Here is a 288,358-nt window from a genome sequence, read left to right as displayed (position 1 = left end):
TGACAATGTGAAAAAAAAGTTTTCAAAATCCATTGTGTGCAGGTTACTGTTTGGTGTGTACACTGTACAGTGCACTTATATATAACATTATAAACATCACACACAAACATCCTTCACAGATGCACAGAAACACACAGGTGTTTAATTATTAATCAATAATCAATTAGTTTAGTGACGGAAAATTATTCAACAATTCTGATAATTAATGAAGACTTTTACTAAGCAACAAGACTATGAGTCTACAGCCATGCTAGCAGCTCTGTGAGGAGCTAAATGTCAGCATGCTAACTTGCTCACAATATATCCTCATATGTATGATATCTTACGAAAAGTTATTCCTCATTTATCATGCCTTTTACTACAAAGTCCAACACGTCAATTTCCGCTTGTTACATGCAGTCTGTTGAAAATAAACTTCTTCCTTCACAGGAAACAACTTGATTAGGTTTCGGGAACAAAACTACTTAGTTAGGTTTAGGTAAAGATCGTGGTTTAGGATGAAATAACTACGGAAGTGGTGTTATTTAAAGGCGTTATTGATAATATTATTATTGAAAAAATAATACAACTACAGAGCTTTTAGAAAGGTGACGAATAAAAGTATTGCTTTTCCTGAAAAAAAATATTATGATTAATTAATCATTTAAATTTTTTAAATGCAATTTATTATTATTATTTTTTAAATTTTGGCGGGTCCAAAATTAATGTTTTGTTTATCTCTGTGGAAGATACCTGACGTTTGATTCCCGCTTCTAACAAGGCTTGTGAGCCAATGGTAAAACAACATTGGTATCACGTGGTATCTCTGTGTCGTCAGTTAGTGTGGAAAAGAAACAACTAAATGTCTGAGCTTGACGGTAGGTGCCTGGCAACGACTTGTTGTGAAGTGAATGCAATGGAACGGGGGAGGGCGAATGTGACATCTAGTGGCTGAATGTTATCAATAGCACCTTTAAGTTACGTGACAAATAAATCAAAGTTGAATTCTGGTTTCACACCGGATATGGACAGCGACTTTTTGGGCTTAAGTCTAGTGTTTTTTTACCCATCCAGCCACACCGACCTCCTCCCTGCGTGTGTCGCTCCTTATACTTCCTGGTTCACAATTACGTGGATTAAACACAAAATGAATTTGTGAGATATATACGAATTACAGTGCATTACTTTTGTATATGTGTATAGGTGTATGAGCCTGCACAGTGACAATGCCAACAGGCTGATGTTTAGCAGATAAGATGTTTACCATGTCCATCATATTAGTTCAGTGTTGGCATGCTAACATTTGCTAATCACACTAAACAGACTACAGCTGAGGTCATTCATTTTGCAGGTTATTGGTCATAATGCAAAGTATTGAAACAAACTGATGTTTGACCTGCATTGCATTCCATCCCGTAGTTGCTGAAATAGTTCAGGCTGGACCAAAAGGGTTGAACAACATGGCTATCACTAGCCACGTCGCTAACTGTGTCAGAAAATAACAAACATTTGTTATTTCCACCTTCTCAAACGTCAAGGTTTGCTTCTTTTCTCTTTTTTCTATATTACAAATTGAACATCTTTGGGTTTTGGACTGTTACTCAGACGAATCAAGCAATTTGAAGACATCGCCTAGAGCTCTAAGAAAATGTGATATTTTTTTTTTTTTACATTTTATAGACTAAACAATTCATCAATCAATCTAAAAGAATAATGGACAGTTAAGTGAGTATCCATCCATCCATCCATCTGCAACCGCTTATCCCGTTAGGGGTCGCGGGGGGGCTGGAGCCGATCCCAGCCGACATTGGGCGAAGGCAGGGTACACCCTGGACAGGTCGCCAGTCCATCGCAGGGCTGACATAGAGACAGACAACCATTCACGCTCACACTCACACCTACGGGCAATTTAGAGTCCACAATTAACCTGCATGTCTTTGGACTGTGGGAGGAAACCGGAGTACCCGGAGAAAACCCACGCCAACACGGGGAGAACATGCAAACTCCACACAGAAGGGTCCCAAGCCGGATTCGAACCTGCAACCCTCTAGCTGTGAGGCGCCAGTGCTAACCACTGCACCACCGTGCAGCCCCAGTTAAGTGAGTAATGAAAGAAAAAAAATCATTACATCCATGTTGTCTCTCACACTTAATTTCTCACTATCGTTCACACACACATGTACACACAGATCTCTGATGAAAACGCTGATTGTCAACTGTGATGACACCATAACCGCCCACAGGAGACTGTTACTACATCGTCCTTCTCCTCATTTATATGTGTAGCCTATACGACAGGCAGCACAGTGGCTCGTTGGTGTGCACTGTCACAGCAAGAAATGCCTGGGTTTCAAACCTCAGTGAGGTCTGCTCGGGCCTTCCCGCATGGGGGTCACGTGTCCTCCACGTGTCTGTGGGGGTTTTCTTTCCACCCTAAGGAGATGAATGTTAAGGCCTTCGCCCTTGACCCAAGACGCCGGCCTCAGAACTGGAGTTGCTCCCCTGGCGCTGCACACTGCTCCTACCTAGTGAGGAAGGGTCAAATGCAGGGAACTAATGTCCCCACAGGGGCTTATAGTAGTATCATTTAAAACCTATAACTTAACTGACAGAGAGTGCCTGCAGAGCAATGCAAAGAAAAAAAAAAGAAAACAGACAATACCAAAATAACTGCAAATCAAAAGAGAGATAACCTGCAAAAGATGCATTCTAATATAGTAAAGTTTTCATTTTTTTTCACAAGGGAGATTTGAAAAAAAAAAAAAAAAAAGGCCAGGGCTCTAAGGTTTGTGTAATTGTGTCCATCTAAGAATTCAAGCGTTTTAAAGTTCAGGCTAAAGAGGCATACAGAGACAAGATGGACGCCTTAACGGTAATGGTAGCTGACAGTGTGATTAGCCACTGACAGCACCATTAGCTAGAGAAGTCGCCCACTTTAAGGGCCGCCCTTACTTTCTTTTTCTTTTTGGTGGCACATCTGAATCTCCGCGCTACCTGAAATCACACATTTGTCTATCTTTACACTTAAAAAGAGTTACAGGTTAAAGTGGCGCTGGTTTGTTAAAAAGGCAGCAACACTGAAAGGTGCTTTTGCTCCCCAAGCACGACAATCTTAATATTTTTGCCGTTACTGAAACAGGAAAAAACCACATGCAAACGATGAACAACTCAAGTACTGTAGGGCTGCGGTGCAACCAACACACTCAGAACAGCCAAACACTACAGCTATGGATCAATATTGCTTTCTCTTGACAGGGAGTGATTGATCACAGACCGACATGAGATTCCAAGATGAAAACAGCAGGTGTCTTCTCTGGAGGAGGATGTCGAGTAACAGAGCGGTGCACCCGCTGATGAAACCGACAGGCCGGCAAAGACATAGAAACCAGAGCCTTCACTCGCCCACGCACCTTACGTGACTAGAGAGCCTCAATTGAAGAGCCGGAGACTGTGGATGCAGCAGCTCTTGCCGCTGCTGCTGCTGCCTTAGAAGTCTGTTACACCAGCCTCCCGCTGCTTTGAAATGATTTTCAATTGAGGTTTTTTTAGGTTTTGTGTCAGTTGCAGAGCGACATGTCCTGACCAGTGTTAAAGAGAAGCTCTTTTTCAGTGACTACGTGGCTACGAAATGTTTGTTTTGATGTGGTTGTCTAAATGTTCGCGTGCCAAGGACTTTTGTGCTTTTAAACTGGAACATGACGTAAATAGTGAACAAGGACGCTTTGACATTTCTGATTAAACTAATCTCAATTTATTATTTAATAGGAGATCTTTTTTTTCACACCGCTGGCTGATGGATTGCTCTAAGTCAAAATAATATACCTCCTCTGCCCTTTTAAATCATGCATCTTCCACATCAGTCACAGAAAAGCTGCCTTTAAAAGTCCCTTTAGTGTTTTACCAATAGACTGATTTAACATAGTACCCCGTTATCGCCGCAACCACCACTGATAAGACACGCTTTTATCACAAAGCAGATGTTTAAAAAGGGACAACGCATGTAAAATTCCATATGCTGCACATTCATCTCCCCCATTGTCCCACTGTCTGTGTCACCCTGATTATATATCTATAGAAATTACAATGCAAGGAGCGTCCTGAGCATGAGGCATCCATTCGGGACTGATTACATGGATATCACATCCCATCAAGGACATCAGAGGGGTCCTGGCAGGCTTAAGTAATTCAGCCGCATGTTCAGACATGTTTAGGCAGGCTTTTGATACTTCAAAAAGGTTGAAATGTTTGTGATAGCATCTCTCGCCATCTATTCATGTGGTGGCCTGGGCCTGTGAATGCAACGCGTTGCAGGCTTTCTAAAGGGCAGCGGTGACCATGAAGAGAGGCAAGTTTGTATCATGACATTTCATGACAATTTCATGACAAAAGGGATGACTTTAGTCAACATATCCCCATACAACGGTTTGTATAATATCTTATGAAAAGTAATTCCTCATTTTTCATGCGTTTTCCTACGAATGTCCAGCAACACGTGAATTTCTGCTCTAGTCTTTTCAAAATAAACTTCCGTTTTCAAAGGAAACAACTTGGTTAGGTTTAGGAAAAGATCATAGTTTGGGTTAAAATAACTAGAGGAGTGGCGTTACTTAAGTACGTAAGTTACGTGACAAATAAATCAACATTTGGATTAAAATGACTATGGGAGTGGCGTTCTTAAGTACGGACGTTACGTGACAAATAAATCAACATTGATGTCTGGCTTCAGACAGGATACGAATACCAAAGTTTTTGTTTTTTGACCCACACATGCCTTGAATTTAATTTCTGAGAATAGGCATGGTCAATGCTCCAAAGGAATACAGTACAGGTCATTTAGGTAGCCATCACGTGCGCAGGAACGCAACACATCAAAAGCAAATTAATTTGAGGGTTTAAACACAGCAATATCTACGTGCAACCCTCCATCACATGCTGCCTACTGCACAGAATTGTGTTTATTTTTATGATTGTTTTATGTGAATAATTTTACAGGCTCAGGAAAAGGAAAATATTAAATTTTCTGGTGAGAAAAAAAAGTTTTCTTTTTTTCTCTTTCGTATTCTGTTAATCATTTCATGACCTAAGATTTATCTTATGATCCATTACAGGGTCATTGCTTAATAGCACAACATTTTCATCTCAATTAAAAAGACAAAAAATGCCTCAATGCTTCAGGACATGCATACAAGCTTAAATCATCAATACATCCATATTATAGTAGCTAAAAATGCCCTGTAAATAGTGACTAGTATCTATGGCTAATCCTCTCTAATGATTAAATATGTGTCCGCTGTATCATAATTCTTCCACGTCCTCTCATTTGGAGTTTTTTTTACGTCCATTATCTCAACTTAGCTTGATCAGAGGTCAACATAAACAACCCCTGGAGAGTCCGCAGGATCTCATACATTACTGGAGCATGGAAGCAGGTTGAAGCAGTTTAGTGGGAGATGAGTTCCCACATTGAGATGGTCTCCTCCCCCTCAGACAGGCGGGGTCAAGGCTGGGAGGTAATCCAATAAAGCTGATTCACTGCGTCGCTGTAATATGGGGTCACGGTGTTCTCAGACGCTGGGAGAGGAAGGGGAACTGGTAATTGTCCTTGAGAAACACCACTGGTAGAGTAATGAGCATCAAGCCGGTCATGAGTTACAACATTATTACGGGCCGGCAATTAACACTCAAAACTTTGCTGACTCGAATCTTTTGAGACATTTAAGTCTTTGGTTTGTTGATGATTTGACTTTCCCAACGAGGAAAAGGAGAACAATGCTAAGATGCATGGCAGCGCCTTCCCTAATGTTGTGGGACTGGCCTTGAGGGTGCCAATCGCTCTGTTATGGAAATTACATTGGCTACTTGTCAATGGTGATGTCCTGGGAGGTAGAGGCCACCTAATTGGTTTAAAAAGTATAGTGCCATCGGCGAGAGCATATCAATGCTTGATATCCAGACCTAACCGGAAGATTTAAAGAGCAAGGAGGAGAAAACTGGGAGTTGGCGTGATGCAGGAGGAGAGCATATGTAGACATGAAAGCATGTCTGTGCTCATAGCTGCATATTCAACTAACTTAAATAGGAGAAAATGCATTGTAGCGAAGATAATAAAAACTTTCAAACTTATAGAAAACCACAGCCTATCAGTAAGCACATTTCCTTCCTGGCTCTGAACAATTGTGGATAATGATTACTCGTAAGTCCATGGTTCTTAAAAGACACAAACACTTTATTTTTCAAACTAAAAAAGGTCATGTCTCTCTCTTGGTTTTGCTCATTTCCCTCCTCGTTTTGCTTTTAAATCTTCATAATTGTTTTCTGTTCTGTCTCGCTGCCTCTCCTCCCAGAAGATACAGTAACATCTAAACTAAAGAGAAATTGATTCTACTGCCCTTTCTCCGGATAATTTACATGTCGGACTTGGCTAATCTTCGGTAAATTGTGGTCCAAACTTGTAAAAGGTCACGGGTGCCGGTACCTTGCGAGGAACGCCGCGCGAGAGACGCTGTCTGTCCGCGCTCATCAGTGCTCGGGGTGGGCACACGGGAGGTGACAGACAGCTTGGGGGTTGATCAATGTGCCGACAGCTATTAGGTAAGTGGGGCTGAAAGGGCAAGTGTGTTTAAGTGAGCCGCCAGGGAAAGCATGCTTTCCATCACGGAAATTGAACATCAGCATTGAGATTAGCTAGTGATGGTGTGTTTACAGCCACAGTGCACAGGGTCAAATCAAATATTAGACACTGACCAACATGACAGGCTTAAACTAACTATTTTGACTTATATCGTTACTCATTCGGATCACGGGGTAGCCTACTGAGAGCAGGTCTACCTGCTGATTTGAGTTTTGACAGTCTGGTCAGTTGCTATCAGCACAATTGGGCCAATAAAAGATAAGACAGCTAACACTAGCTAGACCCCCTCCTTTGATAATGCTTGATGGAAACAACTCTGTCCTGCACAGGAGCTCCTGATGACTCAGCAGGTTTTAAATAACATGAACGAAGAGTTACGTCTAATGGGAGTCAGTGCTACTATTAGCAAGCCAAGCTGACTAGGTCTTAGTGGAAGTAGGCTGCAACCTCCGGATCTGAAAAGTGAAGCCAATGCGGAGGTGCCTTAAACTTGCATTCTTTCTAATAGCCAGCAGGGGGCGACTCCTCTGGTTGCAAAAAGAAGTCTGATTGTATAGAAGTCTATGAGAAAATGAGCCTACTTCTCATTTGATTTATTACCTCAGTAATCATTGTAAACATGAGTTTATGGTCTCAATCGCTAGTTTCAAGTCTTCTTCAATACAGCATGATGTTCATTTAGTAAATTATGGTCCCATTTAGGGTCAAATAGACCATAAAGCAGGGTAGGCTTTAGGGCGTGGCTACCTTGTGATTGACAGGTCGCTACCCGACGTTGTTGCCTGAAATGTCTTATTCAGCGTTCGGTTGTACTTAGTTCCACCCTCTCGTGTCACTTCTTGTTGCAAAAAAACAAGATGGCGACAGACAAAATGCCAAACTCAAGGCTTCAAAACAGCAGTCCACAAGCCAATGGTTGACGTCACGGTTACTACGTCCACGTCTTATATACAGCCAGAGTGGAAGCTAGTTAGCCTTGCTTGCTAGCTTACATGTACTAAGTGGAATACAAACTTAACAGCATGATGGGGCCTCCCAAATATCGTAAAGGGACAGACAGACGCTAATGGTACTTCACTAACGCTATGTGGGCTTTTTGAAAAATGACAAAGCTTGTATCAATGTTTGTAGGCAGGGCTATGACTTTCTTCAGTCAGTAGCGTGCCAAGGAAGTTGATGGCGCGTCTCCTAGCGACATAGGCTCGCTCTCAAATGTCAACTGCTGCCATGGGAAACGCTCATCCAGAGGCCTGAGGCTTGAACACTGTTTCCACATATGTCCAAAAAGGGTTTTGTCCTCATTTGAACAATGTAAAAATGTGCACAATGTAGTATCATTACAGTTTACAGTGCATTTCCTTTGCACAAAAAAGAGAATAGAAGGAGAACACACATTTTAGTTCGGCTTTAAAAGGGGGTTTTGTGTCTTTCATAGTGTGGTTTGTTTTCCCAGCAGTTTCATCATTTCCTTGGCCAAAAGCGGTACCAAGGCCTTTCTTTTAAGCGCTGTATAATTTTCTGAGACCAGCTCATTTCTCAGCACCACGGGCCCATATTTGGCAACTGAAAGCCCAAAGCACTATTTCCAAATTTTAAAAAGGTCACAAAGATGTAGAGGAAAGGGCAGTCATGCCTCCCTCTCATCACCCTGTCACTGATGTGTGTCCACCAGGAACGGTAAAGGACAGGAGGGCCTGTGGCGGCGTTTGATGGCGACGACCCCCATAAGGGATCGTGTGCGTTAACTAATGCATTCGATAGGAAATCCAAGACAAATGGCAAATTAATCAGCCAACCAAAGGGTGCCCTTTTTTACTTGAACACATGAGAATTTTTAAATAGGTGAGAATAATTGTTTAGTGACTCAGGACAATTGATTCCCATTATGGATGGCGTGAGCGAGACCAAGAGTCAGGTCACATGGGAGTTGAAAAGGCTTATGCATAGCTAAATGAAAACAGATGAGATACACGCAGGAATTGTAATTGGGAAGTGTGGGGGGAGAACAGAAAAGAAACAGTTCAAGGTCTGAAGAGTATGAAATAAACTAAGATTTATTCCAAGGTCTATGTTTTCCAGAGATATTTTTTTTGCTTTGTAATCGTACTTACAGCGGCAAAACAGAAAAAAATGAACTGGGCACATACTCAACCTGCAACAAGCTTTCATTTAACAACAGTTAAGCACAAACAGCCACCTACTTTCTAAATGTGAAAAAACAGGTTTTGTGTATGAAATTATATAAATGTAAATATATGGGTTTTGTATTGTTGTTATGCCTGTAGCATCATCAATATGCCAACCTGATCTCATGGGAAGGTATATATTTATATAGCACGACATTACAAGGACATTTTGCCTGCCATTTATACGCAAATAAACTATGGTAACAGCCACAGTTAGGCTTAGGCACCAAAACCACTTAGGTTTAGGAAACATGGTTGGGCTTAAAATAAAGTAAAAAATACGTACAGAAACAACACAACGGAAGTACGGAAAACACGCCACAAACGTCACTAACATATCTTCAAATTAACTCAATAACACTTTGGGACACAGACAACAGTCTCCTGGTTGAAAGTCCTGTGTTTGTTGGACCCGTCCACCATAAGCAGTGTTTCTCAATGTTTATTCTATGTCACTAGCTCTGAGCGTTGCATATTTACGCGGATGCGTTTACGTTGCAGTCAATACAGGTGACATGGCGTACAATTGACACGCCAAAAACAAGAACGGAGTTCTTATTGCACATGAAATTACTTGCAATTACCGTGTCATTCATACACCATTTAGTGTGAACAGACTGAATATGCATATGACAAAAATTAAATTAAATTTGTTCAGGATAAATATACCGGCATGCTATCTTCATAATTTTGATCAAAATAATCATTTGAGCTCGACACCAGCATTATGAAAACGTTTTTCATGTTTCCTTCTTTCTGTTATTTTCACCATCAAAATATCAAACTTCTAAATATTAAAGTATAAAGTCATGTTACTTAGCTACTATGCTAGCTAAGCTACTTAGGGCAACAGTTCATCCACAACTATAGTAATGTTTGCTGGCAAGATAATGTCACCTAGATATAATAGCAGATATTCTTTCGCATAACTGCAATCTGTCTGTCTGTGACGTCATTCCAAAGACCTTTGTTCAAGATAGTGCTAAAGAATTTCAAAATGAAAAGGTCTGCATAACATCTAAAACACAGAAGAAGTATAGCTTTGTCCTCTTTGATTTGAAACTATATTTGAAACCTTCCAGTACCAGAAAGTTCCAACTCCAAAATGTTTTCACATTTCTGGCTAGAGATGGATGCATCATCAACCCTGTTCAATAATCATTTCAATGATTATTAAAAGAGATAAATAGAAATGAACTATTGAAATGATCATCACATAATTCCCTGAAATGTCCTGACACGCCATGCGTTCATTTCCAACCTCATACCTCCTCATGACCCTGGCTCTATTTATGGTAAATATGATCTGATGTGATCTGACTGAATCACAGCAGTGGCAATCTAGCAGTTAGTAGTGTTGGTTATTTCCAAAACACAAGGGAGCGGGGCTGCCAGCCTTCACTTCAATCTGATAATTGGCCTGCCCCAAAGATCTGCAATTACAGCACATCATAATTAATGGCCTGCTTTCCGGAAATGATTCAACTTTTGTCCTTTCACAGTTTTTTTTCTTGGTCTACAATTAAAGCTGCCACCTGAGGAAATGTGAACGCGCAATTACAACAGACATAAAGCATTGGTCATCATGGGTCAGTGTAATTTCAATAGTCATCACAGGTGAAGGGTAATATCATAAAGGCTGTCCTGTGGAGTTAGGCTAGCTGTCATAACGCCGGGCCTCTTTGCCATCATGTACGACACTGATGTTACAGAACGGCGCTATGAGGGCGCCAAATCCACATGATAGTCAACAGGACAGATTTCTGAGGTTTTTGTTTGAACTGTTGCTGTGTATATTGTAGTAAAAAAACAGAGGACGTCATAACACAAATAAAACCATAGGACATCATGGTTCTATCAATCATTGCATTTGTTTTGATGTTGAACTGCAGTGATTGCTCTTTTTCTAACTCTATTTGGCAAAGTTTACCCAAAGTGATGTCTGAGCATTGCTGGTTGTCTGAACAACCCAGTCAAAACATCTGCAAGTACTCAGCTTGCAATATATAAAAAAAGAGAAATCACGCAAATATTCTTATTACAAAGCTGAAAAGGGCAAATATTTGCCATTTCCATTTGATAAATGACAACAACGGTTATTTTTCTTTTGTTTAATCAACCAATTAATCAACTAATGGTTTCAACCCTATCACCAGACAAGAACACCAATCTTACAGTATTCTGCAAAACCCAGCATTAGCTTCAGTGACAACATTTTGTTACATCTACTGCAGGGACTGGCAACTGGTATGGTTAAAGTTAAGGTTAGGCAAACACAACACTTAGTTAAGGTTGATTGCAGGTCTGCGACTGGACGCCAACTCTGGTCTCTGGCATGAAAGTCGTGCTACAGGCTACATAAAAGGATACACTACTTCCTACACTGGCTGAACATTGGTATTGTACATGCATAGCGAGGTATTGAATCATTCAATATGGCAGCCCGGTCGCACGTAAGGCGTATGACACAATAATGCGCAAGGCAAAAGCATGCAATAAGAACACCATTCTTGCTTTTGGTGTGACATTTGCCAAGTAGTCAGTTTTGACTGCAGTATAAATGCATCCGCTTAAATATGCTACGCTCAGGACTAGTGAGAGAAAGAGTGCTTATGGTGAGACGGTGGATGGGTCCAACAAACAAAGGACCAGTGTTCGAGATCGGTGTTTTGTTTTGTAAATTACGTTTGTGACGTGTTTTTTAGTAACAATTGTAACATGTTTTCTGTACTTATGTTACGTTGTTTCCGTACATATTGTACTTTATTTAAGCACTTATTTTAAGCCCAACCATGACGTTTTTACAAAACCTAACTAAATGGTTTTGTTGCCTAAATCCAAGTGAGTGCTTTTGTTGGCTAAATCAGAGTGCTAAATGCTACTAACTGTGTACGCTACCGTTTTGTTGCATGGTGTACAAATGACACGTGAAAAGTGGCATACAAATGACACATGACAAGGCTAAAATGTGTCCTCATGACACGCGGAATGTCCTTGTAATGCTGGCTATTCATTAGCCTTTCTGTGAAATCAAGTTGAATAGAAACATAAACACCTAGGGATATTGGGCTGAATCCTTAAGTTTAGACTAATCACACTTTATTCATTCATTGCCTCAACTGAGCTTCATTTACTATTCTATGAAGCATTTACACATTCAGAGATTAAATTTACCTCTGATTCACTTAAAACTTGACAGTATTGTAAAAACTGAGCAGTTATTTAAAGCAAATACAAGGCAGAAACACTAATTAAAATGGTACGTTGATTAAAAATTCGATGACAATTTCATTTACAGCATGAAAGAATCTAAGAGGATTGGGAGTTGAGAAAATGAACTAATTTAGGCACAGCTCATGTCTCATCTGACAACTGGTGGAACACACTAGTAAACTAGCATGAATCATGCTGAAGCTGTTTATGAAATGCAAGGAAGATGGAGCACATACACAAAGTGGAAAATTGGCCTTGGACATTAGGTAACCAACCATTTTCTGCTCTATAGTGGTATTATGACTACAGTAAACCTCTTTAACAATTTTCCTCACAAACATCAACGATACAAGCGGCTATGCTGCAAACTATTACACAGAACATAAAAAGTAAAGACACAACATTCTGAACAGGCACACTTATTGATTTCTACTTAAAGCATCAATCAATCACGCATTAGCATTAGTCAAGGACGCAATCACACCGTCTCTCATTCCCCCGCGAGACAATAGGCTGCAGCTGCTTAAGTTAAGTGGCCAAATCACACAGAGGTGAACACAAATGTGCGGCGTCACCTTTAGCGTCACTGCCGGTAACACTGGGCATTAATGCTTCGTCATGCTGAGAAGTCAAGTAATTCGACATAAGTGATGAAGACGAGGATGAGCAATGATCTTCAAAATGAGGTGAGTTTGATAAGTGTATGTGTGTGTTCATTTGGTTGAGCGATGGGTGTTCAGCACATAATTTATTCAATGACTCACTTGTTCTGCTTAGATTCAGCACAATTACACGAGCCTCCATTCTCAGCATCAACACGGTGGATATTCTGTGCCTCATTTCGTGGAAAGCCTGTGAATACTGTATAAACCTAGTTTCCTGAAGGAGGGTAACTGAAAAGCACAATTAATCCCATTGTGGGTTGAGAGCTCTTTCCACAACAGGTGCGACATCTACCTGAACCACAGCTTTTTGACAATGAGCTCTGTCATCAGCCGCTTTGCCATTCTAGCTCAGGACTAAGGCCCTCCACACATGATCAGCAGTATGAGCCATGCTCACAGCAACCAGGGGAGCAGAGAAGATAGTTTGTGTGGGATAAACTTTCTTCATATACGTCCATCACGGATTGCTTTCTGGTTACGTGGCAGACAACTGTGTCATCTCAGTGGTTGTGCATTAACCAAAGCTGAAATTGATCAAATTTTTGGCTCAGCGTTGAGACTTAAAATCTGAGAGGCACACACAATACCCAAGGTAGCACTGCTAAGTTCTGCATCTTTGCGTTCCATAGAAAAACAATGTTTTATACCATTACAAAGCGTTTTTAGCACTGATCTTGTAGATAAAGCAAGTCTAATCGATTAGTTGGCAGAAAAAAATCAAGTTATTTCAGTTTTTTTAAAGGTTCTAAATGCAAGATTGCATTTCTATTGCCTCCGCAGGGCTCTCAACATGGCAACGGCTTGCAGCTAACTGTGCTAACAGCGCTAACAGTGCAAACGACGGCAACAGCGATGACAGAGCTAATAGTGTTAACCTGGGGGCCGGGGAGGGTAGATGCTACGCTTCCGCAAGGACGATGTTGGCCGGGACGGCGTTATCAGCTGTAACCGCCGTATAAGAGCAGTGTAGAGCGGGGGCCGCGACATGGGACATGCTCACATGCACGAACATGCACTAAAAGGCATGCACGGCCAGACCAGCTATGTCAACAAACAATGGAGAAGCTCGGATTACGACACACACAGAGGGTGAGTGACTTCATTCTCTGCTCAGGTAGACATTACTCCTCTATGTCTTTACATAGCAAATAGTTGTTTCCTGCAACATTAATGCTCTGGATATCGTACAGAGAACCTTTAACCATGGAAAAATGGCAAATATTCAGTGGTTTCAGCTTCTCAAATGTGAAGATTAGCTGATTTTCTGTGTTTTATCTCATTGTAAATTGAACATGTTTGAGTCAGTCAAAACAAGACATATAAAAATATAATTTTCATTTAGTGTGTTATATGGTTTTTGTGCATGTGAAAGGTCTGCAAAGATACAAAGCCCAAAGTCCACACCAAAGGGAGTTACTCTCCCCCACAGGAACACTGCTCCCGAACTGCCTGAAATGCCTCGCTTGAAGCCCCGCCTTTTCTTCCGTAACATGGTGATGTCATCAAGTAACACATTTGCATAATACCTGCCAAGGGGCTAGTTTGGCACGCCCTCAAACAAAGCTAGTTAGAGCGGAGCTGGAGCGGCGTCCGAAGAGTTTGGTTTGACCAATCACAACAGTGCAGGCCAGCTGACCAATCAGAGCAGACTGGGCTTTTGTTTCAGACAGAGGGTGAAAAGAGGTGCTGCACCACAGCCGGTATAAGAAAAATAAAGCGTAAATTAAAGCATGTAAACATGTTTGAGTAAAAAACCCAAAATACAAGTAAGAACCTGAAAATGAGCACAATAGTTCCTATTTAAATAAAAGGGTGAGAGCACAGTCACCACTAGTTGGCAGTACAAGTGAGATTATTTGCCTGGGTGCAGATGCTCTTTAAAGCAAAGAGGTTTGAGCTGCCAGGTGTTGTTTGTGCTCATTCCACAAAACACACAGGCAGATCTTGGACACTGTTTAAAAGCATATTGGTGTGGGAGATTTACTCTGCGGCTCCAGTAATTGGGCCTCACCTCATGCCTCCATGAGATTTCACCATCTGGATGTGATGGCCAGGAGTGTGGAACATGCTGTCCCGTCAGCAAACGCAGGTGTGACCCCCATTTCTGCCAAACTCCCATTGATGGTATTTCATGTCCCCTAGTGGGTAGTTTGCTCTTTTCCCCAATTCAAGCAACTTAATACAACTCTACTACAACTCTGGTTGGCCTAGAATCAAGTTGAGGGAATGTATAAATAACATTAAGGTTGGGCCTTCCCAGGTGATATTCACAGCCCAATAGGTGTTGGTATAGACTTCACACTGGAGCTATGATGTGCTCCTGTGCCACAGTGAATAAGTGTTATTTTCCTGAACTGACTGAAAGGGCACAAGCTACTTTGTTCTCCTAAGCACTGAGAAATCCCAACATCCCTTTATTTAAAGATTTAAGGCTTAATTAAAGGACTATATACACACTGAATCAAATGAATGTTCCCGTCGTTTAACTGCATTATTTTTGAAATATTTTTAAAAAGCCATATCTAGCGTACAATCTGTGTAAACAATAGATTTCTCCTACTTGCTTAATCAGCTTGGACTGTTTCTGAGCACTATACAAGCTTCATCCAGACTCTCCGGCTTGTCTCTTCCATGTTGGCCTCAGTCCATCCGGCCCAGATCAGCCATTCCATCGGATTATCATTGACAGGAAGTCTGGACCTGCTGAGAGAGGCACTTTCCCTCCTGATTCTCGATCTGACATTGGGACGGACAACAAACAACTCTTTTCCATGGGGAGCGCAGTGCTCCATAATCCATACTGACCTTCCCTGACTGCAATTCAGCTTTATTTTTAGTCAGGCTGAAGAGGAGAAACCTAACCGTGTGTTGTTGATGCGGAGAACATTGCAACAATTTTCCCAGCAGCACTCACACCTCACCATCGCTTTTATTTTGATGTATGGCAGGAAACTACTGATTTTGTTCTTTGAAGCATAACGTAAGCTCTCTCTATGACTCAAAATGACTCCACAACCCCCCAATCACACCACATGGATGTCTTTATACACATACTGGGGGTTAACCAAATAACAATGTGTATCAAAAAGTAAACAGTAAACTGTTTACATCGCTTCAAAGGTAAATCATATCAGGTTGTATGCCAATTATCAAAATGCCTAATTTTCTATTCCTGTTGGTAAATCAAGACTGTTTTTTTCTGGGGTTCTGTTTTTGCAACACATTCTCACTCCCAACTCGTCAAATACCGCCGTTTGGTCAACGCCCCTCAGCATCAGAGACCGACGCACAGGTACCCCTCTTGCGTTACGTTTGGACGGACAATAGTGTATAATCACCTGAAACTAAGAATCATTGTTAGCTTAAATGAGCCCTTCATATCTACATAGTGAGCGGTTCCTCTTGTTGGAATCCGCCATGTTTCTACAGTAGACCAGAACGGAAAAACCAAACACTGTCTCTAGCGAGAGCCTATCATGTTTTACGTTACCTGAAGGCCACCGTAGTTCTCCGACATGCTTGTGAAACTAAGGTAACGTGACCCACAGAGTGCAAAACCGTGGTACCGCCAGCCGCCGTCTGACTTCCATTGCTCTTAAAGTAGTTTTACGTTGGTAAGGATGGCCTCTGAGTGAGGCAAACGGCGTTACCCAGGTTTTGCACTCTGTGGTTGGAAAGGAAGGAGTTAGCGGAGGGGAACTCAGTTGGTTGCAATCTGCAACCTCACCGCTAGATGCCACCAAGTCCAGGACAGGGTTGGCAATAATATATGTTTTTCTTATTGTCATTAAATCCCTTCAAAAGACAAAAAACAACAATGACTTGAGCCTACAAACAAGTGTTACCACAGACATCCAACTGGTGTCTAAAAATTATAAAAGTACATCAATGAGCCACACTGTTTAAAGCAGGATTTAGTGACATCTAGTGGTGAGGTTGCAGATTGCAAACCTCCCTTTTCAAGCGTGTCGGAGAACTATGATGGTCTTCAGGCAACGTAAAAACATGAAAGGCCCGCTCTAGAGCCAGTGTTTGGTTTGTCCATTCTGGGCTACTGTAGAAACATGGCGGAGCAACATGGCGGACTCCCTGAAGAGGACCCACTCCCTATGTAGATATGAAGGGCTCATTCTAAGCTAACAAAAACACAATGATTCTTAGTTTCAGGTGATTATACACTAATGAAAACATAGTTATGAATATTATATTCCATTTCTGCTAATAGATCCCTCGAAATCCAACACACTGGACCTTTAACTGGGCGACTACCTTAAATACTCACTAGTGAACCAAATCTGCATTAATCTGTGGTTGAAAATAGTCCCCGAAAAAAAGCACTTTTTACTAGATAGATACAAAAAAACAGGTAGTGTCTGTTTTTGGTTACTACAGTGAATTACATACAAAAAGGACAAGTCAAGGTTGTTGAGCACATAGATGCAAAAGATCTGTAAATTGAATATGGCCATGAAGCAGTGCTACTAAATGATTTGCAACACTGCCCACAATGGTGTCATTCAACCAGAAACATTCGAGAAAGACATACACGGTATGTAGCATACATTATCATAATGCCTAACCCTGAGTTCAGCAATGTATTAACATCACATAGCACATGTCATAATATGACTATTCTCTCATTCACTTAGTTAACATATTCACCCCTCTAAGTACGGACACATCTGTCTTGGCCACACACATTTTTCCCCCTGAATGAACATCATTCAAATAAGCCGACACTCAGCTCAATCTCCTCAATTGTGGACACATAAATCTTCAAGCTGATTATAATCTGTTGAAACAAAGTCCATTACAGCAAATCCCCCTGTCCCAAAGAATGAAAAAAAAAACACATCTGTTTGTCTTTGATAATATTACTGCTAAATCTCCTCACTTCACTTTAGATGACAACATGTTTAAAAAGGGACTCTGCTAATGGATATGCCGTGTTTTGATTTTTTAAAAATTGTATTCTTTAATTATTACCAAGCCTCCTCCGCCATTTGCATACTTTGGTTGAGCATCAGGAATTGTCTGGAGACCAGAGCGCCTGGAGCAAATTAAATGAAACTTCGCGCCAAAGATAATTCGGTGATTAATATTTTGGAATGTTAATATCAGAATAAGTAGGTAAGGAGAAAAAAGGCGGCTTCACCTAAACAGGAGAATAATTCTGCTGCAGCAGTGTGTATTAGTGTGTACGGCGTCAGTATGTGTGTTGCGTGTGCGTGTCTGTGTGGGGTTCGTGGCTGTGTGCTTTCAAGCAGCTGCAGTGCTTTAAAGTCTCACAGAGTAGAAAGTACAGAACCAAGAAATGGAGAACAGGGGGAGTAAATGTTAAAATTACCATATTGATGGATGTTACAAAATAGGGGCTTCATCTTTTTCATCTGAATTTCAATGATGCATAATCATAATGGTCATTTGCTTTGCCTATTTGCATAGTTCCCGGAATTATTCAATTTTTAGGTCATTTTACCAACAAAGAGAAATGAAGACAGAATCTCTGTTTTTTATGTGGGTCATGATTACCTGTCACAAACTACCACTTGCTGCAGTGCACATGAAGCAGTGAACACACTAGAGCATTTTTTAAAATGGTAACTATTAAAAGAAAGTGCACCACACGTTTATTGACTTTTGCAGGTTATGAACGTGGGCAAACACACTGTTCAAATTTCTGCAAAGTCCGATTCCATTTATGAGTCTAACCTCCAAAAACTACAACTGTCCACCTTGATAGGCACTTTTTTTATTGCCGAATGCAGACTCTTTAACAATGGCTTAAATAATGGCTTCAAATTCTAATGCAAGCTTATTATTTATATCAATAATTATTGTAGTTAAATGAGGAGCACACAATTGGCCATGTTTGCGGTTGGAAGCTAGTGAGGGTTCTAAGTCCTTGCCTGACATCATCACTGACATGAACACACCAATACTTCCAGCTATCGCACATTCCCAACCAATTAGCAGCAGTTGGGCTGACCATATTCAAAAGATAAACACCAAAACTAGTCAGATTTGTTTGCAACTTCAGTGAAACAAGGCAAAATACATTTACACACGCTCGCAGCTTGATCCCTACTAAAGTAGGACCAAAGCTTTTGCCCTTTAGGAACGAATGGAATTAGTATATTGAGCACAATGTAGCATGTTATTAGCTCACCTTCCTCAAGTCCAACAAGAGCCCAACAAGCACTGGATTTATGGATCCAACATACAATTTTGAGGGTTAAGAAAATAGATGAAACATCAGTTGATGATTTTTTTCTTTTATATATATATATGTATATATATATATTTATTTTTTTTATTTTTATTTAAAACAAGCTTTTTTATAAGTTTCCCTTCAATTTGGTTATTAATACTTGTGACAAAGATAAACCCTGTGTGGGACCTTTTATAGAAGACTTTGGCCGGGCTCCAAGAGCTAAATGCTAATGTCAACATAGTCACAATGAAGATGCTAACAATTTTCAAAATGCTAGCGGTTAATTTTTACCATGCTCATCATCTTAATTTAGTGTTTTAACTTATCATCATTCTAACATTTGCTCATTAGTCTATTCATTCAATTTAAACCGGGTATTTCTGCACAGTTGCATTAAAAAGATTAGGCTACACTAATATTATTAGTATGATAGTATTTGTGGAATTATATTCTAGTAGTGGCTGCGTAGGATTGTTTAGAACTTGTGCGATCCAAATATTTCCAATAACTCCAGCGTCGTAAAGTTTAAAAGTCAAAATGTATTAAAAAAAAAAATAGATGTGGTCATTTCCAAAATTCTATGTTTTCATCTAACGAAATATTCTGCTTCAATCCACATTTGTTGCCGTTTAGCCTTTCAAAAGAAACATTTTCACCACGGTCAAAAAATTGGCACGCACTGATGAGTCACATTCATAAATGAAAGTTCATCGAATACAAAAAAACAAAACATTGCCTCATTTAAACCGATGAATCACTTTATTCAAATTGAGGACTTTGTTCGAGGAGTTTTATTTTTTTCAGGGTTATGTCATAAAATGTGACAACAGACATTCGAAGTTTCTATTGAGGTTTTTGAATGAAGCTTTGAATGTCTAAAAAAAAAAAAAAAAAGGCATTCAGTAGCCTACAGGCCTAATTAAAATACAACGCAGCTTTTTTTTCCTTTTGTTGGAGCGAGCGGTGAGCGATTTGAGTGGAGCAGGGTGAAATCTGAGTTGAGTGCGGAGCAATATTGAGCGGATCTGCCCGGAGCGGAGGGAGCGAACAGCTCCATGAGCGAGGAGCGGAAATTCTCACCGCTCCACTCGGCTCACATGGCCCGATTCAGATACTACACAGTCTAACAGTATTTATCATGTGAAATTGTATGTGTTCACCTGTGAATGCTTTTCAGTATTGTCTGAATATTTCATCAACAAGATTCTGTGACACTGCTTTGTTTTAATTGAAATGTTGCTGAGACACTGTTTAACCTGTCTGCCTTTGATGTTTTTCTACAAAACAGTGCCATAGATACACTCATCTTTGTGTTTGCATAAACTGTCCATGGATAGGCTGCTGCAGGTTCCTCGCTAAGGTCTCCATAGCAACACCTTGTCATCTGTGTTTAAGTCAGTCTGTGTAGCAGTGGTGTTACAGGGAAATACAGCCTCAGTACCCATCACAAAGTGACAGCGCAATTTACTTTACTCCCTAATCCTGTTTCTCCCTCAAAGAAGCATCGACACCTGCATTACTTAAAGGGAACGGAGAAATCAGTGACTTTAAAAGCTTTTAGTGCCAAAACTGATATTTTGGTTTATGACTATACAGTAAATTAAATTCTATATAATCATATGGACTGTTTACAGTGTCTTCTTTATCAGACATTATCCTAAATCACAATGTATTTGCAGTTGGTCTATGGCAGCCCAGAAGCCCCCTTTTTGAAATCCATAACAACTCCAGTCATGTAAATAGATGAGATTGTTGTCATGGTCTTATATCAAGGCACAGACAGCTCATCCAAACACCGCAAAGTGAATCTACATAATCTATCAATACGCTGCAAAGCTTTGGGCCTTCAAGAAGACTCGGGAGATCGATACTTAGCTGCAGGTATTGACAGGACTTTAAATGGTGGCTTAACACAATGTGCACTCTGGAAACGTTTTTCACAGTTCCCCCCATTATCCTGTTGCACATTTGTTTCAAAGACAAAGCCTATTCATTCAGGGAGACTGAGGTTCTCTGCACAGGGCTGTGGGCATAAATGGAGTGAGTTTTTAAAGGGAAAGTTAATCTATGTTCTTCACGTCGTGTTGTGATATAAACGGCTTCACTGAGGCACTGAGCAGGCTGTAATCATACATGCATCATCCAGAGTTTGCTAAATCGCCATAATGGACCATGACATGTCCGTCTCAAGGATCAAAATTAGGGAGCAGAGACAGTTGATGCAATTGAGATGTAGCTTGTTGGACACAATAACAACAATGTAGCTACCAGCTATCAGAACGCTACTGTGAATGTATACTGCGAGGAAGAGCTTGATTAAAAAATATTGAGGATCATTTAAAGGATATTCCAGTTTATCGCTATTTGCATATTATTTTGTAGGTTTGGCCATTGATTCTATCACCTACAACAACATTGGGCAAGTTAATTGCACAGATCTAGGAACAACATCATTAAAAAGAAACAGACAGCAAACACATTCTGTCAGATGATCTCACTAGTTAAACCCTATACACAACTACACCTGCTGTGCCTCAATGCTATACTTTATACTAATTTCATACTTTCCCCTCTAGCAACAAGAGATTTTCACAGCTTATCGGATGGATTGTCATGAAATGTGGTACAGATATCCATGGTCCCCAGAGGACCAATCCTACCTACTTTGGTGATCTCCTGACTTTCCCTCTATAGTGCCACCATGAAGTTGACATTTGTGGTTTTGAGGGAAATATCTCAACAACTATTAAATGGACTGCCACGGAATTTAGCACACACATTCATTTCCCCCTTTGGATGAATCGTGATGACTTAATTTTCCGTGTAGTGTCATCATCAGATCAAAATTGTCCAATACGTTGACTTGGGGCCAAATAACAGTAATGACATTCCCACCAGTCTCTGCTGTACTTTGTACTTAGTGCTAATTAGAAAATGTTAGCACGCTAACACGCTTAATTAAGATGGTGAAAGCAGTAGACATTATTGCTGCTTAGCATCAGCATTTAGCATTGTCATTGTGAGCATGTTAGAAGGCTGATTTAGCATTTAACCAAGAGCACCTCTGTGACTAAGTACAGCCTCACTCCAGTTTGAGTACAATGTGACTTTTGCAGTGTTCGATACATATCATCATCCTTAAGATACGCCTTTATTTTGAAATTTATAACTGATAAGAAAACATCCCCACTTAAATGTGAGAAATGTGGCACTTTATAGTGAACAACAGGAAGTCTGTTTCTATCATTTTCATTTAAAATAATAGATTGTTTTCATTTACTTGAGGAGCCCAATAATAAAATTGTCAAATCATATTTTAGTTGCTCTTTGTGACTTGATATAAATGTAACTGATTACTGACTATCAAATGGGCATATGATATAGTCTTTAATCCATCGCATCGCACCCTGAATTGAATCAAATCAAAATTGTATCGTGGTAGACTTTGTGATATCAGCAAAAAAATGGTATTGTGTTGTACTTGTGATGTAAACCCTATAGGAATTGTGAGGACTTACTGCCTACATTACAGTTGGAAACTGATAGAAATGGTCAAAATGATCAAAATAAGTCCCAAGTTGTAATAAACCAGACTGTTTCTTCAATTTCAATGTCACCTTAAAACAACACTTCTCAAACACACGTACAACATCTCCCCTCAGCGCTATTTTGGAAGGTCGTTGTCATCTCATTATGGGCTTAGTGCCATAATAATCACACAGCACAAGCTGCTTTTTTTCCCTCCACTGTTCAAGTTTGAAAATGGGATCTGTCAGCCCATCGTTCTGCATTGTTAAGAGTAAAAAAACATGTGGACAGCTGGCCTAAGGTGGCTGATGTTATAACAAAACAAAGAGGTTTCTAACTTATTCTATAGCAACAACTCACTAAAATGTTGTGAAAGAAACTAATTTATCATGAATTCAATTAAGAATTCTGCCCATGCCAGACCCCTAAAACAAAGCGCCATATTGGCAGCGGAAAAACCCCACATTGCCCAGTCTTCTCTAGTCTTCTGATTTCCCTTCTGTGTGAGAGAGAGCAGACAACATCTGAGGATTTGGAGAGATTACTCAGTCATCAAGGCTGCACAGTCAACGGTTTAATGGTGAACCCTAATTGACAGGCTGAGCAGTGATGAACTTCATGTGTTAGTAGACGACGCTAAAGTAGATTTTACTCAGCTCACATTTCGGTAGCTTATTAGCATTGCAAAAAAACACAATATATTATACTTCTGAAACAGGGCCCTTTTTCCTGACAACTTTCATTAACGATATGAAAAGAGCAACTCACCTTCAGCTGCCTTTTCTCTTCAGTTGAAAAGCGATTTATAGCTTTACTATAAATGTACTGAAGCGGTGCCATAAAAAAAGGCCCGACAGCTGTTTTCTTATTTAACGTTGCCATTACATTATTTGTTGCGACTTCAACAATCTAAGAAGTTTCTATTTTAATAATCGAAGCCACTCTCTCCTCTTCCTCCGTCAACTGTCAAATGAATTGCTGGAGAACAACACAAGACTGTGCTGGCTGTATTAATTTAATGAGAAACACGTTGGCAACTTGAAATGCTATACTTACCTGTTGTTGCTTGCATTTGTTTTTTTTTCACTCTCAACAGTAAAGAAACTGGTGAATGTCTAGAAAGGAGCAACAAGCATGTGACTAAGTAGCTTTCGCCAATGGACACTCAAGAGGTGAGGGTCCTTATGGGACAACACAAATCTCCCACACTCATACCGATTATCACCACTTAATTATTATTTATCTACTGCCAAGTGATGTGAATTAACATAATAGACTGCACCAATTGCTCCAAAACAGTGGAGTGCTATTTGTTTAGCCCAAAAGGTCTAATTATCTGCAGACTCTCCACCCAGCCCCCCATCCCGCAGCCCCAAACCTTAAACAATTAAACTAAAGCTTTCGACACAGCTTTTTTTTTTGTTTTTATTTCTGCTATCTGTTATGTTGTGTGTCCCAGCATGATGCAGGCCCAGTGGAGCATGATGGGCAAATAAGAAGAGAAAAAAACATCTTGGACCAACATGAAAGGAGGAACGTCTCGATCTGGAAACGCCGTCTCACACGGTGAGAGCCTCGAGGTATTCCGCTCTGCACTTGAAAAGACTGAAAACTGACGACTTCTCCCCTTTTGCTGCCTATGATGTGCATCTTGCGAGCTTCTAAGTGCAGGCAGTTTAGGGGAAGTCAACGAGAGGCCCAATGGATCGCTGTTGAACTAGCAACAGCAAAGGCTGTTGCTGAAGTGCTGGGGGAATATCGGCTAAGTGGGCTGTGAAGGGTTGGAACACTTGGAAGTGGTATCTGGCAGGTTGACGCGGCTATTTACATATCTGGATGGTTATAAATGTGTGGAAGAGTATTACAGTCAGTTATAATAAACTGCATATTATAAAATATTATGAGAGTCTTGTCTCCGTTTATGAGTGAGAGTTAAATTTCTAGTCACAAACAGCTGGTGAATACTGTACACCTCTTCTTAACATACATTTATTGAAATAGCTAAAATATCCTGGAGAATATAAATGCTTCAAGGACTAAATGTCCAAGTTCCACATTGACAGAAAATAACTGCAACCAAGCAATATTTTCCTTCTTGAGTCAGAAAAGGTGACAAGGTAATCTTCAAATTGCTTGTTTTGTCCGACAAACAGTACAAAACCCAGAGATATTCAATTTACACTAAGATGAAACAATGGAAATAAGCAAATCATCACATTTGAGAGCTCACCGCTCTCATAAACCTTGTTTGTGGCAGTTTTTTTCTCCAGCGCAACACCTCTAATGAACAGACGGTACGCTACCCGCTCAGCACCCAACAGCAAACAAACAAGATTGCAACCAGCTAGTGAACAAAGTGGAGCATTCATCCACTGAAGAGCCAGAAGTAGTTGGGGGAGACCAAAACAGAGCTAAAATGAGAGGGAATGATGGACTTGCATTCATCGGCCGGCCAAAAACAAAAACTCCAAATGAATGCTGATATCGTTCCTTGCTGCTGAACATCAACATCATCAACATATATATCAACATTTATACTATTTCAGTGTTGTGGTTAGAACTTGTTGTACAGCCTTCAAGTGGCCAAAAAAAAAATCTAATATTGCAGCATGAATCTTACTTTTGTTCTAAATTTAACAATGCAACCTTTGATCCATCTGTAAATTAAATACACTTTATGCATCACTATCACCTGATTTATGGCACAAAACGAGGATTGAAGAGTCTTAAATCCTCCTTTACTGCTCACTAAAGTGTAAACTGCCCTGTGTTTATCATGTATAGTAAGGAACAGCGAATGAGTGTACTATAGGGACTAATTTCTGACACATCCATAGTCATAACCAATGCCCAACCGCTGTTTCACGGTCATAGAAATAAGAAATGGAAATGCATGAATGTATCAACAACACACTATATCAAGCAGGTTGACTGAAAGGTTTTCTGAATTTCACAAGGTTAAAAAAACAGATTGATTTTGGGAGCTTCAATGTCACCTAGACTATTTCAGCATTTGACATTTGAAGGAAAAAGCCACCACTTTGCACTCAAAATCATTTAGTGGTGAAAACAAGCTGCCTTTGCTGCATGCAGAGTATGAGTTTTGTGATCGACAGTGCCCCTCTTGCTTCAAACTGCCCGCAGCCATTGCTGTGATTATGGGCCTACACAGGGGTAACCGTGGGGCCCTTAACTCCCCTTGTGCTATAGTCATGAAAAAGCCTGGCCTTATTCTGCCATATCCATCTCCCACTTACTGGAAACCTCTTAATTGATGGATGAGGACGTTATGGGAAATGGCAGGAGTCGTTATGCCCGGTGATTTTCCTTCAAATGTATCTGCCACTTGGCTGGTGAAGGAAAGGATGAACAACAACTTTCTTGGACCCCGAACAGGCGGAAAGACACGTGGGCCGGCGGTGCCACGTCGGCAGGGGGTAAAAAGCGAAGGGTGGATGATTGATAGAGACTTAAAATGGAAGGGGCACACCCACCTTCTCTCTCATCACGCCTTTAGCCACAGTGTCTGTTATTTCCAGTGGCTGGAATCAGGATGGGTCTAATGAAAAAGGACTGTGCTCTTTTCCTCATCTTCATAGGCTTCCTCTATCTCTATGTGTCTCTGTCCGTCCTTGTTACTCGCACCCAACCGCTCTCTCTGCAGACGATTTCTCTATTGACAAAGTGTACTAATGAAATGTCACCTCCGACAGCTGGCCGAGACGATTGATGTGCCAGAACTTTTTTCACTTTATTTGAATTTTCCTCCCCTGCACTTTCTCTTTCTCACATTTTCTCCATTGATTTTTTTTGCCTATCCATTTCACAACACTGGAAATTACATTTTTTCCCATACCCATTTGTAACTAGGGATGGGTACCCAAACCTTGTATTAAACAAAACCCGATAAATTATTAAAGACCTTAGTATTAAGCTCTGCTCTCGGTATTGGAGAAATTAAAGGGTAAAAACGGGCATTTTTAAAAAAAATCATATTATTCTGGAGGTAAGATAACATTGAAAAAATACTGCAACCAGCTCATGTACGCGCACATTGCGAGGTCGCGCCAAGACACCAGTTAACAGTAACTGCCAGCCAGTGGCGATATGAATGGAGTACAGAATTTCAACAACATTTGCAATATAAATAAACATGCTGTCACTTTCTGAATCTAATTTATATAAACAATTAACACTTATAAGAAAACTGTGTCCTACCGTTCTAACTTCTTTCGTCTTCCTGTAGTTATAGTTCATGCATGTGCTGTCCATTAGAACGGAGAGATCCGCTGGAACAGAGAAATAAAAGTAGTCAAATATTTATTACTATATCACTTTAAGTCAGTTCAGAGGCCACAACATACTGTATGCAGGGGCATGAGTTCCCATTGCCAAGTGCTTTGTTAGCTGCAAGAGGACATAATACTAAACCGATGGAAAGCAAGCAGCAGTGGTAACAAGCACAACACCAGAGTTACTATCCACCGTGACATTTAAGATTTAATTAGCAAAATCCTCAACAAAAATTGGGTTCAAAACAGACAGCTTGCGGATACCAGACAGGGTAGTTATTTAAAGTTTTATTTATTTTTATTTTTTTTCCCAGTTTAAAATTAGCATAGCAAAAATATGTTTTATTAAAAGGTGCAACTTAATCTATTAAATTACAGTATACTTTATCTCTTAACTCTCTACTGCACATTGTTGCATGAGACAACTGTATGTCTTATTGACCCTCACATCCTCCCATTTGTAAGAATTAACATTTTTACATGTTGTAATGTCTGGTGACAATTTCCTTATGAATCAAATGAGGACCTTCAGTGGGTATAATGTTGCATTTTGGGATGGAACACCCTTTCAGTGCACAGAGCGAGAGATAAAGATAAATTCAACTATTTAATGCCCTTAAATCAATTTAAGTTGTTGGAAAAAAATACAAGCATGGGCATGAATATTTAAAGAAGCATCGACGATGGTTAAAAGACATTTATTTTCTACATGTATACATTCCTAAACAGTGGTTTTCCATTTGTCACCTCTTACTGTAGGATACCTGTTTTTATTCTCATTGTTGCTGTTATTGTTGCTGCCACTGTTTCAGTTAGTTTGAGTCTAGTTCTTTTGTGTTATATGTTTGTTTTCATGCTGCTCGCTTGAATTGCACTATAAAAACAATTCAAAAGGATACTTGTTAAGTCAATACCTTGCTCAATGATGGGGATTTATCATGATGTAAAATGAGGTTTTACTGTGTATTAATACTTACTGCCAATAGTGGACGCAGGTACATTTTATGGTCTAAAGAGGAAAAAGGAACCTTATTGAGTGGTTCAGGTCATTTCCCACTAATAATGAAGAGAGTGAGCTTGAGGGCAGTGACAGTGAGGGAGAATGGAGCCCAACATCAGGCCTGAGAGGCGGTTATGTAAGTTTCACCAGTCTAGAGCCAACACACTGAGACCACTTATTCTCTGTCCATATAGAATAAAATTATATATATATAATATTTTCTAAAGGTACAGTGTGTAGGATTTGGCAGTATCTAGTGGTGTGGTTGCAGATTGCAACCAACTGAATACCCCCGCTCCCTCCTTCCTTTCAAGACTGCGGTTACGTGAGCATCCATCTCCGAGTGCAAGACTGTGGTAACGCCGTTCGCCTAAGAACGGCTCGCGTTACCGCAGTTTCACAAGTGTGTCAGAGAACTTTTTCTGTGGACAGCATTCCTTCATTTGTTAACACAAGGCTTTTATTATGAAATATGTGCAGGACAGTGCTGTGGAACATGCAGTGACTTGCAGAGCTCCATGAATGAATAAAGTACGGGGTTTAAATCAACACTTCCTGCTTTCATTTAAAAATAAAAGCCCTCAAGCGTTTTTTTCTGTGGACAGAATTTCTTGATTTGTTAACACAAGGCTTTTGTTCTGAAATATTAGCAGGACAGTGTTGTAGAACATTAAGTGACTTGCAGAGCTCCATGAATGTAATAGTACGGGGTTTTAATTGTCGATTATTATTATTATTTACAAATCACCACACTTTTCTTAGCCTTTCTCTGTCTAAAATAAATATAATTGACATTTATAATGAAATGAAATGGCCATTATGAAAGGCAAACTGTGTAGAAAGAAAGGGCTGGCAGCAGCAGAAAGGCAGCAGACATGAATATTATATTACATTTCTGCTAATAGATTTCCCAAAATGCCACACACTGTACCTTTAAACGAAGAATGATCCAAATTGGCCATTTATGATAAGCAATTTGCATGGCATACTTTGTATTTCTCACGCAAAGACAGGGTGCAGAAAATGTGATGCTCATCTCTGCTTCACAAGCAACATAATTAACGCTGTGTAGAGCATTGAATTTCATTGGAAAACGCAGTTGGATTGATGCACTGCTGTCATTGAAGCATCATAGGTGATCTGGTAATCATTGTTGCTCTGCAGGGGTGGTTATACCAGGTGAAACGATGTGAAACCCCTGAGGGTGCTTGCCAACCCAGCTGCCTACCACCTACTCGTGTCTAAAAATTAAATGCAAACTTTCTTTCAGCACCAGGCCTCTAGATTGCCTAAACTCGTGAAATAGGCACAAATAGGGGGTGGAAATCCATAATTCAAGATGCCTCCCTCTACAACCGGCCCACCAGTCCCCAGAAATCTAGATTTCTGGGGACGCTCGGAGCACACAGCGAGGGAAACAGCATGACTGAGTGACACTTGGGAATTGCTTTGCATTGCATGCTGAGCCTCATCTCAAGGTAAGGATGGAAGTTCAATCCGAACGAAGACGGCAGTGAATGTGCGCCGAATTGGATTTGGTAATTACAGCATTCCTATTAACATGGCAAAAAATTAACTCAGCAGATACAATAGAGGTCAAGTTTTTGTCACTGAACGTTTTTGAACGATGGTTAGCTCATATTCATCTCGAGATTTGAAATAGCTTGTGCAGCCCATTGAGTCTCAATTTGAATTGCAAATGGGAGTCGGTTTTAAGAGATATAAAAAATGTGTGGGAATTTAAAGAGAATGGAGGTAAATTGGATCACTCTCAGTTAATAATATTCTATTGTGGTGCAGCATTCAGAGTGAATCATTTACGGGGTTACAGCCTACGTTTTCAATTAGCAACACCCAGAAATAGCAAATTACAAATCACTGCTCATATTAACATAAAAACACACTGACCTTCTCTATAGAACGTACTTTAACCTACAACTTATATTTAAGCTGGCATCCTTGTGTTATGTGTCCTATCCTGCTAAAATAATCAAATAAAACACACAGACAGCATCCACCCCATTGCTCACCGCCAAACGGCTATAAATGGTGAATCAACGCTGAATCACGCTGGACAGAAAGCTGCTGCTGCCCTGCTCTGTGGGCGTCAAAACTTTCCAGCGTGTTGCACCTCTCACCTCACCCCAATCATATGTCCAAGCAGGTGTTCCGCTTCTCTGACAGCTGATGAAGAACACCTGCTTAAATTCAGCGGTGATTTACCCTTAAACCCTTGACGGGAAGCGTCGGGGGACGCACCAACGCCTCGGGTGGTCCTGCAGCCACCCAGAACAATAAGTGCATTTGTTGACACCAGGGCCCGATGCTTTCCATCTGCCCGGGGGTTAAACATCTGCAACTGTATTCTGTCACTTTTATTTAACCTCGAGGGGAAGAAAATACTTGCCAAATAATGTTAAATCTGTGACTTATCCCTTTAATTTGCCCTATATTTACCAAACCATAGAAATAGCTAAAACTGAATTATGTCCAAATCTATTTTTTACAGTAAGGATTTCTTCGATTCTCAAGGCTCCCCTCTCCTTGCTGCTGTGATTCTGAAAATGATCAAGGACATGAATGAATAAATGTAAAAATAAAGGAATGAATGAATCTGTAGCTAAAAATGATATAGCCTTGGGTTTACTAGATTTCAAGTTGCCGTTTGACCTCTCTGCACATTTAATCCAACGTTTCATAATTATTCCTATTTTTTTTTCTAGACAGGCAGGTTATCGTGCACCTTGTGTCAGAGGTTTAACCCAGATTTACATGGATAGGTGACATCATTAAGTGGGGGTGTGAAGCGCCGGGAGCCAGCAGTCATCTTGATGTCACATGAAAATGATGTTGTCAGACTGGATTGAGATATTTACAGAGCACCTTACTGCAAGGCAGCTCAACGTAGTCGACTGTCTGTGACCTTTCAGACATGAACACATTTACAAAATGGATATGATTATGTAAAAGTGAACAAACGCATTACATTTGAATAGAGATGTGTAATCTGGCACAATTCTGTAAACCCAGTAATACATAAAAGGACGTGCTCTGTCTTTTTCTATTTTAGCTCATTAGTTTGTGTGAACACAGTATGTGGTCTATACCCGTCGAGCCGAGTCACTTGACACTAAATCCACTCTTTTTTTCAATTACGTCACAATAACCACATTTGAGGTTAGGGAATTATTGTCGTCCTCATACAATGGTTCATATGATATCTCACAAAAAAGTTATTAATCATTTTTCGTGCTTTCTCCCACAAATGTCCAGCAACACATGTTCATTTCCACTCGTTACATGCATACAGTCTTTTCAAAATAAACTTCCATCTTCACGGTAAACAATTTGGTTAAATTTAGGCAACAAAACTACATGGTTAGGTTTAGGAAAAACTGTTTGGGTTAAAATAACTATGGCATTGGCATAACTTAAGTATGGAAGTAACATTAGAAATAAAAACTTGTTTTTTGACCACTCATCTACCCCGGCCTCCTCCTTACGTTTTTTTTTTTTTATCACTCTTTATACTTCTTGGTTCACGATTACATTACAGAACATTCATTTACGTAGGTGTAGCTACGAACGTTGTATGAGAACAGCCTGTTGTAGTCATAGTTTAAAGAAAATACTGTTGACTGTTAGTAGGAAATGGGAAACAAGCATCAGTCGCTCGTATTAAAGTCCGACGTTTTGTAACAAGGCCACACTACTTCCTCCTAGGGCTGGGCGATACGGCCAAAATCTTCTCTCACAATATAGGTCATTTCATATCTCGATAATATTCAGTATATATGTATATATATGGTAATTCAATAAATAAAGTATATATGAACATTGTAAAGCCTATTTTTGTATACTCCTGTGTGAATTAAATACTCGACAAATGAAAAGTATTAAGAGTATTTTCTCATTTTAAGAACTTCAGAGCAAAATTAACATAATAATTTTAAGTGAAATTATAGGGAAAAAGAAACGCGATAGAAAAATATATAGGATAGACATTTTTATATCATTTTGACAATATGACTTCCTCCTTTGCTCCCGATGAACAGGAGTAATAATGCCTACTGTTGCTAAGGGTCACCTGAGCTTGAACATGTTTCTGGAAGAGTCTCAACAGCAACATTTAACATTGAAGCATGTTTTAGTGCTAATAGCTGTAAAAACACAAATGACGTTGATGGCCAAAAAGTCCTCCAAACTAAATGACAAAATACATTATCGGTCATTCCCGTCCACAGCAGCCTACAGTATATATTTTCTAATCTGATGCTCCTATTGGCAGGATCACATTTCTCAGCACTATATTTCAAGAACTGATTCAACTGACCGTTACAAAAATGATTCATGACCCTTTCCTGCTGAATCATTAAACAATGCATACATGTAATATGTTATATATGTAAAAATGTATGTCTTCAAATTCAGAAATGTTAGCTCTATGAAACTGCTTGAGAATTCAAAAGCAGCAGGTCTTGATTATCACTGAATCAACAAAGTGCACATAATCCACAGTCAACCAAAAGTCAGCTAGAACTCTCCCTGTTTCAGTCACACAGTCGGTACATTCAGAAGCAGGGGACATGCAAATCAACCTGCGTCACCATTCAGAAAAACAAGGGAGGAAACGTTTGTATGCTTTCATCTTTGACTGTTTCATTTGTTTACAAAAGCGCTCCCTCCCCCCTTCATTTACGCTATTTGCATTTACTGCGAGGTACTACATGATAATAATGACATTTTTATTGCTAAGTCTCTTTGGCTCCCTCATAGCGGAGATCATAGGCACATCCTTGGGCTAAAGACGGATTACTCTGTGGTGAGACACCGGCACAGAGAGACATCACATTAAAACACAGACACCTCCTAGGATGTTATTTGCTTGATTTGTTTCTTAGATGGAAACATACAAAGGACTGGAGCAATAAAAAAGTGGAATACAATAAAAGAATCCTCCTTGCTGGGATTTGATTTCCGGGGGGGAAAGAGGTGTGTGAGAGGCGCCCCTGAGTGACTTTTTGACAGCTGTTTGTTTTTGAAGAAGCGCTGGGTTAATTTATTTATTTCTCTGACAGACTGTGGATATGCAAAGCGCTCTCTTTGCTCTCTTTGCGCTCTGTACGGAAAAAAAAATTCCTTGAGCCCTCTTTGTTATTCATTGTTTGAACAACACCAAGACGTGGTGTGCAATGTTAACAAACACTTCCCCTCTTAAATGCATATAGGCTCCTAAAGAAGAAATCTGCTGCAGGTAATATTAAATACAGAAACGTTTACCCCCCCCTTCAAATACAATATAATGAAAGATAATAAGCTAATGTGACCAATGCTTACCGCACCTACTTTCATAATGCTGATTAAAAATTAACTGCTTCAGTTGACTCAGGCTTCAAAGCCAATTTGCCGTGGTAATTGAAGGAGATGAAACTGTGAGCACAATGGACTTGAGGCAGCATGTTGATTAGAATTGATGACTGCATTCAGTGTCTTTACATTTCTTGTGCAGTGAAACGGCTGTAGAGCGACACCGGTTATGTCGAAGACGGTGAAAAAGTGAACGTTTATGTCCCTTAAAGTCCGGTTTTAATCCTATTTTATTAGCATTTATATTCTCCATGTAACATATTAGACAATGGCCTTGTGTTGTCATGGTAATTTTCGACAGAAGCTCGGAGGAGGATCTTCTAATTTAGCAAAGCTTCAATTGAAATTGACCTACACCACCTTCTTACTGTTATCTAATAGCTAATGGTGGTTTTCAAAGTTAACTTAACTATGATATTAAGCAGTGCCGCAACACCTGCTGGTCTGTTAACTTCCCAATATTAAACTTCTTTCCAAGTTGCACCCTATCTGCCACAGCGTGCAACCTTCAGTTCTGAAAAGTGAAGCCAATGCGCAGGTGCCTTAAACTTGCATTCTTTCTAATAGCCAGCAGGGGGCAACTCCTCTGGTTGCAAAAATAAGTCTGATTGTATAAAGTCATGAGAAAATGAGCCTACTTCTGACTTGATTTATTACCTCAGTAAACATTGTAAACATGAGTTTATGGTCTCAATCGCTAGTTTCAAGTCTTCTTCAATACAGCATGATGTTCATTTAGTAAATTATAGTCCCATTTAGAGTATAATAGACCATAAATAAGGGTACGATTTAAGGCGTGGCTACCTTGTGATTAACAGGTTGCTACAATGGCATTGGGTGTTGTCCGTGTTTTCGTCTTACAACCCTTTCACAGTGTGTTTTCAGTTCATGAAAGTTAATTATAACCGTTTTGGGCGCCTGAAAATGTCTTAATCAGCAATCGGTTGTACTTAGCTCCACCCTCTAGTGTCACTGCTGGTTGCAAAAAACCAAGATGGCGATGGCCAAAATGCCAAACTCAAGGCTTCAAACGGCAGTCCAAAATCCAATGGGAGACGTCATGATGACCACGTCCACTTCTTATATACAGTCTATGGTTTGCTTTTGACGTATCACAAATACGTTTGTGATACGTATGTCCCATGCAAAACTAAAAGTCAATGTTCACTTACTTATCTATATATATTTATTGCATTTAGAATTGTCAATTTAAGCCAAACCATGATGTTTTTTACTAAAACCTAACAAAGTAGTTTTGACACATTTTTTGTTTTCATTTTACAACATTAACTATGTGTTTAAAACAGTGACCGTAATCTGAGAGAAAATATGTTTCCCTGGAAGCATAATTGAGAATGCAGTTTCGATGAATAGGAAGGTAATTTTGTAGGAGACGGGGTTGAATTTAGTTCATAATCATACTATTTTTTACTGTCTTAATTAATCTTATTGTAATCTAACAAGCTAAGATAGCTAATGGTGGTTTTAAAAGGTAACTTAAATTGCAACTCCTGCCGGTCTGTAACCTTCCCAATATTAAACTTCTTTCCAAGTTACACCCTCAGTCTGTTAACTATCTGAATACAAGCACAATACTTGAAAGTGGAGTCAGTGCTTGTTGCTCTGCAAACATGTTGCACAGGCTGATAGGAAGCTTTGTGGCAAAAACTTGACTGTATGAATTGTATTTACTGTGATTCTCTGCCAAAGGCTTTATCAATAAGTCCATGACTTTTATTAATATCAGTGCTCCACCGAGGAATTGATCAGAGCTTCTATCACTCCTATGATCTCATTTCAAGCTGTAATGTGAAACTAAAGGGTCAATAAAGACGTCTTATTTAATTCCCACATTTGGCCGGTTCAGTGGTTCGAGGAACTGGAAACGTGCATCTCTACGATAAGCATCTTCAGTTTCATTTAAGAGCGGGTGATAGCTGCTACCGAGAGGGCTGTGCTGCAGCGATATGTTTGCTTAGTTTCAAATGACAAGTCCCTTTGGATTGCACTAGTTCTCGTCTTGTGTTATATTGCTTTTTCCTCCATGTTCTTGGCATATCAAGTGTCTTTTTCGGTTTCATGTAGCATTGACATATTTTGAATTTCTAGAACATTTTTTTAAACATAGTAAACACTATAAAAGTTTACTTTCTATTGCTGAATGTGTTCCACCTGACATATACATGCCAGTAGATAGTGACTAAAGGACTATTGTTTGGCATGAAGATGTATAGCCATTATCAAACGGTCTTGTCATAACAATATATCTTAGAAGATTACACTACATCAAGCTTTTAGGTCCAACATCATTCATCAAAGCAGCTGAAGTCTCTTTTTGTTTGTTTGCTTTCACATCCTGGTGCCGCCACAGATGGCTATAAACTTTAATTTCCTGCCTAAGTACATTTTATACAGCTTTTCCGTGTCACCGTGTACTTTTGTCTTTTTCTACAAAGACAAAGATTAAAGAAAAGGAGAAAAATGCACAAAGGAACATTGCAGATAAAGGCGATATGCTCCATATTAACTGTAGGGAGAAGCGTCGGTATCGCCACACTCCTTTTGCCTGTTCTTTTGTTATCAACACAACACAGTATCATATCGAAAAACAGACCTCGGAGAGAATTCTCCAGGAGCACCGTCATGTGCGATAACGCCGTGGTGAGGTGCCCTTTACTTGCAGATAGGGCTTATAATGAGGTAAAAAGGGGGAAAAACATTGGATTAATAATACATGGGTCATTTGTAAATCAATGGAGGGGCATCAGGCCAGTGAATAGGCTTGAGGATTTATTCTGATTACAGAATGGCAATAAAGGGCCATTTACAACCTGAATGGGACAGCTAGTAATTAAGAAGCCCGCCTTAAAACAAAGGGAGAAGGAGTTCTGTGGGAGCACGCCGTTAACTCCGAGGAGAGCCACTGCATGTTAATGGCCACGCTGTATTTCACCTGCAGTTGGTGGACAAGACCAAGAAAGCCAGTCCTCCAGGAAAATGTGCAGTAGCCATCCATCTTATTATAATATTTGGACCGCACTGCAGTATAATACCATTGGCCTGCAATGGATTTGCTGCATTGTGAGGTGGAATACATTGGGAATTAAATGAATGGAGTCAAAGGGGACAGCGAAGTCGCGTGTGACAAACCAACACGGTTAAAAATTTACACCGACACGCTTTAAAATAACCCGAGCTTGTTGTCAAAAAGTGCAGCCACTTTCATACCAATCGTGACTCTTTCCTCGGGTTATTCTAATTAACTTCCACTTTATTGTACCAGATTGCAAATGCACCAACATATCGACTACATTAGTGTCAATCTGATTTTATCCCCTTGACAGCATGATGGATTAAGTGCTGGTGGCTGCAGTCAGCCACCTCTTTAATTGGTTTGTCTAAATGTTTTATGAAATCAAGATAAAATTCAATCAATCCCCCAAAACTGCTGATTCATCCTAAAACGGTGACGGACATTTTGATGGATATCAGTAGCCAAGGGGGCTGCAAAGGTGATATGTGCCCGAGTCGCAACAGCTCAAGGTTAAACGGCGCTAGCAGTGTGTTCTTTATGACAGGAGGTGGGGTGGGGGGGGTGGGGGGGGGGGGGGTGGGGGGGGGGGGGGGGGGGGGGGGAAACGCCAACGCCCACACAGGGAGGAGAAGCCTGTGGGTTTTACTGCAGGACATACTGCTGCTGCGGCTACAAATGCACAGCACAATGAGCTTTATAGGCGGGATGTGATGGCTGAGACATACAGAAGATGGAATGTACAGTAGGATCAATCTCATACCCTGCGCTGAATTGACTGTGCTCACCGCATGGAGCATTTCACAATCGGTTCATTCATTTCACAATCAGACTTGCAACGGAAATCAATGGTCATTACTTTTTACAAGCGACGAATTGTTTTCTTTATTTTTCCACTTGGTTTGGCAACTGTTTATGCAATGTTGTCCTCACAATTGGTCATGTTGTAAATCATCTTATGTGGCAAACTTCAGACAATCATCTATAAAGTAATAAATACGTGTAGGGCTGCAACTGAAGAATATTTTCATCATCGATTAATCTGCCCATTACTTTCTCCATTAATCATTTGGTCTACAAAATGTCACAAATGCCCAACACAATTTCTCTAAGCACAAATTGGCTTCTCCAAAATGCTTATTTTGTCCGACCGTCACTCCAAAACCCAAAGATATTCAGCAGTAGGTCCTTTGTCCCCGAAGCTCAAAAATGGTAAATAAGTCTGTTGCATTTAAGAGGGGGAGGACAGTAACTATTTCCCTAAGAAACTGTAAGCACTGTAATTTGTATAAATGCCATGAAATCAATGCATCAATTTAATCCACGTAATCGTGAACCAGGAAGTACAAAGAGCCCAGGAGGCCACTGTTTGTGTCCCATGTGAAACCAGAAGTCAACGTTGATTTATTTGTCACGTAACTTCTGTACTTACGACACTTAAAGAGTTATTTTAACCCAAACCACAATCTTTTCCTAAACCTAACCAAATTGTTTTGTTGCCTAAACCCAACCAAGTTGTTTCCTGTGAAGACGGAAGTTTTTTTTTAAAAGACTGTATGCATATAATGAGTGTAAACTGACACATGTTGCTAGACATTCGTAGGAGAACGCACGAAAAATTTGGAATAACTTTCCGGAAGATATATAAATCCTTGCATGAGGATACATTGACTTTATACAAACTAAATGAGACACGTTCCTGCATATATCTGGGCATTTGAATAGTCAAGGCTTTCAACTGTATTGGTATCTGAATCAAATATATGCATATATTATTTATATCTAGTAAAAATGATTGATTTCCCCAAGTGTGGTCGTTCTGCCTTGTTAATTTTTCCACCAGGACCGTAGTGGTGGACCGCCCAATCAACATTGCCATCCCTAAAAATAACCTAAAGGATTAATCTCCAACATTGTTGCCGATAATATCTGTCTGTATCTGTATAATAATCTGTCAATCGACTAATCAATTAATCGACTAATCATTTCAGCTCTAATGAAGTTTTACCAGTGTGCCTCCTTCACTGGAGAGATTCCACTCTGCATTGAAGATATACCCTGAGAAATGCTCTGTTTTATCTTGATGCGATTTTTAGTGTGAAAGTCTAATTATGCTTTAATGGGTTTTGTAATTGCGGATAAATTGCTTATTTTGAACGAGGATTGATGTTTTCATACAAATGAGATTGATTTCTAATTAAAAGCTAATTGAGCATAAATCAGGAAATCGTCTAGTATTGGAAACAACCAAAAATAACCATTGAGTTTTTTCTTATATCTGCACATTTTGCAGGTTGGGCTGTAATAGGAGTTCGCTGGCTGCCTGCAGCAGCTGTGATTCACCATATCCCTTGCATAGATATTTTTCTACAGTGTGACATATGCTATCTGGGATGTCAGCTGAAATGAGAGGACGGCTGAAATGCAAAGCCATTTCCCGCTTGTCCCATTGTTGAGCTCAGCCATGTTGCTTGCCTATTGTATGGCTGCCTCCAAGTTATCTGTCAGGCCCGGCAAGCACCCTATTATTTTCTGCCACTTTGACAGTGCAACACTTCTGTCGTGCCATGTGATCAATCTGATTCTTTTGACATCTAGCGAACAGTATCTAGTGATCTGTAATGGCGGTAATGTTTCCTGTCAGAAAATGGTCCCGGGAAATAGGGTGTGGGAGAGGGAGAGAACGCTAAAGTGCGAATAAGAGACTGAGCGAAAGGAAGAGGAGATAACAGAGAAAGGCAGACAACCTTTATGGGAAATATCACAGTCCAGTCTTTACCCAAAGTCAGAACCGCAGCAGCTTTATTGTTGTTGCTTCCCCTTGCCTTCCTCTTATATCTGCAGTCTCATCCCATTTTTTTCCTACGCCTGTGAGTAAGACAGAAAGCCAATCACAGAACCTCGGTGTGTATGTGCACACCAGAGCCAAGCAGCATTATTTGAGAGGCTGTTAGTCCAAAATGGCTTAGTCCTATTGATTCTTTGAAAACTTGGAGGTAGGAGACAGAAGAAGCAAACAGAAAGGCATTACCATTCCGCTGCCGCTACTTACGTGTTGCCTTTCAAGGAGACACCGCGGCGGCCGGCTATTACTCTATACACGGCATCCCTGTCACTCACAAAGCTGTAAAGTGCCTCCTTAGCCTGTTGCTATTTTCGATGTCAAAGAGAAAGGTCGGCTTTGAATAAGGCCTCAGTCGTTTCCAGTTTATAGAAATCCAATGTCGAGTTAGACTGCTAGGACAAACGTTCAAAAAGTGCCACAAAGAATTTTCCCTACTTGTCAATTTGCCAGAATTTGAAAGAGGAAAAATCCAGAGTTGTGTTATGTCCATTTCTACATGATATTTATTGATTTGTACTCCCCTAAACTGTTTGCATACTAACATACCATTATCGTGCGTATTGGTAAATTTTGTATTCTCACAACTGGTTGCATGTGTTTGCTGTGTAGTGTTACATAATTGGTTTCGTGCCTGTCAAACAGTTCTTTCTGTGGTGCATTCAGCTACCTACGTATGTAGGGAGGAAGCTTTCTGTAATTAGTTTTGCTTGCATTGGAAAATTCTGCATTCACCCCATTCAACACTTGTCACAAAGGCAACAATTGGAGGAGAAATGAATCCACAGCAAGCAGGCAAGCAAATGTGGGGGAAAAAAAGCTGTAACAATAATAGCAAACTACCTCAGAAAGCACACAAACTTCCTTGTGTGCTTGCAAGCCACTTACTGTATCTCACTAGCTGCTATAATGATGGTTTGTGTTGCATTATAGTAAAAGTCTGCGACACTGCATGACAATAAACCACCTGGTAACAATTTTAATGCATTTTATAATGTCTACTGCCACATCCTCTAGAGTAATAATCTGAAATATCATGAATATAGAGCAAACAAACTTAATCTAAGTTTACATCATTGAAGCTGCACTAATCAATATTCTTATATTAAAGTGCCAAATGCGAGATTGAGAGCATTTCTATTGCCTCCACACGGCTCTAAACATGGCGACGGCTGAGCTGGTGGCTCGTAGCTAATGGTGCTAACAGCGCAAACAATGAAAACAACTACAACACTGCTGTCAGAGCTAACAGTGTTAATCTGAGGGGGAACCGGAGGGTGGGTGCAATGCTTATGCAACGGCGCCATTAGCTAACAGCTAACGTTAACGGAGGTTCTATTGAGTTATATTATGATGCGTTCAAGCTCTGTTCAGTAAAAAATGCTTTTGGGCAAAGGTAAATTATAACGTTATTATGATGTGTTCAAATGCAATCTTGTAAAATTTTGTTTTTGGCGAAAAACTTTTATAAATGCAGTTGTGTGAAGGAGTTGTTTTCACAGCAATATAAAATAGATATTAAAGAAGGAATTATGACCTTCAACACTAGCTCTAAGCATCTTATAATAGATAATTAAAACTACTAATGCCAATCATTTATTCAATCATTTATTTCCTAAAAATTGGAATTGTGTGTTTTTATGCCAATCACCACTTTATATGACATTAACAAGGTCAAACAATAACATTTAGAATTTTGGAGAGTTTAAATTATTTTTCGGGACAGTGGTGAAAAAAGTTAGACTGGAGCCTTGAAACCCAGAATGTAATATGGCACTTAAATGCACTAAATGGGTTTAGTTTTGATAGATCATATTATTGTATGCAATTTAAGAAATACAAATTTTCGAAAAAGAAAAACAACTATTTGTTCCATATTATTTCTCTTTTATGTATTTACCATTGCTCCTTAATAAAGCAAAAATATTTTTTATCCGATTACTCAATTAATCTATGGAATAATTGGAAGAATACTCAATTACTAAAATAATCGATGGCTGCAGCGCTAGCTTTTGCCCTCTTGTAGTGTTATCGTGAGACCAGACTTATAACATGAAATTGGCATTAAACTTGCTTTAGCACTCTGGACATGATGTGTGGTACTCTACTTAGAAGGAATAGCAAATGCATGAGTTTATAATTGTGTTTACTTCAGTGCAAAAAAAAGATACAGCCACCTCACCCATCGAGCTCTTAAGAATTCAATCTGAAGAACGTCCGCAATCTAAAAAATGAAGAGATGAACATTGCAGCAAGAGAGCAGCAGTATTTTGGACTGCATTCAATTGTGTTGACAAATAACAAAGCTGCAAGTAATCAGAACAGACCAGGAAATTGCTTGTTTTTTTTGTATGAACCGGTAAAAATCAGCCATTTCCCTGTTGGTGTGTGCTTATATCCATGGTCACACACATTTGGGCAATGTATTGAAAGCATCTTTAGCAAAAGTAACCAACATTGTACATTATAACGTTAAAGAAAAATCCAGAAATGTTAAATGTTTTCCAAAGTTTGTTTCATGTCAGACTCTCTCCCCCTCTCTCTCTTTCTCCTTTTCACAATGACAGACCTTAAACATTATATTCAAATTGGATCTGGGAGATGCGAGCGTAGTCTGCATCTGCTCTGAGAGACATATACACTGAGGCGGCTGATCGTTTCGAGGAGGCACTGAAAATTGTGCTGTCATGGTAGAAAATGCTGAGAGATTAATATGGGTGCATTTCGCTGCCATCATCTCGCTTTCATTATCAAGTAACAAGCGCTGGAGAAAGAAAAAAAAAGAAAAAGAAAAGACGCTGCTCCACCGCTCAACCTGAGATGTGAGTGTGACATTATGTTGACAATTCAGTGTGTGGGTACTGTTCAGACAGACACAGGCATATCAATGCGAGCCATTACTGTCTATAGTAGATTGGCTTAGCTTTGTGCTGAGGTGTAATTGCGCAGCTGTCTGGCATTAGTCCTCCCAAACAAATTGGCTAGGGGAAGACTGCCTTCGAAATCTACCAGCTAGGATACTGTGTGATGCACACAAAATCTCCCTTTGGTTTGCTCCTAGCTCTTCTAACTATGATTATCAGTGCCATTACTCGCTGATATTTACCATTACATATTGTTATTGTATTTTATGTAGAATATGTTATGCGTGTTATGCTCAAAAAAGGTCAGAATATATGTCGACGACTGCATGTCATTCTTGTTGACTGGACAAGAGTGCCATTACTCGCTGATATTTACCATTACATATTATTATTGTATTGTACGTAGAATATTTTATTGCTTGTTATGCTCAAAAAGGTCAGAATATGTCGACGACTGCATGTCATTCCTGTTGACTGGACAAGAGTGACAAGGTGAAGATGAATGGGCGACACTCCAGGAAGTCTATCAATATGCACGATGTTGGCTTTACATCCTAATATGAGTTTAGGACTTATATGTGCTAGGCTCTACTGGGATGTGAGGGGTGACGGTGTTAATCTATTCCCGATCATGCCTCTGTCATGGGATATCCTTGGGATTTCACGCTCCGTGGTTTGATACATGAAATGTCATTTCAGACATCCCTTACAAAGCCCAGGGTTACATGATGCAGGAGGGAGGGAGGGGGGTGTGCTCACCCTGCTGGGGTGGCTGGTTGGTACCTTTAGGACTTGATTAGCATTGCAATGTCACTATTTGAATGCTTTGTTATTTTGTTTTGTTTTATACAAGTATGTAATAATAAAGTATAAATCCCCAAAAAAGCCCATGAAATAAGGCATAATCCCACAACATTATTCATCATTTATATTCAACATTGATTATTATTAGTTATTCTCAGACGGTTATTGCTGTTTGTTGTGTCTAGAGGTACACGTGTGTACAATGGTGCGGCAGCGGCGCTGTCCCAGGTACTGAAACGGGAGAGATGGAGACAGACAGACAGAAATACATGTCAACCTGCAGCTGCGCAGCACCGCGAAGCTTCGAATACCTTCTAGCCCTAGCGCCTATGAATATCAATGAAATTTGGTATGGATATTCATGGGCCCTAGAGGATTAATCACAAGTTTGGCGACTTTTCGTCCAGTGCTAAAATTTCCACTTAAGTTACGATGATCTTTAAAGGTGCAGTGTGTAGATTTACCGGCATCTAGGGGTGAGTCTGCAGATTGCAACCAACTGAAACGTCTCCCGTGTGCCAAGCGTATAGGAGAACTACGCTGGCCGACGCAAAAACGTAAATGGCCCTCACTGGAGCCAATGTTTGGTTTGTCCGCTATGGGCTACTGTAGAAACATGGCGACCGGCTCCATAAAGAGGACCCGCTCCGTATGTAGATATAAACGGCTCATTCTAAGGTAACGAAAACACAACGATTCCTATTTTCAGGTGATTTCAGGTGATTTCAGGTGATTATACACTAATGAAACTACCTAGAGTAGCACATTCATAATCTTGATCAGGTTTTAACCTGAGGTTTGTCCAAACTTTGTACCAAAGATATCTAAAACTAGGGATGCACCGATGCCTCCAGGGCGGGGCTCAGCCCAAGTAAAGGGCGCCAGGGGTCTTCAGTGATGTCTGCAACCCACCCGACCCATCTTGAAACACGGACCAAGGAGTCTGACACACGCACGAGTCAGAGGGTGCAAGCAAAACCCTGTAGCGCAATGAAAGTGAGGGTACCAGTATCGATACCCGATACTGGTATCGGGTATCGGTGCATCCTTATCTAAAACTAATGTCAATCTTTCCATGGTATCTTTCAAGCTCCTATAGTGCCACTATTAGGCCAAATATTGTTTTTAGCCACTACTGGTAAGACTCTGTGAATGGCATCAGTATCTTGTTTTTCCTATGTCCAATACTTACAAATCGAGAGGTATAATGAACACGGCAGCATAAAAGGTACCAAAGTATTCATGGTACTTTGAGTCCTTATGTTTTCTTCCTGTGCAGTATTATCAAAACTCAAGGTAAAAATAAAGGAAAGATTTTGTGGGTGAATTTGTCTGCAGAAAACTGTTAACTGCAAAAAAGATCCAATGGGTTTCTATGACAACTTCAAGTCAGCAGTCTTTTAACAAATCAAAACATGATTAATCTCTCCCATAAAGTCTGTGGAACGGAGCCTCCTTTTTTTTTATGAATGGACCTTCAAGCTCCTCAAGAGATGATTAATCAATGTCTGCTGAAGACGGGGGGAAAAAAGTGTTCATTTTCTAAGGGAAATGCGCGACTTTTGTCAGCTTTGATTCTAATGAGTTCCCCGGTAGAATTGCAGATTATAATAAAGTTTTTGTTATTTATTTTCTTCTGCCTTTGTATTCTCCGTCATTACTTGACACACGTACTGTCAAATACAACATAAATTGTACTTAGTAATCCAGTGTATGACCTCACATCTCAAAAGTAAATACAGAGGGAAACTTTGAAGCTGCCTGATTAAAATGTGGCATTTGATTAATTAAAAACAAAAAAATAAAAACAGATATAGTATAGTAGTATATTAACATCACTTTAACTAAGAATGCATTGTGTGCAATTATTTCCATTTGATCTAGGATGCAACTGCACTGTCTATAACATAAAAACATGTATACTATTTCATCAAAAAAATATCCTCCATCTCTGGAGTTCTCAGTCAAACTCTTACCCACTGGACTGGGCAGTTTCAGACCGTTTAGTGGAGCAGCATGAAATGTAAATTCGGGGAATTTTACTTTCAAAGTAGCTTCGAGCATTAAGGAATAGCAAACTGCTCCTATGAAAGTTTTATTCCAACCTGCTGACGGTAATCCCTTTCTCATCACTCCTTTGAACACTTTTGGTGCAGTTAAAAGAGGAACAATCGATAATGAACTGAATCTGGCCACATTAGAGCCCCCATCTGGGATATGAATGTTCTCTTCCCCCCATAAATCCATAACATCACGGGTGAAACGCAGTGACAGAGCTAATGAGAGAATATGCTCTCAGTGCACAGAGCTTCTTTTTTTTTTTTACAAACTGAAAACAATACAGCACTCTCAACCGTTTAGGGATCCATTGGTATCCATCCACCGAGCCCACCATTATTCCTCCATCAATGTCATTCAGAGGTGTCATCTCCATGTGGAACTGTCTCAGGATGATGACTGAAATCTAACCGTTTTTTAATGTCACCTCATCTTGCCTCATCTCATGTAAATTAACTTTATAAAATAGCATTATAACACAAAAAGCGTATTCTCATTTGCACCGTTCCTCCATGGCTTTCGCCATTGTTGAATTTGGTCACGTGTGCCCTGTTCCCTCACCTTTTTTCCGACAGGGTTATATTCCACCTCAGTTAATTGAGTAATTAAATATTTTTATATCCCTGCTTGCGCGGGTGGGGACAGCCACATAAATACTGTAATAACAGGGCACACTTTCTGCTTTGAAGGTCAAGCATGTCGCATAGACTTCTGTCTGCCCCTTAAATATTTCATTACTTCAAAATGAAAAATAGTACATCCAATTCAAACATACCTGCAAGTCATTCAGAGGGGCTTTCAGATCCGCTGTTTACAATATAAGCAGGGTTGAGTTTTGATTCTTTTTTTTTATCATGTTTAGATTATTGTGTTTATTTGTTCTCTTCTATAATCCTGGAAATAGAGAAGTGATTCATCATCAGTAATGTCTCAAATGGAAGGGACCACATTAATGTTACTCTGGTAAAAGTTTACAAGTTGTGTACGGAATCAGCCAGCTTTGATTAGTAAAACATTCTGCATGCATTATGGGTATAAAACTGATCAACCCAACATTCTAATTGGGTTGATCAGTGTAATACCCGAGTAATAGACCCGCCTGTCCACCAGAGGATAGCGCATCAGTGTCACATTTTGCCTCGCCGAGGTGTGAATATTATATAAGGTGCAGTACCAGCAGGGGGCGACAAAACCACTCACTTAGGTTTAAGCAACAAAACCACTTAGGTTTAGAAAAAAACATCATGGTTGGCCTTAAAATAAGTGCGTAAACTAAGTACAATAAGCACAGAAACAACGTCACATCAGTACGGAAAACACGTCACAAATATCACCAGCGTAACTTACAAAACACCGGTCTCCTGACTGAGCTAGCTCTGAGTGTTAGCATATTCACGCGGATGCATTTACATTGCAGTTATTAGAGACTACATGAGGTACAATCGACATGCCTAAAGCAATAACAGCACTAATACATGCTTTTGCCTGGCACAAAATTGTGTCATTCAATATATTTTGGAATAAGAAATTAATGGTCTATGAAATGTCAAAACAAAACGCCATCATAATTTCCCCATTGCCCAAATGTCTTGTTTTGCCTACCAACAGTCCAAAACCTTTTGGCAAGTTTGCTTAATTGAACATTATTCATACATTATTCAATATAATATAATGCATTAGATGTGATGGACTAAAACCAAACAAGTACACGAGTCTTGTTGTAAAGAAAACCAAACTGTTGAACAAATAAAGGTATTGGACCAATTTAAATTTTGGACTTGATGATGTCCGCTACATGAAAAGTTAAGGGGGTCACCCAAGTTCACAAACTCAAACCTACTGTGTCAAACATCTTTTTACAATTTGGTTTAATTTACCGAGGTTCAGTGATATGGAACGCTCTGCCATCTAATATTTTAAAGTTGGCACCAGAACAATTTAAGAACGCTCTCAAAGGTTGTTTTTATTCCGCCAACGTTTTCTTATGGATTATCTCTGTAAATTGCTTACTAATGATGAGTTTTTATTGATGATATAATGTGAATCTTAACTCCATTTAACTTTGTCTTTGGAATGTAAATGGATGTTAGTGTGTGTAATCTTCTCTTCTTCATTTTTTCTCTCTTCTCTCGCTCTCTCTCTTTATCATCCTTTTTAATAATTTATTCTCTTTTTAAAATCGATTAAGGTATGCATTGGAGTGCCCTGATCGAGCCCCACCGAGGGTGTTTTGCATCTCTCCATCACATTTGTTGTTGTTTGTGTAATCTCTACGACCGTGAATGTCTGCATCAAATTACATGATAATCCATCAAACAGCTAAAGAGAAATGTCACTCTGAACCACAAATTTAAAACTTCCTGGTGGCACTAGAGGAAAAAGCCCGGGGATCACCAAAGACATGAGGATTCATCCTTTGAAGAACATGAATGTCTGTAAAAATGACATGGAAATCAGTCCAGTAGTTGTTGAGATATTTCAGTCTGGACCAAAACGGTGGACCGACTGACCAACAGACCCACGGGCCGATATTGTCATCCACAGAGCAGTGCAGCTGTCACAGCAAAACGTCTAAAAGCAAAAACTCTTGGTGACATTTGAGAGTCATCATGAAAGACAAACACACATGTGGCCCCCTCTCCCTTCCTGCTGCAGTATGAGCCCCTTGATTCAACAAGCAATAAACAAACGAATTAAGAGACAATTAAATACTAAGTCCAATGTCAGACACCGATCCCTCCCTCGGCCTCACCGCGCAGCAGCTCACAGGCAAGCTAAGGTTAACCCGGGCTAACATTAACATTGATCAGTCTGCAGCCTCCCTCCTCGCAGGGTGCCGAGCCCCTGCTGTCCAATCTCCACCGCCGCTCTCACCTCGGTGCCATTCGATCATCCACAGAGCAAAGGCCCCAATGTTAAACATTAATTATTCCGCAGTCCGGGACTCATTTGACTAATCAGCAGTTACGGGACTCGGGGGCACAGCCGCCTGAGTGGCAAATGCCAATATCTACTCTGTTGGCGGGGGCAAAGGGAGGGGGGGGTGACTATAGATCAACAAGCCAATATGGAAGAACTGATCCATCATTTTGTCAGCCATTGTCCAGAGTCCAGAGGGTGACCCATGTGTTTTGCCAATGAGAAATCAGCAGCGGGGGTGGTGGTGGTGGGGCGGGTCAACAAGCTACGCCTCCCTGGCGAATGCGTGACCATGCTAACAACCGCCACTTACAGCTTTTAATTACATCAGAGGAGAAGGCAGAGGTGAAAAGAGATGCATGCTGCTCAGTATTACACCACTATACAAAAACACTGTTGTGTTAGTAATGGTGCTCCACCAGTAGTGTGAGTTTTAATAATTTGCTTGTAAAGGCAAAAAATAAAGCAAAGGCCACATGTTGCCATCATCATATCATAACACTCTTAAAAACCCGGCTATCAAAACAGTCCAGACTCGTGTGAATGACTGTTATTAAAGACATCGGACCAAAGGGTCTCTGAACTCATCTTCAAACAGATTGTGTACATGTTGAACCCTGTTGAATCAAAGTGGCAAAGAAAAGCACAAAGTGGCCATATTTCAATGGTGCATAAATTATAACCCTCTCCCCTAAAAATGCACTCAATTCCATTCCAGCTTCCCACGCCATACAAGCATAGCCTTTACAGAGAGCTTTTAACCGATTGCATTATTTAAAAAGCCACCCCAACGCACAAAAGCAATTTGGTAGAATAGCAGCCGTAAAATATAGCTTTCAGTATTCAGTCGTGGGCACAAATGGTTTGTCTTTCATCACCGCTTTTTTCCTGTGACTGCCTCTGTCCTCTTGTCAGACATGGCACCCGCCGCCCCCACCCCTTTTGCAAAGAGCATCGTAAGTGTTACCGCCGCACTCCAATACAATTGATCTCACATCAGGTACACTTGAACCCTCCAACCCCGCCCAATTTACGGAGCAGTTGTTAGGGCGCTATTTGAATTCTCTCATTTGATTTTATGCAATGCCTTTATAGTGGAGCAGTAGATGCACAAAAGACACCACAGATGTCCAAACTCGCAAAAGGTCAATGACGAGCATATGTTGTGTTTTGAAAGACGTATTGCCATTTTTGGGGATAATTCAAAGACGTCTGAAAACAAAAAACTCAATGGAGAAAAAAGAAATTGCAGTGGGCTCTAACTCATCTGGTTGAAGGATGGGGGGAAACTGTGCAACTAATTAAAATGCTGAAATGGTGTAACCTTCAGAGTTTCTATGTTTAAGCCTGGCTTCTTGCTCCAGCAGAAAGTGGCAAATTAAATCAGGTCTGAGCAGTGACACGCCGTGAGAGACAAGTTCAATATGTATGATTTATCTACTTAGACAAATGAAATCACTGTCAGCTTATTCTTGCGAAAAGGTTTCAATGTCTCCTCCTTGGGAGCAAATGCAATTTGTATCAAATTTGATTTTGTCAAAACTTTTTTTTTTTCTCCTTCCCCAGTGGCCCATGGGAACGGCTTTAAAAGGGTGAACAGAAAGTGAGCATCCACTCTCATTATCATGGTACAGTAAAAGAACAACGTCTTACTCTGTATTGTTATCCTTATCTAGTCTGGAGAAGACAAATGGTAAGACAAGTAAACATGTACTTTATGAAAATTGAATTTCTAAAATGATCACAAAAGTGTGCTTAATGAATATAATTATTTCCAATAAAAAGTCATATCTACCTGGCTCATCAAAAGCTATGCAGGAAGTTTCATTTTTGCTGTGCAACAACAGATAATTAGATCTCTTTCACCGTGTCGGGGAATATTAATAAATCAAAGATCTCATAATCTTTTGAGACAGTCGAGCCAGGAAAAACAGCAGTGACAAAGTGACAAAGCTCTTAGCGGGCATAAGAATTATGACCATTGTCTGTCGGGTGCAAAAAGTAATTTTATGTTGTTAAAGAGCCACAGAGGGGCGGTCAGGGCGGACGGACGAGTCAACAAAAAGTTGGACTTTTTCCTATACATTCAACACTGGTTTGCTTCACCCACAATTAGTAATTTGTAACGGCAGTGGCAGGCACTGACAAGACGTGTTGCATGGTATACCGATACTAGAAAGGTATCGCGTTACCCTGCCGTTAAAAACGGTACGATACCCTGTTTTATTACTATCGATACTATAAGAATGACAGTGTTTTAATACGAGCCATGAGTTACGTCGATGTGCGACTGCAGGGCCGCGTGTGTGTGTGTTCAGCGCTCTGCTTTAGAGGACGCCATTAGGACTGGGATCCCGCGGGAGCAGGCACTTACAACTTTGCTGCTTTCTACAGTTACTGTAGTGTCTTCCTGATTTTAGCAGCTTTTCGCTCATCAACTTCTCACAGAACTTTATCTGAATTTATCTCTGACTTAAATGTTAACTTAACTTAACTAATGCGCCAGCAGGGGCGCTGTTTTACATTAAAAAAAGCTTCATTAAACGCTGTTTAATAAGCGACATCAAAATCAGAAATGCCTTATTGATCCCCGGGGGAAATTACAGTTGTTCCATGTTAGATAAAAATATATTTAAACATAGAGAAGTTGTAAGAAAGAAATGAAATAAGAATACAGATGAAATGTAAATGAGCACATTTAAGCATTTTTAATTAATAAAAATATAATTTAAAGTTCTATGTTTTATCATATTTTCTGTATTGTTTCAGTATCGGTATTAAGATATTTAGGCACGGTGTAGTATCAAAGTCAGAATTTTGGTATCATGACAACACTACTGACAAATGATGTTGCCCTGCCAACAAGGGTGTCAGATCAGAAAACAATAGTGAGCGCTATTACAAATTACATGTTTTTATTGTTTAATTTGAGGACTTTGTTGTCAATCCTCATAAGAAATACAAATTAAAAATTTTGAAAATGACGGCAGTGTGGATCTCATCTTGAATAAGAAACTGAGCATGAATCAAAATTGATCCAAGGGTCAAAAATTAAAGTTTGAACCTCACCTTTAAAGCTAAAACAGATGCCATATCTAAAGGAGTGAAGATCTGCAATTCCATTACAGCTGAGTCAACTCAATCTGCTGATAAAGATAATGTGATGTGATTGAGAGCACGACAACAGCTACAAAATGGACCCTAAGGTGAGATTGTTTTGCCAACGAATGAGAAACTGATTAGAATGATGAGCGTCGTCGACGGCTGCTGATGCAGCATTCAAATATTTACCCATTACTGCAGAAAATCATCCCGCGTCCTCTTTACGGTTAATGGAGCTGCATCAATCTGATAACCACAAATGAGAACGCTGTGGTAAACTTTGCATTATCATTTCTCGTCACAGGCAACAGAAGTAAGTGTTTAAAAAAGCGCTGACAGTGGATGTGTTTTAAGCAGCCGAGCCTTTCTAGTTTTCAAATGATGCAACCGTCAAATACACTGGTTCCAACCAGCCTCTTTCAAGTAGGACATTTGAAAGCTTCTTGGATGTAGTCGACACTGTGATGGGTGATACGGCACCGACTGAAGCCAACGCTCTTTGAAACGTGTAATCTCAGGATGGTTTGTTGATATCTGTGCTGCCGTCACCTATGGATACAGAGCGCTCAAAATTATTTACTGACCTTTTTCTTCACATTATATAACCGTTTATCCAGCCACATTGAAGACGCCTAAAAAGAAGAGCTAATAGATGTAATGGCCAAATCTAAGTGCATTTCCCATTCATCCTCAGCTCGCCCAGCCTATTTAGCTCTCCCGGTGTCATCATTTCCTGAATAGCATCCTCAGCGGCCAACACCAGTCTGAATGATAACAATGATAAATGTGCTTACTTTCATTCTGCAATCACCATCACCTCCAAATCCATAGTCATTTTCTCCAAAAAGGATATCCACATTAGCTAAGTGAGTGATTTATGAACTTGTCCACACAGCTTTAAATACAGAAACCACTGAGGGGGAGTCGGACAATTCCCATTATATCTCTGAGTGGAACTCTTAAGTTATGTGTCCACGCACTTTTCATAGCATGATATGCTTGATGATAGGAATTAGGTAAAGTAGTAAAGATCTATCTATCTAAATATAATAACAGATTTTGGCTAGAATATTTTGTAGGTGACGTTATACAAGTAGTATTTTTACTATTATTGTTGTCATAATTATTACTACTGTTTTCAATGTTGTATTATTATTAATATTATTAATATCATTATATTAATATAATAATAATAATTTATTATTATAGTTATTATCATTTTATTATGTATTTATTTAATGTAAATTTGTACTTATTGTTATTATTTAGCTATTTATTTATTTAATATAATAAATATATTATGTATATATTTATAGTATATTTTATATTATTATAATAATATATGTATTTATTTTTTGAAGAGTGTTCTTGTGTCTTTTGACATTATGTTTGTTTATATGTTTATATGGAAAAGAAACACGGCAATACTATGTTTTGCTATCTTGGAAAATGATGCATCAAACTTTTGAAACAACAACAAAAATATAATAACATGATATATTTTGTAATATACAACCAGTGAGTTGTCAATTAAATAAGTCAAATGCATTTGAAGATTAACTAAACAATGATAAGTGGCATACGTATTTAACCGCAGTTTGACTGTATTTCTTAGTCTTCTATAAAATATTTTGGCTAAGGGATGAGAAATCAGCAATAACCTCGTAGTTTTCATTTACTTGATATACACAAAATCTAAGAGAAAGAAATATATTTTAAAGATAAATAAGAGGGAATGAGGAGTTGGCTAACATTTTAGTCTACTATATACGTAGTGGTGACTGCTGTAACAACAAAAGGTTTATTCTCATCTAAACAAATTTACCTCCTGTCAGGAAGTTAAACTTTTACCAAGGTCAAAATAAAATGTTCCGCAGCAACCGTTTTGATGTAAACAAAGGCAATTCTTATGGTTAGCACAAGACCTTGCGCATCAAACTGGCTTTTTCACATGAAGGAGAAGTACAAGTCAGGAAGCAATTATTGATGAAGCAAAAAGAGAAATATTGAGGATAACAAGTGTGAACAGAGAACACACTACTACCGGCTGGGAAAGCTGTCAGCACCAGCAAAATACCAGACAAAGAAATGTCATATATACAAATGAAACACAAATACAACAGAGTAACATCTGAGGCTCAGCAGTGAGGCTGAAAACCCGGGGACGGCCCTGTGGAAGACGGTGCCAGGAAAATGCTGCATCTACATCCGCCACCTGTTCATACAGGGAGTCACAGACGTCCCAGCATCCCAGCTTAAGTTTAGTCACAAAAGGTAAATTCCAAAGCAGCTGAGAGGAGCAACCAGTATGGTTGAAAAGGGAAGATACTGTAAAGTAGCCTAAAGTATACATTCATCTCATGACTAAGACAGGGACTTATAAATAACATTTATAAATAGCTTTAGTAGCTGAAGTGGGAAGTTATACACCACCTTTCCTTTCTCATACTGTAGCTGCCTCCAATGTTTCACATCCAAGCCAGGTTTCTATGCGGAACAATATATAGCCAAATGAAAATGACAAAATCAATGGCCATGGTCATTCTGGTGACAAATTAACTGTAATACTGTTGAAATAGCTCATTTGGGTGCGCCCTCAAGGCTTAGGGGTTAAGATGGCAAACATGGATGAACCACAGTGTACTCTGTTTGAATCCTGCTGGGGATTTTGGTTGCATTTCTCTTTACATTGTTTCCTGTCATCTCTATCTAAAGACATGATATGGCAAAAAATAAATAATTTGAATAACCTAAATTCGATCGAAGGGCAAAAATGTGTGATCTTTAGAACTAGACTGATGAATGAGCCAGACTGATATATTGGCCGACAGTAGCTTATTGTGATATACTGTAGAGAGGTAAATTCCCTCCATGTCTGGTGAACCACCATGGAACCTTATTTTGGAAACAAAATATTTACGGTCAGTCAACGATGAGACAAAGATTTTTTTGATCACATTTGAATTGCGCCATGAATCACAAATATGATGTTTGAAAGATCATTTTTCAAGCCAAGAAAGTCGTAGTTTGTCATAAACTGTTTAAGTATAAGGCTGTGAAAATACGTAAGTGACGTCTCTCTCTGAAGCTACGATGCCTGTGTGTTTCATACTTGGATGTAATCACACCAGCAACGGGTCTCGCTCGTTCTTTTGCTTCCCGGCTGATAAAAAGACCAGGACTCGCAGGTTAAAAACACATCAGGTAAGATAATGTGTGTGCATGGAACATAGCTAAGTTAGCTAGCTGGCTAGTGTTGGTGACATATATTGAGCGAGACGAGAGATGTAGTTCACTGAGCTCTTTCACACAAAACTAAACGACAAACTGTAACTTTTTTTACTTGCAAAATTATCTTTCAAAAATGATATGTGCGATTCATGCCGCAATTCAAACAGGATCAAAAAATGATTTGTGTCTCGCCGTTGACTACCATACATATTTTTCCCGAAATGAGTTACAACAGTGGTCCACTGGAAGTAGAGGGACTTTGCCTCTCTATATCAGTATATAATTTATAATGGCATAAAGTATATGTCATAAGTAACAAGAATTTGTAAAACAGGAATTGCCAAAGATATGTTTTGTACGTTATAATGCAATTCTTCCAGAAAACTTATTTAGGGGATCCTTATCAAAAATGCCTTTGTATGTTTATGTAAAAAAAAAAAAAGGAGAGAATATCAGCTGACATATTCTTATCAGATTTTTATAACTCTCAAATGTTAATATTGACGCAGGCCTCAAAAAAATCCATTTACGGTTGGGCTGTAGTAATCTTTTAACATTTCAAGTTGTACAACCCATCATTTACTTCCATACTAAAGCAACAGCAACAGAAACCAAATGGCATCACCTCAGAGTTTGCAGAAAAATAATCCACCTCTGTTTGTCAAGATTCCTTCTTCGCCGTTTGTTTTTTGGTGTTACTCCTAATGCTTTAATTTGCATTAATGGCTTGCAAAAATCAATTAAATGCTTTAATTGCGCATTGTATAAGACGCTGTTTTAATGATCCAGCACATACAGAGCTGTGGAGATGAATAACGCTTTTGTTATTTGTTTAACGATGCCTATTTTAATGCACATTCAAAGAGCCCCAATGCTTCCCCCATATCCTGATACAGCAAGAATTGATGACGCCGCCTGCAAACAATGCTGAGCTAAAAGGAAACACAGAAGTTCAGTTTGTTTACTGAGAATCCTGATTTGCCTCCAGTTCTGCAACTATTTTTCTTTTCACACTGTCGCCCATCCATACTTGAGAGAGCAATGATTGTAATTTTTAGCTGTGTCAGAACGATAACACGGGGATTCTGGGTTTACACAAGTTTCTTCAGTATGTCCAGTTTGTTGCTTTCTATTCTATTATGAGAAGGCCTGGATAAGAGGTATGGAGTAGAAGGATATAGACTGCCAATCTAGCTATCAGAGGCAGTAAGGTCCAGATCTTATCTATAAGTACCAGTTGGCTAAAGGGGGGACTCTGCACTACAGATAAGGAACAGTGTGACCTTAATCCCACAAATGGAGCTTCCTGTGGCCTCAGGAAGTCAGAGGAAACGGTGCCCATACACACTACTCCCTCCCTACAGTATCATTCTGCTGTAGCTTAATTTTTCATGAGGCATTCAGCCAGTAAATCCTGATAAAAAAGTAATGTAAACAAAACGCTTGGAGAAAGCTCCAGGTCTAATCACAATTAGGGATATAATTGCTTACTGGACAATTTTCAAGAGACCAGTAATGATTTCCAATGTGTCTTAAAGCATTGCTTTAAAAAACAACAGAAGCTGAGCTGGGCATCAGTGTTTAATAAAATGCCCTCAAGATATCACTTCTTTTCATTGCCAACAGCAAATTAATTTCCATGGAATATATTTACAGTGCAGGTAATACACTTTATTTTCAGTGACATTAATACTTTGCCACATTACACTATTCTAGCTATGACGTTTGGTCTAGACATCAACAATATGGTGTTTAGAGGAAGGGCAATTATATCCAGCATGTGTCCCTCGTCTGAATTTAGAAGTTCCGCCAATGGCATAAGATCACGGTCGTTTCTTTTTGCTCATAGAGTACACTCAGAAAAAGCCGGTAAATCAGAATTGTACTTAATTCAAAAAGCTTGTCACTGGGGCAGAATCCTGTACAGCACATTATGGTTTTCTGTCTTGTTAAAGGCAGGGTTGACGATGTTATCCAGTAAACACTATTTGTTATATTGGTTGAAATGGTCTTTCACCCCCGACAGCGATCCATTACTTATGAGCTCTGAAAAAGGACCGGAAAAGAGACGTCATCTGTAGCTGCTGTAATCCTGTAAAAACGTCTACCAATCACTGCCTCGAGGTCCGCTTGTAAAGAACCAATCAGATGCCTCCCTGCCTCCCTGCTCGTACTCTATACCCTTGGTGTGCACCAGCCTGAACTCAAAGCGCGTCGCCACCACAAGTTTACTGGAGAATGGAAGAGAAAACTCAGCCAAAAGTAGCACTGCCGCGGTTACTTGTCATGAGGTAGCGTTGTTGAGTTGAGGTCCTCTCTCCGCTCTGTGTCTGTGAAGTAGTTACGATGTGGCGGTGCTCGTGCATGTGTGTGGGGGGGCGTTGCCTTGGAAGGAGTCCCGAGGGGAGGGGGTGGGTTTAGACGGGGCTCCTGAGACGATGCTACTTTCAAATTATGTTAGCTTTCCAACATCGTCGACCCTATCTTTAACTTGCCCTGTTGGACTAAGGGGGGTGTAAACAGTGCTGACACACCAACCATTAGTAGCATCAGAACAAGTGCTCTGGCAAGGATCCCTCAACAGCTTCCCAGCAAACACCAAGGCCTATTGAAAGAGGCTGGGTCACGCGTCATATCTTTGGGGTACAACACATGCGCAGTCAAATTTGGTCAGCACTTGCCAAAATTGAGCCAGCCGCAACTCACGACTGCAGCTCCAGTTACACTGCGCATGTGTCATACCCCATACCCAAAGACCCGTATCCGCCCATGTCCCAGCCTCCTTCAATAGGCCTTGGCGAACTAGGCCAGTTGTGTTAGATAGGGGACATTATCAGGGATTGAATCCGAATCACTGCTAATCAAAGACCTTTTTTCTATGTACTACCTGGGTTCCTCAACCAGTGCCTTCTTTTCTCATGTGACTGTTGGAGCAAGATGCCATTGTTTGTCAATGCCCTCCAAAACTGTCACATATAATCCCTAACCTTTATGGTTAAGGTTTGATTAAGGTTAAGGCTACTAAACAACTTTGTTAAGGGTTCGAAGCCTCGAGTTTGGTATTTTGGCCGGTTGGTTTTTCGGCTGTCGCAATCTTGTTTTTTGCAACCAGAAGTGACAAAAGAGGGTGGAGCTAAGTACAACCGAATGCTGACATTTTTAAGGGACCAAAATGTTACAGTTAACTTTCCTGAACTGGAATCACATTGTGAAAGGGTTAGTTGTGAGAAGTTGTAAGACGAAAACATAGACAACATCCTGACCGGACAACGACGTGGTAGTTAACTGTCAATCACAAGGTAGCCACGCCCTAAAGCATACCCTGCTTTATGGTCTATTTGACTCTAAATTGAACCATAATTTATTAAATGAAAATTGTTGTATTGAAGAAGACTTGAAACTAGCGATTGAGACCATAAACTCATGTTTACATTTTTTGATGAGGTAATAAATCAAGTGAGAAGTAGGCTCATTTTCTCAGAGACTTCTATACAATCAGACTTCTTTTTGCAACCAGAGAAGTTGCCCCCTGATGGCTATTAGAAATAAATGCAATTTAAGGCACTTCTGCATTGGCTTCACTTTTCAGACCTGGAGTTTGCCCACTGGTTTCGCTAAAGGAACCCAATATTGAATACTGGTAGGAGATGGGAGGTGAACAGTATTCAACTACGTCAAAGTCCTCTTACCTAAGAGGTTGCTATGACAATACCACATTACCTTTACTTCTGACACTTACTAAGGTCATGGACACAAAAGGTCCTTGTCAAGAAAATGTATAAATTGTGAAAAAAGAAATAATATGAATTATAAATTGTGTGTCTGAACAAAGACAGAAGCTGACATTTCTTCTTTGTGAGGAGAGTCTCCAACTGTACTTTTAGTTCAGCCTGAATAGATACAAATTTGTACCTTTACAGTGGATAAAATAGTATGTGTCAGGGGCCTATTATGTGCCTGTTATTGTACATCTGTGGGGGGGGGGGGGGGAAACTGCACTTTGAATTCTGTCTGTGTAAGTTTAAAAAGTTTAAAACTCTGAGTGCAACCCTGAAAAAGCCTTCAAATGTTATAAGAGAAATAGAAAGCTCCTCCGGGGTTGGAGCTTAATGTGTGCAGTGGCTTATTTGTAGATAATTAAAAATACTTGACAACAATTAAGAAAAATTAAATCTGTAATGGGCAGGTAATGGATAATATGCCTGCTGTGGCACCCTGAAAACTTGACTCAATACTCAGTCCATAATTACGATTATGTTAGATTAATAATTGCAGTGAGCTTCCAGTACACGCGAGGCTGAATGCAATGCCAAGACGTTAAGGTGATACTTCATTATCTATTCATTACTCGTCATTAAGCATTATAGTATCTCACTTAATACACTGTTTGCGCCTGTTAGGCAGTATTATGAGCAAATATTGCACCGGTCCAACATTTTTCTTGGGTTTTGCTCTTTAGATTCAGCAAACTGCGAAACACTTGGGGGGACTTACAAACAAATGTGACATTTTCACCCTGAGGGACTGCTTACATTAAATATTAGCACTGACAGGTGTAGATTCCTCATGCCAACAAATCATCTTGTGAGCCGCTCTCCTACATCTTTGGGAGCCAAGACGTTTACCTTAGTCATGTGTAAGTCACTAGACCAGGTCCAATGGATTTTGAATCAAGACCACATCCAGAAGACATCGAGATCAGTCAAAACTGAGACCAAAGAGACCACAGAAATTTGAATATCAGTCAAGCTTCAACTGGCAAAAAAACAGTGGCCTTTCCTTATGCAAAAATAAAGCTTTTGGATGAACAATGACACATGGATATTTGTAGTAATACTATACTATGTCATTTAACTAATAAATCAGCATGTTTGGGCACCATGGTATATTGCATAATATAAGATGTGCAGTGCCTCATACTGTAGCATAAAATGACCGTAATACCTTAGCAGGGCTTTGGGTTGTTGATTAGTACCAACAAATACTTCATCTACTCCATCATAGTGTCAAAGTAGTATTATCATGTTCACTAAATGTTTCGATTGGCTCTCTTCTCAAATTAGCTAGCTTCTTTGTTCCATTGTTAAACTGTCAGTTTTATATCACCGCCCATCTTTAACCTACATAAAGCTGTGCCAGAGGCATGTCAATATTGTTGCCAATTCCTCGGTTGCCAACAGAGGTTGATGAAAGTTATAAATTACTCAATGCACTCTGTAAATTGTTTATATTGCTGGGAAGAAAATAAACAGAGGTGGAGCAGGTAGGAAAAAAATAGATCTGTGAAGCTCCCGCAGGAGAAGGTTGAGTCAATATCCCATAGTAGCTGATACAAAAGTCAAAAATAGGCAAGTGATTACAGCAACACGTATATAGCGTTTCACTCCAAAATGCCCAATGGCCATATTTGCAACATTAAATTCAGTAGGCAATACATGATCTGTCCTCAAATCATAAAATAACACAAGCAAATTCCTTATGACGACTTGGGAGTTCACTTTCAGCAATCAATACAAGAGTTTCATTGTGTTTAGATGGTGGATGTTTCATTTCAGAGCCGATAAATTAAAAGTATGGAACGTAAGCATGGAAGATGGATGGGGGAGATCTTGACAGCTTCTATAGGTTTCCTGGCAGAATAACCACATCTGCCTCAAGGCAAACTACAAACATGTAATCTTCACAGCCCACTGGACAAAGAGTCAACTGTTTGAGTATGTGGAATGCATTCAAGGAACCTTTTTTTTCCAATGAATTTGTTACTACAGTAAATTTAGATTGTGTTAATACTAGTGTTTTAAAGCACAAGTTGTTTTAGCAGCATGTTTTAAAGCCAATTTTGGGGGAATGTATTAGTGCGTATTAGTCTGCATTCATTGCATTACAACAACAGGTATATTTCAACAGCAGAAAAATACATTTCTTGCTCTTTCATATGAAGAATGCAACTGAAATTAAAGCACACAGACACACAGACAGACAGACAGACAGACAGAGAGAAAGAGACAGCGAGATTATGAGTGTTTGAAAGTATTTTAAAAAGACACCACTGATGTATGTAAATCGATGCCTCTTCTCTCCTTTGTGTGTCAGACAGGCTGTGGCCGTCTCTAGAAAGAAAGAGGCGGCATCATTATGAACGCCTACACTGCCCCCTGTCGGTGATGCACAGACATGCACAATGAGGCACAGATAAAAGTCTTAAACTGGTTAAGCGCTTGCAGAAAATGGCTGGCTGGATAGACGAGTATTATGCCATGTAAAGAAAATAAAATAAAGATATTCAGACCACGTGTTATTCAGGCCTTTAACATGTCTGTGCACATAGTGTCTCACCTTTAAATCAAATATCGCACGACAGGCTACTCACTTAAAAAGCGTCAATTTTTGTGTGCTTGCCATTTATAGATTCAAATAAACATTCACATTGTTGAAAATACAGGACTCTTTCAAAGACATTGTGTAATGCTGGCGAATCTGAAACTCCAGGCAAAGAGAGGTTGGGGGATTTTCATTTTATGTGGTCTATTGTTGCTTACTGCCTGAGCAGAGTGGATAAATCAAACCAATGGCCTGGGAACACTCCCGGTCAGCCGCAATGGGAGAGTGAGGAGGGGATGGTAGGAGTGAAAGCCCACACATTGGAAAATGAACTGCTGTCTTTCAAACCAAAATCCCACATGATGGGAAAGCAGCGAAGTGGCACTACACTGTGACAGCGTCTTGTTAGTGACTTTAGCTTAAGAACTACTACTGCATTTGGCTCCTTCTGAGAGGGAAGAGAGAGCTGGGAATGTGAATAAAAAAGAGAAATTGTGCGCGGGAGCAGAAAGAGAAGTGGAGGGGAGAAAGGGAGAGAAAGAGGGGGAGAGAGGAGAGAGATATGGCCATGGATCACCGGCCCTCTCTAGTTCAAGGAAAGTTCATTGGAAGTCTTGCTCGGATTCATGTCATCTGTTTAGCTGTTCATTGGTCCCTGGGGTACATCTCTCTGCCTTTACAGTCTGTTCAACTTGACAAAAGGGCAGGAGGCTTATCAAATCTCCAGCAGCCAGGAACAGGTTCTCAGCCAAGTTACATATTTCAAATGAAATTCACAATATCAATTATGGATCTCTCCCAGTATGGACAAAGCGGGTTTCAGTTTCTCACTGGCAAATATAGGCATATGGTGGTTTGGAGCTTCTGAAGGAAAAACAACCAGTAATTTGGCAGACAGTAATAGTAGTCTAATTACAAACAGTGCCTCTGTCAGTGAGTAAGTGGGCATGCAGAATGCTATGAACAATTGCTCCTTCTGTCTTTGTCCAGATGACTGAAAAGCAAAAAAGGAGAGTCATATGTAATTGCCGCAACAAATGCCAAAGTGGCAAATGGCTGTTGTCAAATGGAGACGGTTTTATACGTGTAAACAGGGGAATTAAGTAGAGGACAGCTCATAGACTCGACTGTCTTGTGGAGGCTGTATATGCATCAATTAATAAGTTTCATAGTCATTGAAAAATCATTACAAACTGAGAAAACACACAAATGCACGCAATTCATTGCTGTTACGCGTGAAGGTCAAAACCAAACGCTACGTAGAAAAGGCTTTAAATTCTGTCAATTACAAGTCTGAAAGCTGCTAACCAGGTGAATAAGGCTCTGTATCATAAAAGAGCACAACAAAAGCTAAACATATATGTGGGAGTTTTCAATGAAACATGAAGCAAAAGAGTTTCAAAGAGGTAGATTAGTGTCTGAGCCGCGGACTGTATATAAGAAGTGGACGTAGTCACCCATTGGTCTGTGGACTGCCGTTTTTAAGCCTCGAGTTCAACATTTTGGCCTTCGCCATCTTGATTTTTAAGCTAAGTGGTTGAGAAGTACAACCAAATGCTGAATAAGACATTTTTAGGGAACCAAAATGTTACAAATAACTTTCATGAACAGAAAACACACTGTGAAAGGGTTAAAGTTGTAAGACGGACAACTCCCAGACCGGACAACACCATGGCAGCGACCTGTCAATCACAAGGTGGCCACGCCCTAAAGCATACCCTGCTTTATGGTTACATTCAGAGTAAAATAGACTCTATTTGACTCTAAATGGGACCATAATTTACTAAATGAACATCATGTTGTATTGAAGAAGACTTGAAACTAGCGATTGAGACCATAAACTCATGTTTACAATGTTTACTGAGGTAATAAATCAAGTGAGAAGTAGAATCATTTTTGTGTTGCTATGACAATACCACAATACCTACACCTTTACTTCTGACACTTACTAATGTCATGGATGTAAGTTTAAGGCACTTCCAAATTGGCTTCATTTTTCAGAACCAGAGGTTGCCCACTGAATATCACCAAAAAACTGAAACGTTTTTTAATGCATTTACGTATAATCAATATTTCCATACTAAAATTAGATCACATAACTACATGTAATGAAAAATGGATCGTAATGATGAATCTACAGAGAAGTTGTAGGTCTCCTCAGCTCTACCGAGTGTTTTAACATCTTTCTGCTAGTTGTTTTGGTTTTACAGCCTGCAACTTCATGGTTTTGGTTCAGCAGTCTCACCACTGTCATTATCAGTTGCAGAAGGCTCTAAAACTCTAAAAGCCCACTGTCCGCTACCTGTCCAGCAGCAAACAACAGACAAAGTTAGGATCTAGTTGGTGAACACAGTGGAGCATTTAGCAGCTAAAAAGCCAGATGTTAACCTCAGACGTTGGTGGAGGCGGAGAACAAAAACAGAGCTAAAAGGAGAATACATTTTTAACTTTTATCCATCAGGTGGACACAAACATGACTCCAAATGAAGCCTTTGTATCTAATGAATGTCTAAATAGGCATTTGTATGCTAACAAGTTCCCCATATCAACTTAAAAGGTGATAAAAGGTCAGTGTTGTATTAACAGCTTGTTTGTGCTGCCCACAAGTGGCCAAAATATGAGCGTTTGCAGCTTTAAAGAAGCATTAATAAGTATTATTTACTTGCAGTAAATAACCCCTAGCTATATGAAATACATCATTTTCTATGAATTGATTATCTAGCCAGCCGATTGCTATTTAAGTTTTGTTGCTTGTTGTGTTTTTTTAAATGCTTTTTACTTTTCTAAAGCCCTTCAAATTGCCTCTGTGTTTGAACGATACTATAAGAATTAATTTTCCTTGCCTTGCCTTCTTTGCCGCACTGCTGACAAACTCTCACACTCATTCCTCTCACCTCTCACCTTCTCAGTTCCGACCATCTTCTTCTTTATCCAATACGCTCTACTTGCAGCTCCTTCTTTAACAGCACGCCATGCATTCAGCGAAAAAAATAGCTCAAACTCAAGGTCAGACTGACTTAAAAAGACCAGCTTAAGACCATAAATGCAAGAAACTGACAGTCATGTGTGATATGTAATAGTACACTGCCTTCTCTGTTGCCTCACCTTTATCCGTGACGCCTCAGTACTTTACAAGGCTTGCCCTACTTTGTCTTCTGAGGGGCATAAGTTTCACCTTGGTAAAGAAAGAGAAGGAAGGGTGGAGAAGCTGAAGCTATAGATTGTTTTCTAGTCTCTATAGCATATACTGAATGTGCAGTAAGAAATCAATTAATGCATATTTAACGCCGCAGCAGTGTGATATTATAACCATGACTTATATGTAAGTTAAGATAAAGAAAAAGAGGGTTTATTGTCTCCCATCTCCTTAGTTTGTAAACACCTCAGAAATCACTCCACCTGTGATACAGTGTCAATAATATATTATTGTGAGCATCAAAAAAAGTGCAAAACTCCATCATCTGTGTATAAGAACATAAGCCTTTTTAAATTAATGCTCAGGTTGAGAGCTGAGTTAGAAATCCAAGTTTTCTCAGACTCCAATTGTCATGTTTTTATCTTCAAAATGAAACTAAAATCTCCCGTCTTCTGTCAATCACAACACAGTCAAGCACAAAGACAGACCCACTTTGTCCAACTATACAATTAGCAGGAATAAGTATAGATTTCACACAATTAGTATTAACTGGTTATAATTTTCCAATGGGAATAGTCGGACTATTTCTCTTTCAAAGACCAGTAAACCAGAGCTAATATAACATGATACAAGCTGGAAAAAAAATGGAGTGATGTAAACCAGTAAAAGCAGGCAGGAAATAAGCCAACACTCCAATCACACCGGAATAATCCTTTATGGGAATTTCTGGAGCGCACAGAGTGCAGAGCAGATTTCCGCCTCCTTCATCACTCAAAGAACTGGAGGTTTTTCCTTCCTGAGGGATGCTTCAACTTCCCACTACACACAGTTCAACACATGTACGACATAACAAGGAAGAATGGAGCTGCTCTGAAGGCAAACGGTGGCCCTTTTACTTGCTAGGTAAATAATATTCAACCAGTATATTGCCTCGTGTTTCCATTACTTTTTTCCCCACCTGCTGTATCTCAATATCTCATTATGATATTCTCATGTATACAACCTGGGGCCTTGTAAAACTACAAAGACAAACGGAGCTGATATGTTATTCGCGTATTGAAAAACTCAGTGTGACGGTTGGAGATAGATTACATTTCATTTCTATCATGTCTATAGTAGCGCTGGTAAGCCTCGAGTGTCTGTAGACATTCAATAGCATAATGTTCAGCATGCAAAATACAAACAGCCCTCAAATATACCTCCTGCTTGAGTCAAATGAAAAATGAAAGCTGTTAAAATTAGCCTTATGTTATTCCGCTTAAACCATGCTTCAATGTGATTAAAACAACAGCAACTGCAGAAAAGGCTGGGATAATAAACCACGGGGTTGTGTGCATGTATCATAATGCCTCATTTAGGCACTAATTCAAATTGAAAAACAATATAGGCTCAGAACGGTGACATGATTTGCTCATGCTTGTTTTCAGCGATGGCTTTGCTCAGAGCTGAGAACGTCTTAATTCGAGGAGCTGGGGCACTTTACATATTTCAAACAAAAACAACATTATATTGTTTACAAAACCGAAAGACGAAGGCGAGCACACTGAAATGCTTTCTTTTCCCCAGACAACAATTTATCAAATGCCTTTCCGCTGGAAATTATGTATTTCTGAGGGAAGCAGGAGAAAATAAGTTTAATAAGAGTTTAATTTGTCCATCAGTTCTCTTGTCATATTTAGAAAGAAATCATTTCTTCAAAGCCGAGTTCACTTGTAGTTTATGTTGGGGTACTTCTATTCAACATGCAATTTGTCATTTCCTTTAGTTTTGGAACTACTTGTATGATAACTTTCCAACTGAGAAATTACTGAAAGGTTAAAAGGTGCTAAATTCAATATCCAGACCATTAATATAGCAGCAAACAACTATTTGTTACGTAAAGATTTAGAGGAGTAATGTCTACCTGAGCAGAGAATGAAATCACTCGCACATCTCCGTGCTTTGTTGATATCCACGGGCCGGTCGCGCATGCTTTTAGTGCATGTTCGTGCATGTGAGCGCGCCCTACTGGCCAGCTCACGGCCACCGCTCTGCACTGCGGTCATACAGCAGTTACAGCTGATAAGGCAACCTGACCCACGGCGTCCTGGAGGAAGCGTAGCGCCAACCCTCCGGTTCCCCCCTGGTAAACACCGTTATCTCTGTCAGCACTTTCGCCATTATTTGCACTGTTAGTGCCGTTAGCACCATTAGCTGCGAGTTGTGGCTCGCCGTCGTCACATTGAGAGAGGTTGAGAGGCAATAGAAAACGCTCCCAATCCCATATTTAGCACCTTTACGAATCATTTTAAGCTGTAGTTTTGATTATATAATCATACAACCACAATATTAACATGATAAATGACACTTAATATCTTAGCAAAAAATTGTGGGTGTTCATCAAAAATAATCATTAATAATCATAATCATTTCTACAATTAACCACATTTCTTATTTGAGCATGAACATTTATTTTTGGCCTTGGAAGTATAGTAGTTCCACAAAAGAGTCTTAACACAAGGTCTACTATAGCCATTTCTGGAGAGTTTTTCTAGTCAACCACCACGGTAGTCACGACAACCTTTTATCACATACCCAAAGTTCCATACTTCACACGGTCACATGATAATGAGTAGAGTCGACTGTGAGAGCTTTGTAAGCTCTGGGAAAAAGCTAATAGTGGACCTTGAGTTGAAGTTATTTTGTAACATTTCGTAACACTGAATGGCCAATAAGCATAAGATATGTGCAGTTTGTACTGGGGCAGTTTTTCCACAAGTTGACAGTGTTGCCATGTTGCCAGATTTCTCCAAATGCCAAAGCAGTGTTTATGGGGGTGTAGTAATAATGATGCTCGGCATTTAACGAATTTGGAGGGTGGTGACTTTTTTTTTCGAGCCGTTCCAAAACCAAAAACACAACAGCAAGTGTTAGAAACTGATTAAACCGTGTGTTTTTCTGCCCTAATGTAAGCTGCAATCATTAGCATGTCCGGCTAACAAGCTTACTTCCTACAGTAGTAACAGAGCGTTACTTCCAGGGCCAAGGAGCACATCATTAACTGGCTACATTAGATTGGAGGGTTGCAGGTTATGCAAAATAATACTAATAATAATAAAGCACCGTTCACACCCTGCACATCCACTGTGTAATATTGTGGAAGCTGGTAATGCTATCAGAGTTTGAGGTAAAGTTAGAAGCTATGTCCTGCTCTTTATTGGATTTAGGCAAGTTTACACTCAAGGAACCACAATCAACCCTACACATCGATTTGTCTACATCCTAAAAACTCTCTCTTGTAACTTTAAGTGGAAATGTTCTTACGTACTTGTTATGTTAGAACAAAACAGTCTGATCCTACACGTTTTCCTATAATACTAAGACTAACACGCTACACTGAAATACAAGAACAAAATTGGATAATTGGATCATCACCTGGTGAGGATGCTGACCTTTTGGACATGAAGCTTTAGCCTCAGTCTTTTAGCACAATATCACGAATGGAGCTATCAAATTCATATTCAAGGCCCCTTTTACAAAATTCTCATTTTTAAATGAGTGAGCTGGAAACATTAAGTTAGCCAGAGAAATCATTTTAACAAACTAATGGAGCTAACGCTTAATTAGCTAGCTGCAGAGGATGAAATCTGCCTGTGACAAGTATCTCATATGTATACACAAAATAAGACAACTACATATTTCTTTGCATTGCAGCAGTTTTAGCTATAGTTAACTCAAAATACAAGTTTGTTCAAAATCAATATGAGTTTAAGTGTACAATATATTTAGAATATTTTCACAGCTTTACCTTGTCGCCAGACAGCCCTCTCTGATGTGATGGGGAACTGAAGCAGTTATCTATGCTCTCTTCAAAGCAACCAGACCCCATTGACAAATTTACCTCGGAGAAGAGGGGAGTTGCTGGTCTACCTCTTCCTCGATCGGTTAGTTAGTTTGTTTTAGTTTCAGTTTCAGTGTTATTGTGTGACTTTGGGGAATCCGAACTCACTAAAAAAAAACAAAGACACACAATAACACAAACTAACTAACCGATCGAAGCAGCGGTAGATCAGCAACTCCAATGTTCTGCAAGGCAAAATTACTGTTTTTGTCAATGGAGTCTGGTGGCTTTGAAGCGAGCATAGATAACTGCTTCAGGTCGCCGTTGGAAAGGTCTGTCTGGTGGCAAGGTAAAGCAGTGAAAATATTCTAAATATAGCGTACACTTAAACTGATTTGACCATATACTGTAGGTAATACACTATAGACAAGTACCTCATACAACACAACTTCAAAACATCCAAACTATCCCTTTAACTGTTTATGAAAACATGGGGTTCTTAATCAGTTATGAAAGCATTAGCCACTGTCAGTACAGCACATTTTCACCCACTAGGCAGCCCCTCCTAGCAAACTTCCCAGCTTGCTTACTATTCTGTTAGGGTTGCCTCCATGCTTCTCTTTATTGCACAATTCATGGCAGCCCATAAAGGCCATTACAGAGCAGTTTAAAGTGACAAAGCATGTGATGTGAACAAGAAGCAGGGAGGCCATTATCACCGTCTAGGGCCAAGCTGTGGTGCCAAGTCCAGCTGGTACCCGCAGCCCCCCGGCTGTGCCCCCATGGCGACTGAGCGTCCGCGGAGTAACACATGGGTCTCACAACTGTCCTGGAATACCTCTGAACGTCATCAGGATTTAATGAGGTGACAGTGCATTGTATCAAAAGCTAGTGGGGGGTCTGCTGCTGCCTGCCACTCTCCCCTCATTAAAGCCCTTTTAATGGGCTCTGAGGAGGGCAAACCTCCTCTAACTGGCTTAACGCTTGTTCTGGTTGTCAAAGAAAATCATTTTTGTTTAAGGACGAACTTGCCATTCAGCAGTGAAATATTGATTAGAGTAAACTTCAAGGGAGTTGCTGGCTGTAACTGGTATAATGGCAGTGTCTATGGAGCTGATGGCTTTCAGAGACTTAAAGAAATAAGACTAGACTTTAAATTTAGGTGAAAAGTAACACTGGAAGTGGTTGGAAAAAACGTACTGATAATAACCTATTGGCACTCCTTCAGCACAGTTGTGTCTAAGTGAAGCATGCACTGCAGTCAAGTTTAAACAAAAACCCAAAAGGTTAAAGTGAATTCTGAGTGTGACATTTACAGGCAGCGCTTTGCTGGCGAACTGATGGCATTTCCTCATCACAGCATGGTCCGTAAACAGATCAGATCAATCAAAGTATATAATGTGTTTAAAGAACATCCCCCCACCAACAGCAGCTCTTCATGTTTGCGTTCATTATGTGCTCGGCACTTTCCGAGTTCACGCCTCAAAAGCAAGCCTCGAGCCAGTCAAGATGAATATATTCTCCATTCAATGTGACAGCTTATGGAAATCAAACAGGCGCAGGCATTAGAGGCCTGGATGTAGATGTAGAGCGTTTTGTTTTTTGTTTTTTTTTGTCCAAGAACAACTAATTACATCATTAACCACATTAAAACGACTTTGCATTTCAGAAAAGGGCAAACGACTTCTATAGCATAAAATGCAATCTGTTTGCTAGTTTGCGTGTCATTGCAACGCGGTAATAGGAGACGGTAGCTCTGTGAAAATGAAAGACGGGGGCCAAATGACGCGTTAATTAGTATGACAGTAATTGTGTATTTACTCAGTTAATGAGTGCAGATGCTTAAAAGTAGATAATGGCCAATATGTCCTTAAGGTACTGTGATTAACATAAAATGAGCTCTCTTTTCCAGTCAGGCATGGTCACACTCCTTATCAAGGTTTATGAGTCTCAATGGTGATCTAATACATTGTATTCATTGGTATGATAATAAATGACGATATATGCTGAGTGATGCTAAGGAATGGAAACCTGTAGCCGACAGCATTTAGTCATATACTGTGCAGATGTGAGAAGATACATTTCAAAGTGCTACATATCAATCTAAATGTAATGGCTATAGATAAGTTCAGATAACACTAGGGCTGGGCGATATGGTCAAAATCTTCTATAACGATATAGGTCATTTCATATCTCGATAATGATATATATCACGAAATACCATGTTTTCTGGTAGTTCAATAAATAAATAGTCTATATGAAATGGTAAAGCCTATTTTTGTAAACTTCTGTGTGAATTAGATGCTAAACAAATGAAAAGTATTTTCTCATTTAATTAAGAACTTTAGTGCAAAGTGAACATTTCAAGTGAAATTGTATAGGGAAAAAATTAATTAATATTTTGAGCTATACACCGACAATGTTTATATGCATGCACACAAATACAGAGTAATCAGATTAAGACAATAGCTTGATTTAGCTGATTTTTATCAGATTTTCTGAGAAATTGGAGTTAGTATGTGCTCGTTATTATCAATTTAGACAACGTGATTGTGATCGATTTGTGATTTCATCACGATACGATTCCATTGAAAGATGATACATTATCATTTTGAATTAACGCCCAGCCCAAACATTACTTTTCGTGTTAGTATTAGGTACCCTGTGGAGGTTTTGACCACAAGTTGCACTAAGGAGCAATGTTTTCATGAGTGGGCCCCTTTTTTAGTGCACGAGGGGCATGCAGGCAAAACGATAACCAGTCCTGATTGACAGTCGGTGGAGGGTAACATGCAAAGAATTGTAGAAATGTTCCAACAAAGGCAAGGAGGAAGACGACTGCAAGCTGCTAAACATGGATGTAAACACTGCACAATCTAAAATATTCATAAACATCGACTTTGCAGGTGTTTATGCATTCAGCACATTTGGTAGACCTTGAGGACGCACGATGCATTTTGTTGAGAAAGACTGAATGTAAACATAGCATGTGTTTGTTTATAAGAAAACTCCACAGGGGAGTCTTTAAGTTTTACATATTTGTTGTTACATATACATTTTATGCTATTTATTATACTGTGAAAGCATCTCACATTACATACTGTACATTCCATTTTTGACAATACATAATTCAACGTACATGAGGGGAAACAAGTCAAATAAGACTGTAGTTGTATTTCCTACATTTCTAAATGAAATGCCATAGTGTTACAGATGGATGGATGAGCTCATAATGGAGGCTCTTCTATCAGTTGACCTCTGCACAGTTCCTACAGGTAATGCTGAGAATGCAAAGATTGGGATTTATGCTGCCATTACAATTTCTGTCACTCTAGAATAAGAAAAGATCAAGAGGACGACCTCCATACTGGTGATTCTGGTGACAGTGAAGGACACTTCAATCACTACTAATCTTAAAAAAAAACCTGCAATACATGAATCATTTTCCCCACTGTCTGCCAAACTCTGTAGTGGGAACTGACATTCAAACAGCCTTGTCAGAAAGTCTGGAAACAAAGTTTAGGGATGCCTTTAAACAAATGCACATTTATCATGCGTTTGTGCTCAGTGAAATTGAGAGACAAACTTGAAATCCCTGAATGGTTTTCGCATAGAGGCACTTTCTGTGATGTGAAGGGGGAAGCTATAACTCTTCAAAACAGCAGTTATCCCCGGCAATCTATAAACATACATCATCCGGTAACAACACATTCATCACGGAGTGGCAAGAAAAGAGCTGAGGAAGGGGAAGGTTTGCGTAATACCTCTGATTAAATCTCGGGCAGAGCGGCACAAAAGTTACACTCTCAAGCAAAAATCATTTGTTCTTGGCAAATTAGTGTGGGCAGGTGCTATTATTCTTGCATGAACTCTTTGGCTTTGGGAAAGAAATTCATCTTTTCAGAAATAGGGGGGAGAGCAAATCACTGTGAAGTTATTCAATCACTACCTAGTGATTCAAGTAAAATTACCTTTTTGCTTTGTATGCGACTACCGGGCTTCAGTTTCGATGGCATTTAGAACAATGATAGCAACTGTCAAAAAGAAGGCGCCCCGGTTCACAGCACCCAGGGACGGAAGAAATAAGAAATTTACTGGACTCACTGTAACCGCACAATTTCACTTTAAAGCTTCATTTACCCCTTCGATGAATAACCTATTGCTCCCCTCGCAAGGGCAAAATGCCACCGCATAAGACTGTTCCTCTAAACTTGTCAAATTTCCACCAACAACACCTCAACGTGTTTAACTGACCCGCTCTCGCAAAAGCGCTACTGAATGCTGCCGCAATGTGAATAAATAAGCAAACATACGCTCATCTTGTGCCCCCTCACACAGCGTACAGTTCTGAACTCAATTTCACACTCCACTGCCTTCTCAGACAATTTAGACAGGCTGATGCCAACAGCAGAAAGTGAAGAGACAATGCATTTATTTATCGACTTTTTGGCAGAAGGGGGGATTTGTCAGACTGTGTGTGTGTGTGCGTGTGTGTGTCAGAGGAGTGAGCGTATGCCCGTGTGTACGTGTGCATGTGCCCATGCACCTATATATGACAGAGACACATTGGAGGGAAGCAAGAGAAATGTGATTCAACCCCGAAGAGACACAGAAAGAGCGCGCCAGAGAGAGGAAGAGCGAGACAACAGGCATATCCAGGGGAATTGTTTTCTTAGTCACTCATCCGGTGTTTGTCCCAGCGCTCCCACAACGTGTCGGAGGAGGACATGAAACGCTCCACGTCCACAGAGAGACACAAGCTCCACCGTGAGAATGCTGACAAATAAAAATGACTCCGATGGAGTTTAAATACAAGTAGGCCAGTTGTCACACGACTCAACGCAAATATTGTACAAAACTGCATGTTCCTTATGTTTCCAGCTGTATATACAGTACACTATTGTCATAGTATTAGTCCAGCTGTCTAAACACGGCATACTCTTCTTTACTTATATTGAAAATGTATGGGTGGATAAATAAATTCATGAATCTTTTCTAACATTATGGAATTTTGCTCTGTATTAAAAGGCCCCACCCCACCAATTTCACACATAAATTTGTCATAAGGAGTACCTGCAAACCAGCTCAGGGAGCTCCAGTTGCATTATGGGAAATGTAGGATCCAGTGTTTGTTGAATTTGACCAGTAGGCTGTATATAAGAAGTGGACATAGTCACCGTGACGTCACCCAGTGGTTTGTGGACTACTGGTTCGGCATTTTGGCTGTCGTCATCTTGGCTTTTTGCAACCAGAAGTGACACGAGAGGGTGCAGCTAAGTATAACCGAACGCTCAATAAGGCTACCAAAATTAACTTCCATGAACTGAAAACACACTGTGAAAGGGTTAAAGTTCTAAGACGAAAACACGGACAACTCCAAGACCCGACAACGCTGTGATAGCGATCTGTCAATCACAAGGTAGCCACGCCCTAAAGCATATCCTGCTTTATGGTCTATTTGACTCTAAATGGGACCATAATTTACTAAATGAACATCATGCTGTAATGAAGAAGACTTGAAACTAGCAATTGCGACCATGAACCCATGTTTACTGAGGTAATAAATCAAGTGAGAAGTAGGCTCATTTTCTCATAGACTTCTATACAATCAGACTTCTTTTTGCAACCAGAGGAGTCGCCCCCTGCTGGCTATTAGAAATAATGCAAGTGTATGGCACTTCCACACTGGCTTCACTTTTCAGAACAGGAGGTTGCCACCTGCCTTGCCCCTTACCAGGACCTAAAAATCAGGTTGACATTGAAGCAGCAAAGGCCACCATATCCTTACTTTTTTCTTAAATCTGTTGCATGCCCTCCAACTTAAAGTAAGTGCATTGCTAAATTGCCTGGGTACCCCTTTAAACAATGAAAACTAATTCCACGGTGTAGCACCATAGAATAACATTTGTATTAAAACAGAAAAGGATAGCTCATAAGAAAAGTAAAAAATGCTTTTTGTTCTGTTTAAAAGTCATAAGACTATTACAACTCGACTGCATTTTGCCTCACCCTGTCAGTCTCTTTATGTGCAGGGTCTAAAAAAAGCAGCGCAGGCTGCTCTTAAAACACATATTTAAGTCTTTATATCAGTTGCTTGCACTTTGCAAAGTGACGTCAAGGACAAAACCTTTAAGCTGGCAGGGGGAAAATAGAGTGCCTTGCCAAAGACGAATTTCCTCCTGGAAATTATTCAAAGCACAGCCGTGTATAAAATATCCAAGTGCTCCCCGAGTAGAATTGGGGGTTCAGGTTCACTGAGCAGTTCCTTATCACAAAGACTTTGGGTAATTGACTCAGACATATCAAATAAACTTTCTACAAAATTCACAAGTAAGCAGGTATGACATTCTAATGGGCTTCTTCATTAAGTCTTTCGGCAGGGGGTAATGTTTGAAATTAACGTGACATTTTCAACTCCAAAGAGTTTCAGTCTTCAGTTATTTCTTCGCGCCTAATACTCGCTGTGCGTGTAATTTATGCACAGTTGTGATCTAATACAAAGCTGTGTTTTCTAAGCTGCTGGAATCCGACATCTGACACTGAACAACACGCACACGTGCGCGCATATCAGCGCTGGGAAAAGAGCAACAGAGTGCCGGTGGGGTATAAACAGGTATCTGATTCGAGCAGAGGTTTCTCACTGCAAGAGGAGTCACTGGGTCAAATAGTTTTCCAGGCAGGGGCTGCTACTGTCTAAGACCACTGTGTGAGCAATTGTGCATGGATATTCAAAGTATATCCGATTATCTTCTACCAAATCTGCAGCAACTGCAATGAAGACACTTTCTTAAAACTGTCACAGAGGCATTCACAATCAAATGAACATATGTTTCAATAGGTGAAGCTCTAAAAGACCTGTATTAAGGGAACTACAAGTTCTAAAAGAGCACTATTCACAAATCTGACAGTAAAAAACTGTCAGAAAATATAAGAGGTTTGACCAGCACCACTGTGTCTCTCTGTGCTCTTTACGCTTAAAGAGTTACTTTTACTGTCTGTCAAAGTGTGATACATGAAATTACAAAAATGAAAGCGATGGATACAGAACGCACTGTAGTATGGTAACTAGGGAAACTGGTTTTAGAAAAATGCCAGCAAAAGACTGTGCAAAAGAAAATGAACGCCGTCTCCTTTCCCTGCAATATGAAGGGGTTAGTCTTCCCCAGTTGAGTTTTATCCAACACTCTGCGCTATTATCATCATTTCCCACTAAGCAGAAGCTCTCCAGATACTCCCCAGAGAGCGGCATTGAGCTGTACTAGCGCCTTTGCCATGTTACCATGGAAACATTCCCATGGCATAGCCCATTACAGAAACAGACACTTGCACATCACTTCGGAGAAGCTTTCGGGGGAAGATTTCAACCCTGGTGTAAAAATACTGCAATTGCTCAAACTTTAAACCTGAATCTTGCATTACCTGTGCAGGGATATGTGGGATACAGTGTTGGAGATTTTGTTTTTAGGTTTTCTGTGCCACATTTAAGGCTGTCCAGGTAGTTTTGATTAGAAGAAATATGTGGGGTGTGGGCCAAACCCTCTAAAAGAACATTCACCAATGCATCCCTGATTGTTAAAAACAAATAACACACAACTTGTCATCTTAATGCAGAATAAATGCATCATATAACAAACTAAACTACTGTAATTACCGCTAAACTGCTGACTCATTTCATCAAGAGCAAATTGAAGATAACAAACAACTCCCTCGCAGCAACTCGCCTCAGCATCGGTGTCCTCCATCACCTAAATGGTCCTTGATGAGGTTAAGCACAACAGTAGCCCCTGCCCAACTGTTTCACATATTCTGCTATGGGGAGCCATTATTCTGGGAGGCCTGCTTGGTTTTGATTAAGTCACATTTTATTATGCCGTCTTTGCACCCGTGTAATGAGTCTGGCGTAAGGATGATAAAGCTTTGATAAAACATCCGACATAGCTGTTGTGACTTCTAAAGCTATCTAAAATAAATAAAAAAAGGCTTTGGTGAACGCTGAGTCTAACTCCGAGTGGCAGGATGTTGTTTGTTTACCTCGGGGGAATGGAGAAAACAGAGATAGGGTGGGCATGGTTTTTGGCCCCTACTGCAAATACCAACCCTACTCCGATCAGACGTGTGCTACATCACGGCTCGCCTGTCTTTAGCCACGGTCATCACTCACATCCACAACACTGATTGCTCTATTATGACATATCATTACCTCTGTGACTAATGAATCACCTAGGAATAGGTTGAGGTGAGGTTATCAATATTGAGCAGCGCTATCATAGGCGGACCTTTTGCCGTGAATACAGGACGACGCATGATGGATCTTTTGGTTTTAGGATGTGGAATTTTTGAAGTGACTCATCACTTCCGTATGACCTTTAATTGCGCAAAGTGATAGTCAATTCATCCACGCAGGGAAAGATGGAATAAAAGCTCAATTGTGAAGTCTTAAGGGGGCTGCATTGCCTGCTGCTGATTAGTTTGGGTTGGACCAGATTAAAGTGAATGGCGAGGGAGTGTTGATTAATGCTGGAGTCACTTCAAACTCACCTCGATTAATTCCACGGAAATCACTGTTCGTGTGTCCAACTATTTGAGCCTCTGACAAACAAATAGTTCATTTCCTAAGCTCATAAGTACGTGCACTTGCACAAATTCATTTGACATTTTTTGCTCAACATTGCAGCAAATGATGGCGCTCTCTGTAATTAATGCATATGCCAACACTGTTTTATACCGAGTTATTTGCAAAGGGCATCGACAAATGAATGACAACGCGCGGCCACGCTTTGTGCAAACTTACCGCTTCAGGCAGGCTGTGCAGGTCCCGAGGAGTTGGAGCCGGGCCAGAAGCTTCGGGCACTTGGACACGGAGATGAACAGCCACCTCTTCTCCTCCCAGCATGCAGACTCCATTTACCAGCAGGCCCAGTAACACCTGTTCCTGCTGAGGGAAGTAGCAGGAATGACATTTTAACATCTGTCCCCAAATCCCTCATTGGATTTCTGCTCACTTTAACATTACAGATATGATGGCCTCGCTTTTCAAAGGCAAAACTAGAGAAGATCATTAATTAAGCGCCGTTATACAACTACAGTACAAAAGCTCTAGTCACAATGAAGGGCTCACTGATTACACACAAACTACAACGCATTTTACCACTCAATGTTGAAACTGGACGATATGTAAGTGTTGTGAAACCTCAATGATATAGATATTTTGTTTAATTTGTATTCTGTTTCTTTTTACAAGGAACTATGCCATACTTTGTTTAATAAGATATCTTTTTTTAAATATGGATGATGTGACAAATGTGACTAGTATTCACAAATGAAACAGCTACATTATGTAGTTACTTTGTATGGAGATAGTCTGGGAGATGAGGGGGAAAAAGCCCTTTTTGAGGATAAACTTTTAGCATTTCTTTTCTTTCTTCTTCAACTTAGCAAAACAAAACCAATTCTTCAGATTGTTTTCACATCAGAATCATAATCAGTTTTTTTTGCCAAATAAATACATACAAAGAATTTGACTCCGGTTTGATTAGGGCTGACCCGAATGCTTCGAAGCTTTGACCGTTGCCATGGTAATCAACCTTCAAATCAATATTATAATGCTTTGTTTTTATATAAATAGAAGTATTTAATAATAATGTTTTAATCCCCAAATAGCCCATGAAATAAAGAATAAGGCCACAACATTATTTATTATTCATATTCAACATGAATTATTAGTAGTTATTCTCAGACAAATATCGCTGTTTGTTATGCGTAGAGGTGCGTGTGTAATTTCAGCTAGGAATAAGAACAACAAAGCTGGATAGATAAAAGTGAAGAATAGGCAGTACTGTTATGTACACAAGTAGTAAAAAAAAAATAGGTGTATATATAATTATTATATAAATATATATGACCAACAATAAAATGAGAATAAATATGTTGTAAACAATACAAATAGTGCAAATAAATAAATACGGACATCAAAATGCCCTTCAAGTTGCAAAAGTACTGTTTCTGCATAAGCCCTCACAATCAGAGCAAAGGATAAGCAATCGGTTTTGGGGAAGCGAAAAAGGCAGACGTTGGCTGCTTAATTGGCTGTCAAGAAATGCAACTGAAATAGCACTGCATTCAGATGACATGATGAAGAAGAGGAGAGTATGGATGTTGTGGTGTCGGGGTAAGCTTTTGTGTGACTCAGTTTATTGGTTCTATGACTCACTCGCCTATTGTATAATAATTTGGGCGACACATTTCACATGTCTTGACTTATTATCTTCCATAACTTTTGAACTTATAGAGGAATCTGAAGGTTGTTGAGCTCTACAAAGAATTATAAAAGTTATCAGCTATCAATCAAAAAGTGATAAATGACATATGCCCCATTTGTTATTGTGGACCATAAAACGAAAGTGCAACAGAGTGGTGTCACATAAACAGAAACCAAAAGAGACATACAAAACCTGTGTTCAAAATTGTTGGTGTCCGACTTAAAATGAAAGAAGAAAGTTAAGATTCTCTCTTGTATCTACAGTAGGGCTTCACCCCGGAGAGCTACATGCTGCAATGTAGTTAAAACACACGACAAGGCCATTAAACTAAGGCAAGGAACGTAAAACCCTCATGGAAAGACAGACAGAAACTCATCGAGCAATATACTCCTCTCTTGACATTCCTTTTGACAATTACTTATGTAACACAATTGCTTGCCAGCTGGTGGTGGGAAGCAATTTGACAGTTTTATCACAACTTTGACAAAAGTAATTTACTTGGCTCAGTCCTTTTGTGCTTCTGTGGGAAATAAATCATCAAAATAAAAATAAATAAATGGCACCCCACCAGGATTTGACAGCTCAATGTCTTTCAAACCCTAGCACAAATGGTGTAGTCTGAACCTAGCATCGTAAAAGTGCGAGTTACCAGGGCTGTGTGCTGTGATCCATCATCTGTCTGGGGGACACTTTGGTGGTCCATTGCTGTTCATAGGACAGCTGGGACTATACTCAGACAGCTGTTTAAAGCTTAGCTTCACAGAAAGTGATTAGTTTAAAGAAACCGGATATAGAATGGCTTTAGAATTTATTTTCCACACTTCTAAGTCTTTAAAAATGTTTATTTAAGGCCAAATTAAGTTAGGATCTGTGTGTGTTCCACTACAGTATACTGAGGATTTTTCATAATGTAGGGTTCATTGTTCTTACAGTACAGTATTTGGACAAATTCAGTGAGATTTGACTTATAAAAGGGCTAAAAGCTGTTTCACACCAAGCACAGATTGTTAAAATACAGATTTTGTGGGTTCTTATGAACGCTTGCAAACCCCGGAGAAATATATGGGAGAAAAAATATTCGAATGAACCTCGATTTTAGCGGATTTTCACCTGTGGAAATATATGTTTGACCAATGAAATCCTTTGTTCCAATCGATCGCCTTCATTCTGCATAATATTTAGCCATGTGCTTCTGTTTGTTGAACGGAGAGTGTGTATTTTCGGAGCAATAGGCCTTGGAACAATGGCCGTTTGTTTTCAGGGTAAAGGACTGTCGGATAAATGGGGCTTTTTTTCGGTCCAGTGGGACATTTTTCAGACCGTTGTGTTTTCGGAATAACAATGGGCCGTCCCCTTCTCAACACCCAATAGTGTACGACAAACACTACGACCTCAATAACCAAATAAAGGACAATAGATGGCTTGAGATCGCCCAGCAACTGGGATACAATGAAGATGGTAATGTAGCACTTGCTCATGTTATATGTTGGTCACGGAATGGGAATAACCACAACAGCTAGCGTTGGCATGAAATATGTGGTCTTATAAGTTTATGTATTGTGTAGTTAGCGTTAGCCCCTTAAACATTCTCTGTCTAGATAGATTTGTTGCGTGGAGTGGACACAGACACTATTTTGGAGGAAACACATTTGGCCTCATTGACAAATGCGGCAACGCGGATAATTCGCACCGGAACCGGTGTGCACAGTTGTTGTGCGGAAAATTCACATGCGGATTTTCCGTATTCCCACACCCCATTTTCGCATCACACTGGTGAGAAATGGCTTTAAGCCCCCAAAGATGTGATAAAGTTGAAAAGTTGAAATGTTTGTGTAGTTCTACGTTTATATATTTTTGCATAGCCACATTTTTTGCTAGCCAAATTTAAATCACTCATGGCAGAATCAAACACAGTATTAGTATGCATGTGAAATTAAATAAATAGCAGGAAAAAACTGGGAGGCTAGAATGACTAATATTAATAATATCATTCCCAATTACTATACATCCACATGGTAAAATATATGTTTCATGTTCTTTAAGACCTTTAAGATGTATTTCTACTAGGTGTGATGACAGAATATTTAAAAATAATATATATAAAATTCTATTTGAAAGATCTTTTTTAGAGATATTATACCCAAATGAGCTTCAGCGTGTTTTGCGTTATTGATGTAGAAAGAAATCTGATGCTCACATAATTGTCTTGGGTGCCATCGCCCTCAATTCCCAAAGGAGTGCTAAATCTTTGCATACTATTATAGATTAGGGCTGCAGTCTGCATACTCATTTCAGCGGGAATCAGTCATGTTTACTGATTGAAGATTAACCATGAACATTTAAAAGCCACACAATATTACAGCTTTACACTGAGCCTGCTCTATTAGTTGTAAAATAGATTCACTCGAGGCTATCAACCACAATATGTTAGGGAGAAAGCACCGATACCCCTAGGACCGAGCTTGTTGATCGTGTTGCTATCGCGGTGGGAGCTGGCTTTGATGCAATATTGTGATATTTCATTTGATTATGCTGATTTGATTGTGCGAGGTCATCCATCCTGCCTGATGTCTCTGATACCCTTCAAAAGCATTTTGCTTTATTGGCTTGTTGGTCTACCCGACAGAATTTCAATGGTTGTTTGATGGTATTAATGCACTATTTAAATGCAGACCCCGAAGTTGAGGAAGGAGGGGGACCCATGCGGATAGAGCATGCACGGAATCTGAAAGTCAGATGTCAGAAAAGTCAGCGGAGGGGAGGATTTTTCTCAAAATGCAGATAATACACAGGAGTGGAATATAAAATGTTCAAATCTCTTTCAGGGATTTTGGAGTGTGACTAAAAAAAGGGAGCCCTTCTCTTTCAAATAGCACCAATCTTACAATCGCCCACTTCACATTTTTCAAAAAGGGTTGTGCCAAGCTTATGCCTCTTTGAGAAAAGAGCCAAGCATTTATGCACACAAATGAAGTATACAGTGAACAGATGTGCAGCACACCTGAGATGAAACTACCGCAATTGTCACTCTTTTCCATTCAATGACAGGATTCAACGTGGAACAGAAGGATCCATTTTTTCTAAGACCACAATGCCTACAAAGAGCCAGAAATGAACACAGAGTCATGTACAAGTTATCTTGCCACTTTTTACGAAGGCAATAATGATTATTGCCAATGCAACAGCACTATTACGTAACTGGAGATTTAATCGAAACAAACTAAATCTAACGTTAAACATCTCGCCTTCTACTTTGTTAAGGAAAATGCTGTCTGAAACTTGAACAAAATGAAATGTGTCTGATGAGTCATTGCTTGGGGAAATCAATTCATTTAGTCATACAGAGGTGCTAAGTTATTTATTGCTTGTCAGCTTGAGCTGCTAGTTCATAATTCGTTGCTGCAGAAAGAACAGAGACGCTACAGAGGAAATTTGAAGAGAATTACTTTATTGATGCAAACAGGATATGTTCTTTAAAAACACATCGACATTTTTCAATACCTTTTGTGTCCCAATGGTGTTTCTCTGCGGTTCCACAGTAACATCTACAATTGTGTATTGGACTGACAGTTTATCTTTTTCACAAACATGCTTGTGCTTCCAGCTACTTTTGCATTTGCCTTCGGCTACTAGAGTTGTTCCTATACCAGTATCGGAAATGCGTCTGATACGGCCCAAAATTCGGGATAGGAGATCAGCGAGTATGCACTGATTTGATACCATAATTTATTAACCTAGGAAAAAAAAAAAAATTCTCTGACCAGAAATCTATTCTTCTTTGCCCAACCAAAACAGTAGCCTTCACTGTGCTGTCGCCCTGGATTTATCATGGCTGGCAACTACTGTTTTAGAGCAGCAAAGAAGAACTGATTACAGGTAGTTTGTCACGTGACGATAGCAAACGACTACAGTGTGGTGCTAGTGGAGTGTAACGGTAACGATAGTCAGAGCGAGGAAAATGTCAGCCATTTGGCTATATTTCACAGTGGAAAATCCAACATGTAAAACCGTATGTATTTGTTCATGTTTTACAAAGAGTTTAACCTGAGCCAGGCCATACAACAAAGATAGTAATCGTATCACATCCATACATGGTCAGTAGTAAACAACTGTTAATTAATAATAATACCTTTTCTTTTAAATCACGCTGGTATCGGATCGGTACTCGTATCAGCCGATACCGCAAGTTCAGGTTTCGGAATCGGAACATCTCTAGTGGCTGAGAACAAAACACACTGAAAGCACAAACATAAAGAGAAATGCACCCCAAATCTGAAAAATACCGCAAACACTAAAACACATGCAAGAGTGAAAGCACAAAAAAATAACCAAAATGTGCTCTATATAAATACAATAAATTGAAACATTGTAAATATCAAAATAGCAGAAATGTGCACCAAAACAAACATTAGTGAGGGAAGAGATAGGCCCATTTTTGCCTTAGCAACAACAAAGGACTGTGAGGCTTTCCTACCTGGGCTTCAAGGCCGTCACTGCACACAAGGAAATGAAATTGTTGGATTAATAAAAAAAATTTAAAAAACAGCTTTGTCACGGAATGTCACCACTATTTTGGCGCGGTGTGGTTGTCATGTTGTAGTTCAACAGTCGTCATTTTTAAAACGTCTCGCGCTCGGTTTGTCGGATCACGTAAAGCTGAGTCTGGCAAGCCGAGTATAACATTCATTTGCCATCGCTAGAGCCATGTTGTTTTGTTTTCCCGAAACGTTTATTCTTCTGCTTTTTGTATTTGTGTTGGTTTTTGTATCAAGTCTGGATTGCATTCACTCCTGTGCATGTTTTGTCCATAGGGGCAGTACAACAATGACTGTTTTAACTACCCAAATGTCAAACACTCTTAAAAGTGTTAACAAAGAGAACTTACTTCCAGTGCAATAAAATGCACAATCACTTCTGTCTTTTAAAAGTCATTCCACTGTACATTTTAGCGAGTCCGTCTAGAAAACTTTTGTGAGATTGTCACACTGAAAAGGTAAACATAACATTGAGAAGATAAACCACTCTAAGAATATTGTTTGAAGACAATCGTGTAATGAGCATCGCCAGCCAGAGTCTTGGTCACGACACTGAAGAAAATGACAGGTGAGGCTTTTAAATAGATGAACCAGTGAGCACAGAAACTTTTTAAACAACCTTGTTTTTGACTTTCATAGCCGCACCATTCACGGAAGCATCCTCACCTCAATATTTTAACATGGATCACGAGGGGTTTTATCAAATCAAAAAGTACTCCCTCAACAAAACAGTATCATCTCTCCTCCATCAATCCATTTTTTCCAGCCTACTCATTTTGATGTCTACTTAAAAAGCCATTTATCTGCTCATACCAAATCATAATTGTCATTCTAATAGCAGTAAAGTGACACAGATAAATACTCACCAATCATAGACACTTTGTGCACTTTAGAATCATTGTATCCTTTTTTTTTTTTTTTTACTAAAGCAGACATTTTCCTGTTTAAATCACCATTGAGTACAAAGATACCTGCACATACAAGCATAGAGAAAGACTCATTTAACCCTCCCCGCCCTCATTCCTCTGATGAAATAACCCTTTTAAATGCAAATGCCCAGGAGGCAACTGGCTTCTTATCACACGTTTCATTGTCTCCTTTGGGGTAGTGGGGTAGAGAGCTGTTTTGCTCTGCATCTGCATGTAATTGCACACATAGCGCAGCATTGCAGCTTATACAAGAACAAAGCAGCTTCAGAATAAATCACGGCAAAAACGCTACAATATTAGGCTGACAGGATGCTATTAATTCAGCCGCTACATACAGAGTACAGAAAGCAAACATTTTAAAGTTCCTCTGGTGGATAAAAGTGGCAGGTTCTTTAACTTGATGTATAGGTGAGGACAGCTGGTCTAATTATCTTGGATTTATTTCACTTTTGGGTTTCTATGCATTCCGTCTGTAATGCCATGGGAACTATTTTGTGTCGTCTTTGTCTAACCTGTTGTTATAAACCACCCTTAACAGTTAGAAGATGCACATGTGAAAGAGATGGATGCATGGTATTATGCATAAATCATGCCTCGCGAGTCAAACAGGTGTTCAGGGAAGAAATACTGCAGGTGTTTCTACTGTGAATGACACTGCTGCCACCTACTTTAGCTGGCAAAACTCGGCCTACATACAAAATAATATATCTTTCTGGTGTTCTCACATCCTCGAACATTGGCCAATTTTTACCCTGACTGTATAACTAAAACAGAGGTTTTCAAAGTGGGAGGCTGGCCTCCCCATGGGGGCTCCAAACTGTTTCAGAGGCTCAGCGAATGGAAGTGAAAAAATATTACATTGGCTATTACATAAGTTATCAAAAGAAGATCACATAGAATAGCCTAAATGGGTGCGATTTGGTTAAAGAGATAGCTCAGAGAGACAGTAGTTTTGGGGAATGTTTCCACTTTCCCAGACTCAGAAACTAAAAAAAACTTAAAACAGTTATCTTGGCTCAATTGTTGAGTGTCTATGGGATCAAATAACATAATCACAACCCCATAGACATCCAGGAATTGAGCAAAGTGATGGTGCGCCTTTTTCCACAGTCTCAGACTTTAAAAACCCTGAACTAAATAACAAATAAAAAAACTTGACTTAATTTCTGTCTTTGACTGTAATGTGAGCAGATAAATCATCTCTCCTATTCACATTGGACACACTACCATGAATGTACCGCGGCAGGTTAACACTGCCATCTAGTGACCAGAGAGAGAATTACATTTGTAAATAGCATTATGTTCATGAAGCCATTCATTCAGTAGGTGTAGGACAGGCCTTGATGTGTTTAATTTTGCATTAAGTAGTCCGTAACATCATTCCAATATGGAGTAATAACACAACATGTGAATCAGGGGTTATGCTGTAAAATGTTGTCATTTGTATCATTCAACCGACAACAAATAAAACATGCTACATGGTTTTTGTTACGCAAGGCTTTTTCCCATCACTTGCTTTCATCAGGGCCTTGATGGCCCTCGCCCTCATTTCCAACTCCAGAAGCTCCAGTTGCTGAATTGACGGCGGACATGCTGCGGGTGCACGACTTGAAACAGGACCGTCTTGAACAGGTACACTAACATCTGCGGGCTGCAGAGGTGCACTCTGTTCTTTAGCTTCCTCTTTGCTTGACGAAGACGACAATGCTAAAATCTCGCTGACACTTTTGTCTATGTCGCTTTGGATGTCTTTCTTTGCTTCCGTCGGTTGAGAGACCGCGGGAGGTTCGGGATTTGCTGGGTCAGGGTTTACAACTGGGTCAGTGCCTTCCCGGCTGCTGTCCGCTATTTTCACCGCCACAGCTTTGACAGTTTGTTCCTCTTTGGGTCCCTCTATGTCACTATCGTAAGTGTCTGCGTTTATGCTTAGGACGTCACTCTCTTCGCCGGAACCAACACCCTCTGTAAAGAAAATGACACCAAGATTTTAAATGTAAAATGGTCCTTTTTATAGATTTTTTTTCTGTCTTTTATATCTTTTGAGTGCCTGGGGTATGTTTATTCAGCGCATTACATACTAATTACCTTGCTTAGGGTCTTCAGTTTTTGTAGTTTCTTTGAGGCAAGATGTAGAGTCCACAATATTGTCTTGCCTTGTTGGAAAAAAAATGAAATAAAATGCATACAAGTATGAGAAAAGCATGAGAACACGCACTGCTTTCATTCTGAAATTGTGCCCTGAATAAGTTGTCTAACTGTTCACTCACTGGCTTTCCAAGGTCTCTTCGGTGTTTTCGTTGGTATTTCCAGATGTCAATTCTTCCCCTAGAAACAAACAACAACTTTAACTGAATGAAAAGGTGTTGTGTGCAATACCACATTGTTTTGTTCAAGAGAGTATGTAGCAATGAAAAATTTGCCAAACTGGCCTTAAGTCTTACCTGCTAAGATTTGTACTAGATTTGTGTCTGAGATCGGCTCCAGTTGCTCCCAGCACATCTTGTTGATTTCCTCTAAACTACAGTCCTGTGAATGACAATGTGTTTAATAGTATCTTTGACGATGGGTTGCTCTAATAGCCTCCCAAGCAAACAGCAGAAGCCTATGGCATTACTTCTACATCTGTATTAGATATTGGTTATCACTTCTTAATTAAGAAATCAATACGCTTTCTAGAGTTGACAAAAAACATAGACATGTTTTTAAACTTACTTTGCCATTTACTATACAGCTCCATAGCTAATTTATAGCTATAGATAAAAAATATTACCAGCAACTACACTCACAGTATGTAAAATAACAGCAATGATTTTTAAAGTGATCTGGAAAACTAAAATGTGGATGAGGTGACTTTCAAATGGTTACAATGAAATGAATTACAACAATTATATGCAACATAACATTACAATATATGTCTACAAAAAGATGGAACAAACCTTTTCATGCAATGGTCACTATTGCTCAAGGTGGTGTGGCTTTTTCAGCCAAAGCTGGTGCTGTTGGAACGTAGCCAACAGTACAAAATATGGCCATATATGTTGGAAGACAACACTCGCCAAAGTGCAAAATGTGGTCCTTAAAACCACAAAGTAATGTCAGTGAAAATACCACGCGACGGCAAAAGACATTTGTTTAAGTTTGTGGTGGACAGACACCTTGAAGACAACTTTTAAGTTCGTCCAAAGCTGCATTGAAACTGTTGAGAAATGAGGCTAATTTCTCAGGCTGGTTATGATAAGCCTCTGTCCTTTGGTGAACAAATGCTGGATGGAATTGACATTCAGCCTGTCTTAATCCAGGCTTACAAAGATCATGAGTATACAATTATATAACATGGTGTTTACATGATCACACAATCACCTTGAGTTCATCTGGCAGCATTTTCCGTAGCTTCTTCTCCCCCAGCACGTGCAGACACTGCTCCAGCATCTCCCGCTTGTCAGTGACATAAGCAGTGATGGGCTGGAACGGCAGGCTGAGGTCGAGTCCCCCCTCCTCAATGTCACTGCCAATCCTGTCCAGCTCTGCGTCAGCGAGTTCATCCTTGGCATCCTGCTTTAGGAAACAAACATGAGAGACACACTGTCTGTAAGAGGAACTAAAATGAAGGAATTATAACAAGAAGTCTAAATTCAGTGTTAAAAGGTTTTAACGACTCACTTTTTTCTGTGTGCTACTTTTACATGGATGACAGGAAATCAAACAGTATGTAGACCATTTTTACATCTTCGTGTTAGTTATATTGCGAAAGAGGTTCCCTGTGTTATTCAAACAGTCTTTAAGTAGTCCTAAAAACGCTCATATCATTATGCAGTACATCAGTTTAGAGAAGACTTTATGGTCATGTGGCGGCTGTAGTTTGTGATGCTGTTTAACTGTATCGGGTTAAACTGAGGTGTTTCCACCCCATATCAAGGTTTATACCAATTTTTACCTTTTTGAATTTCACAACTTAACCAAAATGTAGACCTACATGTTCTGTAATTTCAATTGAATGTCACGTGAAATGGTCAATCCCGAGGCAAATACCCAATTTTTTAGTTTAAGTTTAAGTTCACTGTAGGCTTAGATAGATAGATAGATAGATAGATAGATAGATAGATAGATAGATAGTAACTTTATTGATCCCGAGGGAAATTCAAGTTTCCAGCATCACAGTTTCATAGTGCAAAACATGTTAGTAAGAAGGCAGTAAAAAAGTTAGTAGTGCAAAGTACTAAAACATATATACCAGATATAAAAATACAAGGAGATGAGGAAAACTGTTAAAACTGAATATAGTGCAGGGTAACATGATGGTGATACAGGACTATTAAAAAAGTGAAAATAGTGCAGAAGAGACTGTTCAAAATGAGTATAGTGCAGGGTAACTCCAGTAGCTTAGTCTATGAAAGTGCACTGTGTGCATTATTATCTGTCCAGCAGACTGTCCTCCTTTTCTTAATTTTATTTAAATTTTTAATGTTGAAGTTGTTTTTCTTTAGTGTACTTAATGAGTTTGTCTATAAGCTCATCATCTTAAAAAAAGGTTTATAAACTATTGTAATTACGAACTGTAAATTGCATATATGAAAACAAAATTGAAAAAAGGAAATACAATTAAAAAACCTGATTGTTATAATGTAGAATATGAAGAAAAACTACAACAACGCCGTATTATGACGTCAGTGGTCCAAATTAGCGAATTAACACAATTAACAGACTTTCAATGCTATTATTTAGTGATTTAATCAATCAAACGTAGCACCACAGCTCGCCTCAAGTTAAACATAAGACTCTAAAGTGTTCAGGTAAAACTGAATTCCGTATCCTATGGGTCTACGGACACACATAACTAACTACAGCAGAGCAGACACTGTACATGTCCAAACAACACGTGACGTTACATTAGCATCATTAGCATTAGCTTGAGTTTCTTACCTCCAGGTTGGATTCAGCACTCCTGCGTTTGTTGTTGTCGTGTCGTTCTTCAGACTGAGAGTGTTTCCGCTTCTTTTCAGCGCTAGTTGATTTCTTTTTGAGCATGTTTGCGGAGGTAAATAAACCGGCTCCTCGACAGAGAAGCTGTTTCACTCAGATGCTCACTTGCGACAAAATTGAATGTCGCGGGGAAAACGCGTCATGAGCAAAGCGACGGCTGCTTCTTCTTCTTCTATTGGTGTTTAGTTTGTTACTGCCCCCTACAGGTCTGGGGCGTTTTCTGCTTGTCTGTCTTTTCTAAATGTACCAAGAAAAGAGCAGTCTTTATATTTCATTATATAAAATATAATAATATAACATAATAATATAATACAAAAATATATCTTATACTGTATATGTTCTTAATGTATATGTTCTTAATATGCCCTTGTACAAAGTATTTCCTTTTATAATTGTAATGTAAATGTAATATAACTTCTTATTATTTTAATGGAGCTTCCCAGCAAAAAGCATTTCACAAGATTGTACATGTATAACCGGCGTGACAATAAACATCTTGAATCTTGAAAATATAAAAATATATAAATTAATTCTCACTGTACAATATCAAGTTCCACTTGTGCAATTTTGTTAATAGTCTGTTTATTGTCAATACTGTATATACTGCTCCTATTTTTATGCTTCCTACTTAAATGGTTCATATTTTGTTCACTTTGTTTAGCTCTTTTTTTACTGTGTTAGCTGATGCATCTTGTTTTTTGCACTATCCTCTTTGCTATTTGCTGTACACTGCAAAGTTCCCCACTGCGGGACTAATAAAGGAATATCTTATCTTATCTTAACTTATCTTATTTCGCAGCAACTTATGTCTTATGTAAATTAATGGAATTAATAAGCATTGTTTCCTTTTTTTTTAACCCACAAGGTTTAGCAGTGTTGCATCTTACTTTTAATTCACAAATTCAGATTTGGTTTAAAACGTGGCTAAAGATTGCTTTTAAAATGTACTGCATTTACTACCAGACTTACTAAGCTTTGCAGTGCTAGACTATATGTCCATAATTGGTGACTGTAGCTTTGAGTTCCCACATTCTACCTAACAAAAGTCTTCTTCTGGCCACAATAACAAAGACTGTCAGTCTGATCCTACATCCTATCATATTCTGTTAATCTTATAGCTGCACAACCGTCTGTATTTTTGACTGAACCTTGATGTGCCGCTCCTGTGACCTCTCAAGCTGTTGATGGAAGTGCAAATCCATTCTCCCATCAACATTTTACACTTCAAAGCTCGCTCGGATTACTCGTGACAGTCAATCGCAAGTCCTCTTCCTGCATTTCACACGGTCCTGCCATCTCTCAGTTTCCATCTGCCTCACCATTTCATCTAATACTGTGCATCGGATTCATTACTGCAAAAAAACCTTCAAACCCCACCGCCGCATGCTCATTTACATCGTTCAAGTTTTTCACATTTTAAATCAGACAGCGCCGTCCTCATTGGTGATGCATGTTTGTCTCAAAAGAATCTGGGATCACATAATAATGACGCATAGGTAACAAATGTTTGCAGAACTTGGGCTACACTAAAAAATTATGCAAGAAAGAGACATGTGGAAATGGACTGTCTATATGGCTACAGTGCATTATGCATGGCCCATAGAAAATCAATAAAACTGAGATTAACATAAACAGTGAAATCATTATTTTACATAAAATATGACAGAGATGTTATTATGTACATTTTTATTAAAAGATATGTTCACAATCACATTCTCTGACATGATCTCAAAACTTTCATGAAATTAATATTCATACAATATATTCCATGGCTTCGTACGGAGCAACACAATCCTTATATGCCCTAAAAAATCTATTAACTTTACTTAAAGGACGAGCGCCGTCTGGAGCAGAATTACATTACATTTCACCAATAAACAACAACTCTCGTCAGCATGCCCTCCTTATTACCACCAAGGTAGCCATGCATTTCCTTTAGCTGGACCGAGACACAGGTTTCAAGGTGGTGACGACACAAGCAGGCTGTAAATCACTCTAATTGGCTTCCCCGCCTCTGCCTAAAAACGAGGCAGGAGCCAATGCAATGGCTGCCCGGGCGCCATGGCGACAGCTGTCTCCACATAATGCAGGTTGTTATCCTGATGCCATCCGCCAAATTATGCAGTGGATATGGTAGGAGGTGCGCATCGATCACAATCACGTCAAAATGTGTTTTCTTTGCAACATCTGCTCCCATGTTGTCTGGGTATCACCTCGTTAAAAGGGCAATGATGGAGCTGGCACCGTCGAAGGGGACATTGCATTTGAGAGCCATGAAAAGGATCGGGAAAAAACAACCGCACTCTGTTTATGTGTGTGTGTAAATAAGAAGACACAAACCAATTTGAAAAAGTATGTTTTGTGATAAGAGACAATTGTATTTACAATAGCACATTGTTGTGTTCTTAAATTAGAGGCTGCTCATAAAGACAGCGTTTTATGATTCTCACTTTGTCTCAGAAAGAGTGTCTGTTGAATACACATCAAGGCTCTGTTGTCTAATGAGGAAATGCGGCTAATCAAGATGTACCGCAGTGATTTTGTTTAGCTGCATAATGCAAGTAAAGTGATGAATCACCGAAAGAAGCAAAACATTTGAATTACTGAAAGTGAGATTAAAAAGCCAGAGGAGCCCACTCCAAAGGAAATAAAGAAGAAAAGAACAATAACAGAAGTGGATAAGAACCTAAATGAAAACAAACTTAACATACAGGAAAAGAGTAAAAAAACAAACAATACAAAATTAATTCAGTTTAATCTGGAGCAGGAAAAACAATGATGTTGATGTGTGGTGTCTGTGTGTGCAGTTTCTACATCGTTTTCAGGCTTTATCATGATGTTACAGTTGAAAAGGAGCATACTATTCTTTGCCAACATTCTTCTGTTTGGGATTTGCACTTCATATCTAAATATTTAGCATTGTGTGCATCATCATTACAGATTGCTTAAGGCATGAGACATAATCAAGCCAATTGTCAGAGAAAATCTGTGTTAATTTAACTTGGATGACACAAATCAACCCTATTCTGGTGCTCATTTAATCATCATATTTACTCATTTCAGCACTTATGAACACCTTTCTTGAAGCTATACTAGCTCTATGTGTGAACTCTCCAATCAACACCTGTCCTTGACAAAGCGACACTTATTGACAGTAGGATTGTTTAGTGTAGAATGACAACTCCTCTGCCAACTGAGATAGGCAGAGTAGAGCTGTGCATTTTTACCGCGATTCACTCTGACACTTCACCTCAGACTGAGTGTTGGGTTTTTTTTGTCAATTATTCCACTTAAATATCAAAAACACCATTTACTTTTCCACTGTGAGGTCAGAACAGTTTGTCAAGTAAGTGCAGGTGACTATAGTTCTATTCAAGATTTGAAGATACGCAAAGTATAAAAGTGAAATTAAAGTGCAACATTGCGGGGGCTCTATTAGCATAAAGGGAAGATGATATTCATAACTACGTTTTAATTATATGATCACCTGAAACTAAGAATCATGTTTTCATTAGCTTAGAATGAGCCCCTCATAGACATCTATACAATTGGACTTCTTTTGCATCCAGAGGAGTCGCCCCCTGCTGGCTATTAAAAAGAATACAAGTCTAAGGCACTTTTCAGACCCAGAGGTTGCCCACTGGTCTTCCAGAAATGTCCTCCTTTGACCAAAGAGTCACAGCAGCTCCTCAGCAAAAGTGAAAAGCAGCAAAAAGTTATCTGCAAGCAGGGTTTTTTAATTCAGCCCATTTTAATGGCTGTCCAGTGTCCCTAACTATGCTTTCAGTAAGTATCCTCAGCTGTCATCCCCGATAACAGTTTGCTTTATAAGCTTCAATTATCCTCACACGGCTTTGTGCAGCAGGCTGACAGTTGTCACCAATTAAATTTACTGTATTAGTTGTCGGTACTTGTAAAATTATAATCAGCGGATAACATTTTGTCTTAATAACTACTCTTCTCCACATTTTAGAAGCGCTTCTTTTAATATGAAGCAATGTTTCTACCACTAACATGCCTTGTTTAAATAACCTTGTTCTAGTTCAGGGCTCCAACATTGTAACGTTTGAGGCAGGTTAGGGAATATTGATAGTTCTGGTTGACGTTGCCAATTCTTCCTCACATTCATTCATGTTCACATTATTACACTATTCTCACTATATATACCAATGACAACGAGGTAAAACAACTTCACAAATGCAGCAGTAATACCTCTGTTTGCTCGCTTTTAAAAGGATGACTAAGAAGTATGTGTTGCATTCAAAAGATGAAATGGTTTTAAATAACCCTGCCATGTCATCATAAATGATTATAGAAATAGACAGCCCATGTTGCACATACTGGCTAAATATTCACATTCAACAGTTTTAAATCTTCTCCTTAAAAAAACAACTGATAGCATCACATAAAAACCACTGAATAAATGGCACTGAAGGAGTAATCTCTCTCTCTTTCTGGCTCCGGATCGCAAAGAAACAGCTCTCCCGCTTCCCTCATTCAGCATGTTGTTAACGTAAATATCAATTGTTCTCACTTAAGCAGCGGCTTTTCTCCACGGTGCTGCTAGGGCAGCTTGTTAGAGGACTGCAAAAACAAGGCCAGTGTGTACACAGTTGTTGCCTTGAGTAATGAGAGCCAGAGATGTGTATTAAAAATCTATTAATTGCACTGCAGCTCGTCAAGAACAGCGGCCATTGTTGAGTGAAGGTTTTTTTTTTAATCAGGTGGGATTCAAATGTAAAACAGGAACAGAGAATCACTCTTACACCGTTGCCTCGTGGCTTATACTTTACTAGTCAGTGTATATTATAGCCAAGGACTCTTTAAAATATTCATGAGCCCACCGAGGTTTGAATTAGACATGTTAAAGTGCGCCAAGTGTACAGCCTTGTTGGAATAAGACAAACAAGCGGGAGCTTCGAGGGATCATCATGATTAAAATTTTGTCAGACATTACTGCCTAAGGCATATTTAGGAGAAGTTTACAAGATATAGTTGCAGTTAATCAATGAAGAGTATATAACTAGAAGTAGATCAAGCCACTTTGACTCTGCCCTTCTTGGAGTACCCATCTACAACGAATAAATGAATAAAGAAATTATGTTTTGCGGTCTTGAAGAAAGTCGAAAAGAACATTATAAACTAAGTTAATAATTTATAAAAAAAACTAAAATAATCTTGAAACAGATGACAAAACAACGAAATGTAAACGTTCACCTTTGCGTAGCACCTCTAGGACATCTAATCCACATAGACTTAAAGGAACAGTGTGAAGCATTTAAGGGGGATCTATAAATGGAATATAATATTAATATAAGTATAAGTTAAGTAAGTAAGTATGTTTTCTTTAGTGTATAATCTGAAAATATCAATCGTTGTGTTTTCGTTACCTTAGAATGAGCGTTTATATCTACATACGGAGCGGGTCCTCTTCACAGAGCCGGCCGCCATGTTTCTACAGTAGCCCAGAACAGACAAATCAAACACTGGCTCTAGATAGGCCCATTCACGTTTTCGCGTTAGCCACCGTTTTTCGTCTCCACACTTGACACACGGGAGAAGTTTCAGCTGGTTGCAATCTGCAACCGCACCGCTAGATGCTGCCAGATCCTGCACACTGCACCTTTAAAGGTCGAGGACTGTGGGACACTGGCAAAGGAAGTAAGAACGTGGACGTTGAGTGAACATTGTTTTGTCAACTGCTGTTTGTAAAGTTATAATTACATTTGATTTGGTTTTCATGAAATCAAACCTTGTTTTTGATACAGTTTATGGTCGCGATTTTGTCGGCAATAGCCATGAACTGCATTTACATTCTGTAATGTACTTCATTATGTATTCTTTTGAATTGTTTGTGGCGGAGTCCACCATTCCTGCTTTTGACTGAAAATGTCTGCCTATACATGACGCACTCACAGGAAATGATGCAGTATGTAATGCAGTGTTACTAATTCCATATTAGTTTGCAGTTGCTAAAAACTATGTGAGTTTGTTTGGCTGCACTGTAAACACCTGCTGCTCTTCTGTTGTGTTCCTGACAAAGTAGCCAAATAGAGTGTTTGTTGTGGTATCAAACGGCACTTGTTATATCAACCGAGACTGAAATAATTGTAATTGCAATTTTAAGGCCGAGAATGAACCGTCAAGCTCAACTTTTAAGTTAACGTGGATGAGAGGTGCCCTGCAGGATCATGGAAAGTTTCCACATCTAAATGTCCTTGGCAACCGAGCAAACTCAATCTGTTGATGAGGAATGTGTGATATGGTTTAAAGCTCCGGAACAAGCGAGTCGGTGGACCTTCAGTTGAGATTCTTTCTTCAATTACTGTTTCCAAGGGCAAGAATGAACTGTCAAGCTCAATACTGAATCGTATTTTGGTCGGAGTGTTCTTTCATATTTTCTCCTCGTTTACTTCACTGGAAATACCAGTCTCATTAAAATACATGTTTTTTTTTTAGTGTTTTTAATTTCCAGTGTATTAGTGACAAGACACATAAACAGCCTATACTCTTGTAGAAGGTATTGTCACAAAAATATTTTTTCTTAACTTTTAGAAAAACAGAGTAAACAATAAGTGACAGATAAGTAGCATGACTTTGCATGTACATGGCTTTCCATAATATTCTTGCTTTACTCTCTAAAGATGTGGTTTATGGATTACTTTAACTGAGATTGGCTTTTATTATTTCTCATAAGAGTTGGAGCAAAATTTACGCTTCATTCTTCCGTCCCAAGCTAAAATCATCTGGAGAACATCCGTCTTAAATCTACAGTGTACCCAAGGAAAATAAAAAAAGAGGCTTTTTTTCACAGCTGCTGTGCATTTCACATAAACCAGTCAAGTGATGTCAGTCATACTCATATTCCAGCTGTCACTGCAGTAGTTTTCTACTGGGATAAGCCTCTCACTACTCATGCTATAAGCCTTGAAATTGTTTACTAAATAATAAGATAAGAAAAAAGTGCATTCCTTCATAGGACAGGCAGCGAGATAACGCAGCGGAAGAGGGATGAGAACGACACTGACGTGTCTCATCTGCACACAGTCATGTGGGAGCAGCTTTAGGAATAAGCAACATGCAAAGGAGTGTGTGGGAAAAAAGGTAACGGCAATATCGGGAAGTCACCCCGTCTGCACTCCTGCCGGGAAAGAGCAATGAACTTTGAAGCTTCTTTGGAGCGCAACCAGCAGCTCACTTGCAAGGATCCCAGGAGCTGTGCTCCGTGTGCGTTCGAGTTAGAGAGAGTGAACAAGCAGGGAGAGATAGCCTGTCGGGTCTAGCAGGGTGAGATGAGGACCAGGCACAGGATGGGATTTGGTCTTCCTCCTTCGCCTTTGATTCGGTAATTGAGGGCTAAGATTGGGAGGGAAACTGACAGGCTCTCGGCCCTCAAGGGCCAACCCTTAGCCTCCCAGAATCCTCGGGCAATGGTTCATTCCCAGGACACTCAGCCAAGGTTGGGCCCATACATTTCACATTTAATAGAGAACAGAAATGGAGAGATATGAGATCATTGTCTGAGGCTATACTTACCACCTGGCTGTCTTCTTCAGCCCAAATCAGAGCAACTTTCTGGGAACAAAAGTAAGGTTACCTGAAGTAAAGGACAAAACTGGTTTCAGAGTAGAGACACCGGCGAATTTAAACATTTTCAAATCCTAGTGTTTCACCAAAAATGTACAACATGTTTACTGTAAAATGTATCCAATCAACATGAAGACAAGTGTTTGTTAAATTGTCAGGTTAACTCATACGTGGACGAACACACAGGCAACTGCAACAGAATGAGTCTACAACGTCTGCATGCTAACAGTCACAATGAGAATGCTAATATACAGTAGGCTGATGTTTACCATGTCCACCATCTCTGTTTAGTGTGTCAGCATGCTAAACATTTGCTAATTAGCACTAAACACAAAGTGCAGCTGAGGCTGATGGGATGTCATTCGTTTTGTAGGGTTTATTCCACTGACGTTAAGAAAACAACATTGCTACAAGATATTCATCCTTCGACAGCAGAGCTATACTGCGGTGCAGTCAGCTTTCATTTCATTAAATATTTCATACAAGATGGAGAAAAAGTATCAATAAACTGTGTGATTCATTTTTTCTGTATAACTTGGCATGGTCACTGTCCTTTAAAACAGAATACTGTAGCAAGCAGTTAAAATTATAATGTTTCTCTTATTATCTTCAACAAATAAGCTCCAAAAATCTGTCAAAAACTACAAAATAAAATGCTCTGTAAATCCCTGCTGTAATGGTTAATGATAAAAAAGATAAAACAAATCAAACATCAGGATTCACCATATAAAACATATACTACATCCCGATGTGCACCCTACAAATTCAGTGGCAGGAATGCTGGCAAAAACATAGAAAAGTTTGCTGCATCCCAAGGTATAGCTTTTGAAGGGACAAGCCTTCACAGCAACCTTTAAGTATGATTGACAGCAGCCAAGCCTGACATATTAGTGCCATTTCCAACTGTCAGAAGGATATTTACAGTCCCATAAGCCCTGGATTTACCCATGACTAATTTTTGGAGCAATTTCTCCCCTCGCTCTATCTCTTAAAGGCTTTCTAAGAGGAAATCTGAATCAGGTCAGATAAAAAAAAAATATATAGAAATCTACCTCAGAGTACACATTTGTATTTCTCTAGAGGAAGATATGTATTAAAGCTTTAAGAGGATAGGTTCGTCTGCATTAAACACAGATTCCTACACTCCAGTATTACCATAGATGGCACTGTTTCATCGCAGAAGAAGAGAGAGACTGGCTCTTTGCTGCCCAGAAACAATGATGCAGCGCAGACATTCAGTTCAACATGAGTATGATGTCATGCTGTGACAAGCACTGAACCAAAATTTCTGGTGGTCCATATAAGAGGTGTCATTTAAATGAATTTAAAACAAAAAAAACTATTACTATATTGAAACTGATCATATATATGATATGATTTAAGTTTATGAATCTTTACATGTCAGAAGCATATATAGGTGGTGGAAGAGAATCATATTTTTTCTCCCATGAGGATCTGTGGAGGGAAGGAGTGGGAGTGACAAATCAGAGGAGTCTGGACAAGAATGTCTTTTGTGAGCCTCGAGTGTATATTAAAGCCCCTCTGTGCTGAATATTAACTTCATCATTCTCAATTTATTTTGATTGCACAAAACGGCAGTAGAACAATTTGAGGCATGGTGTAATTGATCTACTTTATGTGTTGACTGTGGCTGAGTATGATTTGGTGTGAACTGTGCAGGGCTGACTCATGGCTAGCTCATGGCATAAAGAGAGAACCTCGCAGGCGACTGTTTTGCTAGTCGTAAAAATCGAGCCTGATATATTTTTGTAGTTTTAACTGAAATACTTTGTAGCTAAAGTATTGTGTATTTGTGGCATTGTTCAGTTTGCATCATGGATGTCTTTAGCTTCAGTTGTATTTTGTGTTTAGTGTTAATTAGAAACTGTTGCTAAACTAAGCTGAACATTACACCTGCTACACATCAGCCTCTTACCATTGTCATTGTGAGCACGTTAGCGTGCAGACATCAGCATTTAGCTCAAAGCACCAACCAAGTACAGCCTCAGAAAGCCGTCTCTCTGCTGTCTGTAGTGTGGTAGTACAGTAGTAGTGATCTTTTTGCAACCTGTCATTAAATATTAACATTAACATCAACTTAATTGGTAACAAAAATAATCATATTTCAAATTCAATACTATAAATAAATAAATATGAGGGTAACACTTTACAAAAAGGTACACAACAATGTCAGTAGCTACTGGGGAACCAATGAGAGTCTAACTGCTAGTGAACCATTAGTTACTACTACTAATAATAATAACAATAATAATAACCAACGTACTGTATAGATCTAACGTGATGAAGTCAACAGTGTTGGGACTAAAGCGACCTATGTACTTTTGTACTGGAATGATCAACTTCACAATATTCATGGATGTGAATTTTAATATATATGTTGTCTGAATATGATGAATAAAAAATTGTTTAATAATCATTAGCTACTCAAATGTGAGCGAGAGTTACTCATTAACTAATGGTTCACTAGCAGTTAGTTCCTCATTCATTCCCCAGTAACTACTCACAGTTTTGTGGACCTTATGGGAAAGTGTTACCAATATGAGTAATAATTTCGTCTCACTGTGCTTTCGTTTGAAAAATTGGTTGGTTGATATTTACAAAACTTACACATTTACACAAATTGAATACAAATGAATATGATATGCATGACTGTCGTATATTCAGAGAGAAAAATTAAAACAAGCAGCAATTAAATATGGCTTGTTTATTTGTCTCTTTTATTTTGAAAAATATACTTTTTTTTTTTTATATACATGTAGAGAAAAACACAACAGCCACCCACAGATAGAATTTGAAAAGTATATATTGGTGAATTCATAGTTATGACAGTGGCTGTTGGAACAATCCGAGTAGCACCTAAAATCAATGATTTCTATTAGGGACGGTCCAGAAATCAATGCACAAATATATGTATGGAGGTGCGTCTTATTTTGTTGCTCCAAAAGGAAATAACTATATAATGCTTGAATGCAAAAGGAGTGGATGGGGCTCAGAGTTGTCCCCATCCTTAAAAAATTGTCTGTTAAGGTGCCATTGAGCAAGGCATTTGGGTCACCTGATAACAGGAGGAGGCTCTCTTTGATCTGGGCAGTTTAAGTCTGGAAATGTGTGTGAAGGTAAAGCAGGGCATTGGTGCTGAAGGAGTTTGAGCAAAACTTAACAACACATAAAGTCACACACGTTATAAGGGGAATATCAAATAGGCAGGACCCGGGTCTGTCATGCGCTGTCAATCAGCCGCCCTTCGGCTCGGTGGTTGGAGGAACAAAAAAAAAAAAAAGCCTCCAGTGAGCGGGCTGATGACTGATTATGCCTGACAATAACGTTTCAAAAGCATCACGCCTCCTAAATATGACAAAGCAAAGCGGCGGGTGTGGGCTGCTGCAATCCCCAAACTACTTTCAACTCCAACTGCAAAACTACAAAATGCAATACATCACTGATGCTTTAACTATTGATGTTCTCCTGTCACTGGTCCGCTGTGTACCCTCATCATCCATCACAAGTTCCTACCTGTCTCTTCTCTTCCTCCTTACACCTGTACTCTTTACAAATGAGCTCCCAGGATGCAGCCTGTCTATTCCCACCAATATTAGCAGTTTCACACTATTCTTCACAGTGGAGCTGAAGTGTTAGCTCAGATAAAACAGCTCTACGTACGTATCTGAGCCCAAACACTCAGATCGATATCTGGGGCGGATATGAATGCAGATCAGGATTTTTTGCTTTGCTGTGGAAATGAAAGGCTTCACAAATGAAGGCAAACAAAGAGCATTTTGGCTCTAGCTGGACCTGAAATAGCCCATCTTGATTTTTTTTTTCCAATCAGAATTGCAGATTAGAAATTTGCATATCTATCCGAGAGAAAAACACATAACAAATATGCATATTAACACTTACATAAACTCACATTTGAAGAGTCAAAGTTCAGGTTATTAATAAATACTTCATTGGATGTGACCTCATGTGTTTCTGCGCCTACACGGAGCCAATCATAGTTTCAATCTGCCGTAGTGACCAATTTTCCAGGCACCTCTAAGGCGTAAAATGCAGATGTCTAAGGTGTGAAAATGTTTCCTTGCAGGGATACTCCCTGCGGTGTTTACACACTTTTCTGTTTTTCACACAGAAATGGTGCCAATTCACAAAATCGACTTTATATCCAGATCAGTAGAAGGTGAAGTTCTGGGTGGGAATAACTCTGCAAAGATTTGACTCATCCTCTCTCAAATTCTCACATCTAGTGTAGTATTCTCGAAGAAAACATGTACTAGCTGGGCTATTCCTGATCCTTGCATAGTTTTCAGTGCTTTAGAGGATATGTTGTGTCCATGCTGATACAAATACTCACATGCTAAAATGTTTATTGTAGCGTTATTGGTCAATGTGATTATTCCTCCTGCCCATAATGCCCATGAGGAGATCCCTTCCTGAAGCGACTGTAATGTAAGAGATGGGAGACAGAATTCACATATGAATCAGAATTGTTGCTGAAGCAAATTTGAGACTTCCGCAGTTGAGTTAGACAAATTAAGTGGGTATCTTCAGTACAAAATCATTATTTGTGATTGTCATAAAACACCTGCACGTGAAAAAAAGGTATTTCATATTTGCATGACCTGCAGAGCATTCTCTTCCTTCAGACGGTCACACACTTTCAGCTTGAAATAAGGAGAAAAGACACATTTTACCCCCTTGTCATATTACATAGTATCATAAACATGTGAAAGAATTTGAGTAAGTAATGAGTGTTTAAGTAGGTTGGGGCAACGGGGTGTCTAAAGTCTTTGTTTCCTATTTGTCCCTTTCTTTTCTTTTTTCCCCTTAGTTACCTCTGCCAACGAGACTATGTTTTCAGTTTGTTTTTTTGGTCTGTTTGTGTGTTTTTCAGCAACATTACGGAAAAACTACAGCACCGATTTTCCTGAAATTTGGTGGAAGGGTGTGGCAGGATTACCTTGCATGTCAGCAGGATTCTTGCGTTGTCACAAGATCGCGCAAGAATCGCGGGGCCACATATCACACAAAAATCTATCCTGTCAGGCTTCAAGTAATGCGTTTGTGTCCGGCAAGCAAGAGCACGGACCAATCGGCGTCCTGTGAGGCAGCTACGGGCGTGGCTTAGGTGTGTGTGTGACGACGCGGACAGGCGACTGTTCGTTCTAAACAACAATGGCGACTCCTGAAAAAGTTAGCGTAGATGCTGCAACAGCATCAGTTATATCAGAACTGGAGAGTATTTCTTCAGTGAAAGAAGAGCAGAGAACGACACCGAAGGATTTTCTTGATGGAAAAGATGTTTTTGCTCTTTTTCCCACTGGCTTTGGCAAGAGTTTGATTGACAAATGGTTCATCCGATCACCTGCAAAGTATGTCTTTAAAGTGCCTGCCTTTTTCTCCAAACAGTTTCCAATGACGGCTTCTCAGATGGTTCTGTGTAACAAACCATCTGGTGCGTCAGGTCAGTAGCATGGGCCAACCCATCACATTTTGTAGCGAGTCCGAATCACAGGGCGGATAAACATTGAGAGATAGGGCCTTGTTGGAGGTCTGCGCTCTCCGAGTGCCCTTCCAGTGCCCTTCGAGTGCATTTTGTTGTTATTACTGTTCCAATGTTTCTTAACATACTGATTGAATACCAAGTGATACCTACAGTATATAACACATCCTTTGGTTTTATAATTGTTAAACTAAGCAACAACACAGATATGAAAAGAAAGTGTGTTTCCTTGGACAGAGTTTTAGGCCACAATGTAGTGTCATATTCTTTTCTAAATGAGCACAACCCATCATCAACTCCTGTACCGTATGCAGCTAAGCAGATGGGCGTGGCATCACCCCATTGACACGGCGGATCACGGCTTTGACGGAGCAACCTAACCTATGTCCCCGTGTCCTACACCGCTTGGCACGACCTGCTCATTAGCAAGTCCAAGGGTCCAAACCTGCCATCTGTCCCGAGGCTAAGGTTCATAGGGGCCCCCACTGTGCCTCCCAGTCGAGGTGCCAAGGAGCAGAAGGTGACATTCCAACTTTCCGTCTCTCTCGCTCGACTCCAACTCCGCTCAACTCCGGGTTTGGGTTTATTCGTAGAAAACTTGGATCCGAGTGAGGAACTGCACTGACTACAAACAGAGGTGGAGAGAGTTTGGTTTGTTTACAATGTGAAGAAGGAGCAGGGGAGAGTGCGTCTCCATGAGAGTCTCAAATCGGCAGCATCTGGCTTTGAGCGTCTCACTGTGTGTTTCTGTGAACATGCACTCCCTACGCACATTTACATGTACCCACTGGCAGCGTCTACAGAGGGGCGGGATGACGATGGGCAGGAAGATGTTCAAAATATCTCCCTCTTTCCCTAAAACACTTTTCCAGGGGGCATTGATACTTGATAGAGATGTGCAAGGCCTGCCAGCATGACAACGCTCACTCCTCTCCTCTAAACGTCACACAGAAAGACAGAGGGGGAGGTAAGAAAGAGGAGGATCAAGAGTGGTGGGAGGCAAGAGTGAGAGATGGGGGACGCTGCTGCAACTCTCCTGTCAGAGCCCGGAGCCTGACTAGCGCTGACGCTCATCTCATGTGTCACCCAGACTGAAATTAAGATGGGCTCTGACAGTCATAAATCAGGGGCAACTGTTGCGGCTATAAATGAATTTCGCCATTTAAGCACTTTTAATCTCCCGTGTCTACAGGTACGTCTTCTCCTCAGCTGGTCTTAAACTGAAAATAGATTTTTATAAAGAATGTAAGTAATGTCTTTAAAGGAAGGGCCGTTAAAGAACAGTCCAATTTCTTTTCCTCACTCCATTAGATGTGATGGAGATATCCATTTGTTTTCAATCACCGTAATGAAGGATTTGAATGCTACTGTCTGTAGGGGAGGGAAAAACAATCTGTCCTTACTGGAAGTGTTTCTCTGCTTTCTTGGCATGTGAAGTAAGTACAGCATGTCCTGCTAAATCACCAGCAATATAAACTACATTTAAGAGATTCACATAAACCTTAATGCATCGGTTATGTCGCAGAATTGCTGTATAGATTTCCCAGAAGAATAAAAGTTTACGTTTTCCTTAGCTGGACAGGTAAAAAAATACAACTTTCACATAATCTTTCCTACACACACTATATATATATAGCCTAAAGTGCAGTACAAAGGTGACATACAGTATGATACTGCAATCTTATTCCTGACCTGAACCACAAGGGGCCAGTAACAGAACATCTGATCAATATGTGCACAGTATTTCAACCCTTCTCACGGGTGGACCAAAGACACATTAATTCCAAAGTGATTATCTGAAATATACAAAAGCACACGGGGCACACTCATGGGCTGTTCGGCTGATGGGTAAGACATATAATTTACTGTCCAATTCTCTTCATAATGTCATAACAAAAGATGATGGTGTCTACCGTTGCTATTTATGACATGCTGTAGTGGAACGTAAAGGAAACCTTCCTCCCAGGTATCCCAGCCAGGCCTGCAGTGATGTGATGGGGGATACTGCAGCTATAGAAGAGGAGGAAATAAAACATGGCATTAATGTTGTGTTGCAAATGACTCCACCTTTGATGCCTCTCCAGTGAGCATTCAACACAGCCACCTCTTTGTCTCTCTCTCTCTCTCTGTCTCCTGTTTTCTCTCTGGTGACAAACTCTAGCCTAAGTCTTATATGTGAAGTTTCTATAGCAACCCTGTTGCCGGCATGATCTCATCAGTTAATTTCCCCATAGGCTGTCTGACACAAAGAGAAAAACAAAAAAAAGACTTTGGGCATCAGGTTGACTTTGCGGGGGTGAAGTCTGTTTGTTGAAGTCCACTTCTACTCAGTGTTTAATCTGCTAAATGACCGTCGCTGCTGAATCGCAACCAGTGGGAGCCAATCAGAGCTCGAGATAACTGCTTTCGATCAATTCAATGATGAGAGAGACTTTCTTGCTGTCACCAGGTGGCAAAATACTTTTAAAAAACTTTTTAATATCCCAGCAGAAAAAGCAACGTCAGCGATCACCGCGAGATTGGAAAACACGAGTTAGGATTTTGTTAGGTGCAACGACGCCACGTCCGCCCACATCTTCCCAGGAAGTGCACGGAGAGGACGCTGTAAACAGTCAACAGGAGTTTGAGTGCAGAGGACAGGGCACAACCTGCCTTGTTAATGTCTCCATGACAGCGGGGGATGCCTAATGTGGGTGGAACACACACTGCCTCGGCATTGATGGGCATTCAAGGGGGTCGCTCGCGCGGCGGGAAATCCGGCAGCTTTTAGGCTCTGGCTGTGGCTCTAGAGGTCTTTGGAAATGTCAATCATGTGCCCTTGGACCCACATGCTGGGACCTGAGCTTTACAACTTAACTCGGCCCTGCAATTCTCTTGCAATAAAAAAAACCCTCAATAGGCCACTTCTTCTAGTGGGCAAATGGAATTAGCTTGATGTTAATTATAATCATTTTAAGGATCTTGAAAACCTGCCACCTTGATGAAGTAACCTACCAGTTAAGTTGTAGTTTTTGAGTAACTTTCAACATAATGCTGATTCTTAAAAATACAGTTTTTAAAGGGGCAGCGTGTAGGATTTAGCGGCATCTAGCAGTGAGGTTGCAGATTGCAACCAACTGAAATTTCTCCCGTGTGCCAAGCGTGTAGGAGAACTACGATGGCCGACGTGAAAACATGAATGTCCCTATCTAGAGCCGGTGTTTGGCCCATTCTGGGCTACTGTCTACTGTCTACCCGCTCCGTATGTAGGTATAAAGGGCTCATTCTAAGGTAAGGAAAACACGACGATTCTTATTTTCAGGTGCTTATACACTAAAGAAAACATACTTATTAATATTATATTACATTTCTGCCAATAGATCCCCCTAAATGTTACACACTGTTGCTTTAAAGGAATAGACAGACATCTTGCCTTCTTGCAGAGAATAAGAAGATTAAATAAGAAGGTTGATACAGCTCTCACGCATGTTGGTTAATTATGAAGCTACAGCAACGAGTTATCTTAGCTAGGCATGACGAGTGGGAACAGCTAGCCTGGCTCTGTCAGAAGGTAACAAAATATGCCTGCCATTACCTCAGAAGCTCATTAATTAACAAGCAACATGTATACAGAAATCAACGTTTGACTTCCTGGAGTCTCTGCTGGTTCCATGGCAACCTCACGCCGACGACAAGACCAGAGAGCCAGGCTCCTGCTGCGGGTCTTTATGTTAACCTAACTGTCTGCTGGCTGTAGCTTCACGTTTACCACACGGATGTGAGATTGGTATCGATCTTCTCATCTCACTCTGGGTAAAAAAAAAATAAGAACATTTCCCAAAATGTTGAACTATTCCTTTAAAATAATGCAAAAAGTGTCTGCATTAATCAAAGTCCACGCCCAAGGGAGATACTCTTCCCCACAGAAACACTGCTCCTGAACTGAAACGCCTCACTTGAAGTCCCGCCTTTTCTTCTGTAACGTGGTGATGTCACCAAGTAACACATTTTGTCCCTCAAACAACGCTAGTTAGAGCAGAGTCCGAAGAGTTTGGTTCAGTTGACCAATCACAACAGAGTGGGCTCAAGCACAGCGTGAAAAGAGGTGCTGCAGCACAGCTGGTATGAGAAAAGTTTTTTTTAACCTTAACGCATGTAAACATGTTCTAGAAGAAACCCAAAATACAAGTATGCAACTGAAAATAAGCACAATAGGTCCTCTTTAAAGATCGCCTCCACACATGTTTAAAGACATAAAAATAATGCTTGGAATAATGAGGAATTTCCTCTGCTTATAAACCCTACACATGTGGCTAAACCCATGTAGAAATGTATCTCTATGTTCTCTATAATTAGTACCAAATCAGTAGGAGTAGTTCTTTCCCAAAAAACCTCCAAGGAAATGATTAAATTATAAAGAAACCCCCCTTCTCTGACCACACACATTTTAAGAGTAAGAAGTAAGTGCTTTTAAAGCTTACATCTGTCATAAACTAAACTTAAAAACACTGTAAAACTTGAGAAAAGTGGCTGCCAGGTTGAAATGGTCCAATAATCCAAACCCAAATGCAGCCCAATATTTGTTGTGTTATTGATTTTCCCCTGCTGTTTATTTTTTATGAGCTTTCCAATTTCCCTGCAAGTTGACAAGAAGAAACATGAATTTGGCTGTGTGTATAATCACTGCAGTATCTATTTGTTTCCCCATATAGCCTAAAGTAATACGATTTATTACAGCTCAATCATTTTATCTGCGTCTGTAAACATTTTAAAACATCAGTCTGCCACTCGTCATACCAGATGCAGCCTAATAAGTCCAGGTAGACGAGCCAGACACTCGCATAGACATTGATTCGCTCGGTCTAATAAACAGCGAGGCTAAATGTTTGTGCAAAAGTTATCACTGCTTGGTATGCTGAAAGCTGGAAAATACAAGCATCCAATATGAGAAGTGAATTTTTAATATAACCAGGGAAATGTTGTGGAAGTAATAAAAATGTTGACCAAGGAATGGGCTGTGGACAAGCCAGTAACAGCTCCCGCAACAAAACTTTGAGCTGATACTCACAAACATATTTAATTTTTCATAGGTTTGATCCATCAATAGAGAGGGCTGTTTGATTTCGTTCCTTTAAGTTGAACCCATTCAGCTCAAAGCTTCAAAAACCAAGCATTTATTTCTTTTTAACACTCACTTTTCTACAAACAAAGGCTCATCCCCACATCACCAATGGCATGTAATCTTGCCATCCAAAAGCTTTTTTCCGAAGATATTTTAGCCACTTCATGAATTGTTATTGCTCTTTTGTCCTTAGAGTCAGAAAAGAAACAAAGAAACTGCCTCAGTGGCAAAAACAAAAAATGTTCGTATTCGACAATGAATGGATTTCAATTTAAAGAGTCATAAGCCTTTCAGTTTGTCTGAGGGGGAGATTAAATGAAACTTCCATTGCTACTTTGACACTGCTCAATATTTTGCTTTGAGTTTGATTCAGAAGTCGATATATTTCTGCTCTGTTAGCCCACCTGTTTACTAATGTAAGAACAGTCCTTATAATGTATGAGCTGCTGTCAAAGAACGCCAATTAGGAAAAGCTGAAGTTCAGAAGGAGGCTAAGTTTGCCATTCATCTTCATGATTGTTCTCAGTCTGGGTGCACGGAGCGAAGTCCCTTGAAAGTCTGCTATATTTCTAGGTATCTGCCTTCAGAGAGTGCTGGGGGGAAAAAAAAGGCCTAATATAATCATATCGAGCCATGACAGTACTTCAAACCGAGCAGAACAGACGAGACTAAAACGGCATCAATAATATTCCAGCGCGACGAGGACAGGAAAGCTTCTTAGACTTTTTACATAAATATCCAAACAATTTCATCAGGAGTCTCGTTCGGATGGCTCGGTCATGCCAGGTAAAAGCTTTGACATTGCCACCGGCGCATCATAATATAAACTGAGCCCGATGTGCTTCTGCCTGTGTGGCCGTGACACCGTCGTCTCTGTCTTTTCGATTGTGGATGGACCTGCCACTCAGCGCGCCCCGCCACCTGTCAATCACACGTTTCAGCGACACATTAATGACCCTCATTATGTGGCATGGCCATATGGCATAGTGCTCTTTGTGTGTGTGTGTGCGTGTTTGAGCACGTATGCCCGCGCCACAGCGTCTGCTCCGCCGTCCTGAAAGCAGATTGCGCTGGAGACGAGGCCAAGCTCTTGGTCACCTCCCTTAGAATCTCATTGCCGTGGTTACGCTGACAGAGGAAATATGGCTGCGGAGCTGGGGGGCAACCGTAATGGACTCTTTGCATCTGCTTCAGAACGTCATCCCAGATGTCCCCTTCTGTCCGGCAAGAGCGCGAGAATGAGCAACGGGCAGAGCGGGATAATCGCCGCGCGAGGCCACCGAGGGGTGACTGGAACCTCCTGAATGGTACTGAGGGCGCAAGTCATATTGAACTTTTCACCGTTTAAATATTAAATTGTCCATCTTTGTGACAATCATTTCTGTCTGAAAAGGGGTTTAGGCGGGTTCTTCAATCAGAAGGCGAGTCGAGTACAATGGCACATGATTTAACCTCCACCATCACCGTCGCCTAGAAGATTAAAACTGATATTGATTTGAAGATTGGTCAACAACACGGAGCCCCCTGTATCTTACGGGAATACATGCGATTACGAGCTTTAACTGCTTTGCGATGGCGACTCGTCTTCTTCCTGTAAAAAGTTTCAGTTTCTTTCAACTCAGACAAAAGTTTTCCTGGAAAATAATTCACACGTTTTCCTTTTGTAAAGAGAACTGCCAGACATCCCGACAATGACCAATATCAAAAGGTAGTTTCCAGCAGGGAGTTAGCTGAGAAGATCAATGCGTCTGTGCAGCGTCTCCGCTGGTTGCCTGGTAACCTGCAGCGATAACAAGACTCTGGGAAGTAACTGAGCCCGGCAGTCTTTATGCTAAGCTAGGCTAATTGCCTCCAGCTCCGTACTTAACAGAGCGTTGACACAGCCCACATAGCAAAAGCAGCACGTTAGCGCAGCACAGCAGGCGTTCAGGCACAGCACGGCGTGTAGGTCACCCGCGGTTTGGCAGCACTCAACACACAATCCCTGTAGTTAGGAAAATGCTGTAAAAATATGCTCGGGATCGCGTTTATGCGTGTATTGCGAGAGTAAAATCCAAGCCTTTAGGCAGCTTGGGTTGACAGGTGGATTGATTGAAAAAGAAGAGTATCTGAACATGCCTCCCATGTAGACGCACCGTAAATCATGAAACAAACTCTCTCGGCGAAAAAGTGTGCTTCTCAAAATGTAAAACTATTCCTTTAGTTCCATAAGAAGTCATGTAGCAACTGTTGTCATTCGTTGTCTTAATTATTTACTTTAGTGCAGTGGCACGTCAAGGACCCTAAACTGACGAACCCCCATTTGAGAAGATCTTGTCCCAGGGTTCCCCATCTGATAGGATTTCTTTCTTTTAAATGTTTTGTTACAGAAAGTGTATGAAACTCATTACCAAAAATAGTCATACATTCGGTCATTGTGTTACTTGTGGATGAAATTATAGTGAAAATAAATGATCCCCCTTTTTGCTGGGGACCCCATGGAACCCCGGACCCCACTTTCAAAACCACTGCTTTAGTGGACACATTTTCAACTCAGCCATTTATACTTTCCATAATGTCTAAATATGTATGATTTACCTTAAATGTTGAACCACATTTCTCTTCTCTTTACTGTGAACTTTTGCACATCCCCTGATCAATATTTTTGCACATACAAAACGGTAGAGCTCTCTCATTCTAAAAGTTATATTCTACATATTTCTTACAGTATTTTTTACAGTATCTTTTTAAATATTTGTATTATAATTTTTCTATTCTATTTTTTATTATCTTGACTTTTGCAGGACTTTGCCTATATTTCTATTTCATCTTAATATGTGAATTGCATGCACCAAACACCAAAGCAAATTCCTTGTAAGTGAATAACCTACATGGCAATAAACCTTATTCTGATTGTGACCACGAACGAAATCAGTCTTTTTTTATTTTTTCTTCTTCTGAGAGAAACCTAGTGGTTCCTGTTTGTGATACTAGCTCTAGGCTGTTGGAAATGTACAGGAAATTTCCTGGAAAATTATTTCCCTGTAATGTTTTTTTTGCTTTTAGGTGGATTTTTCTTCTACAATCATAATAAACAAAATAGAAACATCTCGGTCTAGTGAAGCAGGATCCGGGCCCATTGCTGTCTGACGTAATGGCTCCACTGGTCAGACTGACTTCTTGCTCTCAAGAGGCTTTTGCTTTGCCAGTCCTATCTTTCATCTATATGAATCATATAATGAGCCTCATTTGTCTCCTCTTATCCATCTAATGCTGCTTTCACATTGTGGACGGTATGAGGGAAGCAAATATACATACATTTCTACTCATTTTTCACTGAAATATTAAAAAGCAAAATCTTGTTTTTCTTTTTTGTGAAAAAAAAACTCCAAATCAAATCCAATTCTCTGATTAGGTTTCCTAGTCATTCACCAGACTCATATTTAATTATCTGCAAAACACACCCTGATAAGACATTTTGAAATTAAAATAAATATTCAAAATTAACATTTGCACTATTTATTCAGTGGCGTCGGACATGGATTGGTTCAACCGTCAAACGAGAAGTTCAGGTTGCCGTTGACTCGCGCCTCACATGATGCCACCGGTTTATTTTTAGACCACAGTGTCAACGGTACATATTCCTCTTCAGTGACCCCTATCCTCTGAGACGACTGCAAGCAGAAGAGCGTCGCCTCCTCCTCCTCTCTGCTGTCAATGTATTCCAGTGATGTGGGACGCCAAGTGGGCTGGAGCGCGGTAATCAAAGCGGCTGGAAACGCAAACAAACCAGCTGCGAGGCTGAGACCAAACACATGCAGGTGATGCGGAGCTCTCTACCCTAGGAGCCGAGAGCCATTGTGCTCGCTTTCAGCCGATCCATTTGATAAGTAAAGTGGTTTGATTAACTGTCTAACAGCGAGGTTAAGATAAGAACACGCTCGGGTTGTAACACTCGGTGAATGACTCCAAAAATGTGGTTTCGGTTGATAACGGATGACCCGACTCTGAGAGGCAATCAATTACTGGTGATAATTGAAAAGCAATTTGTTGCTAATTACATTTTTACCTCATTTCTTCTATTTTTGTGCCCCTACATTAGCAGAGGAAAGTATTTTTGTTGCAAATAACCAACTCGCTGCCCCTCAACACATTGAAATAGTTCCTGAGGTGTGAGATTTTTCTTTTATCTACAAGGTTTTATTTCATTCAACAAAGCATATAAGATGATACCATCACAATCAGGTTGGAGAGTGAGTATATACTGATTTTTCTTTTCTTTTACCTACAGGCATATACGGAAATGTAACTTCGATAAATAAATCAGTCGCTCAAGCACAAGGTGTCAACAACGAAAAAACATTCAGCTCGTCACTCCGACTGATGCTGGGATTTGGGCCACGAAAAGCTACAGTCTCTTGTTTCCTTACGGGCTTCAGATGCAGTAAGACAACTCGAGGGAAGATGTGCTGAATCCAAAAGTCCACACTCGCCCAGATTTGCTGACTTGCGGGCTTTGCAGACGGGGTTAGGGCAGGCCTTTGCCAAAATGCATTTAGTCTGCGAGGGCTCTCATGCGAATATTTGGTGTTGGCTCTGTGTGGACTTTCCACAGAGTCTGCTAGCCTGTAGACTGTACTGGTGAGATTCCTTCACAGTTCGCCGCTCTGCTGATATGATCATAAAAGACATCAGGTAACGGAGGCTTGTTCTTGTCTTTGGGATAAGGTCTGGAACGAGGTCTTCAATTCCCGTTGACAATAGCTGGGGGCTAATAACGTCCGTCTAGTGTTGGTCTGTCGAGTTCACAATCAAAATGTGTGGAAAGTTGCTATTAATTCTTTCATCAATGTTGCCTTTGACAGCTTTGTTTAACTAGTCTATTAAATGTGTAGACTTTAAAGGGGACCTATTATGCTCTTGTGCTTTTTTCCCCTTTCCTTTAGTGTGGTATATAGTTTATTGTGCATGTAAAAGGTCTGCAAAGTTACAAAGCCCAAAGTCTACGCCAGAGGGAGTTACTCTCCCCCACAGAATCACTGCTCCTGAACTGCCTGAAACGCCTCGCTTGAAGTTTTTGAAGCCTTTTCTTGTATAACGTGGTGATGTCACCAAGTAACACATTTGCATAACAGCTAGTTTTGCACGCCCTTAACGAAAGATAGTTAGAGCGGAGTCCAAAGAGTTTAGTTTGGCTGACCAATCAGAGCAGACTGGGCTTTTCGGGGGGGCTGTGAAAACACAATTTCATACAGAGGGTGAAAAGAGGTGCTGCCGGTACGAGAAAAGTAAAGTGTTTTCTGAACAATAAAGTGAACATGTTCTAGTAGAAACCCAAAATACAAGTATGCACTTGAAAATAAGCATAATATGTCCTCTTTAACAATATCTTGGAATGCGAGCACCACAAAGAGATAATCCTTTAACTCTTCTATAAACTCTTAACCTTCATCAAGGCAGCGTTTGTCCCGTTCAGTCTTTCCGAGCAGCCTCGCCTCCCTGCAAACTATTCACGGCGAGCACTTCAGTCAATGTCAGACTCCCTAAAATCTTAGTCTGTGCATCCAGAGTCTGGACTTTTGAATTCAGCAATAGAACAACCGCGGCACAGGAAGCCCACAGAGCGTAGAGCAGCAAGCCGAAATGTGCTCTTTGACTAAAGCTGTTAAGCCCCTGCTGATCGATTGGCCTGGCCTTTTACTGGCACTGTACACACACACACATGCACGCACACACAGTAGGACATTGTTCTCTCTCGCCCATACATGCATGAACAGACCCAGATGCAAGCACACACACATGTCAAAATGTTAATACATCCGTACCTGCTTTGCTCATGGACCCAACCCAATGACGCTTGTTGCTATGGATACCATTCAACACTGTCACCACCTTATTTAATCACATATTCAAGTAAAGTCGTCTCAGTAGGATCTGTTGAAGAACGCTGTGTAGCGGTAACAAGGGCAAGGCAGTTACCATGACACTAATGTACGTAGCCAAATGTCACAATTTATTCCTATGCTCTGTAAAGTCGCTACATAGGGTAGATATAAATGGTCGTCACGGAGCTGGCTGCCATGTTTCTACAGTAGCCCAGAACGTACAAACCAAACACTGGCTCTAGATAGGGCCATTCGCATTTCCACGGTTTCGCGTCGGCCACCGTAGTTCTGCTACATGCGTGGAACACAGGAGAAGTTTCAGTTGGTTGCAATCTGCAACCACACCGCTAGATGTCGCCATTACACACTGCACCTTTAAACAAAAAAGCCAGAAAAACTATGTATCCATTCGAGGTGACAACTAAAGTAGCATTGAGGTTTTGACACAACAAAATAATGTAATATTTTCTTTATAACAAGCTACACTCAAATGTCTTGCTGGTTTCTGCCTTTCATAAGAGAATAAGGCTTATTTGAGGGAGTTTTGTCCAGCTGCTGCAGCATTTTGAAGGTCAGTCATTTTGTGTGTCCTTAAATTTTTTTTTCTTTCCCTGATGCAGCAAAGTATAGTGATGGTAAACATATGTATCTCTTTCTTTTTTAGCCGACTGCGCTTATCTGTGAGGGTGCAGGGTGCTGATACTGTTAGTTTCCAAGCTGTGGCACCCCATTCAGATACGGCTTTAAAACAGGGGCCCTCTGTCTCGCTCACTTTGTATTCCGACGACGGTAAGGTCAAACCTCATTTGATTTAAAGAGAGGGGAAAATATATATAGGAGAAAAAAAAAATCCCCCCCTGGTGTTCTATGAGGAGACTCGCGACCAAAGGGAGACCAAGGTGGCTCTTCAAGTGCGGCCCTGAATCGCTCCATCAAAATAAAGGCCTGGGTGAATCATCCCGAGCTCAATGACGCTTTGCTGATCAGTATGCACCTGCAGGCAGATGTGTGCGGTGCATTAATAGGTTCTTTCCTGGCTTTCTTTTTAACCCTGCACTGCATTACAATTCAACTGAGAATTTAACTTTCTCCCCTTGTATGGGGCTGCGTTTTTGAATTTCGGCTTGACTAGTGTCACCTCACCAACTATAATTCTATTCAAATATACACTGATCACAACCCCAAGCAGACGATTTGTCTGTCAGCTTATTTACCCTAGAAGTTTAGTAGAAGATGCTTCCTCAGTCAGCTGCAGTTTGATAGCAGTGTACAGATACAAGCATCTGCTCATGCTCCCAGAACAAGCCTGGGCGTAGCTGCTGGGTCATACAACCCTGTCAAAGTGAATAATGAGGTGGTCTCCGAGGCTGAGTCTGTGCCAGACCAGGTAGGTGACGTGCTGGGGGCAAAGCATGCTGGGAGCCGCGTGGTTCTGCCGACAGGCTCAGCGGCGCTTTGTCATCTGCCGAGTTGGCTTATGTGTGCACTCTGAAGGGTTTGGGCTGTCATCGAATCGGGGGAAGCCGAAACCCTTCATGATGTCAGATAAACACTGGGAGTGGAGTAGCATGCCCGGCTACGAAAACAGATTGGAAAGCGCTGGGAGGCGTTCAGGAGAGAGAGAGAGAGAGAGAAGAGAAACAGCCGGGCATGAGAGTGTCTGGGCCATGAACTCTCCTTCAGTTTTCTTTCCCCCTCTCTTTTACTCCCCGTCCCCTCCTCCAGCAGCAAACCTTGTTGGCGAACCGAGCCTCTTCGCCAACCCATTAGACAGTGAGGTTTTGAAGTGGCAAGAGAGCGGTGCGAGCCATCTCGTTATTTTGCCTCTATTGTCAAAGAGATCACTGGTGCCCGGTCAAGCGAGTGCATCACTTTCCAGACAAGATTACATACAAAGTCACCACCACTACTGAGACTTCAAGACTTCACCCCTTAGTGGACAAGACAAAACGATAAAACAAACCCAACTGGATGATAGAGGAGGATTCTGGGAGGAAAAAAGAGGGATACGGCTGTCAGAGGACTCTTCAAAGCACATGTTTGCAAATCCACCAACCTGACTGATTGGAACTATATAAGTGTTTTTTTATTATTATTTCTATATACATTTAATGAAATTATTTTGTATGTTCAGGCTTGGAAGTCAGTACACAAAGGTCCAACATGCATTTCTAATGTTACAGGGACTACAATCAGATTTGTTTGGAGTCGCCCAACAGCCAAACCCTCCAACCTTTCTGGACGACAAGCTACACAAACTCTGTCCAGCAGATAAATGAATTATGTGAGCTTTGTTGCTTAGCCCTGGTTCACTTGTGGCGTTGTGATGGGTTTCTCAATCTGGCTATGAGTGCCTTCACATTTAAGGGGCGATGTTTGCAGCATATGACCAATCACAGACATAAACAAGTCTACTGTCAGCAGAGCGGCATATTTTACAAAGGAAGAGCAAACTATAATATTAGACAAATGGGAAAAAGTTAAACATATAATCTCGACTATAAGTAACACAGTTGCAGCTGGCAAATGCAGGAGGGACAGCTGGCATAAAGAAAACAAATTGGACAGTTTATTCAGTCCTAAATTATAAAACTGCAACCACGCTTATCAACTGAGACTAAGCTGAGAATGTCATGTAACATCCTTTTATAAATGACAGAAAAAAGCCTTCACCAACAGCATACATAACATACATTGAAAATATGCGAAGGCCACAAGTTTGCCTTGTAAAAGTGAAATGGCCTTAAACATTCTTACGTATGTACTGTATGGCACATTTAATGTTGGACAACTGCTAGTTTTTTGTTATGAACACTTGAGTGAAAGGAAATGGAGTGAACAGCTGCAGTAGGGAACCACATTACTGAATCATATTTACTGGGCAGTAGTTGTTTCAAACATGTTTTTGATAAAAGGAAAACAACTATTAACTAAGTTTAATTAATTATCAATTTACCATTTATAAATGTTAGTTATTATAAAGTGTTATCCAAGAAAAGTAAAGTACTTGGCTTGATTCAACTGCTGATCAGGTTTGTCCTCAAGGTGTCTGTGGATGATTCATTTTCCATTCCTGTAATTGTGGAGGGGTAATAATCAAATCCCCCTCCCTCAAAAAAAGACAATTGCAATTTGCATAAGCTAAGCAAGTCCAAAAGGAGAGATGATGTAATGACTTGAGAAGGGAATAATTCACCACTGATTGCAAAGGTGACTTAAAGAAAACTAAATTATTAATATGGCCATAATCAGTCAGAGCACCAGACAGTACATGCCTGACGGTGGCGTGACAGCGGACCCCTCCTTCAAAAGACAAGCAGCGCTTTGGAGGCGGCGGCCGGACAGGAAAAATAATCGCTGGAGGGTGCTGAGAAATGTCTCTGACTTCGCAGCGGTCTTGCAGCATTCAACGCTGCAGGAGATCCTAAATGAACACCAATCAAAAGGGAGTAGAGGCCCACATGGCGAGCTCGAAGCCCTCATCATTCCTCAGCGTGAAGCCCCGGAGAGGTGGGTGGCTGCTGAGGAAAAGATGTCTGGTGTAACTTTAAATAACCCGGGACTAAACGTGCGACAATAGTCGGTCACCATGGCTATTTCTGACGCATGTCTTGCCTTGTTAAAGATCAGACATTTCAATTAAACTGAACCCTGTCACAGAATGTGTCATCGCCACCCCCCTAATACCTCAACACCGGAGTCAGGCAGCCACATATAGTCAGAGACTGTGCTGAACTTGTCCAAAATAGTCCAAAGCAGCGTTGGAGGGGAAGCATGGGGATTAAACAAATAACCCCAACTTAATAAAAACAGAAATATCAGTAACAAACACTATAATGGCTGACATAAAAGAGAGGCTGTGAAAACATATTTTTTGGAAGCCGTTATGTCTTAAACTGGGAGAAAAAGGACAGGAAGCAGAAAGAGGAGATGGTATTTTCATCCTCTAAATCAAAACCAGGAGGCCACGATGGAGAGTTTCACACGACATGTACGCATAAAAATGTCAACAAAGGCAATTAAATGGAGGAGGAGAAGCCTTTTTTTAAAACAAAAAGGCAAACATGATATTTTACAGCACACCAAACACTGGGGTCGGCTCCGTGTGAAATGCAGGGTACCAAAAGTCCAAAGTCAAGACAGCATTTATCTTTCCCTTTTCTTTTGTCTGCAAGAAGCTGCTGACATCCATTCCAAAGGAAATATATACATTCTATACTGCCTGCACTCAGACTTGACTTGTTCATTCATATTGAAATAAGGAAATGCTATATATGCTCTGCAGGTGTTTCTGAAATGTTTTCACTTTTCTCTACCTCTACCGCTTTCCGTTCTTCTCAAATACTTGTCTTGTTTATGGTGAATAGAAAATGAATGATGGTAGAGTGATAGAGTGTTTCACCTAGACTGACTGCAGGGAGGAAAACATGACATCTTTATCTGTCTGCAAATGTAAAGTTTGGAGAAACAACTTAGAAAATAGATGAGTATACCACTGCAACGAAAAGTTATTCCTCATTTTTCATGCGATTTCTTACGAATGTCCGGCAACACGTGATGCAAGTTTCAATTTCCGCTCCAGTCTTTTCAAAATAAACTTGCGTTTTCATAAGAAACAACTTGGTTAAGGTTAAGGCAAGAAAGCTACTTAGTTAGGTTTAGGAAAAGATCGACTTGGTTAGGTTTAGGCAACAAAAATTACTTAGTTGGGTTAGGGTTAGATCATGATTTGGGTGAAAAATAACTACGGAAATGGCGTAACTTAAGTACAGAATTCTCGTGACAAAATAAAAAATGTTGACTTCTAGTTTAACACGAGATATGGGCGGGCGAAAGTCCAGTGTTTTTTGACCCATCCATCCATCCCGACCTCCTCCCTACGCGACGTTTTTCTCTTTATACTTCCTGGTTTGCAATTACGTGGATTACATACAAATTTATTTCATTGGATATATACAAATTACAGTGCATTACTTTTCATAAGTATAGCTACAAACAGTGTATGAGACCAGCCTGATCACTGTGGTGTTAAACTCAATGGGCCTGTGCATCCTTACTGAAATACCTCAGATTTGTATATCTGCATATGCATTTCCTTTGTCTTTGGGTGTACTATCTGCCAAATGTATGTTACAAAAAAAAGTGTATTTCCTGTGTCTTTGGGTGTGCTATCTGCCAAATGTATGTAACAAAAAAAAAGTGTATTTATAAAACATTTAATGCTTTTCTCTTCCTATAAAATGTGATCACATCTAAGGGTGTTCCAGCCAACCCCCCACAGGCCTGCAGCTGTCTCTTTTAAGCTTCAAAAAGCAGCAGACAACATGTACTTCTAACTGAAATAATCTAAATTTCATCCAAGCATCCCGTTTCATGTCGAAAAGCATCAAATCACATAACAAAATCACAACGTTAACCAACACCATCATTTACTAAGTACATTGTTTGAATAGGCCTACCTCCCTTCTGCAGTATAAAGTCTAGACTCACTTTTATGGAAATGAAGAAGTAAATAAATAATTTGATACATAAATAAGAAAACATCAAACAAAGAAATACTTAAAAGTACGTTCAAAGTTAAAAAATAAATAAATAAAGCAACTCCATAATTAGGTTTCAAAATAGTTCTCCGATCCCAACAAAGGCTTTAAAGGGGCGATTTTTCAAACACTCAGATTTGGGGCACTTGTGGTGCAGTAGCAATCCCCAAATGTCAACTTCTTTCTTTTAAGTAAGGAACAGCTTTAGACAGCACATTGTTAAAGCTACAGGCCACGTGAATATCATATGTGTTTTATGTTTTAATTCAGTAAAAATAGTATTGTAGCCTGCAAAGATTTTGCATCTTGGATTGAGTCTCCTACTTTAGAAGTGTGAGTCAAACCTGTTTTTCAGTTTCTCGACATTAGTGAGCTGTAACCTGTTAAACAACAACATCAGCAAGGTTAATATTAAAACCCACATGTTTTCTGATCACCTTGACAGCAAGAGGCCTGTTGAAAGATTATCAGCCCACTGCTGACACTGTGGAGACCTTTCAAATATTTGCTGTTTTCTTGTATCTTTTTTTAAATGAATGCAAATGCAATCAGTTCAAGGCCTGCCATTAAGTTTACAGCTCGTTTTTGTTGTTGCAGTATTTAAATGATGAAAGTTGATTTAGCACAAGTTCAAAGTAGTTTCAAACTATGCCACCCCAAACTACACCCTGTACGCTTTAAAATACAGTTCATTAAGCAAGTGTGGAGGGATTTATACAGTGCAGTTACCAATGATGGGATTTTTTCATCTCTGTGCCGGTCTATTTTACAATGCGGTAGAAAACAGAGCAAGTCAATAAATTATTGAATGAGTGGATTGACAATCACATAGAGTAACTGGCTCTGTCCTGTTCATCATGACTGACAGATGAATACTTCGTGATGAAAAGTGGCATTGTGAAATTAAAAAAGGTTATTAATAAAAATTTGGTTTTGAATTAAAACACTGTTAGAATGAAATAATGTTTTTAATATGAGTTAAAAATAATGAGCTGGCTTCTAAAAATACTGATTTCTTTCACAATTTGTATGGCTAAATTATATATTTTGGCTGTATTAATTCATACAATGTCTTATTTCATAATGTCTAATTTATTTGTTTAGTATTGAACATTTTGGGTCCCCGTATTCCAACTGTAAAACAAAGCATTTTAACATTTTTCAAGATCAAAAATGATGAAAAATGAAAAAAAATTCTAATAACTTAAGATCATGGTTTACAATAAACTCAAAGAGTACGACAGAGAAAAGAGGTGACTGCACAATCACTAAAAATGAAAATAAGAAAAATGTAAGACAAGAAAGATCACTCCAGGCAGACAGAAATTACAAGTTGCTCCGAAGCGTCTCAAGAGTTTAACTGCGGTGAGATAAACAGAGACATTGTACTGATAACTACCTATTCTAGGCAGCCGATATAATAACAGGTAGCCCGAAGCAAGAACAGAGAGCTCAGAGTACAGAGGGTGATTACAGTCTGAAAGGGTGGCAGGAGCTTTCTGCAAAGCCCGCCTGTCGAGCAGATCATTGATCACAGATCATCTCCTCTAACTCCTGTAATCTTCCCATTCCGCCTGACAATGCCTTTCGCTGTATTCTTGTAGCTTGACACTGAGATTGGCAAAATGTCGAGTCATGGGAAAGAGTATTGTATGCACAGTATGAGCTATAAAATCACATCGTCGGTGTAATATGTGGTTGTTGTGAAATAAACTAAATCGAAGCCAACAAAAAAAACTGATTACAGACGAGGATGCACAGCCAGAGAAACAATGACAAACTTCACTCTGCTGCAGCATTCAATTCTTTGAAATGGAAAATACCTTTTTATGTGTGTTCCTGGGTGCATTTCCCCACCCTCTATCATTTCACACCAAATAATAATGTTTACTACTGCACAGAAAGAGGGCATTTTCTGTTAAAAATGGTCACCATGTTGGAGAAGGACAACTAAATAAACATTTAATGAAAAGCCTGTAATAGCAGACCTGGCTCTGCATGTTTAAATACATATATACTAAAGAAACATTCAGAGAATCAATGGCTCTAACGAATTAAGAGCCTGCACACCTCCTGCTCTGTAATATAACCTCTGCTCGTAAACCTCCGCCGTATTACACAGGGACGAAAAGTGCGAGGGAATAATGGCAGAATGTGACAAGTAATCTTACCTTAAGACACGCGTTTTATCGCCGCTGTGAAGTTCCCACCTGACTGATTGCCTCTGGCAGCGTGCCCCAGAGCTCGGCGTTTCTAATGAGCAAAGAAAGACAGGAGGTGTGATACATGCAGAAAGCCCAAACATTAACTCAAGATACTCAAGAAACATGAGGATGTGGATTTGAGGGAAGAACTATAGTGATCATATTAGAGTCATTAAAGCTCACAGGAATAATCAAAGGATTTGCTAATTCTTAAAGATAGCTAATGACCCACTTATAACCTCAGCTCTTTACTAAAAGAATTATATTGCATATACAGTAGAGGTGGTGGAAAAAAATCGATACAACATAGTATCGCGATATTTTGCATGGCAATATCGATACACGGACGCCAAGTACTGATCTTTTATTATATAAACTATTAACCTCTTAACAAACAGACGGCCGCTATTCTGTCTTTCAGAGGTTGTAGTGTTTAAGATACTGGTATCATAGAAAACTAAAAAACAAAAGGAATCAATTGGTATCGTGTCATGTTAGCTTGTCGAGAAGAACGCTAAATAACGCTCCAAAGTCACGCTAAATTTTGGCGAGGAAAAACTGTCATGGCCATTTTCAAAGGGGTCCCTTGACCTCTGACCTCAGGATATGTGAATGAAAACTCTGAGATGAACAGAGTGAAAACTGTATCTTATTAGATAAAACAGATGTTTACAAATTGCATAATTTGCAAGTTGAAAAAAGTAACAAATTGCAATACTCGTGAAATTGACACAAACATGTTGAAATTGTCAATAAATGACTTAATTCTCCTTATAATATTGTATCGCGGGGCCTCTGGTGATTCCCATCCCTAATATACAGTATAATTATATTGTATATATAGCTTATTGCATAAGTAATCAAGTGTATTTATATCACACAATTCTGTCTTTACATTCGGATTGGGGCTTTGTACATCTTGCACATCATGACACCCTGGGTAAGACATTAACTTACTTACCGAAATAGACTATTCAAACTATGTCTGCAAGTCATCATGGATCTTTTTTTCCAGATGTGTCTGCAGGCCGTGAAGACAAACACAGAAACTTGCAGAGTATTGCAGCCATCCTCATCTTCATCTGACTGCCACTCACAAACAAAAACAAACGGCTGAGGGAGAAAACAGAAAATCCATATACATGTATCTCTATAATTTAGACTGAAAAGTAGAGCACACACTTAAATAGATCAGACGAGCTTAGACCGTCTAATCCAGATGGGAAAAAAACAGGAAATTGGTATTGGAAATGTTTTTTTTTTTTTAGAATTACATAAACATGTCTTCATGAATTATTGGAGGGCAGGCTGTTCCAAAACAAGAGCTACATATTTTTGTGATATAGAAATAAAATTGAGAAAACAATTGGTTTAACCTTAAGGCATGCTAGCTTTGAGTTTGCTGGGGAGAAAGAGGGAAAATAAATAAAAAGAACCACACTAAAAGTGTCTGTGCGGTAGTTTGACAAGAAAATGAATTCATTCGCAGGCATCTGGCAGACAAAATGTCTCTCCCACTCCAGTAAATGTGAAATAAAATGCCTTACCCACTCTGGTGCAATCGCTATTCTGACACCCCATGGTCTCAGTTAAAGGATGGACGTGCGAGGGACTCGGCAAATGTGAGCCTGCAACTTAACACTACACTCAAATTGAAAGACATGAAGGAGTGAAAGGGACGTGACAATAAAACAGCAGCAAGAAAGTTGAATTAAAGAGACTTTCAAACTGTGATCCGATGAATCAAATACAGCAATGTGTAAACAGTACAGTCAGAGTCACATTACAATTTGTGCAAATGTTTGATCATTCGTCTTGGCATGAAGCAATATTCGGTACAACGGGCATGATAGTAATGCGAGGACTTAACACAGCATACAAATTATGTCGAGCTCTCAAAGTCAACCGGAGCGCCTGCGAGGGGGGTGAAGTGAAGTATTTACATCCTGAAGTAAGTGCCAAGTAATGTAAGCAGCATAAGAAAAGAGCTTTCAGGTTTTTTAATCATCGTTAGGACACTTACAATCTCTCAGTGTTGTACAGTGCAGAATGGAGTGTTGAAAAGCATCTCGCTATGAATAATTCTTCACATTTACATGTAGATTTTGAGTTCCTGAGTCAAGATTGCACATGAAACATTCCTGAGTAGAGACCATTTTACACTTTTAGATTTTTGTTTGTCCAAAATTTGCAATACAATATGTACATATTACAGCTTTGTTGTGTAATTTAACTCAAAAATGAATGACAAAAAGGACAGTTTAAAAACATGTTTTGTTTTGTTGGTACATTTGCAAACGTTACTGTAAACTATATATATATATATATATATATATCTAAATGGTAAACTTGATAAGAGTAGCAGCAGTAACTTAAAGTTCCCATGAAACCGCATATTTACGTGTTTCCTGTAAAAGCATTCCTGAAAGCTAGGGAGGGACTTGTAGCGGATATTGATTGGCGTTTACAGTAGCCAATAGCGCTCAATGTGCGTTACGCATCCCTCGCCAACTTTTAGATTGACAGCTCAACATGGAGTCTTCTCGACGCCACAATCGCCTACGCCAGTGGATTTTACAGACGAAGTGGAGGAAGAAGACGACCACGGAGAAGTCGTTTTTGGAGTGAGGCCGTACTTATATGAGCCGAGATCCAAAGAGACACAGGCTCATTTTGATATGAACTGATGGATACCAATATATTATTATCCATTCATGATTGGACGCAAAATTAGGATACACCCTCGAATGCAGGCATCAACATTTTTTAATCGTTTTCCAGGAAATGACTAACTCCAAAATACCAGAATATCTACAAAATAACATTCTTGTAATTGTTATGTGACGACCAGGGCGATATATATGTGATAAAAAAACACTTTAAAATCTATTTTGATTTTATGGGAACTTTAAGAGGGCGGCTTAGCAATCAATCACAAACAGTTATAATAAAATAGTCTATATACTTGCATAATATAACATAGTTTACACATCTTAACATTGTAAATAAGGCACGCTGCTATCTAGGACACATTGATGGTCAACGGGTTTCCAAACCTGGGTGTTTAAAAGGCACGTTGTGACAAAGTGTATTCATTGTAACTGCAGAGCTCTGTGCAGGAAGCGAGTGCTATATTCTGTGATATTGACCCGGGTCTCTGGTGGTCATAGATTATCACACCGGGGCCAACACCTGCATGCCCTATGACAAAAAGCTCTCAGTTTATCTAGATTCTGCGAAGAAGAAGTGATAAATTAAATAGATTTCACTACAAAATGCATAAAAAATCTCATAAAATATAAATCTGTTGTTGCGCATACATTCATTAGATATTCTCAGAGAAATGTCCAGTTACATTCACAAAGGCTCTGAATAGAAGCTGTCTGTAAGCTGTGGCTGGTGCACTCATGGGATGTGTTGTCTTCCTTGCAGACCCAACATGTTTGACAGCTGGTTGACTCTGACTGATTCTGCATTGTCCCACGGCTGCAACCTCGATGTCTTTCATTAAACACCAGCTACAGCTGATTCATTCAAAGCCTGCACATCTGACAGAGTTGTTATTATTCATTCCTTATCAATGCCCGTCATTAAAGTGCCTGTCAGCGAATCACAATGTGAGGTAGGAAATAACTGTGGTTTAATGTGTTTTTGGGACCGACTATTCTTACAATAGTCATCGATATGTCTGTAAATATCAACATAAGTGATTTTCTGCAGTAGTGAGCCCAATATCTGACCTGATCACACCCACCTTAACACATCAGGGCACACTCTCTTTTATAGTTTTACAGAGCAACATATCACCATTATAACCAACAGCAAATGTAAACAAATCTCAAATATAACGAAATTTGTAGTTCAGTCCTGAGGTATCCTAATTCAGTGCAATGTACGATGCTTTCAGAAGATCATTTGGTCTTTACACTCTCCTACATTATGCTTAGGTCAGCGATGTAATCCAAACAAAATCCAACTGACGTTGTCATTGGCGTCAGTTGTTGAACCTTCGTGAAATACAGTATAGGTCCTTTTCACAGCATAGCAGGGTGAACATAGGTATAATTAATAACATTAATTATGGCCCTGTTCCAGTTAGGTGGGCTAGCACCATGGTGTTGTGCGTGCTGGCTCACTGGAACAGCTATGACACTAAATACAACGGGACCATAATTCATTTTATCAATTACACCTGTGTTTACCCTGCAATGAAATGCCAAAATGGCTTCAACCACATGGTTGTACACGAAGATCTCTTTGTTATTAACTCATTTCTGTCTGTAATTTAGTCCTTAATGTTTACTGAAAAAATATGCCAGTGCAGTAAGAATGTTTCAGCCTTTTTCAAGACAGTTTGAGTTGTCCTGATTCTAGTTGAAATATTCGTACTTGTTTCAAAGGTACAGTGTGTAACATCTGGCGGCATCTGTCTGTGAGGTTGAGGATTGCAACGAATTGAAACCTCTCCCGTGTGCCAAGCGTGTAGGAGAACTATGTTGGCCGAAAGTGAAAACGCGAATGGCCCTCTCTAGAGCCAGTTGTTGTAAGGGTAGCGTAGGTAATTTGGAGAATAGCAGAGCCAGTTAGGGTGTATGTGAGGAATTGAGTGATGAAGCAAGAGAGAGAGAGAGCGATGGCAAATGTGTGTGAGCGAACAAGTGAGCAGTTTGTGCAGAAATAAACGATGCAGTTCCTCAAGACCGACAGAGGTTTCCCAGCGGCTGAGAGGAGTGACTGCGGGGGTTAAATCCGGAGCGAGTAACGTTATCGACTCCGACCCAAGCAGGAAAAGTTGTCACAATGTTTGGTTTGTCCGCTCTGAGCTACTGTTGACACATGACGGCCGGCTCCGTGAAGAGGACCCGCTCTCTATGTAGATATAAACGGCTCATTCTAACTTATTTTCAGGTGATTATACACTAAAGAAACATACTTATTAATATTATATTTCATTTCTGCCAATAGATCCCCTAAATGTTACACACTGGTCATGTTTTTTTAGGATTTGATTACAGACAGAGACAACTTGATAAGCTTTTTTTTGCCGTGTACCCTCACTGTCACTGAAGATTTAAGATTAGTTATGTTAGAGATGGTTGAGCTTGGGTAGAAATGGCTATGGAGGACAACAAAAAAATAATGACATGTCATTATTGACACAAACCAGGCATTGGTGTGCTAGGAGACCCGAACAAGTCTGTTCAAAAAGTTTGAGCCGATCATTCTGCCGGTGCAAATCCCACCCATTCCAACTTGGTTACGGTTTACTGCTCTCTCACTGTAAGTGCAGTGTGTCGTAAAGTGCGTTACACCTGCTCCGCTTCTTGGGAGGTCTTCAAAGACTCCAATGGCAGCTCGTCTGAAGTGTCCACTGCGTTGTCGTGGGCCTGAGAGTCCTCCTCCGCGTGCTGGTGCCTCGCAAAGTTCACAAAGACCTGGAATAGCAATGAGGAGAAGAAGGTCCTTAAAGGCAAATGCAGGATAAAAATCTTATAATACACAGAGTACTGAAGGGCCTGTGGACATTTCTCTACCCATCTCATTTTTGCTCTCCTCCCCTCTGCCTCTAAAACAAACAGAAATAGCGGCACAGACAACGGGGCGCATGCGAATGAGTTGCCAGACAAGGGCTATGAAGCATCAAGTAAGCGTCTAGCCCCACACAGTGAATGTCAGTTTGACATCTTTGACCAGCTGAGAAAGAGAATAAAACAATCATTCTTCTCTCTGTGACGCCAATTTAATGTCAGAAGAAATCAATCCGACGGCGTTCATAAAAAAGCTGTGTGTATTTCATTGTGCTGTAAACATCGCTGTACTCCAGGCTTTTTATTCTCTTAGCATTAGCTGTCTGTTGTGATAAAGCTACACAAAGATTGTTTTTACACCACATGAAAAAGCAACAAGGAGGATCATATAAAATGATAAGAGCATTGCTTTTTCATTCAAAGGCTGCGTGACCATAAAAGGTTATGTGAATTACTAGATTGTATTTAAAATATCAATGGAAGAAAAATAAATAAGAAAATCATGCAGACCAATTCCATCAGAAACTACTCAGACTCCCCGTGAATTAAATCCTTTTTCATAGCTACATCGCCAATAAATGAAATGGGATAGAGAGTAAATACATGTGCAAGAGTATAAACAATACTGTCCTTTCAGGCTTCTGTTTTTGAGAAGCTCAGATAATGAAGTCAGGGTAATAATGATCTTCTGTTTTTTAATTAGCCAATTTGTATAATATGTAGCTTTATAATTTAATGTTAATGATAAAGAGAAGAAGTCCAACATTCGTAAATTCCGTTTTCTGAATAAATGAAGAGGGTTGCCAATTACGCTGATGTATTTACGGAGTCGTTATCGTGTAATATCTTGTTGGACAGGATGCATTTCCATTGTTCTTGCAATAGGCTATATTCATTTATAGATTATTCATTAATATTTAAAAATAGTTGGACATTTTGAGAAATTTATGTCCCTCTAAAACTAACAATAAAATGTATATGTGTGTACTGAATAAACAAACTTTTAGAGGCGCTGGTATGCAGACTTTTGAACTTTGGACAGAACTGGGCTAGCTGTTTCCCCCCGCTTCCAGTCTTTATGCTAAGCTAGTCTAATTCTGTGTAGTCATCAGATTATATTCCCATTTTAGTCAAACTTATTTCAAGTAAAATCTTATTTTATTATTATCTGATGAAAAACACAGGTTGAATGATTAAGAATACAGTTTTGCAGTTAGTTCGAATCCTGACGCCGCTCATTAATGATGTGCGGTTCAGTCGCACCCACTGGTCCATTGTGAGAGCCGATCCGCCAGCCCAACATGTACAATAAAAATATGTGTTACTCAACCACCTGAACCCGACCTGCAAACTGACAACTTTATGCATTATAGTAGCACAATTGTCAGGAATGAGGTGTGAGACAAGAAGGACAGAGACGGACTGAGCGCCGCCGCCAGAGCGCGTTGTGTGTGTGTGTTTGAGAGAGTGAGAGTGAGAGTGAAGGGAAGAGGTGACAAAAATAAAGAGATTTTGTAGAAGTTTATATGTATTTAAACTACATTTTAGTCTTGTCTTTTTTCGTCAATGATATTGCACGTTTGATATCGTCACCGTTAGTATTTAATGACGTCGGTGCCATCGTCTCGTCTTAGTCACGGATAAAAAGGTGGTTGACGAACATTTTCGTCATAGTTTATGTTAACGAAATTAACACTAACTTTCTGCAAGAAAGTTTCCCAAAATGTATTATTCCTTTAATATGGGACCATATGATTGTAAAGTACATGTTGAGTGCACTATTTTAAGTAGTGATCGTCACATAAAGTTCTACTCACAGCCTTAATATTATGGTTCTACTCCCTTAAGAAAACCTATAGTGTTATTACAGCTGATAATTCCTAAATTACTCTTTTCTTTTTTCTTTATCTAGGATAGGCTTACGGAGAACAAACACTCGTTTCCTGGAAAACACTGCTCCTAAGTCACTCTTGGAAGCAACCCAGTACAGACAAAGCCTTACTGTATTTGTTGGCCTCAGAGGAGCTGAACAGCTGAAACAGTTGGGAGTTAAATGCCTTGCTCAAGGGCAGCTTGGCGGTAGTAATGAGCGGTGGCAAATTCTGCTCTTTCAATATCCTGACCCAGTTTTTTTTACTAAGGAGTCAGATTGTTTAAACTAGGGATTTCACGGAATCAAATTGTTACGCTTCCAGTAAGAATTTGTAATTCTCCAAGAGCGGATTAGGATCCTTTGTTCTCTCCAAGGTAAAACAGGCTTTTGCCACTTCATATACTGTATCTCCAAAGCAAAATGTTTTATTCAGACAAATAAAAACACTGTTCTTCCAGCTATCATTATATTGAGATTCCGTACCTACCTATGTAAAGCTTCCTGACCTCAAAGCTCGCAGAGCCGGTTGCTAGTTGGGTGTATAACAAGTAAAACAGCAGACTACCTCTTTACTGAGGCGCAAGCTATGCCTGCAGAACGCCTGAGGCTAAAGTTTGCTTCTGTGTGTGTGATGTCAGACCATCAGCAGTGTGTATCAAGGTCACAGTTGTCAAGGCATCTTATCAGGGGAGAATGAGTAAGAGGATAAGAATGACAGTAGCAACAAATACAGCCTCCGCCCGTCTCTCTCTCGGCCTCTGACCCTGCCACTGGCTGATATTGGCTTGATGTGCTGAGGCATGCACCGCATTTCATATTCAGAGTCAAGGCTTTATAGTTTTGCAAAAGAATAGCTAAGCACGGTTTGTATTTAACTTTCTATAAGAATCCTAGTACGCTAAAAGAAGGTGCTTCAGTGGTGCAGCTGACAGCTTTTCTTGACTGAGACGACCATGGTTAATCCATCCCATGCTTTGTGATGTGACTTTCCTCATAATGTACACTTTCTGTATTTAGCCAACCATCCATTCATGACCTGAACGTCACGCACTAGTGCCGCTGAGTGGCATTTTCTTAATAGCAGATGGATACAGGCATTAATTACATTGCAGAGGCTACATTTGGGTGTTTATTTGATGTCCGTCGAGGCAGAACAGAGGAGGGGACGGAAATGAATCACCCAATTAACCTCTCCCGTATATCAAAGGAGTCCTTGCAAAATGTTAAAAGGATATATTTTTTTTTACATACATGCCATCCACATGCCTATGCTCTGCCATGAGACAATCTTGAAATGTTCGTTAGCAGTGGAAGATCTTGCTGTAGTCTAAGAGTGGACAAAACGACTGCACTATGAATTATAAGGCATAAAGACATGCTTTGAATTCCATTAAGCATAATCTATTAGGAATTTAAGTTATTATGCGCAAATTAAACCTGTAATAATGTATTTTTTTTTGTAATTTGGGGGCAGTGCAACAATCTGTAAATACAACTCATCACCTTAAACATTAGAAAATGCAAATATGTTAGCAAACGGTTGCCTTTTTACATGCAAATATTAAGCAAAAATATGATTTATTTGGATACCTGGACACCAATGTAATCCAATATTCAGTAATTGTAATGGTCTCCACACACTCCCAAGAGGAATATCTGGCTCTTTAGCACTGAGAGTGAACCTAAATAGTAAAGTAAACCCAAAACAATGAGCTGAAAGACACAAACGCTCCGTATAGCAGAGGGCAACAGCAGATTGGCTGATAATTATCTGTGGGTTTGTTACTACGAGCAACCCTTTCCACATTAAACAGTCATTTGACACATTTTTTTTTAATATACAAATCTTGACTGGTGCAACTTTAAGTATTATTTTACAGAAAACTACTAAATAATTCATATATTTCCTTTTTTTTTTACTTTTAAAGTTGCAACTGATGCATTATACATGTAGTCAAATGCTTTTATAAATACTTAAATCATCAAAAGACATTCACATTGACTAGGAAGCATCATTACACTATATAATTAACCCTTAATTGATATTTTTATAATTCATTTTTTTTCTTGAAAATGTATTATTTAGGCATCTATATTAAGGCTGCATCTAATTTTACTATGATTAAGAGCTAATTGGATAGACTGTAAAAATGACCTATATAATACTCAGTGTGTGAGAGCATGTTAGCTTCTAATGGGGGAGAAGGGATTCAAATAAGACTATTATTTAATCTATTTAATACAGTAATAGACTGGACGGTTTTGTGTTACATTAATTCTGAGAAGGGTATGAGTGTTTCTTAAGAGATTACATTATTTGTATCATATTGTGTGTAATGAAACTAAAATGTTTGCAAAATATATTGGAGAACATTTGATTTTTAAACATAAGAATACAGGGAAGTGTAAGTGACAATTAAGACCACATATAATATGCGACTAAACCTGCTCCAGTGGTACAGTAGTGGCAAGGTTGAATGTGGATCTTTGTCCACGCATAAAGTAGCTAAATACTTCACATTCCCGCCACACAATCTGCTTCTAAAAGACAGTTTAGAAAGTCACATTTTCCTTTCAAATGCTCCATCTGCTCTGCGCCGTCTTGGCCATCAGTGTTAACGCCTGAGCTGCAGGCTGTGTGGATCAATATTAATTGTAGTGCAAGTCTGGTGTTATACTATAGGTCAAGGCTCCTCTCTATAAATCATCAGCTGAAAGGTGACAGTCTGGGTCTCCGCAGGTTCTCCAGTCCTCCCCTCTGTGTTTCAATACTGTGACCTCTTGGTCAAAGTATGATTTATTTACTGCCTTTTATCTGGTAAATATTGACCAGTGCAGAATGTGGGGCGAGTTGACAGAAAAAGTTAAATCGGAAATTACGCAAGGTTGGACGAACACTTGTGATCTGTGAAGTAGAAGCAGGATTTTTCTAAAAATCCTTATAAAGAAACAAATCTGACTGTAAACCAGGCAAAGTTAAAGCGTTTAGCTTAATTCATAAATCCCTCTCCTGTCTTAGTGGTATAATTGCCCCTTAAGGGCATATTCTACTTAAATAAAGTTGCAAAAGATGGTTTTATCTTGAATTAGAGGTTATCCACATGTGATCATGTTGATAATGAAATGCTTAACATTTCCATAATACATGATTTATTTAAACGCAACAGTGCCACAGTACAAATGAATGCACAGACAACTCCCTTCATCACTCCTTCACATCCATGGTGGAGTGGACCGATGACCTGTCTGGACCCGTCAGAGGTCATCCTCACCTCCCACCTGGTCTTCTGCTGCTGAGCTAATGGCGGGCTTGCAAGACCAGACACACTCGCCTCTGAGAGCCTGATTGCATCAGGTCCCTGGGGCCATTTGGAAAACACAAGGTGAAGCCAGCCCGTAACATGCAGGGCTCAGTTTATCTCACCAATCAGGTGCTCCAGCTAAAAAAAAAAAAAAAAAACGCAGCTGGCTGGGGGAGCTTTTTATATTAAAAAACACCCTCAGCCCAGATTCTTGATCAATACTGGGACCTGGCGGCTGAACTGTCTTGGCTACACAAACTCAGTGTAGTCCTCATTGGTCAGTATGACAGCCTAAATGGGAGAGGACAACGTGTAGGCAATGATAGATCTTTAAATCTCATCCTGGACTGAGCAGACTTGCATTAACCGAGAGCACTTAAAACGCTGCAGGCATTGACTCGTGACCTAATGATCTGTTAAACTGAGCTGGCACTCCACAAAATTACATTTGGACAATAGAACATGGCCCAGGATACTCGACAGGCAGACTACATTTTGCCCGTATGAGAAGTGAAATTTTGGAGTCAAATTGTGCATCTCCTGCTACTGTACAAGCTGAAACCAGCTCAAAGTGATGTTTTACTCTCAAGAATAAATTATTTAACAACTTCCATGCTCGACTCCACTTTTTCACTTTCCCCAACTAGATACAGATGCACTGCAGCACTGATTTTGATAAAAGGAAAATGTGCCATCACCAACCCTGTGCCTTGAACAAACCTTTGGAAATAATCTAGTTTCCACAATTTAGACTAACAACACCCAAGGCAAAGCGGAAATGTTTTGCACATTATGGAGCCAGTGTGTAATTGCTTGTGTTGTGCATGGTTTGTTTTTGCTCTTTTCAGAGCCTGCCAGGTTCCCAATGCATAGCCACATCTGGGAAAAGCATTTATACAAGTAAAAAAAACGTGGACTCTGTGTTGATAATGCCTTGTGAACGTGTTTTGCAAATAGATTGCTTCCATTTCTGATGGTAGAGATGAAGATGATCGAGAGATTGGAATAAATGCATTGCTGGCTTTGTATAGTAGCGACAATGGATGGAGATGAAGAGATTTCCGTTGATTGATTTTACCTTTACCTTGGAGAATGATACTATGGAATATTGATCAAATGGACAGTATATTCACCTCTAGAAATGTCATGAGCTCATCTGATGCAGAGAGAATGTAGACCTGAGGCAAATTACCAACTTGCTTCAAATGTTATAGAAGTATATGGGTTCACTCCTCAAATCGAAATTGAAGCAAAACCCATTATCACATTTTTTGGGGCCTTACCTGATCAAGTGTAGTCTGGGACACAGAGTAGTCTTCCACACCCAGCCTCTGCTGATGCATGGCAAACTGGCTGAAGATGCTGGCCAAGGCTCCCTGTACGTACAGGAACTGATACTGCAGTGTGTTGTGATGCTTCTCCTTCAGGACGCTGCCCGGAAAGGACTGCTGGACGAAGTCCTCGACTGGCTTCAACGCAGGAGGAGAGCCACCGACCCTCACAATCACTGTGTAGCCATCACCAAATCTAGAATGAGAGGTCACAATTAGTCCTTATGCATCACTAGGGGCTTGCGTTAATGCATTTTGCCAATGGCATTCATTCAGGCAAGAGTGTGATTTTTTTTTTTTTTCTTTCCAAATTTTGGAAGTTCAACGTCAGCTCCTATAATAAGTCTATAATAAACTGTCTAGCCAAAACACAGACACGCACAGACACTTAAGGACAAAAATGTCACTCCCCACTGAAACCCATTATGCATTCTATTATATATCAGGCTTTCAATCTAGAGCCCTGGCTTCAAATTTCTAGTTTTTACTATTTTTCCATCAGATTGATTAATTTTCTGGGGCAAATACATGCTATTTTCCTGGTTTCTACTAGGGGCATTGCTTCTGTATTATAGAGCACTCCACTGCATCAAAATCAATGTTATTTCTAATTATTGACATATCCCAGACTGTGAAAAAGTAGCATTAAATATACAGAATTTGAATAATTTTTTTCCATATTTGAGTTGTTGTTGTTTTTTTTTCATAAAAAACAACAGTGGCATTATGTAAACAAAATGACATTTAAAGGGTTAATATTCAGGCAATTAGTCATATTTGGTAGCTATGATCAAGACTAAAGTTGGTTAAAATTTAACTCAGTGAAAGTGGAAAACAAAATAATATATAATATTATTGCAATTTTTTTGTTCTCTAAGGCAGGGGTTTTCAAAGTAGGGTCCGGGGACCCTCAGGGGTCCTTGAAGAGGTTCCAGGGGGGTCCCCAGCAAAAAGGGGAATCATTTATTTTCACTATAATTACATCCATAAGTAAAACAATGACAGAATGTATGACTATTTTGGTACATTGTTTTTATACACTGTAATAAATAGAAGCAAAAGTGGGGATGCAAAAGAGTTTAGGTTTCAGTACAAAAAAAAAAAGTGCCAAATTGTCACGGCTGGTCATCTAAATAATGAACTTTTCTTTTCTCCTGTGGCCACGGCATGCAGTGATGAATAATAGGGTGGTGTACTCGGAAGATAGCGACAAGACGGGAAGCAAAAGAGATGACAAAATATAATTGGTCTCATATTTCCCATCATTTCAAGCTTCCCGGACGTGGTGAGCAAGGAGCAGGTGAGTCACAAGCAGCTGAAAGCAAAAGCAGCTTGACTTCAACAGCACAACAACGTTGCCAGGTGAGGGATAAACTTTTTCAACTTTTTCCAGTAATAGCAGGTGTCAACACAATCTTCTGCACCGAATGTAAAAGAAAGCATCAATTTGAGTCAAGCAAAAGAGCTAAAAGAGATGAAACAGAAATTGCTTTCAGACAAGGGTCGATATTAGTGGCCTTTGCATGGTCGAAACAACTAGAGGAAAAAATGATTCAAAACAGTGAATCTTGTTTTGGATAGGTAATATAATAACTCATTAGGAATGCCAGCCATTTAAGCTAGCAAGGTGGATACATCCATAATGCAAGTTCGATAAGCACCGTTCTACAAGATTGCATCTCAAAGAAGACACTGAATCCTCTGCCATTTTTTTTTGCCGCCTGGTGCTGTAGAGGGCTGACAACCTATGAAAACTTATGGTTTTCCTCTTTAAAGTTGCATTTATACAGATGTTTCTATTAACAATGGATCAAATGATTATGTGTAATGTGAAAGGGGAGAATTAGCAACCACTTCTGCAGTTTCCCTCAGGCGAAGTTAGCCACTAGCTGGTGAATAGATAGGATCATTTACTGGTAGAGACCAAAACAGAGCTAAAAGGAGAGTGAATGTTGGACTTACATCGACGAGCCGCTAGAAAGATGACTCCAAATCAATGTTATGTGCCTGATAGTATGCCAATGCTGTATTTACAGCTTCTTCTGCTGCCCTCAAATGGCAAAAAAATAAATTATTGCTGCTTTAACAATCTGACCATAAAAACTCTGTCTAAGGAATCTTATACAAAAACTCCTACATCATTGGTAGTATATGATGAGTAAAGCAGAGAGGATATAAATGCTTGAACAGCCACATTTTTGAAAATATGTCAACACGCTCTACGGGTATAGCTTTACAACATGAACAATATTCCTGCACATAAAATATTGTCACAGATGAAAATACGCCGCAGCTAAGCTCTAAAGCTAATTAGCATTCTGCATCTACCCGGTTGTATGCTACGTCTGGTGAGCACCAACTAAGACTCCGTGCCTTGTTATTCTGTCGTTAGCACTCTTATGACCCATTGTACTCTGCCTAATTAATTCCCTAATGTTGGATTTACTCACGGAGACGTCCATTGTGGGTCTAGTACAGAGCAACAAGCAACGAGAGTCGGAGGCTCCCTTAGTGGCAATTAGAGATATGGTGACTAAACTGCAGGCCGACACGATCCCTGAGGGAGTGAGAGTGGAAGTGAAGCTCTGAGCTGGTACTGAGAAGAAGCACAATGAATGGTCCCCATGGGTAGCCGAGTCCCTTTAGTTAAACATGACTGCTCGAAGTTGAAGAGCCACAGTGCAAGAATAGTGTAGCTTTGCATAAATTGTACATGGGAATGCTTATCTAATATTCATTTTCATTAAGAATGTATAAGTGTCTTTTTTAATGCTACTTTTGGGGTCCTGCCAAGGCACACCGACTGGCAGGTCTGAACCCTGCTTTACTGGGATTTTCTTGCATTATTATTGGACAAGCCAGAATACATCACCTGCTACATCATTATAACCATGACCTCTGTCTCACGCAACGCGATGTACAACTGCCAAAAGATTGTGAGGTGAGGAAATTAGGAAATCTTGCAACGATTTGGTGTTTGTTAGCATTGTGGTCTGATACCTCCGAGAGGGACATGTTCAAAACAACAATGTTTAAATATATACACATTTAAATTGGCTACAATGTCAGGAGGAAATAAAACATCAAAGTGGCACACGGATGCAGACAATGTGCAGCTATGACTGGACTAATTCCCTTTGTATGATGCAATTGAACAAATGGCATGCTATCCACCACCACACATATAGGAGGATCTGAGAGCTGTGGCTGCACTGTGATCTCCTCAGGGGCTGCGCACCGCAGGTGATCAAAAGCATCCCCATGAACCTCTGAGACATATTATGTAGTACACATCATGTGGATAAAACTATGGGTGCCCTGCAAGTATCAGCATGTTAGCGCTTCATTAAGCAGCTGCCCTTTAGACAGCCCTTCAACCGCTCCAAATTATACTCCACGCTGACCTGAGCCCTGCTCAACCTTGCTGTGAAATATTGTTCTTTTGTGAGGCGTTCATGGTAGAGCTACATCAGCTCAAAGTGCAAATGGAAGAGCGGAATTATCACGATCATCACAGGAGCAGGGGTCTCAACGACTCTGGTATTATAGCACAAAGGAAATTATACCATAGTAGCGCTGCTTTGTCCTTCTATAAGAAGCTCCCTTCTGTTAGTATTCAAACTTTTTAATTTGTTATTTCCATGACTACATTCCATCCTAATAACTATGATTCACAATTGCCAAGGAAATGACTATGATAATCAGGGATATTGGACTTTGTACTTGTTAAAGAGGATGTGTTCTGCTTTTGTGTTTTTTCCCCCTTTCCTTTAGTGTGTTATATCGTTTTCGGTGCATGTAAAAAGTCTGCAAAGTTACAAAGCCCAAAGTCCACACCAAAGGGAGTTACTCTCCCCCACAGATATTCTGCTCCTGAACTGCCTGAAACGCCTCGCTTGAAGTCCCGCCTTTTCTTCCGCAACGTGGTGATGTCACCAAATAATACAAATGCGTATTACCTGCCCAGCGGCTAGTTTGGCACGCCCTCAAACACAGCTAGATTGAGTGGAGCTGGAGCGGAGTCCGAAGAGTTTGGTTCGGTTGACCAATCACAACAGAGTGAGCCAGCTGACCAATCAGAGCACACTGGGCTTTTCCTCTGTTTCAGACAGATGGTGAAAAGAGGCGCTGCTGCACAGCCACAATGAGAAAAATGAAGTCTGTTTTGAACATTAAAGCATATAAACATGAAACCCAAAATACACGTATGCACCTGAAAATGAGCCTGATAGGTCCTCTTTCATGTAATATGCTCATTTTGCCATTTTCAGTGGGGAAAACACAGGCACATCTATCTTGGCAACGCACTCAGTCCAAAAGACTGAATGTATCTCCCAAATCTCCTATTATAATTACGCACATTTTGAGCCCAAATTGGCTTTGTAAGGCACAGAGGAGTCCTGTACGGAGTGGAGAGTCCTCTGAGTGCTAAAAAGTTAAATCATTTGTGGCTTCTGTTGTCAAACAAAAAACAGTTTTGGTACAATAATTGTGTGCAAATGGTCCAATATCAGTGTGCTCAATATGCTTCATGAAGATGTTTAGAGCTGTGGACGTGAGACACACAGGCATTGGAGTCGTTCATTTAGAATAATCCCATTTTGAAGGCTGAGCTTTACAACATTCAAGGGCAAGGTTGAAACTAGCAACCTTCAACAGCAATGGGAAAATGGGACAAAATTGTGAATAACTGGGCTATAAAAAATAATAAAAGAAAGTACTATTCTGAAAAATGCAATGCATTCTCCGACATTTTGTCAAATACGATCACCAAGGCTTTTTACTGTCACCAAAAGACATACTGCAGTGTGTCACAACCTGCTTTGATTTGCACACGCAGCACCATCTTCCACGGGCAACACATTTTATATTAAGTATAGCCAGGGCACATCTCCCAATGTGTAGAGCCGCATAATTTCTGATGGTTTTTATAAGACGCAACAGACTACACAGTCTGTAATCAGACACCGCCAACCACCACCACCACATCACAGCCATCCTCACACGTCAAGCTTAATTCATCATGCAATCAAGACTATGACCATAATCCCCTTGTGTTTATTATAGCTGCCGGCTCAGGAAATGTGCTTTGTCCAAGGACTGCAAGCTCAGCCAAGATGCAAAAACATTTTTGCAAAAATCCAATAAGGCCAGGAGGCATTTATGGCTAAAGGGTTTGGCGAAACGGTTTGGGGCGTACGTGGGTAATGAAATGCTGCTCGTCAGTGACAGTAAAAGGGCTTATCAATTAGCTTCCCCTCATTCTCTCCCTCTGCCTACCTTACTTTTATTTCCCTTCTGTCTGCAGCTACACAGGAGCTTCAGGCAGCACTTTGGAGAAAATATCTTTCTTTCATATTCATAATTTTTTACCCTGCCTCTGTATTCAAAACAAAACAAGTTCTTTCATCTCTGATGCACTGTCTGTCTCGGCTCTCCTCAAATAAACCCTGCCTGTGTCGGGAAAAAGGTAGGCTCAGATATCTTTAAACAATAGTGCAGCGAGCTTGAAACAATTACTTAGCTTTTAACTGGCGACTGGTGGTTTTAGAGCGAAAAGCAAGATCTTCGCAATTTAGGGTTGAATATAGCATGGAGAAAAATATTATTAAGTCATGACTGCGCCGCATTGTCACAACTAATCCTTTCATAATATTTTACATTAGAGAACTGATACGGCGGGCTCAACGCAGCATGGCGGAGACGCTGTAATGTCTGCGCTGCAGTTCTCTCTTCTTCGTTTTCATTATTCTGCCTCAATCCTCTCCTCCACCCTGGTCCGCCGGAAAGTTGTTCTTCCATGTAATTTAAAACAAACAACAGCCAGACACAGATAAGGGCATGACAGGCAGAAAATAATTCCGCTGCCTTCCTTCATCTGAGGGAGTCTAGAAAGGTCACCCATCGCCACTGCCAAACCTTGTATTTGTGTCCGCGGGGGGGGAGGGCGGACGCGGGGCAAGAGGTCACAGTGTGGCTTGGGTGGTCTGATGCTTTGATCAGGCAGGAAGTCATCCAAAAAACTTCCTTAGTTCCTGGAGGGGGGGCTAACGGAGCCCTAGGCAGAGGCTCAATGTGAGGATAGAAGGGTGGATGGATGGATGGAGGGATAGATGATCTTTGTCCAATCAGAAAACAGCTGATGTGTTATAGCTTTGATTCATATATAAAACAATAAATATGTGAAAACTAGCAGCTCATGTGTTTGCTAACTGGGAGTCTTTGGCAATGTAACAAACCTTAGTTACATGCAGTTAAAAAGCTTCAGATAAAAAGAAGCAATAGGACCTTGAGTGAAGATTATTGAGTTCAAATAAAACTGTCCTTAGAGATAGTTTTCAGTGATAAGTAGTGACAGTCTTGCTTCTATCTTCAAGACATACTTGCAAGGCGTTTGCATGCAATATTGCGTTTGAAAAGTAATCTCACATGAAGGCCATCATCTGGCCTGTAAACTTATTACTACAGGAATTTCAAACGTGCACAGTTCACCTAATAAAAAAAGCCTGGAGCCATGTAGCAATTTCTGCAGACCTTGAAGGATCAAACAGATGTAAGCACAAAAAATAAGCTATGTTAATGTTAATGTCTGTACAAGAACCACAACCCCACATAAACACCTGCATAAAAGAGAGTCTCACCAACTATCAAGGGTAAAGATGTTGTATAATTTTAACGCAGACAGCTCTCAGATATGTACAGTCCATATACGGCGCACCATCTGTGTCTGTCAATGTTCGAGCGGTCTTAATTACACCTACGTTGCTGATGCATCGTAAACCGTAAAGAGAATTATTTTTCCATCCATCTCCGCCGGTGACACGCACTTAAAAGCCGTAAACTATTCAGTTAATGGCGCACCTGCAGAGCTGACGCGGAGTTGAGTGGGGAGGAGTTTATTGGACTTCTTGACGTCAACTTCGGCGGGGATTGATCCAAACTTTTAGACACCGCTCTTGTAAAAAAACTCTCCGGCGCCCACACCGCATTACCTTAATGCATTAAAGGCACTTTTACCCTCCACTTTTATATCATGACGTGCTTTTAAGCAAGGAGAAAATAAGACTCCGGGCCGTTGGTGTGTACTTACTGCAGGTACTCTACAAAGAGGGGGATATGAATGATATCAATCAGTGGAAAATCCTGCATCGGCGAGCGGGTGTCCTTTCTAACTGACAAGATTATAGGGGAGCTTTGAAGCCCCTTTTATTGGTTCCTCCACTTCATTTGGGTTTACTTAACACCTGGGAGCTTTCCTATCAGCACACGGCTGTACTAAAACACTATTTACAGCCTCTTGCGCATGTTTTTTACTTATTTATTTTCCCCCTTCTCTGTCAGCCTTTCATAAATTCCTAGAAGATTGATTGATCTGAGGGTCTCAATATCGGGATAGGTGAGGAGGATGTTTTTAACAGCCATGAGGTAATGAAGGGGCTTCTTAAAATGGCCGCCCTACTGCTCAGAATTCACCGTCCGACCCAATTCCTCAGCCATTCTCTCACATGCTGACCACCTCGCCGGCAGTTTAAATGGGCTATTTTGGCTCATTTGGGGCTTGATTGATATACAGAGGCGGGGTTGTTAAAGCAGCAGAAGGGCATCTCAGTGATAAAGACAGGGTCACCACTGAACTAAAGGGGGCAGCACTAACAAGCACTTGGATGGCTGGGTTGGAAGCGTTGCCACCTGAGAGTAGCAGAGGGAGGAATAAATAAGGGTAATATGGTGAGGGGTTTTTTTTTGAAGGAGAGGAGGCGATGAGGGGGAGCGAGGGCTGCGGATGTGGGAGGCTGAGCTATAGGGGGTCAAAATGTGAGAGCTTCCACCCGCGGTGAGACTCTGCACTCCTTTCAGGGGCTTGTGATGAAAAAGAGATGGAGACGTCGGGGGGGCAGGGGGAGGAAGCGGCGCCCCCCCCAGCCTCGCAGGTCAACCGCTCACGCCGTGTGACGATGGCGTACACCACCTGCCTCCATCGGCATGCCTCCCCACCTCTACTTGAGCCCCCCGCCGTCTGATGGAACTCTTCCCATCTGCAAACCGACAACAGCTCGTGCATTTGTGCGAGAATCAGCCCCTTCCATTCCCACATCATGGACTCAGATGTGGAGACAAAATACTGGATGTTCAGTGTTTTTACCCTTCACTGCTGGATTGATTAGATTTAAACGATGGTGGATCACATGCTAAACTAGGGGTGGGAGTCTGTGTGTGTGGCAACATGGCAGCACAAACATGCGGCGGGATAGTGACGAGGAAAAGAAAACAGAGGAGACGGTCCTTAATTGCCTTTTCAGTCATTAACAGGGTCCCACACCTCATGAAACATTAATTACACCGAGCGCTGCAGAGATAGGGACGCTTAATTAGAAATCATTCACCGCGCGGCAACAACCGAGCGATAGCATTTCGGCGGCATGTAAAAATTGTCCGTGCGAGATCTTAAAATAAGCACGGTGTAGACGTCATGCTTATCTGGCTTCCACTCACTTGACTGTCTTGTGAAGTGTGATTCCCTTTTACCTGATAGCATGTTGAGTGAAGTAGGACATGTGTTAACCCTCTGTTCTCCTTCTGGGTTTTGCTGCTTCTTCCCTTCCCCCCTCCCTTCCTGCTCGCTCTAGCGTGGCTCTTACCTATACTATACCTCCTGCGTGGTTCATAAATTATTTACACCACCCTGCTCTTCCCCCTACAGACAGGATGTAATTGACACAGAGGATCTGTCAATTACCCTAACATCTGGGACGGACTGATTGGTACATCGCTCTCCCACTTTAGCCCTTCGACTGTCCCTCATTCTCACTCTTTTTTAGCACCATCTACCTCCTCTTCTCCCCACAGTGGCCAATATGACATTAACGCTCTTGACGTGAAACACCCTTGACACCGTCGCCCCCACCTTGCTGTTCCCCTAATCCCCGGCACAACTTTAAAAATGGTCCGCTCTTTCCCCTCATCCCAGGTGTATTGATCTTTCTCTCCGCCCAACGACTGCCTGCCACATATTCCCGTCGTGTTTGTGGCTCTTGTGTGCGTGCGGAATGTCCTTCCCTCTTACAAGATCACACGTGGCGTGGTAATAATGTCAGCAGACTGTACCTAACGTAATGGATCGGTCTCACTGTTACACGCGGGGCTCGGGGCATAAGTGCTGGCCTTGGGAAATGTCAGATGAATATCAGAGAGCAGGCTAAGAGTTTAGGGGCAGGGGGATATCTGTTATGGAGACGTAACATTAAGAGACATGCACAGAGCCTATTAAGGGTGAGCATAATGACGGGGATGGTGGAGAGAGAATTTATGGGTCTGCAGAGAAACAAATGTGAAATTGAGGTAATGGTGAAAGACTTGGCACACTAACCCGACTGTCGGCACATTCGCCTCATATATGGATCTTTTCATGGGAAATCAATACGATCATGTTGCTGAGTCTCCACTAAAAGTGCACCGAAATAATGTATGGGGCATATATGTATGTGGGTTTATTAAGACAAGAAGCTTCCTGATAAGCAAAACAAATGAATACAGTATCATTACTTAGCCTCTGAAACTCCAAACAATATAGAAACGGCAGGTGTATATAATATTAAAAGAATCATTTGACATTTTGGATATACACTTATTTGTTTTCTTGAGCGTTAGATGAGAAGATCGATGCCGTTTTCATGTCTGTACCCTAAATATGAAGCTAGAGACAACAGATGATTAGCTTAGCTTAGCATAAAAACTGGACTCTGTCCAAAGGTAACAAAATCCTCCTTCCAGCCCCTTTAAAGCACTCCGATTAACACTTTAGATCTTGTTTGTTTAAGCCATACAAAAAGCCGGGCTAGCAGTTTACAGTCTTTATGCTAAGATAAGCTAACTGGCTTCTGCTGTGGCCTCTTGGCAAGAAAGCGAATGTGTATATGCCAAAAATGTTGAAGTATTCGTTTTATAAGAATAATGACATTGTGGAGTTTACGTCAGGTTCCACTGAAACTGCAAACTTTTTTTGATAAATTGTGTTTGTCCCACAGCGTCCTTCTTACCTGCAGCGATGAATGATAAAAAAAGAAAATGCATCCTTTCCTTTTACTTCCTTGAAGAACCTGAATCATTTTCTTTTTTATTACTAATGGCCTTATGTTATTTATATATACAGCATTAATATCAGAACACCCAAGTGGGAGACAGATAGTTCTTTCATCTCAATGCAGAGAGCTTCAGAGATGTTACATTTATTCTGCTCTTAGTGTAACAAAGCCGGTTGTAAAAGAAGGACCCGTACCTGCTCTTCAGATGCTGGATGCTCCCGAGGCACTTGAAGCGACCATTGACCATGATGGCCATGCGTGTGCACAGTGCTTCACACTCCTCCATACTATTAAAAGAAAAGGGGGAGATGTTGCATAAATGACAAGTAGCAGCAATACAAGATGCTTACCAAATGAAAGATTAAGACATCTTAAGACTGAACTCTTTTGTATAATGGGGGTATTTCAGGGATTTTTGTAACGTCTGTCCTCATTCAACCGCAAGCATGTTCTGTATTCAAGGTAGAACATTGATCGCAGGTGGTTTTTCTATAAAGGGTAAAACTCAATCAATTTCAGACTGTGCCAACTCACATTATTTTGCTGGTAAAGATCTCTACTGATTTACTGGGACTTTTTATTCTCATTTAACGTTGAAGTTTGGATTAGAGCATTTTTACATGTCTACTTTGACACCTTAAATGGACGACAAATTTGGTAATTAGAGGGAGAGGAAGGGACCATCTGTAGTTCTTATTATCTCATTTTTTCTCTTTCGGCATTGGGCTGGAGCAGGAGTCATTTGTGGTTGAGGCAAAACCTGTGAAGCCTTTCTGAGGAATGGTTCAATTAGGATTATGACTTTGTAAAACCTGGTGAATCTGCCACTTAACAAAACACAACCACCTGGTCATGCCATGGACGATTGGACGCAGCTCAGCCACACTGCCTCGGACAACAACAAATGCTTTTATTTCTCCATGAAGAGAAAGCATGTAATAAAATAAACACTCAACAGCACAGATTATTCACATGCACTGCCAGAGGCACAAATTATTCGAAAACCCGGGCGATTTGGGAAATGGTAAAATGAATAGGCATGTTAATTGTTAAATGTTCCATATCGACTTGGGCCATCAAGTTTTAAGCTTCACAAAAAAAAATCAGGCATTTAATCTTTTTCTCCTCACTCAAAACCATACCGAAAAACTGGCCAACACTGCAGAAGAAAAAGTTGGGACTAACTTTGCTCCAGGAAGTCTTGGATAATGAAAAGACTCCAGCACTGATATTGACAGTTTCTCTTTTCATGGAGGGAAAAAAGCGCCAGCCAGTCAATATGCCCTCATGCTTCATGAAAGCTTTATAGCAGCCAGTGTGTTTCTGGCAGCCAGCATTAACCGCCACACAGGAAACAATACCTTACAACTAAAGTGTAACTCCAATCAATTATAACTGCAATATTTGCAGCTCGTGTTCAATTTATGGTGTCGGTTGCTCCGAGTGAAAAACATTTTGACATCATTTTAGTGGGTGAATCCATCAGAGAAAAAATCAATCGATAAAAGAGTGACGTTGCACCTGTGTGATGTGAGGATGACTGAGCGTCCCTCTTTGATGACACTCAGAATGCAGTCCCACAGGAAGCGCCGGGCTTTGGGGTCCATCCCAGTGGTCGGCTCATCCTGCAATAAATGGAACCCCTTTAAAAATGTTTCCATTATATTCTGCCTCAGCACATCATTTCAGCACATACGATGTCATAGTATACCACGTACTGTACAGGAAAAAACAGATCATTTAAGGACATGTGTGTTTGAATCGTAGACTGTATGTAAAGATGGACGGCGTGACAGCTCCTCAAAAGTGAAGCCAAAACATCTGGATCGCCCCCTGGTTGCTGGCTGCAGAAGAGGTCATAAGTCCCGCCCCCTCCATGTTAGTGGATGTGACATGGGCCAAATTAAAAAGTCAAAGTATACATCAAATACATTTTTTTTCATTTTAGGTAGTTCTTATAACACTGATGTGTGTTCAAGTGTTAATTTTTCTGATGAGTTTGGTTTTAATTAGTTATTTGATGCTATAAAAAGGGGGTGAGACGTCATGACTGACAGCTGTGATTGACAGCTGCTCTGAGTGAAGTAGTCATGGAGCCGGAGGCTCTGGAATTGTACGAGAGGAGATGTAACTTTAACTTTCCATAACCGTCACCAGTCTGTGTAATAGAACTTGTGTCAACTTGATCATACATGTAGTTATAGAGGTATTATGGTTAGTTGTTGTGTCCTTTTAGCCAAACAGCTACAGTGGTGCTAACGTAGCAGTTAGGTGGTTCATGTTAACAAGCTGTGGCCGTGCTCGGCTCGTGACTGGCTCCGGCAGGTGTGTGGGTGGGACCTCAATACCGCTTGATCACTACTGCGCAGACTCCAAATGGCGTCACAATCTCAAGCTGGCTGCTCGCTCCCGTATCCGGGATATTTTAGCTTCACTTTTGTACAGTGGGAGGAAGTGGAGACGCGTCGACCATCTATATATACAGTCTATTTATTGAATAGACATACAGATGGGTGACGGATTAAAGGAAACACCTGAATAGATGAGTGGAGGAACACAATGGGAAACATGAAGGAGTTATCACATCTCAACCCAACTGAACAATTAGGGGTTTTTGGACTGGCGTTCTAAGACGGCTCTTTCCAACACTATCAACAAAACATGAAAAGGAGGAACATTTTTTGGAGGAATGGTGTTCCATCTGTCCAGAAAGGCTTCAGAGTCCAATGTATGCCAAGGTGCAGTGAAGCTGTTGTGGCATCTCGTGCTGACCCAACACATTAATAAGATACTTGCTTTGTCACCCTTATGTGTGTGTGTGTTTACATACACATATATGGGAGTGACAGAAGTGTTAGGAAAAACTAGGTATATGGTAGACACATACTGAAGCACTCTCCAACATAGCACAACACACACACAGAGAGAGTCTCAGTGACTTGCTGTTTCTTTTTCCTCAGGGCTAGTCTGTCCGTGCATGATTAGAGAGTGACAGTACTCAGTCCATTGGCTGGTTTTCGTTCCAGGCCTGGTTCTCTCTCACTCGCAGAATCCTACAAATCCCATGGGCTATTTCCATCACCGTGCCCAATGTGTCCCTGTGCAAACCCTACGTGGCACCGCCTCAAGGCCGCCTCGACTCCCCTGGGCTATAGCACACAATACTGAAAGTGACACAGACAACACATTATCCCACTGCCTCAAAGTGAAGGCTAGCCTGGCTCAGACGAGTAAATAAGCAGGCTTGGAATAGTGCAGCTCGATAGGCCGAGCACCGAGCCAGAAAGCAGACACGGTTGGAAAGATTATTCAGTAAATATAATTTATTATGGATTACTCATTACCTGACTAAAATTGTTATTAGCAGCATAATCTGATGGGTTGCTTTAAATCATGAAAAGTAATGCATTTATTAGAGTTCACAGGCAGCAAATCAAACTGCAATAATGTTGCATATTTCAAGATACTTGTGGGTATGAACTGACATTAAAATATATTTATATAATATAATATTTCTACTTTATTAGACCATGAGATGTGGTGGGTGGGACATGGGATAGCAAGTGAAATTTGCAATAATCTTAATGAAAATTCATACTTCAGTTAGCCCCCACAGGGAGCCCCCAGAGTGATTTAAGGTCATTAAAGTTTGTCCCTCATAATAACACGGACACAACTTCCTAATGCACATTAAAGCCGCTTAATTGAAAGCATGTGATGCAGTGTATTCTGAGTCACGCCTTCATTAATCTTCCATCAGTGAGAAAATGCTTTTGCCCTCAGCTTTAAGTCCTGATGAATAGGAATTTAATACGTGCAAATACTGTTCTGTGTGCTCTGCTCTTTTTGAATTGGTTCTCTCTTGAAAAATAAAAATGAATTAAAACATGACCAGCGAGTGACCCCTGAAAAATACACCCTTCTCATCCACAACTAATGTACTTGTAATCCGTTGGGAAATTCACTAAGGATTTACCCGATTGATCAAAACTTGTTTTTTCTACTATTTTTTGAAAGCATACGTTGTTATCCCAAATTCCTACACTCTATCATCTTCTTCTTACTACAGCCTCAGAGTCTCTGTGTGCTTGTTAAGAGAAAAAAGAGCTGATCTGCCGTAATCCAAACATCTGCACCGCATCAATATTGACTTTAAGTATTACACTCTTAAGTCTTAATAAAACAGCAGCGTATCACATTCCCACCATGTACAACACATCAATGAAGATGTATCTCACCAGGAAAATCACTGGAGGACAACCGATCAGGGCCATCGCTGTAGACAGTTTGCGTTTGTTCCCACCGCTGTAGGTTCCTGCTGACTTGCTGGAATATTTGACCAGCCCCAGTTTCTGGATCCCCCACTCGGCCACCTTTTGAAGAGAGAAACAAAAGTGACCGAACTCATTGTGGTGTCAAGAAGAGATGTTCAGATACACCCCATCGTTGTATTGTATGTTTTCACCGCTTTACCTTGTCGTGAGACAGTCTGTTTCCAACAAGGAACTAAAGCTGCTATCAATGCTCTCGCCAAAGCAACCAGACTCCATTGGAAAAAAAACAGTTATTTTACCTAGCAGAACACGGGAGTTAGTTTACATTCACCACAGTAACACAATAGCACAAACTAACTAACAGACTAGCAACCCCCCATGTTCTGTGAGGTAAAATTACAAGTTTTTTCAATGGAGTCTGGTGACTTTTGCAAGAGCATAGATAGATACAACGCTTCAGTTTCCCGTCAGAAAGGGCTGTCTGACGGCAAGGTAAAGCGGTGAAAACACTGCATCTGATATTGATATTTTTAGGTGAGCCTATCTTTTAGGTAGCTAAAATACATTTTGCTGCTGGCCCCGTCCTCAGCAATACATTGCATTGCTTCTTTGCAGTAACTCCTGTTTGTTTCTCCAAACTGGGGTAATACACGGACTATGGATAAGTACCTCGTACTGTACAACCCCACTTCTAAACACCCATCCCTTTAATCACAGGCTGCTAAGGTACTTCTGTCCTTGCTGTTTTAACTAACCTTTCGTCAAACACCAGCAATCAACAATATTGCCAAAATGCACAATATCAGCAGGTCTTAAAGGCCATGTTTTAGGTGTCACAATAAAATGCAGACTGCGGCACCTGCATTTGACATCCAGTCCATTTCTTGAACATACGTGTGGACATTTCTGTTTTTACCGATTATGGAAATACGACTACACAACAGGTTCAATTTGGATCGAGAATTGTCGCCAGAAAAAGCAAATCACAATGGGCCACGGTCAAATTAAGAGTTACGCTAGCAGCGCAGAACTGGGTCCCTTTACACTGCAGCTAAGAGATCAAAGCCCTGGCGCCAGGTCTGAAGCCTGTGGTCGCCGCCAGCCTCTTCCTCTTTTGATCTCCTTGTTGTAGAAGCGGGCGGCGCGAGAGGAGTGCAGGGAGGCCGCGTAGGGCCGGCCACACCACCGGGCATGTGAATAATGTAGAGCCATAACCCACAGCTGCTGCCTTTCCACCACCAGCCATTTTTCATTATGTATGGCTTCTCCCATTGAGGTTATCTATCACTTCGACGTGTACTTCAGCTTGCCCTACATGCATTCTAGTTGAAGTATTTTGATGGTAAAAACATAATAACATTCTGAAAGCAAATAAACATTTGAGAACATTTGAGATTTTTCATAGTCTTTGGATCTTCCATTTATGACAGCTTGAAAACTAATCTGCTTTGGCTATTCATGTTAAAGATATAGTACTTCACAGCATCAACCAGGAGTAGAACATTACATTAATTCAGTTTTAAAATGTACAAGGACAGGAGGTATGAAAGGATGCAATGGTTACCATGGTGACCTCTTTTTCTGGCACCCCTCGTAACCTGGCGTAAAACTCCAGATGCTCTCGTCCCGTCAGCAGGTCATCAATAGCGTCGAACTGGGGACAGTAGCCCATGTTCTGGTGCACGTCCCTCATTTCTGTTCGTATGCTGGGAAGGAGAACATATCAGAGATTTAACAATGGATGTCATTAATGTTTGAGATCACATATTTAAAGATTATATTAAACGCCTTAGCAAGACACAGAGTATGATATCAAATATACAATGAGAACACTGAGAAGGCCAGGAAGCACACGCGTCATTTATGTTGCCTATTGTATTTCAAAGAGAACTGATTCAAACTGATTTACTTGAAAAGATTCATCAAAGCTTCACAATACAGCAGCAGGGTGGTTCATTTCACATTCTACACTCGTGATCTCAAGTTAGTGTCTCCAAAACAAAAAAAGAAAAGAAACTAACAAAAAAAGCCCCAAAAAAACTAGAGATCATCTTGCAAAAAGATCACACCAGCCGCGACGCAAAATCTCTAGAGGCAAGTAAATTAATGGCAGCAGCAGCTCTGGATGCAGACATGCCCTTTTCAAAATCTTCAATCCAGTATGAATACTTTCACCCCCGGCAGGCTACAAATGTTATAGCTGATTTTTATTCTTCTTTTTGCAGCTGCCTTTAAAAAGATAATATTGGACACATTTTTCCCCTCAAATGTTATTTTCCAGGAGCGACGGTCAGCCTGAGGGAGGCTAAATGTGATTTGATGTGTCAAGAGGCTACTGGATCTCAACAAGGCCATAGTGAACTGAAAGCTTTACTGATCTAATATTGTGTTTTGTTGAGCTTTGATAAAGGATCATGATAACAGAAGGTTTTATAGCTTTTAGCTGGTTTAGGTTGTCCCTGTCTCACCACAGCATTTGACAAGTTTACTGCACTCAAACTACGGTAGAGGCACCCATGTTCTTCCAGTCATACAACAGGCCCTAATCCTGCCATCATATTGTATCTACGGGAATGTTCATTAAAAAACATACAAAATGTTATCACCAGCGTATGGACATGACACTAGTATCTTCTCTTCTAAAGGCCTCCACACACTTCTTTTTGTGTCGTGCTATTAATTCGCACATCAATGTATTTTTCCCAACTGTTTTTTTGTGTGTCATAAATACTTTCACACAGATGGCGAATAGTACATGGTGAAAAGGTGACGTCATTTTATTTCGGAACAAAGTTGATTTTCTGAGCTTTCGCGCCACGAATAAATGCATCAACCAATCAAGTTGTGTGGAACGGGTAGAGTTGCGTTGAGTATATGTATGAAACAACACGAAGACTCCGTAGTCCGAACCAAAACAGCAAACTTTATTACTCCTTTCAACCTCGACAAAGGCAGCGCAGACCAGATCCACTTCCCTTTCATAATAAAAGCCCTAGACATATAGTATCCGCAGGGAGGTATTTTGCATTTTCATGTCGTCTTCTCGCCCCCGTTGTGTAAAGGCCTTCACTCTTGGAAAGAATGTGCGTAGAAAGAAAAACACTAATGGTAATTTTGCGACTGAGAGGCCTCTACACACCCACACAAATAGAGTAAAACACAATCACAACTGAGGTAGTCAACTGCTACGATCAGTTTGTTCTCAGTTTTCTACAGTATAACTACAGACAGCCAATATTATGCAGGCTTGCTTTTGTTTTTAGCACTCTACAGACAGTAGCACATCAGGCAGTGAGGAGATGCCGAATGCAGGTATGAACAGCCCTTCCCCTTGTGAGCACACGATCACAGATAAGAGAGACAGTTGCCAGGAGAGCAAGAACTTCTATTGAAGAGATGCTGCTTCTTCTCTTCTGACGATCATTCTTCTTGCCAATGCACAGAAAGCGTAATGAGCTGAAAACAGAGGAGTGGGTGTACTCACATCTGTTTTTCTCTCTTTTCAGTTTTTGTTTCCCCTAAAGGTCTCTGGGATTTCTCTTTGATCTCCGTTACCCACATTAATCAACATTAACACTGCCGTGTTAGGCCTTGCTCTATTCAGCTCTCTGTCTTTGTCGAACACAAAGTCAATTACCAGATGTATAAATGAACAACTGTGGCAACCGTTGTGACGCAAAGCCAACCGCAGCTTACACACACAACTGCGCTCGGATGTGCTTGCCTTAGAGCTGCGCACCGAGGCAAAGAAACACAGTTGTTTGTTCCTAAAAATAAGGAAGAGCAAGCCTTCGTTCGCTCAAGTGCTTGAGTCTCATATTGCTGGTGTCAAGGTATTCTTTTTTTTTTTTGGCAAGTACAAAGATTTCTTATGAGTGATTCTGTAAGGCAGAGACAAAAAACAGCAAGGTACAGCGCGAGGATGTGAAAAGGAATGAGATATGTGCGAGAGGCAGGAAGAAAGCGAGAGCAGAGTTTTCAGCATTTCTGAGAATATCGCAGTGAGGAGACATGAGAGAACCAAAGTTGAAAAGGCAGAGATGGCAGAATGTATAAGAGATATCGAAACTACCTAGCCAAGAAAAAAGAAAAAAAAGAGTGAGAGCGATGGAGAGATAGAAAGCTGAGTTACACAGAACATGAGGAGCTGAGAACGGGTGTGAAGCTATAAAAAAACACAGACCTAAGCTCGATCCCCATATCAGCAGCCATCTTGGGTGGCTAATTATGATGAGTTACTCGGTGCACTAGTGGGAGTTCGAGCCTCACCTGTATCCATTTAGGAAGGCCTCTCCACCGGAGACTGGGATGTCTCCTGTCAGCATCTTGAACGTGGTGGTTTTCCCAGCCCCGTTGATTCCCAGCAAGCCGAAGCACTGACGGAGACAATAGGGAGGCCTCCGTTAGGAAAACAGTGTTTTGTAGATACAAGCTGGTGCCGGATGACATTTCAAATATTCTGTATGAGTTTTCGTTTGAACAAACACTACCCATTAACCCCTTTTAATGAAGTTTATCTATAGACTGTGCACATATTTGTTCACAACATACAGTATAATTGAAACTGCAGTTTATAGAGCGTGCACGACTGCTTCAGTGTTTAGCAAAATAACAAATTGATGTATTTCTGTACACACAAACAATACAACAGACACTAAATCAACATGACAGGCACACAGGAACAAATGGTGTAAAAAACAGCCCACCACCCGACAGCATTTCTTACTTCCTCTGTAAACTTCTACAACAAACACTATCCTCTCCCTCTCTTGTCTTTTCTCCCCGATGCTGCTGATTTTTTACTCCCCTCTGGAGGGCATGCGGCAGGAAGTCGTCCCCGCGGAGCTCTGCGGTCATGTGACCCCGCCTTAGGTGCTCTGGTTCCGGCATAAATATTTGATTTCTGTCATTCATTGATCCCTGCTTGTTTGTGACCTGTGCTTGTGAATGCATAGACGAGGGCTAAGCTTGATGTAAATAATGCATGGAAATTCGGTGTGTGATCAGTTGAGCCCCGTGAATCACAATATTCCACTGGCATTTACATTGGGCTTTGAGTAAACAGTGGCAGGGAGGACGGATACCACCGGAAAGCCCATCGAGCACGACTGCCTGTCAGCATTTGAGATTATGTTTAAATCAAGCTTCCAGCGGCACAGTGTGTGTGTGTGACCGTGAGTGTGTGTAGCGGTATGTGTATTGTAACAGATTTTAATGAGTAAGGATGATTTATATACATTTTACCCGAAGTTTCCTAAGTGATAAACTGTGTTAAAGTTTGTTGTATTTGGTTGATGTAGTCTCCCACTGCTAATTTGGCAGTGTGCTGAACTAAACATCACTGGGTCCTCATGCCTTCGCTTCACAGCCTCCGTTGCTCTGGCAATGCTCTTCTGCTAGCCTGCTTGTGTGTTTTTAGCACGCACATGCTTGGCAGTGGCACAATGGCAGAAAACAAGCCCGATAAGGAGATTAGTGTTCCTCCTAACGCCTTCTCTAAGCAGCGTTTGGAAGATATTTTTGATTCGACTCAGTAGAAGGCAAGACGGAGCCAAACACCAATTCAAATCTTCAAGAAACAAATCAAAGCCCAGACAGAGAATCTCTGCTCATCGCTCTCTGCTCTCATGTGTCAATATTTTGTAAATATTTTCATTAATATTCAAATTTAACTTGAATATGTAGTCAATTCACATCCCAATCGTATGTTCAAGGCGACAGAGACTGAAAAAAATGTATCCCGTATGGGTGTTGGCTGGTGAATTTGGAGAAGTGCTCAAATGTGTAAATGCAAGAAAGTCTTCTAACGTGTCAAACACACTATACGCTTGAAGAGACGCTCGTTGTGATTCAGCAGCATTTGGCTCACCTCTGCGGCAGGTACTCCCACACATAGCCTGTCCACAGCAGGGGTGCTCTTCCGAGAGTATACCTGCAGGGAGCAGACAATAAAATTAATCAACCAGCCAGCCAGAGAAGGAGAGAGAACGAGGGCGAGGAGGCAGGGGGAGGATGGGGAGCCAACAGTGAGGAAGACAACGGAGAGGATAGCATGACGGAATATGGAGCGATAGACCAGAGCAGCAGGGAAGAGAAGAGATGAAGGAAGCAGGTGGGAAAAGAAGGAGGGAGAGAAGATAAGAAATTATCAAGAAGGAATAATTTGCAACATTTAGAGCCAGCCAGATGGGAAAAGGTAGTAAAAAAAAAAAAAAGTTTGACACTTGCACAGGGGGTAGAAGAGGAGGACATGGACATTAGTATTTGTGACTGCAGTGATGGTATTCATGAGGAAATCTGTCTCCACTTTGAGTGCCACGTCAGTACCCTCAATAACCTTCAACACACAAGCAAGTCACCTTATATTCTATGTATGGACACCAGCTGCATTTAGTGGTGTCAATATACAGAGATGACTTTAGTGAAAAAGCATGCTGTCCTTAATCTGAAAAAAGTACTTTAATACCAATCTAAAAACCTACTGTATAGCTACGCCAGGGACAGTGTAAGGACACGATGCTCACTCAACTTCAACAGCTGCCTGTTGCTGCTGGAAATGACACTGATACGAGCAGTATAAGACCGAATCAAAACACTAAAGCAAAGGGCCGTAAAACCAAAACAATGAGCTGAAAGAAGCTAAAACGCTTTGTAAGGCCGAGGGGAACTGCAGTTGTTGTGTGAAAATTCTCCATGTGTTTATCACCACAACCTTTCACATTGCACCCATTATTTAAATACAAATATTGATAAGTGTAGCTTTAATAACTATTACATTTTAACATGATGTTTAGCCTGCAATATTTAGATAACATGAGCATGCTATCTTTTAGCATTCATTGAAATACAAACGAGGCTTATGGGACTATTAGATTTACGCTAATACGAGCGACAAAAGCAACAAAACGGCCGAGCGTGGCATGCTATATTGTCGCAGAGTCTCTGTTGAAGTGTTGCTCAAGCGCTCCTTGACGCAGTTGTGTCGTCAAATAGCACTGGGAACTGGCTAACGGCATTTTTTGTTTTAGACGGAACGGAACAGGGTGAAACAAAAACATATGATTGGTTGATGCTTCATGAAGATTCAGCGTCTGATGACCATGAACATGTATACCACATCCCATGGTAATCCAGATCAAAGTGTTAGACTGACAGACCAACATTGCCATCCCTAAACCTCCTACCGTTGCTAAAAAATAAAACTAGACCACATGAGATGCAGAATCCCACAAAGAAGAGTATGAAACTCGTCACGTTGTGATTGTGAGTCAGTATCCTGCTAAGATCATGTAGCGACATCGGAAACGAGACGGTGGTTGATATTTCCCCCACATCTCACATGAAAACCTTCCACGCTGCATCCCTCCACATCCTCCCCCGCTGACCAGCCTCATCCATGCACATTTGCATACAAGCCTGCATCATCAGAAACTCTCACCAGAGGAGGTAAAGAAACTCCCACTTGAAGCGAACATGATTTTTTTTTACAATCGAAAAAAAAAAAAGCGAGCGAACATTCAACAAAATGAGGTATTTAGTGTATGGGGTGTTTTTCCACATCCAAGACTATCCCGGTGTGTTAGGGTTTGATATGTTTTCAAAGTGGTTTGAAAGCAGCGTTGTCTTACTCTAGCACGGAAAGACAAGACAAGGCCTTTGTTGTTGTTGCTGAGTGTGACAGTTAAGACATTTAAAATTCAAAACCAAGGACAGCGCTGTGCCCCTTTGAGTTATGAAAGAGTGACTACTACTGGCTGTTTTATTTCATTTTTTTTTTTAAAGTTGAAAACATAGTTTTCGATGAGGTGTTTAGGTGCCTGTGTTTGAGAGACTGAAACAGTGAATGTTCATTAAAACAGAGAAGTGACACTTCTCAGTATGAAGGATACATTTCCTGTATAGAATCTCCAGACCAAATATTATCCACCATTAAAAAACACTCTGCTGTCCCAGACGCATCCAGAGTGCTGCCAGGCAAATGTAAATTTAGAACCGCCACTCCAAGCCTGACAAACAATGACATTGCATTTATTACACAGTTGGCACATCAAACACACTTGATAAAAGCAGGAGTTGCATAGATCCACTCTTCTTTCAGTGCCATCTGGCAGCTGCACTCAGTACGTATCAACCTGGATTACCCATACTACTTTTTAGTGACAGTTTGCAGTGCTAAAGCCACATCAAAGCAGCAGATACATGTATGGAGGAAGGCAATTAAAGGATAATTCCCCTCTGACTCGAGCTCCACAGCAGCTGTCATGATAAGCAGGCCGACGTCTAATCAGATGAGACAGTTGAGAGAATGTTATGGCGGCGGTTGTGCGAACCTAAAATATAGATTTAGGTTGGAAAATCGCAAGCTTCAAACGGCAAATGCTAGAGCTCAGGTAGTAAGCCATGACCGTGACACTGCTTTATTTAAAAAGGAGTCTCCAATATGGTGCATTCATTCCACAAATGACAAATTAAAAGTGATACGGTGCTATCCCGAGGTACCTAAAACCTGTTTTACCGATGTAGCCCTATCAGATTAGCTCAAGTACCCCTTCATCAACACCACTCATCAAGTTCCAAAAATGTCATTTTAACTTATTTTAAACTGGACGCCATATAGCATCAGTAATTGTATAAAAGTGGATATTGTCATATCTTATATACAAAACAAAAATTGCAGATGTTTTGGCTGCATATCTCTTCATTGGTCTTTATTTCAATAACTTTGGTCAAGTTTTTACTAATTTTCACTAGTGGCAGAGGTTGAATCTTTCAACCATTTATCCATTACTTTTAACTATTTATTCTAAATTCTCTGTTCACTCGCTAAATAGTTTCCACGCACTCCTGAAGGATAAGTGTTATAATTGACTCAAATTGGGGGTGTGACCTGTGCAGTCAGCATATCATAGTGACATACTTTGTTGGTTATTATGATAATAAAGACAGTATACTAAAGATCAGCCTCACACTCATTTGTAATTATATTTCGGTGTTTATTTCCCCCTATTTCTGTGTTTTATATTTATATATAAATATATATATATGTTCCTTTTTCTTTCTTTCACTAAATTGCATAATTTCTAAACTTTGAAATTAACTGGGCCACTCCACAATCTTTACAAGAACCCCTGGCAAATGCATTAGTACCCCTGACTTATTCATTGCCTAAAGGGATTTATAATATTTTGATAAGGGAATGAAATGCATAAAAATACAAATTACATAGTGAGAAAGTAAAAGAAATCGCAAATGAAAGAAAAAATAATTTCTGAAAAATATAATTGCTGGGAAAAACTTTAAAAACATAAAAATACAAGAAAAAAACCAAGGTCAGTAACCAGACAAAAAGTGGGCTTTAAACATTTTTAAAGATAATTTGGAACATATACATACAGTATATGTATATACATATTTTGGCACACCTTGGCAGCCTTTCTGTTACCATACAACACACAGCTCTTGTCAAACTAGTCTCACCTGAACCACAAAGTACATTATTATCACATACTTGTAGTATCCGCTCATCACTCATTAGAACCAGCTGTCACAAGGTTCTTTAAAAACTTTCTCTGTCAACTTAGTGAGTGACTGGAAGGTTAAACTGACAGCGCTGGGCCTGGAAAATACTCGCAGACGGACACACTTCCATTACAGTCTCCATCGATTACGGCGCCGACGCTAACGCAGCAGCTAAGTGGAAGGCTAGCAGGTGGGGCGCATAGCAAAACGCTCCTGTTTAGAGCAGCAGGAAAAGGAAGGGGAGGAGCAGGGATCTGACACATGATTGATGGCCTGTCGATCGCTTCAGAGGCATGCTTAGATTTATGACAGGGCTCAGCCTGTGGCGCGTGGCCACCGAAGCCATGCGCTCATTGATCAATTTGTTATCTACATCCCAAATGGATGGGGCACAGCTGTGGTGGGAGTCAATGAGGGCACTGCAGGAAGAATCCTGATGCCTTCTGCCACTGCACTGCTGTTTTTGTGTGGTGATGGGGCCATTGTGTCTCATTTCAGACAAATATCAACCATCAAGGTGTTTGTGTGAACAATGGCTGCTTGTCAACAGCAGACTTATCTAACATCTAGTAGTAGAGATGAAGTGTTTTACCAAGTTTACAGTGCGTTCAAAAAGTTATCTGTACAAGTATCACTGATAAAGAAACACTCCTCTCCACACCTTTTCACCTTGCGAGATGATTTGTAAGACATTACCCATCCAACTGTTTTACCCAGCGCTTGTTCGGTAATTACCCTGGGGAGTGCGGCGCGCGTCTGTGTCCGTGAGCAATGAGTGAAAGATTAAGTATAGTGAGACTGCGAAGACCGAGGGAGTAGAGGAGTGAAGAAAGGGTGGCGGGAAGCAAAAGGCTGTTAGATCGTCCAGCTGTCGGCACTGGAGCTGTAAAGCAGGCTGCTGTGGTGACACTTCCTGCTGCCACGCCGCCCGCAGGGAGGGAACATCTGCCGACGGATGAAGCGTTAATCTCGGCGGCGTCGAGGCACGCACCGTCGCGGCACGCTCGACTTCACCTACTGAACGGAGGGAAGGGGCCAGAGATGTATAGGAAGGCGCAGACCTTTACACCCCTAAAATGCAATCTTGTTGGGCTCTCATGGCCACTTATGATGTTTGTGAATGTTCACAGCTGCATACTCGCAACCTGTCTTTCCCCATTTGCCTTGCAGAACTGAATAATGCAGGTGCAAGTGGAGGAAAAAAGTACTCCCACCCACACACATCCACATTGCACAGATAAAGTAGATTAATCCCTTTTGAAAAGTTCTAAGTAGTGTAGGTTATTACTGTATAATGTCAGAAAATAATACAATTTCAGATTTAGAAGTTAATTACAGGAGGGAAAAAACTTATTTTCCATGCTCATAAAATGTGTGCGGTGAAACGCAAAGTGGCATACTGCGCTAAAAAGGCTAGTGTGCAATAAAGAATTAAAAATAAAGGGTAGAACAGAAAGATACAGATAAGAAAAAGTATTAAAATACAAAGTGTTTAGTGGCCTGGTGTGTAGGTGGGCTGTGGAATTTATCGATATATAAAAATGCACACATATCACACATACTGCGTGAGTGCAAATATGCAAATGTGCAGGGCATAGCAGAGAATCACAGAGGGCAAGATGAGGCCAAGGATATATAGAGGTCAGAGTTTCGCATCCTGACGGCCTGAGGGAAGAAACTTTCTCTCTGTGTTGGACTTTTTTTTACACAATTAAAAAGAATCTCACATTTTTATAAAAGAGTAAGGAGATAAAAATGAATAAAGCAACCAGTCAACCTCTGACCAGAAAAAAACAGAGACATGACTGAATAACAAAGTGGGAACTATGCACTGCAATCAGAGCAATACTTTAGAAAGAGCTAAAAAAAAGATGCACTGCACAATACCTTAGTGAGGTCGCTGATCCTCAGAAGGTCGTTCTGGGCATTGCCTTCGTACACCCGCTCGCGTTCCCGAGCAACATCAATATCCTCTTCCTCCGCAGATAATGCCTTCCCTGAAATAAGCCTGGCAGAGAGAAGTCAACCGCAGTTGGCGTAACACCCTTCATTAAAATTAACATGAACTCGCATGACAAATTATCTCGGTCAAAGTTTAAGCTCTGTGAAACAATCTCGGCAATTTTCATAAATAGTGGGAGCCACAGGCATTAGTTTCCATGGCAACCTCGCATTTGGAGTAAGTAAACACCATATAAAAAAAGAAAAGAAAATTGGGTAGTATTTGCCAAACAGAGTCACAGAGCAACAGATGTTTTATATAAAATGAACATGAAGTACAGCACATGACTAATTTAAATGGGGGAGAATATGGGAGGATGGTTTATCTGACTGAAACAAATACTGGATGAAACACACAACTTTATTAAAAACATGGACAAGAACTACAACAATAAGAAACATGACTACCGAACTGCCAATTTTGAGTTAATTCACAGCTGTTGACGGCTACTTTTACCTTGGTTTGCAGAAGAACTTATACTGGATGAGAATGGTGACGGTAAACATAACAACTCCCTGGATGGACATGGCGCAAAGGTTCTTTCCCACCATATCCCAGCTGAGTGGGTCCTGGAAACGGTCTTCACCTGATAATAAAGGGATGATAAATGGAAAAAAATGAGTGAAAAACCCCCAAAATATGGTGATAAACTAAGTTAATACACACAGAAAAGGGTAAGTAATTAAATGCATCATCACTGTGTGTCATTTCATGTTAATATCCAGCCCTTATCTACAAGCTCAGAGTATGATTTAGCAGAAACATCTTCCAAAAAAGTGCCATTACATCCGGCATTACCAGATGTGTGTTTTCTTTCATGGACGGCCAAATATGTCTTTGTCAAAAGTTAGAGGAGAGCGGGAATTTGTCAGCTCTTTGAAGTGTTTTCCAGACATATTCATTGGTGAAAGCCAGCAGTTTAAAACGCCACTTAGCCTTAAAAAAAAAAAATGCAAAAAATAAATGCTGTCACTTATGCCATGCGAGGAAATCAATGATATCCTGTACTTTTCATGTTGAAGCCTTTTTTTGGTAATGAACACTTAAGTAAACCGGTGACAGCACCCCACTCTAATCATTCTGCTCCCTCTCTCTCTTCCTCACTCAGATTCCACAACCCTCGAGCCCGAGGGGGCAGAGTAAGTAGACAAGAAAAACGAAAGCGCTTTCAGTCTCATTCTCTGGTAAATAGCCCCTCTCCACACCAGCCCTCTTAGGTTGTGATTGCTTTTCTCGTCCTGCTCTCCGCCACCGTCGCAAATGATTCCTCAAGCCACTATTTCCTGCTCCATCTCTCTACAGATAAGACTCCTCTTCCTCTTTCATGTGCCTCTTGATGGCCCCCTTCAACCCCGCCTCCACCTCTACAACCCTGTTCCCCTCTTCTGCCCGTCTCCTGCGTAAATGTTACACATGTAGAGTAGAGGAGAGCTCTAGAGGACGTTTGGGAGCTGTGTTATTGGTCAAATATTTCTTTTTGTACTGGTGGGATAAAGACCTAGCATTTTAAATGAAATAGTATAGTGTCACTTTAACCTCTTCCACTCTTGGAGGGCACCAGCTGTCTTTCAGAGACTGTAACAGGCTCAGAAAACCCAAGGAATCCATTGGTACTAACCATGTCATTCTACCATGTCGAGAAAGAGGGTAAATAACACTCCAAAATTGGTCTAAATTTTGGCGAGGGAAAACTGGCATGGCCATTTTCAACGGGGTCCCTTGACCTTTGACCTCAAGATATGTGAATGAAAATGGGTTCTATGGGTACCCACGAGTCTCCCCTTTACAGATATGCCCACTTTATGATAATCACATGCAGTTTGTGGCAAAAAAACATGCACTTTTATGCATGCAGTACAAATGTGTTATTTTCGCCTGTTCTGAAATGGTGCATTTGAATATTTCTACATACTAGGGTCCCTAAACGGTCTTGGAATTGCATAAATTGGGTCTCAATGTAAAGCTGAGACTCTTGTGGATTCAATGAGCCCAATTGTATTCATGTGTGATGATGTTCATACCCATAGTAGCCATTTCATTGTAGTGAAACTGTTTTTTCAAATTTGACCTCACTGTATAAAATGACTTCTAGGATAAATCCAGCCTCATGAAACTTTACAACCACAAAGTGGAGACCTGGGGCATTCAGAGGATGGATGGCTTTCATAGATAGATTGACAATAAGGGGGTTTCTGAGCAGTTTACAGAACAGAAGTCCAATCCAATCGCTGAAAAAGGCAATTCTTGCAAAAATGTCCAAATGTCAAAAGTTTTTTAAACCAAATGAACACAGCATCGTTTTTTCTATGGTGTTCCTCAAGGTCTTGGTGTCTTAATGTTGGATTTTTGGAGGGATTATTGATCATTTTTATCAATTATCAAATTGTAAAAAACAAATTGTTAAATTTAGCACCAAACCTGTGTAACAAATGATATCAACCCCCAAAATTACTGCAGCAACTAATAAAACATGATAAAGCATCGCGATGATCATCGTATATTTCCATCATAATGTTCTAAGCCCTTACACACTTTCACAATTTATTTAATTAATGGTTAATTAAAGTGACCATTAGTAGTGCTGTGTAATGTAGGAATGTTTTTAGGAGTAGGTCCCCATTTCGTTAGTTCTCCTACATGCCTACAATTACATGATACACATTCCTGCCACCTGATCTAGAGGAAGAAAGAAATGCACCAGAATAAGCAGCGAGGAAGAAGACTGCTAGCAAGTAAACATTGACAAAAATTGGCTTTGCAAATGTTTTATAGCAAGAATACGCACAATGGGGGATATTCACTAAGGTTTCTGGTCTTTTTATGAGCTACACAGTCAAATACTGTTTGTCCTTCTTTGCTAAAGTACAGCACTGAGATTTTGCGCTGGTAAAACGGAGAAAAGTGGCACCACTGAAAATTGCATGATTGGGCTCATGCATGTTCTGTATTATTGGTATCAGATGGTATCAAAATATTGTCACTTTAGTCGAAAAGGTTCAACATGTGTACAGTATTACAACAAAATAATTATCTCACCCACTTGGCAGATGTTTTCATGTTTTTTGTTTGAGCGAAATATAATCTTACAACGTAATATTACACAACATTAATTGTAAAGATGAGGATTAGTTATGCTGTCAAAGTGGTGGTGGCCTCTTACCAAAACTGCTGAAGAGGGTGGCCATTGCCTGGTTCTTGGCCATGTCAATTAGCCCTCTGCCCAGACAGAAATGTGGGAATATTAGCAGCACCTGCTTCACTATGTCGTTGATGCGGGAGATGTTCTGTTGAGGAAAATGCACACAAACAAAATACTAATTAGTGGCATGTAAAAGCTTTGAATGTCGGGAATTAGCTAAGCACAAGTCCAAGATGTTTACTCGTCGCCTTGGATCAGCAGGGCCAGCGGCGGGAGAGGTTTGGAAGTACGGTGCGTACTGTACTGCCCTGACGCAAGCATAGATAATTAAAAAAACATCCTGCACTCCATTTGCATGCTGCGCGTTGCTGTGTTGCGGGGCTCCAAATGCCACGCGGAGGAAACACAGAGCATCCAAGTTCATCAACCTTCTTGATGTTGTAATTTAGCAAATGTTAGGGAACACGCTGCGTGATCTGTGAGGTAGCACGCATACAGTATGTGTAAACACAAATTGATGAGGTGGTGCTCGGGTAAGCAGATGTTCATCCCTAAAATCATAACTAAGGGTAGAAGGAGCACCCGAGGAGACGCTCTCTGTGTGTCTGCCTCTGTTCTTTCCTCTGATACTGTACACAAAAACAAAGAGACAGATGCACACAAAAACACCGTTTCACAAGGCATGCATAAAAAGCTAGTTTTATCTTGACAGGGCATTACAACTTGTCTTTCTCCCCCAAATTGTACTGTCTCTTTCTCATTTTCCTCCTCCCTGAGGCCACAATTCAGTGGCGGCCTAGTAAAGCACAAAAGCAATAATTAATTCAATGAAGACACAATGGACTGGGCTCTAACAAACTGGCTCAAATGAGGAAGGAAGTACAGTAAGTCAGGGAGGAAGCAGGGGATGAGGGAGGAAACGGCAGAGAGAGGGAAGACCAAATATGACTACGTCTGGCGTGGCATGTCGTTCAAAAGCAAGTTCATGCATTATGCATGCTGCTTCATTGCAGCATAGTCTTCAAAGCTCTCGCATACGTCCAGGAAGACCATAAATTCATCATTTCTGTTTTTGGGCGAGCCCGAGCAAAGAGTAGGCGGGGCGGGGGCGGCAGTGCATTTTGTTAAAGCTGTGTGCAAGATTTCCAGATGATGGCCATTGTTGTCGCACAATTTATTCATGGGTGTGTGTAACCGCTCTGTGATTTATGAGTCCCACTGAGTAAGCTTTCATTCGGCAGATGAGGATGAGCGAATGAAGCTGGTCAGCCTTAAAAAAACAACAACAGTGCAAATGCCATATTTAAAGATATTTTTGTCAAGTACCTTTACTAGATCTCTCTCGACTTTTTAAACAACATTTTGTGAGACATGCTTATTTGCTGGATAACACTATCATGTCCCTACAGTGAATATGTAGTCAGAGCCAGCAGCTGGTTAGTTTAGCTTAGCATAAAGACTGCAAACAAAGGGTCTGCCTAAAGGTAATAAAATCCATCAACCGACACCTCTCAAGTTCACTAATTAATATGTTATTCCTTGTGTTAGTAACTTTCTGTAGTTTCCACTGGTTGCCAGGCAACTGGTCCCGGCCAAGAAGTAGTCCGGCCGTGAAATGGCTAATTGTCCTTTTTACACTTTGTTATTTGTAGAAAAAAAACAAGATAATAGTAATTAGTGAGTTGATGTAGGTGGATTTTGTCACCTTTGGACTGAGCCAGGTTAGCGGTTTCCAGTCTTAAAAGGGATAGTTCGGCTGTTTTGTAGTGGGGTTGTATGAAGTACTTATCCATAATCAGTACAGATGATGACGGTTGGCACACCCTCAGCTTGGAGAAGCTCTACTGCTGTGGACGGGGGCAGCAGAAAAACTTATTTTAGCAACCTAAAAGAAAGGCTCACCTTAAAAAAAACAATATCAGTTTAAGTGTACGCTATATTTAGAATAATTCCACTGCTTTACCTTGTCGTCACACAGCCCTTTCCGACGGTGAACTAAAGCCCTTGTATCTATCTATCTATGCTCTCAACAAAGCCACAACACTTCATTGGAAAAAAACAGTAATTTTACCTCGCAGAACGCGGCGGTTGATGGTTTAACGCTCGATCAGTTAGTTTGTGCTATTGTGTGACATTGAAGAATCAAATAACTTTTTTTCCCAATGGAGTCTGGTTGCTTTTAGCGAGAACATAGATAACGGCTTCAGTTCCTCGTCAGAAACATAGACTGTATATTTGTCTCACAGCGAGGTAAATATTAAAAATATAGCTGAAACTTAAACTGTTATTGATTTCTTTTAGGTGGGCCTTTCTTTTGGCTAAAATACGTTTTGCTGCCAGCTCCGTCCACAGCAGTACATTGCTTTGTTCCCGTGCGGTTACTACTGTCTGTTTCTCCAAACTGGGGGCGTGCTGACCGTCGTATACTGTAGGTAACACACTGACTATGGATAGGTACCTCATACAACACCACTACAAAACTCACACCTTTCATGGTGCACTTTCTTTCATCACTTCTTCTTCTTCCACGTGATCATGGAAGAGAAGGCATGACCAAATCTGATCAGAAAGGTGACAAAGCTACTGTAGAGTACCTCCAAATTCAAGATGAAGAGCTATGCTGATATCTTGCATGCAAAGTCCTTTAGGCTCAACCCCATCTTGGAAGGTTTCAAATTGACATTTATGCTGCAAAACAATTACACATTAGAATTTATATATTATTGTTCATAAAACATCATACAAGAGCTTCCATGTCAAAAAGAAGAAAGCGATCTAACTTAATGTTCCCCCCTTGCGGAAAAACATACAGTGATGTTCAAGATCAAAAGTGGACACATGCATAATGGTGAGATGATTTCCTTTGCATGTGTTGGTGGTCACTGTCCTAGTTTCTCTAAGGCAGATATCGTTGGCAGAGATCGTTGATCATAACGCCAAATCAAACCTTCAGATGTCCGCCAAGGTCTTCAACAATAATTCATTCCTCCTTTTATCTACATTTATATGTCTGCTTGGACACTTAAGGGTACAAAGAACTGTAATCGCAATTCTTAGCGACGAGTAAAATAAGGGAGATCTTTTAAAAATTGTATCACTTTCATTAATCAATACATCAGTATTCATAACATCCAGAATATGGTTCAGACAGCCTGGTCTCCTCATAATCTTCTCCTGATTTATGTTTGTTTTTGACGTATCACAAATACGTTTTTAATGATAGACAGTCCGCGTAGGGAGGAGAATCGGGGTGGGTCAAACAAACACAGGACTTTCACCCAGGAGACCGCTGCTCATGTCCAGTGAGAAAGTAATCAATATTATTTTAATTTACGTTTGTAACATAAATAACGTAACAGACATTCTTATTTTAAGCCAAACAATGGTGTTTTTACTAAACCTAACCAAGTCGTTTTTTTTGCATTTTAGTTTAGTTTTGTTTCAATTTACAACGTTAACCACATATTTAAAACTGTTTAAAACTGTGACCGTAATCCGGGAGGAAATATGTATATGTTGAAACCTAATTGAGAATGCAGTTTAGTTGTATGGGAACATCATTTTGTAGACAGGTTTGGTTTCAGATCATGCCAATAAAGCACAACACTGACATTTGTTTTATTTCTAATTCTTGTAATAGCTCATACAAAGGGAGCTCAGGTGCGTTCAGGAACATTCATTTACATTAGCAATTCTAAACAGTTTACTCTTAAGTGTATTTTTTAACCAGTTTGTTATGTTGACTTTTAGTTGATATCTTCCTTTCAATACAGTAAGCTTAAGATTTTAATTTAAATATGAAAACGAGAACAATCTTTGCAGCTGCAGTTCAGTGTAGCAGAGGGATTTAGAACTAAAGATGACATTAACGCTATCTTTACTGTGTGCAAACATTTAATGTCAAACGTATTTTTATCCCTTGGTTGTTCGCAAACCTATGGAAATGTTAACACACACGTCTTGAGATTTGTTGAAGGAACCTACATTCTTTATAACACTTATACAGAGATAAAGAAATTGGAATAAACAACCAGCTATGACCTTGGCTGAATGCGGCCCATCTGTCTGCCAGAGGAATGCGAAGAAAGCGAAACCTAATTCGAGATCAATACATGAAATAACACATCTTCACCTGACTGGGTGTTCATCAAGGACATCTAAGAGGCTCTTAGTTGGAAATGATGAAATGCCGGACAATTTTCCTCCTTACGTTTGTGCCATATGCCCATAAATCATTTTCAAATGGTTTTGAAGGTGGTATAGTCTGCGAGGCACTTATCTGACCCATATCGCTACTTGTGCTTATTCCCACAGCACGGCTCCATTCATAATGCTGGGAATCACAATGAGAGCAGACAGACACAATATATGGCTCAAAGAGTTGAGTTAGATATTTTCTGCAGATGATATTCATGTTTTTTTGAGCTACTGTGGTTCTTGTGGAAAGGCGGGAGCTCTATCAACCGCCGAGTTGAAGAATTTTTGTCGAATTTTCTCTAAATGTGTGCTTTAGTTGTCGTATACGCTGGCTCGTTTTTTTGTAAAAAATGGGTGGAGAAAAAAATAGAGTTAGTCAGCAGGAGCCCTTGCTTCTGTTATGTCATATAAAAGAACGGACTTTAATGCCTATTCTAAACATCCTGCCAATAAAAGATGCTGGACACAATACACTCCAATTACACTACATGAGGCAGGTAGTACCTGGCCACACCTGTATGTTTATCCTGGAAAATCTATCCGTGCCTGTGGTTATCTCAGAGTGGCACGTGGTGGAGGTATTGACTCAGACACTGCTTCAAGCATACAAGGCAGGCTGGGATTGATGCAATCCACAGGGAGGTGGACAGTCTTGAGGGGAAGAAAATCTCCCATTGGTCTCGAGACAAAACTGGGGCACTGAGTTTGTAACACACTGCAGCTCTGCTTCCTCTCTTGGAGAAAAAAAAATAGTGCTATGCCCAAAAGGGATCTAGATTCACCCTGTGCTTGAAAACAGGGAACAGATTGAAGCCCGTGGCTTCTACTTTTGAGCGACATTGTTTAACTAATGCCACCGCTGAGGAGTCTAAAAACGATGAGACGAAGCTTTGAGACGGTAGAAGTCGCAAAAAAAGGGGAAGACTGGATTGAGCTGTCAGGTGTAGGATCTACCCTGTCTGCCTAACTGGGGCACGCCGGGGCACTGACGCTAGCTATTTTGTGAAGAGTCTGTTCCCGAGAGATATCCGCTCTAAGCAGCGGAAACCTGGAGAGTTGTAACATTTGTTGATTGATGTCGACCCATCAGTTTCTCTTATCGGCGGTGAAATCAAGTCAGATTAGCAGAATTACCATGGACCTCTGTCCCTGTCAAGTCTGAGAGAAACACTATCTCTGTCGCTACTGCCTTGGACAAGAGAAGAGCGCAATAAATCCGTCCCTTTACACCGCCAGTGGGCAACATGCTGTCCATTAAATTATTACCAATGGCACCCTTTATGAGTAATATGCCCCTCTAACTCCGTATCAATAAATAAAGTGAACGCAGAGACGACAAAATGCCAGACAATGACAGACAGACAATGCCAGCCGAAAAACACAAATTGATAATGAATGTTGGTGGTAATGGAATCACAATGCAAATGAGGCAGCCTCGTTAGGAGACGGGGAAACATCCCATGCCATAGCCGAACGCCGGCGCCAGAGAAAACATCAAGTCGGAGGCAGGCGTGTCTGCGTGTGCAGAGGCAAAGTCTCCGAGACAACATTACGCTCAGTCTGAAGTGTCGGATCAGAGCCGTGGGAGACATTCTGATGAAGCATCAGATGGATAAGCAGCTTGTCAGAGAGTGGAACGACATTGTGTCTGTTGACAAGGAATGATGATGATCAGCGCCAGGCTAAAAATGTGAAGTGAAAAAAATAAATAATCCAAAAGTGGATGATGTATGCTAATTGTGCAAATGACAATTACGTCTACAAATCAAATTACAAGAGGAGACCAAGAGAAGTAGATCATTTCCTCAATCATCACAACCTGTGAGGCCCCGTGGTCCTATTGAGAGCTCCGGCTGTGACACAAATTGTATAGTCAGAATAGGCCAATTTCTCTTGTTTTTTAATGAAATGTCACTTAAATTCTAATCAAAAGTAAAATGACTGACAGTCAACATCCCTCTCCCTCACTCGTCCTAAGCTCTCCATTACTTATGCAGGTCTTTTTGGTGTCTTTGTCTTTTGATTCCCCTGAGACTAGAAGCAGCTTGCAGTTAAAATGAGCACTTGCTGAAAGATGGATGAGGAAAGTTCTCCGAAGACCCGATTCCCACCAAACGATTAAACATTAAAAAGAATAGGGAAAATAACTCCTTTGAAAAATCCTTGAGAGGATAAAGGAAATATATTAAAAGTTATACCAGGTGGGTACTCACTTCACTTCACCCACATGCGTATGTAAGCTTCGAAAAACACCGAGCGTTTATCTATGATTCAAGTCAATTAGCCATCCGCTGCTATATAGCTTCCAAATATATTTTGTATGCAGCTATGGGAGCCTGGATGTCTTTGCCTGCTGCTTCACAGGAAGTCTTCCACTGGGCTAAAAATGTGCGCATATGTATGCGAGTCTCATCTTTTTCAGAAAATGTGTGTTTGTGTGTGTGTGTGGCCGCCACTTACATCATCATCAAAGAGCTCCATGACAAAGGTCGCTATGCTGCCGTTAATACCAATGAAGAGGTTGATGCAGGTCAGCACCACGTAGGCTGTGCTGGGCACGCTGAAGAGGAAGGAGGCGGGGTACATCATGGGGGTGATGGACCACCTACAGAACACAAGACACCGTCACATGAACACACTACTGTATAGACAGAGTCAAAATAAAAAAAAAGCACTTAGCCTGAGGATTAACACTCATTAAACTCAACTCAAGGTTTTTATGTGGCAGCGGTGGCCAATTTCATGTTCGCAGAATTTACGCCATTTCCAATTCATAAATGCAGATTACCAGGTCAGTTGTACCGTTTCCTGGCATCACCCAGCAGCCTCTTCCGATCATTTGCATGTTCAGTAAGTGACCCATAAAACACTGCTGCCGAACAATAAATGCCACCCACACTTGGCCTGCAGTAGTTCAAGTTCAGTATTGGAGGTAGTGGAAGCAAGGTTTTGCTCAATGAAGTAGTAAAACAACAGTTCAATATCTCAAATTGCATTTTATGAATGAGTTCAGAAGGATTATGGGCACGCAGGCTGAAATAAAAAAAAGAAATCTAATGGACCACAACATTTGAAGTGTTTAAGAATGGTTCATCTGTAGGCGTACAGTGTTTAAAGGTCAGCCTCCAAATCTCTTTGATTGGGCTTATTTCTTTTTACCTTTTTGAAATGCGAACCATTACTGTGTGCTTCGTGATATGACTGATCATGTTGGGTGTTCTTCATGTAACACCTCATCGACATATTGATTTTCGTTGGCTTTCACTTGGGAACTCAGACGGACAATGATGCAACAGCCAGTACATTGCACATTTTGCCTGGAGTAGTGCATAGTAGCAGTTACCCCTACATTTTAGGAAAGTGGGCCAATATCTCAAAACTATAGATGATGTACTCCAAAGATCTAATTTTGTCAACCAAGAACATGTTACCCCTTATTCCTGTTCAGGCTGATCTCATACACGAAAATATCTACAAAAGTAATCATGAACCAGGAAGTATAAAGAGCAACAAACGCAGCATAGAGAGGAAGTCGGGGTGGATAAGTGGGTCAAAAAACACCAGGCTTTCTCCCAGGAGACCAGTGTTCATGCCCCTTGTGAAACCAGAAGTCAATGTTAATTTATTTGACACGTAACGTCTGTACTTAAATTGCGCCACTTCCGGAGCTATTTTAACCCAAACCACGATGTTTTCCTAAACCTATCTAAGTAGTTTTTCTGCCTAAATCTAACCAAGTTGTTTCCTGTAAAGACGGAAGTTTATTTTGAAAAGACTGTTTGTATGGAACGAGCTTAAATTGACACGCGTTGTTGGACATTCGTAGGAAAACATACATGAACAATTTTCTTAAGATATCAAACAAAGCGTTGTATGAGGATATGTTGGTCTGTTAAAATATGATAATTTCTTCCTATGTACATTTGGTAATTTCATTAAATAGACTACGTGTGGTCACATTGTAGCCTTCATGAAGTGCTCAAACTAGCGGACGCAGAATAAAACATACAGTATTTGTGATGTTGTTGAACAGTGTGAAGAAAAGGGCTATCTAAATAGTATCTAAGTAAGTGAGTAAGGAACAATCCATCCTATCCAAACCTGCTATCACTCATAAACTGACTGAAAATCAAACTTTCGAGAGCAAATTGAAGGTTGTGTTGGAAGTTTTTAATTTACTTACCCATACAAAAGAAGCAGCAGAATCAAAGCAGGCAGGTTAGGAGGTGAAACGTAGGCTTTTTGTTGGAAGCAGAGGAAGATCACGATCACAATCAAGCATGGGATGAAGTAGTTACACTGTCAGAAAAAAAAAGAAACAAGCAAAGAAAAAAAATAAGCAGCTAGAAGTAGAGGCCAGTGCATGATTAAGAAATTGCTCTTCGAGGCATTAGTGATGACATAAAATAGTGGCCTTTAACATTTTATTATATAATTATGCACTCAAATACACCCTCCTTTAATTTCTAATGAATTCACTGAATAACAGACCTGTCTGATTCTCTTGTGTTTAAGGCATGTGGTTGCTCAATGACACATTGAACTGTACAATGATTTTATACATTTTTCAGGGAAAGAAACAAATATTTATTCAGTATTTGTTGAAATCCAGTCAATATCAAAAGAAGACTGGAAAGAAATGCTTTTACTTGTAGGTGTAATATTCCCTTTGGGTGCAGAGCTTTTTTAAAACATATCCACTGGTGAATAAATGATGTAGTATAGATAAAATAAATAGAATGTATCAATATACATAGATGCATATTTATTTACAGTTCACAGAAAAACTTTACGCTGACATACTTTCCAACCTGGATTCCCTGTTGATAGAGTATGTATACTAATGCAGAGAGCTTCAGGCTAGAATCATTAGACTGGCTCCTTAGGTACATTTGTCTTCCACTCAGACAGCATTTATCCACCATAATGATGAGCGTCCCGACGCCATTTCTGCACCTGATAAAATGTTTGCTTCCATAATGCCTCAGGGAAACTGTCGAGAAGCCTGTTGAGTGTAACCAGCGGGGGCAGCCCGTGTCAATAATTACGCCTCAACCAATAACTGTTGCTCCGGGGAAGCTTTTCCCCCAGAAGCCAGCAGTGTCAAAGCAACATTATCAATTATAGTGGATGCTTTTTTTTTTTTTAACATACAGCCTTAGGTGGATAAAAATCTTCAGGATAGTACAGTAGATTATCAAACTAGGATAAAGTAAGGCCTACGGCACTGGAACCGGAGTGGGATGATTCACGGTAACAAGCATGTCTTATAGTTTTTACCTAGGTTTTTATTCAGCGTGTAAATAAGTGTCAATGCTAAGATGCTACGATCAATTAAGAGGTGATACGGCAGACTGATGGAGCCGGTGCTTACCATGTCCCAGGCAAAATTGGCCAACCAGTAGACAGCTGGGTTTACTCCGCTGACAAATTGCAGATGCTTGGCTTTGTTCACCCTCTCTTGGATGAGGAAGAGGACAAAGCTGGCAGGGATGAAGGACATGGCAAAGATAACGCAGATGGACACCACCACGTCAGTTGAGGTTGTGGCCCTGTGATTGAATAGAGCAAAGCAAACAGGAAGTTGACCGGAGAGCTATTAGTGTGTACCAGGACACTGGGAAAAAAGAAACACCACAACAAGATCGGAGATTAAGCTTTGTCCGTGAAACTCTGTACAAAACGTTTCATTTCTGTGACGTACATGATTTGTTTCTTGCCTTGATGAAAATGTCCTTTTTGAAGTGAGCAAAACATTGTCACAAAGAAGTAAATGACTGCATTGCAACACAGGTTAATTGGATGGTCATACTGTTTCCATATGTGCGAAAATATGTAAGCCCTTACCTCAGGGTACTGTAAGGATCAAAGTGTCCACATGAATTGGAATATGAGATATCTTTATGAAATAGAGAACTTTAACTCAATTGAAATCTAAATTAAATGGTCTCATGCTTTCATTGAAAGTGATTAAAGCTCTAGTGTGATATTCGCTGCATTTTAATGTATTTCTGAGGGAATACCAGGTCGCTTCATCTTCAATTCCAGTGGGCGCTAGTTATCGCTGTACACCACAGCATTCACATTTACTTCCTTTGCCAAAAAAATATTAATAACTACCACACTGGCGTCAGTGGAAATGATAGAAATGGTTACAGATGGCGGAAACAGGCCTGTGGTTTGTTCTCTTATCAGGAAATGAGACAGATGACACTTAAATAATGTTGAAGCAGCATTTGGCTCATTTCCTGTAAGAAAATAAACATTACTTTGCAATGTTAGGATGCATTTAAACACATATTTGTTACACCTACAGAAATAATCTTTATAACTAATGGTTCAAGCCTGTGTTAGTATTGATGACTTCATGAGATATTAGCCTTACATACATTAATGGAAAGCACTGACAATGCTGTTTGTACGTAATAAAAAAGCTTTTAAAGGTCATTAGCCTTCTGAAACCATGATCGGCCTTTATGCTACCTTCAAATCGTAGCTTCTCTTGGATCCTTGGGAAACCAGTCAACAGGTAAATATAAAAGAGTAGTGCATTTTAAAATCTTGACCAGATTTCCAGTTTCCATTCAATTATCAAGCGAATTCTTTGCAGACTTTTGAAAAGTCGCAAAAAAGAAATGTGAATTAGGCGCGTCACCCATCAACTGGTTTGGAACGAATACACTTGTACGTAGTTTTGTCAGAAGTCGGCGCTATAGGCTTGCATGGCTTACATAATAAACTAGAAGACGTAGAGGTTGTAAAAATAAAACAAGTCGGATCAGCCATCTAACCATCTACGAGAGAATATCGGAGAGAGGTCTTCAGGAATTTGTTTCAACTGGACAAATTTTAATTGTTCTTTCATGTTAGCTAGTATTGGCCATGTTTCATAATGTCTGGAGACGAAGATAAGCATTTGCACGTTATGGGAATAACCAAGAGGATACCGACAGCGGAAACAGCTTATCAGTCGTGTGAGTTAAATGTTCGCTACGTCAGAATATGTTCGGCAAAAGCGTTTCCATAACCCATTTAGCGCATCATCTCTTTTTCATAGACCCAGAACACGCTGGAGAGATTATACATCTCGTCTGGCCTGGGAACGCCTCGGGGTCCTCCAGGAAGAGATGGAAAACGTTGCTGGGGAGAGGGACGTCTGGAATTCCCTGCTAATCCTGTCGCCCTCGAGACCCGGCCCCGGATAAGCAGAAGAAAATGGATGGATGGATGGATGGATGGATGGATGGATGGATGGATGTCTTTTTCAACAAAGGCATAAACAACTTTTTTTGCAATTGAGAAGTTGTATCGTGTTTTGCCGCGTCCATACAGCTTTTCTAATTCTACTTCAAAATGTGAATACAAATATGTGAATGGAGACACGGCTACAGTCTCCTTCTTTCACGTTAGAAACAAATTGTCCCTTTCTCCTCCAAGACTTTGACCTTTGTTTCACTGTCGTATATCTTCATTTCTGCCATCCTAGCTTTGAGAGTGTCCTCCGTTGTGTCTGCCCAATTAGCATCGGATGACACTGTGGTGTATTCTTTAACCCCCCCCCCCCCCCCCCCCTTCCCCCTTCCCCCCCACCCCCCACCCCACCTCCCACCTCCCACACTGTCACCCTCACCCTCGGCCCGCAATAATCTCTCACATGATTTCCTGCTGTGTAATTAGCATATTAAATAAGTTACCCTGTGTGGCTACATGGCTGCATTTATCATCGCCAACCAGACGCAATTAGAACATATAAATATGAAATCATTTACCGCGGCGGGTGCCAGCCCACGTTTCAACAGGTTTCAAGGGCCGTGTGCTCTGGTTGGGTGGGGAGATAATGTAGGGGACAACGCTGTGAATGATCTACCCTGAATGTTTGAAGCTGGCTAATTGCTGTGAAGAAGAGGACAAGCAATCTGCTAATTAACTAATAATGGAGGAGCGAGAAAGATGAGCAGTGGGAGTACAGCTTCACCAGATCTATTGCTTTCCTTTAGATTTTTTTAATGACGAGGGCTGCAGGGCTCAGCCTTAAATGTTAAAGTGTAGTGGGGGGCTGAAAGCATGAGATAATTATCAAACCTGAAGCTCCTGGCACAACATTCGGGTTGTCATTTATATTATGTAGATAATGTAGAGAACCATTTCAATTTTGGTAGAAGCATATTACAATTAATTCAGCAGCTCAACCGTATATGATTTTTAAATGGCATATTTTTGCAGATGGCATGCACAAATCAGAAAAAATGTTAATTTGCTGAGTGTAACCAAATGACACATCAAATTCAACAGGGTGGGAGAGCAGAAGTTTTTGTCAGTTGCCAAATTGATATTCCTGAGCAATTAAGAGGTGATACATGTATCTCCATAATAAAAACGGTGCCAAAGTCTGACATTTCCGAAAATGATAGAGCACTGGAAGGTCCTATTTTCTTGCCAATGCAGATGAAGCACACAGATTTCAATAGGTGTATGCATCGCCTTTCTTTCCATCTGCATATGTTCACAATTTGAATGGCTCGTGACATCATTTGCATTGAAAGCGCACTAGAGGGGAGTGTCACTTCAAATTAGAAGGTGTGCTGCAATTTTGGTGTCTAAAACCTGGTGAGGGAACAAGTCATTGGTGTCATTGGAGCTATTATCCATAGAACGGCTCTCCGTGACATTAAATAGGTGTCAATTAGAAATATAAATTCAATTTGAGGCTGACTTTCCCTTAAATTTTGGATTGTTTGTACATGACAGGAAACACTTTGAGTCAAGTGGTGGCTTTCTTAGCTCTCTGTAATTCAGGGACTTTACTTTGGCTGTTGGCAAGCAAATTATAGTAGACATCATGACCACAATGACAGCTACCTACAGCAAAAATGTGGGCACTTTACCTTAAATTACACCATTCAACTTTCATATAAATGGCTTTTTGCAGCTCTGAAACCATTGTGTTTATATTTTCTGTGAATACAAGATAAAATCAAGCACCCTTCCTGTCATGCTCATCACGCAATGTTACTCCCCTTCAAACGACAATTACTGAATTACTCACACTACAAATGTTCTTAAAGCAGCATTGCGTTTGTTTTGGCCACTTAGGGAAGCAGAACAAGTTGAAAACAACATGCAATCACTTTGTTATGGCAAATTTCTTAGCAAACACTTTCCTATTTAGACATCTGGTAGTTGCAGAGGAACATTAGCGGAGTTATGTTTCTCCCTTTAGCTTAGTTTTGTTCCTCACCAACTTCTGTAAAAAAGATCTGAGTGTAGCTGCTAGATGTTGGACTTTCTTCACTAGCTAGTCATTAACTCTGTCGGTAGTTGCAGGGCATGTAGCGTAGAGGTGCTACTGCTGAAAAAACGGGGTTGGTGTGAGTATAATTGGCGGGTCTTAAAAAACAGAACAATAAGCTTTAAGGCTGAGAGGAACTGCAGAGTAGGGTGACAATTCTTTATGGGCTTATCATTTTTCACATTATCATTTGATCCATTGTTCATATGAACTATATTGAAGCAACCTAATTCCATAGTGCTTAGTCATCTGCTCAAAGTCTGCCCTTTCCCCCCCCCCCATTCTTGTCTGCAACCTGCACACTTATTCAACAATGAAGAAGTGTCCAAGCTTATCTGGAAATCATAGTTCATAAATTGTAGTCGTCACACTCTGCACAGAGAGGTGGAGAGGAAAAGAGGCTCATCCTGAATCTACTGTAGGCAGGCCGTCGTAATTATCTCCTAACCGTGGCGCAGTCTCCCCCCTCTAACTCAGGGCTGTCGTCAGCACCTGATCACTACATAAATACCTGAGTGAGGATTGGGGCTCGAGCGACTGGAATAAAACTGCTACTATATGGTGATTGGTAGCAGCCACTAGATTGCCTTTATAATGTCAGGAGTTGTGGTTATGGCGCCGTACGGCAATTTGCTGCAGAGGGATGTATTCCAACTTCTTTCCATTAAAAGCGTTGATCACAATCTCTGAACAGACTTAAATGCATAATATAATACACCAGCTCACAAAAACTGGTCAAAATCTCAAAACAAAACAGTACACACAGAGCAGTTAGATCCATATGTTGTGATTTAGCACGTCATTAATCTCTGACTCTCGTGGGGAGCGGCTCTGCTGCTATCCCTGGGATAAAGCGGGAGAAAAATATGGTACATCCTCATAAGGGGCTCCCATGGGCCTCCAAATCTGTGCATACTCACACAAATCCCCCATCTATCTATCTGTCTTACGCTTTCTATTGTATTGTCTCTTACTCATCTGTTCTTCCTTTGTCTATGCTGTCTCCGCTTTTCTTTCTCCCACTCCATTGCTCTGTCCCTCTCACTCTGCTTTATCTCTCTGCAGCTCCCCAGCCACCATCAGTCTCTCTCCTCTGCATCTCATGATGCATTGTCAGAAAATTCAAAAATCCTGTCTTCCAGCAAGAGGAAAATGTAGAAAAGTGCAGATGCAGTTTTCTAAAATAATTGCAGCATGCACTGTAAACAATATAGAACGTTTCTTTAACATGCTTAGATCCTCAGCACCCTGTGCACACGTGTTATCCATATAGATTTGAAACGTAAAGTTGTTCCACGCTGGCTTTTTATGTCAACTACCTTGGCTACATTTATAAACACTGTTTTACATTTTAGACGCCACGACACTCCCTACGCTATTTTCTCTGACCTGGAAATTACCCTTTAACCCCTTTTATTTCTTGGTCTGATGACTCACATGGCCACGTAGGAGAGCTGCGCTTTGGTGAGGTTGAGCGGGTGATTGGACACGGAGACGCCATACCGGCGGGGGTCCTGTCCTGCTGGCAGATTTCCTCTCAGGATGGCGTTGTTGGCCACACTGAGGAAGGACGCCATGCCGTGCCATGCCTGGTTGTAGAACCACACCTGCCGAGGTGGAGACAAGCATTAGCGTGGAGAACAGCATGCGCCGTTGGGGCTTTGCGGTTGCTTTTCGGATGTCTCCTAGCAACTACAGCTGGCACCGATTCATTCGGACAAATAATGAAGAAAGATTTAACAAGCAGGTTATGAAAGGAGAGACATTTCAAAAAAGATATATTCTGAGATTATGATTTATTTTTAAAAAAAAGGTTACCAACACATTTTGCACTCGACCCGTCCTATCCCATTTTTAGCACCACTGAATCGCAACACAAGCTGGGTTGTTACAATCAGCTGTTGTTAAGGCCTCTTAAGAGCTGTATACCACCATTAAAGATAACAGAAAGTATGTAGAAACCCTTAGAAAACCTTGTTTTTTCACAGTTGGAGAAATGGAGAACGCATTGCCAGTGACAAGTTGCTGTTGTCATTTGAAGATGCACCAAGGGTCTTGTGCATTCTTGTGCAATAGAACAGTATTGTGTTGCTGTTGGGCTGCTGTGCATGGTCCCATATCTTTTCTTATTCTGTATTTTTGTGCGCGTACATCTTTGTATCTCTCACTCTAATCATCACAAGACCCAATCGATTTTTGTCCACTTAGTGCACAAAAGGCTCTCTGAGGAGAGAGGGGTCAAATAATCTCTCAAACAGTGTTTTGGGGCAGCGTACTGATCTGTAAGAATAAGCAGCAGAGCTGACAAACAATTCTTTTTCATTTAACTGAAGATAAAAAGGCCTGCAATGAATGCCAAAATCCCGATGTGGCGTAGCATGCTGGCTGCACAGACACAGTAAAAAACATTTTTGCACACTTTCTTTTTAATGTAAGTGATTCTCTGAGTCTGTGGCTGCCGGGGTGTAGAAGAAAAAAGAATGGATGAAAGAGAGTGGGAGTGGGAGAGGACTCCCCGCTGGTAGTGCAGCGCTAATTAAGAGTGGATGGTGGTTGAGTGTCAGCCCAACACACACAGATGTGCACGCACACGCATGCTCCTGTCTATTTCTCCCTCTGTTCTCGCTGTATCTCAGATACACACATCCACCAAGATTTATATTATTTCCACTATTATACTTTCTTCAGCGTGTAGTTTCTGAAAGGTCTGCTGCTAAAAAAAATCATTTGATGTATTGAAGATAAGTAGAGAGTAAAGAGCATACGCTTGTCTGCTAAATGCTTGAGGATGGTATAGAGTACAGTATGATGGCAAGCCACATTTGCATTTCCACTTCTGAAACTACTTCTAACATCGACTTGTTTTGGGGAGGAGCAAAACTCTAGTCTCAGAATGAGATATGTAAGCTAGTTTGTACTCAACATTGAAAAAAAAAATGTAGTCCAGTGGTGGAAAGGAACTAAATCTCAAGTACTGTAATGTAAAATAATTGAGCCGAGGTGTCCACTACTATTATTTGACATCTATAGTTACTCTTCAGATTAAGATTTTATATAAAACAATCATGTGATACTTGCAATTTAAAAAAATGCAATCCATTGTTAAAGACTAAACCAGTGGTTCCCAACCTATTGGGTTATAGACAAGTTAAAAGAAATGAATACCGATTAGTGTATGTGGGTGTGTGTACTCCTTCAGTCATGCCCCTTTAGATTTGTTTTGTGATGCTTAAGGTTGTGAACCACTGCAGTAAACTACTTAACTGTACACAAAGTAGTTAAACCCAGATCCATCTTGACCAGCTACAACCGTAAAATGCTGCTCTAACATTGATGCATCAGTAGGAACAATCTTATAAAGTCATATATAACAATATATCAGACACAAGGGACAATATTTTGTGCTGATAATACTTCTGTACCTTTACTTAAGTAGGAATTTGAACATAGGACTTCTACTTGTAATGGAGTATTATCAGATTGTTGTATTGGTAGAGGATCTGTGTACTTCTTCCACCAATGATGTAGTCAACTTATACTATACACTAAGCTTTGAGGCTGCATTTTAGGTTATTGCACACCTTTTTTACATTCCCTGCAAAGGGTGAGGACATAGTATTTGCAGTATTTGCATTAATAGACTGAACCATCATGCCATTTCCTAACTTTATAGCAATCTACTCATAACCCAAGGTATCATTATTAACCCCTCCCCTGCTGACGCTACAAAAATGTTCATTAGGAATTAGGGTTGTCAAAGTTAATGAGATAATAACGCTTAACGCAAAAATAACGCGTTAATGCAAATTAGTTTCAACGCCACTGATTTCTTTAATGCATTGACGAAACTTGCAATTTTTTAGTTTGTAAGTTGAAAACCCAAGGAATCCATCGGTACCGACCATGTCATACTGGCTTGTCGCAAAGTTGGTTAAATAAAGCTCCAAACTTGTGCTAAATTTTGGCGAGGAAAAGCTGTCATGGCCATTTTTAAAGGGGTCCCTTGATCTTTATGCCAACTTTATGATAATCACATGCAGTTTGGGGCAAGTCATAGTCAAGTCAGCACACTGACACACTGACAGCTGTTGTTGCCTGTTGGGCTGCAGTTTGCCATGTTATGATTTGAGCATATTTTCTGTGCTAATGCAGTACCTGTGAGGGTTTCTGGACAATATTTGTCATTGTTTTGTGTTGTTAATTGATTTCCAATAATATATATACATACATTTGCATAAAGCAAGCATATTTGTCCACTCCCATGTTGATAAGAGCATTAAATACTTGACAAACCTCCCTATAAGGTACATTTTGAACGGAAAAAGTGCAATTAATTTGCGTTTAATCGTGATTACCTATGTACCATCATCGATTAATCGCGATTAAATATTTTAATCGATTGACAGCACTATTAGGAATTCATAGTGTCATAATTTATAATTAAGTAAATTAAACATATAAAAAGGTCAGTAGACCAGTGCAAGGTGGGTTTGCACCTTCACTGTCTCTGCCTATGTCCTGTTTCTCTTCACCACCAACGTTCCTCCCCAATAATCCGAACTGCACCTGCTTAAGTTCACCTCAGATGTCATAAAACTGTCATCTCATTGGATCAAATCAAGCAGAGGAGCAAAGAGGCACACGGCAGTCAATACAATACCTTTACGTTGTCCCTGGTTCCCAGCTTCTTCAGCAGCGTCTCAGCATTCTGGAAGATCTGATCAGTCACATTATCCTGATGAAGATGAGGAAAACAAGACCAAAAAAAAAAACTAAGTTGGAGACTTAATTGGATACACTTGGACAAACACCACTGCTCTTTGAAATGCAAAACATGAGGCGGAGGGAGACAATAATTAAGACTTCCTCGGAGCACTTGGGTGTGCTGAGCCACTTCTTTCCCACAGAGTTAGGAAAAATGTGTCCCCCGTTTATTTCGGCGGCTTGCGAGTTTCTTCATCTTTTGACGTTCCTGTTTTATTACACACTGTAGGCTGAAATAATTAAAATAAATTCTCCAAGTGTTCATATATAGATAGAAATGAAAATAACAGCAGAACAAGTATTTTCCACAGAGTACAAAGCGCCTGCTAGGTAGTGGAGAGATGAAAATGGCGGAGAGAGGGGGGAGGATACTGGACAGGTTGCATTAAAAGTCTGCTCTCATGTTTCATGTGAAATGAGCCTTGGGATGAGGGCTTGAGATGACAGGCGTGCGATTTCCAAAGTGTCATGTTGATACCGTGCAGTTCAGCCCGACTATAAGAGCACTGAGCACATTACACGTGTGATATAAATGCAAATGGGCCTCCTTGTTGGACCCTGCCTTCATAGGGGGGAGAGTGGATGTGGCATGGAGTGAGGAGAGGTCGGTGGAGGAAAAGTGCGGGTGACGTCTGGGGAGAGAGGTGGGGGGGGTGGGGGGGTGGACAAAATAAGAGGAGAGAAATCAAGAAAGACATCCCAAGAATGCAGGAGTGTGCTCAGGTGGAAGTGTTTGTCTGCTCTGAGAGAGAGAGAGAGAAAGAGAGAGAGAGAGAGAGAGAGAGTGGAAAGGAATAGACACAGAAGATATCTCAAGCCCCCGCGACAGTTACCTAAGGACAAGGGACTGAGGGGATCACTTCTGTTGTCACTTTTTCAATCCCACAATCCTTCACTCAGCCAATCCTACACCACATTGTGACATTCTCAGACATTTGGAAAGATTTCAAGAATGCATTCAGGGCTTATTCATTTTTATTTTGCCCCTGCTATATATCCAGTCTGCTCCTTTGGCATAGCAAAATGTTTATCATTTCAGTAACACAGCATGAACTTTTCATCCATATCCATATCACCACGTGAAAGAGGAGGGAACAAAAAAAAAAAAACCCCCCCCCCCCCCCCCCCATCTACGCTGACAGGAGTGTTTGTGTTAAATAACATCACCTCTGTTCCAAGACATTACCTATTCATAAACCTGGGCGCGGAACAAGACTCCTACTCTTGTCCGTAATGCTTCCTCCAGCAAAAGCAAAGGGAATCTTTGCAGCATTTCGTGTTCTTACTTCGCCCCGGTTTTCGTCGTGCCAAGCAGCAACGGGCGGCGCCATTAGGCGTCCTTACTGAGGATTAGCGGCGGCTGAAACGAGATGAGAAGTGGGCCAGCAGCTGCCTGGCTGGGTCTAATCCTTGACAAACTCCTCCCCGCTCAAGGACAATGACAAGGCTGGTTTGGCCAGCGGACCTGCCCGCGCCACGGCTAACGACACAGCAATAAAGCCACTCGAGTGTGTGGCGACTTTCTTGGCTTGTATTTCCAAAGTGGCCCGCACAGTTCAGTGGTCAAGTGCTCCGTGTGACAGAGTGGTCATATGGTCTGTGGGACAGTGTGTTAATATGTGTCTGTGTGTGTATTGAGAACTTGCCAGGAAGGTGTTCACGGTTTGTTAAATTAGGAGCTTATTTCAAAGAATAATGTAAATGATAAAAAAAATAAATGTTGTTTGAGAAGGTTACAAAACATTTCAGGGAAGAGTAGTGACATTAATACTATCTGCATAGCACACTGTGCCATTTTTCAGCTTAATTATACAATTTCCAGCACACGGGCTTTCTTGTTCTTCTCGTTCCCGTCACCTCTTGCAAAACTGAAGCCTATTTCTACCTGCTAGACACAGGAAATGCAATTAAACAGAAATATCAGAGCCCACTTCCCAGCCTGCGCAGGTGGCTCAGGGTGCAAAAAACACGCTACTTCCCGTTACCGTCTCTCATCACAATGCCTGCCGAGCAGAAGAGAGCCAGACATTTCCCAAGGACGGTGTAGCACTTTAATAACACGGGATACAGAGCCGGGCTGGCTAATGCCCGGCCATTAGGGTTACATCACCGCTGCCGCACGAATTAAAGTCACATTAGCGTCGAGATCCGGGAGACAGAGAAGGGAGCCTGGGTAGGGGATGAGACCGGAGACGCCTGAGGGCAAAGCAATGTGCTGATCTCAAAGTAGTTTGAGCGTCCAAAAAATTTGAAATGTTAATGAGAGACCGTGTGTGCAGGAGAGAGATACAAGGAGGGGACAAGTGAGGTGGTATGTAAGAAGAAGAAACACTGCCTGAGTAAAAGTGTATGAATGTATATACAGGAATTAAATTAAAGGGAGTGGAAGTAGATGAAGAGCTAAATAGACGTGAGAGGAAAAAGGTTTGCAGGCTTGTGTGTGTTCCTGTCGAGTGAAGACCAGGATTCCTCGATGTATTCAAAGCAATGCACAGACAATCATAGCCTGTTGCCATGGACACTCAACAGAATGGATTTGAAGAATCTAACCCTCCTCTCGTTTTTGCTTTCACTCTTCTTTCCCAATCGTTCAAGAATACAGCGGGGTCCAAAAGTCCCTCACAAATAACATCACCTGTATCCAGGATACAAAGCTAACTGGACAAAGAACGCCGTGCTCCAATTAGGAGCGGCTCACTTGAAAAAGACGACGGCAAACTGCAGCCTTGACAGGAGAAAAGCAGTTTCTGAACCACTTCTTCAGTCACAAAACTAGTCTGAACATTTAGTGTTTGAGTAACAGAACGACCAACTGACGTCGCCATACTTGGATGTAGATGCCATTAGCATGGCTCAGACACTAAAATCTAAATTAAAATGTAAAAACTTGGTATTAAAAAAGTTGCATTATCTTGTTTGAGAGACAATATTAGTCTAAAATGTGGATTTGTTTTTGATATATGAAACTCAATAACTTTTGTGAGTGGTTTCAGACAATATAGACAGCTGTTTAGACTGTTGTCAGGCTATTAAATAGCCGTTATCAATCACTATACGCCCCATAGATGTGGGTCAATAGGGGCTTACTACACCCACTACTAGGTTTTATCATCTAGTAGGTATAAAGAAGGTGTAAAAGAACATGACAGTGACCTCTAGCAACCGTAGTAATTATGACAGGAGCAGAAGATGAAGTCAGGCGCTGTAGTATAGGCAGTGTGTAATTCCATAAGGGGTTGTGGATGAGGACGATGGAAGGGGACCGGAGTTTGCATCCCGTGTGAAACCAACAACGTGTAGTCTTCTTTGTGTTCGTAGCTATTTTAACCCAAAACACAATGTTTTTCCCTAAACTTAACTGTTTTTTGTTGCCTAAATATAAAGAAGTTGTAGCTTTATTGTCTAAACCTAAAGAGGCTGTAGTTTTATTTCCTAAACCTAAAGAAGGCTTTTTGTGTCTTCAAAAATGACGTTTCATTCAGTTTTACATGTTAGAATGTGTTCCTTTTAAATTTCACAACGTAGTAGGCTCCTATTGACCGACAACTGTGGGGCTTATAGCGACTGATAACGCCTATTTAATAGCCCGACAACAGTCGAATCGGGTGATAAAGGAGCCATTACTTTAAAAAAGCCCACATTTATAGATCAGCACACTGGTGGTTTGAGGTGAAGTGTTTTCATTCTTGATTTTGCACCTCTGTGTTGTAGATGAACAAATTCTATTCAAATAATTCTGTGGTATCAACAGGTTTGATATGTGAATGCAAATATTTATTCCAGTACATACCTGAGATGAACTGAATAGGTCTTTTAGATCCCTGAATGCAGCTTCGATCGCTGCCTCGGTCAGACGGACCTGGGAGTTGACCGCTCCGACGGAGATGCCTCCGTACCTGGAGTGGCAGAAAAAAAGCAGAACGAGATTGAGGTTCAAGTGGAGGTAAGAGCATGCGAGTAATATCAAGGAGATTTTTACACTTGCTCTATAAAGCTTCACAAACACACAGAAACACCTGAGATACAGACATACAGGGAGAGCAGATATTACAGTGAAAATGTGGACATCAACAAACATGACCAGGTAGTAATTTGGCTCTCTTTGTGTAAAAAAAAAAATCCAAAGCCAAAGTGCCTGAGGAAAGCCACTACTCTCTTAAGTGCTACAAGATACATGAATGCACTGTGATACCATGACTTTTAAAAAAATATATAAAAAAACTTAAATGCTGCAGCATATTCAGAAAAACGTTATAGAGAAACGTTGACATTCACAACATTCACACTGACATGCATTACCTTGTTTTACCCGAGTGTTCAAAAGTCTTGACCAAGAAGTCCGTCACGTTCCGTCCAGTTAAATCCACCAACGTGTCGGTTGTGTTCTGGATCCTCTGTTAAAAAGAGAGAGAAAAGAAAAAAGTTGAAATATTAGCACTCAAAAAATAAACACTACTGGTTTGCCAGTAGCCTTGAGCTAAAACGTGGATAATTGATTTTTTTGTGGGGGCACTTGGGGCCAGCACAACAAGCCGTAAATACAATACTGACATATTATCACCTTAGCAAAGAGTTGCATATTTATTAGGGCTGAACGATTTTGAAAAAAATATATAATGGGATTATTTTGACTGATATTGCAATTGAAAAACATGTTAAAATGATTATGGAGTGATTTTTGCGAGGATCTGTAACAGCGCTAACATTTACACATCCAGCATGTTGAGCAACATTGGAATTCATTTGGAGTCATGTTTCTGGCCACCTGATGAATGTAACTCCTGTCTCCTTTAAGACCTCTTTTGGTTTCTGCCAACTCCTGGGAAGTGACGACATAAATCACTGCTCAGTGCGTGTGCTTGTATGCGATTTTGGACGCAGCCTAAGTCAAGTCATCCAATGTTAATACAAGGATTTTGTTTAGAGCAAGTTAAGTTTAAGATGCAAAAAATCCTTTCATGCAAACGAGGTGCAGCACTTTTTTCATTTTACTTATGGAAAGCATATACAACTTTTGCATGTACTGTTGCACTTAACTGTGCCTGTGTGTAGTGTAGCGTCAGGAGCAGAGAGGCTGACCGCAGACAGACTCCTGCAGGTCCGACTGCTCAGCCACCCATAAAAACCCATCCAGCAGTGGCGGAAAATCAACAAAACTTAAGAGCAAGAACATTTTGGAGGTGATATCTGTTCACAGCACCGTGGACCACATCCTCTCGACCCTTATCATAATAGTCAATTAAGCCTGGCTATGGGAAGCCTGGCTGAAATCGAGACCCCCAGCCAAAGCTGCGAAAGCTGTGTCTAATGTCAAAGAACCCTAATTAGATGCCCTTCTGTGGATAAATGGGTACATTCAAACATCCAATTAAGGGAGGGTGCGACACACCACCATGAATGCGCTCCACGATGCCGAGACTGATACTTCCCAGTACACACACACACACACACTGCCGCCGACATCAAGCTGCTTTAGCCTCGCTTATTTAAAGAGGTAACACTATGCTAATTAGCGGAGTGATCCTTGATAAAAGTGCAATTGAGACCCCCGACTGCAATGCAATTTTACCGACGTACCCCCTAGTTACTCTGGTTATCTACCCTTCTGTACTAACAGCTTGATGTGCTAGCCTTGGATACTCATGGTGTGTTGTTTAATCTGTTACCTTTGTGCTTATATACCCATTCTTTATCACTGTTAACATACAGTAGATGTCTATAAAGGAGTGGATGTCCAGGTATCTCTTTCATTCCTTTAGAGATAAATCTTTGGTTGGGTTTCACAGTACATGGCAGTGCCATTCCATTGGGTATAGAAGTAGCAATAAAGTGAAGAGGAGATGATGATGTGTTTGGGTAAAACGAGGAGGAGAAGAATAAGGAGATTAGAAGCCGGATTAAAATAGGATAAATAATAACGCAGAGCAGGAGCGGATAGAGGATAGAAACATAAGTTAAAAAATTGGAGAAGCGAGCACAAGAAAACGGAGGAGGAGGAGAACTCGAATCGCGAGGCAAAGAACAAACAGAAGGAGAAAGCAGAGGAGGAAGAGGACCCATCTGGCTTATGAATCAGAGATAAGGAGGACGAACGGCACAGCCACCTCGGCTTATCTCTGAACAAACATGCTTCTCTTTCGGAAAAAGCCACAGGAACTCGGAGACAAACAAAACCAAAAAATGCGAGCTTTTACACTCCACTGTGTGTACAATGAGTTTAGGCGCGAGCATACAGTCAGTGTGGGTCTAATTATTTTGGCCTTGGTCCATATCCCCCATCAAAAAGACTGAAATGGGAACATTACGTGATTGTGTGATACCTGGGCCTGCATCTCTTGTTCATTGCCTGGGAACAGCATCAGAGTGCTTGGCATTCTGCACATGACAACAGCTCTCCACAACACAGTGGTAGCTTGATAGCTGGGGAAGCAAACAGGGGTGAGGGAAATGTAAACTAAGGCGTAATCAAATCTGTTGAATGAGTTGGCGTACTCGAGCAGCCGAGAGATAACAGGCCGCGCTGTGTTCATATTAATCTTGGCGCTGTACCTCTAAGGTAAAAAATTCCAGTTTTATCTAGTGTGCACAAAGAAAAGCAATCTCTGAGAAAGCGTAATCTTCTGTAATTAACATGTTAAGGTCACACTTGCCCTCTGACTTTAAGTTTTGCAAGTGATGATCAGGTTAATTGGGTCTGTTCATGCAAAGCGATACGTTTCTGTATGTGTGAAGTTGATACTACTATTTAACTCATTATACCGTGATGTGTTTGTAGTGGAAGTGACAGGTGGCTGGTTGTGTAATTGTTTGTATGCGCGTCGTCACGTGTATTTCAGGAGCTGCTCTTCAGCTCAGTGCATTTTATTGTGATTATGTCCACTATGATCACATCACAACAACCAGTTTAAACTGAGCCAAACAATACCATTAGATAATAGCTGAGAGTGGTGTGGGAAGCACTAGCTGGGTTAGTAACCACAACAAAAAAGCTGCTCCTGCTATCCTGTCCCAGATCATGAGAGATTGAGTTGCACACAATCCACGCCCCGGTGACAGATTTTCATCCGGACCCCTTCTGTTCACAACAAAAGGGAAAAGCGCTGCCTCATCCACCACTTGCCTCACCTCGCAATTCAATGACCTTTCTGCTTTTGTTTTCGAGCATCTCTTGCCTTCTGCTGCGAGGACGGTTCTGGACAGGTAGTTTTACACTAAAATGGATCTGCGGGTGTTTGGGAGTCAAAGTGACAAATCAACGGGGCCTGGTAGAGAAAGGATGTGTCAGCCTGTTGTGTTCGCTGGGTTGAGTATTAGCTGGAGGGGTTTGGAGCTGATCTGCTGTTAAGTTGGATTTGCCAACAGCTGTTGTGGGAGAAAAAAAACCTGCCCTCATATAGAAAGTTTACAGATTCGTTACGGTTTCAACGAATAAATGATAACATGAAATAGCAATAATATGTCAGACCTGTGTCAAATTTGTGTTAACGCATTAACATGACTTGCGATTTTTAGGTTGAGGTAGAGTGAGGATACTGCCATATGAAACTAGAAAACCTGAGGAATCATTTGGAAGGAGGCTAAATAATGCTCCAAACTTACGCTAAATTTTGGCGACGAAAAACTGGCAAGGCCATTTCCAAAGGAGTCCCTTGACCTCTGACCTCAAGATATGTGAATGAAAATGGGTTCTGTGGGTACCCATGAGTCTCCCCTTTACAGACATGCCCACTTTATGACGATCACATGCAGTTTTGGGGCAAGTCATAGTCAAGTCAGCACACTGACACACTGACAGTTGTTGTTGCCTGTTGGGCTGCAGTTTGCCATGTTATGATTTGAGCATATTCTTTATACTAAATCCACGTGTGAGGGTTTCTGGACAATATTTGTCATTGTTTTGTGTTGTTAATTGATTTACAATAATACATATATACATAAATTTACTTGACGCAAGCAGATTTGCCCACTCCCATGTTGATAAGAGTATTAAACACATGACAAATCTCCCTTAAAGGTACACTTTGAACAGATAATCACGACTAACAATCGACAATCGTGTGATTAATCGGGATTAAATATTTTAATCGATTGACAGCCCTAAGCAGTTTTTTTTTTCCTCAAACCAACAATCTAGATAAACAACTAGATAGTAGATAATGATGTTTGTATTTTCCCATGCAGAACTTCTTTTTTTCCCACACAAATGGTCAACCAATGGCCACCTTCAATACCCTGATAGATGAGGCCATGGAGAGTAATTTGCAAGCGAGCTGTAGTTAGGCCAGTCTCCAAATGATAAAGACATCAATCGTAATTCGGCGAACGTGGCGGCTTTATCAATTCCTCTGCACGCATGACGGCCTATTCATCTATGAAGGTTAAATATCACCAGTGAACGAGAGTCAATACCTCGGAATTGATAACGGGCTTAACTGTTGCCTGCCATTTCCATGGAAACAATGATTCCGCACTACCTCCCGTGGCGATGTGTCCATGTTTTTCCTCTCTCGTCTTTTCTGTGGTTTCTCAAGGGCATATTCGGAGGATGGGCAGGATGAAAAGATAAAAAAGAAAACAAGCGCAAGGCTGGTACACTTGATGTGATTTATTCAGCAGTGGGAGCTTTCAGGTCAAAGGGAATACATCCTCACAATGTGCTCGGTTTCTGTGGGTGGTCTCTGCTTTGGCTTCGCATTCATTTATGGCCCCCCCTGCACTGGACCGCAGTCTACAGGTAAGCGAAGCAGCAATGATGTTAAGTGCATATGATCCCATGCACATGGACATACATACTGATGTCAAATTCATATATTCATATCTGTCACACTATTGATCCTACCTCACAAGTAACAGCTCTCTCAGGCCCTGATCAGACGGAGCGAGTTTTGCACTTTGCTGCATCTTTTTTTTATTTTATATGTTGCTAGGAAACCACTAAATGAGTACTAATGTCACCTTGTTACAAACCATGAACTGTACGCGACCCAAATAGTTAATAGCACAGTTTTAAATAAATGAAAACGACTTAGCCGAAATCTAAAGTACCGCACTAATTTGCCTCCCGCTGTTTTCTGTTCGGCTCATGGTAACTACGATTGGTAAAGTCATAAAGCTCCAGGGATCCACGATGAGGAAGAAAGCTAATGACGTCTTTACGCTTTTTCCGCTCTGAGTTGAATCTTTTTTCAACTCCTGTCCCAGATCATGAGAGATTAAGATTCAGAGTGCTCCTGTAAAAACGCAAGATGCACAGAGCGGATAAATGCGAGGCGCTCGGCGACGCAAAAGCAGCGCGCAAAACGCCTCAATCACATTAAAAACAATTACAAAAAGGCTGCTTTTAATTACTTAGGCTGCTCAAATACACTCTGTCTGATCGGGGCCTCAATGTGCAAAAGTAATACTCTCTTCAGACTCCATACTGTATATCTGAGCATGACAGCAACACTCTATATGCTTCTATCCCATGACCTTATGCACTACACTACATTTCAAACTGTAAACTAAGGATTATGACCCACTGGTGGATCGCAGTTAACAGCAGGGAGGCGAAGAAAGTTGGAGAGGCGTGGAGGGTTATAGTATACAGTTACACACTAGACCAGACTAATACGCTGGGGTCTTCTCACTAACATTGAAAAAAAGGTCTACGATCAACCATTTCACCTCATAATCACACTGTATTACTGTATGTTTCTGCCATATGAACTCACGCACTACCCCGGTGGTGTAAATCTTTCAAGATTTTAGATGATGAAATAAAAACGCTGCACAGCTTGCCGGCTTGCTGTGTTACAAAGACTGACCCCTGCCAAATAAATAAAGTGTTTCATTATGCAAAAAGGTGGTGATGAACAGAGAAATGTGACGGTTAACAGCATGTGTGTTGCATACGAATGCTTTCCTCTCCTCACTTGCAATATTCTCCTCTTGCAGCAGCTTCTATATTTAAATTTCCTTTATCGCACAGCGGGGGACGACTGGTAATAACGTTGTTGCATGATAATAACTCAATGTCCTCAAGGTTGTTTCCATGCAAAAACGAGAGTCCATTTAATATCCTTTTACAGGATCTACATTGGATGTTGTAAATAAAAGGAGAAATGATGCAAGTGAATGTAACATGATGTAGGCAAGAATTGGCCTTTGGAAATGGTCTTTTTATTGAGGCTAAGTGTACTAAAAGTGCCAGCTACATATAAAATGACACAATAAAGCAGGAATCCAGTAAAGTAGCAAAGTAGCAGCAATTCATAAAATAAATGAAAGAACGAGTGAGGTTGTTTTAAATGGAAAAGCAGGTGGAAGAGGAGGAAGAGAGCAAAATGAAATAAAGAGTTAGAAAGAAAGACCTTGATGGCCTAGAAAGATACAAAGATACAAGCAGCGCCTGAACAAATGGGGGACTCCTTGACAGCGCTGTCATAAGCTAGGGCTGAACATCAGGGGAAAGAAAAGGTTACACAAAGGGCACCTCTCTTGTTTGACTGTCTCAACAATCATCCTAGTACATGATACCTGGACAGTTGCTCCTTTAAAGTGGCTCTGGATGGCCTTGTCACAGGAAGGAGCACACAGCGAGACTCGCACGAGTTCAACGAGGCATTACAGATCTGTGGAGGGTGTGAAATGGCACATTACATAGCACAGGGTATTGTATAGGGGAGGTATAGGGGGCTGGAAGGAAAATAAAGGAGTGGCAGATGAGCCCGGAGGTTTCAAACTGTGTCATTTCATGTCCCGCTCGTTGGAAGTCGTTGACTTTGCAGAGTCGCTCTCGTTTTAATGGATGTCTCATTTGTCCTTCGTAGATGACATCTCCCATGTACGTCAAATATTGAGGGGGGGGGGGGGGGGGGTGGCATGGTAATTATGAGACAAAATCATTTTAGATATATCTGTATGGGACTGTGAGTGTTTTCTTAACTGGGCCAGAATATCTCTTTTTAACACACTTCCCTTAAGAGCTGAGGCTGAATCTTTGCTTCATAACCGCTTTACAAATTGAACTTACAATGACTGTTATAACTTAACTTATATATCATAGACATAAAAGAGCTGACACTTTTAAAACTTGTGAGGCATTTTCAACCACATTGAAGCATAACTGTCTATTGTGTCATTAATTTGTTATATATTGCTACTGTAAAACTATAAATAAAACTATATTAACTCAAAAGGTATGCTGTATTTTAATTTGAATTATTATGTTGGATTAAAAGGGAATAAAGTAACACTCTCACCCTGGAAAGTCAAAACCACTACATTTCAGTAACTGGATCATGTGGGAAATATATATCCATATTACTATAATACATATAAATAGTATACATAATAAAGAGTTAGTTAATTTAGCACCTTTAAGTATGACAATCTGTTAGGATTTTCAAACTGTTGCAAAATATCAGTTTGTCTGTCAAGATACTGCATGTGAACAGCTATCTAACCTGCACCATGATTGTGCATTATCACCGGACCACCTATTCTCACACATGCCAACAACATCAGCTGCAGAACCAATCGGCAGAGACCACTATTCTGTATGAAAATGAAGCTGAAAGTTCAAAACTGTGAATTATTTATCTTGCAAATACAATGCTGTTTTGCAGCCGACTCTCATGTAGACACCAGAACTCCCGCGCTCCTTTCCTTCCATCATCTGGGGTAAACTACCACAAACAAATTCTCAACCATCATAAGACTCCAAGAGGAAGAAAATATTGGCAGATTTCATTGGGGTTAGACATTCAAATTCAAATCTCTTAAAATGCAGGCACATGCCACCAAGCCTGAGTAAACAGACAGAGCCATCTCTAATAAAATGACATTGGAGTGGAGGTGGCAGCTTCTCCTTCTACTCTCTCTCTCTCAAGCTTAGATTTCTCATTATCATTGGGAGACAGCAGTGCAAACCATTTAGCTCCAAATGAGCTTCTTTCTCTTCTTCTTTCTCTCTGCATCGTGATTGGTTCAGTCAGCAGGTGGTGGCTGGCAGGCAGGGATGCGGGGTCTCTAACTTGCCCATCGATCTCGGCCTCGATCAAGTGTCTTCGGGTCAGACCGTGCAGCACTCGCCCTAGCTGCATTTGGCCATGTATATATTGTTCAAGTAATGGTCTATAAAGGATTGGTATTGACTTGTGGAGGATGAGACACGCGGACCTCCCAGGACTTGTGATGGAAGCAGAAAAGGTGAGGTCCTTTGCGAGGTTTATACTGGCAGTGCATGCAGTACAATGTCCTAAAAGATGCTACAAGGTGAAAGGTTGGCATATACCTGAAAGGGTAAAACACACTATGGATATATCTTAACTGAATTTTTTAGCAGGTATGGGGAACATGCCGAATCACTGGCAATGGCCAATTCAGTGGATTTTCAGTGGAATCAATTTTGGCCCTACTTTCATGCATGCACGCTAGCTCAGAAAAGGGAGGCAGCACAAAAGGCTGATTTACATTTTGCAATGCAATGCAAATTCCTTGTTAGTAAGTACCTTTACATTTTCAAATCAAAATGATGCTGACTGGGACTTTCAGGCCGCAAGCCAAAAGCTCCCATGATAAGCATTTTTTATTGTACCGTTGTGTCATTGATTTATTTTTATTTTTTACACTTAGACCATTCCACTTCTCTTGCTGCAGTATACCCCACTGTGGCACACATACAGAGTCCACAGGAAGCCAGGATGGTAAATGGTAAATGGACTTGGACTTATATAGCGCTTTTCTAGTCTTCCGACCACTCAAAGCGCTTTACACTACATGTCAGTATTCACCCATTCACACACACATTCATACACTGATGGCAGAGGCTACTAAGGTGCCAACTTTGCCCATCAGGATTTAATCTAAATACTCATTCACACACCGATGGCTATGCCTCCGGGAGCAATTTGGGGTTAAGTGTCTTGCTCAAGGACACATCGAAATGTGACCCGGAGCAGCCGGGGATCGAACCACCGACCTTCCGATTGGTGGACAACCTGCTCTACCCTCTGAGCCACAGCCGCCCTCAAAGGAGCAGTGCCCCTGGTTCAGGTGGGGTTTAACTGTCTTGCTTAACGGACCTCAGACGGAGACAAACACACTGGCTGCTGCAGGGCATCAAATCTATGACCTTAAAGTCACATAATGGTGGCTCCAACTACCACACCACCTTCTCTCCCAAGGGCACAAGCTATAGCGTATAAGAGACTAACCTGAGGTGGAGGGAGCCCCCCTGCACCAGGCGGACAGTCCGGTAACATGATCGTCCGCTTCGGCGTGCTGCACCGACAGGAGGGGGAGGGGTTAGACATGCTCCAGTTCCCGTTGAGGAAGATGTCAGTGACGGACTGATCCACGGATGGAGTGAACCAATCGGAGCCACTGGTAGAACATGGCAACTTCCTAAGAGAAAACAATGGAGGGAATATGAGCGTTTAACTGGTGATAATGCCAACCACATCTGCTCAATACACAATATGCTTTCTTATCTTAACCACACCTAATACTGTAATTCTATTTCATTTTTAAGTTTAAAAAGGTATTCATTATTCAACTTATTATGATCAGGATGATCTGGAGAGCGTGCAAAAAGCTAATTATTTATTGATCAAATGGGTTTTCCAAAATCATGCAGAGCAGTCCTTTCCAATGATCTGTGTTACTTGGCTTTTTTTTACAGCTTGTTCCATTTCTGCAGCTGGATTTATTGATGGAGGCAGAGACACATGCTTTGACATGCATTTATGTGACACTTTGTAAGTACCATTTGGCATGAATGCATTGTGCGTATAAACACTTACGGTATTGGGTCTCCGTCCATGCAGCGAGTCCCGAAGCCAGGCTTGTTCACCAAGTTCTCCACCACCCTTGACACCTCTGCATTACCTGGCATATCATTGCTGTAAACATCGGGAACACAATTCAAACGTTTCAGTGTGCAATAAGGTTTTCAATGTCATCGCTCACAGCAGTTCCACGTCACTTAAATCCATGAGCGTCAGCCAATCTGACACAATGTCAATAAAACAGACTAAAAGTATAATTTGGGTCTTAGGTTCTGACATAAGCACAGACGTAAAACAAAAAGCCCCTTTTGCTGGAGCCATGAAACTGGAATTAGAAAACCTTTACATGCTGAAATGTGAAGAGACACTAGGTGCTGTAGCATTGATTGGTTCAAGGAGAGCTTGATGAGGACAACCTCTAGCCTGATTTTAACTGGAATTACCCTTCTAGACATTCAAAATGGAAATACTAATTATGGTCTTGGTGGTCATGACCATTTGCCTATGATCTATCATTCCATTGGATGATAGAGTACCATCACAGCGTCTATCTTAAACAGCTGAATCGATTTACAGAATGAACTTTGCTGCCTTCGAATCAAAATGCATGATATTTGCAACCAAACATTTTTAAGGTGCCATGTAAGGATAAAAGCTTCACCTCAAAAAGAGAAGACTGCCAACAGTCAATAAAAGCTGAGTTTACAGAAAGGTGAGGCAGGGTACAGTAAGCTGAGTCTCACTCTGCACCTCTATTGTGGGTTTTACTTTTGTCATATTGGACAGAAAGGATTATTTGAGATTACAGGCCCTGAAATATCGAGCCAGAGGAATAATTGCAGGTAAAGTTCCCTTCCAGACACTTCTAAAGTATGTAAAAACACTCTGCTGTGATTCATATTTGGTTACCATGGTTTTCCCACATAAAAAGTAAACTAGAATTACGTCTGTCTATGTCTGTCCAAAATGTCAGTATTTATCCTGTTAGACTTTTGTGTGAAATTGTGAAAATTTAGTTATGGACAAAAACGTGTTTTGTGAGGTCACAGTGACCTTGACCTTTGACCATCAAGATCTAATCAGTTCATTCTTGAGAAGATGTTTGTGCTAGAGGTAATGAAATTCCCTCCGGGCGTTCATGGGGATATCGCATTTATGAGAATGGGACAGATGTGAGGTCATAGTGACCTTGACATTTGACCAGCAAATTCTAATCTGGAGCTTTCACCTGTGCGGAGGCAAAAAAAAAAAAAAGAGGCTAGAAGCACATCAACTCTTTATCCCTCATTGAGAAATTCTGGATCTGGCCTCGACCCGCCCACCACCAGTGTGCATCGAGATGGCTGCACGGAGCTCCTCGACCGACACAATCTGCAGCGGTAGTTCCAGCCTCTGGTCTACTTTATCCTTTAGAGGAAACGTTGCAGAGATTCAGCCATACATGTTTGACTCAGATGTGGAGTCTGTTGTGCGCCAAAATTGTCGACTAGCAGATGTATCAGTAATGTAAGTGTCACTAGCATCTTTTATTTGTTCATGTTGTTTGTTAGCTTGTAACTAGCAGTGGGTGACACAGCGTTAGTGTTTGTTAAACATACAATAATATCTAGTGGAATTTTTTGGTAGATAGTAGAATGAAGCTCCGAGGTCCGGTTTATATCCAAAAACTTCACTCTCTATCATGTTTGCAGCCAAAATTTTCACGATGCTAATGCAAACTCCCGCTCTCTGTACTGACAAGTCCCTGTCGATATGCGTCGGCATTTGCGTATTAGACAGCGATTGGCTTTTTAAATTTGTGATGTGCCAAATCTAGCTTGCCCGGGGTCAGTGCAGAGACATCTCCCCCTTCAGTAGAGGAATGTTAAAACACCTCTCTAGTGACAAACTTTGCACAGATACAAGTCAGTATAGTCAAGGTCAGACATTTTAGGGGACATACATATAAGAAAAAGACATTTTTGATTGGAGATCTTGTACGTGATAAGTAATACTTAGATCTAGTCTAAACATATGACTCGGCCATCATGTTTGGGCCAAAACACACCATTAGTTAGGGGGTTTTCCAAGTCATCTAATCTGTCTTCCACATTGGCAAAGCACCAGGAGTTAAGACGGTCATTAATCTCGAATGTATCTTGACATCGAAGAAGGCCTGAAAGGAAATGAGACAAGTACACCGGGGAATCCGTTGTGGTGCATTCCAAGTAAATACTCGATAGCAATGCTGCATGCAACCTGGGGCTAGCTTAATCAAGAGTGAGGGAGAAATCATTGAGTTTACCAGCTCGTTTCTTGGGGCCAAGAGTCAAAACACTAATTCCCAAAGCACCATTGACCCTACAGTGATTGTAAAGTTTTCCCTATAGTTTGAGCCCAGCTCTGTCCTGACGTGTGTGCAAGCACGTATCGACGCGAGCCTGTTCAAGATTCTGTGTACAGTATAGGCTCTTCACAGCCTTTCATTATTATCATCTGAGTGTCCTGTGCATATCTACGGCCCGTGTCTCAGTTAAACAATCTTCCCATTCCAATTTTATTCTCATTACTAACCACACACACTCTGCCCTTTATCTTAAAGGTACCGTGGGAGTTAAAACACAGCGTTTCATAAAGACCATCCTGATGGCTTTCTGCCAACGGTGGCCACAGCCCAGCCAACCATTTGGATTAATACAGTGTTCATTGTCTCATTTAGAGGCGTCTCCATGAAGGTCATATGGCCATTTCCTCGGCCACCGGCGAGCGCAATTGAAGTGGCCCGATTGTAAAAATGGATTATGTGCAGCCATCTGTTGTACAATTAACAATGGCTGGGTTACCACGTTATTTGAGATAATAAAACTATTGGACAGATCCAAAATGAAGACTTGTGCATATACACAGAAACAGTGGAACTAATGAATAGTTCATCTAGTCAAACATCATAGAAGTAAGAACTGAGACAATATTAGAAGAAAGTCAAATGAAGACTACATTATATTACAGGAATAACCCCTTTGGAGAATAAACCAAAGAGTGTGCTTGAGGGTAAATCAATCACTAAAATGGATCATTGGCATTCATGATGTATATAGTGCTGCAATGCTCCTCTGAATGAACTGTTCACATGAAAAGGTGCACTTTTTTTAATCACACTGTCATCATCAGGCAGGATGGTTTAAAGGCACTTAAGAGAAAAGACAATATTTACTAATTTGCCAGGGGGAATGTCAGAAAAATTAAGAACACTCCAGTTTTATAATGTATCATACAAAGAACCGCTCCCAGGAATTCCCAAGAAAACCGAATGTGCAGTTCAAGTTTCGCCACAAGAGACTATCTGACAAAGTAGGCAAAGCAGGCTCTGAAATCCCATGAATGAACCCGTGCTTGTGAGCCAGGAATTTATTCCCACTTGTCACATGCTCCATTGTGTTGACATAAAGAAGAGAACGTACACGGAGATATATTATCACAGTATCATGTAAAGGTCTTGTGAAAATGCCCAGTACAATGAAATTATATTGTATACTGTATGTCTTCTAAGGTGTTGCTGAAAAAGAAAAGAAAAAGAAAGGTAGCATCTAGGTAGGTTGCTAGGGTGGCACTGGTTGGTAGCAGTTGTTTTCTGTTTTTTTGGTAGTACATGGCTGTTGCACTACTAGCAGCCTTATCTCCTGGGCTTGTGGGCGGTGATTTGATAAAACAAACAAAGGACTTTTCCCCAGGAGATCACTGTTCGTGTTGCCAATTTCTAATGACAATAACTCCATTTACACCATGCAGTCATCCTAGAGGAAGTAATAATAGTGGTAGAAGTAGTAACAGCAAATAGACTGGGTTTGACTGTTTCAGCACCATGGAGAGAGAAAGAGACTAGTTTGAAAGTTTTAGCACCTTGAACAGTGAAACAGAAATGCATTAAATGTTTCAGTTGCATTTTTAGCCGAAAAAAAGCACAACAATGCACTTTTAGACTTCTTGAAAAACAAATTTTAAAAGAACAAAAAGTAAAGTTTCTTCAATGCAATTAAATTCCAAGTGTTATAAACCATTTCAATGTTGTAGCTTCAAAAGAGAAAAAAACAAGTCATGTTTTTGTGAATGGATCACTGCCAAAGGTAATAGCGCCAGGGTCCTCAATGAGCTGCATGTTGATATGTGAAGGCAAAACTGTGAGAAGTGAAAGAAGTAGCATAAAAATAAATATGCCAGATAGTTGTAGTGTGAGTCGCCCGGCGAGCACACTGCCAGATATCAATGTAGTAGACTGATAGTGTGTGGATATAACCAAATACATTAATTAAATATTCAAGAATTGTTATGCCTCGACAATTCTACTGTGAAACTAAGCATTAAAAATATCCCCCCACCCATGTTAAGGCAAAGAAAAGTGTATAAAAAGTGTAGCATCCACATGCTAAGATAAATAAATAAATCAGTTTCAGGTTACATTTGATTGTGTCTTGGCGTCTTCAAAGTGAATTTCTACAAAGTGCTGCCAGGGGAAATGAAACACCTGCAGGGTGGATAAGCAACGACAGCTTCATGTCAAAAGAACAGAGTATGAATACAGTGTCAAGATTAGTTTGATGGTTTGGACAGATGCTGTAACGAGCGACGCATATTAGAATCCAACTTTTACAGCACTTTTGTTGTTATATAGAAAGGTGAATCATGGTGCATCCAAACTGAGCTAACTGGGTGACTATGGAGAGATTTTTAGCTATAAATATATATGACATACAAACATACGTTTCTTTCTTAGGTGTTCATTATTAAGTGCTATCATCATAAGGCAAGATTCTGTGTCCTCATCCTCTGCAATAACTCCAGTTTGTATTCAGTGGGTGTTGAAATCCGCCAAGGCCGTGACTTGTCACCGCGTATGTGTCTTCTCAATGACAGAACAGCGAGCTGCCACCATGAGAGGACAGTGTCCAGATTGATGACCTCAGCAGTGCAAAAATCTCTTGGCGATCAAACAGCATGAGCAGCACTGTGACATCTTTTTCCTTTGATTTTCTGTCGTCGAGGCTAAAGTTTCTGAAAGCCTATTGCTCATCTACCCGTGCTGCTATAACTAACCATTATTCACACACTCCCTGCCTCTGATAACAGTAAACAGAATTTGCTTGCAGATTCTTCCCCTGGAAAAATCTTGTTTCTTCTGGGTAATTATATTATTGTGTGTAATACATCATTCAGCAAGTGGTGCAGTGGTTATTAAACTTAAAAAAGAAAAGTATTGAAAATGGTTGTTAATATTCAAAACTAAATTAAAATCTGGGCTAAACGGGGTTAAAATGCGATAATAACTAATAAATCAATTCATTCTGTGCTATATTTATAATGTGGTTACCTGTAAAAGGTGGTTTGAGGCAGATCATACATCCAGGGTTGCAGCTCCAGACTCGGATATTCAGCGAATGGTGGCACGATGAGCGAGAAGATCAGAGACAGGCACACAAACACAGCAGGCAAGACCACCTAGGAGGATGGTGACAAAGTCAAAGTCTGCTTAAGACATTTATCCTGCTACATCTGAACTCCTTTGAAGTAAAATGGTACAGACATCATTAAATATGCAAGAAATTTCAATAAAATAGTGTATTTTTCAGAGATGTAAATGCCAAACAGGTTAATTTCAACGCTGTACACCTATACCAAATTAATAAAACAGTAGCACTGATAAAAAAAAATAACAGAAAGCAACAAACAAAATTGACTGGGCGTACTATCTGCCACTAGTGCTATAATGATTACTGGAGGAACTTGAGTTAATCCTTACAATTCTCTACCTAAAAGCTTCTTTTAACCACTTTAGCCCTGGGAGCCTCAAAACGGCTAAAGTACAATACCCAAAATGAATCAGGAATAGCTCCTCAACCATAACGCTTATATGCATAAATCTGGTCTCCCCTGAAAGGTAAGAAGCTAAAGAATAGGAATCCATTATAAGTAAACTAAACTATATTACAATGGAGATCACAAAGGAAATGCAATAAAGGAAAAAATATGATTTTCGTTTAGTAAAAAATCTAAATTTCAAAGGCAAAATCCCCATTGATCATGGAGCTATTGTACAGTGTACAAGTCCAGCAGTATATATATATGTCAATTTAAATGGATTAATGTGTCGTGTTCATTTTATGACCTTCGTAATCACGTTACAAGATAGAATGACACGATTCCGAGTGATAGAATTATAGGTTGTCTCCTTAAACAAAAACTGTCTGCATGTGTAATACAGATGTTTATGTATGTATGCACGACAGCACAAGATCCAATGCGAGATCCATTTCATCACTCCCCTCCCCGAGCCCCCTCACCGTCATTACGTGCTACAAAATGACTGATGCAATCAACAATAACGCGGGGGCCACTGCGATAATGTTGTGCGCATTAATATGCTCCTCACCGACTTGTTTGGGCTCTTCTGCACGCTTTATGAGTTTGATTAAACACTTCCAACGCCGCCGCCATCATCTGGCCACTCAGATATAATTAGTTTCTCACCATTCTCTTGTCTTTTGTGTTTTTTTAAAAACCAGACGCTGCCACGCTTCCCCTATCTGGCCCAACAACCCCCCCCCCCCCCCCCCTCCCCCCCCATCCAATCCTCTTTTCTCCATCATGTAATTCTCTTTTCACTTCATTGTTAGAGCTGACAAAAAGGTCAGTGGGTAAAATGCAAGCTATCTTTAATGTTTAATCACTTGTAGGTTGGGGCGCGCTCGGCAGCAGGGGGAGGTTTGCGTACACTTGATTAATTGCAGGGCATGCAATTTGCCAGGCCAATTCAAGATGCTACAATTGAAAATCCTAAATTTACTGCATGGAGCTATGGCCGTGGAAATGTGCTTGGAAGAAAGATAAAGAGCGGCAATGAGACTGAAAAGCTTAATGGCAGGCCGCAAAAGAAAGAACTATTCTTTTTTCCTGTTGCTCTCTCTGTCTTTCTCTCTCAACAGTAATTGCAGGTGACAGCTGGTACTTCTGCCGTTGAGAGAGATCGGCAAAAAAAAACAAAACAGGGAGAAGTCATTATGCTCACAAAGCCAAGGCACTCCCATGAACAATGCATGAGTTTAGCACATTCCCAAGTTCAGTGGGGATTTAAAGAGGAGGACAGGATTATATGCAAACTGGGTATAAACACCAAAACACAATTAAGATGTGTTTTATTTCCTGCAAAGTCAAATGGCTCATTAGATTGAGTTGGTTTCCTCCAACAAACATTTGTGTCTATCCTATTTCATTTGTGAATTTATTACAGCAGCTTGGTTAAAAGTGGATAATAGCGTCGCCTCGGATATTTCTACTGATGTGTTAATGTGGTCTTTTTCTTTCCACAGACAAAACATAACAAATGGTTAGTAAACATATTGTTATTTCCAACGGGAAAATGATACCTACAATGGTAAACAAAGAGAATACTATAGCGGTGATTAGATTAAAAAAATATATATATATTCTGAATTACACAGCGTAAATCATCGGCTGCTTAACGGCGAGGTCACTGCAGCTGGAAAGGGTTGCTGTAGTCACTTCAGTTTGAGCTCCAAACACCAGAACCCTTCAACTCAGCCACCGTAACACAAGCGCTTACTGCTTCTCCCGGATTCTGACATTGCCAACGCTCGCCTGTCCCCAACTTTCATCCCCATAAATCACTGCTTTTGTGTTACATGCCATAATCTCTTTTATATCCCCCTAACCGCTTGTATTGGAGGAGATTACCTCACCACACAATCATATCTGCTGACAATGGGAGCTGTTGACATGATGGGAAGAGAAAAAAATCCTTTAGCCAAATGAATAAAGAGGGAGAGGTAGGAGGTACGCCTTTGCAGACAATGTGCACCTTTGTACGTACACACTCACACACGTATCCTTCTATCCTGCTCTGCGTCCCCACTAAAGAGGGACGTCCAAGATTGACAGTGACTAATGGGGACTGGTACTGCAGCAAATTACAAGAAGAACCCGTACACCTCACAAAAGGTGAAACATTGTTCTCTGCCTCGGTCTCTCTTTCTCTCTCAGAGCACAAAGGAGGGAGCTGCATGAGCTTTTTTAAGTTATGATAATTCCAGCATCATGGCAGCTGTCATAACTGATGGCATTACATGATATTCAAAAACTCACTATGAATCTAAATGGACGACGTGTCAATACACATTTAAGTCAGAACACACTTTTTAGAACTTGGGGGACAAAAATCATTTAAGTCCCTTGGAAATTGCTACTTTGCAAAATTGGTTTTGACTTGTTTAAATTACGCCTGTTTATTGGTTTTGACTTTTGAAATTGTGTTTATGAGGAACAAAATGATATAGACGTACACTTAATAGGCTAATAGCAGTATGTCATCTCGGTAATTGTTAAGCGATCACATTTAATACATGGCTAACGAAAACACATGATTAGCACGCGGCGAAATGAAGGAAAAACAAATCATGGGTGTCGCTTTGGCTTTCGGGTGACAATCACAGCGGTCAGGTGAGACTGATGGAGCTCTAACTGAAGCCTTTCATCAACTCACTCTGCACGCAAATGTATTAACAGTTTCCTGGCCGAACCAGGCATGACTCTGTGTCAAAATGCAATAATTATTGTTGTCATGGTTATTATTAGTTTTTCATTTTTTATTATTATGAATAGTGTTTATTTTATTTATATATCTATTTATAATATATTTACTCTCTCTCTCTCTATATATATATATTAATTATATTATATATATTTTTTATTATTATATAATTATTTATTTATTAATTTATTTATTTTTGAAAGACTGTTCTTGTGTCTTTTGACATTATGTTTGTCCATGTTTGTATGAAAAAGAAGCATGGCAATACTATGTTTCGCTATCTTGGGAATGATGCTTCACAATAAAAACATTTGAAACAGACTTTGTGTCAAAATGCAAAGGTTAGACCTGATGAATCGACCTGATGTATTGGTCCTATTTGGGCTGGAAACAATTATGGTTGACACTTTTCTGCTCACAGAAAGTGATTTAAAATCTCCTCCACAGCAGCAATAAACACTGTTCATGCGTTTCCAGCCTCTTGTATTCCTTTGGGAATAATGATGATTATTGTACGTGCAGTTTGGTGATGATGTCACATCATTCTCGGTGCTGCCCTTCACATTTTTCAAACTTTTTCCTTTTAAACACACTACCATCTCTGTCGATTTCTTCTCCCACAACTTAAATTTCACGACTTAATCAAGACGGATGACGTGACTTTTCCCTCCAGATTTCAAATGAGCTTACTCTATCATATTTGTCATTAACTGATTTTGAAAGCCAATATGCATTTCATACAATCCTACCATGATCCTCCCATGAAACCCTCCTTGTATAACCCTTCAATTCATCAACATGACAGACTGAGGCCATTACCTGGGCAATGAGTCCCTTGCGGCTCCTTCGGGCGTGGTGGAAGCGCTTGATAAAAAGCGCCAGGAACTGCCTCCTGATCAGCTCCCATCCGGTGATGACCGTGGATCCCTTCCCGCTGACACTGGCGTTCCTCTTTAAGTCTGGAGTTGACATTAACCCACCGTGTTATTTATCATCTATGCATATGTAAAATACCTGCTAAGCACAGTTCCCAGCACAGCTAATGGGATAATCAAATACATGCTAATGCCGCACTAGCTCATTCCACAGTGGAGCAACTATCTTATATCATGAATTTGCAAATGTTATTCGGGCGTTACTCAGGAGGGAAAAGGTGATAAACAAGGGCTTTGTAGACACCTTGGCTTTATGTCTGACATTCTCCAAGAATATATTTGCTAAAAAGAAGAACTAAATTGTCACAGCAGTTATTAAGATACTAATGCATATTCTGATTGAAAACCATTTCCGTGATGAAAGGCGTTGTATGAAAGTGAATTTCTTTCATTAGGGCAAAAATTGAAAAGCTGAAGAGACAGGTTAGATAATGTCGTAAGGATTGGAAGGTTAGGAAATGACTTATTCTGAAGACAGAGTTCTTGTTTATGTCCTCTTTTGAAAATGGCCACTGAGGTGAAACAGTCAAATTGAAGCCAAACTAAATGAAGTTAATAATTGAAGAATGAACGACGTGTGGAAAAACAAGACATTTGCAAGATTGTCTGTCGTAAGGACGAAATACAGTACCTACCTTCCACTTTACTTGTGAACTTTTCCTTTAATTCTGCATGAGAAACTGAAAGAAACAAGCCGGGATAACACTATTAGTAATCAGTTCATATTTACACAATGTTTAATTGAGCTTCCTTCATTAAAAAATGTCTGTACGTAAATGTTGAGAGACTTGCCAGTCATTCCAGAGACTTGCTCTGTTTTCGTGTGGACGCTGGCGATGCTGTTCCGCTTGGATGTGCGGGAGCCTCGTTTGCAGTCTCTCTCCAACAGCTCCTTTGTTGCTGTGGGAATACAAATAAGATATGTTGTTTTGGCCTGACCCAATTTAGGGTTATAAATAACAATAAGAATAGCTACCTGCCCTGCAAGACGCCGTATTATTCCTTGTAAAAGCACAAACCCAGGTGTTTTAGGAACGTGAGGATTTTGAGATTAAACTGAAAAGTGACGGTGCTTGGTGATGGATGGAAGATTTATCCACTGAGATCGATCAATGAGAAATAAGAATTGGTTGGAAAACACGTATCATAATGTAAAAGTATACGTGCAATGTGAGTGTACAGGGGTAAGAAAAGCACCCAAGAAAAATGACTTTACCCTTTGAAATAACTAACTAATATTTAAACCTGCAGTAGGCAGTATATTTTTGGCATCATTGGTCAAAAATTCCATAATAACCTTTCAGCATATTGTAATTCAAGTGTTCTGAGAGAAAACTAGACTTCTGCACCTCCTCATGGCTCTGTTTTCAGGCTTTACAAAATGTAGCTTGTGACGGGAGACTTTGACCAATCACAGGTCATTTCAGAGAGAGAGCGTTTCTATTGAGCGTTGCTATTGGCTGTGCCCCGTTCATGTGAGCGGTGCTTGGCATTTCCTCAACTGATCTCAACAAGGCTGCCGGGTCGAAAACCTTCTCATTTTACAGCTAAACAGTACACTACAAGATGTTTCTGAAAACATTTAAGGCAAATAAAAAGGCATTACAGCAACAGAATATTGATTCCTATTTGACCAGCGCTGCCTAGTTTGACCATTTGGTCGGAGTTCGCGAGTGATTGACAGCTGGCTCATAGATGGCATCTGGACGGCAGACTCCAGATCAGCTCTGATTGGTCTGTGAAATCTTGCAGAAGCCATTAGGGCACCAAAGGACAGCGGAGGACACAGAGGCACATGTTTTTTTTTCAAATAATCTGTCTCATGCACTACTGTCAGGATGGAGTGACCCGTTTTATAAAAATAATTTCTACCCACTGCAGCTTTCACTCATTGAAAGGGAAAAATAATATTAATATGTATTTTTATGGCAGGCCATTCCTTAAGGGATGCACAAGGGATAAAAACATGATCCAAAAAAAGCATTCAGCTTTTTATTGTTTTTTTAAGAAGCAGCATTTCATTAAAATACGTTTTATAGAAATACCTTTTTTTAATCATATTTGCTCCATTTCTACCCACTGCTGCATTATGTTCCTTTTTGTGAATGCAGCTTGTTTGTGTTTATCATTTGTTGTAATGATTTCTGAAACTGTTGCTTTTAGCATATTAAATAGGTTTTTTTTCAGTTTCTTTGTTTTTGTTTTTGTTCCATTTGACTGATGTACCCACAGTGTGGACACAAATGAAATGGCCTGCTCGGAGCTCAGTTAGTTGTCTAAAATATCAAAGAAGTGATTGTCTTTTACAGCTCACGAACGGTGCTATCAACAGTAGCTTTCAACCTAATACAGTATTATTAAGCAACATATGTGAAAGTGCCTTGTGTGGCTGCCAGATTCTGGCTCCAAAGAAATGCCAACTGTACAAGTGAAATGGAGACATGAGAGGTTAATTGTTTTTTTGTCAATAGCTGTCAGCAATGGTGGCAAAATTGTTGTTCCATCAAGAAGATGTTAACGGCTCAAGGTGGAATTAGCTTGTAGACGTGTTAAATTGATGCATCTTAGTCTATCACACTAAGCTGTGGTGGTCCACTCTGGTTCTGTAACAGGGACATAAATGCAGTTTCTCATGACAAACAGAAAGTACAATGTTAATTATGGATATTATCGATCTTTTACCAGTGTTTGTGATTATGATTAAGCTACAGTTTCAGTTTTTCCCAAGAGATGCTATACATTATGCTGTATGGCATGTGTTAGCATGCATACATATTGTCCCCTTACTTGGTATTTCTGCATCCACTCCGGTCTCTTCTGCCACTTTGAGAAATATCTGTGGAATTAAAAAAAAATATGTATTAATATACTGTATCTTACGAGAGCAACAGTATGTTAACAAAATGTATTAGTGTACACAGATTTGATGCAGACGCCAGTTATCCAGTTATCAGGGTTGTGCATCCAAAGAGACCCTAACCTTTACTTGAGCACCTGCCAATTGGCCTCTCTTAGAAAAGCGCCCTCCTAGACTTAATTTAACAATTCAGGTCATATGTCAAACTAAATAAATCTCCATATTTGTGAAAAATGTTGAAGTGACCTTCCCTGATTTCATTTTGCTGCGTTTGATAAGCCCCATTCTAGCATCTGCCCACTAACAAGTCTCTGCACACGCCTGGCAAAGCCTACACAATTTATAAAATGCACTGAATGTGATTTTATGTGGTGAATTATATCAGTCAAAAACATAAAATGGAACTGCTGACATCATAAAACAGTCAAAAAGTACTTTAAAAAGGGCTATTCATAGCAATAACCAGGGTAAATGTTATTATATGGCCGACTTCAATGAAACATCCCATCTATCAGCGCTTGTTTATTAGTGCTGTATATTGAAAACCACTGCGGATTTCAATTGAAGTGTAGTTGGACTTCAAAAGAAAACATGGACGGATGAAATAACCTTGCCGTGTCTGAATTTGAGCAATGCAAAAGGAATTATTTACATTGCCTGCAGGCCGTGAGTGTCTGATTCATGTCGGAGTTACATGAGAAGCATTAACCAACAGTCACTCAGCTCTATGATTCCGGACGAGTCTCGATGCCAAAATACTGCATCAGTCATTTGTTCAGGAAAAATAAGACTGTGCACTGTATGAGTAATGCTAATAATACCACTACTAGTAGATTGGGTCAATGCTCATGGAGACCACGAGTAAAAAGCTACTTGACTTATGTCTTTTTGTGTATGACCAAGTATACACAGTTCAAAGGACTTGGCAAACAGGTACTGTATGTACATTGGACGTTTTAAACCTTTCAACAGAAGCTGTGTACAATAGCAAGGAATTTGGATTTTCGAGACTGTATAACATTTTTGTAAAGCCTAAAGTTGCTGTGTGTGACATTTATTTGAAACTGAAACAACTTTTAAGGAAAAACAAATTGGCATCCTATCTATCAAAGTGAAAACCAATACTTAACATTATGATCAATGACTCCCTGCTCTCCAAGGAAACATACTGGATTCACACTCTCAACACAATTGATCCATTTGGCCTAAATGAAGAACTGAATTTGTAATGTTGTCTTGAATTTGTCTTTAAAGGGTGCAATACTTGTACTTTTGACATTTTATCTTTGTAAGTTTAAGAGATATCATTATTATTTTGTTCTTGATGTGATTGTGGTGCATGGGGTGTGGAACTCGGACATTGACAACTCACACATTTGGATACACTATCCAATAGATTTGAAAACCTGTTCAACCAATTATCCAACGAGAATTGGACACCTGTTGTAAGTTGACTATCGCTGTGTCTCAATTTGCATACTTCTGTACTTACACTTACTATCTTGAGTGCATAGGTGCATTCACACGGATAAGCATGGCAAAATGCAGTGCATTCTAAGTATCCAGATGTTGTACTCAAAACGGTCAAAAGGTTGAGTGTGGAAGCTGGACACTTTCTCACCCTCAACAGTCGCCATCTTTGCTACGTAGCAGAAGGGGAGGGGCCACAAATCTATTTTAAACGTGTGGAAAAGGCGGGCGAGAAAGCTGCAGCGGTTATAACTGAAACGGTGAATACTGAAATATACAAATTTAACTTATACATGTGGTTTTTTTTCACTAAGTACCACTATACTGTAGTCGGATAGAAGCCATTATTGGTTAATTTATCAGTCTCAATTGAATTACTGCCGATACGGCGTGATGTCCATGGCTAAATATCACCAGCTGGTCTACCGAGCTTCCGGTGAGTGCACAACAGCCGTGTACGATTTGAAACAACACTAGCCAGTCGAAATTCACGCACTATACACATGTACATAGTGTGCACAGTGTACTACATGGAAGTATCCAAAATTGAGACAGGGCTTATGTATTTTTTTGCCTTTTTGTCTTTGTCCATTTGGACTCTGATGAAGACACAGTGGTGTTGAAACAACACGTCTGTTCGCACAATTAAATGCTGCAAATTAATCAGTGCGCTCCAGTCCCTTCCTCTTGGAAGTTTGCTGTCCTTGAGCTGAGAGGCACCTGATTTAGCTGCATGCTGCTGGAAGATTTTCAGAAAACACTGTTTCAACAATACTTGCAATTACTTGGCACTGAGACTGAATCTGCGGGGGGGAAAGTATCCTAGACTTCCTAGATTATAAGTTATTGGCTAAAATGTAAAGTTGCTTGTTACTGATACTACAGGAGGGATTTGAAAACTGCGCACCGACATTTTGATTGCTCACTTACAGACTCTGAGAAGCAGAAAAAAGACAGGGGTTGGGGGAGGAGGAAAAGCAGAAAAAGCAGGTTGGTATTAAGTGTAATTGCAGCAATAACAAAAGAAAAAGAAGAAGAAAAAGAAAAGAAAAACAAGGCCAACATTGTCAGTAAGTGTACTTTTATGTTCCTGTGTGGATGTAGGCAGTCTCTCTATATGTGTGCATGCTTGTATCTCTAGCTAGTTTGTCAATCCCACGCTTAGTATACCTCCTCCAGCGTGGTGTCAGAGATGCCGTAGCCGGTCAGGCCAAGGTCAGCCATGGTCAGGTCAAGCTCTTGGAACAGCAGGGCAAAGGTCCCATCTCTGGCTCCACCATAAGGCAGTATGTAGGTGATCTCCTGACCGATGCTCTCCAAGAAGACTGCCTCAGGGACGTGGCGCCGCACAACTTGACCCACAGCTGTCAAATCTGGCGGACGAATAGCCGCAGAATTACTCACAAAACAAACACCAAAGGGTGGTGAAATTGCAAGCACACAACAGATATCCGTCTTTTCATGTCTCCTTCATCCTTTTTGAAGTAGTTGTTTGTTAGAGTGATATAACAGACAGAAGACTCGATAGCAACTACCACTATTGGCTGCAAAAGAACACAGTAACTGACAGCAACTTTTAAAGTGTCTAAACCAAATGTTGATACAAAATGATATCAGGAAAAATGTAACCTTTAAAATCTTTTTGAAGTAAATACGCTGTGTAATGTATGGAGATCACAACATACCTGATGCTGTGACCTTTAAACACACTGAAACAGATCAGTGGACATAATTCTCCTGCCTCATCCATTCTGAAGATGGGCCTTAGCGAGAATCAATCAGGACAGTGTTGCAGAACGCATCGCATCCATTATTGATCCAGAACCTCTCATACATAATTACTGCAGCTTAACAACCAACGGCTTGGCGCTTTATGAAGAAGTAAATGGATCTGCCACACACATCAGACTGAATTATTTGTGAAAATGTGTGTGTGTGTTTCCGTCAGTTTGCCGGCGTGTGTGGTAATAAAGAGAAATGTGCTGTCACTTGTGGAAATATGATTATTTTTTATGGCATTTTCTATCTTATATTTAACCATCATGTGTATAATCATTTTGAAGGTATGAGCATTGATTGATTGTCTGTGCATAATAAACTGGAGCCTAGCTAAGGTTTTTTTCTTCTGATCATGCCTTGCATGAATACTGTTGTTTACTTGATCAAGGCTGAAAAGGATCAAAACAAATCAAATCACCAGCATTATATGTCCCGCTTCTACTGTGTCTCTACATTTCTTTATTCTTATATAATTCCATCCAGGAATATTGAAGTAAGGTGAAGGAAAAAAAAGATTTTGATCATTTGTCTAACACTCTCTACAGTAAGATCAATGAGTAATTGGAGGATGTTCGCCAGTGAGTTTTGAAATGGTATGCAACATCATCAACACTAAAAATTCCATTTGCCCTCCAACATCACTGCAAAACACTGGATAAAGGAAATGTATTGGAATATAGAAAAGACAGCTAAAGGAGGAAAAAAACTGCAATCCCTATTTTTTTTTTGTCCACTTGGGGGCAGTGTAAACAAGTTGTGAACACAACCTTGACATATTATCTCCTTTAAAGTTGATATGGCTAACTTAAAAGCTGTAGATTCGGATGATATTTTTCTTTAGGTTCATTACTATGAACGGCTCCTTTCACATTGTTCCATTTTTTGGAACATTGTGATTTGATAAACTGTTATTAAAATATCGATTATAGCAGCTTTAAATTGGTAATCTGAACCTTTACTGTGTTGGATAGGACAATAATTATGAGGCCAGATCCTTTATGCATTGATCAAAATGTTGAAGTATCAGTTGGTTTAGCATAGACAGGGGAACTGGATTAGACGATTTATGTTTGACATTTAAGTACATCAATTAATCTGACACGATATAAAAGTAAATGAGTGGTATTTTGTGGTTGTCAGGTTTGTGCATTTCTGTTTTTTGATATGGGTCAATATATATTTGGGAAATCAAAATAAAACTTTCCAAAAAAGAGAGAAAAGATATATCAACTTTGTGATGCTGAAAAGTTTGGATCATTAGGTGATGCTCTCTGGTTACATGGTTGGATAATATAACAAAAATACTGCTATAGAAAAGCTTTTGATCAAGACCATCATTCATTTGCAGGGAATTTGTCATAATTTATGTTCAAATGTCCATCATTTACCACAGTGTCCCCTAGTTGTTCTGCACTCACAGAGCTCTCCTACCTCTTTCTCTAAGACTAAAACTCCTACTTTCCCATTTGTACCTACTATTTTACTGGGACAGTAAAGTGCACTCTACCAGTAGTTAGAAAATTTCAACAACATCTAAATGCTGCAGCTACTTCACTACTCCAGCGGAGTATGATGATTTGGTATTGAGAAGGTGAAAAAAAAATAATCTATGAGCGAATGGATCTTGAGCACACATGGACTAGGCTATTTTGAGTTTAAGTTTTATGGTTATTGTTTGCCTGTTTTGGAACTGTTCCCAGATTCTTGTGTTACTTTAAAGAAGGCTGACATGGAGTTGAGCTATAGTACCAAACTCAGTGTGTGTGTGTGTGTGTGTGTGTGTGTGTGTGTGTGTGTGTGTGTGTGTGTGTGTGTGTGTGTGTGTGTGTGCGTGTGTGTGTGTGTGCGTGTGTGTGTGTGTGCTGCGGTAACTTATATATTCCTGGAGGTGTGGTACGAGGGCTGAATAGATAAAAAAAATTTCAATTTTGGATGAAATATTTACAGAAATATTCAAACAATTTTGTTGTTGAAATATATGCTGTACCAACTATATAACATTTTGATATAGCATGAGTTGGGTTTACAGGTTAGGTTAGGTGCTGATCCTTCAATACGACTGGAGGTAACAGAGAAAGTTTGTACCTGAGGGATCAGAGTTGTCCCAGCTTTGGCTGCCGATGCCATCATCCAGGCTGTTGCAACTCGAAGGACAGCCTTCCTCCTGTTAATCACAATTGGATTAGAAAGGCCTTATCATGCCTTGCCACTTAGAATGATGAACAGTGCCTCCCTGACAACTCCCTTCTTACATTAATGTAATAATGGATGCCATCCACAAGTTTCTATTTAATTGCTCTAAACAAAACTGTACGCATGAGACATTGTGGTCAACCTGTGATGCAACAATCTTTTCAGTCGGAGACAATACACCCAAAGGACAATTATATTTTAATTCCAACAAAGGTTGAATAAACCTCACTGCGAGAACTTTATGACACTTATTAAAAGGAGTTTAATCACACTGAATGAGATCAGGACAATCAAACTTTGTCCAGCTGTTTCCGAGTTATATTGGCTGTGTAATTGCAAAATCTTCCACTGAATTACAAAGTCGTCATCTAGGAAAAGGGGGTACTGTTCTGCCTCGCCCATAAAGGTGTTTGCGTGCTTCTTTATTTATTTCAAACAAATGACTCTGCTCACCTCAAAGAGCCTGCAGACTAATGGTAATTGCTCTAGCCCTGCTGGCATCAGTGCATCTTGTTCATTTGCTCCTATTGATTAAAACTAAGTGTGCGAGGCACCATTGGCGAGCGAAAGCGAGAATCACCCCTCTCCCCGGTGACAATTAGTATCATCCAGCACGTAGGCGTTTGCCAATTCTCATGCTGGGAGAGACTAAACACAGATCATTATAGGGGGAGGGCGGCAAGACAGAAAGAGAGCACTCAGGAAAGTCAGAGGGAGCCGTGTTCAATAATAGACTAGAGAGAGGTTACTGTTGTGTCAAAGGGGCTTGCAGCTGAAGTTCTTTTCTTGATGCATGAAGTCAAAAAGAATTATCCCCTTCCAATTACAGCGGTTTTATGTAAATAAATTTCGGTAGGGATAAAACAGAAGGGTAATTGCGTGGGCAGGCAAGGGCCCTAATCACCAAATTTATGGTTATCTGAAGATAATGAGACACACACAGCCAATGTGTCCGTCAACAACCATGAGCAGACAAAAAACAATGTTTTTTGATAACTTACTTTGAGGAATATTAACATGTTTTTATTACCAAACCTCCAGTTTCAAAAGCTAATCAGTAACCAGAAGCTTTCTGTTCGTACCTCTTTGGCCTTTCTGTGTATGATGCCATTGCGCTGAGCTGTCATCTTTTCAGACCCGTCTCGGACCAAAGTGAGGTAGTAGCCGCTGCCGAAACGTTTCTTTAGGAAGAGCGAGGAGCCAAAGCAGCGCATCTTGCCGTGGGAGATGATGGCGATGCGATCGCCTAGGATGTCTGCCTCGTCCATGTGGTGCGTAGACAAAATGATGGTGCGACCTGAAGGGAGACAGAAAGAAAGACTCAATCAAAGTCACCTGAATGGACACAATAAGAGTGCTTGGTGTCTGAAATCTACGTTTGTATGAAGTAACATATAAAAACACTGTATTGCAAATATAAAAAAGGTAAGGCACAGACTGGAAATGTAAAAAAAATAAATAGCACTTCTGAAGAGTTGTTTTTTTCTCTTTGGAAGTTGTTTGTTTTGTCGTTATGAAAAAGAAGCCTGACAAGAAGAGATCAAAATCAAGCCAATATCACAAGCTGTCTCTGCATGGTAGTCACTTATCTCATTATTGCCAATTCCACAGTGTTTTTTACCCATGCTTATCCGCATGGCGACAAAGCGAAACTCCAGAGGAGTGCGTGGGTGTGAATCTGGGACAAAATTAAAATTATGATAAAGGCCACCCTAAGCCTACTTTCCAGCGTCTCTACTATGAGGCCACATTTTATTTCAGCTCTCTCTCTTTTGTGCTGCGAGTCCTTTGATTCGAGAGGAATCAAACTGAGCACAATTGCAATGACAACTACATCATGCATTGCAAGGTTATTCACAGGTGTTCTAATCCTTTAATATCATGCTGTATCAGATAACACATATTAATTATCACATACCCCAGAAATCAGAAAAAAAGGACTAGATCTGTAATGAAGTCACAGCATGGTCGTGTCCCTGCAGTCGGCGTGAGAGAGGTATCACAGAGTTCTGGTTAACTTTTGATTTTTCCAGGCATTTTTAAAGCAGAAACATTTAACCCGATACCTTTATCATTAAGGGACAAAGAAAGAAACCTGCTTGGAAGTCAGTAACGTTGAAAAGACTGTTGGCTTTTCATTTTTTTTATAGCTAATATGGCCAAAACGGTCATAAATCGTAATTACAGGTGATTTTTTTAGCCATGCTAGTGGCATGTCACTGTAGATGGCTAATGGGTTGATGGGTCCACCACGTTGGTCCAGATTAAAGTGTCACTACTATTGAATGGATTGCTATGAAATTTGGTAAAGATATCGTGCCCAGAAGATGACTTTACTGATCTCCTGTCCTTTCCTGTAACATGTGTGTAATGCTAATCATTTTGTGCCCTTACAGGAATACATCACCCCCAAAATGATCATTTGTATCAATCATCAATTACTGAATGATCAATTACTAATAATTATTAATAAACAGTACTCACATGGAGGAGTAGCGTGCCTGAGCAAGCGTGAGACTGTTTATACGGAAGTGTTATGAATTGTAAGATTTTAGCAAAGATGCATGTGTTTGTACTGAGCATACGACTGGATAAATTAGACTACTTGGATTGTACTGCACGAGTTGTGTGAGAGCTTGTAAACAGATCTTTTGATAATAGTTTTGCTATTGTTAAACGTGGACCCCAATTACTTCAATTCATCAAGAATATCCTCTTTTTTTTGGATTCTTCGTTCACAAAACAAAGTTTTCTTCACAAACTCAAGGCAACACAGGGTGAGTAACTGATACACAAATCATCATTCTGGGGTGAAGTACTCCTTTAACCTTTCCTCTAGCACCATTATCAGGTCAAAATGTCAATTTGGCACCATGCTTTGTTTGCAAAACTAATGACATCCCCATCAGCCTCAGCTGCACCTTATGCTACTGTACTTTTTAGCGTGCTAACACGCTAAATTAGGATGGTGAACAACCTCCAGTTCATACTCTACTGGCCATTAAAAGATTCCTTCTTAATGCGCTTTCGATGCAAATGCATTCAGCTCAAAGCACAAGTATGGCCTCACAGTGTCGATAACATGGCTGCAGAATTCTTGTTAAGACATCATTTTGAAAAGCAAGATCCCATCGCAAGATTCAGATCACATCGACTCCTTACAGAGATAAGAGGTGTGCCATATCAATCATTATCTATTTCAAAACATGGCAAGGAGATGCACTCTCAGTAAGTAGCTGACTGGATGGAGTTTTCATATGTTCTTCCCTGAATTTGGTGTTTATTGCAAAAGGTCAGGTGCTCTGCTGAGCTTGGGGGCTTTTGTTTTTTGCACCGAGCTAGTTAGATTTGTATCCTCGCAGGTCACATTAGCCCAGGTACAAGGACACACTCAGAGGTCATTAACTGCAGCCCAATACAGTCATTTTGCTTTGCCAACTATTTCCACTCGGTCTCCCATTTCCACCTCCCCCACTTATTTTGCCCCGTCACCAGCCGAGCTGCTAAATCCATCCCTTCCCAGTTATGTATTGCTGCCTTATGCTACGCCAAGCAAGTCTGAATCCCTCTAACTACAAACTCAAACAAAATGCCCAAGTTGAATGAATGCCCACAACCCAGTCAATTTAACATATGTGGGGGAAAAGCTCTGCTTATGAAGGCGGGGTGAGTTGAGGATATTGCTTGATGTTTAGTTTGACTGCGCCAGCTCATTTTGTATGGGATGCTCAAACTCACGGATGATTTTCCTGGGGATTTGTTGTGCTTTACAAAGGGAAAAAAATCAAATTGCACTGCATCATCCGTGAGTTGGGAGTAAAATAAATGTGTTTGGACTGCAGATGGCCCACAAAGGTATTCTGATTTATAGTGGGTTGTGGTGCATTACAGCACAAAGTGATATATCAAATGGAGTTCTGTGTTCAGGTAAATTGGTAGTACTCGCACTACGTACAGCAAAGTGAGGCTGGAAATCTGCTTTCTGTTATTTAGCTTCCTTCCCTCTAAATCAAGTTGATAGAAATGGATTTCACAGTGGGTGAGTAAGCCTGGACAGATATTATGTACATCGGCAGTAAGATGAATTATTGGACGAAGCTGTATTAACTGCTGTTTGTGGCAATCATCCATCCATCCACCCATTAGCTATACCTGCTTATCCTCTGAAGGGTAGCGGGGGGCTGGAGCCGATCCCAGCTGACACTGAGCGAGAGGCGGGGTACATCCTGTCCAGGGTGCCAACAGGCAACCAGTCACATGCACATTAACACCCAGGGGCCATTTTAAAGTCGCCTGGTAACCTAACCTGCATGTTTTTAGACTGTGGGAGGAAACCGGAGCAAAACCCACGCAGGTGTGTGGAAGGTCAAAGCCGGCATGTTCGAACCCTGCAATCAATTTAGGTCAATCAATTATAAAATAACCTTGACACCACTTACAGCCTGCCCACGGAGTTAAAAGAAAACAGATGGGCCTGTTGTTTCCATTAAATATAAGCAAATATAATAAAAAACAGACTGGTATGTTTTGTTCACTGTTAGAATTGAACAACTGAAACTCAGACATCGTGGTTATTGCAAGAAATCTGTAACTATTTGCCGAAGGTTACACAGGTTGGAAGAATATTTTTCTGTGCGAGTATTGTGTTAAATGTTATATGATGTTTGCAGCCTGCTCCAGTCTTCCCCATCCACCCTCTGCGGCATATTTTATTGATGATGTTGGACTTTAACACATTAGCATTTTTACTCCAAAAATCTTCATGAAAATGACTTACGTAAGATATCAGACAAGAAAAAAAAAAAGGCTGGATGCATTTTTACTGCCATTTGTACTGCAACATTGGCTTCAACCCTACATTCATTTGTATTCCTGGGAAAAATGTATTATGCATGAATGCCAGAGAAACTCTAACAGAGCATGCAACTGCAATCAGAGTCTACAATAAATACAATTGCTACAAACTATATTAAGTTTCAGCGCTCTAATAATATGAACTGTTTCTCACATTCCCTTTGCACCCCGTTTTCTCGCAAACTGAATCACCTTCCTACATGTGTCAGGTCTAATCTCAGCCTACATGCAGCATTCACATCGTCAGTATTCACCGTGGGATTTAAAGGTGCTAGATGCGAGATTGGGAGCATTTCTATAGCCTCCACGCGACTCTCAACATGCCGACGGCTGAGTCGGTGGCTTGCAGCCAACTATGCTAACGGCGTTAACAGTGAAAACAACTGCAACAGTGCTGACCGGAGGGGGGGTGTTACGCTTCCACAACGATGTTGTCGGTCGGGACTGCATTATCAGTCGTAACCACTGTATGTGTGCAGTGCAGAGAGGCGGCCGTGAATTAGCAAGTGGGGCACACGCACAAACTTGCACTAAAAGGCACGTCAGGCCGGCTCGACTATGTCAACAAAGCACAGATTACAGATTACAACACACACGGAGGGAGAGTGACTTCATTCTCTGCTCAGGTAGACATTACTCCACTATATCTTTACATAGCAAACAGTTGTTTGCTGCTATATTAATGCTCTGAATGTCATATAAAGCACCTTTAAGATGCTCAGTGCTGTAATATTCTGTTTATGGCATTTTCCAGGAGCTGGTGTACGTTGTTTAACCGCAAAAACACTAATTCAATCGTAATAACTTCACTTCAGGGGTGCCAATGTTTTTACTTCAAGTGATTACATGGCTGCTGAAACAAAGTAACTCAGTGGGGGGAGAAATCATTGGATAATAAGTTTCATCAGCTATGCAATCTAAAATATGTTAGGTTGTGTATAATGTGCATTTCTGTCAAATAAAATGTCATATTTATGTGGTAGTAAAGAGCTATGTAAGGTAAAAAATAAAAGAGAACTAGGCCTTTCAAGGCACCAGAATAGGCGTGTATATTGGTAAAGTTATCAATAACAATTAATATGTTAGGTGATATAAAATTATGCCGTCACAACAAAAACACACAAGGCTGAATATCATCCTCAAGGCCCATTGTATAACATAATGAGTGGGGTAACTTAATAGTAATTGACTTCCAGTAATGGATAATAATTTGCATTGTGCTAATTCCCTATTTACTATAAAATAGATTAAGCATACGTCTTAAATCTTAAACATTTTAAATGTGCATTGAGGGTTCAATTTAACCCATTAGCGCATGCACACTATGTCCAAGTTCCTTTGTACCTTGAGCAATTTTAAAACCAAATAAACCCCTACTGAATTTAATCAAAACAATACCCACTTACGGCAATCCGGTCAACCAGTCAAACCTGCACGCTTAATTAGCTATGAAGAACCACAATATTAAGTCTTTTCATACATAAAGACTGCCTGTAGCCCTTTTTTTATCCTTAATGACAAACCTTAGTAACACTGTAGTGCAAATAAGAGTGGAGAGGCACACAACATGACTCATTCAAGCAGCCAGGATGTGGGTGTTCTCATTATAACGGAGTTATCTCCGCCTCCCAATTGGAGTGAAAGGACTTGATTAGAGAGAGAGAAGCTAATGACACAGTGAGGGCGGAATGTCACTCAATGCGCATTAAACATTTAGACATCTGTTGAGAGTTATGTGTTACTATAATGTCCATGTCCTGCTTAAAGCCACTAGCCACCACAAAGTGTATAAGGCCAGAGAGTGACAAGATGACTGATAGCACAGACAATTAGGGACTCTGTTAAATACCAATGTCAATTAAAGCTTCTTGGATTCACTTGTCTTTTTCACTTCCACTTCAATCTGTTCCGGTACGAATTATAATTTCTCTCCACCCACAGTTGAGTGTCACAGAGGGCAAGGCAAAAAAAGGGAAAAAAAAGAAAAAGTTACTTCTGCAGGCTACCCAATATGGTTCATTACCTTAACAGCTTTCAAATTGGATACATTTGAGCCATTAAATTAAAAAGTTTACCTTGAGCTCAGCTAGGTTGGAAAGTTTCTCGGTATGAAACAGATCAAACATGCTCTCTGTGCATCACAGTCAATTCCGCAAACATGGAGGATTTCAAAGCCTTTAGCGGAGCCTTGGTTCTTACCACTGGTTCCATACCTTGTTTGTATTTCAGCAGCAGTTCCCAGATACCCCTGCGGGCATAGGGGTCCACTCCTGCTGTGGGTTCATCTAAGATGACGATTTTTGAGCCGCCGACAAATGCTATAGCCACGGACAGCTTCCTCTGCATCCCACCTGGAACACAGAACAATCCACATCAGCTACGGTATCTTAGTAATAGATTTTGTCTTGGACATGTGCTTTTATGACAAAAAAAAAGGTAGAAAACTGCAGCTGACATGAAATGGATACTCATCTTTGCCTATAATCAGTGAAATCCTACACAACCATCTGTCAACATTAGGTTTCAGATGTAAAATGGACACAATATTGGGAATTGTTTATGGAATACATGTTTCAAGATGTACCTCTTCAGGTTTTATTGTCTTTTGCATGATAGTGTAAAATGATTGATGGCAGGAAAGTAGATACACCTTCCTCGGGTTATTCCAGTCTCCACTCTCATAGCGAGCTCTTCAAAATGCATCCAATGTAGTGCTAATGTAGTGGAAATGTCAGCATAGATCAACCTTGAAAGTCATATTTCAGTGATTTTGCACACAAGCAATCCGTGACAGGGGACAATTTATCAAGCAGGACTTGCTCATGCCCCCCAGACAATGAATTACAACCTGTGACACACAGGTACAGTGCATGTGTACGTCGAGGCAGCTGCATGCACGTGTGCATTTAACAGGGGCAGCTTTATCCTGAATAGAAAGGATAATCTAGAGATGATATTTCTTCCCAGGGGAAATGAATGCACCGAGCACAGAAAGTGATGAACACATCAAAAAACGAAATTTACATTTCCGCATAATTTCAATCAGACGCTGAAATATACACATCCAAAACATGTCACACACACATGCAGACACACCTGACAAGTTCTTAGCAAGAGCCTTCCGCTTATGTGGCAAACCAACATCCTCAATCATCTGGTCCATCTCATTTTTCACCTCGTCGCGGCTGCGTCCTTTCAGCCTGGCGTAGAAGTAGATATGCTCCTCCACTGTCAGACTGTAAAGATGACAATAATACCATAACGTACATTTGATTGGCAGGTGAGGCGGCACGAATGACAAAAGAGGCCATCACCTGCCACTTATTCATATGTAAGTGTGTGAAATGTCTAACATGTCACATTTATGCATCTTGCAAGCATTCTAAGTGTACTTTTGTGAAGTAAGGTAAAAGTCTTAGGTTTCATCATAACTGCCTCACAGGTGGGATCATAATAAGTCGTAATGTCTATTTCTATGTTTGCATTAATATTTTAACCCGTACTTAATATAGATGCTTTGACTGTCTGGGATTAATATTAATGAAAGTAATTTGCAGGTGCTTAGCCATAATTATGATGTAGGACTTGTGTCGAGTTGCAGGTAATCAGTTTGTGGAGAGAGAGAAACAGAGGGGACTCTAAAGGTGAAATAAAAAAGTGAATAATGGCTGGGAATGATGCCATTAGGAGAAATTTAGTGGACAGAGTGAGCAAAGTTTGTTTCATTTTTTAGGAGAAAAAGGGAAAGGGATAATGATGTGTTGATTTGAAACATAAGCCGAGACTGAGCCCTCATTATGCATATTATTAAATTGCTCTGAAATTATCTTTTTTTTCCCTTTCTTCCTTTTTTTTTTAGAAAAACACCAGAAGCAAAACATGATTATACCAACAACCAGTGGAGAAAATAGGTGGATGTGTTAAATTCACTCACTCATTGAATAAGACGTTGTGCTGTGGGCACATCCCCAAGTACTTCCGAATGCTGTCCATGTTAGTGAGGATGTCATATCCGTTGATGAGAGCTGTTCCTGATGTAGGTGGGAACAGTCCTGTCAGAATCGACCTACAGAGACAATAAAAAGACATAAACAAGACATAACTATCCTGATTATCAAGCTTAGAGATACATTCTGGCTGTTGATTTTTACCTTATGATAACTAATTTCTAATTATAGAGCTGCCAAGGCACTCAAAATCAGAGTAACTGCAACTTAGAAAGCAGCTGGTTGAACATAACGGTGAATTAGATTTATTCCCAGCTCCATTTAAACAACAGACACGCCGACAGACACGTCCTGCATCATCAATATGTTCTAATTCAAAGGTTAACTTCAGAATTTTTCAACCTGGACCCTATTTTCCCATGTTTTTGTGTCTATGTGACAAATGGGGACAACAATCGAGTATTGAGGGAGAACGCTGAAGCCGGCAGTTATTATAAGTGTCTGACAATATCATGGAAAGGACCAGACAGATTCTTCTTTACCTTTTGCTTGATCAGGTCTGTTTGTTATTGTCACATGTGACTTGTCACTTGACAACAGTGGAAATGTGAGTGCAAGTTGGAGAGAGGAGTGCCGCTGTTGTCAGAAGTTTGTTGCGTTGGAGTACAGAAAGCATAGCTTATTGTTATCTAAAAGATTTTCAGTGTCATGGCTGAATATTTAGCTGATCGACAATGTGGTTGTGATGCCAGATTTAATAACGAAACTTCCCAGAGCGAGATACAATAACAAACAGACCTGATCAAGCATAAGTTTAAGACAAACATTTGATTTCTCTGTAGGATCCTTTCCATAATGTTATCAGACACTTATCATAACAATCTGAGCCTGTAAGTGGCAAAAACAAGCACTTTTAATGGACGTGCACTGACATGGGGAAATTGGGTCAAGGTTTAAAAATACAAAAGTTATCCTTCAATGTTCATAAAGTAGGAAAAAGATTTTTCCTGAAAAACTAGTACTGAAAAATGGAACCAGTGCTGCAGTGCTGTCAGGAGATTTGGAGCAATGATTATCCATATCATCTCAACTAACTTTCAGTCTCGGGTCATTAAATATGTATTAATTACTTACTAGCCTGGGCAGACAATTTCCAAACAACAAAACAAAACATCATTTAATATGGAGTGTTTTGGTTAAAGGATGATATGTGGGATGTGACAAGATTTCTGCTTATTGCCAAAAAAGCTACATGATGTTTTTTTGTGTGCACAAACTCAATTGTAACACAGCATCTCACAGATAGATTGATAGTGTGCTGTGAAAATGCATCCGCACAGAGCTTCGGTGTGTGACAGAGTCCTTCCTCTGTCCTCTCTGTTATTGTGCTCTGTTATGTTTCGTTACAGTTGCTCGGAGCGGATGTCTTCCCGTCAGCCCTTAGTCTTGCATCACTTGCTCACTCTCCCGCTCATTCTTTCAGGGCCACTGCGTTTCAGTTATTTCCTGTCATCCCAAAGCCCTTCCAACCTTTCCACAATTTTTTTTTTCTTTTTAAACAGCAATTAGATAAGTCCCAGTATCAACACAACGGCTGACTCGGTGTGATGAATGTCCTCTCAGAAGATATCACTCTTTGAAAGCAGTGACCGCCGAATTAATGTAGCGACAGTACAGCCAGCATTGTGTACAAGTTAGATTAGTTGCACTCTGTGAAAATACATGATCGTCGAGCCAAGTGGCAAAGCATGGGAGAAACTCACATTGTGGTTGTTTTTCCGGCTCCATTGTGGCCAAGAAAAGATGTGATCTGATTCTCGTAGAAGTCCATGCTCAGTCCGTCCACAGCGAGCTTCTTTCCATTCTTGTAGATTTTAACAAGGTTGCGGATTGAGACCCCTGCTTTCATATCCGGCAGTGGTTTCTCCAGATACTCTTTAGAAACACATGCATACATTCATAAGAGAAAGAAGAGAAAAAAGCAGGTAAAAATCAAATCTATTAAAGATATAAATGATTCAAATGTTAACGAAAAGGTAGTCCTTCTACCAGAAATTCAAGGACTAACACAAGGTAACAGCAAAATTACATTTAGCAATGTTTATTGCTGCTGCAAAATGTTTTTTTAAGTAATACTTGTACACACTGGAATAAAACATGCCCTTTTTAATTAAGTATGTTATTTCTTTAAAGTGAACCTATAATTTGCTTTTATATTTTCCTTTAGTGTGTTATATAGTTTTTTTTTTGTTTTTCCCCCACAGATACAGAGAGTCCTGCCTTTTCTTCTGTAACATGGTGATGTCACCAAGTAACACGTTTGCATAATACCTGCCTAGCGACTAGTTTGGCACGCCCTCAAACAAAGCTAGTTAGAGCGGAGCTGGAGCGAAGTCCGAAGAGTTTGGTTCGGTTGACCAATCACAACAGTGGGCCAGCTGACCAATCAGAGCAGACTGAGCTTTTTGGGAGGGCGGGGCAGCGGCTCAAACAGAGCGTTCAAGCAGAGGGTGAAAGAGGTGCAGCAGCACAGTTGGTATGAGAAAAATTAAGTGTTTTTTTAACATTAAAGCATGTAAACATGTTCTAGAAGAAATCCAAAATACAAGTATGCACCTGAAAATGATCATAACAGGTCATCTTTAATTCGCAAATAGTGATTGGGCCTTTAAAATGGAAAAAGAAAACATTGGTGAGCAATTAAAGACAAAAATAACCCCCCTTACCTCACTCCCCTGAATGTTAATTGTTTTTTAACAAGTTCCAGACCTGAGACTCACCTATGTTCCCCACAAAGCGCCAAGCTCCATTATCACCCAAAGTGGCAAATAAGGTGCTAATGTTTGTTTGCGTCCCATCCCAATTAACTTACACTTCTTATTAGAAAACTATGTTCCCTCTAGTGCCTGGCTGCGCTGTTGAGAATGTGACACATACAGGTTACACCACGGTTACACACCACGGGTGAGAATTTAAAGTGATAGGGTAGTTTACCGTTATGTACAGTGGAATCCTTCAGCAAGCTGGGGTCAACGTCAGTCACTGAGGCTTTCCCACACCAGTAAGATTTAGTGAAAGGGAAGTACCACGGCTTAGGGATTCCATACTGGCCTGGAATCAAGCGTAGAGAACATTATAATAACAGCTTGGCTTGAGGGAATATGGTACTTTACAGTGTATGTTTTGTCTTGACAGCCTGGCACAGATCCTGTCTTCTTTTAATCAGAGTCGATGAGAAAAGCATTAAGACTAGCCTGCATTGGCTATTGATTTAAGTCGGGCTAGGGGAGGGGATCTCATGCAAAAACAATAAAGTACATAATGCACAAAGAAAAATATACTAATTAATCTGCTTAAAAATGAATACTGTACCTGGAAAGACATTCTCAATGTACCAGGTGAGAATCCAGTAAAAAGCAGCATCAAAGAGCATCATGATGATGGACACGATGAAGGTGTAGCGGTCTCCCTCCTCTGGACTCTTGTTGATGTTGTACCACTGAATACCGACGCCTTGCTCCTCGTACTTGGCAAAGTTCTCGCAGCCATAGCCGAAGGCCACACATGACAATAAACTCTGGGGATGAAAGATATGCAAGGTTAAAACAGCCATAGTTAAAAGAGCAGTTTGGGAAATGCACTAATTTTTTTTCAGGAATTCTGTCCACAGAAGAAAACGCTTGAGGGCTTTTATTTTGAAAAAACAGAAAAAGGAAGTGTTGAGTTAAAATTAAATCTACAGATACAGACATTGAAACTGTAGTAATGTTGCTGTTATGACGTCAATATACTGTCAAAAGATCACTTTCATTGTCCGTGACAGATATACAGATATAACCATCGAATGTAGTAATGTTGCTGGTCTAATATAATATAATATCAACATACTGTCAAAAGAAAATTTTCTGTTGTTGCCGTGAACCGTGCGCGGCTCGGGGTAAAAAATGGTGTCAATCCGCTCATTTAATTCTTGGTAGGAAAAGAGTTATGTGTATTTCTCATAATGTCTTTTAAAATCCATTAAGTATGGTCTCAAAGAACATTGAATTAAATAATGTAGGTGATGACTACCTTACCACCCAAGGTCACACTCAACTGATCAATAAACTATTGCGGCAGACAGATGAAAAATTGCCACACAGGCATCAGCTGGTTTAATTGCTGTGTTGCCTTCATGAACATCTCTATGGACTTCATTGTAGACAAGAACAAAGACGGAGACTAAAACATGTCTGCTGAAAAACGAAGATTTGTTGGAGCTTTCATACAGTAGGAAATTGCAAATGATGCTTTGCCCGTGAGACATCATCTGCCATGGCCTATCACTCTGCATTGCCATGTTGCCTGCCAGCTGTTTTATCACGCCTCATTTGCTCGCAGCGTTTTCACTCCGGCAGAAGCAGCATTTGCCGAAGCTTCGGAGACGAACAATCATGGATACTGTTTTACATTACCAGGCAGAGAATCTGGGAAGCCCTGCAGTGACACAAAAACCTCTATCCTGGCTGCTAACACTGCTGGCAACTTCCTGTGTTGTCCTCCATCCACTGCCCATCTACTGACAAGCAATCAACAGTGAGTCAGTAGATGAGGGGTGACAGCAGGGCTAGTGGGCACCCATCCTTGACCTCAGTATGAACGGCTGACAGAACCACAGGAGCCACTTATTTGGCTTTTGAGAAAAGGGCTTGAGTTGGGAGGCAGACAAAACAAGCCCCCTCTATTGAACACATGTCAACACAGACGCAGATTCAGCCACCATTCAGCTGGCTGCAGACAAAGAGCATTGTTAAGAGGAAGAGTGATCAGCGTTCCAGCACTTTCGAGGAAGTCATTTTCCAGGACAGTTTTTTTTTTTTAAACTACAATGATGGACAGGATCACAACGGAGACAAATGGGTTTCTGTCTGAAGAAGTTTCCTTTAAAAACTGGAATAGTCAGTTTTTATTCTTACATGAAAATGTCAGAATACACAGTGTGTTTGTTCGAAAAGGGTTCCTCAGAATGAATTCGATTTGGAAAAAAGAGGAGAAAAGAGCTGCAATAATCATACCATTAATCAATTAGTCTATTGATGGAAAATGTGCAATTATTTTGATAAGCGTGTAATTGTTTAAGTAGGATAAATATCAAACATTCCCTTGTTTCAGCTTGTCAAATGTGAGGATTAGCAGCTTGAATATGTTTGGCCTGTTGGTCAGACAAATCAAGCAATTTGAAGACATCATCTTGTGCTTTAGGAAATTACACAACCATTTTTCACAATTTGACGACATTTTAAAAACCAAACAATTCATCAATTAATTCAGAATAATCAGCAGGGCATTGTGATCGCTGATTGGTCAAGGCTGATGCCACATTATTGCAAAGTTCCCGGCTCGATTTCAGCCGGAAGCCTTTGTTGCATGTCATTTCTATTCTCTCCCTCCTTGTTTCCTGTCTGCTTCTATACAGTCCGCTGTTGAATTAATGTAGTATTCTTATACACCATACTGTATATTAAAATGTCAGCAGAGTCATATTACTGCAAATAGAACAATTAATTGATTTCAGCAAAGGAAAACCTGAGAAGTTCTACATTATTTTTGCCAGAATTACCATTTTCCTCAGGATTTTTCCAGGACTGAAAGATTAATTGAAAATATTTCAGGTTTCCCAGAACATAGAAATAACTCTGGGCTCTCTCTTGTTTCTACCTCATTAAAAAAAATGGAGGTAAAAGAGGGAGAAAAATAGTCAAAGTACAGTAGAGAAGATAAGTAGTTGGATTTGCTATGCCCTGTCTTATAGAGGCCCTCTGATACACTGCCCGTAGCTCTCCTTTGGCACACAGCTGCAATCAAAAACTCTTCATATAAATCCAGGTGATCTTTTGAAATTCTGTTCCGATTAGAGACTTCATTATCAGGGACAATGTGGGGGAGAATTTGTATGCCTTGGCACGATGTAGTTTCATCCGAGTTGGGAGAGAGAGAAAAACCTCTGCACACACACACACACATCTCTCTGATAAAGTGCGAGGATGAACTGGATAGTGGTCTGGTCAGAGGAACATTGCTCATGCTAATTAGAGGGCTAGAGGGCTATCCATCTAGCTGGAGCAGGGGAGAAAAATCTCAGCGCCGGGGGAGGACCTAGCAATGGCACTTTGTGTAGAGATTAAATAAGGTTTGCAGTGCTTGATATGTAAAATGCCTACCTAACCTGCATGCAGTCTGTAAAAGGAAATGGACTTGGAAAAGAATGACATAATTTTAAAAGGACTTACTCAATGACGAGCAAATTTCAGCTGGTATGTCCGCAGAGTTTGTTGGCAAAAGCAAGGTGTACAAAGTGACTGAAGACGAAAGATGAAAGTGACTCCTGGCAGGTGCCACTATGTCAATTTGATAAATAAGAAACATGAGACTGTTTGCCACCTGCACCTCATACCGCATTGGTGAAATTAACAAATAAGAAAACATAACCTGATTGAAATTCTGGGAAGATTCGCTCGCACGCACGGCAATGAAGATTCAAGATTTTGTGTGTCTTTGTCTGCAGAAAGGACGGCTGGAGGACAAATGATAGCGGCACCGCCATAAAGGTCAGGCAGAAAGGCTACACTGAAAGTTGAGCAATGGTGCACTATTTATCTTTATCTCTTAGAGGATAGGAGAAAATCCCCAACTTCCTCGCCGTGTCTGTCTAGCCTCTTCTTTTATGTAAATGTTTCATGTTTCTGTCACTTGAGTATGTCCAGTTTTAACAGAATTCTTCTGGTTTGTGCCAGAAATATGGCAGAACAAATGGGAAACAATGCATACATGGCAGTATGAATGTTTAAAACAATTCATAAATGCTTTTGTGTTTAAATTTCACAGGACCTCTGGATTCATCTTTCAGACACACCTCGCACCTCATTATCAGGAGAATTGTGCTGGTAGGATAACGGCAAATCTCTTACAGATATTTTTTGACGCTGGGAGTGAATTTGCTTCCTTTCATAACAAATCAGACTTGGGCCTGTTTGGATTTGAAAAGGAAAAAGGATCACAACTGTGATTGCCAAAGTGCGATTAAAGCGGCAAAAACATAACCTCGGAATATAACTCAAAATACAGTCAGTGTATGATAACAGCGGGAGAAGATATTAAAAACCATGTCAGAGCTAAAGAAGGACTTACCACAACAACCTTGGCCTGGAAACCCATGACGTCCCTCCAGGCGTAGCAGAGGATGTGCGGCAGGTAGAGGACAAAGTAGATGAGGCCGCCGCACGCCGCTGCTAAGTTGGCCTTAGAGAAGAAGACGCTAATGAAGAAGCACTGAGTGATGGTGGCCAGGCAGAACACCAGCAGGAAGACAAAGATTACCGAGGGGTCGCTGTATTGCAGCACTTTGCCATACTGTGTCAGAAGACGGGAGAAAAAACAGAAATGTGAATGTTGATGTCAAAAGAGGAGGTCATCTTGCAGAATCATGGAAACAAAGCGATTCAGAAAATGTGATTATAGTGGATTTGTACGACACATTAGGCAGAGTAAAAGAGTTTTTGAAATTGTTAAGATATCTGCTGTATCTATATTTCTGATACACCTGAATGTCTTTCCAGTTGACTGATATTCTATCACATTATCTGAAAGTCATTAAATGTGTAACTCTTTTACTCTGCCGGTTTGAAGGAGGACCCATCTCTAATTTTAGTGAGCTACTCGTGAATCCATCCATTCTCCCACATAACACCAGAACGCTGATGTCTTCTCCGAGCCTTATTCAAAGAGGCACTTGAACTGTTGGGATAATGGTGCTATTGTAATGGATGCAATTATGATTAAAAACCTTATAGAGGACGCTGTTACATGGAGCTGTATGAATGTTCATTATAGAAACTCTTCGAAATTTGCACAAGCTAAATGAACTGTCCAAGTACAACTGTGCTAGCTTCAAGTACACTTATCTCATTTTAGTGCTTGGGTTTTCTCTTCAGATTAACATCTTCAGTATTTTAAACAAAAGTCTCATTACTCCATTAGACTTGAAAACTCTCCAAAAGTAGTGTTGAGTCCTCCTTGAATCATTGTTAAATCATTTTTGAAATCACCTTCAGAATAAGAGCAAGGAGGATCGCGCTGAGAGCCAGCGGCAGCAGACTGGACACCGCCCAGCTCAGCCAATAGATGGGCCCTCTCAGGCCCATGATCCTCACGGTCTCCTTAAGCCTCGCCTCTTTCTCTGACACGATGCCCTTAACGATCATGGCCACCGAGTAGATCCAGGCTAAAGTCATGTATAAGGGGAGGGAGCGTGCCAGAGACCGGAGGAACCTGAAGGGTGGAGGGGCCCAGACCAGACAAGACAAAGACCCCCATTTACATCTGGGATTAACATATAATCTGGATCTGGATAATGACTTCTGATCGCAGACTTTTACATTTATACCCATATAATCAGATTTCTTGTTTTTGCGATTCTGCCAGCATTATGATTGGATCTCAATACGTAAATTAGGTGGGCAGTCTTGTCAACAGTAACATCAGGTCAATGAAAGCTATGTTGCTATATGGGGTCTACTTGATTTTCCTTTGAGTTAGCAAGAAGAGGCAAAATTGGGGTGACTTCTAAACTGATTTTTTTATTACTTAAACTGGCATTATGAAATCAATTCCAATGTAATCCACATAATTGTGAACTAGGAAGTATAAAGACCGACAAAGTCTGCATAGGGAGGAGGTCAGGGTGGATGGGTGGGTAAAAAAAAAAACAGATTTTTGCCTAGGAGACCGGCGTTTGTAACCCGTGTGAAACCAGAAGTCAACCTTGATTTGTTTGTCACGTAACTTCCGTACTTAAATTACACCACTTCCGGAGTTATTTTAACCCAAACCACGATCTTTTCCTAAACCTTAACAAGTAGTTTGGTGCCTAAACATAACCAAGTCAATATTTACCCAAACCTAACCTGAAGCTAACTAAGTAGTTTTATTTTGAAAAGACTGTTGTGGAAATTGACACGTGAGTCACGTGCTGCTGGGCATTCGTAGGAAAACGCACGAAAAATTTAAGAATAACTTTTGTTAGGAAATCATTCGAACCGTTGTATGAGGATACGTTGAAACACAACACTGACCTATAATCAAGTGATAAAGTTGATATAGGTAACATGTTAGTAAATAGTGGAAAACCAATACGGAGTGACATCAGCATTAACTTGCATTCGGGGCACCCCTGTCAGTGGCTTAGAGGTTACTGCACCAACCATGAACCGCAACATCTTCGGTTCGAATCGGGCCAGGGACATTTGTTCCTATGTTCACTAGCTAATAACTAACTTTGTCTGTCTGCAGATTGGTGCTTAGATTTCTCACTGAAAACAGCTGCCTGCTGCTGGAGACGGCGCTGATGAGAGCGGTGAGACTGAACCTAAACAGTAACGTTGCGGGCCATAAACCCAAATAATGAGCTGAGATGCGCTCTGTAGAGCTGATAGAGTGGATAATAGAGGGTGATAATTCTTCGTGGGTTCATCAGTATAAGCAATCCCATTCCCATGCACACGGCCATTTGATCCATTGTTAATATATAATATTAGAACTACTTTAAGAATGTGGCCAAACGGTGCAGACTGCATTTGCACCTGGCTGACATTTTATCACACTGCAATCCATTCTGATCCCAAAGCGCTCTGCATGCATTTACACCTTGATTATCGTGCATTTTTTTCCTTTCCAGAGGAGATACTCAGATGCAGATTTCTTGTTAGTGCCTGGAGTAAATGGGAATGAGTCTGTCGGCAACTGACCGACTTCTCATTATAGTGGTGATAAAAAAAAATAAAAATCACTTGCACGTGAGAGTACTATTGAACATTCTCACTGTGCACGTTCAATACAGGTGTGACCTATTGTCAGCGGTGGAAGAAGCACTTAAAAAAAAAAACAGTAATAGTAGTAAATTCACAAATAAAAGTCCTGCTTTCAAAATTGTACTCGAATGAAAGTGTGGAAGCATTATCAGCAAAACGTTCCTGAGGTATCAAAAGTAAAAGTACTCATTAGGCAGGTGAAATGGCCTGCTTAATAGGTACACGTAAGTAGCATTTTAATGATGTAGCTGTTTGAGGCGGTTTTAATTACAAAAGATAATTTACTATATAACAATGTATCATATTTTATACCAGTAACTAATAACTACAGCTGTCAAACAAATGTTCCAACTCTAAAATGTAGTGTAGTGGAAATATAAAGTAGCATAATACAGACATTAAGTGTAGTACTTAAAAATCAGACTCTAGCACAAAGGTAAATATTATGTTCCATCACTATCCATTTCTTGATCAATAATGTATAATATTATTAATCTATATTAGTCCTGTGTGCATGAATGATCGATGGCATGTCAATAGCTGTCTTCCAACTGTGAAGGTGGTCTCTGGCGCCGTCATTTGCATTCGTTTCTCATTGCTCGGTGTTGTTGTGCACAACAAATTAATCAAATTTTAATGCCTGAGCACAAACATGACCAAGCATTTGGAAGGTGGTCCTAGTTGTCAAAACAAGGACATACTGTTTGGGAGACAAAACATGTATTGATCATCACTGATCAGTGTTTTCACAAAAACAACACATTAATTCAGCTGGTTTGAGACCGGAGCCAAATGTGGGAACCGTGCAAATATATCAGTCTGGGTGCCAAATAATAAATGCATTACCTCCTCCGTAATGGAAGAGAAAACAAGTGTAAAATGACAGAGGACTCAGGTGCAGATGACAAAACTGGTTGTTGTCTCCCCTAATCCAGATACAGCTTTATGATAATTACCATTTGATTTGCTATTATTATTAATGTGCTGAAAATGGCTGTGAAATTATCATTTAGAATAGGCCTGTGATCTGAATACACATCGTGTTTGCCGTTGTTCCTCCAAGGCACTCAACTAACTCAATTTATTGTTATTAATGTTTACAAATTGTTGATAGCTCGCAAACACATTAGGCTGATGGGAAATTACATTTCACCCAGCTGTTCAAATATCAGCTTTTATTTACCAGCCACATGTCCCAATTAAACTGCAAAAATTGATTGGGACGATCTAAAATAACCATCCTTTATAATCTCCCTAACAACGCCTATACAAAACAAGGAGTCGTTGAAGGATGGGCTCGATCTAAAGGAGACCGATAATAATGCTGCTACGTCGTATGTCACCTAAGGCTTTACGAGCTCCCTTTTGTGATAACTGTGCCTTTGTGAATCTGTTCTCATCCATCCTGAACGAGGATCATTCCAACAGATAAGTAAGTCCATTACATCCCACCAAATCACTGATTCAACAGAAGCATCCGTTCACAAACTAGAAGATATTTCCAGTATTGCTAAATAAGAAAAACATACTGAACATAACTAATGTTGGTCACTTTTTCTTTAGCTTCTTTTCTGGGAATAAAACCAACTCCCTTTTTTGCATCAAAAAGTTTTTTTCCCAGTGATTGATGATGTTAGACCCATTAGATGATTGTACTTACACTGCATTATACATCATGAGCGTGATGATGCTGAGATAGGCTTTGGTTGTCTTAAGCATTGTGCTTTCATACTGGTCCAACCTGTGCACATTATGCATGAGTACAATGAATCTAAAAGCGGTGCTTTGACGAGTAGTCTCAAGATCACATTACTTCTGAAGGGTTAACTTTTGTTTTAGTCAGCACAGGGAAAAATAAATATTTATCTTGTTTAGTCATATTTGTCTTGCATATCCCAAAAGTTAATTTATCCTAATTTTTTCATACAAATCAGAGATGTGTATATTAAAAAATATAAACTTCAGGACTGTAAAAGGTATTACATCCACACACTCTCTTAACTTGAGGTCTTCGGTGTACCACTATTCCTCCCACTTACGGTTATTAGCCCGCAAATTCGATTTGACATAATGTAACATAGTGCACAGTGCCCCAGTGGCCAAAGATAATAAATTTCCATTGCAATCAGGGAAATATACAGTACCAATCATTCACTTCTCAAATTACATAACAGAAGCCTTCCTTATGTATAGGGCGCCGAAGGAGAGGTGATGCAATTACAGGAAAGAAAGGGCAAATACTGCCGTGATTTTTATTCAAATAAATTGCCGCTTTGGCTGCATGCTCAATTAATTAGAACAAGGAAGCTGATTTGAATAATCACGGATAATGATTTGAATCTGTGCTCATTAATTGGTAATGATTAATAACGGCAAAAAACACCAAAACACAAAGCATGAACAATTCTCTGACCTGCACGACCTGGGAGAGCATCGCATTATTTGGATGGATGCATTTGGTCAGATGCTTATTTTCTTGGTCCTGCTGCATTTTGATGAGCGGTACTGTAATCTTCGTCGTATTTATCATTTTGTTTTGGGTTGAAATCAGGGCTGGAGCTATTGCTTAAATAAATACTATTCAATACACAAGAGCCACATTGAGTATGCTACAAATCTCCAAAACACATAAGCAAAGTAGCTCCATTTTCAAGGATATTCCAATTTGGTGACAAAATATGACTGAAAAAGCATTCTATTCATACTGTATGCTTTGTGTTTTGATACTTTCCATTGAGTAGCTCTTTTCTACTGACCTTAAGCATGACACTTATGAGCACACAGGGAATTGAGAGCAGAACAAAGTTCTCTGTGAACCTTGCAGACCACAGGGCACCGTTTTGAATGCCAACAACACGCAGCACTTCCTTGAGCCGGAGTTCCTTCTCCAGCACGAGGTCTTTGATGCACATGCACACGGTGTACATGAAGGCCAGCACCAGGAACATGGGGAGCATGCTTCCAAGACTCTGGATGAAGCTGGTTGTAAAAGAAAGCAATCAAAAAGGTCAGGGCTGCACATTGACAAAGGGAGTGTACATGGACAAGGTTGTCTTTGATATGTAGTTAACACTGTCAGATGGGTGCTGGTGTGCTTTTGCTGCATACTCTCCACGTGTATAATAGATGTTGAGTACTCAGTGGATACATACTATATATGTATATTTACAGATATTGAAATGAGATCTGCGTCATGAAGATCTTTGTCGAATCAAAACGCTGCATTGCGACAGTGAATAAGAACATTGTGGGAGCAAAGTAACTGTGTGTGGATTCTACATTTTTTGGCCTGGATTTTCCCTTTTTAGTCAAACACCTGTTGAAGAGTTTGCTGTATGTGTGTACCTCTCTTCTTCACATGACTGTACACAAATACAAGATTTACTTCACTGATGGTTTGTGATGTCTGGAGCTGAAACGCTGAATTGATTAGTCCATCAACAGAAACATGAACTGCAACTATTTTGGTAGCTGGTTATTAAATTGGAAGTCATTTTTCAAGTGACATTCAAAGTGAGAATGTGTTAATGTTCTTCGTCTTATGTGATAAATTGAATACCTTTGGGTTTTAGACTGTGGGTGCACCCAATTCGACTGTTATCTGGCCATTAAATAGGCATTATCTGTCGCTATGAGCACCATAGGTGTGGGTCGGTAGGGGCCTGTTACACATACTATATTGTAAAAGTGAAAGTGAAAACTTAAAAGCAACACATTCTAACATCTTTTTTAAGTTTAGGCAACAAAACCACTTAAGCCTGGAGCACACAGCCCGCTTCATGCTCGCGTGACGGCAACGTCGCGTGTTGTTTTTTATTTCGGCGTCCATGTTAACAGGTTAGAGTGGACACACTGCCCGCATGAGACGCACGTCAGACGCGCGTCTATTTTATAGAATAGAAGGCTCGCCTATTTTACACGCGAGCCGCTTACCTCTCGGCTGCGTCTCCCAGCAGCAACAGACAGTGAAGGTGATCTATTGACAGTATATGAACATCATACCAGCAAGATTACTACAGTTTCCATGTCTAGACATCTGTAGAATATGTCACTGACCATCAATATTTTACACTTCCTCTCTAGATTTCAAAATAAAAGGCCTCTAGCGTTTTTAGTGCACAGAATCATGCATTCGTTAACACAATGCTTTTATTCTGAAATACTCTAAATAAAGCAGTGGTCTACTTGCAGGTTTCCATCAAGTTAAAATAGTACAGGCTTTTAATTTTGTAAACACTGTAGTAGTCATAGCAGAAACCCTACATATGCTATAAATATAATAGACTGGGTTAATAGGTTATAAGAACATCAGGTGATGGGCAGTATTTTTCCGATTCTCTCTCTCTCTCTCTCTCTCTCTCTCTCTCTCTCTCTCTCTCTCTCTCTCTCTCTCTCTCTCTCTCTCTCTCTCTCTCTCTCTCTCTCTCTCTCTCTCTCTCTCTCTCTCTCTCTCTCTCTCTCTCTCTCTCTCTCTCTCTCTCTCTCTCTCTCTCTCTCTCTCTCTCTCTCTCTCTCTCTCTCCCTCTCTCTCTCCCTCTCTCTCTCCCTCTCCCTCTCCCTCTCCCTCTCTCCCTCTCCCCTCTCTCCCTCTCCCTCTCCCTCTCCCTCTCTCTCTCTCTCTCTCAACAAACACCACGTAACTTTATTGTTCTTTCTTTTAGAGGTGTTATTTAATTTTTTTAAAGATATTTAATAATAATTTTCGTTTTCTAAAGGTTAACAAATAACGAAACTGTTTATTTTGCTTTGTTTTATAATAATAAAAAAAAAACACTTTACTTATATTTATCATTCTGAAATACTTCAGGTGTTTTTCTCCATCAAGGCGCAGTTCAGCAACAAGGTGGTGAAAAGCTCCAAGTTGCCTGAGATGTTGGAACATCAGCATTTATAATGTAAATTGCTGTCCCGCCCCAGATGTAAATTAAGTCGTTTTCGATAAAAGCCGCAACCTGGAATGCTGTAGAACAGGAACCCGAAACCCCCTGGAAATGTTGTTTAAAACTGTGCCAGTCAAAGTGAAGAGGGATTGCTGTAGGCTCTCTCTTACTACTAATGTATTTATTTATTTTTTTGTATTAATATATAGCCCACAGAAATCCCTCTTTTCTGTCAGTGAAGAGGGATTTATATATATATATATGTATATATATATATATAATATATTAATATTTATGTATGAATTTATTTGCTTGTTTTTAATAATATTTACAAATTATCACACAGTTCTTACCCTTTTTTGTCTTAAATAAATATAAATCACATTTATTATGAAGTTAAATGGCCATTAAAAGGCAAACTCTATGTAGAAAGAAAGGGCTGTCAGCAACAGCAAAAACACAGCTGACAGGTAGCTCCGAGACGCTCCCGAGACGTGGGTAACTCGCGTCTAGTGTGAACACCCTAGGTGGGCATGACGCGGCCACGACGTGACGCTGCCGTCAGGCGAGCCTGTGTGGCCCGGGCGTTAGTTGAGTTAAGGGGAAAACATTGTGTTAAAATAACTACATTTCAAAAGTAAAACGTCGCTTGTGAACACAAAGACAACTACACTTTGTTGGTTTCACACGGGATGCGAACCCCAGCCTCATGGGTGAAACCCTGTGTTTTGTGTCCCCCGACCTCCACCTCATATGGAGTTTCATGTTGTCTATACTACAACTGACTTCCGCTTCTGCTCCTGTTATAATTACTACGGTGGCTAGATGTTGCTGTCGTGTTCTTTCATTCCTTCTTTCAGGTATTTACCATGAGAATAGAAGATAAAACCTACTAGTGGGTGTAGCAGGCCCCTATTGAACCACATCTATGGTGTTTATAGCGACTGATAACGACTATTTCATAGCCTAATAAAAGTGTAATCGGCTGGTGGGTCAAACAAAACTGGCAAATTGTTGCCCTCTACTTGGGCTTCCGGAGAGTGCGATGGCCGTTTTCCACTATTTTATGACATTTGAGAGAAATGAAGATGAATCGATAATAAAGATAATGGCCTTAACGATATCTTACACAAAGAGAATCAGCTTTTTATGGGCATACTCTATTTTAAAGGTTGCCTTTCTGCAATCTTAACATGTACTTGCGTAAAAGGAAATGGAAACTATTTTGCAGTTGCTGAAAACGTTATCAGCATGAGGGACAATCGAGACTATCTGAGTTGTATTCATGGACTCAATGCCACTGAGGCATTTTTTATTTTCACACTGAGCTAACCTTCATAAACCTGGTGCATCAGCTCAATCGAGCCATTTAGTGCTGCACCTCGTGCCAGAGATGATGTATGATTTGATGCTGTTACAACACAATAAGACGATATTAAACTGGCTTCATAATGCCACCAAAATGCCATGTCAATATCTTCTCCTCTGCCAATATAACAAAGTGCTTATTTTGCTTTATTAGACAGTGAAGGAGAGATATCAAATAGATTTTGACAAAGTATAGATTTCACATATAACTTGTGCGTGCATTCCATAAATACCGGGGATATAATGCAAGCAAAGCACCGTTCGGCACGGACGGAGCACAGAGTGAATACGCAGTAATTGGCAGAATGACGCTCTTCTTTCAAGCTCTTTAACATAAACAATTGATCAAAGTACACATCCGGTATATTTTCATGAAATGAATGTCTCATTTTATTCTGGAAGAGTTCTTTTTTTTAAAAGGCCTTAATGAATCCCTGCCGAGTGAGAACAGTTCACTCAAACATCTAATTTCCTTAATTGCTAGTTAGCCCTGCATAAGTGCTTTTCTCAGAAGGTGATTTAAAATCAGTAAGATGTTTTTTTTACTCTTATTTCTTTTCAAACGTATTTCCTTTCAAACTAATCATACTATTATCTAACTGCGACAGCTTTCATTTTAAGTGGATAACATGAATTGTACCAAGTTAACAGGGATGTAACATTTTTTACAAGTACATTAATTTATAAGTTTCAGTCTGTGCTAAATAATGTTTAACATGGAGGCAATGAGTCAACTGATGATGAAAGTATTAGACGGTCTTGCAAGTTGCAAACTCAACAAAGAGATTAAGTTAGTTCCACCGAGACCTGAGAGGAAGTTCAGCTATACGAGAACTTGAATGAGAGAGAGACAGAGTTGTTTTCGAGGACACTTCCCCTGCTCCCCTCGGGATGGATCACTTTCAAACGAGGCCTTGATAAGCAGCAAAGAAGGATTGGTTGACACAGAGTTTCATAAAGTTCAGACCCAGCGCAACTAAAACCAAAATCCTTTACAAGACTACATTAATAAAATTGAGTCTGAGTCTGGAAATTCAAACTGGAAGAGCTTGGAATCAATACACTTCAACAATTAAAACTAACTCATACATTAGCACCTTTTCTAGGGGAGGTAAGCAGCCTCAAGTTGCAAAGGCATCAGGTTGAATACTAATTCTTGTATTATCTGCTCCTAATTCTACCCTAACATCTCTGTAACAGCTGGCAGACTGTGTGAGTTAACTCCTTCTGTGACTTGTAGCACTGGAGGGGGAGAGATCAGTCATGCACACCGTGTCTGACACTGACAACCTTGCCACCAGATGCTCTTGAATTATACATTCGCTGATCGATCAAGGGTGCTTAAGTAATAGAACTCCCGGCAGGTCTGTGTTACGGGGCTCCAGTTACATTGGCAGCCTGACCTAAATTTAGGGAAGCTAGAAGACTGATTTCTCAGTAAATCGAGAGATAGTAGAGCACAGCCTCCCCAGAGGTTGCCGTTCTAAGCTCTAAAAAAAAAAAAAAAAAGCTTCCCGTCTCATTTTGAGCAAATATACCGTTGAGTTCCTCGGCTGGCTGGAAATGAGCGATTCACTGAAGGGAACAGACTTTATTATTCAATGTGGATTATCTCATTGCTGGTACAAATTATTGCTTAAGGGAAAATGTGCATGCATAGATGGCATAAAGAGCACTTAGGAACCCATATGTCGTGGTTTTTATATTCTTTTTTTGTAACTGCACGATCACATCTATAAAATCAAGTATAATTCCACGAACCAACAGTGAAGCAAAGTTTTGAGAAACATTTAGTTTAAATAGTATCATATAGTTTTATATTCATGTCAGCCATACATTCAGGAGAAAGAATTATAAAAACTGTTAAGCATTGGTAGTGATGCACTGCTTTCATTAGTCCTTGCTGAATACTTTGTGAATAATTCTATAAATATTAAAGGTGCTAAATGAGAGATTTTTGGAGCATTTTATATAACCTCCATACGGCTCTCAACATGGCGACAGCTGAGCCAGCGGCTAGTAGCTAACGGTGCTAAAAGCGTTAACAGTGAAAACAACGGCAACAACCGGAGGGTGGGTGCTACGCTTCCACGACGACGCTGTAGGCTGGGACGGCGTTATCAGCTGTATATAAATGCTCTGGATATCATATAGAGCACCCTTAACAACCGGATATTAAGAAATTGAAAGCATTATTTGTTCATAGAGTTATATCAAAGTGGGGTCAAGACCTGTGAGAGATGGAAGAAAGTTATGTCTCATGTTTTATCGTGGTACCTTTAGCAGGTACACTTTTACATGTATTTTATATGCATTTTATTTCTCTAACATTTCACAAAAAATACTATTTTTTAAAATTGAGCCCAAAAAAAATGTCTCAACACAAGTTCCTACAGTTTGCATTTGTTTTTCAGCAACCGCGATATCACCTCAAGTTTAAAAATTTGAATCCAGGGATTGGAAAGCAAACAGAGAGTGTCTTTGAATATCATCATCCAAATGGCTCTGAAATGCCATTCTGCTTGCAAGGGGGGAAAAAACTATCGTGAAAAAAAATATTTTACATTAAATCACAAATGCACCAGAACTTGATGTGCTCGGATGATATGAATACTGCAGCACCTTCCATTGGTTCTCTCCATCGGATGTTAATAAGTACGAACAAGGCCTTGAAAGGTGTCACACAGGATCAAACGGATTGTGCACTCTGCTTCAGCACTAATCAGCATGTTGATTGGCTACACATTCATGCTTTGCATTGTGACCATTTAGCATGTATAACATACAGTATCTGGGCTCCCTGGTATCCAACTTGCTAAAAATAAATTAATATTCAGCCTATACTGTAAATGTCACTGTTCGCTACTATTCTCTTATATAAGCACGGATATTTGGAAAGCTTTAATTACAGCACATATTAGCCATTTTTCGGCCGTGGCTACAAAGGGGTCTTTCAATGTGTTGGTAGTATTTTCACTACAGCATGTCACAGAGCTGAGGCACTATAACCATGAAACAATACATTAACAGCTGATTTGGCTTGTTAAGAGCATTAGATGTACCAAATATGCTCAACTACTTCGCTCACTGCCAACACTATTAGTAAACACATACGGTTAATTAGCTACTGTAGATGGACTAAAGCATATTCCTCTCACATCCTTAAGTTGAATACTCCTCACGCCCGCTGCAGCCCTATGTCATGTGTTGCTGAAAGCAGCCTTAGATCTCACATCAAGCCAATGTGAAAGACCTACTGATGGGGAGCACAGCCTCAGCTTCCAAACAAGAGATGCCTCTGATTCAGCGACGTGCAATAGCTCAGAGGCCGCTGATAAAGGGCCAGTTTATTGCGCTATCAGGCCCCGCAAGGGTCAAGCTTTATCCCACATCCTCATCTCAGGCCTGTGCACAACGCAAATACGAAGACAGCGGGAGCTAATACAGTTTGGTTATCTCAAGTTCGAAATGCCAACAGGGGTCAGCTGTGGTTGAAGTGGCCCAGATTGCTGGTAGTTCATCGGGTGCATTACAGTCAGCGGGGAGGAAATGAGGAACGCCAAAAGGATATTACTTCAAAGGCAGGTCTGATGTAAGGAGTGTTGATCAGTGTCGAGGTCAGTGCAGATAAGACGGCCTCGCATGTTGAAGATTATCACTGAAATATTGTTTTTGTGAGATTGAAAGGAATGGAGAAAAGATAAAATAGAAAGTGATGGTGAAGTTTTTTCACAGAAACTAATGGTGGTTTCCTGTGTTTCTGTTCAAATACTTTTTGTTGGGTAAATTGTAAAATTTTTAAACCTAAATACTAAAAAATGACAAATTAACCCATTTGTGCCCAAAGACTAGATTTAGTAGGAAAAAAGGCCACATTTTTCTGATTGGTCAAGTCTTGAAATTTGGTACGTACATACTAACAGTACAACTTTTAAAAAATTCACTTGAAAAATCTCATTTTTATTAATAGTCAAAGTCAGGATTTTTGAAAAATTAAGAAAAACACTAAACATTATCTTTGATATTCAACTTGTTGTGAGTTCATAGATATCAGATACTTTATTGTGCTCCTTGTAGTTTCTGAGATACTGCCATTTTCTTATCATACTAAATCTAGTATTTGGGCAGATGGGACTACTGATTTTGCAATAGACTCCATTATATCTTAGGAAAAAACAGTAGTCCCATGTGCCCACGGCTAAATATAGTATGATAAGAAATATGCACTTTTCAGCCAAACGGTTTGACCAATTTTGAAAATGGTGCCTATAGGCAAGCCCGGAGAACACTTCCACCAAAGGAAAATTAAAAATTTCAAATACGTGCACATATGAAATAAATTACTGCAATTTACCTCCAATTTCCAAAGTTAAAGAACTAACTGTACTTTGTTAAAACTTATATTTTGCATGTAATACTGCTACTGCAGTGACATACAGTATACTTGTTTTATGTGGCCTACAGGCTATTTTCTTTCCATTGATTGTATATACATGTACAGTATTCATCTTCTATTTCCCAGGTGAATGACTGAATGGCACATCTGAGAGCAATTAAATGCTGAGGTCAGATTAAACCTTTTGCTGAACTGAGAAATAGTTACAGCAGACTGCAAACATTTTCAACTGAATGCACAATGTTCTTTCCTTCTTTTTGGCTGGCGACACACTACGCAATTCGAGATGAAAATAATTACCACCAGGATTCTTCCCCATCATGCCCCTCTGTGTTGTAGCGCATCTTTCCTTTGTGTGATTTCACTCTCAATTATTTATGAATAAAATAGCAGTTTTCAAGTGTTAATAATTTATAGAAATGCCCAAATGGCTAGGCAGGCGAAAGAGTAAATGGTGGAGGGACTGAGGGTATTGCCGTGCTTTATGGCTCCAATTTATCTTCCGTAATTATTAATCCTTTGTGTGAGGAAGATGAAACGGAGGCAATGGGACTGGCATTAGCAAATAAGCTGTACCATGACTGTCTAATTTCAGATCATTATCACGACAATGAGCTGCAAACGACGACGCAAAGAAATCAGTGCTTTTTATTTGAAAACAGTAATGCTCCATATTCAGCATGCCACCTCTGAAAGTGCTGTGCATTACTAGAAAATTGAGCAATCTAGCGCCAAGTTCTGGTTGTTATTATACTGGAATAAACAGGTACGGTAGGAAAATGCACAAAAAGGCACCAGTGGGAATGTAAGTCATCGTGTATAGAGGCGATGATTTGAGGTTTTAGTTAATTCTAAATGCCAAAATTCCTCTCAGATGAACATCTCCAGTGGGCGCAATATTTAGTTCAACATCCCTCCAATAGATACTTCTGAAACTATCCTATTGCCTGGCAGGCCAAACCAAGTGCACCCACTTAGGCAGTTAAAACAAATATGAAATATGTGTCTTAAACCAGGTTTAATAAAGCAGCTAGAAAATAAAGTGCAAAGCAGTGAAGCTGCATTTAATCTTAAAGCCACAATGTGAATATAAATCAGGAGGAAAGCACTTCACAAAGAACCAATAGAAAAACCCCAGATGCTGAAAGCCATATCAATAAAGCCATAACTTTGAATATGGTTTTCATAGCATTGATGTCCCTACGTCTCCAAGACACACATGTGGTACAGAATGGGGCATTATTATTCACAACATGTAGACATTAGCAGCCCAAATGCATCCTCAGTATAAATTATCGTTTTCATGCTTTTTCTTGCTTTGGCTTCTTTATATATGTTGATCCAAATACTCTCTGACGGCTTTACTCTAGATTCTGTGCTATCCAAAGCACATAATATTTTAAAATTAGATCCCTAATCTTTGGAACTGCGCTTTCCCACAGGGAGTGGATATTTTGTGCCTACTGAAAGGGGCGTATTGTTGTTGTTGGACTTAAATCTCCCTGGTAATTATCTTCTCTCTTGATGGCATCACTGGGCTTTTCCTTTATTAATGGAGATCATAATTGTGCGTGGATGGGAGTAATTTCCCAGACTCTGAGGAAATCTTTGCTGTGGAAGATTAAGAGTGATACCGCATCATTTATGTCCCTAGGTGGATGATCTAACATGATAAGAGCCAGTGCTATCGATGGATAAATACACAACGCAGATGGAGTCCTGCTATCAATCGGTGCATGTGATGGAGCTATGTGAGACGTGGGGTACGGACCGGTACGCTCACTTTGTTGAGAATGAAATACCTTGGAAATACAAGGAAGGAAGGGACTTGTGGTGGTTGCTTAAATAATTCAGCATCCATCAACTATTCAGGAATTTCCTGTGGTTTGACTAAAATCAATAGTTTTGGCCCACTCATTCCCTCTTGCTGCCTTCATTCATTTCTTTTCGCCTTGTGGACCCTCGATTCATGATTAATTAATGCTCGGTCCTCACGGATGTTATGTTTTCATTTCTGACTTTTAACAGTGACATTATCAGAGGAGTTCTCTAACTTTGTATATGCATATGTAGAGAGAATAAGACACTAGCAGAAGAGTAACACAGATATAAAAGAAAGGCTAAGTTAGACAAATAAGAGGGAGCATCTTGAAGTTTCCACAGGGAAATCTGGAAGGCCTAAGTGACTGATAAGACCATAACTCAACTTCCTGGTGGCAATGAGTGGCAACTCCCCAGAGTGAGCAGAATTTTATTGCTGTAATACCTTCTTCCTCTTCCAGTAATCACAAGCCTGACAAATAAAAGCTTTTGTACTCACACGTCATCCACGAAGCAAGGGTATGGCATTTGCTGGGCAAAAACACCGAGGGGTTGGGTCTTTGACGTCTGCACTCGTATAATGCCATGGTCCATCATATCCTGCAGGTAGGCGAAGCCTCCCCATATATAGCGCAGGTCGTTAAAGGAGTTGTCTCGAGCCCCGGGAGACCATAACCTTATTAAAAGCAGACACACCATGATCTGTCTTTGCAAAGGGCAAGTAAACTACAAGCAGAATGGTCAGAAATACTGTCAAAGTATCATGACTGTTTATAGAGGTCATATTTTTAGATAGTAAACTTTGAAAGGCAAAAAGAAAAAAAAAGATCCGATCTTCCTGTGAACAGATAGGAATATAAAACCAAGCATGGTCGTCATCGTTGGACTTAAAGGAATACTTTGACATTTTGGAAAATGTGCTTTTCAGCTCTCTTGCAGAGCGTTTTTACCTTTGTTTAGAGCCAGTCTTCAGGCGAGAGCAAGGAAACAGTTAGTTTAAAAACTGGTAGCAGGGGGAAACAGCAAGCCTAGCTGTGTCCAATGCTAACCTGTAAAGTTCACTAAAAAAAACAGTTTATATCTTGTTTGTTTGGTTACCAACATTTACCTTCGGACAAGCCAGGCTAGCTGTTCCCCCTGTTTTCAGTCTTTATGCTAAGCTAAGCTAACCATCTCTTGGCTCTGACTCATATTTAGTGTAGAGATATTAATCTTCTTATCCAATTCTCAGTGAAAGCAAATAAGCACATTTCCCAAAATGTCAAATTATCTATTTAACAAAAGCTATGAGATGTGTTACATAAGAGTGTCAGTAAAAACAAAAGACGGTTAGAGTTTTTCAGTAAGAATATGAAGTACTTTAAAGAGGACCTATTATGCTTATTTTCAGTTTGTATACTTGTATTTTGGGTTTCTACTACAGCATGGTTAAATGCTTTAATGTTCAAAACACGCATCATTTTACACATACCAACTGTGCTGCAGCACCTCTTTTCCCCCTCTGTCTGAAACGCTCAGTTTCAGACCCCTCCCCTCCCGAAAAGCCTGATTGGTCAACTGGCCCACTGTTGTGATTGGTCAACTGAAACAAACCCTTCGGACTCTGCTTCAGCTCCGCTCTAACTAGCTTTGTTTGAGGGCGCGCCAAACTAGCCGCTAGGTAGGTATTATGCAAATGTGTTACTTGGTGACATCACCACGTTATGTAAGAAAAGGCGTGACTTCAAGCAAGGCATTTCCGGCAGTTCAGGAGCAGTGTTTCTGTAACTCTCTTTGGCGTGGACTTTGGGCTTTGTAACTTTGCAGACCTTTTACATGTACAAAACAACATTATAACACACTAAAGGAAAGGGAAAAAGCACAAAAGCATAATAGGTCCTCTTTAATAGATACAATAACAGTCCCTTTTTTGTACTAAACAGAGGCTGAGCTGTGTCACATACCTTTCTTTCACTTTGTTGGTACGCTCTGCCTCATCGATGTCCATGCGAATCTTGTATTTGACATAAGGAGTGGGGTGGCTGGAGTTTGGCTGGAGGTTTTCAAACATGACACCAGCCCAGTACGTATCATTCTTCAGAAGCTCCTGTGCTCTGCTCACCAGATGGCTTTCGGTGGTGGCCGCCTCAAACTTATTCAGGTCTAAACACTGTCAACACATACAGAGGTATCACAAAAAATGGCTTACTTTTATATAATCTCCTTATAGTAAATCATTCCTATTTGATATAAATCTTTAGTATCCACAAAATAGGGAATAAAAGAGAGGCAGGCATGAACTCGCTGACAGAATGGCAGATGGATATTTAGTGAAAAGTATCACTCAGCTATTGACTAAACCGAACAGAGTGTAGTTCCAATATCTGGAGCTGCCAGGGGGTGGGAAATGTTTTGGGCTTCAGCAGAGACAAGCAAATGAGATACAGCCTCGCTAGCACTCCCCGTTCTGTAGCCTTGTCCCCGGTTTCATGAAACGATAATGAGCTAGCCATCCTGGGAGGCAGTCACACCTGACAGCTGTCCACACATCCCGGTGCTGCAATAGTTTTATCATTTCTCCCCCAGGATTCTCTAGTCTGTATTCTATATCAAGCTATGGTGGTAAACAAAATATCACAGCAACAGCATTTGCTCAGTACATACTAGTGAGGATATCACAGCAGTGGAATGGTTACGTGAGCCAAAAGAGGAGCGCTTTGAAATATATAGAATACTACATAAACCGAGTGATACGAGCTACAATGTTAACCGCCACATCTGATGACTAATTTAAATCAGAATAGATCAGAATCAACTAGCAGATGAGCATGCTGTCCTTACATTTATATTTAAATGAACAAACACATATCAGTCTACTGCATTTACAAATGGCCTTCAGAGCCTTTCTTTTCTCTATCTAATCTTTAAATATCAGCACTATTCTCTGTCACGACAAGCCTCACCAACCATGATGTTTCTAGAAGAGACAGAGCAAGACTGTTTATGCATTTTGGCTTTTCTTTTGTCTTTGACCACTGGGCCAGCAGCTAAGCCTAAACGGTCTGATATCGACAATCTGACTCTGGACTGAGAAACTGGCCCCACTGATGAGAAAAATTCAGACTAACACCCTGAGTTGTTCTGGTTATGGTTGCACAGAAGACGATCTACTATACATACTAAAAATCAGCTTTATCTGCTCAAGTTAGAGAGACCACTGAAGTCAAAATAGCTCATACAGTAGATTCATTCTTACGGAAATTGTGAAAAAAGTGTCCTCAATGTTTAAAGGTACAGTGTGTAGGATTTGGCGGCATCCAGTGGTGTGGTTGCATTTTGCAACCAACTGAGTACCCCTCCGCTCACTCCTCCCTTTCCAAGACTGTGGTAATGTGAGCCGCCGAGTGCAAAACTGTGGTAGCATCGCCATCCTTATCATAATGACACTACTTCAGGAGCAGCAGAAGTCATTCGGCGACTGGCGGTACTGCGGTTTTGCACTCTGCAGCTCACGTTACCACAATACCAGTAGTGTCGGAGAACTACGGTGGCCTTCAGGTGACGTAAAAACCAGAAAGGCTCTCTAGAGCCAGTGTTTGGTTGGTCTGTTCTGTGCTACAGAAGAAACATGACGGACCAAAATGGAGGACTCCGTGAAGAGGACCAGCTCCCTCCGAAAACACAACGGTTCTTAGTTTCTGGTTATTATACACTAATGAAAACAGTTATGAATATTATATTCCATTTCTGCTAATAGATACCCCAAAATGTTACACACTGTTCCTTTAAGCAAAACATTACTATACTGCAATGCAACATTTTCAATAAGCAGCAGACCAGTGTCAAATGAGGCTAGGGACAAAGGATAATGAGGATGATGCAATGGTACTGTTTACTACTGTTACTGCTGCCATAAACACATTCACCAACAACAACAACGACCTATTATGCAGTTTACATGACCATTGCTTATTCTGTTTTTCCCTTCTTCTTTTTTTTTTTTTTTTTATAACTTCCACCATGAGTATCTTAATTCTATTAAATTGTGGGGCAGATCATAAATGAAACAGGGCAGCAGCAATTTGTGGCCCTAATTTGGGCCTGTGCTATTAAAAAGATGCAAACTAGGTCTTCAGTGTTTATGCTGGTGGTGGCACCATAGTGAGAAGCCATGCCAATTAAAAAACAAACACCACAGATTGTTGGGCATTGATCTTCAGTTATTAATTTGCTCACACAGATGCTCTAAAGAGCGATTGTTGTTGGTTATGACTGTAAGATTAGTCATGAATAAGCAAACTTCCCTTATTTTCATTTTTATTATATACTGTGTCATGGTGGGCCTAATTTGCGTTACTATATTAATGTATTTGCCTTAAGGCTATTGCACCTGACCACTGCTGAAAGTATATACTATTCAGCCCTAGACTAAAAGACACTCTCTATTTCCCTACAGATGTATTCACCGAGACAAGAGGACACCACAGTAAAGGTTGTCTAATAACTGTCCCTATGCTGGTATCCATTTTGAGCAATGCAATTTCCATTAGGGCAGAAAATAGATTGCATTATGATGGAATTTCATTGGCCATGTGTGGCTAACCCCAAGGGCCCAACCTGCCATCTTACCTGGCCGTGGATTGATATTATGTGTGTGTATGTGTGAGTATGGCAGGGGGTGTGTGGGGGCTTTGTACATGTGTTTGATCACACACAGAGAAAGAAGGCTGCAAACTGTGCCAGGGATCAATATATCACTGTCAAACCGTGTGTGTGTCCCTACTTAGAGACACCACTTTGTTTGATGCCATAACAGATTCACTATAGTCAGGCCCCATAACAATGTTTTTTTATGATTATCACGGAAGCAATGTAGTGACAGATCTTCCTGTGTGTTTGACAGTTTGCTAACTCAAGGACATTAAACTTTAATGAATAAAAGACCAAAGTCTTTTTTGCTTGTTCTCCCAAAAAAAAAAAAAAAAAAGCTGAGAGTGCGCAAGATTAAAAAAAAAAACTACATATCATCTGGAAAAGTCTTGATTTTGGTTTCAACAGCAGCAGAGCAAAGATAGAGCAACAAAAGAGCTTAGAAACAAAAAGCACTGTGCTAAACATGGACACATTGTGTCTTAGATACAAAGCACCGTGCTTACATACTGTAACAACCCTGCTGTTCTACCAGAGTTGTGAACAGAAAGATACAGGAGTAAATTTAAGTGTCGCAATTATGTCAGGGATACAAGATTTTTTGCCAAATTAAAGGAGCAGTGTGTAGGATTTAGTGGCATCTAGCGCTGAGGTTGCAACCAACTGAATACCCCTCTGCTCATCCCCCCTTTCCAAGCTTGTCAGAGAACTACGGTGGTCTTCAGGTAACATAAAAACACCCTCTTTAGAGCCAGTGTATGGTTTGTCCATTCTAGGCTACTGTAGAAACATTGCGGAGCAACATGGCGGACTCTGCCACAACGATTCTTAGTTTCAGGTGACTAATGAAAACATAGTTATGAATACTATATTCCATTTCTGCAAATAAATCCTCATAAATCCTACACACTGGACCTTTAAATCTGTAGGTTAAAGTATGTGTGGTAATTGCAAAGTGTTTACATATCCCGACTGGGAAATTATCATTGACGCTCTAAAGTAAAGTGATCTATATTTAATGTGTAAGATGCTGCTGCAGTAGCTTGGCATGGCTTAAGTCAGCTCATCTGGATCATGTTTTTTAGCAAACCGACAACCCAGAAAAAAGAAAGCTGATACAGTAGAATCTAACAACTTATTTTTACCAAAGGAGTTTTGTTTGAGCACTTTAAAAAGGTCATACTCAGCATTTGTTTTTAACGCCAACACCAACCAAAGGAATCACATGGGTAATATCAGGTGAACTGGATAAATAACACAGAAGGGAGAGTCTAAAATAGAACAGTGGAGGGCCGAAAAAACATGTACAGTATTGCCAATTTCCTCACCAGTGAGAATTATATATTTTATGAAAATTGTAAATGTCAGAGAACAGCCTCTCTTTTTAAATCAAATCTCTCACTTTACTGAGGAGGTCACACAACCCTCCGGTGCATGAGGCTCGTGAGGTGCTACGCATTTCATGAAAGCACAGACAAAAATGATTACATACGCCAAGGAAGTTGGAGAGAAGCTTCAGGATGTCGGTAGTGGCGTTGTAAGCATCTCTCCAGTCGTTAGGCGGCATGCCCGGTGGACGATCCTCCGGGGGTCCGTTATACAAGAAGTTGGCCAGCAGCTCGGCTGACCATTCTGTGCCGCTGAGACCCTGGTTGAGGGTAGCGGCAAACACCGGATTCGCCAGCAAAATCTGGTGTTAATGACAAGGAGATGGGTTTCATTATAGTTACTCTGGTTACCAGTGAGAGGTTTGGAATGAATGTGGCATTGAATGCAATGGGATCTGAATGAGGACCAAAGCGTTTCAGGCCACAGTGTATTATTTTAGATGTGAAAGCATGGGAGGTCAGCTCTGTGCGTCGGTGGTGTTGACATTCATTCTTCTAGCATTAATTAGGAGCGTTAAGATAGATGGCACTGTTGAACTTCGGGCTCTGGGATACACATCGGCCAAGAAGTGCTCATGTACAGCAGCACACAGTATAAATGTACAATATACACACACACACGCAAGATATGCACATTTGCAGGGACATACATTAAGGAGCTTAGTATGGAAATTAATGCAAATTAAAACTGTACGTAAACACATATACATAAGAAGACAATTAAAGTGCACAAAACAGAGATATAGGTACTCCCCCCTCCTCTCAATCTCCTTCACTGACATGATACAAAACATGTATGTGAAGCCTCTTTCAGTCATCTCAGGTCATGGGTCAAGCTGTATTTGTTCTACTCATGCAATGAATTAATAAAATATATGAAAAGATATGCTGATCTGGGAGCAAATATAAATAAACCTTGCTACAAGTATGTAAATCCTACACACTGTATATGCAATACATGAATATGTATATGCATTTTTTGTTGCAAGAAATAAACGGTTATTAGCTCCTCAAACAATAGCTCTCGCATAATAAGATATGTTAACTCCCACCCGGTATGTTCATAGGTTTTAATGTGTTGCCCTCTATTTAGTAGCCACAACCGTTACCCTCACTCCCACCCAGTATGTTCATAGTTTCAGGCTGCTGTGAAATTAATGGCCAGTTATTAATATGACACCGTTCCTGTAATGACAGTGTTACAACATAATCTAAAATGAAACATAACAGGGCTAATTTACCTGCCATGTACACAGGGGAACACTGAAAAGGGACCTAACCCCACTGAGATTATACGTTATTTAAATCACCCAACCATTTATCATTTAAGCAAAGAAAAAAAAAAACATACCTAGTCTTTCGAAACCAATAATTCCAGTAGTTGATTGAGTATGGTTCACATTTAAAAAGGTGGACCATGTGGACTCTGACTTTTGGAGAGGAAAGGGCGCCGTACGTCAACCGACAGTTGGGCCTCTGAAGTGTGAAATTTCCGAGTTGAGATTCAGATATATTCCGGCCAGTGTGCTCAGTGGCATTTCAGTGTCAACACTTCTGATGATATTCTATTTAACCTTAGGACAAAGTGTCAAATTAAGTAATCTCTATGCTGCATGTGACCTTTTAAAAAATCAGTACATCCATCTTAGTGGGTGCTACATTAAGGACATGACCCATCAACAAAGTTTGTATTCTGTAAGTAATTCTGAAAATGGTAGTAGCAGCAGCAGCAGAGTCCCGCTGGCAAATTGACTGTGACCGTTAGACCGGCTCAGTATTGGAAATCTTCATCCGCCTACGCCTGCATGTGGCATCAATTTCAGTGGCATTTGGGCCAAAGAGTTATGACATTTCAACCCTCGTTGGTCATGTGTCAAATGGTTGTCATGGGAGGATCTTCTAGTGAGGAAGTGAAATGTATTTGCTAGCCTTTGTAAATGGTCGGATCCATGTGACAAATGCCCGATGACAACTCAACACGTGCTTTAAAATGTTTACATAGGTGACAGGTTACATGATAGTGCCATTTCATTTAATGTCCAAAATACAATCTTTTTCTGCAAAGAATATTGGTCCACTCAGTAATTACTTCTCTGTATAGTAGTTTTTATTGTTAGTGGCGGAGTCTGCCATTCCCGCACTGGATTCAAGCTGCCTTCAAACACACGAGGGATTCACAGCAAATATAACCCGTGTTAAGTTTATCTTTTTGATAACAGCCTGACTGGTTACGGCTTTCTTTACACCTTGTCAGCGCTGTATTTGCTAACACAAATGGAACTTCGACTGCTGCTGCTTCACATTAAAAGCATTGAAGCAGGGTATTTGTCACCGCCGTTAGCTGTTTTGCAATCGTTCACCAAAAATGTGTCAACAAAACAACACATTTTCTGCATTTTTTAGACAGTGCACAGCATAAATATTACAGGGGGTAATGGAACAAGAAGGACCAGCCACGGCGAGCTGTTAGAGGACTTCTCAGAAAGGTAACCAACTTTACTGTGCCCTGCTGGTGTCTGGAAATCTACTTGCGCCAAGTGCAGCATGAAATCTGATTGCAGTTGCTCGTGGCATGATGGAAAAAGGCAGATTGTTGAACAAAGTGAGTCTGTTTGGCTGCGCTCTATTGTATTTCTGACGAAGAAGCTGCTTGTGCACTTGCTGTTACCATGGCAATCATGGTCACCAAATCAACCAGGAATGAAATCTGAAGGATTACAGTTTCAACATGTCAACACTATGTAAAGCCATGGGTAATTATGTCAAACATATTTCCAACCACTTTTATTGGTAAGCCATCTCTGTAGAGTATGTCCTTCTATTCAGCTCGACACCCTACATCTACTATCTCAGATGTAGTTGTGGTGGTGATGGTAATTGGTCTATCAACGTAAAACGTGTCTGCGACCTTGAAGAACCTCTGAAGATGACAAACCTCTGAAGCCACCAGCTTCGTAGAGAGATGTGCAGAGAGAGAGAGAGAGAGAGAGAGAGAGAGAGAGAGAGAGAGAGAGAGAGAGAGAGAGAGAGAGAGAGAGAGAGAGAGAGAGAGAGAGAGACGGGCTGGGAGAAAATGAAGACAAAGGAGGATTGCCGGCCCATTTGTGTAAAGGTTAGGGCTAGGGTAATGAATACCCTGGCTATATGGAGCTCCCAATGTCTGCTTCCCTCCAGCTGCCTATAAGCTCATTTGGAGTGACACTGGAGTAATGTCAGTGTCAAAGAAATACGGCAAGAGGCAAAGAGAGAGAGAAGGGAGGGAGAGAAGTGGTGGCGAAGAGTCCATGTCCTCTACTTCTATAGATAATCCTTTCTGCAAGGATGAAAATTATCCTGCACTTATCCATAATTACTTTCCTCCTTCGTTTTCCATATCTAACAGAAGGTGCAACAAATTGATATACACAACATTTATATTCTCACCTGCACTATATATATATAAGGCTCATCATTTCATTTTGTACTGATTTTTTTACAGAAAAATACCAGGAAAGGAAGCTGGTGTATTTTATGTATTTAAAATTTGTTGCATTTTCTGCTGCAAAAAGATTAAGTTGAGAAGGTTGTTTTACGACTAGCCCAGCTTGGAAAATGCCATTAAGTGAAGAGGAAAATGTGTAAATGAGCTGCGGATCATGTGCCTGTGACCGTCCAAGCAATACGGGGGGTATATGTTCTGGACTTTTTCAAATAGAAACTGAAATGATGAGCTGGCCTTCACCATGAAGCTGTCAGGCAACAAGCAGAGACTCCAGGAGGTCACTGTGCTCGACCAAGAAATAGCACATAGCCCTTAGTAAAACTATAAAACTTCTTAAGATTCAAATGTCAGTATTCGGTGAAACTTATCACTAGAAACTAGATACTAAACTTTTCTTAATACCTAAAAATAAAATAATAAATACATAAATAATGAAGGCTACAGTGATTCAGGTCATTTTGTTTTAGTGCTTACCCGTAATGATCTGACTTGACGGCTATTTTGAAGGAAGTCCCAGACACGTGGCCCGAGTTCGTCCCACGAATCAGCGAGCTCTTTAAGCATAGCCAAGGCATTGAATGTGCTATTTGCCTGAAATGAAAAAAAAAACAATATTCATTTTAAAAACAATAGTTATCTCACCTTTCCCTGACTGAAAGCATACCTACTGAGCCTCGTCTATTCGCTGCGAGCCAATCCAGACATGAAAGTACTCCACGTCTGCACATTTCGGCTAATCCCCAGAGGAAGTCATCACATTGTAACACCGCCACCCCCCCCATGGTGATGAATGTAAATGGGGTTATTTACCCCTGAACATTGACTTGTAAACAATCTGACTATGTCTGGTGTGAAAAGGGCCCCCTGCGCCAGCACCCGGGCCGCTTGCTGTGAAGTCGGCAGATTTTGCTCGTACTCATTATGTATTCTGAATGCAAAATCCTCACTCCCTGCCTGCTGTTTGTTTTGCTCATGCACTTATCAAAATGATGCTAATATCTTGGAGAAATGTCATGTCATGAAAATGCATTACATTCACCACGTTCTATGAACAGGCCTCCTGACTAACTACTGTATTGTTTTTATTTTTCTTCCCCAGGTGGTAACTTTGTGTGACATCCAGTGTTTTTTATTCCCCCCACTGGAGGCACAATTACTGATGCCTACAATTGGCCTGATCCTGTGCAAAGAAGATAAACAAATATATCAAGAAAACAATAAATTGTTTGTTTTTTTGCTTTCACTAAACTTGCTCATATTATACACTGATACAAGCAACATATGCAGCTACTTTTCAAGTGCATGAGGAGTCAGTGTGCATGTAAATATGTTACATTTTTCTTACCTCTTTCAAAATGAGGCGAACAGCGGGTGTATCAGGTGTGTAGAGGACTTTCCCTTGCAATAACGGCTTGAAGGTGCTCCAAATGTAGCGCAGACCAGGTGTGCCCTCCAGGGTGTCGACAAGGGTCTGACAAAAAGCATCTATAGAAGAGAAGAGGAGAGGGGAGAAGACAGGGAAAGTCAAGCCAAGACCAAGAAAGTAGTGGATCTTGTGTGCAAACTGTACGTATATGCTCTTTCTTGGGACAGGAGGGAAGATGAGAAACGAGCTGTTTGATCTGAACCGAATCAGAGAATTTGCAGCACCCAAAAAGCAAACATGATAAATATTGCACATGAGCTTGAAGTTCACATGTAGCTACCATGAAAACCTTTGCAATACTTTTCATAACCCGGAGTAAGCAAATAAGAACATCAAATATGAATTAAGCCTATATCTTGACCATTTAATTCCATATTCATTACTAAAGCACACACATTTCCCTCATAAGTCGTGTCGGAAAAAAATAAATCACATTATACAAGCAGAAATAAGAAAATCTATTAAATGTTAATCTATCTATTAAAGGACAACGCAAAAAACATCACATACACGGATGCATGAAAACTGGCTGCAATGCTGAGGCAACACACAGTAACACACACACAGTGCCAGTAAGATGCTAAATAAATGAAATGACTGGAAAGTAAACAGCACCGAGAGTTTACACCGTAGAGACAGTATTGATGCAATCACTGCACTTCAGAAAAGACAGCTATTACTGTACATCTATCTGCTACTAATGACTCCTTTTTGTACAGCCTTGAATAAGGATTTATGTTCCATTTTGCTGATGCCATCGTGAGTAGTAGTAGTAATAGCAGTGTGTTGTTCAGGATCACTTTGTAACAGTTTTACAAGTACTTTGACCAAACAGGACTGACAGCAGCTCCTGTTACTTTAATACAAGTTTCAGGAGTCAAGTGTTTATTCAGTTTATGGCGTATTGTTAGCCATGCAATAACTAGTTTTATATGAGTCATGTTAGAGGACTGACAAACTAACAATGACTTTGGAACGCGATGAGTTCAGACACACAACATCTTAACTCTTTTTTTCTTCTTAAATCATTACTCATTACAAAGCCTTTGTGAATGTTTAATGCTTGTTCTGGTTTTACTGCTGCGCTCTATTTCATATTTTCTTTCTATTTATCCTCTTGGTGTTCTGTGTTTTTATTGTTTCACTTGTTGTTTGTATATTCCTTTGCCTATATGCTATTATTCCCTTCATAGTACTTTGGAATTTGTTAAGAAAAGAGTTATATAAATAAAGTTTAATTAGGGAGAGATGGGAGTTTCTGGAGAAAATGGGGAAAACATTTTTGGTGACGTTGCTAATAGTGCCACTCAACACATACAAAACCCGCCAAAATAAACTAACACAATTACCCCCCCCCCCAACAAAAACTTTTTGTTTATGTCAACTGCAGACACAGGAACGTTTTTGCAATTACATTAGGAAAGAAAGCTTCGGGTTTGAGTAGTCATACCAGTATCAACCAAAATCTGTGACTTGAAAGCAAATTCAAACGATAATATTATTGATAAGGTTCGATAATTGCCTTGCCATCAATATTCAACCAAGTAGTTTGAATAAAAAAAAAATCACCAAATCACCAAAAATTACCAAGTGTACCTAAAAATAAAAATTTCAGTAATTACATCTCTGGATAAAGGTTGTTTTCTAATAGTTTGTTGTTGGTAAGAAAGCTTACTAATCCTATAAACATAAGAAAGATTTTTCCTGGGAATGTCCTGCCTGAGTTTATAAAGTGAAAAGCTCTCATATAGTGGATATTGTGTCAGTTACTGTTACTTTATTACGCATCAGCGACCAGAGAGTTGCAAAGTGGATGTATTTACACCAAGTTTGGGATTATTACTTTAAAAACACACACAGGCAGAGGCGAACACAAGCCAGGAGTTCAGACTGGAGTACATAAGGAAAAGCTTCTATGGAGCAGAGGGGGAAAGTCAATATGCTCAGCGGCAGTACAATCATTACTAATTTAACTTATCTGCCAACGTGAATATTGCCAGTTTGGGAGAGTGCTGAACAGGTTACATGAGGACCTGCACTGCTAGGAATGGAGCCTGAGGTAGCTTGTGCTTGGATTGAGCCTGCACCCTCGTTATGACAGAAAGTATGTGATTCTTGCAGTGTGGTACTTCATCAGACAATTGATCATTCCGTTTTGTCATCTGCCAGTCAATAGAACTGTCTGCCTTTTTGATCTGTTGCTAACTGTCCCTTTTGTTCTGATACCTGTCATGACATCAGTGCTTTCCCCAGTCCTTTTTTATGTCCTTCCTGTCAAGACCACAACCTCAATCCTCCACTTTCTTGTCATCTCACCAGGGTGACCATTTCCCCCATCAGGGAGATTTTAGCGGCCATTTTCAGTGCAATTAAATGTTAGCCTTTCTGCCTCCCGGCCATCTTTACCAGGTGCTCCTGGGAGGTCTGTGTGCGGCCAGCTAATGGCCACCCCTTAGTCTGAGTCTGGCCAGCTGTTCCCTCCACAGACTGCACAGATGCCACTTCCTGCAATCATAACACTTGAAAGAAAATGTGTGTGACACAGCTCAGCAGCTCTCTGCTGTTAGGTGTCTTTTGTCACTCCAAATTGTAGGCTTTTTGGGTTTTAAGAGAAAAGTAGACTAATCAGAGATAATTTGATGTTATGTACCTCAATAACAGTAAGACGAAAGGGCTTAGATTTCTGCTGGAATAAGACGCCAAAATGGACGGATCAAGGGAACTGAAAGACAATGAACACGAGAGGGCAGAGTAGACTGATCATCTTAAAGGAGTAGTTCCCTTTCTGGAGGTCTGGACCTGCAATGGGGTGCCAGGACAAATCTGAGGGGGCACAAAATGATTAAACAGCTAAGAAAGAAACATGAATGTTACAAAATTATGTTTATGGATTACAACGTTTTTGCTTTTTTGCTTGTGAATTACAGGACACTGCTATCTCTTCAGGCCTCTACAAATCCTTCTAATGAAACAATCCGATACGGAAATTACTCTTTAGTTAAATTGCTTATAACTCACATCCACTTTGAAGGCGCCCTGAGGAGCTTTGGACCACTAGTGGTGCTAGGGAGCAATGTGTTTACGAGTGGGTCCATTCCTGACACCAGTTTCACGCTATTCCACTGATTGACAGTTGGTGGTGGTAAAGAAATGAGGCAATATGCCAACAAAGGCAGTGATGAAGAAGACTGCTAGCTAGTAAACATGGCTTTCAGCTTTGCAAAACCTCAAGGATCCATGCAATTTGTAAGAAACTTGACTTGCTTGTTTACAAAAAAACTCAACAGGGTACCTTTAAGGTCGCGTCACAAGTAGACAATGTTTCATTTTAAGGAGTCACAAGGTTGGGAATCACTGCCATAAACAGGTAGTGACATCCAGGGGCGCCTAGTTAAGAGTGTGGGTGCAAGATTAGTGACAGGCATGGGGAGGTATGGCAGGGAAATTTCATTTAATTAACACCTGAAATAGCCATTTCTTGCAATACAGTCTTCCTTCGTGACCAATAAAGCTGCTCTTTCACTATAAAGCTCAGTTTATATTGCGCTATATATTACAGTGTTTCCCCAAAGGATTTTGTGAGACTGTGGTGGGTGAAGAAAATCTTGTGCATTTTAAAGTTAAATGCATCGAGATGGTGTGAGCTAAATTAAGAGGTTAGATCAATGAAGAACTGTGTGCTCTTGTAAACAATGTTGTGCTCTAGTGGACAATTTAATCATAAACACATTGGTTATATAGATATGAATGGTGATGAAACAGCCGACCTATAGCGGTGCACCGTTAGAGGAAATATCACCCACGAGGGCCAGCCAGCGCTGTGTCCGGAGGTCATATGAGAAAACAGCTTAAGGACGGGAAATGTATTAATTCTGATACAACATATGAAACGACCAGATATCATTATTTTTAATCTAAACTAGCTCAAATGTTCAAAAATAGCAACGTTGTATGATCAAAAACACGCTGTTGCCCTGCAGCTGCTCCGCTTACTCCACTGCTGAGGCGCCTATGCAGACATCTAGCGTGTGCAGTCAAGCACACTGCATATACAATTCCAACATGTCCTAATCTTTTGCAGTGTGACAGTGTACAATGAAGATAAGCAAAGTAAATGCTATTCCACACAACAACTCTAAAGCTGACTGTGGTGAACTACTGCAGCTGCAAGTCTCATCACCCAATCTAAAAGAATGTCCTGGGCACTCTTTATGCCACAAGGAGCCATATACTGTATCTAATTATCTCTATCCCTATGGTCTGCACTAATCTATTCATAATGTGCTCTCTTTTTCTTTGCATCCAGTTTAATATGTGGGTCTGCAACACACTTCCTCTGTGTGTATACAGTATGATACTTTATTCTATGAATATATTCTGATTATGAAAGTGATTATGAGAATAGTAGACAGCAATGCAAATGGACCTTGAGCAACATGATCGGGCTAATTACAGGAATTCTAGTCAACGATGGAGCATGAATATAGGTGGCAGTGACAAATGCATAACTCTCAAATATTTGTGTCATGGGAAAGATATATCAACTTTCTATATTCTGTGTGCTGTAGGCAGCATCAGATTACAGAGGTTACACATTCTCCGGAGCTGTGAGCTGTGCAGTTCTTTTTTAACAACAGATCTCAACTTTTTTTTTTTTACCAAACAGCAGTATGAAAGAACAAGAGAATCTGTTCTTTACACCGGGTTTAGCCACAGTCAAATAATTGCTTGGAGCCTCAAGTCGGCCCCTCAACTTACCTGGCAAATTTAATCAATTTGAGTTGCACCCTGGAGACGGGCTCAATTCAGCACTACGGTGAGACGGTGCCATCGACACACTACAAACGCTGGCGCTACTCACACACTGTCTCGCACATGCAATCACATGGACGTGCGCACACACACAGAGAAGGATATTACTCCCAATACTCATATTCCAGGTATTTCCTGCGATGCACAATCAGAGAAAGCACGTACTTACTCAGACAGACGTACACACCGAATATGTCATGCCAGGCTAAAGTGAACTACCCCATGCATCAATCATGCAGCACTTATTTCTTACAAGCAGTTCAAATCAAGTGCTATCTTGCAGCATTCCAACAGAGAGTCAAATAAGCTTGAATAAATGTCATTGAAGTCACTCTCTCACAAGAGACAGAGAGAGGCCACTTTGACATTCAGTAGTAGAAGACGAGCCTCTCTCACTCCACGCTAGTCAGGTATCCTGCTTTCACCGGCTCCAGTATATATTAAAGGGATGTGCTTAAAGCGAGAGACAAAGGGTACCAATTACTAATTATTCAAAGAGACGCCCATGGGCAAATACTCAGAGGAAGACAGTATGCGTCTCGAGATAATTAGGAAATGTTATGAGCGGCGTCAGGGAAAATCACACCAGTGAAAATAGGACAATGCTAAATGAAAGAGGAAAGATGATTTTGACAGATCAATGGAGGATGCGTTCATTTGAAAGGTTGATGTTTGCAGCGGGTACAAAATACTCACATTCAAATCAAGCTCTGCAGCAAATATAAAGTTTCACTTTGAAAACGGTACGAGGTCAAGTCAAATCACCGGTTTTACAGGCACGGCTATAGCTCTTTGGCTGTTTTCTGTTTGCAGAGAAAAAGCAAGCCTGCTCATTTGAATACTCCATATGGTACCGAAATAATGTCCATTTTAACGACAGCGAGGAAAACAACCTCTACCATGTGCATTAGAGCCTCCAAATGCGATTTGCAAATGATCTTTTAACAAATTTCTCCAACAAATGCATACATGTAAGTATTTGCCATTGCAGAGCCATGTAACCACTTGTTATTCGTGCTAATCTACTGGGCAAATTTTGAAAAATGGAAACAACTTAAAATTACTGTTGTGGAAGAACAGCTACCGCCCCAACTATTCTGTATAATGACTCAGACGTTTTCCTTCGCCGTCAGCGATTAATTGGGAAGGGAACATCGCTGAGCCATTAACAAAACCTCAGTGTTGCCCTTTATTGTTGCTATTCTACTATTCCTTTGAGTGTACTTTTACACGTATAAAGGAGTTGTAATTGGCCATTATGCAGACACGCTGCATATTCCAGATTCATTTAACTGTACATAGACCAACAGAATGAAATGCCACGGCAAATTCAAAACAGCCATTAGCATGCTAACAGAGATGTTAGTGCTTATTTTGTATGGATGGATACAATGTTTTTGCTAATTTGCACTGGCAAGAGCATGCAATTCCACTTTGCAGTGTAACTTTATTCCCAGGGAATAGAGGCTTCTTATTAAAATCTAATTTTGTGCAGTTGTCTCCAAAGAACAGGCATTTAATGAAACAGGAATGCATGGTCTTTAATGAGCGTGAGGCTGCAAGAAGTTACATTGAAGATCTAATTCTCAAGGACTTTATGGAAAAAATTAAGTGATTTTCAAAGCTGCCCCGACTACCAACAACAATGGCTGTGCTACTTTTATTTACTTTTTAATACAGAGTAACAAACAGGGATTTCTTTGCACAGAGAAAATATGCATATTTTTTGGGGGGAAATAATTAGATTATTTCTTTTCTCAATTATTTCTGCTTGACTATATATATTTATATGTACATTGAGTATTACTAGAGCACAGCGTCAACATGTATTGAACAATCTTTCCATATATTTAAATATATGGAGAATGTATAAAGTAAACTGTATATATGACAATAAATGTATGACTTAATATATTTGTTCTTGGGTTTCATTTTCATTGTACTCCTTTCAGTTTAGAATATGTAGCAGGTAAGAACATACAATCAAAGAATCAATTTTAAAATATAATGTGTTACTAAAGAAAATGTTATCTTAACAATAGATTATGAAATGTGCAGAATTAGAGCAGAAAACTTTACTTGGGAATTAATTATGCAGCTATAACAAACAGAAATGCTTATCCCCATGTGGAAAAAGTTAGCATCCCTTTAATGACTAAATATGGAATCAGGTGCACTTAAACAGGTGCAAATGATAAAAAGTGTCTTAGTCTTAGAAGGTCCACCGATACATCAAGATCAGACACAGGGTCAGGAGTTGTTTTTTAAAACTTTCAGGTGTGTGAAAATCATGCAGCAAAATTCTCTTAAATTTACCTTATATTTCCTGTTAAGAGAATAAAACAAGTCACTTCCAGATGCACCAAACGTTCTTAACCATCTAAATGTGCTTTTACCCAGCTGTGCTGGATGATGAAGCGTTCCGATATTAGTACTGGCGTTACAGGAAAATCATCGAAGAACAATATGTAAGCCAGTCAGAAGCTGAAAACACGCAATATCATCCAAGGCTTTTAGTCTTAATAGTTTTAATTGGGATCAATGGACCAATAGCATTTCTTTACCCCACAAATTTAATAATCTAATCATTATAATTACTCTAAACATATAACAATCTCAATTTGATTATATCATATTCATGTTCCTCAAATTTAAAACTTACACTAAAAGCAACACGGTCATGAAGTAACCTTTAGTCTGTTACAGAACTGAGTCACATAAATCACAAACACCTTTTATGTGTGTCGTCCAGTGTGCCCATTTTACTTTGATATAAAGTCCTTAACCACTAGACATATTTAGGCATCAGAAAAAAACACTTTGATGCAGTAATGCCAGCAAAGCAGAGTGTGTACTGGGTTAGATCAAAGGGTGATTCATATCAGTACTCCACTCTATCTGCCATCCACAAATGCTTGTAGAATATATCTTCCCTCTTTTATTAATTGAATCCTTGCAGCCATGAGAACAAACACACTGAAGGTGGGTGGTGCGGTCCAGATTTTCAAAGCAGTGTGAATATACCACAGATTCTTCCAACGTGGCTACCCGATATACATCTTTCATAAGCAGCACCAGACTGCTGCAAATCACACAACTCTGGTTGCCTAAAGCTGTGGAGGATACTCTGTACCGTGTTATACCGTGCTTATACACTGCATAGGATCAGGAGTATGGGGACAACGGCATCCTGGGGATGCACTGGACCCAGCAATTTAGACGGATCGAGGACATTTTAAAGGCATTACTGAACTCCATCAGGACTGCCCCAAAGTGTGCCAGGTTCAGTGAAATCAATACAGCACTGGGGAATTTGACTACACACATGCTGACGGTAAGGCTGCCGTGGTTGCATTCCCTTGCTGAATAGTACAAAATAACAGTTTAGAACTCCAAAAAAAGTGTTTTAGTGACACCATCTGTCCTCTGTGGGAAGTTTGGGGTTGCCATATGTTCTTATTTAGGATGTTATATATTTGCGCCTTGTGACTGAACAGCCCAGACAACAACATCAATTTCCACTCGGGACAAGTTGCTCTGGACTTTCTTCTCCATTAAGAAAACATCATTATGTCAGTGTGGGGAGTGAGTGCACAGCTTTTAAATGGAATGAGAAGAGCTGATTTGATTGGCCACGAGTGATGCCAACCCACTGACACAGCCGCCGATAATGTATTCCTAATCAAACCCAGTTTCCAGCTCCGGCGCAGGTGCCAACTGTGCCACAGGTGCCTGTTCCTGCGTGTGAAACGAGAAGTCCCACCCTGTGCACCCTGTACCCTGTACAATTGGCTGCACTGGGTGGCATGCACCACTAAGTCATGAAAATAGGAACCATTGTTGTTGTGCATATTTTGATAACAGAGAATACTTTGGTTTCCATTGAATCTGTCTGTGCAGAGTACATGAGCTAATACAATTATGTTTAGTCTTTGTCCATAAACAACACACCTAAACTGACTATAAAATGTGATTTGATTTGTCACGATTCATGCCATCCTCTGCCTCCTACTGATCAAGCATAATTCCCAGTGCAACAGTTACGCTGTATGCCTTCCGCTGCTAAATTACCAAAAATCTGTTGCCATGTCCTATGATACTGTTTATCACCGGTTTCTAAATAAATAACCTTTTGTTAATTTCCTGGCGACCATGATTACATACACTGTAAAGCTAAAATGTAGACACATGATGGAGACACACTGTGTGACACTATTGCTTTACAAAGGAGTTTGCTGCAGCACTTACCGGAACTGTTGCCCATAATGAAGAATGACGTGTTGTTATCCATCTGTCTACGTGAGCGTAAACTGATGTCAGGCTGCTCTCCACACAGTAGCATATTGATACTACCAAACATGTTCTTTTGGAAGTCCAATGAACTAGCAGCCTTAAAGACCATGGAGCTCTGCAACCTGGCCATCTGAGATACAAGAATGTAAAAATCAGGAATTTTGAAGATATAGAAAAATAGCCGTATTATCATAGAGTATATATATATATATATATGGTCCTGTCCGGTGTGCATAACACAGGAGCAACACTAACCTCCTCAATCACTGGTAACGCATTTTGAGTGGTTTTCCCCAGCAGTGTGGCTGTGTCTGTTCCATTCAGATCCAAAGCTGAAGGTACCTAAAGGAGGACATGAACAGTTGGTTTACAGAACAATACTGTAGCCACCACGAGTGGCCAAAACTTAATGTAATTCAATGTAGAAATTATGCTTGCAGGAATGTTTGACATTTTGAAAATATTCTATTGTTTTAAAAAGTTCCCTCTTTTTTAAACTATCCCGAAAAAAATACAATGTATGTTATTATATAGCCAGTAGCTACAGTTACAGTTGAAACTTCCACATTTATATATATTCGTTGATGATTCAACATTCAATTATTTGCCACATAAACCGCAGTTTATTTGGAATTTGTTTTGTTGTGCTCAACAACAAAACACATAATCGCATAACAAATGAAACAAAAATATACTGCCACAATAATAATACAGTAACATTACAATAAATACAAACGTTCAACCAGATGGCTCATGCCCTTAAAGTGACAAGTTAAAGTGCATTTGCTTGTTTATACAGCCGGTGAAGCATCTAGAATGCTTCAGGATGCTATTGTGGAAGCGAGATGTTTTAGTCTTAATACTGCGTAGTCTTTTACCCAAAGGCAACAGACTGAAGAGAGTGTTTGCAGGGTGTGAGAAGTCCTTTAAAATTTTTAGAGCTGTGCGTATGACTTGGTTTTATGAGATCACCAGTGGTGTCAACACCTTAGCAAAAAATAGCAGCTCTATATCAACCCTTCCACTGGAGATATTATATGACGGCAATACACACACTAATATGTGCATCTCGACCTGTAAATTGCGTCCTAACGTCATCCTCCCTGGCATTGGTTAATAAAAACTGCATTAAAATGACAAGTGTTACTGTGTGTTCCAGTGACATTCTGAAGGTGCACAGTATGAGTCCAATTACAAGAACTAAATGGCATGCCCTTTTAACCAGTCATTTTCATGCATCAAGTGTCAAGTCAAAGCTACACTTGGAGTGCTTCTATAGGCTTTCAGCAAATGAAATTACAAAGCTGAGGAACGTATGCAAGACACGGGTCCAGAAAGACCAGGAGTGAGCAGATCAGAAGGCTGAGAGACGTATAAAGAAAGGTTATAGTGCATTCGTATTTAAAATAAAAACGTTCACAAATATAGAAGCCCATTCAAGCACATTGTGGACAAGAGCCTGGCTATTGATTGAGTCTCGAGTACATTCATTTAGGATCACTTTTACTCTCGGTGTGTGTAGAGCAGACACGAAGAAGGAGACTAAGTAAGAAAGCACAGGAGCCTCAGACAATTTTGAGTAAAATAGCTGAAAATCACCAATCAATGGAAGGAGAGAGATTTCAGCAATGCCACATTAAGCGGTATATAAAATGAACCGTGGCACAAAACCGATTTCTCAAGCTCATTTGTTAAACTAAATTCCCTCTGCACTTTGTTACACCTGAAGACTTCAATGTTTTTTTGTGCTAACCAGGTAAGCCGATTAGAAAAGTAATTCTACAAGAATGATGTAACCATACATATTTAGTTCAGATTTGTTGAGTTAATGAACTGCAGAGGAGATCAAGCTATCAAAAACACTTTGACATTTGAATGACCTCTGTTGAGGGGCAAAAACATTCAAATGCAAATTGTTTACCGTCTTCCTTGAGCATTGTGTTCTGAAATGATTTCTAGTAATCCAAACAAAGTTGTGGAAGCACTGTCTAAATCACCCCATGCCACTCACTACCTCAGTGATAAACCCAGACTTCTTCCCTTGTCCTTTTCTTTATGTTGTTGTTGCTATCACAATCATTCAGCGACGTCAAGCTTTAAGTGTGAAGGCTTGATGTTCTTTTCCATCCATTTGCTCGCGGCGCTGAAGAGCCTTTCCACCATATCTTGTCTGGGCTTTCTGTTTTTTTTTTATTCAGTGTCTGAAAATGCCTGTGGGCTTAAATTGTTCAAATGCTCTCTCCCACGAACTTCCTGCCTTATCACTTATTTATTGGATTTGCTGTCCCATATATTTTCGCTCAAAGATAAACTCAAAGAAAAGTGCAGGCTTTCATCATCCCAAAGGGAACTCGGAGATTTAAAAGAATTCAACAAAACATTGGTTCTAATAAATAATTCCCACCTGATTGCATGCATTCTAGTAAAATCAGTGGAAGATACAGAGGTGGACATGAAAATGACAATTTTAAAAGCTTCCAATTCTTATGGGAGAGACAACGATTCCTCACTCAAAATGGAAGAAATGAAGATACATTAAGATACTGGTGCAGTAATAACATGTTGCCTGTATGTTTTGGCTTTAAGTGGATGCTTTAGCATGTTTTAACTTTAAAAGCTTTTTCTTCTCTCTCTCTGTTAGTCACAGAGTCAGACAAGCATAACATTTAACTTGTAAATTGGTTACTCAATTGGCTGGCACAGAAAATCATTGCCTTTGAATTCAATTTACTGCCAGCCATGCGCGAGTTATAGTTAGAACAGACAATATCCCCCAAATACTCGTGGAGTTTCATCTTACAGTATGTAATTGATAGAAAATTACCCTGTGCAGCGGTGTTTACTTTCCTTATTTATCTCTCAATTTAGGGTGAATATCTATCATAAACCCCCACATAGGAAATGCCACAAGAAAGAAGGACATTTTGGCAAACAAAAACCACGTGCACTACTTTTGCATTTCATTTTTGCTTAGGTGTAAGGTTCACAATATCACGCAAAATAATTTAAGACCTCACCATCAAGTTAAGCAACAATAGGCAGACTGGATAGCTGAGCCTTGTGGCTTTGCTCAGCAGTTCAGAAACACATTTGCACCAACAACTCTGCACTTAAGGGCCAAGTGTGAAATCAAATTGTATCAGCTAATAGTGAATAATGATGTAAAGGTGTACACGGTTTTGCGAAACAGAATACATTTCTGTGTTACTGATGGATTTGGAAAATGTGTGGTAAATGTTTTTAACCATAGCCTCAAGACTGTTTCTAAAGCCAATTTAAATCCGAACTGAAATCAATAATCATTTCTGTACAAATGGTATGATACAAATCACTGGCTAAAGTTGTGAGTGCTTGAGGTTACTTGGACTTACAGGACTACTTGTTGTGTGAGTTTTAACAGTCTGGTCATTTACAATCACCACATTTGGACCTATGAATGAGACCAACTCTTTTGTATAATGTGGGAGGAACACAGCACTGAGCTGTTCAGGCAGGAGCTGCCAATGACTCTTCAGGTATCAATATGACATGACCCAAAAGAAACATCCAGTGGGAATGTTAGAAAGCTAGGCATCCACTTTCTTACTGAAAGCTGATTAGCTTAGCTTGCAAGGTTCCACTTTCCTAGTGGAATAGATTTATAACTGTGCAATGGGTCATCCCAAATGTTGAATATTTAAATCGGTACGTCTACTTGTTGTAAAAAAATGAATGTCAATCAATGTTCAGAGGCTATAAAGGGCTATGACGTGCTCCAGTCAGTAGTGCACAATGGAAACTGACAGTGCATCTCCTAGCAACACCAGCTTGCAAATGAAAGTCATGGGAAATGCCTACCAAGAGGTCTGAGACTTAGATGCCATTTCCACCAAAAAAAATGCCCAAAAACACTTTTATTCTCTTTTGAAAAATGGAGAAAAAAATAATGCACACAATATCTGCAGTATCGTCTGTTTGATTTTAAAATGCCCGACGGAGGGTTCAAATGCATCCTCCCAAGTTATTCCTCTACTGCAACCGTGGTGGCTGAGATGCCACAACAGTTTCAAATTTACATTTTTAATACCACCTACATTAGCCCAGACAGTGTAATTTGTAAGGATGCTAGATGTGGGTGACCTTGCCAAGCAGGAAATAGGGCTATTTAAATGTAGACATAATGGCTTGTATCACTACAGTGTCCCCGTCAGGACAATTAATGCCCCCCAAAGGCTTTCAACTTTTTGTCAAAATGAGACTAATTGTGTCTGAGTTACTATGCAAAACTCCTTCAAGTCTCATCAAACTCAAATCCGATGAGATTTCTTAGTGGTGGGGCGACAGCGGGAAAAGCTCACCTCAGAAAACACTTTCCTCACATCCAGGTTTTGCAGGAATACTTGCTGGGCGTTAATCAGCTGCTGTGGATCGCGGGAGCAGCTGACATTTTGAAAAGCCTCCTTTTCAGCTTGGCTGCTAAATTGGATGTACTCGTCCAGATCTGTCCCCTCACACAGGATGCTCTTCAGGTTGCCTGGCCTCGGAGTGCCCATCATCTGAAAAATAAACACCAACTTTGGTGGAAGTTGACAAACAAGAGAACTTTGCATCTGACCAGATTTTACGTATTCATGTGTTGTGTCCTTGGGTTATTGTGCAGGCAGATAGATTGCTAAATCACATTTCAAAATCAGATATAAAGTGGTGTTTTTTATTTTAATTAAGCCTTATTTTTTTCTTTGATCACACTCAGACTAACATACCATACATATGCACAAACACCTACAAGGACACTTAGAACAACAGTGAAAATGTGACAGACACAAACATGAACACACACACACACAGATAGTGTTTGTATCATACAAGACAGTATACAGTGACACCAAGCGAGACAGGATACATGGGCAGAAGACAGAGAATGACTTATAAACTGCACTAGGAACTTTTACTTTCTGGGCACATAGTACATTTTGCAACAGAGCACACTGCAGCCATCAGCATGCCTCATCCTGTACACAGTAGGGATCTTTTAATCAGTGCACACTGTATTTAAGCATCCTTGTCAATGTCAGTGAAACATAATTACCTTCTTGCAGCTCAACTGATATTATTTGGTACATATCACGGTATCAATTGGGGAGCATTTAGAGACAAGACACTCTTATTGCTGTTGCGAGTTCATTTCATTCTAAATTACCTACTGAAGCCAGCTTCAAACGACTTATTTTTTATCAGTTTGCTTTGATTATGACTGTCAAGACAAGGAGTCCCAGAGGCAGTTCTTGGCCGGGACATTTTACATTTTAAAGGCTCGAGCACAACTCTCTTGGCACATTTAGTCTTTGAACATTTTGGTTAACATTTAAATTCTTTTATTTACAGGAGGTGGAAAAATCACGTTTCAAAGCCGCTGGGATTTCTATTGGAGACAGTTTGCTGTTATTTCAACATGCAAGCAGTGTAGTGAAATGATACTCACTGGATTGAGTTTAATCTCAGCATTCATGAGGCTCTGGACCACTGCTGGTGGCACCGACAGATTCTCTTTCAGATGAGTGGAGAAAGTTTCGTCGTCTCTTAGAATACTCCTCAGGATCACTGGTTGAGCTTAAACATAAAGATGGAGAATCATTACTTTTGCAGAACAGGAATCGATACACACCAGGAAACAAGTTTACATGTGTGTTGCTGGCCAACTGTTCAGAAATGGGAAACATAAAGGGAAATATATATGTGCTGCTCTTAACCCATGTCTTATTTTCATAGTTTTTGCCATAAATCCTCCTTACTTGCCATCTGCACTGCAGATATTTTGCAGCCAACCCTGCAGCCTTTCTGTCTCTGCCTCTCTTCTTTGTCTATCCTCCTACATTTGGTTTCCGCACCACTGTTCACAAATATGGGTGCATGCAGAAACATGTGTGAGACTTGTGTCATTTGCTCTAATGGACACCTACGCCGACCATGGAGGAGAGCCTGTCGTGTAACTAATAGGACAGCAGCCCTTCCGCTGCAATGGAAATTTGGTCTAACCAAAGCAGTAGAGGATTTATTCTGTTGTTGAAAGAAAAAGGTTAAAGCTAAAGTCCATGTCTTCAAAATCACTGCAGTGCAGCTGCTGAGTATAATATCATCCTAACCTAACTGATAAACAATGGCCAAATCCTTGAAAATAAGACCTTAAATGAAAAGAAATCCTTTACTGTGTGCATGTCATTGAAAAAATGGAAAATCAAGGATTCTGAAATCTTGCTAGCATTCTGATTTGGTTTTGTTTCACATGTTGCTTAGAGTGGCATTACGGCCTTGAGTTTACATTATGCTTTCTAGATGACTGTTGCAATTATATCCTTCATTGGTGCAAGTAGGGGTTGACCACTGCAGTTGCGTGAGAGGAGATAATTTGTTGCTAAACATGTACCAGATTGTTAAGCAGTCATTTTCTCCTGATTAGCCAGCTTCAAAAACCAATCGACTGTTCATTGTTACCCCCCCCTCACAATGCCATAGCATAGCAGGGATCCCGCTAAAGTATACTCGCACACCCGTGCACAAACTGCATCTATTCAACATGTGTTTTTTCTGCACTCTGGGACTCCAGCATGTGCTGTTGAGATGATGAAGGGGTTACGTAATTTAATTAGATTAGCTCTTTTGCAAGTGTAATGCATGCAAGTCAGTCAATTATCAAGATGAGGGGAGGAAGTGACTTATACTGGGTTAGTCAAGGTTCAATTAAGATAAATGTTTGGTAAAAATAACAATCATTCAGTATTGTCTGGAATTCATTAGGCTGTTTGCTTAGACTCTTTACAACACCTCGCGTTTCCAACTAAACACATTATTATGCCCCTCATGACTGAAGGAGCATCAGGGGATAGACAAGGTTAGATTATGTGGAAGGAGAACATGCTCCTGGCTCTTTCTGAACACTGTTGCCTTTTCTGATTGAAGTGACCACCTGAGTCTTTTAATCAACCCATGGTAAAAACAAAAAAAAGGACAACACAATCACCTTTGCCATCCCAGTCTTTTGATAGTACTCCGTTCCCCGTTCTCGTTAATGACCTTTTGTGCTCACGCCTCCCGACAGTGAATCCCATTAATTATGCCCAGGCTTAGATCTTTGATGGATTTAATCTTGTATATTACAAGCCAGCGACCCCAAAATGCAAATGGCCCACGAGCCGTTTGTTGAACAGCAGTCCCCCCCTCCCCTCTTTGTCTCTTTGCAAATTAGGTGCCGTATGAAAATCTGAATATCATCAGGCTAAATGAGCCTAATGCAAAGCAGCAACTTATCAAGACAAACGATCTGTCACTCTGCAGGAAAATTGCATCATAAATAATCACGCGCTATTGTTTTTGAGGGATAAAGGGGAATAACAAATCCTCCAACTTGTCATCCACATGAAGGGGATACTTTCCTTGATGGAGAGTACTTAACAAAGACATAGCAGAGTGATTGTTGCTGAGGCTGAGCATTTTCTATACATATTACTTTTTGAACCATCACTCAGCAGCTATAAAACTTGCATATCAAGAAAGACCAATCTGCACTTTGTTGCTTTTCAACAATTCCGATGAGCGTGTATGATAATAACCTTAAAACAAGGTCCTCTCATGAATAGTGCCATTGTTTTAAGGTCAATGCATCAATAAAGGCTCTTACCACCGCCAGGGTTAGACTGTGACAGGACTGAATCCCACTGTTCGAGGTCATCTGCCAGCAGCTTTGCCTTGCTGAGAATAGATCTGTTCACCAGGACGGCTTGCAGCTCTATCAACACCCCAGCAATTCTGGTTTACCAGAAAAAAACAAGAAAAACTAACTGTAAATGTTACGTCTTACATATAATCTGACATCACAACCAAAACATTCGGTTTCATCCGGACGTATAATGTCTTAGAAGAGAGGAAAGCACACATCCCAGTACGTACATGGAGTTGTTGAAGTTGTTGACTTGGCCTGGCGTCTCCCCCGGCGTTGGATAGTTCAAACAGGGATTGTTGATGTTACACATCATACCTTGAAGCCAGGGCAGCACGCCAGCCGATGGCATGGCTTTATTTGGGTAGTGGCCTACAGGAATAGAGGTGAATACTTACAGGATTCATCTACTAAGCTGCATAATACATTGTTCTTTGGATATATTGATGCAGAGGTTAGTATTTTTTATAGTCTTTCTAGATCATTATATTTTCCTCAACATTTTGACATATACAGAGCTCTGAGTTATTATGGAAATACAAATAAAGCCTGAGTTGTTCTGAAGCTTTGAATGACTTGCGAAATAGAGTTTAACATAACAACTGGGCTTGTACTTACATTGGCCTTTGAAAATTGGCTTATTGGTGGACCGCACCCACACCAATATGAAGAAGAGGAACAGAGGCCATATCACTTCAACGACCAGCCGCACCTGCAGAAAGGATAAAGTGGTCATATTTTCATAATTTGTTTATGAAATACATCCTTGGAACATATTATGGCTCCCATCGTTTGCATTGTTTTCTCATAAATTCAAAATGTGACATCGCTCATGAAGTCAAAGCAAATCTCAAGGTAAAGGGTTAGACTGGGTTAATGATTGACTATAATGACCTCATAAGGCTGCGTGTTTCCATGGGAGTGTGTTTACAATGTAGCTGCACATGCCATAGACCATATATTTTGCTGTTAGTGTTGCTTTTTCCTCTTAGCACTTACTGGATTGAGAGAGAAAGCTTTGCTCGTGACTCCCCAAGCCAAAGCTATCACACACACCCTATCATCTCCTCGACACATTTAATCCTTTTCTGGATGGAGAGTACTAACCGCTTTCTTGCTTTAATACAACCACTTCAATACCTGCCAGCAGGTAGCGGCCCATGTGACATGCCAGGCTTTTTATTTCAACCTCAGGAAATGGGTGAAGAGAGAAACCAACAAAGCACAAATTGATGACCTCAAGGCTCCCATTTTTCCCCCTCAGTTGGCCTTGGAGGGATATTGTAGAGACAGAGTACCGAGACCTTGGAGTTTCGGAGGTTTTATTCATACACATATATGTTTTTATATGAATCACCTTGGGTTATTACAGGCTCAAGCTTCCACATTTTACCAAACACACCTAGGTACTTATTCTTTACCAATGCTGTCACTGTGGAAACACCAAAGTAGTGCAGTTTCTTTTTTTACATAAGTCAAGGTAACACGCACCTCTGAAAGCTGAGGGCTTAGGAACATTTGTACAACGGTAGGTTCCACTTCATAATTCAGCAGGAAGTAACAGCGGACGACTGCCAGTGAGATATCACAATGATGCAGCTCATCCTTCCTTGACTCTTCCACCCCACACCCTCTGCCATCTAGGCTTTTACGCATCCCTAGGCACACCATCGCTCAACAGCCACATCCCCTCAGCCCTGCACTCACCCAGCGAGCCCTCTCCGCTAACCTCAGCTGACCTGGTCTGCCTGCACGCTCATCCCCTTCAACATCTCTGCCTAGAGGAATCAACTGCGAAGCTACAGTCAGCCGATCCCCCTGCTCCTTCTATGGTAACATGTTCAGACATCTGATGACGCACATTAGCACGAATAATAAGAGAACACATCTATACTGAGGTTGTTGTCTACATAATTAAACTGGAGGGCAGGCAGAGGTGAGGAAAATATAATAATACATATTGCTTGTAATGTCACAGCCCCATGGCAACCTTATGAATTAAAGTAATGTCTCTGCAGTAGAATAGGGACGAGGGGCGGGGGTTGAACACATTTTATTTAGTTCAGTTTGGTATATAGGCATACAGTGAAAGCAGTTTTATAATTTTGTCAATGAATTACAGATGAGAAAATTGCAGAGAAAATCGCATTGCATATATTTCAAAGAAAGAATTTCAAATCCAATCCTTTAATTCCCTCCCATCTGTGTGTGAGAGACGATGTAGTTCTGCTGAGAGGGCGAATTATCATAATGTATTCCAAAGAAAAGGCAGGGAGAGGGAACACAGAGATCATGGGGACTTTCTCAATGTCTGGCTCCCCAGGCATTTGCCATCGGACACCAGCGTCTTTGTGAATAGATAATCTCCTCCTATGAAATTATGTGAAATACTGGACCATAAAATCAGTTTCATGCCTGTTATAAAATCTTAAAATGCTTGGTGAGGCATTCATATAATTGGTCATTAACCTCCACGAGCCCTCCAGAAGCACCATTGTCCTTGCTAACTCCCACTGGTTTTGTCTAATACCAATATCTCATGTTGACATTGGCCAAATATCCTAAATCCCATGCACAAAACCACCACTGTCCCCTTATATATTCTAGACAGGGAAATGTGTATATCTCCCTGATAGAGAAAGATACCACCCGGTTCTTTCTGCTGGTTGATAAAATTAACAAGGGGAATGTTTCCCAGATACGAAGTTATAAAATTGCAAATGACTTTGCAGAGTTATTCCAAGAAAGTATGAACTTTGATGAAAGCAGATTTTTTTTTGGTGAGGATGTCTTTCTGTTCTACTCTGTGCTCGAACCCCTAACAAAACAAGTGGGTGGATTTGACTCCTATCATCACTGCAACAGTATAAATCAAAGAACACACTGCAGCTCTTTGTAACAGATATATCTGCCTCGAAATGACTCATAAGACTAACTAGATTCCATGACAACTTACTCTGACCCTTGAAATGCAGTTGCGACACATGGTGTAACTGTTATCTTCCCGCAGCATGTGACCTCTTGTCCAGTGAGGGGGACTTCAGAGGCAATAAAATCCACCATGTATCACTGGGTAATCATGTGTAGGCTAGTGTCTGTTACGAGAATAAGGAAGTAATAACTCTGGTTACGGGAACTGGCCAGGGCAAAGAGACAACGCCTAAGAGGCTTAAGCCTCAACAGCAAGGTTAAAACATTATTTGAAAAGTTTTTTAAATCAATTCGGTTTGCACAGGCTTGCATTCATTGTTTAAAAAATCTAGAATTAAATTGACATCATTTGGAAATTTATCTGTAAATAATTTATATTCAGGGAGTATTTTCAGGGCTGTCAATCGATTAAAATACCTAATCACGATTAATCACATGATTGTCCATAGTTGATCACGATTAATTGCAAATTAATCGCACATTTTTTATCTGTTCAAAATGTACCTTTAAGGGAGATTTGTCAAGTATTTAATACTCTTATCAACATGGGAGTGGACAAATATGCTGCTTTATGCAAATGTATGTATTTATTTATTTATTACTGGAAATCAATTCACAACACAAAACAATGACAAATATTGTCCATAAACCCTCACAGGTACTGCATTTAGCATAAAAAATATGCTCAAATCATAACATGGCAAACTCAAGCCCAACAGGCAGTGTGCTGACTTGACTATGACTGTATGTGAATATCATAAAGTGGGCATGTCTGTAAAGGGGAGACTCGTGGGTACCCATAGAACCCATTTTCATTCACATATCTTGAGGTCAGAGGTCGAGGGACCCCTTTGAAAATCGCCATGCCAGTTTTTCCTCGCCAAAATTTAGCGCAAGTTTGGAGCATTATTTAATTTAGTATGACGAGGTTGGTACCAATAGATTCCTTAGGTTTCCTAGTTTCATGTGATGTTAGTATCTTCACTGCACTTTAAAACTGAGCCCGCTACTACTGTTAATGCGTTACAGAAATTAGTTATATTTCTGTTAGCGAATCTATATTTAGTTAGACGCAACAATTGTGTCTATTTTCTTGTTTAGGGTACACAAATCAAAAGAGTTACACATAATCCAGAGATGGGACCCTACTTTGAACTACAGTAGAAAAGGCTATCCGAAGAAAATTTTAATGTGCTTGCATACCCCTGAAAATCACAGAGGCAAACACTGCAAATAGCTTCAAATGTCTTAAGATCAGAAATGTAGCACGGGAGTTGCTGTTTAAATTGAAGCACTTAAAGTGTGTTTTGAAGTGTAATCTCTGAAATTATTTGAATTTTTTGTTTCAAGTTTAATCCCCGTTGACAGTTAAATTGGCAGTTTTTTATGTAAGCACTTAAAGTAAGTGAACTAACTTAAAACTAACTATTTGAAGCATAGCGTTGAAATCAGTTGAACTGTAAATGACGATGATGAAAGCAGGTAAAATTTTAGCTGATGCTACACTGTAAAAAGTTGTAAAGTAAAGTGTTTGTTGGTATGCAAGGAGTAACAGTAGTTGAAATGTCAGTTAGATCATTTGAGTTTTCAGTTGCAGAGAACATATTAATAACCCTTTAATTGTCTGGTAACATTTGTGTAAATTGCAAAGACTCTACACATTTGGATAACACTGCTGAGGACTTGCCGTGGCGGTGAGTTTGTAAGAAGAACCAGAACGAGTGTTTGCCCTTCAAACAAAGCATTTAACATTCGTCACTCCGTATCCCGTTCTATTAGGCCGAAGACTGGCTTTGTTAGAACTAAAACACAGGCGATGTGACATAACGTGCACAAGAGATACATCTCCAAAAATTGAAGGTGACACATTGAATTGGTCGGCATTAAGGTAAGATTGTTCTTGTTCTCTAGTGGGAGAGTTAAAGGCGGCTTACTTCTATAGGAGACAATTTTCGTAGTAAATCCCTCCTATTACCTTCCCCTCTCATGAATAACTTAGTTGCCCTTGATAACACAACCCTGGGACCATATCCTCACTTTCCCTCCATTGCTGACCAATTTTAGCAGATATACGTTGATTTGCAAAGGGGGCTGGTGAGCAGAAGTGTACCTTTTGTCTCTTCCGGAGAGTGAAGTTCTTCCACAGGAGCAGAGTGAACTGCGTCAGGAGACCCATTACAGCTTATCCTGGCAATATCCTGCCAAAGCGTCGCTATGGCAACTGGCCCACTTAATAAACCCTGGAGGGAATAAAAGGCAGAGTTTGGTTTTAATACAGAGGAGCAATGCATCTTGGGGGAGTGCCACTAATCATTCACTTCCCCAGGCCTTGGGGCTTATGGTGCAGCACCTGTTCTAAGAATTATTATCACCTACACTCAGCAAATCTCAGGACGGGGCAATGCCTCACGTGGAGGTTGCGCAGTTTGGATCTACTGTGTGAGAATCTTTATTAAAGACCATGTGGTTGTTTTACTTAATTTACTGCATATAAAACTATTAGGTCAAAACCAAAATCTCTTTTCTGCTCCTCTTAAAGAGGGATGAGGCAATGTAAACTGTGCTCTTTGACTCATTAAGCACCACTGTGCTACAAATTCTCTGTCAATTAATCCGTCTTTTTTGGCGACCAGAGCAAAATAAAAGACAGAAACTTCATGGGCAACTGCCTCACTTTTCATGTGGACCAAAGATTACTGTAAAAATATTTATAGCAGGTTTTTACTAGTCACTGGTTACACAGATAATAAACAAATAGATCTGCCGTGGCACTTTTTACACTGCTACATCAAGTATGACCTTTATAAAAAACTCCACAACTGGCAGCCTCTCCTTTGACTACAGTTCATTCATTGGCCCGCCGTGAGGTCCCATTCACAACTACAGAAATGTTAGTTGTTTTTATGTGTAATTATACAGTTGAGTTTTATTAATTTACAGTTGCCATATAAATGTGTTCCAGTAAAGAATCCACTCTGTAAATTAAGTTTTTACAAAAGGTTAGGGTCATTCATATATACATATGATTAACTCCCGTGTTTTTAAGCAGATGTCAAATAACCTGCTGTATATAACATGTAAGCTCATTTTCTAAAAAATAATAATAAAAAAAGGTTAGAGAAAATCCTTTGTTGATGTTATGTTAAATCAATAGAGATAGTTGGATCAAAACTACTGCAGCACCCACACTTTGACATACATTGAATATAATATACACAAATATACATTTCTAATATATCAGATACAAGATACATTTGAATATTATTTTGTTCAAGAATATACAAAAACAATTAAAAGATGCAACAATAGTTATTACCACATGTGATATGTGGTATTATGGGTAGGAATCACCAGATATTTAAGTCACAATATTACCTTATTGTAATTTTAAACAGTTTGCAAGTATTGTGATGAGATGCCATTGTGATATTGCAATTTATTACCTTTAAATTTTTTCAACTGCAATTGATGCAGTTAGTAAACATCTGTTTTATCTAATAAGATACTGTTTTTATTCTGTTCATCTCAGAGTTTTCATTCACATATCTTGAGGTCAGAGCTCAAGGGACCCCTTTGGAAATGGCCTGGCCAGTTTTTCCTCAACAAAATGTTGCATAAATTTGGAGCATTATTTAGCGTTCTCCCCAACAAGCTAACATGACATGGTTGCAATGGATTCCTTGGGTTTTCTAGTTTCATAAGATACCAGGATCTTCACTTTAGCTTTAGACTAAGCCCGCTACAAAGATCAATATTTGACATTTGTGTATTGATACAATATTGCCATGCAAAATATTGCGATACTATGCTATATCGATTTTTCCCCCACCCCTGTATGGTATGGTATACCTTACAATACATAAACTAGAATTACCTGCCTCACCGTTGTATGACCCCGCCAACAAGTCAAGTTGCAGTTTACATCCATGTCTGTCTAAATGTCTTCACTTCATCTTTTTATCCAGTTAGACATGTGTTTGAAATTTTCATAATTAGCAAATTCATTCTTGAGTTATGGCCAAAAACGTGTTCTGTGAGGTCACAGTGATCTTGACCTTTGACCACCAAAATCAAATCAGTTCATCCTTGAGTCCAAGTGGACGTTTGTGCCAAATCTGAAAAAAAATCCTCCAGGTGTTCCTGAGATATCGCGTTCAAGAATGGGTCGGAAGTGCATGCGAACAGACAGACAGACAGACAAACAGACAGACAGACAGACAGACAGACAGACGGACAGACGGACAGAAGGACAGAAGGACAGAAGGACAGACAGACAGACAGACAGACGGACAGACGGACAGAAGGACAGAAGGACAGACAGACAGACGGACACGGCTGTCACAGGCGTGGTGGCATAGAAATAGAAGCAAAGTGTGAAAACAGATTTTCATTGCTTGTTGTAAAAAGAAAGATGAAATATTTGAGAGCATATTTACGAGCTTGAGTACAAACAATTATGAAATGCAAGGAGGGCTTTTAAATCCTCAAAAACACTCAAAGAATAGAGTTATTAATTCTTAATATTCAATGGTCAAGGTGTGTTACCTAGCTGTGTTTAAAAAATGTTGCAGGGCACTACAACTGACAATCTGTGGAGACTTTTGAGATCAGAGTATGTGTGCAAGGTGGGTCAGGTGGGGATGGGCTTTTTAGCCCCAGGGCAGTCCTGCCAAATGTGCCACCTTTTAACGCTCCATTTCCTCTTTCAGTACAGGTCCCATCATCCCGCTGTGTGTTTACATTATTTACTGCTACTTCATGGATGTTTTATTTACTGTCATAGTCAAAGTTGAGGCTCCCTCACTCACAAATGGCCAAATAAGTGCTCTAATGGGCGCTCAAGGCAATTCAATAATCTATTATGGCATATTGGTGAGACGTAACTGGCTAAGCGTAGACTTTCCTGAATAGCATTTTTTTTTTCTGCTAAGCTATCAACTTCCATATTTTTGACATTTACCAGAAATTGCTGTAGTTAGAGTGTACTATCATCACACCACCTCCTCCACAGTAGTTTTTCTTGTCGTGTACTATTCACTATTTGCTTTCGCCTTCACTTCATGGCTTACTTTGAATATCTTTGTATGGAGTTGGCGGTTACGGAATTGTACAAGGGTAAAATGGCCTGGGTCTTTACAAAGAGGCCTAGTACGCATGAACACTCGACTCCATCAAATGCTTGTATAATTGAGTATGTGCTGCATTGGCTCGCACTGCTTTCAAGCCTTGTCTTTTGAAACATGTAATGTGCAAGAGAAGGACAGCTTGGTACCACCTCCACTCTGAAATCACGTCAAGCATGAAGGGTAAACAACATCTCTAAGAATATACTCAACCCATACGTCAAAAAATGTGTGTGTGTGTGTGTGTGTGTGTGTGTGTGTGTGTGTGTGTGTGTGTGTGAGAGTTGTGTTAGTATCCGAAAAAAAGAGATGCGTCTGTAAAAGATGGTGCGTGTGTGTGTGTGTGGGCGAGTGTTGTGGAAAAGCCCAGCTAAAGGACTCTTTTTCAATTCCACATCTAAAGAAAAGATAACAAGTAACAAGAGAGGGGATGGTTGTGATTTGCATTGCAGCCGCATTGTTACAAAACACAATGAACACAGCTTCTCCAGAGAACAAAAACCATACACTGAAGAGTGTTTTCCAGATCATCATTTTAATCTACGACTAGGAGCACAGAGAATAATTGAAGTAATAAGTTCTTTTCGCCACTTTTTGGACTTGTTTTTCACAAGAGTGTGGCCATCAGGCGCTGGCATCAGCTTTTCACGGTATCATTAGTTCCAAAGAAAGCCCCGAGAAAGGAGCAAGGAGGGGAGAAAAGGGAGAGAATGTAGTTGATACAAGAAAGGAAAGCAAAGTTGAGAGGATATAAGTGCTGATGCATGCCTGGCGTTTGGGGACCAGGGGCAGCAAAGTGCATTATTTCAGCCCCTAGGATGATCGAAAGAGTACACAGATATTTGTCATACAGCATGAGAGCAGAGGACGGCAGAGAATGCCTGTGACATCCGTTACAAGGGCTGTCTATAGCCCTCTGAAGGGTATAATGGTCCCTGCGCTCCTTCATTCAATCTGTCTTTTTTCTCTGTCTAACTCTACCTCGATCATACACAACCTCCCCACAACAGGAAGTCATACTGTACACTGTAAGAAAGAAGGTTCAAGGATATACTTATGCTATTTGTTTTAATTACAGGTAATACATAAGGATGAACCTCAACACTTTTCCTCTTTGGATGTTATATTCAGGTTATCGTTTAAAAGTGCGAGCACTTGTTTTTAGTGGATTTTTTCAAACACCGGCATGCTCATGCTGGTGATTTAATTGCTGTACAATTTAATCACCAGCATGACCCCTGATCGCGCTGCTTCAGTTCATTGTACAACAATAATCTCAACTGATTAAATGTTCTAAAACGAGACATTGAGACTGAGGTGTTTTGAATTGTAGTGTATAATCGGGTGCAAAAGATTCTTAAAACTGATAGTTTGGTATGAAATTAGAATATCCCAAACAATGTATTAAGTTTAAAAAAAAATTGTTATGCAAAGGAAACAAGAGAAAAACAATTTCTACCACATTGTTCGACAACTAAAATTGATTTAAAAAACAGCTTTCTGCAGCCATCCAAACGTATGAAAACTGTTGCACAGCAGATTACTACGGCTCACTGTTAGTTCACATTTAATATTGAACTCAGTATGATGGGTGGAGGTGAACAGAAATTATATAAGTATATATATATATATATTAAAAAAAAAGCAACTGCAGGTTGAATCCAAGATGGCCGCCAGACCAGTCCTGTGTTTGTGTGTCTGCATGTGAGCTCGGAATTTATGTTTTATTTATGTTTTATTTTGTCTGCTGATCTGGCTGTTGTAACGTGTAAAGTGTCTTCAGCTTGTACTGGACTGAGAGCATAGTGCCTATTTATTGGTTTCTTACAAAATCCATAAATTACAGCCTAGCCTCCTCTGCTAGCTGTAGCCTGGGCCTGTCCAACCTGCTACAGTCTGGCCTCCTCTGCTAGATGTAGCCTGGGCTTCTTCAACCTGGTACAGCCTAGCCTCCTCTGCTAGCTGTAGCCTGGGCTTCTTCAACCTGGTACAGCCTGGGCCAATTCAACCTACTACAGCCTGTCCTCCTCTGCTAGCTGTAGCCTGGCCCTCTTCAACCTGCTACAGCCTGGGCCAATTCAACCTGCTACAGCCTGGACTCCTCTGCTAGCTGTAGCCTGGCCCTCTTCAACCTGCTACAGCCTGGGTCTCTTCAACCTGCTACAGCCTGGGCCTCTTCAACCTGCTACAGCCTAGCCTCCTCTGCTAGCTGTAGCATGGGCCTGTTCAACCTGCTACAGCCTGGGCCAATTCAACCTGCTACAGCCTGGGCCAATTCAACCTGCTACAGCCTCGGCCTCTTCAACCTGCTACAGCCTAGCCTCCTCTGCTGGCTGTAGCCTGGGCCTCTTCAACCTGCTACAGCCTGACCCCCTTTGCTGGCTACAGCCTAGCTTCCTCTGCTAGCTGTAGCCCGGGCCTCTTCAACTTGCTTCAACCTGCTACAGCTTGGGCCTCTTCAACCTGCTACAGCCTGGTTTCCTCTGCTAGCTATAGCCTGGGCCTCTTCAACCTGCTACAGCCTAGCCTCCTCTGCTAGCTGAAGCCTGGGCCTCTTCAACTTGCTACAGCCTGGCTTCCTCTGCTAGCTATAGCCTGGCCCTCTTCAACCTGCTATAGCCTGGGCCTCTTCAACCTGCTACAGCCTGGTTTCCTCTGCTAGCTGTAGCCCGGGCCTCTTCAACTTGCTTCAACCTGCTACAGCTTGAGCCTCTTCAACCTGCTATAGCCTGGCTTCCTCTGCTAGCTATAGCCTGGGCCTCTTCAACCTGCTACAGCCTAGCCTCCTCTGCTAGCTGAAGCCTGGGCCTCTTCAACCTGCTACAGCCTGGCTTCCTCTGCTAGCTATAGCCTGGCCCTCTTCAACCTGCTACAGCCTGACCTATTGGTTATTGGTTTGGACATGTTTCATCCACTAAAACCTTCCTGGCCTTTTTGGCTCACAATCATTTCTATTTTCTGGATCAGATCAGCTCATACAACCTGCCTTTCTAGCAGGTACACACAGGAGACTGCCATCATTTCTAACGGTGTTGGTACATTGGACTTCAGTTTATCAACCAGGGACATTTCATCCTTCTGGATTACAAAGACTTTTGGACTTTCTACTTGGTGTGTAACAAATCTTATTCCTTTGTACTCTTACATGTTATTGCAGCAGTTCCACGACGACTCCTCTTTAATTTTGACCAAACCGTCAATGAAAGATAAACATATGCAACATTTTAGCACTATCCTCAGACGTGTGTTAATCATTCTCATGTTGTTAATCTCTGGAAATGTTCACCCAAACCCAGGGCCCGCTATTCATGGTCCCACTGTCTCTAATCTGTCGTTTAATGATTTTTGTGATCGTAAATCATTGGGCTTTCTACATGTCAATATCTGTAGTTTGTTGCCAAAACATGACTATTTAAAAGCCTGGGTGCACACTGCAAACCCTGATGTTCTGGCTGTCTCTGAATCATGGCTTAAGAAAGGTGTCTCGGATCTAGAAATTCGAATACCGGGTTACAACGTCTTTCGTCAGGATAGATCCACCAAGGGTGGCGGCGTGGCTATATTTGTAAAAGATCATTTGCAATGTTCTGTTACGCTGTCTAAATCAGTCCCCAAGCAATTTGAACTGTTACTGTTAAAACTTAAACTGTCAACAAATTTCACTCTGTCTGTTGCTGTTTGCTATAGACCACCCTCTGCTCCAGCATGCACATTAAGAGCTCTCGGTGAACTGTTGGCCCCTCACATTTCCTCTGAGTTTGTCCTTCTGGGTGACCTAAACTGGAATATTATCAACCCCCCTGATTTAGTTACACAGCAATTTGATGCTTTAAACCTCTTTCAAATTGTATCTGAGCCAACCAGACATAATTTGAAATCACCGTCATCTGCCACACTGATCGATATTATTCTCACTAACACTCCATCAAACTACCGATCTGGAGTCTTCAGTCAAGACTTGAGTGACCACTGTGCCATTGCATGCGTTCGCTCCGGCCTCTCTGTCAAACGTCCACCGGTGATTGTGACCAAGCGCTCACTGAAAAACTTTGACAATCAGGCCTTCCTGCAAGATGTTGCAGCTGCAAACTGGGAAAGAATCAATCTTATCCCCTCAGTGGAAGATGCCTGGTCTTATTTCAAAAACACCTTTAGCCTAATCATTGAGAAACACGCCCCATTGAAACGATTCCGGACGAAGAATCGCTACAGCCCCTGGTTCAGTCACGATTTGGCGGCTCTGATCCACCTAAAAAACACCTCATGGCGGAGAGCGAGGTCTTCTCAGTCTGCTGCCGACTGGCTGGCCTTCAGACAATGCAGGAACAAAACAACACAGGCGATCAGGAAAGCTAAAATCAGTCATTTCAAAGAAGAATTCTCAGCCAGTGGCTCTGACGCCAAGAAATTTTGGAAAACAGTCAAATCCATGGAAAACAAACTTGCTTCTCCGCATCTACCCACTTCTTTGATTTTTGATGACATTGTTGTTACTGATAAACAACGCATGGCCACACACTTCAACCAACATTTCGTGAAATCATCTAATTTCTTTGGTGCAGCTGCCCCTGAAACAGATTCATCTAACACTCCTACTTCATCACCCAGCGTTAACAGCTTCTCCCTTCAACCTGTTAAGGTTTCGGAAGTCCTGGATGAACTCATTAAGTTAGATTCGAACAAGTCAGCTGGATCTGATGGGCTTGACCCTGTGTTTTTAAAATCAGCCGCTCATATTATTGCTTCCCCTATTACAAGCCTGTTTAACCTGTCATTTCATCTGTCTGTTTTCCCCCTTGACTGGAAATCGGCTACGATTCTCCCCCTCTTTAAAGGAGGCTCTGGCTCTGACCCGAACTGCTACAGGCCGATTTCCATTTTGCCCTGTCTGGCCAAAGTCATAGAGAAACTGGTACATAAACAACTAATTCACGTCATTGACTTAAATCATATTTTGTCTGACCTGCAGTCTGGGTTTAGGAAAGGCCACGGATGTACCACCGCTACACTGAAGGTCCTTGATGACGTCATCACCGCCATGGACAACAAACAGACTTGTGTAGCTGCCTTTATAGACCTAGCCAAGGCTTTTGACTCGGTCAACCATAACATTCTCCTGCAAAGACTACTGTCCAGTAGATGTTGCAACTGGTTTGCTAGCTACCTGGCTGATCGTGTCCAGCGGGTGAAGACCGAAAACATCATGTCTGAACCTCTTACCATCTCTAAAGGTGTGCCTCAAGGCTCCATCTTAGGCCCTATTTTGTTCTCCATTTATATTAACGATGTAGCCAAAGCTGCTAGAAATTCCTGGATTCATCTGTATGCTGATGACACCATCATATATTCAGCTGGTCCCTCACTCCACTCTGCTGTGTCCACTCTTCAACAAAGCCTCAACTCCATCCAACAGTCTTTCCACAACCTCCACCTGCTCCTCAACTCCAAAAAGACCAAATGTATGCTGTTTGACCGGAAAAACCTCATCATCCCCAGCCCTCCCAAGATCTACAGTGCTGATGGCTCGGAGCTGGAGTTTGTCAGCTCCTACAAATACCTTGGCTTCTGGTTGGACTCATCTCTCTCATTTAACACACACATCAATAACCTTCTGGCTAAAGTCAAAGCTAGACTGGGTTTCCTGTATCGAAACAAGGCCTCCTTCACACATTCTGCCAAATTCACCCTTGAAAATGACCATCCTTCCTCTATTTGACTACGGCGATATAATTTATAAAATGGCATCAAAGACCACCCTCAGAAAACTGGACACACTCCACCACTCAGCAATCCGTTTTGCCACATGTGCACCCTTCACCACCCACCACTGTGATCTTTACAGATTGGTGGATTGGCCCTCCCTTCACACCAGGCGGCTACAACACTGGCTGCTCTTGGTCTACAAATCCATTTTGGGAATGACCCCTCGCTACCTCTCCAGTCTTCTGCACATTTCCGACAGCAATCGCCGTTTAAGATCCAGTGACTTCATTAGGCTCATCATTCCAAAAGTCCGTACTGTGTTTGGTCATAACTCCTTTCATTTTGCCGCTGCAAATGACTGGAACTCACTACAAAATACGCTCAAACTAACAGCTCTCACCTCTCTCAACATGTTCAAACAAAAGCTGCAACAAGTCATAGTTGACTGCTGTACTTGCTGACCAGCCCTCACCTCTCTCTCTCTCTTCCATTTATACAAAGAACATCCAGTAATCCGCCTTTTTTTGTACATAGTGTTTATTAATTTACCTATGCTGTTTTTAGCCATTTTCTCATGTGTTTGTCATACTGTATTGTATCTGTGCTGTTTGTGTCACTTGTGTGGACTGTGCTACTGCCTCTTGGCCAGGTCATCATTGTAAATGAGAATTGGTTCTCAATTGATTTTACCTGGTTAAATAAAGGTCAAAAAAAAAAAAAAGGCGGTTACAATGGATTCAAATGTTGACCATGACACCATTGGTGACTAAACTATCTAAACGTCTACAGAAACCTTTCAATCCACCCCATAAACCACTTCATATACTCAATATCTCCATTTCTATGCTCAATGTTTTTTTTTAAATTTTCAAAAGTGCACAGCTTCCATTTATTGCATTGTGAGTCCGCCTCGACCTCTCCAGTCCATGAGTGGAGAGGTCGAGACTGGACAAATTTGTCAAAAATGCACCATCACATATTGCTTTAATTTTCCATTCATTGCTACAATGTCATATCATGACATTTGTATTGGAGATGCACCATGTGCAAGGATGGTGACACATCTGGCCAACATACAGTACACTCCTTTATTATCTCTTGTATATTGTTTTTTAAATGTATTATTAACCCCTGATGCCGCCTCAAGTTTCTCGTTGAAAACTACATTTTATAATTATATTTGAACACATCATGATAACGTTGTAATTTACCTTCACCCAATACAAATTTTTACCAAACTATTTACCGAGCTATATTAGCCATAATGTAACTTAATAAAACCTTAAAGTTAGCGGTTAGCTCCGTAATTTAGCCAAGGAGGACTGTGCTGCCCACCAGCTGCTAACAGCTTACGTTAAAAGCTCTCATCCTGCCGAGTTCAAAATGGATTTGTTGTTCACAATGTAGCACTATCAGGGAACTTTTCTATTGTCCCCAGAACAACAGGATGCCTTTAGTCTCGAGCCCTGATTCCCGGTACCTGCAGTACTGTAGAAAAATGAGTATGTCATGTTTTCAGAATTTTGGCATCGACTTGGTACCGAAGTATCGGCACTCATATGAGCTGCCCAACCAACAGCCAGTGGTAGCTGCAATAATCCCCTCTGCATTCTACATGACTTGAGTTGTGATACTAAACCTAACTTCTACCGGCTATCAGCACCCTGTTCTCCCTGGAGCACCTCTCTTCCTCGTCCCTGTGCCAGCTCCCACAAACTGATGGGAAAGAAAGTTTACTGACCCAAAGATGGATCTTGATCATCTTTTAGACCCTCACACTGAATTCTCAGCAATATATTATAAATATAAAGTCCTGCTGGAATACAGTACTTTCTTTTGAAGGAAGTTCATCTTATATCTCAGCCACTATCCACAGCCTTGCACAGCAGCAATGCAAGCTTTTAAAATGGCAACAGGGCCAGACTACTTATACAATACTAATTACCATGAAGGATCTAATGGCCCGACATCAGACATAAATAATAAGTCTCTCCTGAATGTCGCTCTTATGGTGAACTTCCTCATAGAGAACTACATTGAGAGACTATGATGATTACAGATTGTGGTGATTTAATGCTGTAAAAAACACTTGCAGTGTAAATATGTTAAATATTCTCTTAACTGTGCTCGACTTAAATATTGTCTTAATCCTGGGGACACAGTATGATTGTTTTAATACCAAAACCATATTACTTTTGATTAGTATTTCTATTAGTATTTTATTTTAAAATTAAGTTTGTGAAGGTTCTCAGTCATCCAGGTCATGGTATCCAGGTATGGGTTAAATCAGCAGCAACTGGACTTGGTTTAGATTCTTGAGGACGTTTCACTTCTCATCCAAGAAGCTTCTTCAGTTCTGGCTAAATGGCAGGGGAACCCAGGAATTGAACCTCTGTGGAGTCATTAGCAGGGTTCCCCTGCCATTTAGCCAGAACTGAAGAAGCTTCTTGGATGAGAAGTGAAACGTCTTCAAGAATCTAAACCAAGTCCAGTTGCTGCTGATTTAACCCTTACTCAGATTTTAAAATTAAGTTTCTTTATTGCAGATTTGAACCACATCAGTGTCCACGTCAACAAATAAACACAACAAATAGTGTTGTGCATAGTCAAAAGAAATAACATTTTAATATTTATACTGGTGTGTCTGGTGTTTGCACTCATGTTAGTTTTGAGGATGACAAATAGATTACTCAAAGAAGGATCTTTGTGTGGGTTTTTTTCAGAGCATGGGTGAAAAGGGAGTGTGCTGCTTTTCTTCAAAACTGTTTATTAAAGATATATTTAATAAGCAAATAATTAAAGAGCCTTAAATTAGTAGACTTCAGGTCAGGTTTGTAATTCACATCCTAAAAGCTTTCTTTTAACAGCCTTTTGTCCTTGTGTGTAAGTGAAAGACAGAAGTACATACTCAGTAAAAGTGTGTACATATACCACATATTGCAGCACAAACCATCAAACTATAATGATTAAATTAAGGTGGTGCTAACTAGTATCTAGAATTGGCATTGCTAATATGTAGCTTGTTACATGAAAATAAGTGTGTTTCTACTCCTGTCACTAATTCAACCTTTTTGCAGCAAGTACTCCCTTTAATCGCAGATACTTTAAGCTGCGATATTGGAGTCTGTCAAAATTATATCAGTGATATTAAGTCAGTCATTACACGTAATTAGTTTTGGAGAAGTAATATCTCTAAGCTCTGGTAACTGTGCATCCTGGGGCAACCTGTCAATCACTTTTAGCAGATAATTACTCATTCATTAGAAACAAAATCAAAATGATGAATAAAAAAATTATAGGATAAACGTTAGCACTTAATGAATAATTAAGACATGTCATTCAAGAAGAAATGACTTGGCACATACAGTATACTGTACAAAAAGAGACCATGTTACATCAGTCTAGGCTCACTGTAAATCATTAGAGTGATGTTGCTCTTATGTAGTGGCTAAAGTCCACCCTCTTTCTGCTTGTGACTCAGCAAACAAACCGTGAGAATATAAGCATGTTTTAAATTATTCATATGTAGTCAACTGTAACCAAACTATAATTTAATTTCCTCCTGTTATTGTGTAACACAAAAGGTATCCACTGAAATCCTTCACTTCCTCCCCAGCTTCTTTATTTCCATTTTAAAAGCAGCCGGCCTGGAGACCAGTTTATTAAATGCTTTCAAATAAGATAAGCAGTTCTCACGGCACTATTTGATCCACTACAGACAAGACAGGCGGAGGAAAACAGAGACAAGTGTACAGACGCCCGGGCCAGAGCCCGAGCTAGCCTCGGGAGTAGAGAGCAAGCTACAATAACAACAACAGCAGCAGAAAAGAGGCAGCATCACAGAAGGGCCTGGCTACAAAACATGTGTCCTGTTAGAGAAAACAAACTGTCAAAGACAACATACCTCCAAGCTGTTTGGCTTTCACCCATCAGCACATCTTAGCCTAAAGATGGATTTGACCACTTTTAACTGCCGGCCCATATGAGTCACATAAAAAGCCACACTTTTACCATCTCTCTTCCTTCCCCCCCCTCTCTCTCTCTCTCTCTCTCTCTCACATGCACTCCCTGCCTCCCTGCCTACGTCGCTATCCTCTTTTACCTAGAGTCATAAAGTATGCAAATGACCTCTGCTGTGCCTGTCGTAGCGACTGTAGCCACAGTAATATTGCAGGCAGGAAGCACACAGGTGGTGTACATTTCACAGCATGTTCCCTTAAGCTTAGGCCTGTAGCGGAGCACATATGTCTACTCCTTGTAGTCTTGTCTGAGTCACCTGATGAGGCGAGGAGGGGTGAACGGGAGCATTGCCCTACATTTCGCTGGCCTTGTTTTTGCATTCGTGGGGCTGTGTAAGTTTGTCTCGCAGGGTGTAAACTTTGAAATGTAGTCACCAGTTGATTGAGCACAAATTATTCATGAGCTAATTAGTCCTAAAACTATTTATTTTTTTTTTTTTAAATAAATGACGCATCAGTTAAAAAAGAGGTCAGAGAGGAGATAGGATCATGGGAAGTGTATTTATTTACTGTGAGAAAGCCGAGCTGAAAATGTTGATGATGTTGTTGATGATCAACTGAATGTGTCACATGGGGGGGTGAGCAGCTAAGTGCAGTGACTGTAGAGTTTTATAGCAACTATATAATTTGGTTACAAGGGGGCTAAGAGTTTATTATGCTAGGTGATAAAGAATAATACCAAAGCTGCACAGGGAGGACATAATTATTTAGATGAGATGGGTGTTTAGACAGGGAATAAACAGGGATGCCTCACACTGGATATTTCTGTGTTCATTAGGGGCGGTTGTGGCTCAGAGGTAGAGCATGGTCGTCCACCAATCACATGTCCAATCGCATGTCGAAGTGTCCTTGAGCAAGACACATAACTCCAAGTTGCTCCCCAAGGCTGTGCCATCGGTGTCTGAATGAGTATCTAGATTAGTTGGCTCCTTGCATGGCAGCCTCTGCCATCAGTGTATGAATGTGTGTGTGAATGGGTGAATGCAGACATGTAGTGTAAAGCGCTTTGAGTGGTCGGAAAAAAAGAAAAGCGCTATATAAATGTAAGTCCATTTACCATTTACATTACCATTCATTAGTATGTAATTAATTAATATGTCCCTCGAAAACATCTGTTTTTCCCTTTCAGGCCAAAGCTAAAG

At 40.3% G+C, this 288,358-nt stretch overlaps 2 protein-coding genes and 1 long non-coding RNA gene across 5 annotated transcripts in view; all 3 read right to left on the bottom strand.

Moving 5' to 3' along the window:
* The window catches only part of LOC141760537 (uncharacterized), a 103,497-nt gene extending 27,363 nt beyond the window's left edge, over positions 1 to 76,134 (bottom strand). The window contains exons 1-2 of the long non-coding RNA XR_012592390.1: positions 75,995 to 76,134; positions 26,635 to 26,705 (exon numbers count right to left, since the gene is read on the bottom strand). This is a non-coding gene — a long non-coding RNA (uncharacterized LOC141760537). The remainder of the gene's footprint in view (positions 1 to 26,634; positions 26,706 to 75,994) is intronic.
* A 6,479-nt stretch (positions 76,135 to 82,613) lies between these two features.
* On the bottom strand, positions 82,614 to 88,056 carry caap1 (caspase activity and apoptosis inhibitor 1). 2 transcript variants are annotated; one of them, XM_074624450.1, is made up of 6 exons: positions 87,847 to 88,056; positions 86,287 to 86,481; positions 85,368 to 85,452; positions 85,194 to 85,251; positions 85,012 to 85,079; positions 82,614 to 84,888 (listed from the first exon to the last, which is right to left on the bottom strand). In XM_074624450.1, the coding sequence occupies exons 1-6, from the start codon at positions 87,949 to 87,951 to the stop codon at positions 84,401 to 84,403; spliced, it is 999 nt and encodes a 332-aa protein (XP_074480551.1). In that variant the 5' UTR covers positions 87,952 to 88,056; the 3' UTR covers positions 82,614 to 84,400. The 2 variants fall into 2 exon arrangements, with proteins under 2 accessions (XP_074480551.1, XP_074480552.1); XM_074624451.1 differs by having other exon boundaries at positions 86,287 to 86,478.
* Positions 88,057 to 121,708: 33,652 nt separating this feature from the next.
* On the bottom strand, positions 121,709 to 287,457 carry LOC141760239 (phospholipid-transporting ATPase ABCA1). Of its 2 annotated transcripts, none has more exons than XM_074622880.1 (50): positions 287,102 to 287,457; positions 274,482 to 274,611; positions 270,059 to 270,152; positions 269,671 to 269,812; positions 269,402 to 269,529; positions 267,209 to 267,336; positions 266,085 to 266,282; positions 262,003 to 262,089; positions 261,703 to 261,877; positions 252,562 to 252,701; positions 251,691 to 251,807; positions 247,840 to 248,037; positions 243,662 to 243,867; positions 242,218 to 242,394; positions 232,010 to 232,232; positions 226,576 to 226,797; positions 222,781 to 222,985; positions 222,403 to 222,519; positions 221,172 to 221,343; positions 219,396 to 219,527; positions 218,558 to 218,697; positions 217,675 to 217,812; positions 211,690 to 211,904; positions 210,500 to 210,578; positions 207,806 to 208,008; positions 205,096 to 205,144; positions 203,101 to 203,208; positions 202,944 to 202,988; positions 202,193 to 202,332; positions 198,140 to 198,267; positions 192,811 to 192,909; positions 192,223 to 192,412; positions 183,323 to 183,417; positions 182,814 to 182,919; positions 178,920 to 178,994; positions 175,697 to 175,866; positions 170,345 to 170,522; positions 169,154 to 169,269; positions 167,431 to 167,575; positions 160,795 to 160,918; positions 158,091 to 158,220; positions 157,520 to 157,640; positions 151,983 to 152,045; positions 150,383 to 150,489; positions 147,678 to 147,819; positions 146,078 to 146,212; positions 143,361 to 143,464; positions 142,034 to 142,126; positions 131,710 to 131,953; positions 121,709 to 125,158 (listed from the first exon to the last, which is right to left on the bottom strand). In XM_074622880.1, exons 2-50 carry the CDS (start codon positions 274,545 to 274,547, stop codon positions 125,030 to 125,032), a joined length of 6,738 nt encoding a protein of 2,245 aa, XP_074478981.1. In that variant the 5' UTR covers positions 274,548 to 274,611; positions 287,102 to 287,457; the 3' UTR covers positions 121,709 to 125,029. The 2 variants fall into 2 exon arrangements, with proteins under 2 accessions (XP_074478981.1, XP_074478982.1); XM_074622881.1 differs by lacking the exon at positions 232,010 to 232,232 and adding an exon at positions 227,493 to 227,715.
* Positions 287,458 to 288,358: the final 901 nt, after the last annotated feature.

The sequence above is a fragment of the Sebastes fasciatus genome, chromosome 22, assembly GCF_043250625.1.
Source record: "Sebastes fasciatus isolate fSebFas1 chromosome 22, fSebFas1.pri, whole genome shotgun sequence".
Taxonomy (NCBI): Eukaryota; Metazoa; Chordata; class Actinopteri; order Perciformes; family Sebastidae; genus Sebastes; species Sebastes fasciatus.
This window is presented reverse-complemented; position numbering and strand designations above follow the sequence as displayed.

Excerpts from the sequence above, each read along its gene's own strand:
- caap1 (XM_074624450.1), bottom strand. The coding sequence starts at position 87,951 with ATGCTCAAAAAGAAATCAACTAGCGCTGAAAAGAAGCGGAAACACTCT. Across the intron at positions 86,482-87,846 it reads GTGCTGAATCCAACCTGGAG|CAGGATGCCAAGGATGAACT; the intron begins GTAAGAAACTCA and ends TGTTTCCTAAAG. Across the intron at positions 85,453-86,286 it reads TGCTGCCAGATGAACTCAAG|GACTGTAGTTTAGAGGAAAT; the intron begins GTGATTGTGTGA and ends TGTCATTCACAG.
- LOC141760239 (XM_074622880.1), bottom strand. The coding sequence starts at position 274,547 with ATGGGTCTCCTGACGCAGTTCACTCTGCTCCTGTGGAAGAACTTCACT. Across the intron at positions 248,038-251,690 it reads GTCAAGTCAGATCATTACGG|ATTTTGCTGGCGAATCCGGT; the intron begins GTAAGCACTAAA and ends CATTAACACCAG. Across the intron at positions 192,910-198,139 it reads CCTCAAACCACCTTTTACAG|CAATGATATGCCAGGTAATG; the intron begins GTAACCACATTA and ends CGATGTTTACAG.